The sequence below is a fragment of the Limanda limanda genome, chromosome 12 (genome assembly GCF_963576545.1).
Source record: "Limanda limanda chromosome 12, fLimLim1.1, whole genome shotgun sequence".
NCBI classification, from domain to species: domain Eukaryota; kingdom Metazoa; phylum Chordata; class Actinopteri; order Pleuronectiformes; family Pleuronectidae; genus Limanda; species Limanda limanda.
Genome location: NC_083647.1, coordinates 7,566,342 through 7,851,292, shown reverse-complemented (window position 1 = coordinate 7,851,292; position 284,951 = coordinate 7,566,342). Strand labels below are relative to the sequence as shown.

At 40.4% G+C, this 284,951-nt stretch overlaps 11 protein-coding genes and 1 non-coding gene across 14 annotated transcripts; 7 read left to right on the top strand and 5 right to left on the bottom strand.

Moving 5' to 3' along the window:
- Positions 1-2,708: 2,708 nt before the first annotated feature.
- odc1 (ornithine decarboxylase 1) lies at positions 2,709-7,498 on the top strand. Its single transcript, XM_061082562.1, has 11 exons — positions 2,709-2,823; positions 3,646-3,794; positions 3,976-4,113; positions 4,221-4,394; positions 4,515-4,687; positions 4,797-5,013; positions 5,103-5,186; positions 5,374-5,536; positions 5,643-5,758; positions 5,871-6,085; positions 6,216-7,498. Exons 3-11 carry the CDS (start codon positions 4,012-4,014, stop codon positions 6,352-6,354), a joined length of 1,383 nt encoding a protein of 460 aa, XP_060938545.1. The 5' UTR covers positions 2,709-2,823; positions 3,646-3,794; positions 3,976-4,011; the 3' UTR covers positions 6,355-7,498.
- A 3,637-nt stretch (positions 7,499-11,135) lies between these two features.
- Positions 11,136-25,353, top strand: LOC133015699 (matrilin-3-like). The gene is made up of 9 exons (XM_061082965.1): positions 11,136-11,442; positions 12,265-12,423; positions 13,189-13,869; positions 15,611-15,730; positions 20,030-20,149; positions 22,858-22,977; positions 23,355-23,480; positions 24,935-25,036; positions 25,301-25,353. The coding sequence occupies exons 1-9, from the start codon at positions 11,136-11,138 to the stop codon at positions 25,351-25,353; spliced, it is 1,788 nt and encodes a 595-aa protein (XP_060938948.1).
- A 1,771-nt stretch (positions 25,354-27,124) lies between these two features.
- Positions 27,125-43,543, top strand: wdr35 (WD repeat domain 35). Of its 2 annotated transcripts, XM_061082860.1 has the most exons (28): positions 27,125-27,253; positions 27,381-27,498; positions 28,831-28,902; positions 29,033-29,125; positions 29,206-29,334; positions 29,487-29,620; positions 29,838-30,003; positions 30,100-30,245; positions 30,861-30,986; positions 31,573-31,758; positions 31,979-32,014; positions 32,127-32,187; positions 33,076-33,220; positions 33,769-33,838; positions 34,071-34,124; positions 34,858-34,967; positions 35,087-35,306; positions 35,396-35,476; positions 35,665-35,801; positions 36,000-36,203; positions 36,367-36,513; positions 36,669-36,801; positions 36,949-37,059; positions 38,764-38,928; positions 39,923-40,063; positions 40,239-40,395; positions 41,573-41,813; positions 42,541-43,543. In XM_061082860.1, the coding sequence occupies exons 1-28, from the start codon at positions 27,230-27,232 to the stop codon at positions 42,689-42,691; spliced, it is 3,558 nt and encodes a 1,185-aa protein (XP_060938843.1). In that variant the 5' UTR covers positions 27,125-27,229; the 3' UTR covers positions 42,692-43,543. The 2 variants fall into 2 exon arrangements, with proteins under 2 accessions (XP_060938843.1, XP_060938842.1); XM_061082859.1 differs by lacking the exon at positions 31,979-32,014.
- Positions 43,544-46,548: 3,005 nt separating this feature from the next.
- LOC133016013 (potassium voltage-gated channel subfamily S member 3-like) lies at positions 46,549-47,842 on the top strand. The gene has a single exon (XM_061083309.1). The coding sequence runs from the start codon at positions 46,549-46,551 to the stop codon at positions 47,824-47,826; it is 1,278 nt and encodes a 425-aa protein (XP_060939292.1). The 3' UTR covers positions 47,827-47,842.
- Positions 47,843-57,347: 9,505 nt separating this feature from the next.
- On the bottom strand, positions 57,348-65,458 carry fosl2 (FOS like 2, AP-1 transcription factor subunit). The gene is made up of 4 exons (XM_061082734.1): positions 64,722-65,458; positions 62,060-62,314; positions 61,665-61,772; positions 57,348-60,119 (listed from the first exon to the last, which is right to left on the bottom strand). The coding sequence occupies exons 1-4, from the start codon at positions 64,851-64,853 to the stop codon at positions 59,565-59,567; spliced, it is 1,050 nt and encodes a 349-aa protein (XP_060938717.1). The 5' UTR covers positions 64,854-65,458; the 3' UTR covers positions 57,348-59,564.
- Positions 65,459-66,457: 999 nt separating this feature from the next.
- On the bottom strand, positions 66,458-66,531 carry trnai-aau (transfer RNA isoleucine (anticodon AAU)). The gene has a single exon. It is a non-coding gene; the product is annotated as a tRNA-Ile (tRNA).
- An 18,223-nt stretch (positions 66,532-84,754) lies between these two features.
- Positions 84,755-162,097, bottom strand: babam2 (BRISC and BRCA1 A complex member 2). The gene is made up of 12 exons (XM_061082822.1): positions 162,022-162,097; positions 160,976-161,131; positions 159,562-159,638; positions 155,740-155,834; positions 138,358-138,552; positions 137,172-137,246; positions 109,857-109,966; positions 95,383-95,482; positions 87,778-87,848; positions 87,135-87,217; positions 86,844-86,997; positions 84,755-85,523 (listed from the first exon to the last, which is right to left on the bottom strand). Exons 2-12 carry the CDS (start codon positions 161,110-161,112, stop codon positions 85,460-85,462), a joined length of 1,161 nt encoding a protein of 386 aa, XP_060938805.1. The 5' UTR covers positions 161,113-161,131; positions 162,022-162,097; the 3' UTR covers positions 84,755-85,459.
- Positions 162,098-162,319: 222 nt separating this feature from the next.
- rbks (ribokinase) lies at positions 162,320-199,556 on the top strand. The gene is made up of 9 exons (XM_061082881.1): positions 162,320-162,380; positions 165,153-165,214; positions 172,685-172,817; positions 173,852-173,915; positions 174,335-174,397; positions 175,060-175,224; positions 183,004-183,095; positions 188,798-188,986; positions 198,363-199,556. The coding sequence occupies exons 2-9, from the start codon at positions 165,156-165,158 to the stop codon at positions 198,537-198,539; spliced, it is 942 nt and encodes a 313-aa protein (XP_060938864.1). The 5' UTR covers positions 162,320-162,380; positions 165,153-165,155; the 3' UTR covers positions 198,540-199,556.
- On the bottom strand, positions 198,771-201,392 carry mrpl33 (mitochondrial ribosomal protein L33). Its single transcript, XM_061082882.1, has 4 exons — positions 201,297-201,392; positions 200,915-200,933; positions 200,704-200,810; positions 198,771-199,264 (listed from the first exon to the last, which is right to left on the bottom strand). Exons 1-4 carry the CDS (start codon positions 201,316-201,318, stop codon positions 199,215-199,217), a joined length of 198 nt encoding a protein of 65 aa, XP_060938865.1. The 5' UTR covers positions 201,319-201,392; the 3' UTR covers positions 198,771-199,214.
- Positions 201,393-215,384: 13,992 nt separating this feature from the next.
- si:dkey-16j16.4 (uncharacterized) lies at positions 215,385-243,125 on the top strand. Of its 2 annotated transcripts, none has more exons than XM_061082622.1 (5): positions 215,385-215,574; positions 231,279-231,360; positions 231,548-232,062; positions 236,830-236,883; positions 241,802-243,125. In XM_061082622.1, exons 1-5 carry the CDS (start codon positions 215,458-215,460, stop codon positions 241,925-241,927), a joined length of 894 nt encoding a protein of 297 aa, XP_060938605.1. In that variant the 5' UTR covers positions 215,385-215,457; the 3' UTR covers positions 241,928-243,125. The 2 variants fall into 2 exon arrangements, with proteins under 2 accessions (XP_060938605.1, XP_060938606.1); XM_061082623.1 differs by lacking the exon at positions 215,385-215,574 and adding an exon at positions 222,983-223,538.
- A 279-nt stretch (positions 243,126-243,404) lies between these two features.
- Positions 243,405-253,273, bottom strand: slc4a1ap (solute carrier family 4 member 1 adaptor protein). The gene is made up of 14 exons (XM_061082553.1): positions 252,430-253,273; positions 250,901-251,120; positions 250,594-250,722; positions 250,440-250,500; positions 250,199-250,338; positions 249,912-250,072; positions 249,119-249,188; positions 248,826-249,015; positions 248,393-248,489; positions 248,048-248,297; positions 247,663-247,746; positions 247,230-247,309; positions 247,072-247,141; positions 243,405-245,310 (listed from the first exon to the last, which is right to left on the bottom strand). Exons 1-14 carry the CDS (start codon positions 253,270-253,272, stop codon positions 245,261-245,263), a joined length of 2,445 nt encoding a protein of 814 aa, XP_060938536.1. The 5' UTR covers position 253,273; the 3' UTR covers positions 243,405-245,260.
- A 273-nt stretch (positions 253,274-253,546) lies between these two features.
- Positions 253,547-258,639, top strand: supt7l (SPT7 like, STAGA complex subunit gamma). The gene is made up of 5 exons (XM_061082816.1): positions 253,547-253,667; positions 254,273-254,750; positions 254,901-255,225; positions 256,140-256,377; positions 258,081-258,639. The coding sequence occupies exons 2-5, from the start codon at positions 254,320-254,322 to the stop codon at positions 258,368-258,370; spliced, it is 1,284 nt and encodes a 427-aa protein (XP_060938799.1). The 5' UTR covers positions 253,547-253,667; positions 254,273-254,319; the 3' UTR covers positions 258,371-258,639.
- Positions 258,640-284,951: the final 26,312 nt, after the last annotated feature.

Genomic DNA, 284,951 nt, shown 5'->3' with positions numbered 1-284,951 from the left:
TAAATAAAGTTCAGGTTATCCTCTTGAAAAATGTCAAGGAAAATGTTGGTTCGTTTAATTTGCTTGTTGTTACAAGATATGTTATTCACACTGAGCTTGATAGTGCAGGAACATAAAGTTGATAAAATGGTGAAAAACAGAGGCACATACACTGCACTGTATGTTTTGGTCGGCCACTAGAACACATCATCCTTGTATTTTGTGAATGTGGGGGCCACAGTAATGATAACGGAAAGTCCACACAGAGGGAGAGACAGACATAACAAGAGGAGGTGAAGGAGATGGTGGAAACAGACGTTTAGAGGAAGAGAGACGAAAACAGAAACAAAGGGAAATGACTGGAGGGAGGAGAAACTGTTTATTTGGTTTCCTCTGTAATATATTTTAAGCGTTTCGTGATCTCGTGATTTTGAACTTTGAAGACGAGTTAGTCCCCAAGTGTGTGAGCCCACTTCCTGCCTCAGAGGCACATGAGGCCTGCTAGAACAAGTTCAGATTCCGGGCAGGGCTATAGGGAAAGCTGGAATGTATAAGAGTGATTGCAAATTCTGTCCCCAAATAAGTAAGACACTCGTCCTCATTTTAACTCTTCAATTAATTCAGAAAGACATGAGTCGTTTTTTTTATAATTTTCTTTTATGTATCAGAACTGCTTGGAAAAAAGTGACTTAATTCACTTAACCCTGCAGAAGATCTTACTGGAAACTTTTCTGCAGAAAGTAAAATGCCATGTTGATGGTGGCCTCGAGACCTGGAAAAGATATTAAGCTAAGCCCACAGATATGTGGTCTTCACGGCGCCCAAAAGTTTCCTGTTAGTGTCCTGGAACAGATGCCTGTGCAACATTTCCACATGTACTGCTGGGCTGGATTGACCAGATTCTTCATTTTCCTCCGTTTGGTAATGTCTGCTTGCAGACCAAATGTCTAACAAAGCAACATTTGGACTGATTCGTCTGAGCAGTAAGGGTTGAAGGTATCGGCATCAGGAATATAACGATGCTGGACTAAAAGCATTTTATTTCTCTTAAGTAAGAAACCTTTATTTGATATAGCACCTTTCTCAAAAACAAGTTGCAAAGTGCTTCACAAAAGTGTAATAAAGTAGTCAGACAAAGCATTTGCACACACAAAAAAAAGACAGAAGTAAAACCAGGCTCAGGCCATTTAGAATAAATTTGTTTTTAGCTTCTGATAGCAGCAGATATTATGCTAATAGGAACGGCGGTCCAGTGTCGGAGCCATGGATGCATGGTTGTGTTGCGCAGTACTGATAAAAAATGAGACCAAGATTTCTAAGAAGGAGACCCAATACACTGAGAAACCTTTGAAATGATATTTTCTTGAGCAATGAAAAGAACCAGTTCTGTCTGAATGTAAAAAACGTGCCTCCAGTTCATAATGGCAGTCACACAGTTGAGCAAGACACAAGGTTTGTTAGTTTCATCCGGCTTGAATGAGATATACAATTGGATATCATCAGCATATGAATGATAAGTGATACATTTATATTGACCGATAATATAACCCGAGGAAAATTTGTACAGAGCAAGTAAAACTGGGAAGTAATACAAAACCTTGAGGCACACCACAGGAGAGAGAATTAGTTTCCGATTACAAGTATTCACACCGTGACAGGCTTTTGGATTTTGTATTCATGGAAAACAGTTGTTTTTAGAATCTCAATAAATTAAGCTACTGTGTCACTTCGTGAGTAAATATTTGTGAGTGCATTTATCTTGCTGAGCTGTTGTGACACATGTGCTTGTGTTGATGCTCTCTGTCACATTGCAATCCCCTGTAATCTCATCAGGCAGGTCAAACACTCAGAGAGAGACTGAGGAGGCGGGTGTCAGGTCAGGCCGAGCCGTGGCCAGCACCGTGTTGTCTGCAGTGTGCCAGCGTGACAGAGAGTCTCTCTGGGATTAACACAAAGGCAGAACAGGCTTCTTCCATCGCAGCTGGCCTTGGATACATGTTTTGATCAACACCATGAAGTCAGATTAAAGCACAAAACATTTCCCCCCTCATTATCAAATATTACCACTTCCTTTTTCCTTAATGGCTAATGGTGTGTGAAATTGAATTATCCGTGATGTCTTAAAATGAATCTTAAAAAAAAAAGTTAAAATACAAGAAAAGGGGTTTTAACTTACTTTCCTAAACAGTGTGACAAAGAAAGGCATCAGATCCTCACATTTGCTGCCCCTATGAGTTTATTCAACAGCTCGTAATGTCTATAAATATATATTTTTTTATTATTATTTATGAATGTTTTATTAATTTCCTACACAGTCTGGCAAGGAGTGCCTATCCAGGCAGTCCTGGGGAGCATGTCTGTTGACAGGCTCATTTGAATTCATGAACCTGGTGAGAATCAAACTTGAAGAACTTACATTATGATTCTTAAAGGATTAAACACACCGTGAAGTCAGAGCAGTCGAACAAAAGGAGACATTACAGACCCAGTGTTTGGTCTCCTGTGAAGTTGGGATGGAACCTGAACAGTAATGTGTCTGGAGCTGTGTTACCATTAGTAATCCACGGCGGTGGAAGCCTCCTCTGTCTTTCCCACCATGTGGATGAGGTGACGAGACCAAACCGGTTCCTACGTGGACTGGGGGCCGGTTTCAGCTGGCTGCGTTGCCGTGGTAACGAGCTCTCTATAAATACCGCCGGGATCCCTTGCCGGCTCTTACTCATCTTTCTCTTCGGGTCAGAGAAGCCACTCCTCCTGCAGCGGACTCCATTCAGAGGGACACTGCTTCTTTTTAATCCCGGCGGTTGTGTCTAATGGACAAACTCTTTGTAAATGCTTTTTAAGGTAAGACCAGACGTTTTTTACTCGACGCCATTTCGCGAACGGCGTCACGTTTTAGCCTCAATGCTAGTCACGTAACATTAGCAAAGGTCGGCTAGCAGGCCGGCTCGGTTATGGCGGCTGAGGAAAGAACAATGACGGGTTAGGGTTAAGAGTGGGCCAGTAACGACGGTTTCCTTCAAAGCTGGAGAGGGTGTTTCCGAACGTCGCGACGTGGCCGTTATGTTGGACAGCTGGTTGTCTATAAACCATCTTATTTCTGTTAACTGCGCACGTAAGGCTCCAGGACCTCGGACTTCGAGGTGGAGACATTTGATACCGGTTTGATTTAGGCTCGTGGTCATTTCGGATGAATCACGTTAAAGAGAAATGTGCCCAACGTCAAACTGCCTCATGGCAAGAAGCGCTCCAAGCGGAACCGGCATTTCTACGTCCGTGTCAATTGTAGGTCGCTGATTGGTCCGCCTCCTTGTCGGTCTTCTACGTTGCAAGGCGGGCCTCTCTGTGATTGGAGGATATATAGACGGGGCGGGGCTAAAACGTCCGTCATTTCATTGATTTTCTACATATGGTGTCAAGTTGACCTGACAGTTATAAAATGGAGCGTTGCTGAGGACTAAATTAGTAATGTCTTACCAATTTTTTTTGTCTTTTGACATCCATGAACTTTCGTGGGCTGTGGTGGTTCTGATAGAATAATCTGTAACTTGTTACTAAAAATGAAGACAACTCAAACTCACTAAAGTAGGGTCTATAAATACTTGTGTGCTTGTTTTTGCAACCAGAGGAAGAAGAATTTTAATTAACATTTTGTCTTGCCCACAGAATCATAACTCTAGGAGATTTCACACTGGCTACTCAGCAGGCCCTGGCCTTGAGTCTTATCTGAAGGGGTTTAACTTCACTGGTGAACCACCTTGGCTTCTCTGCACCTGAGGAACAGCAGCACTAAATTCCATCTCTTTTGTATTAAAGTAAGTGAATCATTCTCTTATCTTCTATGTGTACAATCAAATCCATATCCATTCAGTTAAAGTGTTTTGAGTGTTACTCACAAAGTTTGAGACTTTCACGTGAGAGTGTAATCACGGACACAAAAGAAACTGTTGTCAAAGTTGAATGTAATCTCAATACGCCTCTCCCTCCCTCTTCTAGTTTACTTGTGAGTAAACAAAAGGACTTGTTGTTACCATGAACACTGCAACTCCCACTGAGTTTGAATTCCCCTTCCTGGAGGAGGGTTTCACTGCCCGGGATGTCGTTGAGCAGAAGATCAATGAATCATCCACCACGGTAAGGGTCTGGTGCTGGTTTTGTTCAGGGGACACAGTGCCCCATTTGTTAAGTGATGGATAGAAAGGACTGCTTCCATTTAATGCGTATGTTCCTTTCTTCTACAGGATGAGAGGGATGCCTTCTACGTCTGTGACTTGGGGGATGTGCTTAAGAAACACCTGCGCTGGATGAGGGCCCTGCCTCGTATCACTCCTTTCTATGCTGTCAAATGCAATGACAGTCGGACAGTCGTGACAACACTGGCGTCCCTGGGAACTGGATTTGACTGTGCCAGCAAGGTGGGTTTCGGAAAATTGTCCATAGCACAAAATGCAAAGCACTTAACTGAAAAGATCAATTTATAACTTGCTAATTTAGTTTTTGAACAAGTATTTTCTTTGTTGAATGTTGTTCTCTAGACGGAAATTGCGCTGGTTCAGTCTCTGGGAGTGGATCCAAGCAGAATCATCTATGCCAACCCCTGTAAGCAAGTTTCGCAGATCAAGTATGCGTCTGCCCATGGGGTCCAGATGATGACCTTTGATAGCGAAGTGGAACTCATGAAAGTGGCCCGTTGTCATGACAATGCCAAGTAAGACTCCATCATCCATGAAACAAAGGCTTTGGTATTTGTAATGTGTGTCTGCCATCTTTTGGGAATGTTTGTCCTTTTGAATAACTTGATGTTGTTGTCTGCCCAGGCTGGTGCTGCGTATTGCCACAGATGACTCAAAGGCAGTGTGTCGTCTGAGTGTGAAGTTTGGGGCATCGCTCAAATCTTGTCGAGGTCTTCTGGAGCGGGCTAAAGAACTGGGACTGAACGTGGTTGGTGTCAGCTTCCATGTTGGCAGTGGCTGTACCGATGCCAATACCTACACGCAGGCCATCGCTGATGCTCGCACTGTTTTCCATATGGGGGTGAGTTGTGACTTAAATACATATACAGCTGATTTTATGAGTGTTTTCTTCCACCAAAGTCAATAAGGACTGAATCTTTTTCCCTCTAGGATGAGCTCGGTTTCAACATGGATCTCTTGGACATTGGTGGTGGTTTCCCTGGTTCCGACAATGTTGAACTCAAATTTGAGGAGGTAAAATTAAATTAAATCTTTTTCAAATATATAAATTGGCTGCTGTACAACAGGGTCAAACTGATCATTTGAGTTTATTATATTGGAGAAAAAAGTACTGCAGGAATTTACATGGAGCATCAGTAGTACTAACATAAGACAAGTTCTCTTCCAGTCTTATTCACATATGGATATTTGTTCTTTCTAGATCACAGCTGTAATCAACCCTGCCCTGGACAAGTATTTCCCTGCTGACTGCGGTGTTAAGATCATCGCTGAGCCAGGACGCTTTTATGTAGCTTCTGCTTACACACTAGTTGTCAACATCATTGCCAAGAAGGTCATAATGGATGAGGACTCAGTCTCTGACGGTAATGGCCTTAATTTAGAAGAATTACCATGATTTACTTAAACAGTTTATTCTGGGAGCAGGTTTGTTGCGTTACTCAGTACTAAAGATATTTTTTTCTCTTTTAGATGAAGACGAAGGGACCAATGACAGGACTCTGATGTACTATGTCAACGATGGAGTGTACGGATCTTTCAACTGTATACTCTATGACCACGCTCATTGTTTGCCAGTACTGCACAAGGTAACATAAGACACCAAAAAGATACTCATCATTCATAGTCAATGAAAGGTGAAATGCATTGTCATGATACATGTATTCTTTCTTTCTCCTCCCAACCTCTTACGACTAACAGAAGCCAAAGCCAGATGAGATCATGTACCCCTGCAGCATCTGGGGCCCAACTTGTGATGGTCTTGATCGCATTGTTGAGCAGTGTTACCTGCCTGACATGCAGGTGGGCGACTGGCTGGTCTTTGAAAACATGGGTGCCTACACCGTGGCTGCCTCCTCCACCTTCAATGGTTTCCAAAGACCTGACCTTCACTATGTCATTTCCCGTCCTGCTTGGTGAGTGATGTCACTGTAGCCAAATGAGTTTGTTGTTGTTGTATTACTTGAGGAACATTTACATCTTTAAGTGCTTCTTGTGTTATAGAATTATCTATAATCTAACTTTCATCTGCACCTTCTTCTGCAGGCAACACGTGCAGCAAATCTGTCTGCAGGGCATGCCAGCCCCTGCGGAGGAGTCTCGCTTGTTCGAGGTGTCTGCATGCTGTGGCCAAGAGAGCAGCTTGGAGATGCCTACCAAGCCTTGCCAGGCCCGTGTGGTTTAAACACAACTAGCATCCTTTGTTTTCAAAAATTGGAGAAGATTCTTCTGGGGGGGTTTTCCCTGCTTTCTCCCCAAATGTATGTGAACGTTTAAGGCCAGTTACTTGACAGGAGAATGAGAGGGGCATGTTGTTGTACACAATTTCTCTGTTCTGTATAGAAGCTGGAGATCAACCCTCAATGTAATGAGGCTAAATCACACTCTGAGTGTCTCTATGGGTGTTAAAAAGGCAACACTGCACTTGAATGTGTTAGTGTAGCCTTCTTGCCCTAGTCAGGGGAAATGACTGTAGAAATTAGATCTTTTAGAGTCTGCTGAATTGTAAGAGTCGATTGCTAAATATATCACAACCACTTTGATGATGGTTCTTCATCACCATTGGTCTCAACATTTGGACTAAATCTTTTTTCAAAGGTTACTCATGCTTTTAATTTATAATGTTAAAATATAATGGCAAATTGCTTAACAGCTTAAGTCACATCCCCTGCTAGTAACTTGCAAAGAGGTGATTGGAGGGGTGATTTAATTCCTTAAATGGCTGCTATGTTAATATTTATCTTTTCCATGATCTCCACTTTTGAACAGAACTCCACAAGTGTTAATCCTTAAGATCTTAATGCATCAAGAAACACCCATCATTATTTCAATGTTCTATATTTCATTAAGTATTTAATGTGTGTCTGGTAAATTTTTCTCTGCTGCTCATCGCCAGACCTTTAAGTTTAAATTTGTATCTGTTCTGTATGTAAAAACACCATATGGTATCACTGGTTTAAAACGGCTGCAGCAAATGAAAAACTTTGTCAAGCAACAATACAGATACCTACACTTAATTGGCATCTCAGCCACTCATATCCTATTTCTCCTGATTATTGGACCCATCGGGTGCCAAACAAATCTTCAAGATTAACACTTATAACACAGGGACTCAAGCAGACTGCACCCCTTCTCTTCTCCTATTATTTTCTTTTTATGTTTTGTAACTTTTAAAAGGCAAGAAATCTATTTGTGATATTAATAACATGTTTAACCACACATATGGCATAGATACAAAAGAGATGGGATTGCGATTTCATTGAGCTTTCCTGTGGAAACATTTGGAAGTTTTGTATTTTTTTAATAAATAAAACATTAGCTGCGTCAAATTGTGGATGTTGTGTGTTTTTGATGCATATAGGACCACGTACAGTCATTTCAGTACTTACACAGGCTATATTGACCTTTGAAAAATGATGTACATAGTCCATCTAGTAGTTGCACAAGGACATTACAGTTCCTGCTTCGTAGCGTAAATTTCAACAGCTGCGACACAAATAGTCTGCTTCCTGCTCACAACTGTGCCTTTGACAAACAATTGAGTCTTCATATCAGTGTAGAAAAAATTGCGACGTCCTAGATCTGATGGTCTGTGTGAGGAATAAAGAGACCCACTGTTTGTCAGGTCAGTTCTGACCATCACCAATTTTACATAATGCAACAGCTGGATTACATAAAGTAGTCAATCAGCTTTAATCTAAAAAAGGGTTACTTATTTTAATTTAATCTGTCACCTGTTATCTTTAAATGCAGTAACAGCATCATGTTGATACATAGTATTCATATGTAATTGTTATGGACAAAACAATACAATAGACTGAGAAAATACACTGATAACACAATGAAGTTCTGTAATCAAATTAGCACAAATATATAGTATCCAAAAAATTTATAAGTGACAATATAATACATACGGAGATAATATAATATAGGCTAATACCTTTAACTTCACACAGGCATTATAGGGAGAAAGTATGAGAGAAAGTTCAGTGGCACAGAATGATTGCAAGGGAAGGATAATATTGGAAGGTATAATAAAAATGTAATATAATGGATATAAATACAGACAGATATGGTGTACAGAAGACAGTACACTTTATAGTTTACGCATATATATATATATATATATATGAATATATATTGAAGACATTGCATTATACATACCAACCTGAATTAACTCATTAATGGGCACACTAAAATAGCTTGTTTGTGTTGTGGTATACTTTCATCATGTAACGTTGCTGTGTTAGTAATAAAACACTGTCGCATTTGAAGTTATTGTAACTTCTTCGCCACGCTTGTGTTGGTTGTTTGGTCCTTTTCCTTTTAGTGAGGTTAAAGTCACGCAGCTCTGCCCCCTGCTGGGCTGTAGAGGCTCCCTTTAAAAGGTGTGCTGGTTTATACCGTAACCCTGGTTGTTTGAGCCCTGGCAAAGTCAGCCGCACAGCTTAAATGCATTTGCTTAAGCCAGCAATGAGCTAACATGTGAGTGAAGTTCAGTTGGAAGGAGTTTTAGGGTCCCGTTGAAGAAAACAATTAAGAAGAAAGTTATAATATTACAAGAATATAGTCGTAATTCAATTGACACATCTTTTGACCAGAATAATGTAATTTAATTAGAATAATAAGAAAAACCTCGCAATTTAATAAGAAAACATTACATAATATATCTGAGAACTTTTTTTTGGAAATAAGCAGCAAGGAGAACCCATGTTCTTATGATCATGTGGTACTGATTTGCCAAAAGTATTACATTTTTGTGAAACCTGAAGTCTGACATAACATGTTGCTGCTCATTCCTTATATTCCTTTTATTCTCTTAGTATTACAACCTTACTCTCCTTAACTTGCTTTTCTTTTTTAACTTAAATTGGGCCTCATGCTCGTATAATTGTAGTTGAGGGTGCAAGCAACATGAAGGGAAATCGAGTATTGATCATCTTCAAATACTGATGAACATGGACACAGTTTCTCTTTAAGGTGGGACACTGAGGCAGTGAACTGTGAGAGACCACCTCAACCCAAATAACATCACCCTCATTATTTTTAATACCTTTCCTAAACAGCCGCATTCAAACTGTTGACCTTAATGTGAATAAGACATTATCTGGGTGATGTTTCAATGAGTTGCCAATCGAATATTACATTTATAATCCTGTTTAAATGTTACAGACTTTATTATACGGTCTATGCTTTAGATTAAGATATTTTTCAAAGTGAAGTTCAACATTTTCACTGTGGAAGTGATCATTTCAGATTCTTCAAAGTATTTAAAAACACTTTGCTCAATAAGTTCAGAGAGAGACTGATATGCCTGCGTTCAGGACCTCTCTGACTACCCTACTTACTGAATATTAAACATATTTACTGTATAGATTAAGAGATTTTTCAAAGTGAAGTCCAACATTTTCACTGTGGAATAGAACATTTCAGGATACTTCAAAGTTCTATAAAAACAATTTGTTCAATAAGTTCAGAGTGAGACTGATATGCATGTGTTCAGGACCTCTCCGACTTTCAATATACTGAAGATCAAACAATTTCATGTATAGATTTGGAGATTTTTCAAAGTAAAGTCCAACATGTGTTCAATCAAATCAGTTCATTTCTGGATATTTCAAAGTTCTTTAAAAACACTTTGCTCAATAAGTTAAGAGTGAGACTGATATGCCTGTGTTCAGGACCTCATCGACTACCTACATACTGAATATCAAACATTTTTACTGTATAAATTTGGAGATTTTTCAAAGTAAATTAATTGTTCACAGAAGAAGATAATTATTTCCGAAATTCAGCCGATAAACTGTTTGGGACAATGTAGTTTTTTATGTTTAATTTGATTTTGAATCAAGTAATGTCTCTTCTATTCAGACCAGTGACCTCTGGAACACAGTTTGCACTACAGGCCACGAGAGGGCAGCATGCTATAAAGTAACTGCACTCACATTGTATTTAAAAAAATAGAAATTGTTTTCATAAAAGGTACTACATGTCATTTATTCACTCACCATAGAGATACTGCTGATTATACTTAATTATTTCCAAATTAATTTCTACATGAAAGGTTAATAAATTAGGTCAGAAGTCCTAAATTAGATGAGAAGTTTGAGAACTGAGCAAAATAAATGTGAAATGGTCAAAAACGACAGAAAAAATTAAGTGGGCCTTGGTTTCGATATTATTTTCTGCACTGTCATCAATTATTCATCTACCTCAAAGCCATCTCTTGAATATTTGTAGCTTATTATGTCAGTAGAGGTCAGATTTATAAAACTTATTACAAAAATGTTAATCTGTTTATCTTCTTATGAAGGATTCAAATAAATAAAATATTAACAGTAAAAGTGATTTAGTCAGCGCTGGATAAGTATTGAGATGTATAACTTTACTAAATAATAATGAAAAACGTTTTTATTTCACGACGCCTTCAAGACACCAACGGACACTTTTAAAAATAACACATGAATAATTAGGATGAGACAAGTCTTTTGACATCATCAGCAAAATGTATCAAAAGAAAAAGTGTATGTGAAGCAGCAAACTGCATTCAAAAGCTTTATCTTGATGTTTGTCTTAAATGTTTTATTGGTTGAGGAGCTAATTTTCTGCTGACTTATTTATAGCAGTGCATTATGTAAATATAGAGTTTTTAAAAAGTACAAAATTTGCCACAGAAATCTATTGAAGTAGAAAATCTCAAAACTATAATTAAAATGAGAGTACTTAAGTAAAGGTTTTAGTTACATTCCAACACTAAATATAGCCATCACAGAAAAGTAATGCAATTGTTGCTGCAGTGAAACCAGCCTCACTTGAGCAACTCCTTCCTCTTACTGTCTGTGGATTGGGCCTCTTGCTCCCCACGCCTTGTGGGCCGTGGAGCAGAGGGTATAAGTAGGCTGCATTCAACAGTGTAGTGTTGGAGACCCAGCAGGCACCCAGCGTAGGAAACTGTGTACAGGCAACATGACTTCATTAACATGGGGACTGATCTGCTTCATCGGCTATCTGACATCAGGGGCTCTGGGAGTTTTCCCACAGCTTCGGGCCCAGCACCGACAGATCCACTCAGGTAGTCCACTAATCCCACGAGCGTCCCCTAAAGTACACGCAAGGGTTTCTCAGTGGTTTGAAGAATCTGCTGAGCAAATCTCCGACGAAGCCCTGAGCACTGAGAGTGATTACACTGACCGAGGCTTCCAGCAGCAGCAGAGCGTCCGGCCAGGAGTCAGCAGCCTCCAGGCGCAGGAGAGATGGAGGAGTGACAGGGCAGGTAAGTAGACTGCATGTTAAGGACTACAGCCACCTGAATGCATGATGTAGAGATGTTAATCTGTTTTATGAGCTTCTTCTGGCTTTGGTAACTGTACTATGTTTTACCAATTATCATTAGGATGCATATCCAAATAAATTCTACTTAATCTACCATACCAAGGGATGGAAACACATCCACTTGCTTGTTTTTTACCGGAACAGAAAGGTGTTATTTTGTTTAAAAATTGAAAATATAATATATATATATAACTTTGAGTAATTTCAACGTGTTTTTAGAATAATATTGCAGTTGCACATCATTAATATTGTATTATTACTTTTATTATTAATTATATAAAAGATGGAATATTGTAATTTCTGGCAACCTAGAATTGGGCAAAAATATAACAGTATATATGATTATCTGTGTGTGTGTGTGTGTGTGTGTGTGTGTGTGTGTGTGTGTGTGTGTGTGTGAGTGTGTGTGTCTGTGTGTGTATGTGTGTGTGCTCTTGCTCTTATATCTTTGTGAGGATCATTTTAAGCAAAGACCTTACAGAGTGAGGACATTTTTGGAGGTGAGGACATTTCTGCTGGTCCTGGACTGTTTGAGGGTTAAGATTTGGTTTTAGTGTTAAGGTTAGAATTAGGTTTAGGTTAAGGTTGAGGGTTCTCAGTAAGATGGAAGTACAAACGTGTTTGTGTGTTTGTGTGTGAACTCTCACTGCACACTCCTTTCCCTCCATCGACAATGTTATTAAGCTAATTATCATTCATGCATGTCTGCCAGTCGGCTCTTAAGCCTCTGCTCTAATTCTTTTTTTTCTTCCCCCTGGCAAAGCTGGCAGCAGTAATTCCAGGTCTCGCTATCAGCCTGCCGATCACCTGCTGCCAAAGAGGGAGCTGCCCTCACCGCTGCAACTCAATCCTGCACCGTTCACATCCCGGCAGCCTGCTAAAGACTTGAGGGTCTCTGCTGCACCCATCAGAGCTGCTGCAGGTAGCCATACAACTAACACACTGTTATGTTGCCCCCATAATGACAGCTTTTAGGGTTGTTGATTGTGCTTCCTGGTTCAATCATTAAATATAATGTTGTTTTTTCAAAAAAGATTGTCTTTCATTAGGTGGCGTAAGATATAAGAAAAGTCCACTGGTATTCCCATCATCTCTATGTAATCATATCTGGGGAATCGATGGATGAAGGAGGAGCCTAGATGCCGAAAAATAACATGTTCTAATTCAAATATTATTTCTTTTCAAGGTTGATTTTATTGATGTTTTAGAAGGAAACTTAAAGGTGCATTCTCAAATGACAGAATATTTCAGTTGAAGGGGAATTTAAGGTAATCTGCATTTGGACACCTTAGCCTTAATAGTCAATCGTATGATAAGCATTGTTTATCATAACTCATGCTATTTTTGCAGTTAGTAAAATCAATTTGAAACAACTATCAGCATGTATAATCTCCAATATATAGATTTTGGAATTTTCTTTTTCCCGAGCAAAATGCAGAAAAAGTTGCTTCGGGTAATTAAGAAATTATGAAATATAGATATATACATTATTCTCACACAAAGAGAGCCACAGTTTATTTAGTTTAGTTCAATGTTTGCAGCACACTTCAGCTACAGTGCAGCTTCAGAGCACATTGTGGGCACAACTTAGGAACCTATAGGATAATATCAGGAGATTTTATACTCTGCCTTGCAAAATCATTGAAAAACTTTTGCATCCGTGTGAAACGTTGGTTATATTTTACAGCAACAAGATCCAACTGCAGAAATCGGCCCATGGACCTGGTCTTTATCATAGACAGCTCCCGTAGTGTACGTCCGGCTGAGTTTGAGAAGGCCAAGGACTTCTTGGAAGACATGGTGGACACCTTGGAGATCGGGTACGATGCCACCAGAGTTGGCCTCGTCAATTATGCCAGCACAGTGCAGATCGAGTTCCTGCTGAAGACGTATTTTGACAAGTTTGCCCTAAAGAAGGCACTGGCCAGAGTCGAGCCCCTTGCCTCAGGCACCATGACAGGCTTGGCCATAAAGACCGCTATGGAGAAAGCATTCACTGTTGAAGCAGGGGCCCGGGCTAGTTCTTTGAACATTGCCAAAGTGGCCTTCATAGTGACGGACGGGAGGCCCCAGGACAAGGTGGACGAAGTGTCAGCCGCAGCCCGTGCCTCTGGGATTGAGATTTACGCAGTGGGAGTGGACAGAGCTGATATGATGTCTCTCCGCCTCATGGCCAGCCCTCCACATGATGACCATGTCTTCTATGTCGAGACCTATGGTGTCATAGAGAAGCTAACTTCCATATTTAGGCAAACCTTGTGTGGTAAGGATGATGATAATGGGAGTGCGGACACTCCATTAAATGGTGGAATTGATGATTATGACCTTAGTGGGATAAATAATGAAAATGACGATAAAGGAAACAACGGTATGTCAGACGCATCTTTTTTAATTAACCTGTGATTTTATGGGTAGCACCATAGAGGGAATCTCCATTCTAAAGTAAATAGTCCTCTTCTTTGGTGTTCTATAGACATTGTAGATATTATTTACCATCACTGTCTGTGTGTGCATTTCCCCCAAAATGGTTTCTACTAACTGTTGCCACGCAGACATTGATTTAAAAAAAAATTATTATTAATGCAGTCAGCATTAAAAATGGACAATAGTTGAAGTGGATGTACTAACCTACCCAAAGAAGAAGACAACCCTCTGATCACTGGTAGACTCTGACTCAGAGCAAAATCTTCAATATAAAAATACTTTAAAATGGTAGAAACCTAAAATGATGCTACCTGTACTTTTCACAGGAAGCGCGCTGCTCTTTGCAGTCTGCACTGTATTTTATGCCTCATGCCGTGCGCTCCGCTCAGTTACCAGAAAATATGCTTAGCTGCCCAGGTCCACACTTAAGGCTTCTGTCAACATTAACGGCCACTGATCCAAGGCAAGGCAAAAACTAATTCAGCTTGTGCTGGATGGGACCTAAATTTCGGCTAATTGAGTGGAACATTTTAATTCAAGTAATTTTTAAGAAAACATTCCATTTTATATTAGATATACAGTATTACTCTCTGAATGGATGCAGAACCATTATGTTATCCCTAGATACATCTTCATTGTAGACAAACCAGTAAGGATGAGCACAAAGTTGTCTAACTTCACTCTTTTCAATATAATTTTTATAAACAGCTGCACACAACGTCCAGCACACAAACAATAAAAAGTGACAGTATATTGTAGAACTATTGGACAAGGACTGACTAATGACAATGAATAATTCTGATGTAGCTCCAAATCATATCATCTTTAACACAGACCAAGAAAACAAACGAGAAAGAAATAGCTAATTCAAATCAGGCAGGTTTAGAACAAGCCCTGCACTATTTAAAATTAAATGAAAGCAGAGATACATAGCATATTTGGCTGCAGGAAAGTTATTTCTAAATTTGTGGTATCAACACAAAAACATTAAGATTAGGGGTTTGCAAACAGCTACTTAGTGGGAAAAAACAAATTTCCTCCATGACTTTCCTGGGACCTGTACTTTTGTTCAGTAATTTTACTTCAGTTAAGATCGGATTTGAAATTATCATTGTTTACATTTCGCCTACCAACTTTAAAATAACCTTGTTGTTGTTGTCAAACTCATAGCACAGCATTTTGAAATCATGACTAGCCTCCAGTCAGTTGAATTCAAAACTTTGCTTTTGAATAACAGCTTGAGCCTGAAGAATGAGCTCAACTGACCTCTGTGTTTCACTTCTGTCGTCCGCAAAAGTGACATCACTACTAAAGAATGGTTCTGTGTTATTGTGAAAGAATGTTCCCTGCATTCGATTTTGTGTTTGCATGGTCTGTGCTGCATGAACATTAACATGGATACATATTCAGGTGCCTAAACCTCAAAGGCCCGTTTAAAAATTCAAGGTGATAAATCTCTTAATCTCTTCCTTCACAAATAATACAGGAACTGAAACAAACAACATAGAATCACTACAACATTGCAATAGCTGAAGCACAGAGATCAAGCAAACTAATCTGCATGTGGCTACATAAAATAAAAATAATGCACAATTAATGAATATTTACTTACAACTTACTAACCTGTAACAATAATGATTTAGCAAGACAATAAGCCAATCAGAAACTGGAATGTATCTTTTCAGGTTTGGATGCATGTGCTATTGGACACGATTGCCAGCATATTTGTCTCAACAATGGCGACTCGTTCAACTGCAAGTGTCGCTCGGGCTACGTCTTGAACCCGGACAAGAAAACCTGCTCACGTAAGAGACTTTATCTTTGTCTTATCTTTTTGTCCAGTCTCGCAGTGTCTTGAAATCCCTATTTGTTTGTGCATGATCTGAAAAAACATGGTTGAAAAAGCATTGGTTTGGAAATAGGATGGGAAAAGAGGTAGAAATGTCAAGTTTGTTAAACATTGATATCAGAATTTGAAGTGAGTCGTATAAATCCAACTCCATATACTTTTGAACATCAGTTAGTGAAGCATTTCGTGGTCAGACTGCATAACGTCTCTTTAAAGCAATGATTTGTGTTGACCTAAATAAATTAGAGTGCTAGTGAGTACAAATTCAATAAGCAGGACATGATGAAGGCCTGGGTTGGTGATAGGCCCAAGTTCTAAAACTAATGGGCGACCAAAGGCCTCCACATCTGTTACCTCTAGAAAACTGTATCAGTCAGATGTGGGGAGATGTGAGTATCTCTTTTCAGGCTCTGATCCATGTGCCCATGGACATGACTGCCAGCACATTTGTCTAAACAGTGATGACTCGTACATCTGCAAGTGTCAAATGGGATATTTGTTGAATGCAGACCAGAAAACTTGCTCACATAAGAACACAATATTTCTGATGAAATTTGCTTTTTTCGCTTGTGTGTTTTTCATGCCAGTTCCACAGATACTGTAAATGTGTTTTGTGTGATAATTTGAAACAATCTTTTATGGCTTCAAAGCTTTAAATAATTCAGGTTTTTCAAGTACAGCTGCAACGTTTCGTATAACTATAAAGCAAACGCTGGTCAGTCACCGTAACCTGTCGCTTGACTTAGAGCTGGAACATTGACAACTTCTAATCAAAAGCTCTACAATAAGAGCATGATGAGAGCTTTGTATCAGTACATTTTTTCTCGTCGTGTTTGGATCAAGTTCCTAGGGACATGACCACTAGCACAGTTGTGTCAGCACAATGATACGTACAACTGTGTGAATGTGGAATGGCATAGCCTGTACAAACCAAAGAACTTAACCTCATAAGAAGCTGGACCCTTCCAGTAGAATTTTGGTGCCATCATAGAAACTGAAGAAATGGCCCTTCCACATTGGCCTCAGTTTCAGTTGTGGTGGTTGCTGTTTGGATTTGGATTATTCTGAAAAGTGCAGGGAAGTGAAGTTTCAATTCAGCTGGAATTTGTACCGGATCAGGCACAGTTTAGCTTATGTGACTATTTTCCGATCTTGCCCTGAAAAGTGTACCATAGCTTGTTGTTGAGCTCAGTTACAATCAGTTTCATGTAGGTGAAGATGTGTCTAAGGACTTGACTGGCAGAGTGTTTTGTGTCAAAAATGGTAATGCTTACCTCTGTGTGTCATGAGGGATGTATGTTGGACAAGAAAACATGTTCACATAATAAGAACCTTTACCAATAGATAGGTTGAGCAACAGTAGAATCCAGTCTGTGGAGCAGCTTCAAAACTTTTTCCTGAGATGCAGAGAGAATGAGAACCTAGAATTGATGCATCTTGAAAAAAATATTATTTTGAGTGATTTTTGAAATAGTCAATGGCTCATTAATGTCTTAGCTTTAATGTGCTTGACTGATTAGTTTGGCTGTGTGTGTTACATGAGGGAGTGTCTGATTTCAGGTTCAACTGCATGTGCCCAGGGCCACGATTGTCAGCATATGTGCATAAACACTGATGATTCTTACATCTGTAAATGTCATTTGGGATATATTTGTTGAATGCTGATGAGGAAACATGCTCACGTAAGCAGCTTTGCAGACAGCAACACAGGATTTTATGTCTTAGAGCCATGTTGTGTTGTTTATATCAGTCATTGCTAATGTGGTTACTAATGTTTCGTTAAATACAAAATCCACTGGGTTTACTGAATAAGAAAAAACTGTTTTTTGTGAAAAAACAAGAATTGAATTGAATTTGGACAGAAAGACTTTTCCTCATGTGATTTATAATAACTATAAGAATGGTTTTCGGTAGAGTGCATACCAAAAGTCCCCTTAAATTCAATCAAGCTGCAACAAATTTCACACATTAAGGTTTCATTAAGAAGTATGCATCTTCTTCGAGGGAAATGGTAAATATGTTGAAAAACACCATTGCCATAACATTATTCAATGTGAAAGATAGTTTGAAAAAAACATGGGGTCCTCCAACCTTGGGAGGTTTGAGGACAATTGAATGGAACAATTGAATGGATGTCACAGACATCCATTCAATTGTTCAATTGTGGAATCTTGCTTATAAACAAGCCAACAAACAAAACAGACAGGGGTGGAAACAGACCCTCCTTGGCAGAGGTAATAACTCATAGACTTTGGAGGCTGATTCATAAAAAAAGAGAAATGGAGCTGGGAACAGACCAAGCTCACCTTGACTGAGATATTAGTTTCATTCGGATCTGTCTCTTTTTATAGGTTTTGATCAATGTGCCCATGGACATGACTGCCAACACATTTGTGAAAACAATGAGGACTCTTTTATCTGCAAGTGTCGAATGGGATTTGTGTTGAATGCCGACCGAAAAACATGCTCAAGTAAGACCTTGGACATTATGATCCGCACGCCTTAGTGCAGTGTCATTGGTTAACTAAAGAAATGGAGATTCTTAGACAGAAAAATGCTTGAAGAATTTGGCTTTAAATCGGGTAGTACTTAGTATTGATTGAAGGTTTCAGCTGGAAACGTTTCATTTCAGGTTTGGATATATGTGACCACGGACATGACTGCCAGCACATTTGTGACGCAAATGGTGATTCTTACTTTTGCAAGTGTAATGAGGGATATATGCTGAATGCAGACCAGAAAACATGCTCACGTAAGAACCTAAATTGTATACCTGCTCTGCATATACATTTATACGTATGTCAATTTTTTTGAATGAGCAGGATGTTGGGAGTAAAGTCCGGCCGACTAAATGCTTCCTGACAAATTTAATTCTGTTAAGTCATTTATGAATAGGAGTGTCTCTTTTCAGGATCAGATCCATGTGCCCATGGAAATGATTGCCAGCACATTTGTATAAACAATGATGACGAGTACATCTGTGGGTGTCGAGAGGGATATGTGTTGAATCCAGATAAGAAAACATGCTCACGTAAGAACTTAAAAGTTTCTTTCAGATGTGTTTAAGTGTTCAGGGTTTGCTTGAAATGCATTATTATCTTTCGTGACCATGATCCTCCATCATAGGTAATTTACTGCAGGTTCTTTGACTGATTGTTTTAGTTAGATGTGGGAGTGTTTCTTTTCAGCTTCAGATATGTGCACCCAGGGAAACGACTGCCAACATGTGTGTGTTAGTTCTGATCACTCGTACATCTGCAAGTGTGGAATGGGATATGTGTTGAATCCAGATAAGAAAACGTGCTCACGTAAGAACTTGAACCTTTAACTGACTTTCTTGGGATCTCATTATTTTGTTGTAGCCTGAAACAGTAAAGGAAAGTAATGCTTGACTTATTTAATTGAATTAGCTTCACAGGTTGAGCTTGTTGTTATCAACCTGATGTGATCAAATGAGAGAAATTTGACGAATGGCAATAGTCACAGGCTTCACATTGGATAAAGGGATCCTTGAGATGATAGATTAAGTCTGTAAGATGAGGAAGTGTTTCTTTTAAATTTCAGATGCATGTGCCGATAAAGAAGACTGTAAACAAATTTGTGTTAGCCTAAACAAGACAACTAATAACAAAAGGAGGAGTAGCCAGACAGAGGCTCTAACAATCCAATCACGGCATATATGATGTCACAATCCAGCTGGACATTTAAGCTTCATGTCTTACTTTTAGGTTCTGATCCATGTACCCATGGAAATGACTGCCAGCACATTTGTATAAACGATGGCATATACACCTGCAAGTGTCATGAGGGATATCTGTTGAATCCGGATAAGAAATTATGGACCTTTCTTTGAAATTGCTGAAGGCTTTTCTTCAAGATCCATTATCAATGCTTGACTATACCTCATTATAGATTGTATTAGTTTCTCAGGGTTCCATGACTGATTGTCAGAGTTAGATGTTGGAATTTGTCTTTTCAGCATCAGATACGTGTGCCCAGGGAAATGAGTGCCAACATATTTGTGTCAGTGCTGATGACTCGTACATCTGCAAATGTCGGATGGGATATGTGTTGAATCCAGATAAGAAAACATGCTCACGTAAGAACTTGGACATTTCTTTAAGATGTTGGGATTGTTCAGGGTTTGCTTCAAAATTGGTTATTACCAGTGCTTGATCACTGTCCCCATCATAGGTTCTATTGCTTATTACTGGCATCTTTGACTGTTTGTCACAGTAAGAGTGCTTCTTTTCAGGTTCAGATATGTGTGCCCAGGGACATGACTGCCAACATATTTGTGTGACAACTGATGACTCGTACACCTGCAAGTGTCGAATGGGATATGTGTTGAATCCAGATGAGAAAACATGTTCACGTAAGAACTTGAACCTTTTAAAGCGATTTATTTAGGATCTCACTGTTATTTCATAGAATGGAACAGTAATATCTAACTTGTTTGATTAACTTGGCGGAGGTTCAGATGTTTGTCCCTGTGAGCAAGACTGTCAGTAAATTTGTGTTAGCATGAATGTGTCCCACACACTGAAGACAGATAGCATCATCTACTGTAAAAGGAGCAATGGCCAGAGTGAGGCTCCAATAGTCCATTCTCTGTATCTGTAATGTTATAACTCATCTGGACTTTTGTTGTCCATGTCTCTCTTCAGGTTCAGATCAATGTGCCCATGGAAATGAATGCCAGCACATTTGTATAAACAATGATGACTCTTACATCTGCAAGTGTCGAGTGGGATATGTTTTGAATCCAGATAAGAAAACATGCTCACGTGAGAACTTACAGGCTTTCTTTGAAATGTGATGAAGGGTTTGCTGCAAGATTCTTTATCAGTGTTTTACCACAACTGCCCATCATAGGTTTTGTGACTTCGTGAGGATTTGACTGACTGTCCTAGTTAGATGTGGGAGTGTTTCTTTTCAGATTCTGATAGATGTGCCCGGGAACATGACTGCCAACATATTTGTGTCAGTACTGATGACTCGTATACCTGCAAGTGTCGAATGGGATTTGTGTTGAATGCAGACCAGAAAACGTGTTCACGTAAGAATTTGGACTTTCCTAAACATTTTTCCTAAGATCTTACTGTTTATTTGTAGACTGAGACAGTATAACGATAGTACTTTCCAACCTGTTTGATTCAATTTGTCAGTCAGTCAGAGGGTTCACAACCGATAAAATGTTGCTTGAGATGACAGAGTAGGTCAGTCAGATGTGGGAGTTTTTCTTTTCAGGTTTGGATGCACTTAACCATGAGCAAGACTCCCAGCAACTTTGTGTTTGTCTGAATAATTTCGATGTTGGAAGACAGTTTGCATCCACTTTTAAAGGAGCAATGGATGTATGATGTCATAACACCTGTGGACTTTTGATGTCCATGTCTCTTTTCAGGTTCAGATCCATGTGCCCATGGAAATGATTGCCAGCACGTTTGTATAAACAATGATGACTCATACATCTGTGAGTGTCATGTGGGATATGTGTTGAATCCAGATAAGAAAACATGCTCACGTAAGAACTTACAGACCTTTCTTTCAAATGTGCTGAAGCTTTGGGGTTTATTAGCAGTGCTTGACCACAATACCCCATCATAGGTTTTATTACTTACTAAAGGATATTTGACTGATTGTCAGTTAGACATTGGAGTGTTTCTTTTCAGGTACAAATAAGTGTGGCCAGGGACATGACTGCCAACATATATGTGTCAGTACTGATGACTCGTACATCTGCAAGTGTCGAATGGGATATGTGTTGAATGCAGATAAGAAAACATGCTCACGTAAGAACTCAGACATTTCTTTGAGATATTTTTAAGTGCTCAGGGTTTGGTTTAAAATCATTATCAATGCTTGATCACGATCCCCCATCCAAGGGTCTATTTCTTACGAAGGCCTCTTTGACTGATTGTCATAGTTAGATGTGGGAATGTTTCTTTTCAGTTTCAGATACCTGTACCCAGGGACATGACTGCCAACATATATGTGTCGGTACTGATGACTCGTACTTCTGCAAGTGTCGAATGGGATTTGTATTGAATCCAGATAAGAAAACATGCTCACGTAAGAACTTTGACCTTTCTAACTGATTTACTTGGGATCTCACTGTTATTTTGTTGTATGAAATAGAAGAGAAGGGAAAAGGGTGATTGTCAGTCAGATGTGAAAGTGTTTCTTTTCATAGTTGTATGGTTCACAATAGCCCTGATACGATAGATTAAGTCAGTCAGATGTGGAAGGTTTCTTTTCAGGTTCAGATTCATGTACCCTTGGATATGACTGCCAGCAAATTTTGGTTTGCCAGAATAAGTTGGACACGTAGGAGACAGGTGTCATAAGTAGTAAAAGGAGCAATGGCCAGACAGAGGCTCCAACAGTCCATTCTCTGCATGTATGATGTTGTAACTTGTAACGCATTTGGACATTTTGATGTCCATGTCTCTTTTTCTAGTTTCTGACCTATGTGCCAATGGAAATGATTGCCAGCATATTTGTATCAACAATGATGACTCATATACCTGCAAGTGTCGAATGGGATATATGTTGAATCCAGATAAGAAAACATGCTCACGTAACAACTTAGACCTTTCTTTGCAATGTGCTGAAGGTTTTCCCTCAAGGTTTGCTATCAAAGGTTTTATTAATAATTAAAGGTTCTTTGACTGATAGTTAGATAGGGGGTTGCTTCTTTCCAGGTTTAGATACATGTGCCCAGGGACATGAATGCCAACATATTTGTGTCAGCACTGATGGCTCTTACATCTGCAAATGTCAAATGGGATATGTGTTGAATCCTGATAAGAAAACATGCTCACGTAAGGAATTGGAGCTTCCTATCAATTTTCTTGGGACGTCACTGTTATTTCCTAGACTGGAACAATACAAAGTAATGCCTAAATAGTGTTGTTTCTTGTTAGTTTAGCCCAGTGCTTGAGGTCAGCCTGATCAACCTCAGTGTGATACATTTAGAGAAATTGAGCAAATGGCAATAGTCAGAGGGTTCATCAGAGATAAAGGGGTCATTGACTGATAGACTGAAAGTCAGTTAGATGTTGAAGTTTTTCTTTTCAGGTTCAGATGCATGTGCCCATGGAAATGACTGCCAGCACATTTGTGTCAACAATGATGACTCGTATATCTGCAAGTGTCGATTGGGATATGTATTGAATCCAGACCAGAAAACATGCTCACGTAAGAACCTGAATTGTTTCATTATGCCTATTTGATGTCTTGGTATCATCCATCATCTCAGGTATTCCACACTTTTGAAGTTTCAATGTATCTAAGCAGGACTGGTTCAACCAAATATTGGAGCTTCCATCCAGACAATAGGAGTTTTTGTTGTGTGTAAAGGCAGTCTCTCTTATGGACACACCAAACATCCATCAATATAAATTGAATTGAGCTGTTCAGAACTAAGGTCTGTGTAGGTGAGACATGGGAGACTGGGTATGTCTGAATGTATGGATGGCATGGTCGTAGGATCCACCCCTTTTCTCCCCAACAAGCTTAGTGAATGTTTTTAATGTCAGAGATTGAGTCATTGAGGTGTGAGCTTTTCTTTTCAGTTCCAGGATTGGATGCTTGTGCCCAGGGACATGATTGCCAGCACATATGTGTCAACAAGGGGAACTCATTCATCTGCAAGTGTCGAGTGGGATATGTCCTTAACATGGATAGGAAAACATGCTCACGTAAGAAAATTCTTCCTTTCAACCTTTTTACAATAACACAAGATATTTTTGTATTATTCTATAACGTTCCAGGAACTATGGAGTCACATTTATTATGCTATACACATGTCTGGTTAGTTTGCTCAATGAGCTACAAGGTCTCTTAGATGTGGGAATGTCTCTTTTCAGGCGCGGATGCATGTGCACAAGGACATAACTGCCAACAAATTTGTATCAACAATGGGGATTCCTACAACTGCAACTGTCATGTGGGATATGTGTTGAATGCAGACCAGAGAACATGCTCACGTAAGAATTTGCTTTCTTTAATGCACATAATTGTGCCAGTGTGCTGAGTTGTAGGTTGTTTGTGTTAGGTTTCCATAGCCACGCTTTTGTCACCAAACCCTGAGCTACAAAGCATTAATATCTACTGCAACAAGTATTTAACCCAGCCTGATTGAGCAAATGTGCCAGACTGGTACTGACCTACCAAGAGCTTTGACACACATGGACATGGTTTCCGTGAGTCCCCCAAACACCTGTATCAGCCAAAGTTGCAACAGCTGCCCCGGGGACTCCTTGAACTCTATTTCAATAATACTTGAAGAGCAGTTGATCCATGTGCCTCATTGGACAAGAGCAATTCTGAAACCATCCTAAACTACACAAGATGATTTAAGGTGAGCTCCCTGTTTCAATATAGAATTCATATATATTACGTCATACTTTACACAAACAAAATGGTGTATAGGCTATCTAGACCATTTGATACTGAAATTTGCAGGAAATCAGAATATATATGAAAATGTTGTTAAGTTTATAGCCCTTTTAACAATGATAGGTTGATTTTACTTTTTATATAGGTTGAGGATTGTGATGTGAAACTTAATGTGTCACAATTCTGATTCCTTTTTATGTCTTTGTTTTTGCATTCTCCAGTTGTGGAAAAGTCTGTAGTTGACAGCACCCACAGCTACAGTGTCCAGCAATAAGACATACAGCACAACTTCTGGTTCCAGCCTTTCACAGCACAGTTGTAGATGTTGATTTGCTTGTTGTCTGTTATGACTGTATCTTTTCAGTGATTTTGTAACACATATGTGAGTGCTTAAGTGATTTACATGTGTCTTAAGCCTATGACACCTGACCCTAATACATCTTCCTAGATTGAGATTTTGTAGTTGACGTGACTAAAGCATTTTAAACATATTTTCTAACATTAATCACAAAAGTAAAAATTGATTGCAATATCTCAGCTCTACTGTTGAATCAATGTCAATGGTGATGGTAAGTTTTATAAGAAAAGGGTCATATTGAACATCCACTCTGCATGGGTGTTACAAAAAATGTCCGCTGCTACTGACAAATCTGTGAAAAGCTGTGTTACTTTTTTAGTAAAGAAGCTACACTAAACATGGTGAAACCTCACTCACATGCTTTGACCTTCTCCATATCTCTTCTCACTCTTTCAGAGGAAATGAGAGGTGAAATAACCCAAGATGCCTGCATGTGTGAAGCCCAGATTGTGTTCCAGAAAAAAGTGCAGTCAGCTATCCAGGAGCTCAGCGGAAAACATATCCTTTTTGCATCTCAGAAGCTGAGAATCTATAGTTTTATTGTGAGACTCTCATTGTGAATATTATGTGATAGAAGTATTTGATTTCAATTTAAAAATGTAATATTTACAGTTTTACAGTGATTTTTTGTGTGCATTTGTGCTTTTGATTACACTTGAGTCTCAGAGTTACAGTTGTATATTTATATAATTTCCTGCTGTCGTAATTAACTGTTAATTACTGCATTTAAAAAAAATACAATTTCCTTGACTGTCTTTTTACTAGATGAACTTTCAGATAAAGTGAATCTGATTGAAGCTCAACGGCAGTATTAAGAGCAGCGGTTCCTGGCGAAGACATGTTAAAGAATTGCAATATATTCACTTTTCCTGACTGTAACCCTCAAAATCTCTTGTCTGGTATATGTCTAAGATTTGATAGAGATCTGCATGGTAGCTTTCTGATTCAGTATATTGGTAGCCTTATGTTTTAATATCATAAAGTTGCATTTTTGGATTTCTAGCTGTTATTACTTTGACAGTTGGGTACATTTGGTGTAAATATCTACATATACCTCTGTATTTGTAAGCATGTACGCCATTGAGTTCAGAATCACGCACTGTAAGATTATTCGGGAAATTGAAGAAATCAGCATAAATTTCTTGCAAAAAATGTCGTACCACATTCTTGTTGTGTATTCACTTGTCTAAGAGCATTTCTTGGTCAGTGTTTTTTTGAAGTGCTCTTGGTTGAACACAAAGACTCCATCCATAACCATATTGCAAAAACTAATCTCTTATGCAACAATAGCTTTGTTGCTATTCCTCTATTGTAGCATTACAGGAGAAAGGACCAAAATAAAATCTGATCCATTTGGCCCCTGATAATGCTAAATCACAGAATTACTATAATCCTTTTCTGTGAACTGAAATATCTCTACAACTGTATTGCACAACATTGATTGTCAATTGCTTTGGGGGGATTTTGTGACAGAATGGTCTTTTTTGGGCGGAAGGTAGAGTTCAGGAAGCTTGGAGCAGATTATGAAGCCTGGAGCATGTCACGGATGGTCATGGACATTAAACACTAATTTCAATGCAAGTTATGAAACCAGGGCCGGGTCTAGGCAGGGGCAAGAGGGGGCCTGGCCCCCTCAAATAAATGTTGTGCCCCCTCAAACTAAATCCCAATTTATAATAATAATATAATAAAGCACAATGCCCCCTCAAGATTTGTGGCTGCCCCCTCATACATGCCTATCTAGACCCGGCCCTGTATGAAACCAGATTTTAAGTTAAGAATAAAGTTCCTTCATTGCAAAGTTATTTCCTTGTACTGTATTTTCACTGCGTCATAACTGTTGGAACACTTCAGAAAAATGCGGTGCAAGCCTCTATGTGTAAACTGAGAGCTGAGGTGCATTATAATGTGTTGGTGCTTTTGTGGCTGATAAGAACTTGTCTGTGTATTTTCTACAGAGACGTTGCACATGGAAAATAAACACTCTGAAACAATGGATCTGTTATATCTGCTGTATTGTGTTTTTTATACTTGTTACCAAGCCGCATTTTAAATAATTAAAACTATTATGTGAAACTTTATTAGCATGATTATGATTCCTTTTTTTTTGACATTGTTGTGTATTAGCAAACCCAATGAATTGCATTATTACGATTTGTTTAGTGTTGGTTTTAAAGACTTCTCTACACGTTTTACTGTAGGTTAAAAAATAAACACAGCAAAGATAAATAAAGTGTTTACATTTACACATAACTGATCCCATGTATCAGCCAAATGAAAGACTACAACTCCCAGACAGACCCCAACCCCAGGACTTCCGGTTTACGGTTACCACGGGAGACCGAGGGAAGCTCCAGCCTGTGGATCCGTTGGACTCTGCTAACACCGAGAATGAAACGGAGCATTTCAACTTTACTCTTCCAACACTCTTGATAACGGGAAACACTAACTCGTATTCAACCATGGAATTAGTTTGGCTAAATGTCTCTATCACGTGAACGAAGTAACTCGGGTCGCATTTGGCTGTGAGCGATTAGCAAAGCTAGCGGCGCAGGCTAACAGTACAGTTAGCTTTAGCAGTGTTAGCTCACATTGCTGCCTTCTCTGCTAACTGAGGTTAGTCTCTTCATTATGTCAACTCGTGCAACCGCGCAGGAAACAGTTCATCTCTAAGTGATTATCACCACCACCATGTTTATCTACCTCAGCAAGAAGGTGAGTGCCCCTCGCCCCCCCCCCCCCCCCCCCCACTCCCCTCCTGGGCTCAGCCATCAAGCCCAACACGTATCAATGCGTCAGGTAAGGTTGTCAACTCGTGACTACAACTTCCCGTGTCTTGTAGATCGCCATCCCCAACAATATCCACCTCAAATGTGTCTCCTGGAACAAAGACCAGGGCTTCATTGCCTGCGGGGGGGACGACGGTCTCCTCAGGGTGCTCAAGCTCGAAACCCAAACAGGTAAGGTCCCTGCTGCAGGTCGTGTTTACAGGCCACCTCTTGCTTCACCTGGAGCTCACATGGTAAACAACATATTCCTGGACGAAGATGAATGCCTGGGTAGTCATAAACACAAGTTATATCATTTCCAAAAAGTGCCATACACAATGTCACTCGACTTTTGAAATCATTCAAACAAAAATGGACCCTGACTGAAATACTGTCACAAAGTCGAAATGTCACTCATGTGTGTAGAGTAACTCATTGAGTTTTTTTTTTTTTTTTAAGTCTCTATGTTGTTTCTACAACATTCTAATAGTACTTATATGACATCAATGCAACACAAAGTTATAAAGATATGTGTAAAAATGATTAGTCCTATACTAAAACATTCTGACACAACATGCTGATGTTGGCTGGCCCTGGTTTTAGCAAACTTCAGCCACTTACCTGTATGTTCACATTTACACATTCTACTTATTTATTTATGTTTTCTGTTATTTTGTTAGAAGTGAACAACTAGACTTGCACTCAGTGAAGTACATACGGCTAACGGCCCAATAGGACCCAGAGGAAACCACATTTAAAGTCACTTGATCTGGATTTTTGTTTGGATCTGCACCAAATTACACATACTCATAAATATCAGTCCCCTAAACATGTCAGATTTTAATTTCATGAAGATCCATTAATTGCACCCTATCTCACAATTTTAAAGAAAGTGAGAAAAAACCCTCCTGGATCTATTGATCTAGATCTACACCAAAATGTAACAGGTTCCAACCTGACAAACACCACAAACACCACTACTTCTACCTTCCTTTGTTGTAATTTGTCCAGTATTTTTTACATATTGTTGCTTAGTAACATACATACAAACCAAAAAACCAACAGGCCAACATAAAACAGGACAGGGGTGAAAACATAACCTCCTTGATGGAGGTAATTAAATGACACTGGAAAAACATTTTTTTGTTTACGACAAATACTCATGCTCATTCAGCATTATGTGTGGAACTTTATTTGTCCAAGGCCAAGCTGTTAACTAACACCCATGTGAATGAGATTTGAGGGCTATTGACAACAGCTCCAACAGCGTGTAAGTAATCTTTCATAAGCGTTTTGGCTCTGCTTTGGTACCCATACGTCCAGTCACTGGAAGGAGAAAATGCCTCTACTTTGCCCTCTCCGTCTGTTGGACCGACTTTATGTTATTATGTTTAACAAATGTCAAAAATCCCCAACAGTCAAGTAGAAGAAACAATGAAAACTCAAATGTTCATTAGACAGTTCTTGCTTGAGAATAACTTATAATAATATAATAATACCCTTTTCCCTATGGTTTCTAAACAGATGATGCCAAACTTAAAGGTCTGGCTGCACCCAGTAATCTGTCAATGAATCAGACACTAGAGGGACATAGTGGTAAGTTAAATTCTGCTGTTAACGTTATAGTGCATTTAAAACAGCCAGTGTCCACAAAAGGAAAGACACCACAGACCTTAAGTGAACCATGAGAAAATTATTAGACTTTTCTAAATGATTACACTTACAGGTGCAGTGCAAGTGGTAACTTGGAATGAACAGTATGAAAAGCTGACAACCAGTGACCAGAATGGACTCATCATCGTATGGATGCTCTACAAAGGTTAGTGCTTCTGCCAAATAGAAATGTTGACTTGAGATAAATTTGGGAATTCTATTTTATTGCCGTTGTCTCTCCCTCAGGAGCGTGGTACGAGGAGATGATCAACAACAGGAACAAGTCAGTGGTCAGGAGCATGAGCTGGAACGCGGATGGTCAAAAGATCTGCATTGTGTATGAGGATGGAGCTGTCATTGTTGGATCTGTAGATGGTAAATAGCTTCACAACATGATTACTTAAAATCTAACAAATGGCCAGAAATCACAGTAGTCCTCCAGGCAGATTTAGCTTTAAAAAATCACAAGGACTGCTTTGTTTACATACTTGGCAAATGAGTGGCTCACGATGGCCTTGTTTTTCTAGGTAACCGGATTTGGGGAAAGGAGCTGAAAGGAAATCAACTTGCACATGTGGCATGGTCACCTGACAGCAAAATTCTCCTCTTTGGCATGGCCAATGGGGAAGTGCAAATCTATGATAATCAAGGAAACTTCATAGTGAGTCATAATTTTCAAGAAAATAGAAATGTTCGTTTATTTTGTTATTATATATATATCCACATAACATTGCATTATCATACAGTGTCAGAGGGTAGACTGCAGAGCAATACATTGTGAGATATTGTCTTGTTTGTGAATCAGAAATAATTGCATGTGCTTTAACTAATGACATAGTAAAACATGCTGACTAATTTAACTCTGTATAATGTTTCAGGTGAAAATGACCATAAGCTGCCTCATTAATTCACCTGGAGGTATCAGTATCGCAGGTATCCACTGGTATGCAGGAACTGGGGGCTATGTGGAGGCAGACTGCCCTTGTCTCGCCATCTGTTTCGACAACGGAAGATGCCAGATCATGCGATATGAGAATGATGAAAGTAAGGAAAATGCCTTCAGGGATATTTTCTCCAGGTTACACTTAATTCAAAATGTTTACCTGTAATGATGAGCTGTGCTGCTGCCCTGTTCTGCAGACCCAGTGTGCATCGACACTCTGATGAATGTGGTCAGTATCCAGTGGAATCACTGTGGCAGTGTTCTGGCAGTGGCTGGTTCTATCAAAGCCTCAAATACGGATAAAGAATTCAACGTTGTGCAGTTCTACACACCATTTGGAGAGGTGAGCATAGAGATTCTGTTCCCTTAAATACACAATGTTTTATACAAGGGAATCTGGCATATTCAGCACTTAACCATGCAGTGTTCCGGTCATAATTGTATATGGGACCCACCATAGATTAAGTCAATAAAGATGACTGTATATTTATGTATTTTTTAAATTGATTTAGTTCCAGCAGGGTCTTAGTAAAAAGTAAGAAAATAATCTGAATTTAAGGCGTTAAAAAGTCTTAAATATATTAAATAGGTCCCTAATTTGTTTAATTAGGTCTTTATTATGTTAATGTTCATTTAGTGGTATTTTTTCAAGAGATGTTATTCCAGCTTTCATAGTTTGTAATGCCTCTGTGTGTAGTTATACTTATAATATGTGTTTCTAGGGTTATTCTCAATTCAATTATGGGGAGGTGTAAGCAATTCTGCTACTCTGATATTCCTTCATATCTATCGTACTCAACAAAGGTCTTAAATTTAATTCAGTATATATTTTTAAAGATTTTAAAAAGTCTTCAATGTAACTTGGTGAAACCTGCAGGATCCTTGATAGAGGCCACCTAAAACACAATAAACATTTTTCCACTACAAATGCTGTTTGTTGGTGCTGTTGTTTCATCAGCATATAAGAACTCTCAAAGTTCCTGGGAAGCAGATGACAGGAGTTTCCTGGGAAGGAGGAGGGCTACGTATCGGCCTGGCTGTGGACTCCTACATCTACTTTGCGAACATACGACCAGATTACAAGGTAAATGCCATAAACCATTGCTTTTCTTTTAAAATCATTTTAAAGAGAACTATTCTTCACCATCCTCTTACATAAAAAAACCTTCACTTAATCTCAAATGAGTACAGTTCAAATGCTGACCAGTTCCAAATTGAGGTTATTTCCCCCATCTGTCTAGATACGTCAGTACATTGTTTGAAATATATTTGAATAGTGTCATAATGTCTGTAGATTTTTTTAGTCATTATTTTCTTCTTTTACATGGTAGGTGCTCTTCATTTAATATATACCAGTCGTCTTTTTTTAGAAAGTTTAATTAGTCTTAGAAACCTCATCAGGCTAATATTGTTCAGGGTCATCGACTCTGACCCTTTGAGAGGAGAGCTAGACCACCCACCGCTGTACTGGGTCAACACTGGGAGCTTACAGGTTTAATAAACTTTTCCTGGCTCGTCTTGTTGAATCTGTCCAAAAAATGTTGGATCACATGCTCCTGCCTAACAAAATGTAATTTGTCTGAATTTACACTATGGTCACACACTCACCAGGGTTGAGAATCCCCACGCAGAAGGTGAAACTCACCTGCTCTTTTTGTGTTTTCTAACAGTGGGGCTACTGTTGCAGCACAGTAGTGTATGCCTACACAAAGCCAGAGCGACAGGAGTACTGTGTGGTATTCTGGGAAACCAAAAACAATGAGAAGTTTGTTAAATATGTCAAGAGCCTGATGTCCATCACAACTTCAGGGGACTTCTGTATCCTGGCCAGCAAGGCGGATGAGAGCCAGCCTCAGGTACAAACACAAACATAACAGATCAAAAAGAGGATCTGTAATAATCTATAAAGTTTGCAGGTTAACTTGATATTCTAGGTACTACACTGTTTGATTAAGAAAATATCTAATACTTACTCTACTCACTAGACTAAAGAGAAATACAGTAGATGATGTAGAATGAGCTAAGGATGTTTCTCTGTTGTCTTGCCCGCTGTTTTTCTAATTGATTGCCACGCAGGAGGATGCTGAGCTAGAGTCTGGGACTCATGCAAGGGTAACAAACATATAAAACCACACTCCCAAAATGAGAAATAATTGTTTGATAAATTGATATAGATTATTGTATTGAGCTGTAAAATAATGTGGCTCTGCTATGTGTTTTCCAGTATGTCCTGATTCTGTGCAACTCCATTGGGACTCCCTTGGACTCAAAATACATTGACATTGGTGAGCACATGCATGTAAACACATTACACTCCCTTGTACTCAACACATCTTTAAAATATATTATCTCCCTAATAATTTGTTGGCCCTACAACTTTGCACACAGTGAGTATGAACTGTATAACAAACCTCTTCTGGCAAAACCGTGGGTTGATGAAAATCTTTATTTACTGTAAAGCTGGCTAAACTGAAGCTGGCTCTTCAAGACAATGTGAGAGATCACACCCTGTGTATATAGATAGGTGTGAAACGGTGGTTGGCACTTGGCCTGCTGCTGCCCACAGGGACATCTTTCATCTCTCATGGGCCCACAGCATCCTATAGCAAATAGACAGTCAGCACAGGGCGTCTTTATGCCTCACAAGAATTCAGAATTCCTTTTCTGCTACAGAAATGGACAAATGTTTGCTGAGGAGCTCACACCAGGACAGTTCAAAGTCTCAGTGGTCTGAATGGGTTTTTACTAGGTATCCAACCTTGTTAAAAAATCAGAGAATGTGTTCAAGTGTATGACTTTTGCTCGTTTCTCCTTTGGTGCCCTTGTGATTTTTTTTTCCACCAGACTAGTTAAAGTGTATCTGTTTAAGAAAACACTGTTTTGTCTCCTTAGGACTTTTATGTTAGAATTTAGCCACATTTGCCATGTTTTTCTGCATTTGAACCCTGGGGTCAAAGGGAAAACACACACAAACACTCAAGATCCACCAAATGACAAAGAAAACATTTAGTAAAAATACACTTTCCCAGAGCGACAGGAGTACTGTGTGGTATTCTGGGAAACCAAAAACAATGAGAAGTTTGTTAACACAAGCGTATCTTCACTCATAGTTTGAAGTTTATTCATTTGTTGTTCTTTGTACTGCTAAGTCTGTTCCTTGTTTATTTGTTTAGAGCCATTGTTTGTCACCATGACAAAAACCCATGTGATTGCTGCGTCCAAAGAGGCTTTCTACATGTGGCAGTACAGAGTGGCAAAGAAACTAACGGCCCTGGAGATCAACCAAGTGACCAGAACTAAGAAGGAAGGAAGAGAGAGGTTAGAGAATTTGGCACATGGCTGCATTTACACCACAGGATGCTTTGCAGGGACTCCACATGTTTTCATCGCAGGGACCTGGGTCTAAATTAAGTTCTGGGGAAAATCTTTTTACCCTAAAACAAGTCATTTCATTCAATCCGAATTAAAAAACAGTCTAAAAGTTGATTGAATAAAGATAATAAAGCAAGGTACAGGTGGATGGGGACAGAACAGAATGATCACATCAGAACTTACAGTTGGTATCAAGCACATCATGGAAAGTTGCAGGAAAGCCTGATAACCACAAGACTAGATTTTGTGAGGCAGTGGGGGAAACCTCGAGAGTACTGGCTCACTGTAACAGTGTGGAGTTTTGGTACTGACACCTCTGTGAAAAGGATCCATTCATCTGAACAAAATGCCACTGAGGTTCCAGACAGGCTGGGCATGAGCTAATGTTCTGCCAGGACTTTCCTCGCATTGAAACCACAATTTACCTCAGTGGAACGGCTAACTGTTTGTCTGTCTGGCTCTTTCTCATGTGTTTACACCTCCTGCCTCTTTAGGGTCTATCACATTGACAGTAGTCCATCTGGAGCCAATGACAGCAGTCCAGATTTTGCAAAAGCCTTCACAGTAAGTGAGAAAATATTTCCGAGTCATTTGTTGTACACAGTGTGGTCATTTCAGTATTGGGAAATTAAATAAATTTCACTGATACGGTCTTAACCATTACTGTTAAATTGTTTATCCATGTCACTAATAAATAATCTTATAAAGTAGTTTTAATGGAAAATCACATGAATTGTTTTTTCCTATACAGAAGATAAGTTGTCATGGTTCAAAATATGTTTCTTGTATGTTTCAGGCAACTCGAGACCCCATCTGTTGTATTACAGCAACAGATAAGACCATGATTGTGGTATGTACATTTTCTCCTTGATTCTACAATTTTAGTTTTAGTTTAGTTTAGTTTAGTTTAGTTCAGTTTGTTCATTTCAGTGTAAACAAAACAACACACTTATACACAATCCTTAGTGAAAAAAAGAGCTGGAGGACGAAAATCGAATAGTAGCTGCCCCTGTCATGTATAATATAACATAAATACAGATGACAATCTCTTTTTTGATTTCCTTTCATTTCACAAATCACCTAAATAATCAACTATTAGTTAATAGTCATTATTATAACATAAATATTATTCAGTTCATACCGTTTGATTAGTTTTCCTTGATAAGTTCTCTTAGATTGAATAATATTTGAGTCAACATTTATATCACTGCCCAGAGAATAACCAACAATATTCTTCAGTCAACTAAATTTTATAGCACATGTGACTTGATTAACAGTTTATTGGTATATTCTCTTAGATTGACCTTGTTTATAAGTTTTATTGCTATTTCCTGTAAGTGTGAAATATTAGTTTTGTATGTGTTTTCAGTGCAATAACCCAAATATGGAATAATAATAATTACATTACAAAATATGAAGTGCAGCAACATCTAAAGTGTCCTTTGCTCTGTACAGCACTGCAATACCTTTACTCACTTCCCTCTTTATATTTTCTATTTGAGTTTTATAGGTTAGTTTTTGATCTCTTTTCAATAAAATGAAAAGTAAAATGAAAGTAAAGGAATGTGTGTTTGTGCCCACAGGGTCGTGAGTCTGGCCTCATCCACAGATACAGTCTCCCAAATGTTGGTCTTGTCCAGAAATACACTTTGAACAACAGAGCCCACTATCTGTACATTAACTGCAACTCCAGGTAAGCACAAGAAATCAGAGAGTGTGCTCATATCCATTGTTAGCTTAAAATAGCTAATTCAATTAGATGTTGAAATTGGGAAGAGTACTGTCACATGTGATCTTTTATTTTATTTTTAGTCGTCTGGCGATAATCGACATCGCAGGCGTGCTGACTCTGTTGGACCTGGATGTTCGTGCCTCCACTGACAACATCACCGGGAACCAGGTATCTGCGGGAGATCCATCCAAGTTTGAGCGCAAGGATGTCTGGGACATGAAATGGGCGAATGACAACCCTGATCTGTTCGCCATGATGGAGAAGACCAGGATGTATGTCTTCAGGAACCTAGATCCAGAGGTGAGTGCTTTTGGGAGTATCATATAATATCTGATTCAAAGCTGTAACCTGATCTACACTTTTGCATTTGTTTTATCTGAATCAAACAGGAGCCCATCCAGACATCTGGATACATTTGCAACTTTGAAGACCTGGAAATCAAATCTGTCCTGCTTGATGAAATCATGAAGGTAAACCTTTCAAGCATGTGCCTCCAAGGTGTGACAGATGTGTAAAACATAGCCAAACATATATCAACTTAAAGAAACTGCACAATAGGGATATGAACAGAAACTAAGTATTCTTACATTTTTTATCCACGTCTTGATGATATGGGATTATTGAAAGAAATACTCACTTCTGGGAGGTTCTCTCACAGGATCCAGAGAGGCCGAACAAAGACAACCTCATCAATTTTGAAATCCGCTCCCTGAGAGACAGTCGAGCACTTATTGAAAAAGTTGGGATTGAAGATGCCTCACAGTTCATTGAAGACAATCCACATCCAAGACTCTGGTAAGTTCAAAGTGTCATTGTTGTTTAAATTGTATAAATTAAAATTATATTTTCATTTTCGCAAGTACTCAGTGAATGATCACACATTATATACACATTATTACACATATATAGATATATAGATACATAGATATGTAATCTCATGCTGTCATCTTGGTAATAATAACTAACCACCCCTGTTCTCTGACAACCTGTCAGGCGTCTGCTAGCTGAGGCAGCTCTTCAGAAGTTGGATCTGAAGACAGCTGAGCAGGCCTTCGTCCGTTGTAAAGACTACCAGGGCATTGAGTTTGTGAAGCGCCTGGGCAACCTGCAGAGCGAGCCCATGAAACAGGCCGAGGTGGCTGCATACTTCGGCCGGTTTGAGGAAGCCGAGCGGATGTACCTCGATATGGATCGCAGGTACGTTTAGCCACAATTGTCTGGACTTTTTGATTCAGGTCTCGTTCTTGTTTTTTGTTAATTTTTGTCTGGTATTTTTAATGGCCACCTTATAAGAGGAGCTGTCAGCAGTTTTTCAGGTATGAAGGTGCAGGGTGGATAACGGACATGTTGTTCTCTGTAGGGACCTCGCCATTAGCCTCAGGATCAAGCTGGGAGACTGGTTCAGGGTTCTTCAGCTGCTTAAAACTGGCTCCGGGGACTGTGATGATTCTCTGCTGGAACAGGCGTACAATGCCATCGGAGACTACTTTGCTGACAGGCAGAAGTGGTACTGGCTTTTTCTTGTTTTTCTCACTGTCATTAGTGCATTAATACAATTTTTATATATACTAAATAACTTGAACTGCAGATAATCAAATGACTTAGATGTGGTGATGAGATTGTATATCTATTTAAGCTGAAAACATGTTTTTCTGTTTGCAGGGTTAATGCAGTGCAGTACTACCTTCAGGGCCGGAACCAGGAGAGGTTGGCAGAATGCTACTACATGTTAGAGGACTACGACGGCCTTGAGAAACTGACCCCTGTGCTGCCAGATAATCATAAACTTTTACCAGTAAGCACAGTGTTCAAGACAAGATGAACTAATAATAATTCTCATGTTTTGTAAGCTAAAATCTCAGTGACTCTGAATCTGTGACCTGAAATATAAACCGACTCCACAGTGACTCATCTATAACAGTTCTCAATCTCTGTGCTGTAGGAGATTGGGCAGATGTTTGCCACCGTGGGCATGTGTGAACAAGCTGTGAATGCCTACCTGAAGTGCAACCAGCCCAAAGCTGCCGTGGAAGCATGTGTTCATCTGAACCAGGTGAGAGAGAGACGGTAAACTGACGGCGCCAGAGTTTCTGTCTGAAACTCTGCGCAGCATATGGCAGTGCCTCAGTGACCTTCAGATTCATCACACAGTTGGACAGCTTTGCACCACACCAGTCACTGTGGCACCTGCTGTCCTCCCACTCCTGTCCTCGTCCTGGGTGATATTTAGCTCCGGAGTGTGAATGCTGCTCTCAAGCTTCTTTGCACTGCTCCAGTGTAAATCTCCACATTTGGCTCGAGGGGAAACTGATTCTGGATGGAAAATATTAACAAGATTAGTTTGACAATAGTTAGGAATCAAACTCTTCTATGTAAGCTGCAGCTGTTGCTCTTTATAAAAACGGTTGAGTCACAGATGGCTTTACTTTAATGGACTTACAATTTGTCCTGAAATTGACCCTCTTCATCTAGAGGAGAAGTGATTATCCATCCCACCTTCTCTGTTCCTGGCAGTTCCTCCTGCTGCGTTAATACTGTGTTAACACTACTGGTGACAGACCAAATGAATGGTCTGTCACTGTACTTGCCTCCACTAAACCTCCATTTTCCACAGATGGTTTTAAAAATACAGTGTCTTCTAATGTTCGGCTCCTATTGATAGTAAGATATGTACAAGAACTACAGTCATGACAGTGTGGCCTGTTTTCAAGTTGTTAGTTTGTTTATCATCGTGGTAAAGTGTGATCCTGGAGACACCTACCGATGTGGGAAATGCCACTGAGGTTGCTTTAGGTCAGTTTTGTCACCATGATACTACAAACACTACCGTGCTTGATACAGTCAATGAAATAATATAGTGTAACAATGGCCGCCTCCTTTTTTAATTTTATTTGTAGAAAACAAAACAATACAATAGTGACTTGACAGATGCGGCAATGACTGACACAGAGACTGAATACACAAGGGCAGATAAAAAAAAACACAAACAAAATATAACAACTCAACAAAAAGGATAAATAAATAGTAAATGTATGATAAGTAATGATACATTTTTATGAATGAACGGAGTAAGAAAAATGATGGATACATAACAGTAATTAAGAGTTTGTATGTTTTTAAAAATAATTCCATAAAACTTTCGATTCAGTATAAACTAATATTGGTAAAGGAACAAAAATCATAAAGATTCAAACTGTGTACGTAATTATTTTAAGAGTGAAAGAACTAGGCATCCAATCAACCACTAAGAACTCATTAGCCCACACTCACAGACACTATCTGACTTGATGTGGTTTTCACCTTAAGAGCCTTTTCCTTATCTCTATCAAAAGGCAGCATGTTAGAAATTGTGGTTGCTCTTTGGGGATTGTGGGTAGTGTACTTCTCTTTGACAGTATGAATGAAATACATTTTTCTTAAGATGCAGTTGATATCATACAGACTTGTGGCTTCTACAGTAGCATATAACATTATTTCACAATATCATAGCTGGTGGGAAGGTTACATTGGATGGTTAAAATAATATGGTGACTAAATCCAAATCCAAATGTTTACCTCTGGTAATCAAGGGTTGGAACGTCCACATGTTGATGGGGGTCGTAGCTGGTATGTGCCCATAGCAACTTGGTCACTAGTTATGTCATTTAAAGTAATGCAGCAGTAAAAATAAACACTGTTTTAATATCATGATCCAAAATCTACTGCTTAAAATAACAATGTTGTTTTGTTTTTGAATGAATATTGTCATTTCCTTTAGTGGAACAAAGCGGTGGATCTCGCCAGGACCCACAACATGAAGGAGATTAAATCTCTTCTGTCCAAATACGCCTCACATCTTCTTGAGAAGAACAAAACTCTGGAAGCGGTGGAACTGTATCGGAAAGCCCACCATTTTCTTGATGCAGCCAAACTCATGTTTAAGGTAGGCTTGTTTTTTTATCCTGATTCAATTTGAGTTGTTTCAGTAGAACATTAATTGCTTCTTCACTCACGTCCCTTTTAAAATACGTGACCTAAAATACAGTGCAAGGTTCTATCTTCACCTTCATCAGCATCTTGAGAGCAGCCTGTCTGAGTACTGGGTGTATTCTAAGCCATGGAATTGGAGCGCACTCTGCTGGACACATTATGTGATGACACAATTTCTAATTTACCCAAAGCTTTTTTTTCTCTTTTAGGTTTTATAAAAAAATCACATATCACATATTCCGTAAACAATACATCTCTTATAGCACAATATATTGGTCAGCCTCTAGTTTTCAACAGGGTTTATAATATGATGTGATGGAAATTTGACCTGGTGAGACTTAAGAAATAAAGAGATTAGAGAACAATAGTCTTTTAAGAGTATTTTATTCCTTGCAAGGAAGGTCAGCCAATCATACAGTGTGCGATGAGCATTCTGCAGAGGGAAACACAGAGAAGCAGTTGCTGGCGTGTGCTTTTTATGCAGATTTAGTGAAGAGATGTTTGTTTGAAGAGTTGAACTATGTGTGCGTGTGTGTATGTGTGTGTGCGTGAGTGAACTATGTGTTTGTGTGAACTACGTGTGAACTGAGTGAACAGTGAAATCCCAGCAGATAAGACACAGACACGTGCTAAGGGCCTCCTAGCCTCCTCAAGGTCTCGGTGTGGGAGACCAGTTTGTCCCAGACAGATTTGTGGCTCTGATGTCCGCACCTCTCTCAGACTAATACCTCGTATATCCGGTCACCTAAGGTTATCTTGGTAGGTACACATGGTATGCCAAGCAGAGAAAATATATAGCGTGGTTAATACGAAGCATATGGCATAGTGATATAATTTTCCATTACAATGAGGTGAATTACATCTGCGACCTTTAATGGAAGTGTGATAACTGTTGCATCAGCCTGTTTGTTGACACATGCAGTGGAATGAATGGCTGCTGTTTGCAGATAGCAGACGAGGAGGCGAAGAAGAGGACGCGACCGCTGAGGGTGAAGAAGCTCTATGTGCTGGCGGCACGTCTTGTTGAAAATTACCACGAGAAGGTGAAAACGTCACAGCAGAGCAAAACCAAAGGGAAGCAGTCTGAGGTAACAGATATATATATATATATATATATTTATAATATGTTGTATATAATTTTCAAGTGTTAATGAATCATTTTAGAAACTAAACAAAAATGCATCATCCATTATAATCTGATAATTGTATTGCATGTGATGCTGAAATGCTTTTCCATATTTCACCTCCATTTGTTGTAATTAGGCAAAATTTGCACTCGCTGGGCTGCTTGAGGAAGATGCAACATCTTCAGACGATCGTATTGTGGACAACGCGTGGCGTGGAGCCGAGGCCTATCACTTCTTCCTGCTCGCTCAAAGGCAGCTCTATGGAGGCTATATGGAGAACGCTATGCGTACAGGTACCAAATCACACACAACACTTCCCCATGGTAACAAGTAAACAACAGTATTCTCTAGGGCTGAAACAAGAGGTCAGATCATTGATTAGTCATTTGACAGAGATGTATCTATCATCAAATATTAATTAAAAGTCATTATTTCCTCTGTGCTTTAGACGGTTAGTCAGACAACGTTTTACGTTTGATGACATTGGGCTTTGGGCAACAGTGATGAGTAATTTTCAACATTTTAAAAAGGTTAAACAATAGAAATTTGAATTTGAAAAAATTATAGAATCGTTAACCAGTAATGAAAAATACTCAGTTGCAGCTCAAGTATATCCTTAATTACTAAAACGTAGGATTTAAGTAAATGGGTTATTTTCTTCTAATAAATACATGATTTTTTAAATGACTCTTTGTCAGAGCTCATATGTCTCAGTCATGTTTTATGGAAACCAGTTGAATGTTATAATTTCCAAGACCGCTAAGTATTCAGTCACATATGTAGCATTTGTAAACAACAAAACATAATTATCACTTTATGTTAGATACATTTTTACTGTAAATAAATGAGTCAATACTCGGTCATCAGATCAGTCTCCTTACAAAAATTATGAAAAAAACAGAAGGTACTAGTTTAAATCTAACAAAATGAGCAATTAAAAAAGACATTACCACTGATTAGGTCTAAAATATCCTAGACTGCAGAGTTTAACTTTTAACATCATCTCATCCTCCTCAGTGTCTGATGTCATTTGAACAACGTCTCCTAACTGTCCTGTAATCCCAAGTAAAACCCAAAGGGACTTGACTTTTGCAACTTACTACATTGTTTTACAATGGTCAGTTGTGTTCATAGGTTAAAGTTTCATTAAGACTCATTAGCAACTCATCGATTTACATTATCTTAATCTGTCCACTCATGCAAGTTCACACTGTGTTTTCCCTTAGCCCTCAGGAGATTAGATGTAATTGAAAAATAATAACGCAAAGTTTATTACAAACTCAAGTCAGTTTATTTTTATAAAGTTTGTCATACTGTTTGATAACATCGCAAACATTTTGCTCAAAGATGGAGAGGAATCAGACCAGATACCTGAAATGTGATATCAGACAGAAGGTTGGGAGTTGTCATGAACAGTCAGTTTGTCACATGGAGTTTTAACTCTTCACTGTTTACCTTCACTTTTTAAAGCCATGCACCTGCGCGAGTATGATGACATCATCCCAGCAGTCGAAATCTACTCTCTGTTGGCCATTTGCTCCGCATCCAACCGGGCCTTCGGCACATGCTCACAGGCCTTTATCAAATTGGAATCCATGGAGAGTCTAGAGCCTGAGCAGCGGCAGCTGTACGAGGATCTGTCCCTGGAGATCTTCACCAAGCACAACCCCAAGGACAGTCGCACCATGGAGAGGGAACGATCATCAGAAGGGTGAGCCGATGAGTTCAAATAACACACTGACAGGAGGAACAGCTGCCTGATCTGTACATCTGCAAAACCATTTATCATGTTAAATTAATGCCATAGAAGAAGAGAAAGTTTGCAATTTTGTCTTTTTGGATTAATTTGCCCAAATGCAGACTGAAAGTCCACCATAAGTGTAGCTTAACTCTGGAGATCAATGTCCTCCTCTCAAAAAAAAGCTCAGTTTAATTTATTGTTCTACTTAAGGTCAAACTGTACATATTGAGGAAACCGGCATTAGATGACAATGGAAGTAACCCTGAACCTCTGTCCCTCACTAAAATGGACTAATAACTATAATGGATAATAATAATAATGGACAATTAAGTAAAAGAAGACACATTTTTTTAGCACTAAAGTTTTGTAGGAAGCCCTCATGCGTCATATCACAAACTGTAGATAAAGATAGCCGATGTCTCTCCACTTTCTCCCACAAACCAAAATATCCCAGATACGAAAGCTGTGCAAAATATGGCTTATACTGCAGTCAGCCACCAGGGGGCGATCAAGACGAGTTGGCTTAGCTCTTTGAGACCTATCATGCCATCCATCTTTATATACAGTTTATACAGAGTATGAAGCAGCAGAAATAGGGTGGAGCTACATATGACTAACTTTGATGTAAAGTGCACTGTTTTAAAAGTCAAAGTAAACCATGAAACTACTGATATTAATTGAATAGTTCTCTTTTCAGGGCAGAGGGAAAGCTACCCACATGCATCGTGACCGGTCTGCCGATCCAGGAGTACCAGTTCTGGATGTGCAGTGTGTGTAAACACTGCGCTCTGGAGCAGGAGATCGGAAAATACAACTGCTGTCCGCTGTGCCACAGTCCTGTAGCATGAGGCTCAATAAGTTTGTTTTCTACACATAAAAGCTCATTTCAAAACTTTGTGATCTACATTCGCTCACATTGGTTTCTGCTTTTTGTGGTTAGTTCTTGAATAGGCAGCTATGAAGCCATCAGAACTAGGACAGACTGATAACGAACGTAAAATGTTTTTCCTTTATATGAAATGTTGTAAAATACTCGAATAAATATTCTGTCAATGCTTTGTTAACTATTTTCATAAAACGCCACAGGCTTTAAACAGTCACATACAATTCTATAAGTATAAAAATCTATTTTGATCATGATTAGTTTGCTATCATTTTCACCAGCTAGTCCTTTTGGAAACAAAAAAATCAATAGCATTGGCATCCAGCACTTAACAAGTGCCATGAACAGACTATTTATAAGGAGCTCTTACTTATGTTCAACCTCTGAAGTGCCTCTCAAAGTGATGTGTGCTGTCCAGATGTTACTTTAGTCGTCAAACAGGACAGCGATCGATGAGAAACACTGCTTTAATGATGCATTTAACCATATTCTTACTTTTTCATTGACGTGTAGAGACATTAACATTTACCTAGAAGTGTAGATGGAAAAAAAACTTGCTCAATAGCATTTACTACATGGTAAATAATTCAAACAACACCGATGGTTGCAGAAAGTAAGATTAATGATGTTAATGTAAAACCACATCCTTAATGGTCTCAACTCTGTCTTCTTCTGCCACCTGCTGCCAGTTAACGGTATCACTTTGAATAAATGAGTTCAGTTACTCCTCTGCTTTACATATTTTTTATTTTTTTATGAAGTGCAGCACCCCTGCTGCTGATGTATGTTATATTAAAGACTTTATTACAAGTGACAATGATGAATGACTCTTTAATGAGGCTTTAATGCTGAGTGGCGGTGTTTCATCAAGCCTGAATCACACTGGGGTCCTTCACTTTAATTTGAGTCATTCACTTATAAAGGAGCAGCTTGTGACACTGCCTCCTTACGTCTGAGAAGAGGTTTTTAAATGAGAAACTGTTCAAATGTATTTAACACGCATTTCTGTCCTCCCTAAATAGATCATATATTTTTTTATATTACTAAGTTCTTCCACTTTTACCTCTAACTATAGCACAACGAGAAATGGGCTTGATTTTGTGCTGTCTCCAGGTATATCCTCTACTAGCATTTTTATACTGTTTGACACTACATCCTCGCTCTGTGCTGCTGCAAGGTCATCAAACAGGGCTAATGCTGCATCTGCAACACTGTGATGTATTTGCAAAGCTTGATGCTCTACACTAGAGGCCTTCTGCTGTATTTGATTTATTTTGACTTGTATTTTTCACTGTTATTTGCCCTTTATATAATCAGGAAAGTCCCATGGAGCTATAATATCACCTCTGCCAGGGAGTCCTGGTGAAGATGGGCAGCAAATGAAATATGAAGAAATTCATATATAAATTCAAGCAGGGACACACACGTACAGACACATTGGCTAAAACACAGCAAACAATAATCACAGAACATATATAGAAACCTGTAGGGCTGCTATTCCTTTTCCACAAAAGGTTTGACCTTATCTGCTATTGGAGACAAATTGTCAGTTACCACAGTGAATAACAAGCAGCCTTGAAAATATGGGACACCATCTTTAAAGTGGTGCATGCTGAATATAACCATTTCCACATATTTAGTTCCAAAACGTTTAAAAAAGTGATGCCTATTTATAAAGTCTTCTTGTTTTTGTGCACATTTACAGCAATATTCGTAAACTTTGTCATATTTATTTTTTGTTAAAGATTACGTTAATGCGAAATTTAAATATTGAATGTTAACATTTTAATTTTATTTTACTTGTAGATTTTACAGTTAACATTCAGATTTAGATTTAACATTGACATTGTCTTTACCATATATTTTAACATAAACGTAAACAAATACTGTTGTAACCTTTAACATATATACTTTATAGAACACACATCACTTTGAAGAAAAGCTAATTATGAAGTACTGTTGCTACAGTATGTTTCAGGATGTACCATTTCACCCCAGCCTCTAAAGTACGAGGTGAAGAACCATGATAATAAGGACAAGGGGAGTAGACGTGGCTCCCCCTGAACACTGCTGCCCTCTGCACATGATCCCAGTGTGGAGGTGTTTTACGGTACCGCCTGTTGGTGGAGAGTTGTCCCAGCGCTCCTGTGGTCAGCACATCAGTCCTTTGCGCCGGAGGCTGGATTCGGACACCACACCACCACTGCGCACGGAGCACGGAGCAGCAGCCGGAGTCAGGACATGATCCACACATGATCCACACATGGACAGGTGAGCTACTTTCACCATTCCCTCCTCTGTCTGTGTCTGCGACGAGATGTTTGAAGCGTTGTTCTCATGCAGAGAACTGGTTTCCTGCGCATGTTCAGATACTTTGCTCCATGTGTGCTGCGCAAAAAGTCTGTTTTCTCTCTGTAGATCTCCACCGTCTTCTCATCGATTCCTTTTTTCAAAGAATATCACAATTGTATCGGCTGTAGAAACGAGTCAAATCTGACCTTCGCTTGCAGGTCTCTGCAATTTGAACCGCAACATTACAGAGCACATTACCGTGCGTAACCCAATCCAACAGCGCCGCAGTCAGCAGGTGTATGTGACTGTTGTGCCAAGTCACTGTTTGCATGTACACAATATCGGCTGCTAGTTCTCAGAGCCGTGTTTAAAATACACAAATGGGGCGTTCAACGAAAACAAATACAATGAATTATTTATTTGAATGAGTCATTTGTTCATCAAGTGGCGGATCTAGGACTTTTTGAAACCAGGGGCCATTAAGGGGCCACAGTTTACACGGAGGGGGCAATTAGACATCCAGCATCCATGCAGAATTTGTGATTCTCTGAGGGACATGTTTAATTCAGTCCTTCTTTACTAGCTCTATTTTGAGCAAAGCTGCACATCATTACATATGCTGGTGCAGTGCGTCTGTTAGGAATGGGTAATGAACTGTGGTAACTACTTCAGAGTTATTCCTCGCCTTTAGTGAGTCATCGCCACGATCTCATGATTACAACTTTTCAAAGTAAAAGCTCTGCAATTTAGCTGGATCCAGGGAATCACAGCAACCAAACGATTAATTAGTGGCAAAAAAAAAGAGGATGTGATTCTATGAATGTCGTTGCCATAATAAAAACCTGTGAATGTGTGTGTCAGTCTGATAGACAATGCACTTCCCGGGGCCTTTAAACGACACACATGCCAAGTGTGAAGCCGATAGGAGGAACGGCAAATTGTATACTTCAAAAGATTAAAATGTACTGTTAGTATTTTTAGTACTGTTGGTAAATGACTATATTTTAAGACTGCTGACAGTACAGGGGCACTCCAGGGTGCCATCAGACCAAATCTGCCCCTTAATGAACAGTTCATGTTTAAAAAAAAATAGACGTAGGCATTTCCAGATAAAGTCTATCTAGCTATTTTTCAAAAGTTAAATAAAGTTTTTCAATCATCGCAACCAAACCTACCGCATACCTTACACACATCTTGGGCATGCAGGCATTAGATATTACTGTCACATTGTGTAACTGTGCAAACTAATAGAAACTAAAAGTATTTGTAGCATATGATTGATCTCCAGGTCATAAAATAAAGTAAAAACAGTGCAGAAGAAGTGACGTATCATTTCCAACATTCTGATTACAGGGCGTCACAGAGACCTAGATGCTACTTGATCCTGGATGGCTCTGATGTCACGCCCCTCAGCCGGATCAAATGACATACAACAAAGTGGAATGGGCACCAATTCCACTCTTTTTCTGTGCAGGCCACTAAAGATTTCCTCCAGGGACAACTGATGAGTGTCTAAGCTGCTGCTCCACCATGGTGTATGGACAGGTGTTTCCCCAGCACAGCTCTGGAGACTGCTTCATCAATGTTAATGTCGGAGGTTTCAAACAGCAGATGGAGCACACGGTGCTGCAACGCTTCCCACAGACGCGTCTTGGGCGTCTCCTGTGCTGCAGCTCCAAAGAAGCCATCCTGGAACTCTGCGACGAGTTCAGTCCCTCTGAGATGGAGTTCTACTTTGATCGCAGTCCCCATTTCTTCTGTTACGTGCTCAACTTTTACCTCACGGGTAAAATGCACCTGGCAGACGGATTATGTGTGATTTCATTCGTCCAGGAGATTGAATACTGGGGCATCAAGGAGCGTCATCTGGACCTTTGCTGCAGCAACAAATTCTATGAGCTGATGGAGGTGGCTGGGGACAAGCAGTGGGACCAGATGAGCGATGAAGTGCAGCTCAACAGCTCAGCCTCTTCCACTGAGGAGCCGTCAGCCTCGGAGGACAACATAGAAATGTTTGAAGGCTCCTGGTGCGCAGATGTTCGCAGCAATATTTGGATTCGACTTGAGAATCCAGGTCACTCCACTTCAGCCAAAGCAATTGCTGTGGCCTCCCTGAGCATGGTTATCATCTCCATTGTAGCCATGTGCGTTAACAGCATGCCGGACTTCAACCAGTTCGATGTCAACGACCAAGAAGTCGAAAACCCAGTGATGAACTTCTTTGAGAACTTCTGTGTCCTGTTCTTCTCTGTAGAGTTCATCCTCCGTTTGGCTGTTGCACCATCGGCGAAGAGGTTCTTGTGCCGTCCTCTCAATATCATTGACTTCATGACAGTTATGCCCTTTTATGTCACTTTGGCCTGTGACATGATGGCTGAAGGCGATAGCACAGAGCTGGAGAACGTTGGCAAAGTGGTGCAGATCTTGAGGTTGATGCGAGTGTTTCGCATCCTGAAACTTGCCCGCCACTCGGCCGGCCTTCGCTCCCTCGGTTCCACCCTGCGAGACAGCTTCAGCGAGGTCGGCCAGCTGATGCTTTTCTTGTCTGTGGGCATCTCCGTGTTCTCTTCTCTTATTTACTTTGTGGAAAATGAATCTAAAGAGTCAGATCTGGAGACCATACCTATTTGCTGGTGGTGGGCCACCATCAGCATGACGACGGTGGGCTACGGGGACACCATCCCTGTTACGCCAGCTGGGAAGGTGGTAGGCTCCCTGTGCATCATCTGCGGACTGCTGATTGTAGCTCTGCCCATAACTAACATCTTCAACAAGTTCTCCAAGTTCTACGAGAAAAAAGGCACATAGATCTCAGACAGAACAATAACTGAACCCTCTCAAGTAGGAGTTCCACCGAGACATGCGAATTAGTAAAGTGGCATTTAAAGGAGACATATTCTGCTCATACTCAGGCTCATAGTTTTGATTTGGGTTATGACTCAGAAAACACATCACTCTGCTGCAGCTCCTCTTTTCAGTCGCTGTCTGAAATACAGGTTTTTGCTCCTGTCTCTTTAAGGCCCGTTACAGCCCAGTCGGCTCTGATTGGCCAGTGGGCCCGTTCTGTTGTGATTGGGCAATCGATTCCTGGATATGTTGGAGACGTCGGTCTCCGCTCTCGCTTTAAATATCCAAAGGTCCATTTATTATTTCCAGGCAAAATTGAGAAAATGTTCCCTACCTCACAGTGTTAAAGACAGGGAATAAGAAATCCTTGATCCACCCTCTGATCCTGGAACCCTAAATTGAATGGGTTCTCCCTTGACCCACCTCCTTCCAACACATTCATCATGTAAAACTTTTCAGTTTTTTTTTTTTAAATTTTGCTGATAAACAAACAAATAGAAAAAGGGTGATAACATAACCTCCTAACCAATAGAACACAAGAGGTAATAAACACTGACAAAGCATAATATGTCTCCTTGGTTCAACGTATTCTATGAGTGGAGAGAAAAGCTTGATTACAAAATAAACTGCATGAAAGAAAATGAAATAAATGGCTCTTGATGATAAAGCAAGAATTCTTCTTTTCAATGAATCAAATTTTTGTTTTGGTTTAGAAAATGGTCAAAGATGCTTCTGACACCAGGTTAATTATCTTTGTTTAGTTTTGTCCAGCAGTTCAAATCCTGAAGATGTGAAGTTTACGCAACCGTTTCCTAGTAGTCTAAACATACAAGATAACCATATATAAAGAAAGGAGGCCAATGCCGTCTAATTCAAACTTAAAGTGAGAGAGATCATTGCCAATGTTACAACACAAAGTTACACAAGTGAAGAAGAGTAATGTCTTCAGTGAGCTGACTCAGTGAAGCCACTTACACAGAAATTCTTATTGCTTGGATTTTACAAGGTTGCTGGTTATGAAGTCAGATTTTCATTTGAATGTTGTTTCTTCTTCTAAAAATGTTTAAGTCAAGTCACATACACTGTTAGAATGACAAAACCACATTCTGTAATTGATACGTTAATAAATGGATTGGTTGATTAATAAAGCTTCATTCCCAGACACATCTGAAATTTCAAATCAAATCAAATCAAAGTTTATTGTCACATGCACCAATGACAGTGTCATCGGAGCAGTGAAATTCTTGTGACATGACAGGCAACATCTACGCAGTAGACAGGCTTTTTACAAAAAAACATATAACCTATAGCAGAACGAAGCAGCAACATATCAAAATGAAGCAGCAGATTGCAAAAAGAAGCAGCAGTAAGTGTTCACCGGGTGAAGGAGTAGGGAATATTAAATTAAATACTATGAATATGAGTATGTGTAGTAAGTGTATTTGTATGGGTGGTGGAGCAGAATGTGCATGGTAACTGTTCATAGGGTCAGTGTTGATTGTTCAAAAGCCTTACGGCCTGGGGGAAGAAGCTGTTTTTGAGTCTGGTGGTCCGTGCTCGGATGCTCCGATAGTGTTTCCCAGACGGCAGCAGTGTGAGAAGTCCACAGCCTGGGTGGCTGTGGTCCTTGATGATCTTCCGTGCTTTTCTCAGGCATCTTGTGCTGTAGATGCCTTGCACGGAAGGGAGATGGCAGCCAGCTGTCTTAACCACCCTCTGCAGGGCCTTGCGATCAGCAGCAGAGCAGCTACCAAACCAGACAGTGATGCAGCCTGAGAGGATGCTCTCGATGGTGCATCTGTAAAAGTTTGTCAGTATTTTTGCAGCCATGCCAAACTTCTTCAGTCGTCTTAGGAAGTAAAGTCGCTTTTGTGCAGTTTTCACCGCCGAGTCCACTTGTTTAGACCAGGTCATGTCATCCGTGATAAACACACCGAGGAACTTGAACTCGGAGAAATTTGTCTTGCTCTCAGCAGCAGCAGCATTTTAAACATTAAATATTTAAGAAGTAATTAGAGGAAAGTAAGAAGAAAAACAAAGGAAACGCATTTAACATGACATTCAATCTACAGAAGACACTTTAACGCTTTTTGTGATCTTTTTTTGCCTTTAGGTTATTTTTATTTAGCACAGATTGAATTTGAAAAACATAGAAAAACTAGGACTGCAAAGCAGCACTGAACGGGCCCGAGCACATGCATTTTGAAGCGTTGCATGTGTTGTGCACACTGCGGCAAGGATAATTTTGCGTGATTTGTATGATAGTTGTCAAACAAAGCTTATTTCCTGTCGCCAGTAGGTGGCGCCATCAGTATTATTACATACAGACTAATAGATCTATTCAAGTAGGGGGTCTGATGTAGCGTGAGCGATTTTGTGTCAAGTGGACGATGTTACAACAACTTCATTCTCACACCGATCAGTAGGTGGCGCTATGACCCTGAGGAAATATTGACACTAAATGCAAAAATGGCGTGCTTCCTGTTGCCTTTTTCATAATGCCCCTTGAGACTTTTTTGTTTGTCTGGTCATGATACACCTGGTCTACAATTTGTGCTAAGATCGGTCAAAGGGAAACCTAGGGGCTGCGTTCCAGGGGGCGCTGTTGAGCCATTTTGCCTTTTCAAATTACTACAGAATACAAAAATATCCGTAAGCCATGAATTTCCTGCAAAGTTTCATGATTTTTGTAGCATGTCTAGGCCCTGAAAAAGCCCCCCAAAGGGAAATAATATTAATTGTAAAAATCCTTACAATTTCAATAGGGCCTCCGACCGTTCGGCGCTCGGGCAAATGGAAAATGGTCATTGGGCTCATTTTAAATATTTTGATAAAATTGATAAATAATATGAGGGTCAGCAAATCAAAAATAATATGTACAGCTCAAGAAAAACAAAAGTGAGCAGATGCTTTCACAAGCACGCCTGAGTGTGTTGTTAGGGAAGATAGCATTTAATACACATACAATAATCAACAGTAATTACAAATCATGTCTCCAGAAACAATAATGCATAAAGATCCATTGTAGATCAGCAGTTAAATGGTCTGTTTAACTGCTTTCCATCTTTTGCAACCTTTAATAGAAGAACGCTTCTACCACCTGTGTGAAGCCATCCCATAATTTGGCTGCTCTAGATCTTACTGAAAATTGACCTCTGCTTTAATGTGTTTTATATCAGGGAATCAATCCAAACATATTTTTTTTATAGCTCCTATTCCCTGAATCACAATTTGCGTCACAGGGCTTAATAGAGGTGAGTTCTTCTGCCCTTAAACCTCGATAAGACTGAGGACACCTCAGAGAGAGATACATGGGAGAGGTTCCTCTCCCAGGGCAGACATAAAAAAGATTACAATGTTCATTACATTCATAAGAAATGACAGCGTGAGGGATAAATTCTGAGGTGTCTCAATGTTGTAATTATTTATACAAAAGAAAATGTCATAGAGATGAAAGAGCAGGTACATCGCATATCTAAGCAATCTAGTCGTGATCAATCTGTAATCAATAAAAAAATATCTCCATAGACAACGATGAAAAAACATCAATTGTAGAACACAAGTTAAATGATCTGTTAAGCATCTTTTGTGACATTTTACATATTTTCTCAATTTACAGTTGTTTGGCACCTGTGGAAAGCCCTCCCATAATAAGGCTCCTCAACATCTTGTTGAAAATTTACCTATAAAAGGGTTAGGGGGTCAATCAATCAAATTATATTTGTATGGCCCATATTCAAAATCACAATGCGTCTCATAGGACTTAACAGGGTGCGAAATCCTCTGTTCTTAAAGGTCCAGTGTGTAAGATTTAGGTGAACGCGATCTATTGGCAGAAATTGGATTATAGAATAATCCTGGTGATGTTTTCATGAGTGTATTTCATCTTAATTTAACAAATTGTTGTTTTCTTTACTCTAGAATTGGTCCTTTATATTTAAATACTTTATATTTACATCGGGAGTGGGTCCTCTCTTCAGAGGCCGCCATGCTTTTACCGTAGCCCGAAATGGACAAACTTAACGCCTTTTGAGTTTTTATGACAACTGGAAACTTCAGATAGAGCCACATGTGAATGTCAAAGTGAATGTCTTCACTTTGACATTCAGAGCACTGGGCAGACTAAAGTTAAAAACGACTTATTCAGTCATGCACTTATGATAGATTTTAGAAACTTTCTTCAACATGACGCAGCGTTCTGAACGTCCTGTCTCCTGTCGATCCTCCTGTGATGTTTCACTCCTTGATCCTCGACTTTCTGCTGGATTCTGCTTCAATGGGCTTTGCTCTGTCCGGTGAGGGACCGCTTTCTGTTTGCTGGGTCCTCAGTGTAATGAGTTCTTAATCGATGGGCCTCACTCAACAACACTTACAGTCAATACACAATCCTCTCAAGAAGCTGAATTCTCAGTTTATCCCACAGTGAAGATTGATTCGATGGTTAAACAGAGGGTAAACCTGTCAATGATATTATTATGTGTTTATTTTAATGTAATGAGCAGGATTTATGTGCGTTTACATCCAGTTTAGCTGTTGCTGCAGTCTCCTTCATCTACAGTATCTGTTTGTGTTTATCTGTTATCGCTGCCCTCAAGGGGAAAAAAAGTCAATACTGTAGATTATGGAAACGTCTGCATTGATTTTAATATAAGTCTCTGCTATAACAGTGTCTCAGTGATCTTCAGTCTCACTAGTAAGAACATTCATAATATTTCCAGGGAGCTGGAGGCTCCGGTCCTTTAATAAACGTCTACATCAGCACCCAGGGGGCACAGTCACCTTAAATGGCTGGGTGCTGCTGTTTCCTCACTTCATGCTCAAAGGTGCACAGTAGCGCACTCTGTGTGAGTTCATTGCTTTGGTCTTTGAAAAGTGAACGTCGTCGTCAGCGATATCTGTGGCCATCTCTGTGCTGAAGGACGTCCAGGTGGTTTGTGCAGAGGAACAAAGAGATGTTATCTGCTGCTGCTGCTGCTGCTGCTCTGATCGTTCAGAGAACGCAACTTAAAGCCCAGACAGAGCAGTGACTAAGTACCTTTACTCAAGTACTGCGCTCAAGCACATATTGGAGATACTTGTACTTTATATTGCTACTTAGGGAAACATTGTACTCTTGACTGCACTACATTTGCCTCACAGCTTTACTTACTTTTCAGATGTAAACCATGTATCTGCCCAGGAGTTGATGCTGAATGTTTTTGATAAACTGAAGCATGAACTGTTCCTTTACGCGGTGAACCAATTTGTAAATCAACTTTTGTTTAAATCCAAATGCATGAGCTGGAAAATGCATCTTCACAGAACTGAAAATAGGCATTTCTCTGGGCTGGTGAGAAGTTTTGATCTCAACATTGCTGTAGATGACACAACCCAAACGTTTATGAACTAGTTCAAATGAACTCAATCTTAAACATACAGAAACATCTACAGTAGTAAAATGCAACAGAGATATCGGTGCAGCAGCTTGTCAGCAGCAAACTGTTGTACTGCACTATGGGAACTTCTACTCTTCATATATATTTTGGGCGTAATACTTGAGTATGTTTAAAGTGTGAAATCAATATCTTTACTTCAGTAAAGAATCTGAACACTGTTAAAGTCCGGCTGCAGGATGTTAACTTCTATGGAAGTAATAACATGCAGCAATAAAAGCACTGCATGCAAAACACATTTTTTTACTTGAAAGGAAGTGTTTCAGGTTATTGATTTATTCATTAATCCTTCTGTATATTTTAGTAAACATTATAAACACTAAAGTTGAATCAAGTGAACAAATTCATTCACTCTCTGCTTTACATTTGCTTCTGTTCCTTTTAACTGTGCTTATTAAAGTGCGTCTCAGTACTTTTCAATACATATTATGAATCACAGATATTAGTACATATGCAATTAATGTTTTTACAAATGATCATTGTTGAAAAAACAGATTTACCTCAAAGTTCACTGATGTGACAAACAATTCCATGTGTTGGATTTAGTTGTGGATCATGACAATGTGACAAGGTTACATTATAACCTTGGTTCTCTGAGTGAAGAGATTATCTCTCCAACTCTGTATATATGGAACATTTAACGGAGAGATAGTCCAGATACGATACAGAACATTTGTCTTCTTCTCATCTGAAAGTTGGAAATATAGAAATAAAAAATATGGAAATGGTCTGTATTATATAGAGCTTTTTTCACACTTGATGACCACTTAAAGGGATAGTTCACCCAAAAATTAAAATTCAACTATCAACTATCCCTTTAAGCTCTTTACAGCACAGTTTTTGCCTTTCACCCATTCACCCACTTGCTCTATGAGAAGGGTTCAGTATATTGCCCAAGGACACTTCAGCCTGCAGAATATATAGCCTCTCTAACATGTAACTGATAATAACATGTTCCAGCTTCTTCCAGCAGAGTATCACATGACATCTAATAATATTTCTTGCTGTGTCATCTTTTTGCAGGGTTTCTCAAAAACGTTTTCTCAAATACACACACTACACATCTGTGGTGCAGTGTGTGTATTTGGTCTTATAATCGGATTTGAGCCATGTGCCCCAGTATATATCTTCATCTGCAATGTTTGTCAGCATCGATCTTGGGCCTTTACCCCTTTGTTATCTTCACGGTGGCTGAAATCAATTGACTCTTTACTGTAATTATCCTTGTGTGTTTTTCTGCGGCTCTGCTTACTCAGCACAAGCACAGGGAGCATGTTGCATTCAGGTGGAGTCTGTGAACCTGAACGCTCGGTTATGTTGAAACCTTGGTTCTCTGGGTGAAGAGACCATCTCTCCAACTCCGTACATATAGATTATGCTTTCGGTGGAGGATCACCCCAAGAAAGAAAGGGCAAAAGTCAGAGCAACGTTTTTTTCTTCTTAAATTAATTGTGAGCTGTAATCAACTCTCATGGCCGAAATCGATTTAATCCAAGAACAGGAGAGTGAAACATGGAAAGAGAGAGCTGTGTTCTGTTTGACTGAACTTTCTGATCTCTTACTGTGTTTCTACATTAGATTATTAACATAATGAAAAAATACTAAGTAGATTGATTTATAGCAGGCTCTTTGTCATCTGGGCTGACTTTTTAAAATATGCAGATTCATTTTTAACGATTAAATCTCCTCTGCTTCGCTCTCTCTGCCAAAGACTTTGCAGCTGGATGGTGGAGCTGAACACTGCACCGAGGCATTGCAGAGGTTGGGATCAAGTTTTCTGTTTGACATGAAAATTGATTTTTTTTTTTTATGTGCTGAAAGGAGAGAAGAAAAGAAAAGAAATGAAATTGAAATGCAAATGAAAAAAAAACAGCTGATGTAATTATATGAGCTTGTAAAGATGAAGCGGTTTGGATACAACTTTCACACTTAAATGTGAAGCTAGGGAACAGGCCAGTTTTTCTCCTGTGTGCCACCATGTGTCCTGAAATCAATTTATTCTCCTTTCCATTATTTAAGGACTAAACTGACCAGCATGCATTGTGAGAGGCCTGCAGACCAAAGAGGAGCAGTTCAGGATGTGAAGTACAGCAGGAGCTCAGCAAATAATACATATTATATTATATTATATTATATTATATTATATTATATTATATTATATTATATTATATTATATTATATTATATTATATTATATTATATTATATTATATTATATTATATTATATTATATTGTATTATATTGTATTATATTATATTATATCATATTACATGATATTACATGATATTATATTATATTATATTACATGATATTATATTGTGTATTTGTTTCTTATGTTTATCAACAGGCAGTTATGTGGATTATTTGTCTGTACGTGATCTACAGTTTGAAAGAAAGACTATTTTCACCATGTCATGTTTGCTTTTTGAGCCTTTGATGGAACCACACTGCCGCTCTGTGGTAGTATTATGCAACCTCAGCTTAGGAAGGAATACGCCTTTTATTTTGAGAGGTCAAACGGAAGTTTGATGTGATTATGTCTGCCTGGATTCTTGTGATGACACGAGAGCAATAAAGTCATTAAAACAAATACACGTTTTTTTTTTTTTTCAATTACTGAATAATTCAAAGTGTAATGAGACACATAACTTTGTGTACAACATTTATTTTACTGATGTCTAACCTTCTAAAAATAATGATGTTGGTCACTCATCTGATTATCGTTTACTGGCGTTAGAAGCATCAGCCGGGTTAGCTAGAAGCTAACACCACAGTAAAGTCTACATGTTGTAAGTGACCATGTTTTACTCAATGCTTCATCCAGGCGAAGTTACCAGCACATCTAACAGTTACGTCACCTAGTGGTCACAGTGAGCAACTGTAAAAAACAATCAAACAACCTGGAATTGTAGACATAATTTCTAAAGATGTAGTTGTAGTTACTCAATATATCCACGAGAGGGCGATGTATTACAATGAATAAGTACAGGCGCTTATTACCATTACAAATACTTTATCTTTTTTTTATGTTCTAAAAAACACATGAAATAAGATAAACACTTAAAAACTAATAAAATTATGATTAACATAATTAATGTTATTATTAATTTGACCACTTGAACATTATAAATACTCATAGTTTTAAAAACACCTTCATCACAAACTTCTGAAGGCAAAAAATAATAAGAGGCCGTGCACACTTCAGGCTTTCCCTTTCAAAGTAAAACAATTCAAGTGTCTCACATAATTATTCAAATTCTGTGTCCTCTAATCTGTTGGGTAATATTTAACATCCTCAGAGACAGCACTGGGAGATTGTATCAGATTATAATTTTTTTTGTCATTTTTCTCCAGACAAACCACAAAAGCATTTTGTAGCTGCTTTTTTGCAGCAGACACACAGTTTTTAGAAGAAAAGCACTGTCTTCTTAATGATTGATTATAGACATTTGTATAAAAATAATGTAATATTATCATATGAAACTTTATTTGTGGATTAAGTTTGGCAATGTAATTACATTTTCATTTTATAATTCTAATTCAGGTTGGTGCATAAGAATGATATACATACTGTATTTAACTAAACAAAATAGAGACATAATATAACAACCATAATATTTGATTTTAAATACTGCATATACAGAAGACTAAAGGCTATTTCCTCTTTTACTTAAATATATAAATATATAGGCTATATGCCTCCTAGTCCATATTTAAGATTTAGAATAATATTTCTTTATATCATAATTCTGAAGCAGAAAGAATGATAACATTTCACGGGGACTAATTTTAAAAGTTAAGCCTGTAATGATCATAATGAACATTGTTATTGGACCAAAAGGTTTTATTTAAACCTTTAAAGATGGGTAGAATCGTTTTTCTCTCTCTCTCTTTCTATTAGAATGGTTTGAGTATTATTATAATATTAATAGTAATATTAATAGGGTGATAATATTTTCAATATTAGATTTTATCTCAAACATTTGCAGAACCTGCAATGTTAGTTAAGTGAATTAGAGTCAGCACATTACCATGAACGAAAAATGCACAATTCGAAGTTGAAAATCATTTTATTATTATTATTGTTCATTTAAATTAACAAACACTGCTATACATATTGCTGTTTTTTATTAATTTTGAATCATTTTCAACAGTTAAAGCATTTGGAAAAGAAGTAATAGTAGCTGAAAACAGACGACAGACAGTAGATGACATGTACAGTAGAAGATCTACAGTCAATGGCTTTCCTATGTGTGTCAAGGGGCTTCAGAGTGTTTCAACAAAGAGACGCAACTGACTCGCCCACAGTTAAGTGTTTTTGGTTTTCGTTTCACCTTCACAGGATCCCAGGCTTCCTGCTGCATCACACCATATCACAGCCGGTGATGTTAAACCCAATATCATTGAAATATAAATAGCCGACATGGTTTTCTCCAAACAAGTAGCAGCAGCTCGTATTTTGGATTTCCAAAGTCTGTTTTTCTGCATCCAGCGCAACAAACCACAACTCCTCCTCCTCTGATAACAGAAAGGTTTCGAACAAAGATGACACCCCCACTTTCACCCCTGACATGTTATATTCGTTAGGAATGTTTGAAGTAAACATAAAAAAAATCCCAAATATCGCTGTTGTGTCCTTCTCAGTGCACGGTATTTTAAATCCCTCATCCCTTTAAGATACACACATGTAAAAAAAAAAAAAAGAAGTGCTTCGTAGAACTTCAGAAATATTACGTCTTGTCAAGGTGTCTCCTCTTTCATGTCAGGCCAGCTGGGGAGAGAGTTCTTCTTATTTCTTCCTCAACAAAGTGAACTGTGTCCGGCCCTAGCTCGAAGCCAACTCATCGAGTACATCCTTGTTGGCCTATATTCATACACACCCATAAATTAGCACATCTGAGTTGAATTCAAACATCGTTTCTTTACTAAAAGTGACAGATTTACAAACACAGTATAAACAGGGTTGACATCATTGGCAGCTGGCGACAGTCTAGACCACAGTGGCTTTTTCTATTTTTTCAAATTTTAGCAAAAATTCCTTCTTTTAGACAAAGACGGACGAATCACCAACCTTTTTTGGCTTTTTGAAACCTGACCTGCTGCAGAGAGGCAGCGTTGAGAGAGAAAAGACCTTTATTTAGAGCCTAAAGGAGACAAACAACAGAATCTTGAGGAGGAGGAGGGTTCTGTTCGGTTATGTTGTGACACAATGAAGCGATGAAGTTTGTCGCCCCCTGCACATAAAGTACCAACTCTCCAACGGCTCGACCATTCAGCGGCCTCCAGTCCTGCCACGCTCCTCGCCACGGGGTTCTACTACACCAGAGATATGATCCCTGACATTAATGTAAATCACATACACTTTGTCATAAACAGGTTGTAAAGTTCAGGTACACAACCACTGAGGAAAAGCACAACAATACTACTATAAAGTCAAGCCACTAAGGCAAAAATAGAAGGTATAGAGTATTGAGGATCTAGTCATTGATTGAGAGTTGTCTCATACGTTTGCAACACTGAGGAGCGCTCCAGTCACCCTGCGGATGACAACTTTGCTTTTTCTACAGGCGGATTAAGGAGAGGGGCAGAATCTCAACAAACACTTTGCAAAACGGAATCGGCACAGTCCATAAATACAATTAAAGAGACGGAGATCACACCCGGGAATGTGCAAACATTCTCGGCAGCGATTCCCGATGCAAGGTCCAGAGAAGAGAAACAAAAGACAAGAGGAAGTCTTTGCTCTTTGTCTCTTTCACTCATACGAAGTGCCAGTAAGACGCTGACCTCGTAGAAGTGATTTATTGATTCGTCTTGGCAGAGTGCAAGTGTCCACATGGCTTTTTCAACAGGTTCAAAAATATATATATATTAGTTAAGAACACGCTCTCTATTTTAAGTCACGTCAACTCACGGTTGCCCCATGGAGGCCAGTCTCTCTTCAGGATTGTCTGCCCAGTAAACAAGTTGACACTCGAGTTGAAATGGCAAAGGGTTGACTCTCTTTAGGTTTGGTGCACGCACTTTTACAAATAGAAATATTTTTTTACAGTGAAGCAGAACAAGAGGAAACACGCGGCGTAGCCCTTGCGGGTCTCCCTGCGGAGGGGAAACGGCTCACATGGTCAGCTTGGTCTGGACTTTTCAATGTGCTCTTGGGTCTTTATTAAAAGACACTGGAGAGAGGGGAGGGGGCGTGCAGTCGGTGCTCCTGCTCGCCCTCAGCCACAGTGTTTGTTTCTCAGCTGCGCCGAGCTGACGGCCTCGTTCAGAGCGCCAGCAGGGTGGGCGAGTTGAGGGAGTCTGAGGACTGGTCGCCGCTGCTGCTGCTGCGCCGGTGGGCCTTGGAGCAGGACTCGGAGGAGGGCGACGGGCTCTCGGGCTCCAGCATGCTCGGGTAGGTGAATATGAGGCTCGGGGCGTTGGGCGTGGCAGCCGGGGTGGACGCCGCCACCACCGGCGTGTTCAAGCTGTCTCCATCTGTGCAGTACATCCCCCCGCCACCCAGGCAGATAGGCTTGATGACGGAGCGCTGAAGCTTGCCCAGGTCTCCCACATCATCATCGGGCTCCTGCTTCACCACCACCGGGTTCATCTGAGAGCGGGGCGGCATGCTAGGGCGCATGGTCAGGGGGAGTGGGGCGCACTGCTGCTGGTGCTGGTGCTGCTGATGGTGCATCGCCGACTGTTGGCGATCGTCAATGGGCAGCTTACACACTGGATTGTGGGCGACCAGCATGAACTCCAGCTTGTCCTTCTCCTTCTGTAGGCTCTCGATCTCTTTCTGCAGGTCGGATTTCTCATCCTCCAGTTTCTCGGTCTCCTGTTGACACACAAATGAAATATGAGAAATGAGAACTTGAGCACAAGTATGGACATGTTTATTTTTGTTTACTATATCTTGGACAGAATGGCAGAAGGATGAAGAATGGTGAAGAGATGATGACAAAAAAAGATCTTGAATCTAATGTGAATCATGCAAAATGCCCCAAACACATTATTTTGAAGTTGAAATGCTCAGCTGTAGAATTGATCGTCAACCCAGAGCTTTCTGAACCATGTGATGATGCCAGAGTTTCCTCCACAATCAGGTAGTCAGACTGTGTGAGTGTGTTCCTCCAAAGGGCCAAAAGAGGGCACTGTTTGCTTGCTGCGGTTTCTCAAAAGCAGACAGTAGCACAGGCAACATTAAATCTAGAATTAATCACGGCACATTAAAACTTGTAAACGTGTTATCTCAAGGCCCTCCGTTTGAATTTGAGCGCCCAATAATGACTGCATTGTTTGTGTCTGGGAGATACGGGATCTGCGTCAACAATGTGTCATTAATGTTTCACACATAACAGAAAAAGACAGATCCCATGAAAAGCTGTTTGTCAGGCTCAGACACAACTGGCTGATAAGCTGGCATGCTGTCTGAGAACTTTGACTCATGGGCAAAGGTATGAGGAAGCCCTGGAAGGAGGTGGTGGTGCCCAGTGTGAGGCTTGTGTATGTGAGCGTTATCAGTAAATCTAAGGGGAGATTAATGTCGGGATATCGCTCAGTCTTTTCCTTTCAGTGGAAAGCGATCATAACATCCTTATTTGGAATAAAGAAAACAGGCATGTGAAGGAGGAAGGGCTTTTTCTTTCCTTCCAGGAAGCATTTGCTGTAATGTGTGTGTGTTTGAATATGTGTGTGTGTGTGTGTGAGTGTTTGTGTGTGTGAGTGCGTGTGCAAGCACCATGGCTCTATGTGGGATTGTGAAACAAGCAATTTGCCCCTTTTATAAAAATGTCCTGCATTCATGGAGACAGCTGCCTACAGCAAATTCCATTCCTGCATGGGATTTTTTTAAGGCCTGACAAGCTCAACCTCGCTGTAATTCGGCTAATTAGTCCATTTAGATGCCGTTACTGTCTGCCAGGCAGGGCCACGAGACAGCCCTACCTCTGTCTACAGCTGCCCGAGACAAAAAGCTTTTCAGCGCCTGTCATCTCCTCACTCAGACCTTGCACTCAGAGGCACAGTGAGAGTCGAAACCAGTAATGCGAGGTTGTAAATTTAGGTGTGGAGTTCAATCACTCGTCAGAAATCTGGTTTCCTGCCAGACGTCTGAACAAAGTCTGACCCCCACCTCCCTATTGTGTCCTACGTGATCTCTGTGCAAAAAAATCTTTTCCCTTGTTGCTCTTTAGTCATTTTTCACATTTTCCGCATCAACAATAAACACGACGGAGCTGGGTGTTTATCAACTAGAGCTCCTTCCCACATGAGAGGAATGAGAGGCTCTGATTTTGCAGTTGTTTTACACGATAGCAGCGAAACCCACGAGACGATTGGCATGTGCTCTGGTGACTATGGTTGTCGGGTCTCTGCCACTCACCCCTTGCAGCATGTCGGTGAGCTCTCGTCTCCGGTTGCGGCACTTGGCGGCGGCCAACTTATTCCTCTCACGCCTCACCCTCCTCTTTTCCTCTTCCTCCGGGGTGAGCTGAGGGCGAGAAAAGAACGAGCACAACACGTTAAAAAAAACCAGGCCTTTTTGAAAAAATATTAAAGAGAGGAGCAAGAAGTAAACAAGAGCTGGGTGACTATGGCAGACTGTGAGCAGAATAACAATCAGAGAAGGAATTTAACGGTAGAGTAAAATTAAATCAACATGTTTATTCTAGGGTTTTTAATGATTATTAAATTATTTTGCTTCGTTCTCATCTAAAGAAGGAAATTCACATAAAATTATATTCCCCAAAAATATATGTGTCATCCCAGGCCTCTCACCTGTTCGTCCCGCTTACGCCGACCTCTGGCGTCCCCGATGGAGCGGATGACCCCGGGCCGAGCCAGCGTGTTGTGCCCCAGCATCCCCGGCCCGTTGCTCAGGTGATGGCCGTACGGGTGGGAGCGGGAGTAAGGGTTGGACATGGAGGTGATGACAGTGGGCTGCACCATCCACTGCAGGTCCTGGCTGGTTGTGATTGCATTGATGGTGGGTATGAAGGCACTGTTGGAGCCGGGCATGTCAACCCTGTACTTCTGCAACGAGAAGGAACGAGGCAAACAGGATGAAGAATGATGATAGAACATTTTTCCAGAGAAGTGGGTTGGCAGTCACATCCAGGCGAGCAAGCCTATTGTGCTGGCGTGGTGTCAGTGGATCCAAGGACAACAACCTCACTTTAAGCACCGTAGTTTGTATATATGAAATGTGCTCCACTTCACTGGCAGCACATTCGCACACACACACACCACCCACCATTATTAAATTCACACTTTTTCCACATTTCAAGCAAATAGCCGTGATTCGATCCACGCAGGCCAAATGCTGTGTTTGTCTGTGTGTGTGACCAGAGAGTGGAACAGTGACACATGCTGTGAATCATGGGAAAGCCCAAGGTGTCCGTTGCATCTCACTTTACTACAATAACCAGAGACAAAGAAACTGAACGGGTGAAGTGTTACGCACGTCTGGACTGTGAGGGGAGAAAGAGGAGCCATTTGTTTTAAATTATTTTAATAAAATAACATTTAATATAAAAACATTGTTCTGACATCAACAGGAAGCAGAATGGTCTCGTAGCTCATCCAGAGACATGAATGTGAATCCAAGTTTCTCGACTTTTGGCACCAACCCGTAAAATAAAAAGATTTAAGACCTTTTGCAAATATTAACATATATAAATGTATAATAATCTACTGTCTATAAGTGAGTGAATTTTTTTGCTTAATAATCAGCAGTGTGAGCAGCGGTGTCAGGTCAGTATTGCCTCATGTCTCTGGACTCCACAAAAAGTCTGCCAGCCTCTGTGCGTAATTTACGCACGTCCCTATAGCCCAAGATATTCCCGATTTTCCGTCGGACATCCTGGCAGTCTGTTGGAACTTTGTTTATCTGGTGAGTCATTGTGTATGGGATTTGTTAAGCACATGCGGAACGCAGTCAGTTCCAGTAAAGAGGGAAAACAGCCAGCTGGTACAAGCCAGACAGAGTTATGTGAGCGTTTTTTTAGGAGAGAGCTTGTCTTGAGAACTCGCTGTAAATCAGAACAACGCGTGGACACATTTCACGCAGTGAAGTGTGAAGGACATCAACATCCAGAACAATAAATGAGAAGTCTGCTTAAACTTCTGGTCTCATAAAAAGTATTTGGCTGCAATAAAACAAAAGGATAAAAAGGCTTGATGTGTCAATAAAGCGCACAGAGGGGTCGTGTTCCAGGCCGCTGTAATGGGAAACAGCCAGTGAGAGATAATTACAGGGAAATGATAGATATGGGCCAAAAGTCCTTTTACCGTAATGTTGCGTGAGCCTGGTGGGGCTTTTCCACAGAACTGCGCTATCTACGCAAGACTTGGCTGCGAGTAAACAACACACTACTTCCTGGATTTGTATCCTATTATTTGTGAGTCCAAGGACGCGGCGTGCTCATAACCTCACACTGACACAGCGACAGTATATGTGGTGTACATCGCTCAGAGTGTATCAAAGCACATTTTGATGGAATCGAAGAGATGAATTGCAGGGATTTGAACGCGCAAATGTTGGAATTTTCTCGGCTACAGGAGGCGTCAGATGGCTCCGAGCTCCGCATGCGTGCGCGCAGCCACAGACCCGACTGATCAAATCTGATCTATAACCAGAGTTTTCCCTACAGCCCAATAAGAGAAACGTCTGGGACAAATACCAACTTTAACTGAGCTCCGCAGCAACGCATGCCTCCGGTGAATGTCCAGAATGCTTTAACACCTGGCCAAGAAAATGTAGACATCTCCAAATCCGTGCGTTGCATCTTCCACTATATAAGCTTGAGCTCTGCCCAGTTTAGGAGCCGGTCAGAGTGTCGTATGAACAGAATGTGCTGTAGAGATTTATCGTCCTTGTCATGCGTGCGCGTATAATGCGCCTCCGGTGGTGCCACAGACGAGATGACATGGTTTTACGCACGGATTGGAAAGATGTCCAGCATTCGAGGCATTTCAGTGTGTCCACACACCGCCGAACATGTGCCAGTGGAGTTAACGCGATAGGCACTGTTGAAACATTAGAGACAGATTGAAGAATAAATGTTTTCATCAACTGATACACGCACGGGCTCGTCATTTACTTTAAGTGCCAGCCTGTGCGCCCATTTCTGATCCAAGCAAATCCACAGACCGTGTCGAGATAACTCATGACATAATTCAAATGGTATGAGTCCTAAATACTTGTGTACGGATCCAGTCTATTGCGTGTGGTCTGAGTCACCGTTTCTACCCGTGTCAATGGGTTCGTGCGTGTTTTTCTCCCCACACGACCTGCAGGAGTCAGATGAATTAGTCAAAGCGCGGACGCACGATTGAATACATATTTCGTCACGTTTTTCTAAGATGTTCCGCGCCTCAAGCTAATTTCAAAACATTAAAATGTTTCTACGTCCGCCACGTTTGCTTGTGTTTTCTTTACCTGGTAGTTTGAGGTAGAGATCGGACTTCCGATCGTGCTGCTGCCGCTGGTGAAGGACTCTGGCCCGGCCGGAGAGGTGCTGCTGCTGCCGCGGGACGAGGTGTCGTAGTTCCCGGAGTAGTCCTGGTACATGATCCAGGAAATAGGAAGATTTCAGTAGACGATCTGAGCTGGGGAACTTTTTTTTGTCTTTCTTCAAATCCTCGCAGATTTAAAAAAAAAAAGAGGCACCAACAGAAAAAAATTAAAAAATCCTCTGACTGGAGACGTTGTTTTTGGAGGAAATCCAGTGAAGAGATGCCAAAGTGCAATAATGCTCCTATAAACTAAAATCTACAACATCTTATGAAGAGTGCAGCGTAGAATAAATATTGTCTGTTATATGAATGGCTTCTTCCTCGTCTTATTGCGCCCGAGCCGCAGGTAGAGCTACACTCAAGATCCTCTCAGGTGCGCAAACTTCCGCCTGAAGTCAGCCTCAGCAGATCCAAGTGAACCTGGAGTTACAGTGACTCACATGGACCTTCGCTTCAGAGCCTGTAGCCTGCCTGACCTCTGAGGATTCTCCCTCCTCTCACCTGCTTCTCTATCTCTGCGCTATCTGCCGCTCACGGAACACTTCGAAGTTTTTTTTTTCTCTCTCTCTCTCTCTGTCTCTCTCTCTCTCCTTCTTTTCCTTTTCACCACCCTGCTCAGAGATGACTCACTTCAATGGCACTATGAAGAACTGCAACGGCTTTTCAACACCAACGACACAGCCCACGTCACGGCCTGGGCGTTGCGACTCCATCCGAGGGGAGGGGTCGCGTCTGGATAAGGCAGCGACGCGGAGAGCACCGGAGCGCACCGGGGAGGTGGAGAGAGAGTTCGGATTGGGTGAAAGTGTCAGGAGCGCGTCCGGAGATGTGCGTGTGTGTGTGTGTGTGGTGCACGGAGCCGTGCGCGGGGCTCGCTGCTCGTCTCACTTGCTCTCGTCCATTGACGCATGTTTCCTGAAATGGGCAGTTGCGTCAGAGCGCGCGTGTGGGTTTCCTTGGTAAAAAGGAGCGTCACGCACGGGAGGGATTCCCTCCCCTCAGAGGCGCTGGTCCCGGTCCGGTTCTCTCCTCCGCTGCAGGAACAGAGAGGAGGGTAGAGAGAGAGAGAGAGATAGCACACACACGTACACAAACGCACGCGCACACACACACACACACAAACGCAAACGCACGCACACACACACACACACGTCATCTTTGCACGACTTCAGAGAACATTACATCGATTTCCCATAACCATTACCATATACTTTAACCTTAACATAACCCTTAACATAACCCTTAACATAACCCTTAACATAACCTTAAGGATATTACACAGGTATCATCTTTTGTGATGGGCCTTTTAATGAATGAATGAATCTGTTTTTAATACACCCTGCCCCCAGTCTGCCAATCCCCTTATAGCACCCATTAGGCATTTTAACTAACTAACTAACTAACTAACTAACTAACTAACTAACTAACTAACTAACGAACGTACCAAATAACCAACTTTAACCCTCTAAACTAAATGAACTTTAAAAACAAGTTGTCATTGCTAAAATATAATCATTTATATTATGGTGACTTTATTGATTTAACATAAGTTTTGGTCCCCATAAGGAAGACAAGTCCCCGTGTGTGAACAGATGTAGGACCCCCCGAGTACATGAGAACCAGCAGCAGCAGACCCACACACACTCGTCAAAAGGGAAGTGGCCAGTACGGGGATCGAACCCGCGACCTTGGCGTTATTAGCACCACGCTCTAACCAGCTGAGCTAACCGGCCATGAGCGGCGGGTGGAGCATCTTACGGTTTTAAACATACACGGAAAATATCCTCGTACTTCTGTTTTAGTGAGGACACTTATTTGCGTAAGTGGCTGGACCCTGACCCATAACCTTTAAAACCATAACTAAATGCAGAACTACCCCCATCCCCCCTACGCAAACACGCATGCTGTTCTCTAACGGTGAACACAAAGTGCTCAGAATGATAAGACACGCGTTTTTTCTGCACAATCAGTCTTATTGTTAACCCGGGCTAATGGTCGAAGCCGCGTGGCCCGCTGCCGTGCCAGCGCCGCGCGGCTGCTTCAAAGGCTCCTCACTGAGATGTGGGCTAATTGAGATTCGGACGCAGCTCACAAACAAGGGCGCAGCGCCCAGAAAGTGACATGTTACACGATATGAATTGGCGTATTAAGTATAATCCAATCGACCACGGTTCCTATTTTAATCTGTATCACCATAACCGGTTAATGCTGAGCTCTCCTAAAGCTGTTTGCCGCGCGTATCTGTGCCAGAGCCAGAGTCTCCCGTCAAAAAGTTTCCTCCACCGTGTGTGTGTGTGTGTGTGTGTGTGTGTGTGTGTGTGTGTGTGTGTGTGTGTGTGTGTGTGTGTGTGTGTGTGTGTGTGTGTGTGTGTGTGTGTGCGTGTGTGTGTGTGAGCAGTCAGAGGAAGTTGTGCAGAGGGAACATAATCAGTCTGCAGGGATGGAGAGGAGGGGGGGGTGGGTGGGTTGTCTAAGGTGACCAGTCAGTTTCTGTGCTCGCTCATATCTCCAACACATCAGTTGTACAGCAGGTCCATGCAGCCCCTCTGGAGAAAGACAACACAAATATATTGTTATTATTCTGCCTGCATGAATGTGAGGAGCCTCATATTTGGAAAAGTTTGAGCAAATTAAGTTGTGATATTATCAAGTCATAAAAGACTTAAATAAACGATGCCGTATGCCCCTTATCATGACACACTGTCCAAAATCACAAAGGTTGCGACTCGGAGTCTGCATTTGTGAAATATTTGCTTAACATGATATCCCCAATGTCAACTCATAACAATATTTATTCATCAAGAGTTTATTTCTGAGGTTGAATATTGTGGTTCACAGTCAGAGAGATGCCAAACAATACCGCTGATTAAAGTCATTTACAGGGAACTCTAGCCTATCTGCACTTATGTGTAACTTAAGCTGCTTTCAGACATGAATTAAATTCCGGACAACTATAGGACTATCTGTATTTGGGACACATATTTCAGGCTTTCTGTGGAAACACACGTAAAAGACACAGGCTAAGATGTCAAGAGAGCGGAATCCAAGCTGACACTCCAAGTTACATCAGCAGGGGAATTCATACGTTACATTCTGCCTCACCAGCCCTCACCTGAAGGATTCCTGTGTTGTTGTAAACACGTCTGATTAGAGGATCTCCTGCTGTGTCCTGCATGTGTGAAAGGCGACCTTCGCAGAAAGTTCGGACCCAGTTCTGCGGACATTCTCTGGATTTCACGTCTGAAAATGGCTAATGTCAACTCACGCTGATCTGAATTTCATTGAATTCATGAAGAGAGTTTATTTTTTGCAGTTTGAATATCGTGGTTTGCAATCAGAGCGATGACAGTCAAGACATAAAATCACATACGGCTGAAACTAGTTTACAGGAAACTGTGGCCTATCTGCACTAATGTGTCAACTGAAACTAGGGGGTGGGCAATGGGCCCTCAAAATGTCCGTGCACGTCCCTGCTCTGACCTTTGCAGTGATCCGTCTGCAGAAGCTTCTTTAAGCTCCGAGCTGCTGCTTCGCCCCCCGAAAAAGGCGACATGCAGAAAGCACGCAGATGTTCAATAAATCTTTATTTGAATGACATTAATTAATGATTAATGTTTATCATCTGCCAGCGGCACAGCTTTTCAACGGTGACGGTGTTGCTAAGCGACACAGTTTCTCCCCAAATTGCCTGAGGAAATCTAATCTGCCATAGTCCTATAATTAATGCAGTAATATTTTTGAGATGCACCCATCGGCGTCAATTTGGGCAAAGCAAGGTATGGCGCTGTGACAGGTCGTGTTCCTATAGGAGTCCAATTTTGATCTTTAAGTACATAATGAGATATCAAAGCAAAACACTTGGAATGCACAACAAACAGCATTATAGGCCCGCGTGACGCCTGTCACTCACACGCTGCTGCTCCACTCGCTGCCTCCATAGAAGATGTTAAATCACAGACTCATCTCCAGACGAGATGGAGAGACTCTGCAGAGGTCAGCTCAGGACAGGTCGTGGGTCAGTGTGCACACTGCTCCGACATCACACATCATAAGGAATCAGCTGCACATCGAACATCTCATCCAGCCTGTTGTGCACACTTGTGTTATGTCCACTGCCAGACAATAAGCAGGAGGCTTACATGACAGTGATATGGCTGCTCTGACGCAAGAGCACCCACAGGCCTGATGCTGCCTTCAGGGACCTTTATATCAATCAGGGAGGGGAGATAATAAATAAAGTTGGTCAAGAGCAATAGAAAAAAATGCATTAGGATTATTATCTTTCTAACTTAATAAAGTTACTTGGATAAATGTTTATATTGCAGCCTTATAGTTAACATAATACTGTATATAGATCATACTTTGACAACAATTAAAAGAATAAACACATCATACAAAATGAAAAACATACTATATCATCAGAAAATCTTTATTTTCTGTTAGTCCATACCATGTAATGCTGTATCACAAATGTGTTTTTAAGGCATTGAGGAGTATATCCATAAATATGTTATTGTTTAATAATTCACATGCTTTTCATGATCTGTTTGTTTAACATAAAGGCCGACATCACTCATCCTGCTTGGGCTACTACCCAATGATGGAGGGGGCGTAAACTCAATTCATGTGCTACGAGTAAACTTTTGATGAAATTGTACTTTTCATTTTGTGCCCCAATGCAACCACATTTATATGGTAAATATATTACTTTTTTACAGTTAATTAAATATGATGTACTTTAACAGATTAAACTGTAAATAAAATAGTTAGAACCAGAATCCTCTACATCACCAGAGGAGAGAAAGTCTTATAATAACAGGCATAACAAATGGAGATAATAAGATAATGGAGCAAAGTAGTCACCAAAAATACCCCCCAAAAAATCCACATATACCACAACAGTCTTTACAGACACAAGCAGACATCAGCATAAGTAATTGACACTGAGAGAACCAACATACCACATTTACCTACATTTGATTCATTTTGCCAACAATAATTTTGATGAGGTGATATATTAAATGTGTGACTTTTACTTGTAATGTTGAATTTAATATGTGACCACAACAGCTTTTTTCACCCAAGTACAGAATCTGAATATGTCGTCTCACTCTGACTCCTCCATTATCATCACACACATGATTATTCAGATACGAGTTTGTGTACAGTAATGTGTTTTGCTGCCTGTTCATTTAATTCAGATGAGATATTCAGGTGCAGTTTCTGACAATAAGAAAAGTCTTCCCTCCACATGAAGAAATGGATTCAGATGAACTATAAATCAGCTCATAAGCATTCAATGATTTACAGTATCAGTGAGTCACAAATGATAAGTATGTAAACAGTTTGGTGGAACAGAGAGGGGGGCGAGTGTTTCCTCTGAAATGAAAATTTTCCTCATCTCAGAACATTGAGACCTCACGGTGACGGTTTCATTTCTGTTTTTGTTTTCCTTTGCTTCCTCTCTGAGGCGTCACTCACCTGTCTTGTTGTAAGACCTTAACCTGGATAACAGCTCGACATGATCAGCAAGGCTAATCTCATGGCTCAAGTGCTGGCAGCAGGACACGCGTAGGCGGCAAAGTGCTGACTAGCAGGGTAGAGGGAGCTGGTTAAACAGCAATCAGTGTCACCGACAGTAGGATTTATAGTTGTGCTCCTGGCCTGTTAACACACTAATGTTTAGCTGCGTTTCCTGATGCAACAAAGCAAACGAGCAGCAATGCACGGCTGCTGAGTTCACTTCATGATTTAAGGAGCAGGGTGAGCAACACATGCCCCTGTCTGTTGAATCCTGTGACTTGCTTTGCTCTGACAATGCAGTGGGAGACACGTGCGCCCTCCTGACACTCTATCGTGCAAATTGGATAGAAAAATTGAATAAAAGAAATCGAATGGGCAGTTACATGAAGATGCCCGCTGTGCAAGAACATGGCTTTAAAAAGAGGCCGGATTGCCAGACAGGCAGACAGGCTCCTGTGAATTTAAGTAACCATCCTTCAGTGATTTCTTTTGCCGGTTGCCTTGGTGACTCTTGAACACCAGTCAGGCACAACAGCGCACAGGTATAATTTGATCGCTCTTGACCTCTGGAGTGTGCGATTGGGCAGAGAAGAATATGAATTCATTGGCTGCATGTCCTCCAATAAGGCCAATAGCATAGAGGTGTGCAAAAAAAAAAGAGAAAGAAAGTATAGCTGCTTGACAACGTCTTCTTGTTCATGTACAAGCCAGGTAGACTGCATATTATGCATTTATATCATACCAAGCTTCTCCTGTGGCTGTAGACTGAATGTCTGATCCCATTACTGCTACAGGAAATGGATGAATCTAAGAAACAGTGGTGGGCTAATGTGATCCAATACTGTCTGTAGCGAGACACCACCTAATCAAAGAGCCACTCCAACAATGTTACGCAAGAAGATGATTTTACTGTTGGTCAGGAGCACCACTCAGACTGGAGAAACAGTTGTGTAAGGTCTCCTGTGGCTGTGTGGGTCATCCCAGCTTGTGATTACATTTCAGAGGGTAGGGTGGAACTCTGAATCAAATTTGAACTGTTTTCCGAAATGGAGTTATCGAAATATTTTCCTTTGACATATGAAAAACGCAGCATGAGATTGTCAGAGTCAGATGTGTTCACTACAACAAGAAAATGTCCGGAACATTAAGGTGAGGTGAGGGGGCTGCGTATATTCCACTGTGGAAATCACGTGTCGAATCTTTTCACCAAAAGCTCTTGAATCTCGATGATATCTTCCTCTGCGTCTTCGGCGTTTATGACACCTGTTTTTTACCCTCACTCAGACGATTTCTGGTCATTTTACAAGGGGGCTGGCAGGAAAAGTTCTGGAAAATGCCCTTGAACAACTGACTCGAACATTTCCATTCTGACTAACAGCCTCTCTGGTGCACAGATCATGTCTGAGGGCAACTCACGTTGGAGTTTGACCTTTTTTCGTTCATGTTTTTCTCTTCTTTGAAACATATGAAATGATATTTACCAAATTTAATAACTATTAAAATTCATAAACTAGTCTTTATAGTACAGCCTTTTGCACTAACAAGGTGTAACAGTTACACTAATACGTAAATGACAACCAAACCAAATATAATGGCAGAGGGTGACTTAACAATAAAAAATAATTAACACTTAGTAACAATCAATACTGATCAGATATAATCAATAATGAGTAGTAATTGAATACTCAAGGCACAAATATAAGGGAGTGAGGATATGTGCAAGTATTCAGGTGTAGGACAGAGTGAGTGTTTGTGTGAAGTAAAAGCTAGAATGCGAAAGGAGGTGCATGCATATGTGTGTATTTGCAGGTGCACACTGAGGAGAGGAGGAGGAGGAGGAGAACGTCTGTGCGAGGTGAGAAGGAGAGTGGAGGTTGTCAACCAGGAAGTGCACCTGGGGTGAGATAAACAAAGGATCTCCAAGTTGAGGGCGAGTCCCAACTCGACCTTTACCCACTGAGCTGAGACCTCAGACTAACACTGAAGTCCTAATGTCTGATAGGTGTGTGATAAGATTACGACGAAAGGGAGTGAGAGCAAGGGAGACCAACAGAGCATGCAGCCATTCATAGAGGTAGGTACAAAGGAAAGAGAACCAAATGCCCACCCAAATCACAAATTCATTCAAACAGCCGCTTTTTACTCATATTACTGAATGTACTGCTCTCTCTGCTCATATGCCAGTTTTACTTGAGAACAGGTGCAGGTCAGAGGGAGAACAGTGCATCAGCTGAAGAGCATCGCTGGTCCGAAGTTTGTGTGATGATCTCGAAAGGGTCTTATCTTGAAGTTGGTTGAAATGAAAGAAATGAAAACGTGTCCAGTTTCCTTCTGTTTCTGTGACACAGTGTGGGCAACATACTTAACATGAACTTTTACGACCTAGTGAGAGAAATTACATTAAATCTTGGCCAGAGGTTCAAAACAAATAATTCACCTTGTTGATTGACGGGTTTTATTAAAACAGCTCACAATATCAGTGAGCTTCTGATTCTTTATAATGTAAGATTGGTCCAGCTCACAACAAGTCCTTTCAGCCCTCCCACTCACACCATATAAACAAAGGTGATGGCCTTTCTGTTGCTGCTCCGAAGCTTTGGAACAGTTTACCATCTCACATCAAATCCTGTCCCACCACTGACATGATTAAATCAAACTTAAAGATCTCCATTAGCATGATTTTAGCTCTGATGTTGCTGTTTGTTGGTTTTATTTGTTATTAATGCTAGCTAGTCTAAGATGTGTTGGAACAACATCTGTTTCCTTAAAGGTTGGGTTGGTAATCCTGGGAAAGCTAACAAGAGCAGGCTACACTTTTAAAAAGATAAAACCTGCATAAACTTCCCTCCTCCTCCCATGTCTGTCAACAGTCAGAAGCCGACTTTTCTGTGACACGCTCGCTTACGTCTGACAATCAACTCTGCTTCAGCGATGTGTAGCGAAAATAATTTGGTCCGAATGAAATGATTGGTCATATTTATCAAAACAGGGGCCACAGACACTGACTTTTTTTTTTCTTCTTGTTGGTCACCGTGAAGTCAAGAGGATTCAAACAAATAAGATAAAAAGTGCTTCAGAAATAAATGACCAACCCTAACTTTAAATGGAGCCAGACTGGCCATTTCCTCTTGTATTCAGTCTTTATGCTAAGCTAAGACAGCTTGTCACTTACGTCAAGAAAGAGGATTTGCATATTTCCAACAACTGTAGCCTACTTTTGCCAAAAGCATTAAACTAGAGGAGATACATTTATTTTCCTGAAAGGAGAAGAGAAGCTCTAGGTTTTTTTATGGTAATTAATGAGCTGGATGCCAAATATGTCATGTTGCTGAGTATTGATTATGTTAAGAGGTTCTCCTGATTTAAATATCAGTCACAGGGTTAAAATACTAGGTTGCGCTTACTTTCCTGCAGGGCTCAAGTGTTGCAACCTTAAACCTGCCCACACATGAATTCTGCTTAGATGAAGCTGGATCTCTTTTAAAAGAAATGTATCTTAACTATCGGAGTCAAAATCAAATGCTTGACTTGAATTATTTGCTGGACCTCTAATTAAAAGAAGGGCAGCACTGGAATTGTCATGAGACGGGAATTAGAGGGTGGAAGCATCTTATTAAATGCCATCACATAGCAACCACATGTTTTTTTTGCTTGTTTGCCGCTGCAGTAGTAAACCATATAACCTCACCTGATTCAGCTGCAGCTATAAAATTGTTTTTTTTTTACTGTGCACAATCTAAAATATGTTTGTCACAGGAGGTTACTGTGAATCAAGGTGCTTTATTCTCATATTTGCCAAATTATTTCAATCTGAAATTCTCAGTGTAAAGCACTAGAGTATAGCGGCCAAGTGTTGATATAAAAAACCTGTACCTTCCAATCAACACACCCGTTTGACAGTAACTTTTCAAGCATCGAGGCATCAGTTCCTGATACAATGGAAGGAAGTGCGTCACGGACACGCTGTAGCTCGAGACAAAGAAGAATGGAACGCTGCTCGGGCGAAAACAGCGGAGAGAGAAGGGGAAACGTTGGAGCATGTGGTGGAAGAAGTGAACAAATAACAGGGACTGAGAGAAGAGAAAAAAACCCTGCGAGTGGTCGGGGGGACTCTTGAGCAGGCACGGAGCGACCAACCCAGCCACCTGCAGACCGCAAATAAACAGGACCCCAGTGTTCCTTCCACTTTTACTGGACAGCTTGTTTTCAGTGGAAGAAGAAACAAAAGTCCCCGGCGCGATAATAGAAACCGAGGAAAGGAAAATGCTGGCCGCCTGACAAAATCTGCGACGTAAATTTTTTTGTTTTGGTCCTTATGTGTGTTGTTTTGTTCGTCGTTGGCCCAAAACAGTCAAATCAAATAGTGTTTCCGAGAGACGCAGCTCTGTGCAGCCACGGTGAACACACAATGGACAAGTTTATCTCACTCCGTCAACAAGGTTGTCAGTATAATTTATGAGTATGCTGGTCTGAGAGCAGGCTGAGGGCGGCACAGCTTGGAATGTTAATGGGTTTTGGTCGAGGATCCGAGTCGGTGTTTGACCTCGGCTGAAAAACCATCACCCTCCTCTCTGCAGATAATTATCTGAGCTGAGCAAATGAGACATTTAAAGCAAAAAATCACCTTGAAATCTTACAGACTTCTTCTTTTAATTTCTTCACTTCACTTCCCAGAACCTGTCAAAGTGAGAACGTGGGTGGCACAGTGACATCATCTTTCCTTTGTGTTACGGTCGATGATGCTCAAGTTTCGTAGCTTCTGCTCGTACCTAACTGACTACCTCTTTCTTCTGGAAGTGAGGAAACACAAACACATCACTTCCGGTCCACCAAAAGATTTGTTCCCAGGAAGTGGTAAAAGTGTGTTTACAGTAAGTTCAGAAGTGTTTTTGCTCTGGAGGTTGAGTCATGTCGTTACTGTAATTGCTACAGAAATAAAAACAAGGATTCAAGCTACAGTCATATTTGATAATGAGTCTCTCACTTTCAGACAGGCAATGAACTACAGTTTTACTGACATTCTCCGGAGGGGCTGTAAGTGAGAATGCAAATGGCTCTATCCGGAATTTCTCCTTCCAGAGAATGTCGGAATGAGCCCAATACAGCAGAAGGAAATCCTCTCAGGATTCACTGTGCGTAGGTGTGTTAATGTCCTTTCTATCGCAGATGCAAAAATGAAAAAAACAAAAAAACAAACAATATGTAAGGATGACAACGTGGTGCCATACACGTAGAAGACACAGATGAAGAGAGTTTCTGGTGATGAGGGTCAACGTCGGAGTCGATGTTCTGTAAACTAAAACACGTGATCTCTTCAACAGAATCTATACGTTACACCCTCTTCTGCCTGCTGCAATGTAGAAAAAAGTGTGGGCAGCTAAACAAAAACATAATTTATTTATATATTCATATTTTTGTGAATTCACTTTAGATAAAGTCATCAATAAATCAAAATGTGATTATAAACTGAAAGAGTATATATGAATAAATAATATGACAAAAGAGTAAACATCAATAATCTCTACCTCTAGCACAATGACAAACAAAACCTGGTCGTCTGAACTCAAAGTAAAAAGAAGAGGAGGATAATGAAATATTTAGCTTCTCAGTAATTTAGCTCAACCTTTCAGCTTTTTAACCATCGTCAAATTACAGACTGTGGTTCTGTAATAGATCCCATTTAGTCTGTAATCTATAATAGATTCTGCAGAAAGCCAGTATCTAAATGTAACATTACATCAGATGTTTTCATGAGCTTTTAAGGAGTCTCACGCTGTTGATTGTTTTAATCCATTTTATTGTTGCTACATAAGTCTGCATGTCGGTATTAACCCCTCTCTGTAAATCTGTTTTTAAATAGAAGCTTTTTTCACAGAAAAAAAGTTAAAATTTAAAAAAAAGGACGTTATCCTGGACAGAATTGTTGAAGACTACAGGCTATCCTGAAAGTCGCTTCCTTTTCTTCTTCTGTTGTTTAATGTTGTCACAACTTCCTGCAGTTGGTCCGAAAGTCCAAACTAACCCCAACATTTTTTGCCAACAATCCGAACCGTGGTTTGTTTGGTGTGGACTTTAACTTTTGATCTGTTGATCCTGTTGTTTTGGTTCGGACTAAAGTGAAAAGTCCAAAATGTCTGGAAAAAACACAGTAGGTGAGAAAGCGTAATAACATGATAACAGTGGGACTGATGATTTAGCAGGTAACATTTACCTAGTTCACTATCTTAGTTTAGCGTATTAACATGCTAATATTTACCAATTGGCAGTAATCAAAACATACATATAAGAGAAGTCTGGTTAAAAAAAATAAAATATTGGATATAATATGAAATCGGGGGTTATAAACATCTGTATCAAACCTCATTGAAATCCATAATATAGCTATTAAAAGATGTAAGAAAAAAAATTTAATTTTCGAAGTCAGAGGATCACCAAAATCTTGAGCTTCTTCCTCTGGGGGCCATGTCTGTGAAAAAGTTTCTGCAAACTGATCTAATAGTTGATCAAATTAATCAAAGCTGCCATGACAGTGTGGCTACGGAGCAACATGACAATTTATTCAAAATATTGTAAAAGAGGTAGCCAAAATTCTTCTCATGTATACCAACATTTGAAATCATGAAATTAAGTTAGTCCTAACAGTTCACAGACATTAATCTATGTAATAATCTATGACAATGAGGTGAAGGTCTTTAGGAATCAGTATTTTATTTGTCTGAATATTATGTTTTTCATCATCACAGCTGAGATCCTTGATTTGAATGATAATGAAAACAGGTCAAACATATGTGAACAGAAGACAAAACTTGGAAACTTTCAATATATATATATATATTGTGTAACATGACCTTTGAGCAATGGAATCTATAGTGTCATTTTAAACCGAACTGTATTTACCCAGCACGTGTGGATTAAGTCTACGGAGGACTTCTACGTGTTCCTGGACACAACACATTCCCAGGCCTGCTTCATCGGCCGAGTGGATTCGGGTCGACCGCACGTTTTTGTTTGTCCGCGCTGTGGTGGACAAAGACCGCAGAAAAAACCATGGCCATAGAGTCAGTGACATTACCATTAGGTTTGTGACGGGATGTTCTGAAGCTTGCTGGCATTTCATCAAGTTCTTTGGAGCAAAACAAAAAAAAAACAGAGGAGAAATTTCCGCAGCAGGGTGGAGGCCGGGCTGAGCTGAAGTGAGTGAGCAGCGCTCGCCTGTGAGTGACTGATACACGGAGACACCTGTCAATCAAGAGGCACACAGCAAAACATACGGTGCCTCTCTTTACACCTTCAAATCCCAACCAAGCAAACTGCCACAAGTACACAGGCTCTGTTGAAGTGGGTGAAGTCATCAGTGGAGACGTCTTGTGTGAAGTCGGTCAATAATCAAACAGGGATGTGGAATTGTGTGGAAGAATGGGAGGGGAGGAGGCGGGGGGGGGGGGGGGGGGGGGTGCTGGGCCATCTTCTTCCTGGGGTGGACTCCTCCGGTGCGTCCATTCCTTCCGGCTCGATGGAGGCTTAATGTGAGTGTGGAAAAGTGGAAAATTTAATTAGGCTGCCAAGGGGGGTTTGTGTCACTTGGCACGAGCCATCCCCCACCCTCCTACTACCACCTCCGCTGTTTACCCCCCCCGCCCCCAGCCCCCACCCCTCTCCTCCTCCTCCTCCCACCCTCACTCACCCTACCTCATTTGTTGCATGGACGTATTGTACCTCTTTTTATGTATTTTTACCCACAGTCCTCGGGGACATGTCCCGCTGAGGCCGAAAGGAGCAGACAAGAGGTCAACAGTTTACAGATGTGCAGATGTTGTGATGCGGGTGAGAGCTGATGTGGTGGAGCTGTCACTGAGCACTGATGTGAGGATGCACTTAAAGAGCGAGACTGCTGCCAGGAGAGCAGAGCACAGAGACTGAACCACCACCATTCAGGGTGGTAAATCAACTTTAATTTTCTTGAAATAAAGTTGGACATTTTGCTTAGTTTTTCTTTAGTGTGTTTTTCATGCTGGTATGACAGGATTCATTTCTTAGTGGACCCAGGACTTTCCAGACCACTGTCACAGATTGTATTTATAGACTGTATACAGTGTATGGTGTGTGTGAACTGTAACCTCCAAATTCACATTATACATAAGGCACACAGTACATCTATGCTGAAATAACACTACCTGGCTCAAATGTGTTAGTTGGTGTTCGGTTTTCCAATTGATTAAACTTTATTCGGCCATATGCATCATGTACGCACAATATTGTTACTCGATTTACATAGCTCTGTTCTAAATAGCTCTGTGGTAATATAAAATTCAGTTGCAACAATAAAACTTGTCTCAGCTTGTGGGGACTTACGTAATGTGTAAATGCAATATGAAAATATCTGTAAGCAAACAGTCAATGTACTATCATGAGCTGCAAGATTTAAATGTAATCACCAAATCTTTTTGTTTTTAAAGGGGTAACGTGATTTAAAAAAACATCGCTGTACATCAATATTAAATGCTGGGTCATGCTGGTTTTCATCTTTTACGCTTAAATCACACATATGATGATATGTTTTGTTTGGTTTTAGTTATGTATTTGATGATAAAAACACGGGGTGAAAGGTCATGATTAACAGCAGCAGGCTGGCTTGTAATTGGTTGAACTCATGTACAGGGCCTCGTTAGGACGCTTCCCCTAGTCGCTAATGTACAAATAAATGTGTAAATGACATCATCACAGCAAGATGGCAGCGTTCAATATATTTTTTCTACTAACTGGTTTTTAATTATTTATTCGATGCTATAAAAACAGGATGACAGCTGAGACTGAATCATGATTGGTTGAGCGCGTGTATTGGCGGGACCTTGATACCTGGCTCCACCCCCAATCTCCATTGTGCAAATTCTTTATACACAGTCTTTGCACCAGGCTGTAAGCATGTCTTGACTTTTTAGTAACAACTAATCTCTTTATAAGAAACTAGTTTGTGTCCATCCTGTTAAGTGATTCAGAAATCAGCTGCCGCAACTGTCTGAAGGTTAATAATAGAGTCGGAGTTTGATTAGGGCTGCTGGACACTAGAGGATACTCGGGCTGATTTTTGATCACCTCCAGCTCTAAAGCTTATTCCGCCCTCTCAGCCATGCCATGCACCCATAGTTTATATTCTCTTTTTTTTGTTTTTTTTGGCTGCAAATCCAAACAGCCAAATGTGCAGCCAGCTGACAATTGTTTTTCTTCTGAAGTCACGTTTAATCACGTAAGATTTCCACACTCCAGTTCAGAGGGCGACAGTAATGCACCTTAAAGTTGTTTGCCTACTGTGATAAATAAACGAAAACAGAAGAAAAATCATGTTTCTGTGGGATAACTTGTCTCCGGAAGTGTGTGGTGTTACATTCTGGCCAAATCGTCTGATGATAATGATATTAAAAGTCAGTTAAATCTTAAGAGTGGAAAATCCTCTAGTGTGCACCAGGCCTTAGAATCAGTTGGACCTCACATGCTTCTTTAACAATTACAGCTAAAGTTCATGAGCTAATGATCTGAATAGAACAATCTGTGATTCCTCAGTGAGGCACAAATTGGATTTTTCAAACACTGAGAGTGGTAAAGTTTCTATATCGAAATAGATTTTCTTCAGCTACATACAGAGTGTCTATTTGTCGAAATGTAATTTGCAGATACAACTAATATAATCTTGTGCAGAAATAACATTAAGCTGATGCCCTGGCCGAACTTCATCACGTGGCTGCATCACATCCACTCAGCTTCAAAAGAAAAGTTTCCCTCAACTCGTCAGGAAACATGCTCATCCCTCATGCACTCCTCCAACGTCCAACGCATGGATATTTATTTTTTGGATTGGGCGGGTGGGGGGTGGTGGTGGACAAAGTGAAGGGAAGGGGTGGTGGTTGTGGCGGAGGGAGGAAAAGAGTCTTGTCACATTACATGTACCTGTCTGCGCATGTCTTCACTCGGGGCTGTCATCCCACCTGACAGGTCTATCAGTGTCCGCGGCTGATCAGAACGCGTCTCTCATCCTGACAGGCTGAACCGACAGCGCGGCAATCCAGACTGACAGCTCCTCAGGTAGCTGGTGGAGGGAGCGGGGGGGGGGAAAGAGAGGGAGGAATCTGGGGGGATGAGAGGAGACCGCAGAGACCGCGAAGGAGTAAAAGAACACACACACACGACAAAAGGAGTAAATGAAGTGAGTAAACACTGAAAAAATGTATTCAACACGTCTGGTCTCAATGCTACTCGCCTGAAAAACCCTAAAGTGATTGTGAGATAATTCTCTTTAAATGAGTAGTGGCTGCCAAACATTACCTTTAAATCCATTAAACATTTGAATCCTCTTCTCCCTGGCAAACACCCGGTGCCAGTTTGAGTATTTTTAAAAGCAAATCGAGTCTCATCTGTTTTCGAAGACAATCGCGCAAGACTGAACCGAGGCCAAGAGAACAAAACACCTGCGGGATGTGTTTTGGCTTAAACCGCGTGAAAGGTTTAAATCAAGTACCTCTGATCACACCCAGGGGGAAACGAGGGGGGGGAGTGACACCCCCCACCTCCCCACTCCTCGACTACAAATCTGTCTTTATCTTGTCGAAAGCCGACAAACAAGAGACCTTCCAGAACGCCTCGACAACACCAGAGACAAAAACGGGGAGAAACCGACAAGATCCGGAGCAAAGACTCATCCGATCAGCTTAGCTACGCTCTCTCCCGGCTGCGGAGTGTACGAGGAGTAATTAGCAATTAACAATCAAGGTTTAGCGAGATCCAGTTATTATCTGTATAAGCAAGGGGAGAAGGAGAGGGGGGGTGGGGGGGTACCTGCCTCATCGACTTGGAGTGTATTAGAATTCCCGCGTTACTGGAGTTGGTTAAAGAAAAAGAAAAAAAAAAAAAAGGAAGAGTGAGGGACCCAAGAAGTAATTCTCTCATTTCAACGACATCTCTGGGCCATTTTTTTTTTTTTTCTTTTTTTCAAATTCCCAGATCAAACAGCCGGTAACAAAAGGCCCCAAATCCCCCCTCCGCTCTCCTCCTCCTCCTGCTCTCTCTTTCCAAAATTAGTTAAGCCTCTCAGCTCCATCATCCTCAACATGGCTCGCATCAACAACCCTACGCCGTGTCGCAAACGCTGCCTAGCCTCGGAAAATCCACCCTTCAGACGCACGTACACACTCCTCTTCAGCCCCATCCCTCCAGAAAACCCCCCATATGTCACTCTGAATTTGTACTTACAGAAAAAAAAAACAGAAAGTACCCCAAGCTAAGAGTTTGGGATCTCAGCCACTCCTTCCTCTTCCGCTCGGCTAACTTTCTGTCTTTTGTCTTTTTCTGGGAGAGGATGTGAAATCCAAAAGGCGTTGTATGAAATATAAAAAAAAAGATGAATCAGGCGGTGCTGACAGGCGATTCGGACAACAGGAGAATAAACAGTCTAGGATGATGCAGCCGTTACTGCTCTGTGACATATTCAGGCCCTTTTTTCTGGATCCTCCTTGTTTCCCCCGGTGATTACCTCACCTTCTCTGCTGTTTACCATGACAGTTCACAAGGTGATGATTCAGGGTTTTCAATCACTCTCCGTCCCCGTCTTCCTCTCTGCACCGGCGCCTGCAGCTTCGTCCACTTTCGACACACTTTTCCGACTCTTCAAAAACTTTCTGGCGGCTCGCCCCGACTTCAGCTGGGTGAGTGATGCCGAGAGTTAACTCCGGGGTTATTGCCCAAAGCGGGAAGGTGCTCGTTGCTCAGCTTTAAGTGATCCTGTTTCACACACTTGTCAGTACTCGGGGCTGGCAGGTCCTTACTGCCTCCGAGCTGGCTGCTTATAGGGTTGTCACCACAGCAGTTAATGTTAATCTAATGCTGAGGTTCAAGTTTGCCAGCTCCCTTGAGCTAAGGACACCTGCTCGAGGAGCATGTCAGGCTCCTGCCAGCATCAGACCCGCGCCCTCCGTTGTACAATCATTACTTTGTCTAGCTTGTGTTAGGTCAGCTGTTCCTCCACCAGCACGTCGAGGGTGGAGATGGAAGTCTCACCTCAAGCAATGCTGGAGAGAGGGAAAAATTAATCTAAAACAAAACTCAATCGTCCGTTTCATCCTCCGAGGGAAAATGACCATGTTTAATCGTCCCTCAAATCGAGTCCTGGTCCAGGGAAGCGTGAACTCAGCCTGACCACGATAAAACCCCCTCCACCCTCATCAATTTAATCATCCCCCGTCCACAGATTCCGAGCTAATTATTCCAGCCTTTAATTATTCCATCCGACTGCCGTTGAGATCTCCTAAAGACGGCTGGATTAGTGGATTTGGAGTATTAGCTCGGAGGGTTGGCAGACCTCTGCACTGTGATTCAGGGGGCTGAGAAATGCATCTTCAAAAGGTACCTTTAGCAGCACCTTCACAGGATCATTACGCCGGATAAATCCGTGTTAAGTTGCTTAAAAGCGTGTAAAGGTGAGCCACGTCTGGGTGCAGACACCTCGGAGGGAGGAGGCTAACGGAAATGTGACTTGAACATCGCGACTGTGACATAGTTTAAGCCACTTTGGAAGGAATTGTTCTCAAGTTACTTAAAGGGCTTATGTCAAGTTGGGTCAACGTTAAGGACGGGGGAAAGTTCAGGACTGAATACGTTCGCAGCCCAAGTTGGCACACTTCACACACTGCAATGTCATGTTGTGCTTTGAGTGGAATCCTTAAGGCTTCACTTTAAAGAAAATGATTCAATTTCTCTTTTGTGTTACAATGTAAATTTAGACTTAGTGAGTTTAGATTCACAAAGTGGTTTGAACCCTGTTAAGATTCGCTACCGTTGGAAAATCAGCTGGTACCTTTTGGGTGAGGAGTTGCGATGTCTAGACTCGACTGTCGAGTTAAACTATTCTTTGCTCATGCTTGTTAAAGATGCTACCCATCATCCCGCTACCCCTGCTCTGAACTCTTTCCCTCTCCAGCAACCCTGCAGCTCTCCGAAATGAGAGCGGCTCGTCCCGTGGCTGACAACCGAGATGTTTTGAAAGCAGGTCGGGAAAGGTTAGAGCAAGAAACATGGAGTGGGGCAGTGAAAAAGACAAAAAGAATCTTGCTTTTTAATTATTTTATTAAGAGCCTTGATGCTATTAAATGCCCCAGATACATTCACCCTATAGTTCTCAATTAGACTTGACAGTTGCTGCTTTACCAACAATAAATATAGCAAAGGGCTGCGCCTGAGGCGAGGAAGGACCCCTAACTATGACCCTCATATTTAATGATGAAAACAAGCACGCACGCACACACACACACAAACACACACACTGCCTTGCTCAAGCACATGCATGTGCACATCCATGCATGGGAATGTTCACACACACACACACACACACACACACACACACACACACACACACACACACACACACACACACACACACACACACACACACACACACACACACACACACACACACACACACACACACACACACACACACACACACACACACACACACACACACACACACACACTCTCTGTGCTGTGGCTCCACATCACACGTTAGGGTCTTTCAAAAACAGTCCTTTACCAATTGACATCATCTTTATGGTTTATAAATACATTGGTGTATTAAATAAAGTGTTTATTCTAGCCTTATTTGTAATAGTAAGATAGCACTAAAATAAATAGTGTCTCTGAAAAACGTTTTGTGTTTCACTCAGTGGAGTACACCACTCTCTTTTCTCAGCCGCAGTAGCTCCGTGGCTTGTGGATAGCCGCGTCTGTTGGTCTGTCCCTCAATTCAATTCATACCGAAATACCACATTGTCAATTGCATGCATTGCCATTACATTTTGGAACAGACATCTGTGGTCCCCAGAGAATAAAGCCTCATGACTTTGGTGATCTCTTGACTTTACATCATGTGCCACCAGTAGGTCAAATCTTTCACTCATCCACCTGAAATATCTTTATCTTAAAGACAAACATTCATGGTTCCCAGGTGATGAATTCTAATGATATTGGTCATTGTCATAGACTGTATATAAACATGGATGACATGACAGCTCCTCAAAGAGCCGCGTCTCAATCGCTCTCTAGTGGCTGACTGCATTATAGATAATAAACCGTGCCTCCTCCATGTTCAGGGATGGGACATGGACCAAACTAAAAGTTAAAGTACACGTAAAAAACTATGGTATATGTCATTTTAGGTCCCACTGTTGTTTGCTTTCTGGTAAGTTTGGTTTAAGCTAGTTAGATAGTGGGAGACATCTTTATATACAGTCTATGGTAATTGCCTGATTTTTTTTTATCATCTTTATCTTTTATTCCCCAAATATATGAAATGCCATGACCAGCATTTCTATATTATTAAACACATTTTAACATTGCGATTTCCTGATCTAGCAGTGACCAAAACAAAATTAAACAAAAGCGGACAAACTGTCAGAGGAGACATACGTCTTTACTGGATAGACATTTTGACAGAAAACATGAATTTACAGTATTGCTGACATCTCAGACTAGATTAAATTAAACCCACATCATTCTAACACAGATCATTTAAACTTTCAATGGTGGAGTCAAACGTGAACGAAGAGCAAACAGAGATGTAGCAAACTCACTACAAATCTTTGTGTAGTTAACAATTTGTTTAACTTATGTATAAACAAACATCTGTTCACACTGCAGCACCACTGTATGGAGTGTTGCGAGTCCAAACCCCAGTGGTTTGACAGCTTGAAGCCAGGTTATATTGGCAGAAAACAATAAAACAACATGTACAGCTGAAGTCTTCAAAGAAATGGAGAATTTTATTCAAAATCAAGGCCCTTGAAGGTGCCAGTGATAGTGATCCACTATCCTCATGAGAAAGAGTTTGGTGCTGGGACGACTAGACAGCAAAGTGGCTTCTCTCTACAGGTACAATAAAAAGTGAAGGTAGTGACTAAGAGGCAATAACTTCAAGGCCAAACGATGTGGAATTCACAGCGTCTGTGTGCAAAGACGCACACTGTCACTCTCACTGTACTGTTAAGTCTGTGCACGCTCATGTGCAGGTTTACAACTGCATGCACGGACACACACTCACACACACACACTCCCTCAGGCAACTCTCCAGGCAGGTCATTTAGCTGGAGAGAGAGAGCACTACAGCTTTCCGGTGGCGAAGGCTCCCTCTTGGAACTGCGGGATGAAGCTCTTGAAGTACGCTCTGGGTGGGAGACAGGGAGAGAGAGAGAGGGGGGGGACGGAGGTGGGTGAGCAAATGAAAATGTGACAACAACTGAGTTTCAGCTGCTTCAAAACGTCAAACAAAGTCCCCGCGTCAGTCTCGCTTCCAGTGTGTATCAGAGCGCAGATGAAACTCAGAACGTCTTGTACTTGTTAAACTACAAATATACATGAGATGCTGTACGTCTCAGTGTTAAACTCTCAAGGATGAAAACAAGAAAAACATACTGTACGTATTGAGGTTTGTGTGTTAGTGCGCTCCAGTCTCAACACTGAGATATACAATGATTTACCTTACAAGTTTCCACTAAAGTCACCATAGCTTCTATCGAACACACGCTGAATTCAAGACATTTTGCCAGAAATTTTCCAGAGGGGCTGTATGTGTGAACGCCAATGCCCGAGCCAAGTAGGAAAATCTGGAACCATTCAAATATCTCAGGATGAAGAAGAGGTGTCATATACGTAGATGACACAGATAAACAGGTCACACAGACAACGTGATTCCACAGCTTTTGGCAGTTAAGGCCGACACCCGTGTAAATGTGATTTCCGGAGCATCTACTGCCTACAGGTGCCCCCCCCCTTCGCCAGAATGTGTTCGTATGTTTTCCTGCTGTTGTGAACGCGTCTGACCCGAAACACTCTCCTGCTGCATTCTTCGTAAGTGAAAGGAAAAGTCTATTTATTTATGTCTGAAAACAGCTAATATTGTTAAAAAAAACTATTTGTTAGTTCTTAGTTCTTTTTTTGCTTGAAACAACCTTTACAAAGCCAAACTTGAAGACAAATCCATGGACCAACAGACAGACTGAATTTAAAGAGTTTCATTGACATTTAAGCCTAGTATGATGAGAAGGTAAGATGAGAAAGAGGTATGTGAGTAAAACAGATAATGTGTTGACTGAAGTCACTCGTGCCAGGAACAGGCTGTGCTCACTCCTCAGACAACGCCTAGCTTTACTCTAGTAGGGTGAGGGCAGTTAATGTGTACTGAGGGTGGAATCAAAGCTGTGAAAATCAACACAGTTCATGTGCTGCATAGTCCACACAAAAAGGTCCTACTCTGTTATTCTGTGTCTAATGCATATTCATTCTGGTAAACAATGAATGCATGATAAATATGCCTTTATTAGAAATACTATCATGAGCAAGGATATTCCATAACTGCAAAAGGCTTTGTGAGGAACAGAGCCTTTTATGGCCTTCTGTTGGGTTTAAAATGAACACATTAAATCCAAAAATGAAATGGTCTAACTTCCAAAATGCAGGAATTGTTATCGTATCAGACTCTACTTACTTTGCCCTCTTGGCCATCTCGTTGCCGTCCCAGCGTGGGCTGTAGGGATACGCCTTCTGCACCTGAGAATACAGCTGACCGCTGTTGGTGAAGTGGTAAACGGACTGGAAGGTGAGGGTAGGCTGGTCCCTAGGGAAGTACAGCGGGAGATCCACTACAAAGAGCAAAGGAACAGAGAGACAGAAACGTATAGACGGAGAAAGAGAAATCGAGGATTGTTATATTTAACTTCATCGATCAAGATCGATCAGAATCAATGTGATTGTGACTTGTGATTGTGACTTCTCCTACCGTGAACTAGGAAGCAAAAGTCTTTCCACATGAGTAGCAGGGTGAGCTTTGTGAATCCCTCGGCATCGTACTCCACCACCCCCCTGCAACACACACATAGCAATTTCTGTCATTTGGTCTCATTTAACACCTCTTTGGTAAAAAGACATAGGAAATTACAACCGTGTTGTCAATCTCAGAGCCTATTGACGTCGAATCCGCCTCTAGGAGGAACGGACAATATTTTGGGGCTTCCAGCATAGGCAGCAGATATCTGGGCCAGGACTCTACCCCTCTGTTTGCCGTGCAGTCGGACTAGTTTCTGTCTACATCATAGATGTTGAACGTTTCCCCACACAAAACCCAAACAGCCATATTTTTGTATGTGTTCTAGATCCAGACGATATATTGTCTAATCTCTATGGAAAGATATCTCCATATGAACGCAGATAAATCAAAAAAGCCTATTTTCCTCTCCACATGGAGTGTTTACCTGCGGCAAACGGAAGCCTGCTCAAACAAGAAACAGGAACCATTAGGCTTCCAGACCCAAAATCGTGGCCCTTGCCAACAGATTCTGTATATTCACATGCAGAATCAGTTTATAGAGCTTATGTGTTGTGATTATGTTGGTGGAGAGCGTGGCCTTCGATGGTTCACTCACATTCCGAAGTGGCTGAGGAAGGCAGCGATGTACTCTCTTCTCTTGTGATAGCCTTGGATGACATATTGGACCTATAGAGAGAAAAGAGGAAGTGTTAGTGCACTAAATGGAGAAAAATTAAACAACACGTTAACATGAGTAGAGACTTAGGGGAGCTCATATATATCAGGGAAAGAGAGGTAAATAAGGTATAGGGTATATCTAAAACAAACTCGATGTTTAAGTTTGTGAATTTAAAAATGATTCTCAAAGACATTGTATATCTGGTCAGAGCCATTATATATTCAAATCCTATCAGTGGCACACCCAGATCTGAGTATGCATTGTATATACATGTGAACCAAAGGTCTATGCTGCAGTTCACAATGTACCAATGGGTTCACAGAGTGCGTTGAAATACAGGCAAGTGTTTATTATGCTGCCAACACATTATATATTAAAGCGTGTCTGCAAATGTGTAACAGATTTTTCTACCACGAACAGGATCCAACACTAAACATGTCACATGAGAAAGTTTTACATGAAAACCATACCAGAAGAAAGATGTGAAACGCAGCCACAAAAATGTACACGATGTTTTGAGGAGCCACAGTAGATGTCAGACAAGAGCTCAACAGAAATGTGACTAGATCATTCATTGCAAATCCTTTTATTTGAAGTGAGATGATGAATAATCAGGTTGGTTCAAGATAAGCACAATTTTACCCATGTAGAAATAAACTGAAACTAGAATGGCGTTCTGTAGAGCACACAACACAGCCAAGACCCAACAGTCTCCTCATGAATCCACATTTAAGTTTAATAGATCGTGACTATTTTTGAGGTCTTCGCCGACTCTTTTGTATCCTTCCACTTAGTATCATGGTAATCTGTCCTGTAGTGTTACCCTACTAACTAACTAACAAACTAAAACAAACACACATAACAGACATATATTGTATTTTGTCCTGCCCCAGTTTCATAACGAACCAAACAAAAACAACACTTTTCATTTTATCATGAGAGATCTTTAAGTTGGTGTTTAGCTCTGTTGCTGCATTGTATAGCTGTGTGCAGCACTATTTGAACACTGTTTGCAGCACGCTTGCTCATGTTATCGTCCATAAAGTTGTTACAGTCCACGCAGAAAGTCAGACCTCATATTTTCAGCTGCAGTTGTGTGCTTGCCTGCAAGTGGCATGCCGTGCATATCGCTGTCTCATGTAAGAACGTATCTTTCAAGACGGAGACGTTCACTTTTGTGCAGGCACCCCTGCTACCGCCATAGATTTAATGAATTCTTCGGAGATGGGGAATTCCTGGATCCACACCAAAATGTATTGAGCTCTTTCCCGACATATAACACATCATTCCACCAAGTATCGTGGTAATCCTTCCAGTTGTTTTTGTGTAAACCTGCTAGCTAACACAGACAAAACAAAAACATAACTAACAAACAAACACCACACTGTATTCTCAAATATATATATTCCCATCTATTAAATTTGATTATTAATAAAAGTAGTTGTTGGTACATACTATCAAACCACAATAATTTAACATCTTGATGATTATAATGATAAAATAGAACATTTTTGGGCAGCTAGTGAACCTTTTGGAAAGGGTCATCACAGCTGCAACCGATTTTTTTAAGATTTTGACAAGTTACTGGAAACACAGGAATAGAGATTAATGGTTAGAATATGGTTTGATTTATTTTCACCCGTCCTCGTGGTTTCAGGGTCTTTGTTGCCCTGAACTCAGTCTCTGTCTGTCTCACTCTGGCACTGTGTGATGCCAGCAGAGAGGCTTTCTGACTGAACCTACCCAGAATGTAAACAATGCCTTGGCAGGAAGAGAGCATTGACAGAGGTGAACGTTTTAATGGTTGCTTTCACTTTAAAACCAGACGGCTCAGAGTAACAAAAGCAGTATTACATCCAGCCTTTGTGCGGGTCGAATTTAAATGTCACAGAAGTACAAAGTCTTTAGCTTACCACTTGACAGCCAAATAAGCTGGTGTTAAAAGCTCTACCATAGAGTCTGTCAAATGCAATGAGAAAAGACGGTCTGCTCAGGGTACAGTGTTAATTGTACAACATTTTCCCACATTTTGCTCCATATTTTTGATTAAAGCCTCAATGTAGCATTTTTTCATACTTCACAGAAAAATAAAATGCAGTCATTATCTATCCACCACTGTGCCGATGGAGGGATGGGTGAAGTGTTTGAGTCCACAAAACACGTTTGGAGTCTCAGGGGTTAACGGCATTTTACCCGAATCCAATACAATTAAAGTGACCTCTTCTTCAGATAACATTGTCTGTCCACTTTGTGGACCCCACCCCTCCATCGGCACAGTGGTGAGCAGATAATGAGTGGATTACATTTTTTTGGTGAACTATCACTTTAAATCTTGCAAATGTGTTCTGCGCTACATGCACGTTGAGTAGCCTGCTTAGAAAACAAGAAAAACTGTGTTCGTCTGTATCAACATTTTTGTATTGTCTACAATGATAAGACACCAACGCAACTGCTCCTTATCTGTGATGGTATCATAACATTTCCCCATACAGGAATTTCCCAGCTGGAGTTATTACTGTGATGCAATAGAGCATATACAGAGACGACTAATACATTAATGAGTGTGAATTCAAACAGTTAGATACATATTCAAAATGTATCCCCCGTCATGTCTTTAGTGCCTGTTGATGAGTGATTAATGATTATCCAAAGAGGAGAAGCTAAGGGCTCCCTTCACCGCTGAGCATCCCAGGCAGGTGAGAAGGCCTGAGGTCAGTCAGTCAGCCATGAAGGTGACTCTTTAGACTAGTGCTCAAACTGAGGCTATGTCTCTGGAACACATGGCCGATTACTGTAAACAGAAAAAGTAGATATCCAGACTATATGATTAATGAGCCCAATATGCAGTAATGTACAAGAAGGTTCCTGGTTTGAATCGACCGGGGTCTTTATGTGTGGAGTCTCCTCGTGTCCAATGGACTTCCTCCCACACTCCAAAGACTAGCAAACTATCATGAGTGTACAACGCATCTCGCCCAATGTCATCTTGGATTGGCTCCCGCGACCTTCATGGATAATACATGGATAAATAGTTCTAGGGGCCAGTTTTCTCCTCACTCTTCTTATTTGTTTGGAGCATTAAGACCATGGAGGAACAATCTAAGTGCCTGGCACTAAACTTAACAATGACAGATATCCTAAGTGGCAGATCCCACTGTTTCCAAAGTACCTAATTATTATCAATAGAATAATGGCTAAGATGGAACTTGTGGTTGACTTTTGTGCTATCTGCTAGCCAGGATCTGTGGCTTATCTCAGGATTGTAACTGTGAGGACACCATGGGCCCTATTTAAATATCCAAGCACAAGGTGCTTTTACGTCATGTCCAAATCTCTTACTATTTTAACAGCAGAAAAAAAGGTGTTTCTGCACCAGGGGCATGGCTCAAAAAGGATTTGCTTAATCTCTTAATGAACCATAGGTGTGTTTTGGGTGGAACATGAACTAAACGTCATCACCCATTCCCACAGCCAGATGCAGTGGCACCATGCTGGACTTAACACTTGTCTGCAGAGGAAATGGTCATGTGTGTGTGTAACATGTTGTGCACTTGCATATATGAGATCATTATACCATGTCATATATATATATCATGATAATGTGTCCTTAAAATACCAGAGAAATACTTGCCAATGACTTCAAACCAGGATCCGGTTTTAGTTGGTCAATCACACAATCGCTCTCTGCAGCCTCTAGAAAGCAATGCATTAACAATGAGCCTGACCACACCTCATTTTAAGACCAACTTGCACGCATTTGAACACCCATGGGTGTGGGTGTTCAGATGCGTGCAAGGGCATTTGTTGTTTAAACAAAGTGGGGCCGGAAAAGTACAACTGTGTCAACCTGAAACTACCAAAGACAGTTATGTCATGCTTTGCCATCACTTAACGTTGGTTGTAAGATACGCCCCAATAGTGGGAGAAAATGATAAAGGCTTTCACTAAAATAAGCTTATATCAAGTAAATATTGACAACTGAATCTTAATAAATACAATAAAAGATTTGGCAGGAGTCATATTAAAAAGGAGGGTTTGATCTGGTATGTTTCTATCAACCAATAACATAATATGATGATGTTTACCGTGAAAGAGGTTTTTATGATACAATATGATACATAAGCCAGGGTTTCTTATAGTGTATCAGAGGCAGATTACCAAACATTAAGATTGTGATGCAACAGGAACCTGGATGCAAAATTTGCATATCCTTTTACAGTTCTGAATGACTGAGGTGCTTATTAAAACTATTATTTAGTTACAGCGATAATTTGGACAAAGGGTTACATTTTGGAAGGTTAAGGAGTTTAACAGTCTGCAGAAAGAGGTCAACTTCAATTTTATAATGATGACAGCGACTCTATAACGCATAACATAGTACTGTATTGCTGTAACAGATTATTTCTCCCTGCTCTAAACATTCAGTTCACTTGAGGACTGGATATATAGATAGAGCTGCAGGCAGTATTGGGTTCCTACATGGTGCTGATTACTCATTAACCATGTTTGAATGACAGTGTGTTGTGAGAGAGGAAAAGTGTATGACATCTCTGCAGAGCTCTTAAACAGTCGCCTCCTGTTGATTAATGCTTTTCATGGAACAGTGGTCACAAAATTTTGCTTTTCTACAAAGCTACAAGGTTACATATTCAATAAGCTTTTTATTTGGTTAAACTGACAGTGTGTGCTCCTTTTTCAAGGGAACTGTGGATCAGTGAACTTTCACACCCATACTGGGAGAGGATTTCCCGCCCCCGCTGTCACTGTGACTCGAAGCCAAGTCCTCCTATTGGCTGCCTGGAGGCTTGATTGATGCAAGACAGGTGATCTTGCTCTGCAGGTATTCCAACCTGCCCACACCCATGACTCCCTCGCCCCATGCATCCGTTTTTTTGTGTTGGTGCATGTGTCGGTGGGGACTGTGATGCAACAATGCTGAAAGTGCTTCCTGCTGTGTGATTAAGAAATCTCTTCTCACTTCTTGTCACATACGCATTTACACCACCCCCGGCTTTCAGAATATAGAGAGTGGCTGATTTGATATCTCGCTATGAATTCATTTAAAAAATCAATGCCTTTGGGAATCTGATGAGCTTAACACACAGGGTGTTTAAAAGGAAACAGTGGAGAAAAATCGTAATGGATAAAAGAATAATAGCTCAAAATAATTTTATTTGAAAGAAGTAGGGGAGTGATAACATAGTGACTAATTTTCTTGACAATTATGAATCCTGTATCAATAAATCCTGAAATCCCTGTCTGACAGTTACATATGGATTAATGACAAGGTTACAAGTTATAACTATTCTCCACATTATGATAGAAAAAGGTAAAGGGTCTGGAATCTATCTAATAATTCCAGCAATCTTGGTCTGTCTGACTGTGGAATACACCTCTTGAGAACAGTTAATTTAATCGGCTTCACACTTGGCATGTGTATTGTTAATAGCCTGAGAAAGTGCAGTGTCAAATTTGTTGCGATTTAATACAATTTGAATAAACAGGCAGCCAGCACTCTGTAGCAGGCAGTGTCGGTTGATCAGTGTGCATTTTCAGACTGATCTGAATCGTCTACATCCTCAAAAGGTGGGTCCAAGGGTGTTGATTGCTGAACAGACCTCTGAAAGAGCCGGCATGCAATGAAATTCTGTTTCTTTTTATGAAAAACAATGAATATAAAATCTGGTTGCAGTTTGAGAAAGAAATCTGAAACCAGCATTACCACAGGCCATCAATCAGCCCATTCCAAAAAGGTCAGTTTGTTCTAGGCACTGCAGTTTATAAAAAATGTGCAAAGGTGAGTTTAGGACGAGAAAACTGTTGGCATCAGTTTAATTTTCTTGCGACTGATAAAATATCCGTTATCTATTTTTGACTGAGGAAATAAGACTTGCAAGCTAAGAAAGTATGACAATGAAGTCTGATTGATTGATTCTTTGTCGTGAGCAAGTAAATGATATATGTATGTATCACACGCAGAGGAGAGGACTGAAATGCCCAAGGGGCCTATTAGCTTCTGAAGCTGATTTCCATGAGTAATTTTTTGAGTAATGCAGATGCCAGGTGCCGCCGTCACCCACAACACTCACAGCTGAGGTATGTGGCAGGAGTTCTGTCAAAACAATCAGAGCATCTGGAATAAGTGGGAGGAAATAACTGATAAATGGATATAAAAAAAACACTGCACAGCCTGTCCTTGCACAGACTGCATGCATGTTTGCCAGGAATGTTAGAATGTCTCTTATCCTTTACCGTTCTTCAGCCTCATTTGATAAATACCTTACACAACATCAGATGTGCGGAAGCTGAATAACGCTCCGTGTCTTTTATTACTCTTACAGCTCCTGTACCTCTGCGTATTCTGGCAAAGCTCAGGTTACTCTTGTTAAAAAAAAATTATACTTCATGCTATACAAGTGATACTATTTCTTTTAGTGTGTTTCTGCTTGCTAAATATGAGGCAACAACAATTGACAAATAACAGTTTAAGATCCAGGTATGATGTACAACAATGACAGCTTCATGGTGACCTGAAGTGCCAATCCGTTGCCATATCAATGATTCGATGAGCGATACCGTATGGAAAGGGCATTTCTAAAAGGCAAACACTTTTTCTATCAATCTCAAATATAGAGTGCTTCTCACTTTTAGCTGCACTGATACACTCGAGATTCTGATGATTCACAATGCTACAGCATATTGTATAGCACTGATTGCACTTGCTGAAAGGAGCCAGTGGCCCACCTCGAAATCAATGCTGGACTGATGAGTGATGTGGGTTGTAGATGTCACCACCAGAGAGCAAGTGAATTTGCACTTGCTCTCTGGTGGTAACATGATGCGCAAACAACTCCTTCTCCTCTGTGTCATGCTGCCTGTATCTGTTATTGACTCTGGTTTTCAACATGCCTTTCCAAACACAAGCTGGGGCTCTTTCAGGGACGTGGAGGGAGCCGCTCTGACACTGGTGGACTTAAACAATCAGCGACATTGAGGTCAGCCAGGGACACGAGTGTTCCAGACACGCCGAGTATGCTGGTCAGAGTCCAGGTGAATAGGGAGAGATGGCGGGTATCTGCGTGTGTGTATGGGAGACTGTGGGGGATGGGCAATTCTCCCGAGGGAAGTGGCATTACAATGTGTCTACACCGCATATCTACCTGTCAACCTGCGGAGGCCAGGGAGCGCTCAGACAGCCTATGGAGGTCGGCCAGTACGCCCACGATGGCACAGGCCAGATACACACATGCTTGAGTGCACATACTCACATTACCAGACACATCCCTCAATGGGCACATGCCTTCCTGCACCAACGCTTACAAATATGCAATAAATAATTCACATACCTGTCACACACTCACATGGAGGGTAAAGAATATTGCTCTTAATCAAAATATCAAGACATGAGATGTTGCAAATGAATGTGAAGTAATAAAAAAAACCCAAAGCTAATGGTTAAATGACTTATTTGAGGGGAAGACAGGGACACATCATACAGAGCATATTTAACAACAGTGTGTGAGCTACAGCGAACACTTTTACCTTGCTGGTGAGTAACTGGCACACCTGAGGGACATAGTCAATTAGGCATCCTCCACCGGGGAATGCTGGGATATGAAGTGCAGAGGAGCCTCCCAGAGCACTGGTTGAAAGATAGAAAGAGAGTTAGCAGTTAGTCTTCAAGTTCATTGTTATTACTGTTCATCATTGTTCATATTATACTACTAAAACCAAAATTAATACAGTTAACATTTTCTCAATAACCTGTGACGATCAGGTAAGAACATGTTTTCAGAGACTTTCTTAAAAAAACAAAAACTGTAATCTGTTATATACAAACGTATTTGGACTCTTAGTTCAGTACTTTGTAGAATCTCCTTTGGTATCAATTACAACCTCATGTTTTCTTGGGTAACTCTAAAGCTGCAACTGGATATCAGACACCTATACAAAAGCCACTCTGGCGTTGTCTTGGCTATTTGCTTGAGCAGGTTTTCTTCAAGATCCTTTCTCAAGGATTTCCTCAAGGTCTAAGGTCCTCTGTCCGGCCACTTGACCATAAAGGCCTTATTTGGTTTAGTGCTGTGTCCTTACAGTGGCTTCTCTAATCTCAGACATCTGAAGCTCTGTTAGAGCGTCGTTGGGTTCTAGGTCAACTCTCTGAATAAGGCCCTCTGCTCCCAGTTGCACAGTTTGGACAGACGGCCAAAGGAGGAAGCCTGGCTGCTCTAAACTTCTTCCATTACATAATTATTGAGGCCACTGTGCTCCTGGAAACACTCCGAGCTTCAAAATGCCTTTATACACCTGCCCCGATCTTTGCCATGTATCTACTTTTAAAACAGAGCTCTATTTAGAGATCCTTGGACTTTATGTGACCACCTGATTTTATGGAAATGAATTTGAACTAAGAACATGAATTTGCTGCTCTGTAGTTAAAAATAACGTGATTTGTGCCTGTGGCATCATCATCCTCCTTCACTCGTTCTTATATTATTTTGACGTCCTGATTCAATCCTGCAGCGCAGCTCCATTAGTGATTAGTGCATGCTTGTTTAATCATGCTGCTGCAGCTCCCCGGTGACTAACCAAGCGAAGTAGTCACTCCCTCAGTTTTTTCTGATCTGGGGCAAAAAACAAAGTGAATACCCTGAGGATGGGTTAAAGGTCTTAAGGAACCGCTTATTGGCTTTTAATGCTCACTTTAAGACACATAGAAGAGGACTTCTTCCAATGCTTTCCATTTTTATTCCATTCATCATTAGAGCAGGACAGTCTCAGGACATTTAGAGACGCTCTTATGTCATTTTAAAAGAAACATTGTCGTGGATGACAGACGTTTACCAGGTTAAGCGTGCATGATGCATGTAAATAGCACACATCCTGTACGATCTTTCCAAATGTCAAAGATCACATATGTTAAGATGCAGCCCCTGAGGCTGGTTCTTTAGTTGATCAGAAAGTCTATGATGTGCAAATGGTAATTGTGTATTAAAAGGTGAAACATAACAGTGAGTAACAGAACCACAAATCATGATCCCACCAATGGATAACATCATCCATCCACAGATGTGTGATGTACGTGAAAATAGTTTCCACATTTTGTCATTCTGATCAGCAGCAGATCACACAGACATCTAGAGAATTTCACAATGCTCAGACTCCCAAAGAAACGTTGTGGGAGTTGTGAGCAGGAAGGTGGAGCACATCTTACCGTCATGACCAAAACCCACAAAGTTTACAGGAAAAATGATGTGTTAACAGGGGTCAGGGAAAGTCCAAAAGCAGCCGTGCGAGTCTACATGCACATTCTTTCAGAATAAATAACTACCGCTTGCCTTGTGTAGGAAAGAGCTGATCTAATCTAGTTTTGTGATGGTGTAAATTCAAATTTTGCTAAAGATAAGAATCACATCCATCCTCAAAGATGGAAATATGTTAACAGTGTTTACTTCAATCGTTTTGAAACTGCGATGCCACGCAAACTGATGAAGCTGTTCTCATTGTCAAAAGGATTATTTTCTCAAAAACTCCAGAGCCACCATATACACAAGGCTTTTCACACAATTAGCATTATCCTGTACATTTTGCCGTGTGCCGACAAATGGTCGATTGAAAAATAGCTTACAGCGATGAGGAGAGAAGCCTTTGAAAAAGGAAAATCTAAATGATGCCCATCTATCCTCCCACAGATCTAAGAATAGCTCCTAATCATTCAGATGGAAATGCGGACAGAGGCACAAAATAGATGGTGGAGTGTTTGTCAGTCATTTGTGTCAATTGAACAAATGTGGTGCACTTTGTATTTCAGCGGTTTTGCCTCTGGAGTACTAATTTGAAGGAGGACTGATAAGGCACTGTGTTCATGTGCAACAAACAAAAGCTCTTTCAACATGTTAAAATTATACGACAGCAGTTACAAACTGGTCTTGCCTTAAGGTCAAACTTTTACCTTCAGGTCATGATCGACACACCACTGTCATTGGATTCAAACCCATGACTGTAAACCGTCTTATGCAATAAGCTACACTTAATTTTAGACAAGCTGAAAACCAAAGGCAGCTACTTAAATTTAATTAAATTTGATAATAATACAATATTTGGCAGATTGGAACAATGTGGTTTTGCCCCATCAGGTCCCTCTTACCTGGGGCTCCCTTAAAATGCTCTGGGGCACATACACAGTATTTTAAAGTTTAAGTGGGTCAGGCTCCAGAAACACTTCATCATAAATTCTTCATGATGCAACCAATATCATCTTTTGTTAGAGCCTCTCTGGCCAGTTAATGATTTTGTCTTTCAAACTCCATACCCCCAGTTTGTAGCGATGCCTTCTTGTGTTATAAATTTGTAGTCAAGTCCAAACTGTTATTATCCTGATTAAATATTTTCTTGGACGCGGCACAGCTGCTTCTGGGCTAGAGAAGGCATTATAAAGCTGTTTATAAAAGGCTCAGTGGTACTACCCACAACTACAACACTGACCTTTGTAAATGTGTAAAACCAGCAGTGTCCCTCTTTAAAGAAACAGTGGGTGCTCATCTTAAGAAAAGGTCCACCATAGATATGATAGAAGCACGATATCTGAGTGCACTTTTTGAATAGGGTCCACTTTTAAATACAAACACAGTATAAGCTTGCATTTTTGCACAGTTTGTTGAGTAATGGGTAGAATTGCCATTTGGAAATAGTGCCTAAAGCGTTTCTGCGAATTTTCTGTACAGTGGTATGCAACTCCAGTACGAGTATTAAACTGCTTTAAATTGAGCTTTCTGTGGGAGGGCTCAGAATGGAGACATAATGGTGTTTTACTTTCAAAGTGGCACCCTGAAGAGTCCCCCGCTTCTGTCTCCACTGGTGACACCACTCTAAACACTGCCCACACACACACACTTCAGTCATCAACGTGCCGCCGAACACAACCCCTCTGAGCAATGTAACCTACTGTATGACATATTTACACTAGACTGTATACATGCGTACATGTGAACGAACACACACTGTACAGTGACAGGGCTGCCGGTGACTTCATCAAGCACTTAGATTATCCTGCGTGACTCAGGTGCTATGGTGACGAAGCTCAGTTTGTTTGTTTGTGTGTGGTTTGGTGTGTGTGTGTGTGTGTGTGTGTGTGTGTGTGTGTGTGTGTGTGTGTGTGTATATATGACAGTGCAGTGACAGCGTGAGAACAGATAAAGGCAGAATTGTAAAGAGGGCAGACATGATTCATTACCCAAGTGAAAGATAAGGCCTAGTAGAACTGTTTGGAGATTCAAATGTAGTTTCAAAGCAGGAACATTTCCATTTTGATTGCCTCCTTCATTTCCTAAAGCCTGGAGGGTCCTTAGAGGTCCACATATGACTCCGTTTGTTGACTCTGTAGACTAAATAACATCCTATTCCTCCACTGTTACACTGTTAAGGCTCTCTTGGCTTATGTCAATAGGAGTCAGAAACCTTTCTGTTATGAGGTGACCACGTTTCGAGTGTTTCTTTGCTTCTTTATTCATCATCCACTTGGAGAAATCCAGATTAATCAGAACTTTTAGCAGTCATTGAACACTCTCACTAGAATACTGGACGAAAATGATTCTATTTCACCTATCAAACATCATTGGCTACTGCCGGCCACGTGAGCTCCATGTACACCCATGCATGTTGTTGTATAATCACAATTTCATGCCTAAAAATGTCATAAAACAGCTGATTCTGAACTATTAAGCTTGAGTGCTGACCAGGACAGAAAAAGAGGGAACATACAGACGAAAGTCCATACATTGGTTTCTTCTTTTTTCTTACTTACCTTAAGGCAACTTTTAGTTTTTATATTCTAAGTCACTGCAACAGTTTGCCTGACGACCTGAGAGATCTTTGAACGCAAGCTCCAAACCTCTTTGGCCTAGTTTTTGATTGCGAAGGGTTTACAGACAATATTTTATTGCATCTATGTTGTAAATGATATTCCATTTGACCTTTCTTGTAATAAAACTATATTGAATATGTTTTATCCCCTGTTATTGACCCTTTTCTTCTATTTATTTTACCTTTTTATTATTATAGCTTTTAAATTTTACTTATTCAATGTTTTTTGTTTTACCCATGGCTCATTAGTTATGTGTGAAGCACCTTGAACTACATAAAGCCCGTTTAAAAGATGCTATAAAAATTAAGTTTCATTGATTGATGGAATAAGCTATATTTGCGGAACAAAAAACTGAAATAACACTGTCATCACAAAATAACACAGTTTGTACCACACAAGCAACCATTTCGCATACGAATTGCATTTACATACTAATAATTTACAAACAACATTTTGTGAGAAATATAAAATATGAATATATATATATATTTCATCAACAATAAGAGAAACTATTTAAATGATCAGCTAAGTTGCAGAACATGAATGTGTCAGCAAAATTTTCACTTGACTTGACAAGTTCATATGTTTTCCTTCTAAAGTCCATGCCTGTAATCAATGCTAACATCTACCCATAGCCACCAGAATATGGTGACATTTTTTATAGTAATGCCAAGGCACTCCAAGTGCTTGGTTGAGACTGGGATCTTGACCTTTGTTAAATATTAAAAAAAGTCTATGTTAAATTGAAGCACACAACAGAATAAGGCTTCTTTCCAAATCAGAATTCTTCCCTTTGTGAAACCAATATGATTTTCTGAGCCTAACACAGCCTGCATAATGAAGGCACCTTAGCAGAGCAGATCTTAGTCCTCTATCTGTGTCTACACAGGATGCGTTCGGACTCAGTCCTGACTGCAAGTGAAGACCCTCAAAGCTGTATTGCTAGTTACACATGTTAAATGGAACAGAATAGATTAAAAGCATTAAAAATATATACTTCTCTCTGTTTGCATGCAGTCAAACTTTATAAATTAACACATTGCAGGAAGCAATTAAGATTTGTTCAATATATGGTGAAACAAGAAAACAAATCACTTTTCCATTACACCCCAAATGTGTCCTCAACCAGAATGAAGGACTGATAAAATATTTAACTTCTCAGTGGCACAAGATTAACACTGACCACCACATTATAATTCATAATAATATTTTTTACAGTACACACACATTGACAACTAACATGATAATCAATAAAATATGTTTGTATGATTTCTATCTTGCATGGTAACCTGATTTTATGTAATTTTTAAAAATTGTATCAGAATTTCCAAAGACATATTTAAGTCATGTCTCTTTACGACAGCCTTCTTATTGACAGATTCAGTGGAGATATTTCACAAAAAAACTTTTTTGCATGCGAAAGGCCTACATATTGAGAAGGGTGTGTTACCAATTACAAAGCCGCATCACAAAACTCAATTCATGCAGCCACATAATGCAGAAGTGTTCAAGGTGACAAGGAGGAAGAAGTAGCAGAGTGCTTTGAGTGAGAGACGTGTCTACGCTGATGTTTTCCGCTGCCGAGTGGGTTCGCTGGGTTAGGGGTGAATTTATGCTATCAGACTGACAATTTCCGACTGTGACAAGATGTTCACAAAACCTTGAAAAATATCTTATCGCAATGCAAAGATTTTCAAAGACTATACAACACCTCTACAGACCCTGGAGAAGGGACACACACAAACTGTACACCCACACAGGCACATGCACACACAGATACTCACACACATCAGGGGGCAGGCTAGCATGCGCGCTTAAATGTGTGTGCACGTACACGCACACACACACACACACACACACAAACACACAGGCACCTAAAGGCAAATGCAGATACACAAACATTAGTGCACTGCAGCCTAAAACTGTCTCTCTGTGTTGATTTTTCTGGGCTCCTAAATCTGGTTTGGGGGCAGAGACGGTGCCCACTCGATTCTTTTATGCAATGCAGCAGGTTTTCTGGGGGAAGGAGAGATGTATCCAACTCATCTCATGGGCACAGTAAAATCAGGTAAACGAGAAGCAAAAGTGAAAATGAAAGGAGCGATGGGTCTGCTTATAGAACAGTTGGAGAAGGAGAATAAAAACACAATGTAGATAGAAATCAAAAAAACGGCAGAAGTGGTTCCAAACGATGATTGCGAATGAAACAAAGAAATTCTGTGAAAGTGCTTCGAGCTGCACGGACACCATCTCATCACTTACTCAAATCTTTCACTGGTATAAATAAAACCTAAATAAAACATGCTAATGAGTATTTTACTGCTGGAGGTAGGTGCTTGAAGAAACACGTCTGGCTAAATGCTCTAAAAGAGCAATGCAACATGAAGGATGAATTAAATCTTATGTTTGAGTTCCTTCAAATGAAAATTTGAAAAAATATGTGTATAAGCAACTATGTGGAAATGGCTGCTCGTAGTGATGAACCCACACTGGCGCTCCTTAATGCGCTCATGACATTTAGTGTCTTTCAGCTCACAGCTTTAATGTTTTACACTCATCCGTTTTGTTTTTTTACCATAGTAACAAACAGTTTTTAGTAGTAAAGCTCCTACACCCCACTGTCCACTAAATGCTCAGCAATAGAAGACAAAATATTTGTGAACTGGTTAAATGAACATTCAGCAGCTGAAGAGCAAGAGAGTTCCCTTAGGACGTGGAGAGCAAAACAGAGCAACACACATTTAATTGAAACTAATTATATTGACACAAATGAGACTGCAAATGAATCCTAATTTCCTTACATACGTGACAGTGTCTTACAGTGGTTGCCATACTAGCTTGAAGTGTTATATTCAATCGCAGCTTGTTTCTGTTAAAACAAATTTCCATGCCCTCTGGAGCACACAGCTTTTTTGAGAATGTGAAACAATGATTTAAAAACAGGGTTGCCTAAAGGATCCTCTAGACTAAGTTGTCTTGGCAGAAATAGTTTGATGCTTTGTGTAAGATTGATGTTATTCCACTGGGACAGATATGTTTGATCTGCATCTTCTGAAAACCTTTGCCCAATCTGGTAGAACAGTCAATGACTATCAGTCCCCATGGTGCAACTGGTTACGCAGCACTGGGATGCACAAAGGGCACATAAATACAACCCTTAGACCATAATACAAAATACAAAAATAAAGCACAAAATTAAATAGGTAAAAAAAGACTGAAAACCAATTATTGACAACGTATAAACTTAGGAGGGTAAAACATTTGATATAAAGATTGCGTAAATAACTGTTAGTTGTATGTATCCACTTGAGTTTCCATTTCCTGCTGCTGATATGAAATACCTTATTGAGTACATTTCTGCTTTTAACCTTGAGAGATTCAAACTGACAGTGAAAAGAGAAAGTGAGCACAGACTCAGTTAAAGATTAATACAACACTGTCTTCAGGCTTCTGTCAAACTGAAACTTAGAGAGCTTCCTGAGACAAAAGAGACGCTGCCGGCTTTTCTTGTACACTTTGTCTGTAATACTCTCAAATGTCAGTTTATTGTCTACTAGAAGACTCTCTTATTTATATCTCTGGCTATCAAACACGTTACTGTCTAAAGAGCAGGGAGAATGGTGAAAAACAATTGAAATGTTCTTGGGGTTATTTTCAGACGGGGAAGTCAGGATCATGGTCCGGATCAAGGTTCACATTTTTGTTACAATGAAAACATTTTATCCAATTTTGGTTTCAAATTACAATGTAGGAAGTAGATTATCGACTTGTGTGTGACATACGCATGTCCTGTCATCTTCACTTATTCGGACTGCATCTACCTATACTTGACAATGATTGGTTCGTAGGTGGGTGCTGGTACATACTATTGCTCCATAATAGAGCGACTCAGTTTCTGGATAGACTTCTGCTTCTTTTTCTTCTTCTATTGTTAAACACTGCGTCAACTGCTCCTAATGTGTCTGAAAGTCCAAACTCTCCAAAAGAGTTTTTACACTGCAAACAAACCAAATCCTGGTTCTGTTTGATTCGGAACAACACTACTTCTTTTGGTCCATATACATTTTGCTCTATTGGTCTGGACCGTGGTCTGAGTCACCTTTCACATCGGTTATTTTGGTTCAGACTTTAACAAACAAGGAAGGTGTGAGAGAACCCTTACTCTACATTCTACAGTACTAAAAACAAACGACTGAACCAATTTAAAAAGCCTGTTGAAAACAGGAGTGTGAGCTGTTTTCCGCGCTGTTCAACAGGCTAACTTTGACAGTATCATCAAACTCCAGTGTGTGATGGTCATCATACACAGATGTTCATATCTTTAATTGAAATGTATAAAGACCAGAAACAGCACATTCCCCACTGACTCCCAGTTGAGCCAAGTGACCCTGATCTTGCCCTTTCTCAAAACTATGCCATTCTCGTGGGATACTTGATCCCTTCCAAAAAAGCTATATCTCACAACATCAACTGTAAAATTAAGCTACCCAACAAATTCTAACCCCAAATGCCCCCAAAGAAAAGCACATTTTCTTCAATTATCTAATTGTCTAAGCTAGTTTGAAAGATAGAGGGAAAATCTGAACGAGCTACACAACGTGACACCATGTCGTTCACAGTTGTTATCTTCTCTGCAGCCCCATAAAACATTATATAACAAAAGAAAACTGAATCTTAAGCAGGTAACTCTCTAAGCAGAGTAACACCCATTTGACCTCTCATAATCAATAATTTGTACAGAAAAAGAAGCAAATTCCGTGGAACAGTTCTATCAAAGAGAGAAGCGAATGCAACCTTCTACATAAACTGTACATTATTGGTAAAAATGTGGGTGTGTGTCAGGGTATTTCAACATCATTTTTCCCCCTCTGTAAGGCAGAACACATTACAGTGACGGTCTGTTTGAAGACAGAGGAAGAAAAAGTAACAGAAAGAGCAAGAAAGAGAGAGGAAGAGGGAATAGAAATAGAGGTAAAACACTGTAGCTCAGGGGGCTTACGAGTTTGCGTAGAGAGCTTTTAGATCCGAGCCCCTGCTGAAGGAGAGTAAAAGTGAGATATCAAACAGCTCAGGAGTGATGGGAGAGAAGAGAGGTGGAGGAAAGAGAAAGGAGAGAGAGAAAAGCTCTCCTCTCCCTTGTGCTGTGTATGTGTGTGTGTTGTTTTTTTTCCCTCGCTGCATTTCAGTCAAGCGAGGGACGACCTTGCTGGGTAGAGCGCAACGCTTCTCTCTCTTTCAAGTCCCACTCACTCTCTTGGTTCCCTTTGAGGATCAGCCAGAGGGATCAGCAGAGGGGAGAGAGTGATAGAAAAACGGAGGAAGATGGAGAGAAAAGAGACAGGCGGCAGACATGTGAAAAACGGGAGGGAAAGGGAGGAGGGGTTTGGGGGAGATAGGACCGAGAAGACAAGAGTTAAAAAGTGGAGAAAGTGGATAGATAGACAGGATAGCAGTGACGGATAAGGAAGGAAGAAATGGAAGGATGGAGGATAAATGGACAGATGATAAAATGACAAAATGATTGATCATCGACAGGTATTCTGAGACAGAAACAGGAAAAAGCCTGGAACATCTTGACACAGAGTAGATGTAGCTGAAATGACAGACCGTAACAACACTGAGCTCAAGTGGGCCCAGAGCCGAAAAATAGATCATGTCTACAGGTACTCACAGCTGTTTCTTGTAATGAGGAAAATTTTTAAGATATAATATTTAGCAATCTTCCGGAAAAATCTCTAAAAACAAATAGACCAATGATATTTCGGCCGTTGCCTTATGTACTTACATTACATTACATTTCTAACAAAGACAAATCCTGATTTATATTTATTTATATTCAAGATTTGGGGACGTTTATTTTGTCCGACTGTTAATTGCGTCATATCTGCTTTACCCATGGCTTTGTCCATCTTTGCTCCACCTTTCGGGCAAACAATGTATGATAAAGAAAAACCACACTGCTAGCCAGTTAGCGAGTTGGCTTTTATCGCATTAGCAATCTCTAAATTTCGTTTGTGCAGCGCTATTTGCTGCTCTCTCGCACTGCCGCTACAGCACGCTCACGCTGGTCCATAAACTTTTTACTGTCCACGCAGACAATCTGAGTTCATAGTTTCAGCTGCAGTTGTGGCATCAATGCAGTCTTTCACTCTTACTCTTTACTGTGTACCTGTCACTTCAAAAATCGACAGGCTACTTTTTGCGCATGCACTCCCAATACCGCTATACATTGAAATAATTCTGGGGGAAACGCTGTGATGTCTACACAGCCCGCATACTAAGAGCACAGTCCTCCGTCTGACTCTACACAGGAAGCATAAATTCCCAACGCAGAGTGTAGATCCCCTGTATTTTGGCAGAGGTGGACTTGAAATATCAAATATTGGGTCTTGGTTATGTGACTATAGTGTAGTGCAGCCAATGTGGTGGCTTGAATCATACGCTGGATTGATGTACACAGAAGGGCGTTAGTTTGGGCATGTCTCTGCCCACTGCGAAGGAGTAAGGGAAGAATCAGGAGCTGTCACAAAAATAACAGTCAACCTCCAAATTCTTATCAATGTAACTCCACCCCCCTAATGCAGTTTGGAGAGATACGAGCGCTGCATGAGCTTGCAGCATGAAATCAGATCACTAACTACACATGGTCAACTGTATAATTTATAACTTCATTAAAAAAAAATAAAAACATGAGTTTGTGTGTGGTAGCACTGTAAAGCGATACCCGCTCATCTGTTGCATATCTGACAATGTAGCTGCTCTACAGGTGTTTGCTGTGGCATTAAACCGCACTTCCTGTTACTATGGTAACCACTAGTGTCACCGGTAAACCATGACTGAAATCTTTAAGATTGTAATTTGAAGGGACGGAAAGGGAGGGAGGTTGGTTAAAAAATAATGGTTTGTAAAAAAGGTGAATTAAAATACAGACAAGAGAGCAGCGCAGGAAATCAAGAAGCAAGGGAGAGATGAACAGATATGTGGACAGATTGAGACAGAAGAAAATTAAAGCATAGGATGATTGATTAAAAGCAAAAAATTGACAGGATTTTAACGTCATAAAAAATCCATGAATATTTTGACACTGAATAGATGTTGTTAATAAAATCCGCCTGTAACAACACTGGGATCCAGTTGTGCCAAACCAAATCTGAGTGAATAGTAGTCCAAAGCTGCTGTATCCACCATTTCCTCACATTAAATCTGATTTAAACATGTCTGCACTGTTTTGATATGAATTTTATCTTAACATTATATGATACTGTGAACATTTGTGGTTGCTCAGGTTAATGCAGAACCTCATGAATGTCGCACTCTATCAGATGCTTGCTAGAAAAATAACAGAGATGTGCAGGCACACTACAACAAATGAGTTTTCCTCTTCACTGGAGCCGGCGCAGAGATAATGGGCAGCTACACAAGACCAAAGGACAAACAAGGGTCAGCAAGGACATGGAGGAAAAATAACAGGGTAACAGATCTGCATAAACACACGTACAGCGGAAAGGCTGGCTCGCACACATGCGCATGCTAAATTAGGTGGCAACCATAATGAATACAGCACAAATGCGCTGATGCACGAACTCACACACACATGCGATCGTTTGTCTTCAAACAATGGTGAAGAAGACATACATTCTCGCCCTGGGTCATGAATTAACACACTCCCACACAGCTGACAAAAAGGTGCACAAAAGCATGTAGCGGAGTACATTCACACACGGCCTTGATATGCATATGTGCAAATATCTCCAGACAAAGAGGCAACATTAAGCAGGAGAACAAGGGTTGTAAATGAGAGTTTGGCTCACCACAGCGCGGTTAAGCCTCTGCGTTTTCAGATCTATCTTAGAGGGTTTAGATGAGAGGGGTTTGTTTTAAGGCCTGTCCTCCTTTATCTAACCCCCCGTCGCTCCACCGGCAACCACCCCTCTCAATCCCATGCGCCATAGCTTCGCCACTTCTTGCTCTCCACTATAGCGCCTTCAGCCCCCTTCTGTCTGTTCTCCTCACGCAACTGGTAGTGGAGGAGAGCCTCTAACACCACTGCAACAGCTTCATTCGGGCCTGTAGCCTCTGTAAGGTCAGTCTCCCTCACATACACACAGCTTCATCATGGAAGAGGCAGATATGCAATGAACGCACATATCCACACCCTGAAGCATTCCGCAGTTTCTCTGCTGAGCGGTGTCCGTCAAAACATGGTGGTGTCCATCAGAAAAGCTAATAACACACTGACAATTAATATGACCACAAATGTATGGCATTTGCAGAGCATGTGCAAATATAATTACTAACCTAAAGCTGAAATTTTGTATATTTGTGTAAGTTGCTTAATAGTAAAAAAACACAATGAAACATCCTGAAGGTTGTGATACAGCAATGTTAAGCAGAACTGTGTCTCTCATGTTATTGCTTTTATATGTTCCTACACATGCACAGCCCAGAAGAAACAAGGATATTGCAGGACAAGCAGCAAGTAGGTGACCTTTGTTCTGTGGGGCACATGCTTAGGGTATCTTGTCATGGTTACTGCATGGGAATATGATCCTGTTGTCGTTCTTTACAACGCATCGCAGTAGAGTAGAGCATGCATGTATCTACTTTAGCAACTGTGTAGGGAGAGTGACAGACAATTGCATAGATGTATAAGGAGAGATGATGTGCAAACGTGGACTGCAAATGACAGTCCACGTTTTCACGGAAGAATCTGATTATTGTAAAAAAAAAAATTGGGAGAGCTAAAATAAATAAAGGAGACAAGGAGGAGCATGGAAGATGAAGACGAAAAAAGAACACGTGAGACAGGGGGATGAGAGAGAGAGAGAGAAAGAGTGGTGGTGGTGGTTGGGGGGAGCAGAGGTCTCCTAACCTGGTGCGACGGTGCGTGTGCTTGTAAATAAACATCAGCCTGAGATTATTCCGAGCACGAAAGCCCAGACTGTGGGGCCCTGAGGTCAGAGTGGGCCCATACCTGTCTCTCTCTCTCTCTCTCTTGCTCTGTCTCTCTCTCACGCACATACACACACACACACACACACAGGCACACATTTATCTACATCCACACCTACAAAAGACTGTGTCGAGAGCAAAGCCTATTCAAATACAAGTGCGTGCACGCAAACCCCTGAAAACAGACATACATTTGTGTTATAAAAACCCACAAGCATGCATGCAACCAAACACAAGCACAGAAAAACACACACACCCAAATGCAAACTGACAAATGCACACCAACACATACACACCAACACTAAATCTAGACAGACAAAAAATGGATTTGATCAAAGAGAATACACACACTGGTGAAGTACCCACTCAAACTGTGCCCACAGACTCGAGGAAAACATTCCACACAGGCCTGTATACACACACACGCACACGCACACGCACAAGCACACACACGCACACACGCGCACACACACACACACTCTGTACTGTTAAAACCCCAGATGTCTGCAGACATCCAGTCATCCCTGGCACAGACGCTGTGTGTCATCCATCCCCCCTTTTTTCTGTTCTTCCCTTATTGTTTTTGAGGAACTGACTGATAAGTACAGACACTGGGATGTGGGATTATTCACAATGACATAATATGTCGCCAGATTCGCAGCACACTCACGCTAATCCGTCAACTACATCTTGCGCCCTCGAAATCAGAAGGAGTGCCGAGTGGGCCTTCATTACCTTTGGCTGACCTTCCCTGTGAGTCCCTGTGAGTCTCAGGGTATTCAGGCAATATTAGTGAGGGTCTGCAACAAACTTTTTCTTCTGTTTTTATAATTTGCATGTGATGATATATAACCCCCAAATGTCAATACAAGATTTGTACAAAGGAGAGTGGTAAAGCTGACTTTCTCTGGTGACACATCGAGGAGATTCTGTGATGACCATGAAGTCAACTTTTTTTGACACCGGTATGAAATAAAGTTTGTTTAGATCTAATTGGTTACTACAGCATCAGGTTTCTATTCATCACGGAGCAAAATATGTTAGTATTATCCTGTTAATATGTTAATATTAGTTGACTGATGTTGAGGTGTGGGGAGGGGACTACATAAATAACTCCTTTTCCTCAACAAAACATACATTTTAATGAATGAACTGATAAATGGAAAACACACTGAGTGACTGATTGATGTGATGTACTCACTGTTCAATGCTGGGGGAAAGGTAGAGTTTAGGAAAAACTTGAGTGGCCTCAGCATCCTCAAAGCTCACTGAGAGAAGAGCCACGTCCTCTCCAGGGTCCAGAGCTGTGTCCTGAGAAAGACAGAAGACATGCTGAGGATTAAATTCAGCAAAAAACACACAAACATATGAACCAAATGCCATTGAGATTCAAGAATAATTTATGGTTACTTGCGCAAGTAACCACAATCTGCAAATATTCACTAGTTCTCTTCTGGAAAAGAGGAGAGGAGTACTACTGGCTGCAATAACTACCATAACTATGTTGTCCACAAGACCATCCAGGTGCCAGAATCTGTCTTCTGTGATTTGCATTCTCAACAATGACTGGCTTATGTATCATATCCTCACGCTTATCTTTTGCTAAATTCAAATATTTTAATTCGAGAGGGTGAAGGGAATAATCCAAATTTTGCATTTTTGCATTTACTTTGTTCATAATTGCAACGTGCAAATAATTTGCTTCGAGTTAGGTCTGAATGCACCAGTAGGTAAGTCATTTCCTGAATTATAACTGAAGTTATTTAGAAATGGTAAGAGGCTAAACTGTAGGAGAGCCGCAAGGTTGTCGATGTATTGCTGGATTCAGATTTGGTGGAAATTGAACTCTGGGTAAGATGCACTTCTATGTGTTTACAACAAGTGTGCAAGTCCCAAAATATTGAAAGAGATGAAGAGGAGAAGAGGAAAGACACCAGAAGAAACATCTGTTTTGTTTCACGCCACATTAGCTTCAACAGCTGCACCATGAGGCTGAGCTGATGACTGCAAGCACCAATCAAATCATGTGTGAGATGGATGCAGAGGCCACCCGGAGCTGCTCGCTACAAAGCCTGTCTGCCTCTCCAAGGTTCTAATTTCTCATTCTGTGATATTTTTCCTAGAGCATGGCCACTTCCGAGACACTGTCATTAGTGTGATTCCACATCAACAGCCATTCCGGGCTCTCTCTGCCGACAGAAGCTCGGCGGCGTTAATCAAATGTCTTACAGATGGTTTGAACTCATCCATTTGTTATAATCGCTGCCCACCGTGGTGAGAGGAAATCTAACCACCATACATGATGGACAGAGGCAGAGTGAAACCAGTTTGCAGCAGGGCAGCCTCAAACATGTGATCAGGCCTATTAACTGATTACACACGCTTTGGTCTGTTAATCACGGAACCAAAGTGACCATTGGATTAAAAAAAAAACACGGCTGAGTGGGTGTAAAATGAAATTCCTTCACTGACCGCGTCTTCCTCAAGTGAAGCTGAATTAATTTTCTCTGCATGTAATCTAATGATTATGAACACAGTGTTTAATTAAAGATGAACAACTAATAATAAATCAAAAGGAAAAAAAAACAAGGGGCTTGGATGATAAAATTCAGGGGTAAGGGCAACAGCTCTGTCTTTAGTATTTATCAGAAAGCAAATATGAGGATCATTGTTAAGAAGTTCTTCAGTCTTAAATACATTAACAATCTAACATCAGCAGTCTCAACAATGGCTGCTGCTCTGCTGACTGCCACGCAGTTTGCCTTGTCACTACAAATACATTAGGGGGTGAATACATAAGGAGTCGATGGGAGGCGGTGAAAAACAGCAGGCTATGTGGCATTCAAAAGTGTTGCATGATGGAATCAGCTCACATCAATATAGTGTGCATTTGTAAACAAGAACTGCTCTGTGTCTCACAGCAGCGCCTGCAGCTTCTGTTGTGACGATATGGGACAGACAGGAACAGGCAAGGCAATGTGGGGCAGGAGATGGCTTTTCTTTTTTGGTGAAAAGATTGCTTTGCTCCAGTTTGTAGCTGTCAAGTTCCGTTTTCGTCTTTAAAGGTGATTTAATGGATGCTTCCTTTGGACTGGGGCAGAGTCAACAAATGAATGAAAACCAACAGGAAGGTGAGAGGGCCAGGAGAGGAAGATGGGTCGGCTTTGTATGGGCTGCAAAAGGCCATGCCGCAATTCGGTCAGACCAAGGGTGCTGTTGCAGGGACAGCCTTTTTTGCCGAATGATTCAGACTCATCTTGTCCTAAGAGACAGCAAAGAGCTGTCACAAGTCAGGTTGCATCAGTGAAACAAACAAGCTCACAATAACTAAAGGCAGAACCTTTAACTTTTAGCTGTTGCCATTGTAAATTAAAAGTGCTGTGCAAGGAAGCTGAAGATGTGCAGATGAAAATAGTTATTTGGGGTTTTCAAAAACCCAAACTTAAAATTCAGTCTTTGGATAAACAGGGTAAAACGTTTTTTTTATAGTGAGTTTTAATACTGCTGCTTATTAGACAGTCTGAGAGATAAACACACAGTGTGGAATCTTTACACCAGTGGCTGCAATGCTGTTCGCCTGCGTCACCAACCTATTAACTCTGATGGACATGTTAAGGTTTGATCTGAGAAGATCATGAGACAAAGTGACTTATGCTGCCCTTGTTTTACATTAAACAACAATTAACAGTGTCAGAGTGTAACAATGTTGATGTCGATCTGTTTGGACAATACGTTTTTTTGGGCAACAGGATCTCAAACATGTCATCAAGGTGAAAAACCTGGTTTAGGATTAAAATCTACTTAGACTAAATCAATCATTGACTTGTTGCCCGAGAGATTGCATTTGACAAATTTGTAGGTGTCACTTTTGAGGATTTGAATTTCCCACTGATCTTGGGAAGGTGTGCTTTATTTCTTGTGTTCAATGGCTATGCTATATATATATAATTGTAACCTCAGCACTGCCCAGATGCTGTAAGGGTAATGCAACTGTGTGACAGATATTTGTGATTTACAATGAATTAAAGATCGTTTGTTGCTGTCAAATATTCAGGTTTAGGAAACTTCCCAAAATAAATGCATTTTTGAGCAATTTTCACCTTCATGACCACTAAAGTTCAATGGACTGTTGTTTTTATGTATTCATACAAAACTGTACAGAACATAGGAGATACAGAATACAAACAATATAAAAGAATAAAAAAATATGAAATGTGTTTTTTAAATCGTGTAACAAAGATGTTTGTGTGTGTATCTTTTGAATTCCATGATTCAACGTTTTCAAAGCTTCTTAAGTGGAACTTGAAAAGTAAAATGAAAGTGTAGAAGGACAATACACATGATTTGGTTGATGGCTGGTTATGATTATGGAATATACAGAATACGGAAGAGTGTTCAGTTCCAGTGTGGTTGTAATTTCCAGGCATTTAAAATCTTTTCTTCCTCCCAAACTTTGCAAATCTACACAGGAGGCTTGTGAAGATGTATCCTAAAGAGAACAAAAGTTGACCTTTAAACCTGCCTGACTTGAAACCATTACTTATTTGAAACAAAGGAGCTTTTTCCCAAACTAAATGCCCCAAATGGCCATTATTTGATTCTGTGCACACATACACACATCCTTCAGCCCCTTTAACCAAATACACTTGAGGGCAACTGCTGCTTGCTTATGTAAACAGTTAGTAGAGAATTAACATTTAAAAAAAAGCCTCTGCTCCACAGGCTATAGTTAGGAGCTTAATGAAGAGACTTCTTCATTGGTAAGTAATGAGCACGGAAATGGCCTGGGTCAGACCACTCCAAGTAAAGGAGGGCGTCCTGCAGGGGTGATAGTTGGACGTTGAGGCAGTATTTACTACATGCCCAGAGAGAAAGTGACTCAACTGCTTAAGGACTGGATTCAAGAGGAGTGTGCATGCCTGCGTGTGTTCGGCCATCAAGGTTAGTGAGTGCCTCAGAGTCAATCCCTTTCACGTGGCCGCCACCCCACGTCTTCCATCCTCCTTTCTCTTTCAGACGTATGTGTGCGGGATCACACACACACACACAAACGCATAGACCCTATCCCTTGTGTCCGTTCTAGTGTCTCCTGATGCCCCGGCCTCTGGCATCTCCTCTGTGTTGCATGTGACAGGTTGGAGATGTGACAGCTGTCCTTATGCCAGACCAAGTCTGGCCAAAGTCACAACACACACAAACACACTCATCTGCAAACGCTATACAGGGGCTCGACTGCAGGGCTAGTACGGAGGAGGTAAGGGCACTTTGTCCGCCTTCTTCGCCCAACTTTAAATGTCATGCCCAACGTAATGGGGCAACTTGACTGACAGCAGGGTTGTTGCGCAAGGACATGTCCAGCTTTGAGGCGAGCAGCGTTGAGTGCCCCTGTGCACATGCCGGACACAGCCCCTGAAAAACAACTGATTGGCAAGCATTGTGGCATCCAAAAGAAAACGTTAAAAACTAGAAAATATCTCAGAAATCCGGGAAGGATAATTTGAGCAACGCTAGTGCCCAAGTGCAAGAGGATTCAGTCTTGAAAGGGTCTATTACTTGGAGAGATCCTTCAGTAAAAATACCATTAGAAAACGAGGTTAAAGTTTTTTATGCAGCATCAACCAATTTCAGAGCCACTTGGCAGATAGGATCACTTCTGCAGTTCCAAGTGAACATGTGACATCAAACTAGCAGCAGCAGCTTAGAATAGCAGAGGTAGACATGCCAATGTCCGCAATTTGGAGGTAATACATGTAATGTGTCCAAAAATGGTCTCAACCCTGGGTAATGTGTAACAATTGCAGTTTCACTTTAACTTAGTTATAATACACATATACGCTAAAATGTGTGTGTGTTTTTAAGGTCTTAAACCTGCAAACACTAAAGAGTTGAATCCACTCTGAACATTGCTGCATGTCATCTGGGCTGTAAGATGCCTTCCCTGTTACAAGCAGTGCACGTTGCTTATGTACACTCTTTTTTGCTCAGTCAAAACCTGGGTAATACTGAATTCATACACATATTTTTGTCTTTGATTGAGGTTAGATAAGGATACGTTTATTTCTATGCACATTTAAGGACTGGATACCAAGGTGAATATGGGCAGCCTACACAATCCAATAAACTAAACTGACTGGGCAAATGAAGGCTGTTGATTCACAAAGATGGAGACCTTCAACTCCTGAGGCTCACTTCTCTGCTGGCTGAGGGTCCACTATATATTCACTACAACTAGATTGAATGATGATGACTTAATTGTCCCCACACATTTATAAAGAAAAGCTTAATTCACCCATGTAAATAAAGGTGCAGTAATTCAGGTTTCAGAGGAAGAATATTTTACTCACTGGTGAAATACTTTAATCATGTTATGGTTCATATGGTGTTTTAAGGTTAATTAGAGAAATCTGGGTAATTCAGCATGTATACTCTTTGTAACTATTCAGGTGTACATAGGTCAATATTAAAAAAATGGATCTAAATTGAATGATTGAAAACACTGGAAGAGTGTTGGCAGAGGAAGGGCCAGCAAAATAATATACACAATGTACACTTCAGGAGTAGTTTTATTTAATTTACTAAGCAAAACAGATATACTTTGATGTAATCTTAACTTATGTTTGACAGTCAACATATTAGAGCGCAAATATTTGTATGTGATCATTGTCAAGAGCCTTGAACTCAGCGGAAACAAAAGCACTGACTACTACAGTGAATTAAATTATAGTTTGAGTCATTCTCCAGAATATAGAATATGTCTGACATAAAAAGTTATCTGTTTGTGTCAGCCTTTCCATTGAGACTTTGACAGAGACTCACGCCATCTCACCCTAAGGACGAGAAGCATGGGGTCAAGGTGGCAGCTGCCAAAATGTCTCATTGCATGAAGTGAAATGTTCAGATTGAGAAAGAGAGTTGAGGATATTGCTCCTAATGAAGTGGTGGGGGTGCTGCTTGTGGGGAGGGGGTGAGCGGAGTCGGTGTGGGCTCCAGGGGCCATGATGATCCTGCTCCCTCCACCTCAAAATACAGACCACGCAAGCAAGACCAGGTCAGCACAACCCAGTTGGCACGCATGTCCAAGAGGACCTAACGTCCTTATTTGAAATAGCTGCCCTCACTCATGTCCGCCCCACTCTCTGTCGAACTCTCCTCTAAATCAAGCTCTCAGCTCGTGCTGTAACTCGGGCTGACGTAAGACAAGCATGGTGGATGATTAACCAGGCAACTTTGTGTCACCACATACTTGTGCCCTGTGCCAGGAGTTGATTCTGTCGAGAGGACAATTGGAGAGAGATTATGCAGCACTCACGCTCCACCTGGAACCATGTTGGTAGAACGAGATCCAAACACATATAAACACAGACCTGTTGCCACAGTCCAAAGGCTTTGTGCACGGGGCGTGTTTGCAAACTGAATAAGAACACGCTTATCCCTGCGCCTCGCTCTGTTGAGCACACTGAGCTTTAAGAATGATGGGTGTGGACACAAATTATAATCTATCAAATTGCCCTGAGTTGATGGGTTAGTTACAGCAGAGATGCTCTGTGTAGTGAAAAACAAGTTATAAAAAAAAATATGAGCTCAGCAGATTAAGTCTCTGGTCTAAGGGGTGTTGATAGGGATTCCACTGTCTATTGACAATATACGCAGAGCTAGAACAGCTCTCAGAAGAGTGCATACCTCCACCAAAGCCCAACAATTTAATTAAATTAAGCTGAAATAAATTGTACACATTAGTAATAGATATTAGTCCATTAAATATGCCATCAATATCCAAATATATATCAGGACATGGTTCCATACACAAATACCGGGCAAATGTAGTGGGTCAAAGTTCACTGATGTTGAACCAGGCTGTGATTTGCTTTACCACAGGTCAACACCAAAAATTGATGTGTTCTTCCATGAGCCATTATGCAACCTTTCACCAAGTTTCTTGTAAAAAAGGAATGCTCATGACAAATTAAAAAATTAAAAAAACCTGAGAAAAACATAACCATCTTGGTGGAGGTTCAAATTTAAACTTATTCCCTTTTCAGTTCATGCAAATAGGGAGGATTTGAATGGCGAATTGCAGAAAATTCTATAAAAATAAAAGGAACATGTAATTTACCATATTTCAATATATGAGTATTTACTTTTCAATTTTAACATGGTGAAAATAATACACAGATCTGAAAAACAAAGGTCAATAAACATAATTGTAAGAGGGGAAAAATGCTAAATTAAAAAAACAACAACAACAACAAAAACTTTAATTCCACTACTGAGGGCACTTTCATTTATGTGGGCAGGATTTTTTCGCGTGGTGGTGACTTCTCAGAAATTACTTTTTCACCTTATCAATGATAGAGTCTGTAACAGCTTCAAAACAAGTCACAAGTGCACTGGGTTGCCAAAGGATTAACCACCAAGTGTATGAGACACCTATTGCCATAGATGAAATATGACTAGCTGGGCAAGAGCACAGTCAATATAAATCACATCAGTCACAAGTGGGAAGATCCAAAATGTTATGCAGAGGTCATAATACCAATTAATCTCTATGTTTGGAGGGAACCAAACACATCCCTGACGTCTCTCCTCGTATATTCTTCTTTCTTAGGAGCTTGGCCAAGAGCCAGAATCTTTACTTTCTTTGTGACAATAACTGGCAGATGACCAATAGATGGGCCTCCGAGACGCTTGATCCTGTTTTGAGCCAACACGCGAGTCATACGTGTGAATGTGGCCAAGTGTGAGTGATAGTGTGTCATCGATAGCATGTCACTGCAATGATCTGGCTTTCACTGTCCTCTCTGTGTGAATCTTAAGTGAGTGATGCTACGGCTTGAAGCCACAAGGGTGACTCAAGCATGTTTGGGTATGGATATCTACAGCCTGCGTGTTTCAAGAAATGAATGAATGCATGTAGTATGTTCACACTGATGACACAGTGATCTACAAGTCAAATGCCATTGGATGCTTTGACTGGTGACAGTATGTGCAACGTTCCTAAATCTCAAAAGGAGATCTAAAACCAGAATCTTTTTTTTCTCTCATCTCATCACCCGATGCAAACTGAGTGCAAAAGCTGAAAGGCCAGACTTAACGCACTGGTTATTGTAGCATTTGCTGGGGGTGATAATTGTAATTGCATTAATATTGCTTCACTGATGGTGGTGCAGTTTACTCCCAATGTTAAGGACACTATTCTGGTTATTTGGAACACTGTTGCCCCTCACAACTTTTTGGGGACAAATTTATTATTTATTAAACAAATAATCAAATCAGGTTATTTCTGGAGAAGTTAGCAAATGTATTTATTGCAGGGCTTCTATATTTAGACACGATGTATATTTCAACAATTCAACAAGATTGAAAATGTAGATTATTATTGCCTCAAGCTAACAAGAGTATAGTCTCTCTTTATCTTTACTGCTCGTGTTAATATACTGTCATGTTAAACTCCAAAATATCCCACATATCGTCATTCATCGTTCCACCTAGAAGGCATAGTATGTGGCATAGTATTTATAGTTTTGCAGACATACGTTTAGCTACAATAATTAATGGATGCTTGATTTGTAGTACATCAATTTAGGAGGACCAACACATTTTCTTTTCAGATTCTGATGCTTAGTTACAATACCTTCATATGTGCTTTTGTATGATGCTTTGCAGAAATAGAAGAAGAAGGAGAAGGTGGACATGGGCTCATTCCTTTTCACAGTGGGAATTTGAAGTCATTGGTAAGCCAAGGGTAAAGCAAAGGCCAAGACTTACAAATGAGTACAGACAGGCAACATATAGGGACGCAATTTCACCCTGAGGCCACCTATGTGTTAATAAAAGGCCTACAGGAGGCAGAATAAGGCATGCAGAAGGACAAGGAATTGAGAGATAAATGAAAGCTGAAAAACATCGAGGTTGAAGTGAGAAAAAAAACAAAGGATTAGGAAGAAGGACATTTGGATGTGTTACAGAAAAACAACATATAACTTGATATAGAGCGAGGGCGGAAAGTAGGCCAGATGGAAGTAATTCCATGGAGGCGTGGAGAAGTGTGGGGGGACGGAGGAAGGGGGAAGAGGTGGTGGTGGTGGTGGTGGTGGGGTTTCTCTTGAGACTCTAATGCTGGAAACCTCTGATGCTCAGCTGGGGGTACAAGCAGGTGGGTGGGAAATCTGCGTTTGGAGATTCAGTGTGGGTGGTTATGACGGGGTGGGGGTTTGTATGATTGTGGATCGCATGTTCGCCTAAGGAGACAGGAGGCGGGCATGACCTTTGGTAACACGGAGTCATATTAGGGTCACTGGATCTGAACTGCGTGCTCTCTAACCACACCTCCCCTTGCTCCTCTCTTTAACGGCCTTTCCTAACAGAGAATGCTGAGGTGTTGTCCTTCACTTCTGTAGGTCATATTTTGCCATTTACTTCCTCACTTCAAAAGGTGGTGACGGAAACCTATATGTTAGATGTCTTTTGAAAGGCACGGTGCATTGCATCAGTTCCTAATATAGGAGATGAGCGCTTTATCTATTTATGTATATACTCATGGGGATGTAAGGAACATCCATAACATGTGGTGGGCTTTCTCAACAGGCAGATATGAAAGGGAATGTACATAAAAAAACGCCTGAATTAAAGGGTAAGGAATGCTGTACATTTTCCGCTTATATGCATGAGACGCAGAGAAATAAATATGACTATATATATATGAAATATATATATGAATTGAACAGTAGAAGATTAATAAACATAATCAATTAAAAGTGAAAGGCCAGAAGCATCATCATTATCAAGATGAGACATACAAAGTAAATATGCTCCATAATTGCATGTCATGAGTCAAGAGATGACTAAGTTACAGTGTGGAATATGTTGTTTATCATTTGCAAACAATTATCAATTCACTAGCGTCAGAGGCATTCTGTGACATTAGTCACCACCACATATGCTCCCACACCTCGTTATCATATGATTGGACCAGACTTAATAGGCCAAATGTGTGTCATCATCAATAGGATGTGAGGGCGCTGAGGTTTTTCTGATGTATTCTTACCTCTGATGAGGACTACTAGCTTAGTAAGGCAGTGCTATAAAGAAAAATTTAAATTGGACAGAGGAAAAAAATAGAGAACATACGAGCTGAAAGCAATGTCAAAGATATAATACAACTCAATTCACTAAAAAAAAAACATAATTTAAATAAAAGGTCAAGCAGCTCACATTTTCTCTTGTTGCTAACCACCTCATCATGTGGCAAGGCGGTGGTGCCACTAGTCATGTGTCACAACATGGAATGATGGAGAATGCCTGACTCCTCCAGCTCGAGGCACGACCTTTCCAACAGCCTGTCTGTCAAGGCAGCACCAGGGTTGTAGCTGCAAGTGATGGGTCAGTGGGTGGAAGTGCACTGATGGAGGTGAGGGCGTGAACCAAATAAAGCAAGTGTCACCTGTATCCTAACAAAACCAAGCCCTCTGACCTTGTCACATTTACTCTATATTAATTCATCATCTGGATCTCTTGCCTACAGAAGCAGATTGCAAGGTCAAAGGTCATCTGTGATAAAGTTGGACTGTCAAAGGAGCAAGCTTTGACATGAAGGCCATTCTGACCTCAATAAAAATGGAGGCATCTGACAACTAACAATACTTGAATATGGCTCTTTTCCAACCATGTGCCTGTATATTAATCTATCTTAATCTAATTATAAACATATTGCAAAAAAAAAAATATACATCTGACATCTTGCTGTCAATAAGTTCCTTGACGTTACAGCAAGCATAAACAACACAAAATGGAATGCAGCCATTTCTGCATCAATAAGTATTGAAATGCTTTTGGTTCTGTAACTACAATCTGGATAATAAATAAGCAGCAGAGTAAGAGGTATATATGTAGGTTAGGGTTAGGGTAGTGATAAATGGCAGTAATAAAGTTGCATGTAATAATAATCTAATATTCTACTTGTGGATTGCGACTGTTAGCCTGCTAGACAAGCTAGCTACAGCAGCTTATAGTGACCCTGCCACATTATTTCATGTCGTGCCCGACTTTCCTGCTGAAGCTTCCTGCCCAGACCTGACCTGACAAGTGCAACAAAACAGGAGAATGAGGAAGATGTGTATCAAGCACAGCAGCATATGCCCACACAGTCTTCACACTCCTTGGTGATGTTAGTGATGTGCTGCTGTGTATATTTATTAGTCTTCTGTCCTTTTTGTTTTCGTGTTATACGTTTGTATTATTCTGACTTGACTGAATACATCAATGGCAACAATTGCTTAACACGATTCACAGCTTTCAACTAATAATAAAAAAAACTTGTGGTTGGTTTGTCTTACTATATTACCAGTGCCACCGTTCTCAGAGACTGAAGACAAGTTGAGCCAGCAGAGGGGTGCTACTAGAGTTTAACAAAGGAAGGGCTATGTCATAAGTTCAAATATTTGGATTTAGCTCCCTGGGTTTTTCAGGGAGTAGGCATCACTTACCACAAATTGATATTTACAAGATCAGGGATGAAATACTTTTTCGTTTCCACAGGGTTTTTTATTTATAGGCTGCAGTAGATCCACCAGCCTACGTGCCCTGTCATACCTATTCCAGGGAATATAGTGCAGTCATAGTACGCTGTAATATATAATGACCTCATTAGTTTTGTGAGTAATTAGTACAGTGTGGCTTACTGCATGCTATTACAGAATCGCAACAGAATCGCAGGGCTGAAACGTCTCATTATTCAGACCTCTATTTGAAACTAGGCACAATCCATTTTTCAGTATAACCAGGACATTTCCAGCAAAGAGGAATTTCTTCTCTCATAACATTTTCTTGGGCCCACACCCAGGGTCCTCCCTACACACCAAACTCTGAGCAGGGCTCAAACTACAGAGGACTGTGTTAAATTACATTAACTGGGCCCAGTAAAATGCAAGGCTCATATTCTGTAAATGTTTTGAAACAACTAAGGGCTGCTTGCCCTTTCTTTGAATATAATAACCTACTGCTTTGGTTATGTTTGGTCAACATGGATCACAAATTAACAAAATTATATCCTTCTTCATGGAGCACTCTGCTTCCTGCAAGGAACCTTCTAGCTTTTTCATGACCTACTCACACATTTTTACCATAAAGCTACTGTGGAAAGGGGGGGGGGGGGGGTTAATGTCAGTTAGAGAATTGATGAGTTTTTGGGTGATGCAATTAGGTGGGGGCATTCGTAACTCTATAAAGGAGTAATAAATACATGTTTAAAACTTCACAGAATTTGTTTTTTATAAACACCAAGCCAATATTAAAAGATTTAAAATAACAAACAAAGAACATGGCAAGTTTACATTGGGTTTCTAAAATCGTGAACAAATTATCGGTATTCTTTACAAGGCAAGGGCGTGACTGCTGAAAGCTCTGAAATCATGGCAAGGTGGCAGTGCCATCGCAAATTTTACACCAACCTGGGGAGGTGTTCCTCAGGTCCTTTTTGCCACTCAACAAAAAAACATGAAATCATAAGCACAAACGGCAACTTACACTCATTGGTGGCATAACTGCTAATAATTACACCCCATTTTATTTGTCTGTTGTTCACATTGGTAGTGTGTCCGCTACTAGAGGCGGAGCTGCTGGCACTGGAACTGCATTTCCTTGAATACAAGTCAGATTATGTACTTAACTAAATGTCAGGACACTACAGCGTGAAGACTTACATCTTCCGGTCTTCCGATAACAATCAAACCCCTGTTAGAACAAATGAATAGATTCAGGAGGTAAAAAAAAGAGAGTGCTTTAGGAAGTGTTGGAAATACGTTTGTGAAATAGACAGATAAACATTGTGTTTCACAGCAGAATAAACAGAGATAATTCTCTGAAGAATATATTGTTGAAATGAGAAGCAAAGTATTGTGCCCTGAACAGGTGCTGTAAATATGAATTGATATTAATGTGAATATTGTGCATTGAATATATAAAGTTGCATAACTGCCTTTCTTTGTGAATATTGATGCTTGTATATTGAGCCTTTAAAATAAATTGTAAAAAATAATAAATATGTCCCAACTGAGTGTGTTTTCTGGTAGATATCATGGTTGTAGATCTCGGCTTACATTCTGAATTAAAAAGCAATTATTTTTCAAATATTTACAATAATATTTACAGGGGTATGAAAGCCACAAATTTGATAATTGTAAACCTACATTTCAAACTGAAATGAACTATTCATATGATCACTCTAAAGATCTAATTTCACTAACCAATGTATTTACTTCTTTGATCATGTTTTCCTGCTGTTGAGGAAGCAGTATATTTGCAGCTGCAATCTGAATCAAATGTTTTTCCACCACAACAGGTGCTTTTTTTTCTGGGAGGCCTCAGAGATCAGTCACATGCACTAATGATTAAAAACATTAAACTGTCTGCATTACCCCTGAACATTCATTGCTTACACGCCAGTGCACAGGTGCCCTTTGATTTTCAGAGCTATAGCCAAAGTTTGTCTGTCCTCTGTTCGTGACAGTCTGACACACGAGTGAGATGAAAGCATGATACTATTAACAAGAGCAGCTTCATCCAGCTTCATCCAGGCTCTGTCCAACTTTTTCTCAGAAGGCTGAGAGCTGTGGGGACCCAGATGTTAAACCACCTGGCGGTACTCACAGCTGTGTTCTCAAGCCTTTAGAGAATTAGAGCAAAACTAATCAGATACAAAGTTCTGGACCTACAACTAGAAGGCTCAATTACAGACTACAGTCAATGAAACACAGGTACATTAAGTCCCAGCGTCCTCCTTTCTGATCACATTATAACAGTGGGTAATTCAAGGTGAACTTGCTAATGCCACCCTTATTTTTATGAAATTAAATAAATGTCAAAGGTTTCTTTACTTATTAATGATCGTCATAATTGATTATTTAATATCAGCGAAGTTTGTCTTGGTAGTGGTCTCTTTAGTATTAGACCTGATCACAAAGTACTGGTGGTTTATCAGAAATACAAAGATAAGAGAAACTAGTTTATCCGCTCTGTTTAAAGGCTGTGAGACAGTGAACAGTTAACTGTGAGGCTATATCAGTGAGATAAAATTAGAAACGATAACCCTGGATTAAATGCTGCATTGTTTCCTGTGGAGACAATGTGCCTATGAAGGTAGTTGGAATCCCATGGAGAAATGGCATCCTCCACAATTGACAATAACAACTACTCTATGGAGAGATAATTAAAGATAAACATAATGAATGGCTGTATAAGTGAAGACCACAAAGTATCAAAAATAAGGTTTTAATTAAATTAAAGTTAAAAACTTAAATCAAAGAATTCAAGTAGATCAAGTACATACAAAGTATCTATTAACATCAAATGAATATTACAGCCATCCTATTAAAACCATGGTCAGGGACCCCTGGTATCTTTACCCTGAAATAAACCCAAGCACTGATGTAACGCTTATATATAATAGCCAACAACCCACCAACCCACTGTATCCTTCTCTTTTGCAACTACATACAGCATCTTGCAACAGAGGAGTTTCAGTTTGCTGCGTCAGCAAACTTACAAGAGTTTCCTACACTCTCTATCACATTGGAGTAAAAGCCACCAAGGAGCAAATATTACCCATATTTGGTATCATTTACTCAATGACATTTCTATACAAACAATAGTTCTGTAGTGAAAGGTGTATATCATGTACGTATCCCATATTTTGTATGTTTAAATACATTTTTATTCTCTTGTCTACCTCATTGTCTGCTGCTGTAACAAGTGAATTTTCCCGGTGTGTGGATCGATAAAATGTTATCTTATGTTATCCTGTCTTTAACATTACTACTAATTAGAAACAAGCTATTTGGAATAGAGATTAATTAATGAAATAATCCGTAATATCAATTTTGTTGTAATTACATCATGCATGCAGATAAAATAAATGTAATGAGAATGAAAATGTATTTTTCAACACTTTGCTTTTCTGCTTTAGAGCCATTACAGCTGACATTTAAATTTCTCTTTCTGAGCATACCAAGCCATAATACTTCCACCATTTAAAAAGCCACATAATTGTTTATCTGCGTGGAAGCATTGGCTGGCCTTTTCAGATTTCAGTCATTCACTGCATTAGTGAAGCCCAAACTGGCAATTACTTGACAATGTCTTTTGGGCAACTTGGTTTCCTACTAAATGCCATGTCTCAGTGCCATACAGATACACATCACTCAGCAACAGAACTTTCACAAAGCACTATGAAAACAAAACTAATGCATCTTATAATGCATCGGTTTACCCTGTATTCATTCAAAATATAGCTGAAGATTGCCCATGTGTTGTAATCTGTACTGTCATGACAGATCTTATGACAGCGCTGGCAGTATACTGTCCCTGGATAAAAGGCATCTTGGCTGCACACCCCACCAAAATAATTTGCAAGGAAGAGGAAACAAACGGCTGTTTAAAAGTATTTACAATTTCATTTTACCCCTGTTGGTTTGTTGTCAAGGCCATCCATCCCTCCAAAGTGGAAAAGGTAAACGGCACCACACATCCTCCACCTACAATGTGGTCCTTTCATTCTTTCCCAGGAGATTTAACCAACCATTTACCCTTGGCCTCGTGTGACTTCAGCATTAAAACGATTGCTGGAGCAGTTCTAATACAAGTGACACCCCCACTGCTCATTCAGAACTGAAGAAGACCCTCTAGAGGAGAGGTTGAATGTCTTTACCATAGACTGCTCCAAACTGCTAAGATGACGCTGATCAATATGCTTTAAAGCGGCAGTTCATACACCAATGGGTGACGTCACGCTAGGTTGCCACTTGGTCTTTAAGTATCTACAACCATTTAGTTAACAGAATTTAAATACAGAAATGATTTCAACAGGCCAAACAGGTACGTAGAACAACTCACATTTGCTACACCTACATGACATTTCAGGGACGACCACATTTTCATTATAGCCGCTTTCAGACATTTGCCTGACATTTTCCAGAAGGCGGACAAAATTAGTTTCTAATTTCTATCACACGACAGACACAATGCTGGAAGATTGCAAATATCTAAGGATGTAATAAAAGAGCCAGACAAAGATGTCCACTTGGAAAAACAATGAGATTCGAGAGCCTTTCACCACAAGAGACGACAGCAGTTTCAATGTGCTGTGAACAAAAACACTGTGTTCTTTTCTGGAGCAGAATTTATATGTTATGTTCTGCATCTCGCATCCGTAATCCAGACGCTAACCCTCGCCTGAAAGTTTAAAAAAAAGGTCCTGTTGTTATGAAAATGACGTGTACAATGTGTCTTATATGAAAGGCAAACTCTAGCTAAAGTTTGCCCCTAAAGTCCTTTGCGTTTGCCAAACTCAAGAAAATGTCTGGACCCCAATTTTAGGAGTCTTTCCAGAGTTCATGTCTGAAAACAGCATGTACCAGAGCACACACACGTGTGAGAAAAGCATCACTTTTTTGTATAACTCAAGGAGCTACAGCAAACAAGAGACGGGAAAAAAAGGAGAAGAGACAGAAGAAGCAGAACTAAGGCAAGGAGCAGCACACCACTCTGGGCATTATGGGAGTAACCTGCAATTATTTTATAGCTCTTAAGATTCCTGAGCTCTTAGTCAGTGTTTACCGTGCAAGGGCACGGCAAGGCCACAAATTACAACCACTTGCTTTGGCACCGAATGCTCAATAGTCACGCACAGGTCCAAGCTTTCTCTCAAAATAGCAGGCAGGCCAAGAATAGAAAGACAAAAAAGGTAATAAATGGAAGGCACCCAATTAGATGATGATCTTTTTTGTTTTTCATGTTGTCATAGGATCATCAGAATTGGTAACACAGCAGTCGTTCTGGGCTGAATCATCCAGAAACAGCAAATTCTATTCAGTTCCCTCCACTGACAACAGCTCATTTGACCTGATGTGCAGCCATGTGGTAAAAACCACAACCAGCAGGTCAAACCAACAGATAAGTGAGACTGTCAAGGAGCACAGCAGACACAAGTCTTAAGAATCCTCTGTCCTGGTCATGACACAGCAAATGACACAACAGACATTATTGACAGCACAGCCAGCTGTAATGGTCGACTGAGGGCCATTTTAATTATAGCCTCAATGAATCCTAAATGTTGGGTGCTGTAGTCACACTTGATGACGTTAAAGACACAGTCTCCTTTGTCACAACCCCATGTTCACATGGAAAGAATATACGTGCATGGTTGTGTAAGAATGCCTATACGTGTGTTCATGCGTGTGTGTTTGTGCGTGTGTGTGTGTAGTGGCTAAAGAGTTGTATTCCAAGTCTGTGCAGAAAATTGTGAAAGACTCAGCATGTGACGCAGCAGGCTATCTTCAGCCACGACTTCTCCAAATGCTCAACTGCCATGCAGAGGGGGACGTAAACTGGACAGAAAACCGCAACAACGAAGGCCTCAGGAGCGGTTGAGAAAGGAGGGACAATTATGTGGTAACCGGAAAGGTAAGGTAACCACAGCTGCTGCTGGCTGATGAGGTTTGTTGAGTTATCTCTTTAAAAGCTGTGGTGGTCACCATGTCCTCACAAAAAGGGGACAAGAACATTTGGACAAACACATAAATAAGCATGAGTGCTAGGCCCCGGAAAACCCAAAAGGTGCTCTGTTGCCAGTGGTGATTCAGCGTAGGCAGGCACATAAGTGGCTTTGTGTCACTCTCCAGCTCTCTTTATCTAGGTTTTGCATGGAGGACTTAGGTTATAAAGTGTTTTTCTTAAAGAGATAGTCTGGTGCATAGATTGATTAGACTGAGAATCATGGCTCAAAATGCTCCTATAAAGGATTATAACTATATTTACCATTTCCCATGGTTTAATAGGATGCGGACATTTTCTGTCAAGTTCTGGCATTTCTGTAGCAGAATTTTAACTTGACATCTTTAAATGAGTTACAGAAACTCCAAGGTTAATGTAAAAGTTAGAATGAGCAACATTTGATGCGTATTGTTGAAGACAACACAATACATACATGGGTGATTTTCTGGCTATGTAGAGTGATTGACAGCTATGATATTTGTTCTGAATGAATAAACTTGCTCTGTGTATATGCCGGGCAAACATATAGAAAAAACTAATATAATTTGAAAAAAATCTATGATTTCATTCTATGCACTGATGAAGTGAACTGGACCCTGCTCAAAAACATGTGCCTCATACAATGGACTAATTAATCTATTGGTTGATTTACATAAAATGATTCCGCAACGATTGTGTTACACAATTCTTTAACTAAATTTATTCAAAGCAAAATGCTGAATATTGTCTGCTTTTAACACCTCAAATGTGAAGATTTGTTGCTTTTCTCTGTTCTATTTCATTGAAACCTGATTATAAGTTGAGTGAGACAACAAAACCAAAACATCTATCAGAAGATCACACTAGACTGGACATGTACAATTTTCTGGGAATTCTTTCAATTGCACAATTGAGTTTTCCACTACGTGTGGATTGGAGACTAAATGTCACTAGAATAACAACAATTTAAATAAATCTGATATTACTCAACGTGTGCGATGCTTAACAGATCTTTATTTTGTAATCGTTCTTTTTGGAAAAGATTGCATTTTCAAGTCTTAATTCAATTCCATCAAAGCATAAAGCACTGTTGGGGATTTAGTCACACCTGAATAAAAGTCACCTTATGAGATAACTGAATTAATACAATTATTTTATGTGCAGAAATGTATGAATCAACTGATTGTTAAGAAAATACCCGTCTGTTTATTCCACAACAGGCAAGTGAAAACACTTGTTTTATATTGTATTTGTATCATATCAAAAACAATACTTCATCTGATTGAAAACAATGTGCACACCTTCAATAAAATTAATTAGATTAGATTCAAATTTGAGCACAATGTTTTTGAGATTAATAAATCTTATAGTAGTAATATATTTTCCTGCTAATATATTTTCTGACAAAAATGTATCATTAGTCAGATTTGCTCTAAACTCAATGAATCAATATAATTTTTCATTTGTAAACTGTGCACCGCTCCATCATCTTCTGTGTAGATAATGAGTTCATTACTTGGCCATGACTGAGTGTTGCTAATGTTTGTGATCTATTATAAAACCCACACTTGGAGACACATAATATCAATATCAGCCAATGAAGAAATAGAGGTGAAGAGTGGGTTGGTGAAATCAGCTGTGTTTAATAAGCAACACCTACGTAATCAGCCCCCTGAATTAATAAAAGGCGACCTCTCAGTAACGCATGCGGTTTGATCCCTCAATAACCCATTTAACACAAACACAATAAATGGTTATATGGGCTATAGGTTATAGAGATGTTTTTCGTTTTTTGTTGGCGGTGTCAAAACTTGAGTTGTGCAGAGGGAAAACACTGGGGTGAGGAGGCAAAAGCTTTCAGTGGAGGTTAATAATTCAAACGACATTTTAAACTTTGTACTGTAACATGCCCGGGAGCAGTGTAAACAATATGGGTGAAGAGAAGGTATATCTAATGTGTTAAAAGAAGGTTGTCTCCAAGGAATCTATGTAGCAATGGTATACACACCAATTTTATACTGTTTAGTAAAAGATATTATCCTAGATATGGTGCTTGGTACAATACTGAACAGTTAAAGCATTAATTTTAACGATTTTCGATGTTTTTCTTATAGCTGAATACTTCATTGATAACATATCTAGTGCTCAATTTCACTGGAATTTCTGCTTTGACAATAAATAATAATAAAACAGTGTATGTGGCTGGTTAAGGCCAAAGATTTCCAGAATTTATTTAAAAGGTAATTATGATTTGATTTGTGATTTGAACTAATTTAATATGGATATTGGATGTTTCAATAAAAACACCAATTCTGCTTGGTTATAAAAATGATTATTGTACTTTTACTCCCTACATTTAAACAGAAATAGCTATACTTTTGATTATTTACATTTCAAAAACAGTTATTCCAATATATTAACTGGACAGATTATCTGCAGTGTATTATAAAGAACAACTAAATAGTTTAAATCAAGACACCAGACAGTCAATGTAAAGTCTCTGTAAAGATCTCTAAACTTCACTAATACCTCAGGGAAAACTTCCACTTTGCTGTGATTGTCTAAAAAAGCTTGTAAATACATACTGAATAAATACAGTGTTTATTCAGTGAAGAGAAATGAGCACAGTTTGTTATGCTGTGTCAAAACAGCAAACAGGTTTCAGATGCCACCACACCAAACTGTTTGTGTGTCAGTACAATTTTCTGTGCTTCTATTGTATTAATTATGCTTTGGAAAGCAACTATTCGTCTTTGGGGACGGTTTCTCACAGGGCACCACACAGGTTACACAGGATGCACAAAGATTAGCTATTGTCCAGCTCCTCACTGTCTTAACAGATTTTAAATCCAAAATGCAACAAGAAATTTGCCCTCAGGCTTGGCGGTGCCATCAGTGGAGCAGCTCCCGTCATGTTTTATGTCTCTTGCTCGGCCAGATCTCATTGTGCGAGATGACTGGTTCATGTCAGGCTAACAGGCTTAAAGCTTCATGCATCCATGGGAAAAGACCATAGAGTATAAAAGACATGTTAAAAGCTTGGTCGAGAGAATTCAGTGAATCAACATCAGATCAATGAAAGAAAGATTGATTTTTTTACCCGACCATGATCCCCTAATATAACACATTCACCCAGATCTGCTAAAAAATGTATAAATTCTTTCTTCGCTCATATCCCAGCTCACCATATATTTGAATGAAAATCAGTGCTGTAGTTTTTTAAGTAATTCCAGTGGGAGACAGACCAACACAGAGCAGTGAAATCATTATCTCCTTGGTGGAGGCAACTACATCATATCACTGTGTCATGTTCACAACTGAAAAAGGTCCTGAGTCTTATTTAAACTGGTTCAATTGATTTTATGATGAAGCTCATTTTGTGGAGGACATCAATTAAACAAAGAGACAGGAATGCCATTATGCCTAAAGATCACAACTTGAATTGTAATCTCAATATTGGTCAGAAGAATACCAGTAATTATCTTCAAATCAATGAGCTCTAGCCGTGGGTTTAACTCAGAATCCTTCTACTGTTAAAATGATGCATTCTCATCAAATATTTGTACGTAACCACAGCTGATTTTTTTCGGCATGGGTTCTGTGGATAGACAATATGATTAGGATATACTTGCCCCTCACTCTGCTGCCAACCCCTATAATACCTTAAGTCTGGCCTCCAGAGGGAACAACGCTGCTCTCTCACCCTCCTGCAACTGAGGTGGAAGACTGTGGCTTGATAAACACGGCCCGAAGGAACATCACAAGCACGTTTTCAGAGGATCATTACGAGGACATTTTCATGTTTTCTCCTCCTTTGTGAAATGTTTACTGAAGCTGATATGTATCAGTAAATGGCGATTTGATAAGAAAAAGAAATGTCATTTAAACCCACATAATCTCCTGTTTAAGGAATATCTAGTATAAATATCTATTTATAATAAAGATCTTAACCTGGCAGACAACAACAATGAATTTGACCATATGTGGCTGCTATTTTGTTTTACAGTTTAACTCAGGTTTGTTTGAATTTAAAATCATCAGAAAAATACTAGCAGTGTCTGGGAATGCAGCTTTTGCTAAATGCTGATTTAGGAACTGACATTTGCATGAAAGAACAAAAAAACATGACATGAATTCAAAAGGAGGTACAGAAATAATCGAGTCACTGACGCTGGCACCACAAATTAAAAGACAGAATGAAAGCCAGAGGCTCCGCTTCACCCTGACCCTCCCCCTGTCAGTAGCTGCCCGTGGAGCTTTGAAGGTTAAAGTGTGTGTGTGTGTGTGTGTGTGCGTGTGTTCTTGTGTGTGTGTATGCTTGTAATAATTAGAGTAAAAATAATTAGATGTAAGTGCTCTTGTTGAAAGCATGCACAGCTTGAACAGACAAAATTAAGATACAGGGACGCCCGGGGCTCAATACAGCCCACCCTCAGGTCAGTTCTGCAGGATGCAAAGATCACCTGGGGGGATGCAGGATACCAGTTGCCAGGCAGTGGTGAGGCTTTGTATATAAAAAGGTTAAAATATGTAAAAAATACAAATGTGGCTTTAGAGGAGAAGCTCATGATTTTGGGAAATATTCTCATTTGCTTTCTCACAGAGAGTTAGATGAGAAGATCTATAGCACTCTCATATCTGTACATCTAATATACGAGGCTTAGAATGTAGGTGGTTAGCTTAGGTTAGAACAGAGGCTGTAAATAGGGGGCAACGATAAGTATTACTCTTTTTTTATGTTAGCAAAATCTATCGAACAGCATCTCCAGTGATTTATGTCTAATCTGTAAAGAAATCAACTACGATAACTCACTGTTTAATAAGGAGTTGTGTGCCAGATTATTTCTTGGCTCTGTAAATTCCTGGTGTCTCCACCAGATGCATGACAACTGCTCAGAGCACGTCCCTATATAGCTGCTTTTAGACATGCACTGGAGTCTGGACATTCTCAAAAAGCTGTCTCTATGGGAGGATGCAAATGTCCAGTGTGGCAGTTTCCGCAACTTTTCCTGCCAGACCCTTACTGAAATGTCCAAGGGAGCCCATGAGAGAAAAGGGAAGGGAAATGTCCTTGAGTGGGTGGGCCTGTCGCTGATCTTTCTAACATGCATCGGACGCGAAACTGGAAAAACTAATAATATCTCAGGAAAAAAATGTGCCTTCTTCATTTGTGAAAGATAAACCCAATTTTCCAGAGTTCCTGTTTTAAAGAGCTTCTTTTAATCAGTCTATTTGCTAGGCTAAGCTTACGGCTGCTAGCGGAAGGTTCAGATTTAACGCACAGAATCAACAGCGATAATAATCTTCTCATCTAACTTTGTGCAACTGAAGCAAAAAGCACATTTCCTTAAATGTTGGGATCGTTCTTCCACATATTTGATGAGTGCCAACGAAGATGGGAAATACAGCAGGCCGACGTGAAGCATCATGATCCAGCAAAACATGAAGAATGTACAAGCTTAGAGTCTAAAAAATCAGCAATTAGACCTATCCGCTGGGAGGAGCAACAGGGTAATCAGGAAAAACCCTCAGCAGCAAACTGAACGGTAAGTGCTTTTTACAGCTTTAATAGACACATAAGCGGCTGTAAACATTTCACATGGGGTTTATGAGGATTTATAATGTCAAGACTGGATATTTCTCTTCACAATTGTATGATTTACTTAGTTAAATAAATGCTCTGTTCACAGCTCATACAATGCTTCATTTTGAAGAGTTGGAATCTAGAAATCTTAACATTAACAATTGTATTTTTGCAATACGCATTTAATACTGTCTGATTAGGCAAAAAATGATCAAGATAATTACCAAGATATTTTTCTCCCATCCGAACCCCAATCACATCATGTGCAGACAGCGGCAGAGAGTCTTAGCAGCGGCTCTGATGCAATTGCTCAGTGATCTGATACAAGAGCACACAGCGCTATAACTATTCCATGTGCCTCCATCATTTATCAGCCACAGAACACAGCAGATATCAGTTAGATTTCGCAAAAGTTTGGTCACCTGAAAGATCCTGTTGTTGGATCAATGACAGTTGAGGACCCCAAACATGCGCGCGCACACACACACACACACACACACACACACACACACACACACACACACACACACACACACACACACACACACACACACACACACACACACACACACACACACACACACACACACACACACACACACACACACACACACAGCTTTTCGAGCTGGTGACATGGGTCAGTGCTTGTGGGGGAAACAAAGCTCAAGTGAAGCGAGAGCAGAGGGCTCAGTCACGAATGTGGCGTCACTCCGCTCTGATCAGTGTAGACATTTAGAGGCAAGCCGCTGCTACACATACATATAAATATATATAATTATATATATATGTGCTCTACGGGACAAGGATGGACAGACAAATGGCCACAAAAGGTCATGGTTATAATTAAAGGAAAAACATTTTCTGCATCTTCAAGTTAGATAAACAACTTATATATTTCAGGATTAATAGTATACGTTTCATGCCGTTATACATTTAGGCCTGAATATTAAAGGCTGGTTTTATCTCATACTGCCTTTCGGAATAAATCTGTTAACTCAACCATTACAAAGGAACTTCAAACTTCAGTACAAAACCTCACAAATATGCCATGAAGTGGGAGGTCAAAGGCCAAAGCTAAACGAGAGGGTATGAGTGAAACCAACTTCAGAGTGGTGACAACCCAGAGGTCAAGGTACAATCACTGAAACAGTGGCCAAGAGAACTGCATGCCCTTTAAAGAGGAAGAAAACTGCCAACACGCATCTGTGTGCATTTCGCTATCTTCCCTTCATCTCCGCTCTCAGTGTCCTTCCTACTCTTTCATTTTGACTGTGACTGCGCCCCTTTCAAAATAAATAAATAAGTAAGCCAGAGTTCCTCCCCCCTCCCCGAGGCTGGCCAGTCCATGCGGGAAGGTAAACATGTCCACTGTGGTGAGCTCAGACCACGCGGATGCTTCGCTCCAGGTAACAGTCGTCCTCCACAGCCCTGCGCCCACCAGCAACATCTCGGCGTTCACGAGCAGCGCAGAGTAGCCTATGTCTGAACAGATTTCCGCTTCAGTGCCAAACCCTCCCTCCTCAAGCAAGGACATCCATGGAATTGATGAGAGTTTGATTCAAATGAGGGTCAACAGTCTGACCTCTACCTACAGTACCTGGCTGATGGCTTGTACTCTGTCTGCAGTGTATCATCATTTTGAAATTTTTGTAGAAAGAAAACCACAAGGTATTAAATAGGCTGGAATGCATTCAAAAACAGCCCTGTGTTAAATAATGCATGTACCAGTGGTTACTGCCACTATGTTTATTTTAATAGCTATCACTGCAGCTTGCCAGATTACAGTGCATTGTCTCGCAGCAAAGGTTGAGACAAGTTCGACTGTTTATACAGTTTTTACACCAATGTGTCAGCACCATAAACCTTACCTAAAACTAGATGATAGGACAGCTCACTAAAAGTGAAGCCAAAGTGTCTTCATTTGCCTCGGTGTCTGGCTACAGCATAGGTCATAAAAACCTCCTCCTCCATGTTTATGGATGGGACATTGACCAAATTAAATACTCTCCAAGATGGTTTCTGTCATTTAAAGGTAGTTCTTGTCACACGTGTCTATATATGCATGTTTTTACAAGTTAAAGTTGGTATAAATTTATTTGATTTTATTAAAATGGGGTTTAACATTGTGATTGGTCAAGTGCATGTATATGCGTGACCTTGATACTACGACTCCATCTCCTGATCGCCACTGGGCAAACCCTGACTCCAAATGATGTAATTGGCACAAGATGGCAGCATTCAAATCTGGGATATTTGGGATTTCTGGATAGTGGGAGGAAGTAGTGAAGTGTCATCCATCTTCATATTAACTCTATGGTCGTCACTTAGCACAGTGGTCCCATTCAAATGGAAAGCTGAAAAAAACAATCTGCTTATCAAATCTAAACTGAAAACTGCCACATTTACAAAGTGATGAGTGGTTTTCATTTAAAACCATGTTTACATGAAAATGACAAAGAAGGTGTAGAAACATTAGCAGACCGATCTAGGTAGTGACCACCAGATGCACATGAAGGAGAGCTCAGTCAGTGAACTAAGATGGCCAACCTCAGAAAAGTTATTTTATTCTGAGTTGTGATTTCTGTGGTAATAACTATATGATAAAACATATCCTACATCATTCAAATATAGATTTAAAGGTTGCTCCCCATGGCAACAGTTGAAGCTCCAAGGCATTCACATTTTTCTAATAATTGTGTATAATAAACACAAAAGCCTTTTTTAATGGACATTTCTTCTCCCTAATATCTCATAGCTCTTGAAAATCCCATTTGCTCTATATAAAGGCCTACTCTTCAAAGGAAGATAATTTTCCCTGCAATACCAACAGTAACAAATTGAATGATTTAAGTAAATCCATTAGAATCCAGTTGAATTAGACTTTTGGAATGTTCATTTACAGTGAAAAACATGTAGAAGATCTGCCAGTTCAATCAGAGAGTACCGTAGTGAGTTAATTAACGGCACCTCAATTGCTCTACATTACAACATCTACAGAATTACTTGCAGTGAAGAAATGCACGAAAACACTCAACACTGACGGAACTAATTGTACGACAAGTGTCAAACGGAAAATTCAGGTCATCGGCTTGGCATACAGCACATGTGTGTTCTCAGAGTCCAGCCTATACGCTGCATAATCCCATTCCTAATGCGGAGGTGGACAAGGTGTGGGCTCATGTTCATTACTTTACTCTCTGCAAGACGATACTCTTCCTATGTCTAAGTCTCCCATGGTGATACTATGTATACCGTATCTGCCAAAGACAGCACAGTGCTGCAAGAGAGTGAATGTGTGTGTGTGCATGGTATGAATAGGGTGACAGGAATGCACATTCATGTCCAAGATATTGTGATAAAATCACTAAATATTACAGAGTTCTTCTGAAATAACATTGTGTCAGTGGCTATACAGCCACCACCATCCCCTGGTTCAAGGTGTCAGTGTTTCTCCCTTGCTTTTGAAAGCCTTTGCATAGAAACTCTCAGCAAGTGACACAGTGACAGCGTACTTGTTTGAAATAAAATGTCACACTACTGCTTCCCACCAGGAATGAGTCTAGAAACTTTCCTGCAATAACACACACTGGTAAAAAAAATCCATCAGGACCAAAAGTGTGGCTCTGAAATAGGACTTTTGGATGGGTACACTCAAAGACTGCTGAGAGAGAGAGTAACGAGTCTCAGTGCTCCTGGTCAGAGAGACATGGGGACAAAGCCTGATGTGAGGCTGATGATGACTGCTGTTTCCCTTATGTTTACCATCATTTCTCCTCACAAACAGAAACAGAGGCCAGGCTGGAAAAGGCCAGAGAGCCAGAGCCTCCAGCGTGAGCACGGGCTGGGTGGGTGGGTGAGGGTGTGTGTGGGGGGCACAGAGTGAAGAGAGAACTGGAGATAGAGGAGAGATTGAGAGAAGGCAATCACTGATATGAGAGAGAGAGAGTGAGAGAGAGTGAGAGAGAGAGAGAGAGAGAGAGAGTTTGGGCTAAGCTGCCTCCAGACACCACGGGGCTCAGAGCAGATCGAGAGTGACGGCTTGCTGATTAGTCAACTCACAGCCCCCAAGACTGGAGTCTAAACACACACACGCACACGCACACGCACACGCACACGCACACACACACACACACACACAAACACACACACACACACACAAACACACACACACTGTCCATTTAAATAAGCTGTTATCATTGCACACATACAAAACACATGGACACACATACATGTAAACAAATGAACACTCATGATATCTCATATCAGAAGGATCCAAGTCATGGCAAAATCCAACTAGTGACGAACAAGTCTGGTGCCCTGTCTGCAGTGTGCACTTACATGGGTACATAATGTGGAAAATGTGTGGAGCTTGACAATGGGTAAAAATGGGTATTGTTCTGATAAAGTTACCTTCAGGAGATAGACGGGAATGTTGCTGAAGTCCACCGGGAGTTTAAGAAGGAAACGGGCTGAAAACTCTCCTGTCTGGAGAACAAGAAGCAGAGGTAAGGTGTACAATATACAGTTCATGAAAAAACATAATACTTCTATATAATAATATTTATTTGAGACGCATCAAAAAAATGTACTTTTCCCTTAACATTATCATCAACAAGAATCCTGCTGAGTTTTGTGAACAGCACCAAACAATACTTTGCTTTGGGGAATATAAGTAATTTAATTGTCACTCTTTTCCTATTTTAACAAAATATACCACTCAACACATACATACATACATACATTCAACACACGTATTGCAATCCTCAAATAATGACCATAAATTTGAGGCAATCATAAAGACAGATGGTACCTTACACGCCCTTTGCAACACAGACAATTTCCAAAATCTTTGAAGAATATCATAACTTTTCCTAAAGTACTGAGCTTTTTTCAACCACAATTACAACCACAATCATCTTCACAGAGACTGGATGTTGCAACAACCTTACTGCATCAGTTAACACCAACTTTACCAGACAAATCTTCGTGAATCGTACAATTATCTGTTCTACTAAAGCAATGATGGAGTTTTGAAATGGGGAGCTCAAAGGTAAAAATCAGTATGCTTTCTATTTTGAATGAGAAACGTGAATTTGATGTATGACTTTCCAATACATACAATTGTCTCTGAATGTGCATTTTGTAGTTGAAGAAAACTGGGTTATGTCCTGTTTATGAGATACTGTCACTGTGTCCTCAGGTATTTGTCTTCACACACGCAAACAGAGGACAGCACAAAGGCTCTGAAATTCATGTACCATGGGGTAGAACTGTGGTTGGTCAAAATCAAACCAAAAATACATTATTCTGACTCATCTGGCTCCAGTTATTTTGCTCAATCAAACAGGAAGTCTTATCACATACTTTTTCCTATGGAAAATTTCAGCAAACATCCAGAGATTTCCAGACAGAAAACTGTGTGTAATTTATGCACAAGGGTTTAAAAAAAGGCACAGGAGCATGACCAGTAGTAAAACCTTACTCTTATCATTCCATTACATCTTTATCTCTGACAATCAAACTCAAAACTAAAGAAATGACAGACTAGCGTTCCCAAGGTTAAAAAAGGTGACTCTTGGTTTTTGGAAGACCTTACCCAGCTGTTCTTGCGTCCGGCATATATCTCCATGTTGCGGCCATAGCTGGGATCCTCCAGCAGGCTGTCGTACTCAAAGAGGAGCCTGGAGCTCTCGCGCAGACGCTGACATTGGTAGCAGTGGTACTGCTGGATGAGCTCCTTCACCAGCTGGAGCAAACATTCAGGGTCCCCTGCATCCCACTGGACCAAGTGCTGCAAAACCAAAATATCATTATTATAATTACAAAAAGAAAATTTTACTCAGGATAAGCAGTCTTATTTGGCATCCACAACAATGTCTGTTGCCGATTCGGTGAGAAATCTTCAGACAGGGACATAAATAGATAGATATGGTATAAAAACAAATGATTCTGGCCTGCGAGCAAACACTGAAATTAATATTTCAAGATTTTGAATGTCTTCTAACAAAACACACTGATAAGCTGCCATCAGTGTTTTTCCATTTATCATCCAGACCCCGGTGGGCCGACATATTCTGATTTGTCCTGCCACAAACATTTATAATATGGAATAACTGTGTTTTTCCTTGTTGATACATGGCAGAGCTGTGTGCAGCACTATTTGCCCTATTACTATATACACTCATGCTACATCCATAAAGTTTTTACTGTCCATTGAATTCTGTGCTATCTTTTCTGTTACTTCACCTCAAACAACATGATTAATTTGAAAAACTCAGTAAAACACACCGGGAAATGTTGCAAATGCAGAAGAAGTGGAAGTGGGTAGGACACTGAGCTATAAGGAGCAGTCTGGACATTTAGTGAGAACATGGTTGGGGAAAACTGACAGTCTGGAATAAAACAAGTTATTGGCCTAATACTGACAACTGGCACTTCCCATAAGCAGAACACAAGGAAAGGGTTGTGCTGGAGGATGTCCGGTTGCCACAGAGGGATTTAAACTGATATGGAAAATTACTGAACCTGATCTCTCTTCTAGCTGAAAGCTCTCTGACCACTGCTGCCTCATTGACTGATAGTAAAACACTTTTGATAAGGGTGTAGCATGACACAAAAAAAAACAATATGTATCATAGTGCTAAACAATGGAACAGTTTAGACTGATTTCTACACTGGCTTATGTTATAATCATAACCATGTTGACCCAAAGTATTCGCCTGATTTGTTGGTGTCCCTTGGATACCTATGTGCATGCTGACTATGCCTTCCACAAAATTCAATTTGAGCCACCACAATAAGAACCTTAGCAACCAACTGAGGCTAGAGAGCACTTTGTACATTTATAGGCAGAACTACCATTATATGCAACCAGCTGTTTCATATGAAGAGCAGAACCAACTGGACATGACCCTTGTAAATTCTTCCAAACAGACGTTTTTCCTCTTGTCCACTGTTTCGCAAGAAAAAAAATGCTAATAATTATTGTGTAGAACTCTTTGAAAATTTCAACAACAGGAAACATGACAAGTTTAATAATATAACAGATTGCTGAAAGGTACAAGAGCTTTATAATAGAACAGCAGAGTTAACGGCACAGGGATTGCATTTACAGCTCTTTTTTAACCACATCTGTTAACCACCAAAGAGCTTTACAGTACAGGTCAAATTCATGTTCTACATAGACACAGAGCACCTCTGTAACTACACTCATTGGGGGCAGTTAGGGGTTCAGTATATTATCATGTTTGATATAGAGTTAGGGTTAGGGAAATTTTGACATGTTTACTAAAAGAGCCATGACCTTTTGATTAATCTGATGATGCTCGTCCTCCTGAGTTACAGATGCCAACCTACGGTAGGAAAATCTGAGCAAAACATACCCGGTTTAATGAGTCTAGTGCAGTGTTTGGACTTTGAATGACTCTGACTGTACTTGTTAGGTTGAATAAAAAGAGATTAACGTCAACCCTTTTTGTATTGTTTTTTGAGTGATATTTTCTTCAAGTCAATACTTGCTTTCAATTTCGATAGGGCATTTTTCCAAAGTTTTGCTTGCGAAACATCTAACAACCAGAGCCCTTGTTGTTAGCCATTGATCCCAGTTATGTTTGTCTTTAAAAAGATATGATGTAGTGGACTTGAAGTTAGCAGAAAGCAACAGGTGACCCAACAACTGTTGTAGAACATTTATCAACCGAATATACCAAACAAATTAAACCAATTAAATACTAAAGAAAACATTATGATGTTGGTGCCATTTGTTGAAGCAGTTCTACAAACTGCCTGACAGACGTCCTGAGATATGTCCTGAAGTGACTGTGGAACTGTTTAAGCTCCTGGACCAAAAAGTGAAACTCACCAAGCTCTCCGCTCGTCATCATTATTAGGTGCACACGTGTATTTGTTTTTTTCTTTAAATTAAATAAAATTGGAGCATCAGATCACTTAAGGTAGATTCCATATATTTCTTCCTGAAAGGACTTTTTTTTTATTTGAAAAATTGCATCACCCTTAAAGTGAATAGTCAGGCATGTCGAAATTCACCTCAGAATTATTTGCTATTTCGTGCCATTTTCTTCGTGTGGCCGTGGATCGAAAGGCCTTAAATCTGCAGCTTGAGAAAACGTTTCTTTAACATGGAGAGATTCAATAAGAAGGATATTAAGATGCTGAAAAATAGTATTCACAAGATAAAAAGATTTGGAATGACACTGTGCAGCCCTTCCGCCATTCAAAATGAAAGTGATTCCTTTTTCCTCTCATTCTGAAAGTGAAATACTCCTGGCAAACCGTCAAACTATGAGTAGACAAACAGCATGCTGCCTTATGACATAGCTGCAATACCAACGTTAATATCGAACTACAGTTCAGCACTGGTTGCCCTTGCCTTGCTGCAAGCCAATGCGTAGCGGGTCACCTAAAAATCTGAATATAGACCCATTACATTGTGTACTGAGTGGGTGAGAAGATAAATAGGCACTGTGAATACTGTAACTATTAATACCCATTACACAGAGTTGGCAACTGCAGGATGTCTTTGACTTGCCTTAACCTGTCTCCTCGACTATATGTAAGTCTGTGCATCTGTCTGCCTGTCTGTTTCTGTGGCAGTCCACATCAGCCCAGTGGAGAAAGCTTCCATTGTTTTAAACTATGGCAAGGACATGCTAAACTGAGACAGTGACCTCATCATCCTGATCCACCACTGGTTACCACAAAATGCTGGGATTCCCGGAACAAGGGGGCGATGCAGACAAGGATGGGCATTGTCCAAAGAGGCAGTCAGTGCCCCAAGGCAGGAGTAAGCTGTAACTGAGGAGACACTGAGAAAGTGCTGTGTCAGCACTGTGACACAGGATATCAGTGGCACTCCACTGAGAACGAGGAGAGGCAGGGAGGAGAGATCAGAGGTGGGAATAAACTAAATGTAGAGCTCCGGCAAGTAGGCCAATGCCAGTGAAAGCAGTCTGAGGACTCTTCCCTTCTGGTTTCATTGGTGGGTGGTGATGATACTGTGACCAAATCTGAAATCCTTTATTAAAATAAAGAAGCTGCTTTTGTTTCCCCCTAAAGATAAGTGTTGCTCAGAAAGAAAGCACAGGAACACGACAGACTCCTGTGTGTTAGGACAAGAGTGAATGAGAAACACTCCCTCAGTAATTACAGATGTCCTCCAGCTCAGTATTTAACCTCAGCTGCTCCAGCGGTGCTATTCGCTGGCCAATGAAAGAGGAGCTGAGCTTCTTGTGGGTGTCTCCCAGGTGAAGTAACTAGGTAGACTTATACTGCTTTAAGTACATATTGTGTGTATTTTAAACAAGGTTAAGGCACGTCGGCGTGCCGGTGCTACAACTGCTTACATTTGCAATTTGTGTCCAACAATCCTGTTATGGTACAAGTGATTGTGGACTACTTTAAAGTCAACACTGCTCCACCAAATGAAAATCCACTCAAACATGGTAGTCCAAATCACCCGAAGAAACTCTATGACTCATGCAGGCTACCACAGTAACATTTAACAGCTCATCGATCAGTTATTTAAGAGACAGTAAGATAATAACGTAAGGGTCTTGAAGAAAAAATCTGACATTTTTAGGTGACTGATATTTATGAGTTTAGTGCAGATCCAAGTAAAATATGGATCTAGCTAATTGAAATGTTTCAAAATTAGAATGTTGTGCCTTGGTATGCACTTAAATGAGGGCCATTCTAGTTTTCCTAATTTTCTTATAATTATAATTATATGCATATTGTTTTTATTTTGTGTGTACATTTGTATGTATTTTCATGTTTCTTTAAATAGATTCAAAACACTGAAAACCATTTCATGTTCACATTAAATATGGAACTTCATCCCAGATTGAAAGATTGTAAAGGGACTGTTCTTTAGTAGATTTGGTTATTGTTGAACCCAGGGTTTCCCCCAGTGCTGTATAAGCCTGGCGGGCCGCCAGGCTTCCCCCCCCCCCCCGCCAGGCTAAGCGTCGATTGTTTTTTTTATTTAAAAAAAAAAAAAAATCCGTCACTCACGCACATCAACAACACTTCACTTCCTCATTGAGCCCCGATCACAGACATGGCCCCGATCCCCAAGCGACCATCCTATTGGGGACATGTGACTGTCCAAACAGTCACATGTCCCACCCAGACCCATTCACTGACCCTCGGACATCAGAACGCTCCTTCAACACAGTGTTTTACTGAACATACGTCACCTTCACTGACCGTCGGACATCAGAACGCTCCTTCAACACAGTGTTTTACTGAACATAAGTCAAAACCAAACATAAACATAAACCTAGTCCGTTACACTATTAGGCTGCAGCTATTTGGTTTTATTTATTTAAAAATAGGGTACTTCTTATTTCATACATTTTCCACAAATATGAGGAGGACTCAAATAGCCCTACAAAGTTCTGTGTTTAATTTATTTCAAAGTAGGCCGACACTTGCCTGTGTATTTTGTTTGTTTGTTATTTTGTTGCTTGTCTGTTTGAGTAGCTGGCTGAAAGCAAAGAAGTAGTAGGCTTATCTTGTATTGGTAACCAAACTGTTACGGTTCATTGTTTCTGAAATAAGAGGCCTGACTGCTATGTTAATGCAGCACAAAACAAAATGTAAACAAAGGCTCAAATATTAAAGTGCAAAACTGTAGGTTTAAACTAGCAAGTCCAACGTGATAAAAATAAATAAAAAAGAGGGCTTATAAGTAAAGTCAGCAGTGCAACTCAAAAAGATATCAAAGTATCTATTTAACCCCTTTTCAAAATAAAAAAGTTAACATGTGTAGAGTATAAGAAACAATGGTGTCCAGCTCAAAATCCGACTCGACTGAGGCTGATTGTAATTCATTGGTCTTGCATTTATTTTTTTTGAAACAATGTACAGGTCAAAAAGTAGTAGTTTAAAAATAGATTAAAAAAAGTCATAGGGACATGCAATTCACTAGGATTCATCCTCTGGAGACATTGAATGTGTTTATTAAATTGCATTGTAATTGATTGGATAGTTGCTGAGAAATTTTTTGTCTGGACCACAGTAGTGGACTGACACAAAGCCAGTTACAGTGCCTTCCCTGGAGACGCGCTGCTTGCATTGCTACAACTAACAGATATGGCCAATAACAGGAAACCACAGAGGATCATCCTGTGTTGTACTCAATGTTCTGACTTTGCTTTAACAAGTGCTTGAATGCTGTAGAGAAAGCATCGGTCCAACATAGAGGGAGAGAGAGCGGGAGAGCACTGAGCCAAAAAGCAATGTCCATGTGTTGCACTGTGTGTATGTTTGTGTGTAGACATGAGAGTCTGTACAGCCTCTTCACTGAATTGATTTTATACGCTCTGCTCAAGTCTGGGTGTGCCAAAACAAATCTATGTGTTTCTGTCATGAATGGGATAAAGCCCTGCAAAAAATGTACAGATTTGATACTTAAAAAAAGGAAATATAGTTGCAATCTCTGCTATTTGAGAGCTGAGATTTAACATTTGATGAAATGAACTAAAATGTAAAAAATCCATCACCATGCCCTCTGGATTATTCTCTATGGATGGAACATCTTTCTTAGGGCTTTAGCCACAGGGGGTAGATGTCACGGCCCTCCACAATACTCTGTGGCTCAATTTGGACCTTTTAATCCAATTATTGTGTCACAACTCACTGGCTAAACCTGTGTCAAATAATTAAGCCTAAACTTGGCGTATGATAAGACCTGTCACCTATAAATCACTCCAATAAATAAACCACTGATACATTCTGTTTTTGACGAGAACATATTCGTGAGGGAAGCAATTTATAATCTTATTACCATAAGATATTAAGATTCGATTCAATATTAACGTTAAAAACTGCACATTAAAAATATAGTGGATTAGCTTTAGGGTTTAGAAATAGCAGTGTGTCTAATCCGGTGAGAAAAGTCAAAATAGCACACTTGGTGAACATACATATTATAAAACAATAAGCCTTTTAACTGAAATATACTTTCAGCCTATCGATTAATTTACTCAAATTACACGTTTTCTGATCAGACATATATTTTGAGATTGGTTGAATAAGGAACATGAAGAAAATTATGAAATAAGCTCAGTAAGAAACGTTTGGACGTTTTATAAAAGAAAATATTTTAACTGTTTCCAAATTTTGTAAAAGAAGTAACTGTTTACAAGTTTTACCAATTGTGGATACAATGTCAAGCTCGGTGAAAGCAGTAGCCACAGGAGTTGTCTTTATTGTTGAAAAATATCATTGCCAGTCTATTTTAAGAATAGGATTCCTTCATTGAAGGAGGTTTTTATCAGTAGCCGAAATATCAGCGAGTCCCTTCTCTCCAAAACAAAGTAAATAACAAATGAATTAGTTTAGTAACAAAAACTGGTAAATCACAGAATAAAACTTTGACATTGTAATAATGTTCACATGCAGTGAAGTCACGACATTTCCCGGAACATTTCCTGCCAATCCCCTGGTGATATGTCCAGAAAAATGTCCGTGAGTGAACCCATGTGACAATGCAGCAGGAGTGAGTGTTGACACACAACAGATGTAAAACTGGAAGAATACAAATATTTCAGGTTAAAAGCGAAGTGCCATATGCATAAAAGATGAACATCAACATCAACATGAAAAGACAGTGAGATTCAAAGGCGACCGGTCCTGAAATTCTCAAACAGGGTGCAGGGACAGCAAGAGACTTGGTCGCAATATGTATTTACAGGGATAGTTCACTGAAAAATTTAAATTCCCTTATTATCAACTCAACCCTATGCTGATGGAGGGGTTGGTGAAGTGTTTGAGTCCACAAAACACTTTTGGAGTCTCAGGGGTAAACAGCATTGCAGCCAAATCCAATACAATTGAAGCAACTGGTGTATGAGAGCGGATGTAGCAATGCTAAAGGCGCATTCCGCGCGTGAGAACAGTTGAGGACAAGCCATACTTGGGGTCTGAAAAATGCACTTCGACCAAGCTGTGTTTAGGTTTAAAGACTAATTTCAGAATACTCACATCGGCTCTTTTCATACCTGGTATAAAGATCAGACTCGGGGGATCCAATTACAAGTGGACTCCAGGAACGTCCGTTCACACCGTGTCTCCAGTAAACACAAGTGATCGGACCTCACTCCCTTACTGGATATGCAAATACACATGTACATCATTGCCGTTTGCAAATGATGCAGTATTTTTGAGGTATGACTATGATAGACAGGTCTGTTGTTTTTTTCTTTGTATGTGTGTTATAATGTTGCTAATAACCTACCAGGTATTATTGGTTGAGTAAAACTAAAACTCCATCAAGACCTCTCAGCATGTGTAACGGCACAGTTATCTGCTGAAGCGGCAGTTTTAATAAGTCGAACATGTTGTAAATATGTTGACGGGAACTGAACATAAACAGTGTTTTCCTTAAGGAACAAAATGTACACCTAAATTGGGCATCTTCACACTGAATAGACCCAAGTTGACAGAATTATTTCTTCCTGTGCCATCCGTCTGTGCCATCTTCGATCCAAAATGTTATCTTAGGCCACTGAGGGAGAGTCTGGCATCTGAAAATGCAAGATAATTATATAGGCCAAGGGAAAATATTTGTTTTTACGTCTTAAATATGATTTTTATAGATGCTGGCAGCCTTATCCAATAAATCGCTGTATACTTGAAAGTGAGGGGCATTAAAAAACTCCCTAGTATTAAATTAATCTCTGTTAGTCTCTAATTCAAGTGTGGGCTCACACCCTGTTTCGCCCCCGGAGAGTGCCAAGTCTAAGATCATGCTAAATTGCTCTTGTCATGTGTTGAAGGCACTTGGCATTCTCAGCCCAGTGTTTTTTTTCACTGGGATCCGTGTGGTTTGTGTCCAACACAGTACAACTTGTTGACAGAAATAGCATGTTTCTGACAACTTTTCATGTGGTTCAGTAACCGCTATAACACAGTACCAGTCCACTCTGAGAGTCGATATCATTGTCCCATCTTTTGCTTGGCGCTCAAGTCTCTTGTTTTCTTCAATCCATCAGCTGGTGTTTAGGAATTGCCAACCCCCTTTTCACCAGCCATCTCTGGTAGCAAACAATAGCCTCCCTACTAAAAGCATTCCCAGACCTGTCAGTGAGCACTGCCAATAATAAACTCTAATAAAAGCTGGAACACATTATTCCCTTAAGCAGGAAGGAAGCAGGGGCAACAGTTGGTACACTATGCCCAGGTTGACATAATCTTGCTTTACGGGCCACCTGAGGTCCATTGTTACAACAGTAACAGGGAATGAGCTGGAGCAGCAGATAGGAAGTGCTCACCAGTGTATTCAGGATTACCAGGGGGTAATGTGAAGCCAGGAATGTTTCCTTTTCCTAGATGGGAGACTGCTTAGGTTGGCTTTACACCCCATTTTCTTAACAGGAGTCGTTCTAGTATCTAAATAACAAACATTGTCTCTGTATAAGACAATAACATTGCTGACTAGTCCTCATTTCCTTAAAAAAAAAGAGAGGAAAATGTACACAACTTACTGTGAATACAGACAAAAACATGTCATCTAAGAAAACAGGACAAGTTAACCTCTCACCCAAATAATTAAAAGCATTTGAGGACAAGTCAGGTGTTTCTCAATATCAACAAATCCAGTGAAAAGTGAGTGTGTGTGTCAAGATTAGGGTTGCAAAGGGGCGGAAAGTTTCCAGTTAATTTCCGGAAACTTTCCGGAAACTTTCCATCCATTTTAAAGATGTATGGAATGCAGCACACGCTGCACGTTGAGTTTCAACCCTCCACTGTGCATTCTTCCATCACATGCACAGATAACTCCCAGCCTCCTTCACTCTACAGCAGGGCTATTGAGGCCTGCTGTAGTGTGCAGGACTAGTCAGGTAAGTTTCGATGATATTACTGGGGAAAATATATTAGCATGCTGATTGAGGATTGTTCATCTGTTCATCTAGCCTATTTCCATTCATTTATCCATCAATTGTAAAATATGTTTACAGACTATTCCAATTGTTTGGCTAACTATTTATATCTCTGGCATTGCATTAGTGTTTTTTTACAAACTTTTTTCTCATCTTATTCTACAGAACAATGCCGCGTGCACTCTCTCATGTGTGGAGACATTTCACCCCATCCAATGTAGAAGGAAAGGCTGTGTACATTTGCAAATACTGTGCAAAGACCTATGTTAAGAATGACACAACGATGCAGAAGCATATAGTCAAGTGCCCAAAGTTTCCTCAGGGCTCAAATCAGCCTATGACAAAACAAAATGTTTATATTTATGTCTGTATATGACAAGGTAAATCCAGTTAGTATAAATTACCCACAACATTTCCAGTTTATTCCAGTTAATTCCCGTTTATTCCTGTTAATTCCCGTATATTCCCGTTAATTCCCATGGAAAGTTTCCAACTTTGAATATTCCCGGAATTTTGCAACCCTAGTCAAGATCAACTAAAATATGGTCCAAAAAATAAAAGATTTTCAAGATATCTTCTATTTTAGAATTTATCTTTATAAATTTGATTGTGATTGCTTAAATTTTCTTAAAATCTAAATCTATTTTAAAATAACGTTAAATATTTTCTCCACACTAATGCTCAATCCACAACTTTTTCAATGAATTGACCCAAAATGCAGCAAATTTTGTTTATAATTAACAGCTCTCCAGCTGGGCTAAAAACCAACAACACAATGAAATAGTAAGGAATTCATGCGGGAATCCCCAGTATAGCCGAGACCTGCAGGATAGATAAGTGGAAACATATACGTGTTGTATCTAGAGAAGCCATCTGGACTAAACTTACCTCTCAGTCACACAAAGACTGAGAAAGAAGCAAAACACTGGGAAACTCCCAAAATGTTTAATGCCTGCACGCAAACTTGACAAGTCTAGACCAGACAAATGACATGTTACACACAGAGAAGGGGACAGAGGGGCAGAAGAGGTGAGTGAAAAAAGAGACGCAATTGGTAATAACTGGTCTTACGTGTTGCTGCACACATACTAACATCTCGAGGTTGAAGATAAAGAGTGTTCACATTATTTGGCCTAAAAAACATGTCAACTACACAGCAAGTAAATAAGTTAAAGTATCCCAGCGTTGTTGTTCGGTCTCCAGACATCTGTGGTGAAACACACCAAAACATTCTGTCCCACAGGGGATTGTCTGACTCTTTCTGAGGCTGCTTCTTTCTTAGATCACCTCCATTATGTCACCATTGGTGAACTGGAGCTTTTGGGCAATCTTTCCAAATTCAGAACACACAAGATTTCTATTTACTGGGGTAAAATCTATTAAACCACCTGTATAGTTCTTCCATAGCATCTTGCATAATAGTATTTGCACAACTACAATACTTTATATCTGACTGGAGATTTATGGAAACAAAATGTCTACATAAAAAGGGCAGGCAATTCATGATGACAGAAAAGGGCATCAATCACAAAAACAAGCAAAAACACACCACAATACAACAACACCATCAAAACGGACATGCACCATTATATGTACTAAAATCAGCCCTTCAATGAAAGTATTTGTAAAAACCTAAAGTTGAACATATTTGGTAAATTAGGGAAGGGCAGAAGAGAAGAATGTGATGCAACTTTACATCTTCTACGTAAGAGAAAAGTAATGTAGCTCTCCACAGTCCCTCCCTTCCTGCCTGCGTCTTTGTCATTTCCTCATCATCTTTCCCGGCAACTCGCGGCTCTGTTGCTATCATTAAGTCTGTGAACATGTTTTAAACAAACTCCTCTGCACCACATGCTCCTCCATCCAAGCAAAGTTGAACGCACTGTTAATCCTAGTTTATCCATCTGTGTAGGATCAACTCAGTGACTATACGTTAGCCTACACAAGTGGTCTACATCATTGTAACCATTTATAGTTGTATTCTGGTGTGTTTCTTCACAACCCCGGAAATTATAACAATGAAGAAGGGAGAGACGACATCATCCGAGATGATGTGTAGAATCACTGAACTGAACGAGGGATATGGGGGATGAGTTCTGATTTTTTAGTTTTTTGTCTGCTACTGAGCGATATGGACAACACATGATACCAAGAGAACCAATCACAGTTGTTTTGGGCAGCTGCTCACGCCACAACATAGAGTTACATTTCCAGGAAGGTGACACAGTTTGACTGTATCTGCGGAGGCAATTCAACAGGAAAAATGAATAAGCTTTAGATATGTTGTGTAGTAGTAATTTAGTAAGATAAAATTTCATTTTCCCAACCTATATCACAATCAGAATGTATAAACATAGGAGTGTTGGAATAAAATAGAACAACAAATAAAGCTATGAATATTGTAACATACAGAAGAAAAAAAAGGTTCATGAAAACTTTATAACCACAAAGAAGCTAAAGTGGCCAGTGATAGGTAGGTGGTAAATATGCTATCTACATCAGGTATCAACAACAGACAGAAACAGTGACAGCATCATTCATGAATTAACAAAGACCAGTCATTATCAGAGTAAGAAGTCAGGACGTGCGTAAACATACAAACTGAGGAAATGGATCTACAGAAGGTAAATAACTAAATTATGATCAGTTATTCAAATCAGCCGGAATTTAAAGATAAACATTCTTCTGCTAATATCTTCTCCAGCATGTGTCTCAAGCAATGAAAAAAGATCCGAGAGGAGTCCGTAACTTGATGTTTTATCGTAAATTGTATAAGAAAGTGTTGCAAACAATAAAGGTCATTGAAATAAAAACATTTAAATGTGATTTGAAGCAAGATTACCAGTTAAGTGCATCACGCATTGTGGTGAGAACAGTTAAGGATGTAAATTATAAATTGAGAGGCAAGTTTCTCATGAGCAGTTCCGACATTGATTTTAAACATTGACTCCAAAGTTGACCTTACTTACGAAATGATCAACGTGTTTGAATGAAAGTTCTGAAATCACACTAGACGACAAACTACAACATCTCTTATACACAGTTTTTAGTGTTTGTGCTTGCTTTGACCATCCTTAATTTACTATCCACTTTAGGAGCTGTGCCTTTTTCAGCAAGTGAAGGCCAGTTTCACTGCACAGAAGGATAACGAGACCACACTTTAACTATAATGTTATATATACATATACTTTGCAGTAAAGCTAGAGTTTTCCAGCCCGAAATGACTTACCATCACAATTATTTGGGTAAACACTAATTCAGTTCCCATAGTAAAATCCACACTATATGTTCCATAGCATTTTAAATTTACAAGTCCACTTCAACACAATTAAGTAATCTCTGATGCGCTGTCATTAACCCAGTGACTGGAAGATCTATTCAATCTTCATGATAGAGAGCATTTATTGTGGAAGAGAGTGATTAAGTGATGATGACATTTACAAGGACAATCTCTGGCTCAATTTAGGATGTATTTCTGTGTTAAAAGAAACAATGAGTCGCTCTCTGCTCAAATTGAAGCCACTGGCCTGTCAGATGACTTTCCACAGCCCTAAAAGAATTAGAGTAAAACAGCTAACTGGAGTGACCAGTGAAAAACAAGCTCATACAGTGTGTATGTGTGTGTGTTAGTGTGTGTGTTTTAAAAAAGCACTCCGAGGTGGGGAGCTGCCTTGGTGGCCAATTAGCCACGATCTGGATGTCATTAGGCTGATATTAGCACTTGCCAGAGAACCCTTGAACCCGAGCAACAACGCAACAGTGAACCCCAATAAATTTGTGGCAGACGTTTCTCATGTTTCATGGCTCATTGACGTGTTTGGCTACAAAAAAAGCTTTGCCTGTGGGTCATTCTACAGGAGTATTTGAGTTGCTTTCATCATTTTCTCAATAATCACAGTGGTTGAGGATTTATTCACTATTGCAGAAGTGTAATATTAATATAATATAATATAAGAACTTTATTCTATATGTATTGTATATTGTCACCATGTTTGCTGTTATCAAATCACTCCTGACTGCGCTGCACTCTAGGGGTTGTATTACTTAACAATTCCTCCGTAAAAGACGTAAGTAAGTATGTAAACAGTGACAGATTTATTTGAAACATTTCTGATTTAATGCGAATTGTAAATAAGCTTGAAGGCTAACATGCACGTAGTTCCCTTTTCCTCCATAATTCAACATGAAGGTTGGTAGTAGGTATGTTTTTTGTCCCGTCCTTTTTTCTCTCTGTCTAAACAGAAACATGGATAACAAACCTACTCAAGGCCTGGTGACAGCAGGGACAAACACATGCCTAAACAGAGAAGCTAATGATACCCTTGGCTGGCTGTAAACAAGAGCAATATGCTGCTGAGACATCAGGAATTCAACCAGCCACTGACAGAGGACCCAAAATTAGCCTAATGTTAACCTCACTGGATAAAAACGTCCTGAAACATATTGCCTATGAGATATACTTCTTGTTAACTAAGATATATTTATATATCAGTAACAAACAATAATCTTTTCAATCTTTTTTAATTTGTTTATGATGGTTTTTTAACTGAAGGCTGTAAAGATCTGAGAGAAATATGGTGTAAACACCTGGCCCATTAGTTTTAAGAAAGATTCACACTGTCAGTGCTGACGGTAAAAAGTTTTCCATGGAATATGGAGGAAAATCTGAGGCACTGCTGGGAACTCAGAGCTTTAAAAGCAAGAGGGGGTTGTACAGGAAAAAGTAGTGAGTAGGAGAGGGGGATCTCAGACAGCGAGGCAGCTGAAGGAGAATTATGAAAGCTTGAATAGCAAAACACAGCGAGAATATAAGTGAGAAAATAAACAAGCGATGGGCTGCCAGGCACTGGCTCAGCAGAGGTACTTCCCCTTATGTGCACAGCTGGATTTACGACGGGGTGAGCAATACTCCCCTCTCTTCTCCCAGACCCTGACACAAGCAGGGGAATTTACCTTGTCCATGCTAGGCTGATTCAAAAATAGCACAGGATCACTGCATGGTAGGAGCAGAAGCAACAACAAGAAAGCACTCAACAGTGTGAAGATCTCCAGCAAAGACAAGTCATCTCACCAGGTCAGCGTACTGAGCTACTTACTGGGCTACTCACAGCCAGTTCATATTAATGCCAACACTGTACAAGATAAATCATTTTTCATAATGGGGGACACAACTTGGTTACGTTAACAGAAATAATCTTCTATGTATAAGGCATCAACTTTTTATAAAGACTGACCACATGACAGCTCCCAAAAAATGAAGCCGAATGGATTGATTGCCCCCTGGTGGCTGGCTGCACTGTAAATCTCCATGTTGGTGGATCGGACATTACGTTAAATTTTTTGTGAAAGATTGTTTCTGTCATTTACGGTAGTTACACTGATGTGGTTTTTTCCACAGGGTTTGTTTTAATTAATTATTTGTTAATCCATCCCCCAACTGCTAAGCAGACTCGAACTCTAAATCATGTCTTGATCCTAAAATTGCAGCACTAATATCCAGGATATTTTGGCTTCATTTACGGATAGTGGGAGGAAGTGGAGTCGTGTCATCCATCTTTATATGCATTCTATGGTCTGGAAGCACGAAAACAAAACACTGTTTGTTTACAACGAAGCAAACACATGATTTTCATTGGAAAAAGCTGGTTGTTTGGTTTTATAGCGGCACCATATGAAGTTCCGGCTCTAGATCCCTAGGTATTACTGCCACATTAAATGACTCTGTCTTGCTAAAGTTACATCCAATGACATAGTTTACCAATACAGAAAACCATGTGCCTTTTATTTCACCTGACTACAAACCCATGTGAAGGGAAAGCAGCTGCCTCAATGTAGAAGATTCCAAACAGAAAAATGTGCTGGTCTCCAATGTGACATCATCCTGCAAGGGGCTGTGAAGGCCAATCGAATAAGATCAAACCCACATTCCTGGGAGATTACTTTGCAATGCATTCTCTTCTTTTTTAACATTTAGTTTGCCATCAACTTCATGGAAGATGAAATAATTGCAGCCATGGCAAATGTTTTATGATATTATAAATTCCTGTGTCTGAGAGCATGAACCTCTGTGCAGTGTTTGGACATTTGATAATCCTGTAAACTCATTTATCTGTTACACAAGCCAGACTTTCTGGATCATATTGCAAATCTCACCAGCATCAAAGGCAACAAGCTCCCAACAGCACAGCTCCTTTTATTTTTTCAATTTAGGCCTGTTTTCAGTCAGAACGCCCACTAAGCTAAACTAAATTAGTTACTTCCAATTTAATAGCAGGCATTTCATTACAAAAAAAAAGTCTGAAAGCTCACCAAGGCCTTGGCTAGTTAAATGGTTGTGCACGTTGAAGCCTCTCAAGTTGTCAACAAAATATGTTGAATTCAATTATAGAATCATAGAAAACCAGACATTTCATTATGAAAAATCTCAGTCGATTGTGGGGCAAAAGTAGAATCCCACTGCAGACGTCTGCTCCCTCAGCTCACAAGACACCACTTTGATTGATTGAAAATGAAATGTAGGTCAGGCTGAATTGCGCGAATAATTCAACAACAACCATATGGCAGTGGGGAGTGTTTAAGAAAAAACTCAACTGCCGAGAGAGTGACTAGCATTTTGAGTAATCTAAAAAGGTACGTTTGGAAACACTTCAGATTTTGGTCAGTAGGCAGAAAAATTAAGGAAGTTCCACTCGAGATAAAGTAGCTTTATAAACAAGCTTTGTAATCATTATAGCCAAATATTCGAGCACATCTGTAAAATATGCAGCAACGTGACAAGAAGTTGATGTCCAGTTCTCCACCCAAACATCTACTGTACAACTCACTATATTTGACACCATAATGTGTAGGTATGTCCATTGTTTAAAGGGAAGTAAGATTGAAATTGTCTATGAATAGGAAATGTTAAGTTGTATTTGTCTGATCCATGGCTATAACTACATTTCATTTGCCATAACCACAATCTTTCCTTAACATTAATCATATCGTAGTTGCCCTCCTATATTGCAGATCAGGACATTTTTGTTATGTTGATATTGACCAGTAATTGACCCTTGTCCAGTAATGAGTGAAATCCTTGAGCATAGAAACCGAAAGGTCAACCTCCAAGTATGCCTCCCTTTTTTTTTTCTTACAGGTTTTATCATCAGCATTTCAGCTTCAGATTTCCAGACAGATTTCTGTGTCTGGGAGAGAAATTAACATTGTGTTGATGATATCTCTGTCTTACATACTGAAAGTGTAGTAGGGTACAACAAGGGGAGGACAAGACAAACAAGAGAGGCTTCATGTGACGACTAATATTTCCTATCATACTGTCGACAAAGTTATTCCTCTCTGGCATGTTGATGTTGCTTGAACGTTAAGGTTGAAAACTAAAACCACAGTGAAATCAAATAGTTAAATAGATTGGACAATATGGTAAAAAGTAAGACTATGATCCAAAAGCTCCAGGATCAGACGAGTAGAGTGATACACAAAAAGACACATGCCCACATATTATCTGGAACTGGAGATCATGTTGTAACTACTTTTTCTCAAGCAGCAGCTTGTTACGATATATAAACATTATAACCACACCTTGTTTGAAACTCAGCACTGTGCTGATGCAATCAGACCAGTTCTGAAACTAGACAAAACTATTTGCCAAGCCTGGATACGACTGAGTCAGCATTTTATGGGGAAACGTAAAAACATGTTTCATTGTTCTGAAAACTTAAAATGTAAGATGTTAATGTTTCAAAGTTGTAACTATACAACGCGACAAATAATTGCCATCAATTTTCCTTCCACTTTAATTAGCTAGATGCCTACTATTACCGTGAACCTTGTAATCAGCTTTTTTTCTCACTGGGGTCAGATCGGTGAAGCCGTGATCAGTAATTTGAAAAGATCTGTCATTTAGTATCACATCAGAGAACCATTCAATGCATCAAGCAAGCAAACAAGACCCGGCTTTAACAAGTCTTGTAATTATGATGCTAAAATAAAGTACATGTTCTATGTAAAAAAATCACATTTTGTCCTTTTTAATCTGAACAGAAAACAATGTAACCATGAGACAAGATACTCACTGGTAGCTCTGAGGGTTCAGGGAGAAACTCAGCATCTTCTCCAAATATAAAATCTGGAGGCAGTTCTGGATATTGTGCATTGAATATGATATCCCCTGTGAGAGAAGAGGAAAACTGATTATGAGCAGGTTGTTGACATCTCACACCGGCATCAACATGAATTCCTAGAGCTGTGTAAAGTGAAAATAAATTTATTTTCTGAATGTTATTCTCTAGTTTCAGGAGACAGTCATATTAAAAATAAGGGAAAGCGCAGTGGAAATAATTTGACATTTTCTGGGTCAAGTTTATGTTGATTTTCAGAATCATAATAATAATAATATGAAAGGACTTGTTCAGTGTATTTTTGCAGCCACACAATATGCATTTGGGGTCGTCCTTCTTTGAAATTCTGAAAATCAAGTAATTGGCAAAATTAAGTAATTTAAAGCAACTTAAATCCTGTCAAACACGTCTGTCCTGTAATTATGTGTAGGTATGTTTTAATATAGAACATGTAAAAAGGGTCTGCTTTTACTTTATTTATTAGAAATCTGAGTAAAGAGTTAAACATACAAGTGATGACATACTACAGTTTTAAGTGCAGAAATGAATGCATTCCGTTAAAATGGAAAAAAATTAAAAACTACAGGCAGGAAATGGCTCTAACTGGGGGGAAGGACAAGACATCAAAACATGATCACATAACTCATTGCCAGGACTGGATCACAATGTTCTCCTATTATGTTACACAATTCTATTTGTGTGCTGCAAGACTGTTCTGTTCTGCTTTTCTTCTTTTGTATCTTTCCAGCCACAGCAAGCAGAGAAGAACACACACATATGGAAGTATTTTCCCAGTGGAGAAGAGTCAAATGAGGAGAGGATGAGCTGTAAATCTGTTACAAACTACTGTCAGAGACGTACTGGCTCTCATCCAGACAGGAATGGAGCCGTTTGAATTGCAACCTTGACAGGTTATAACATAAGCTTTTATATACCTCTTTGTTCGCACAGCATAAGAAGCTTCACTCGGCGGTGCAGTCTAATCACTGCATGACGTGCCTTCTCAAAGTCTCACTTCCATTCCAGCCAGACTTTTTTATTGAGGTCATGGGGGCGTAAAATGTACAACAACAAAGGCCACAAATTGTTGTTTAGCAGTACCAGCCACGGTGGAGAGGTGGAGGGAGCCTGGGCATGCATTAAGTGCACAGTGGGCCGTGCTCATGCTTTCGCACGCCAACAGTGGGCAGGTCCGCAATCTGGCACAGAGCAAACCTGCGGCCCTTGATTAACAAACCTTCTTCCTCAGGCCAAAGCACAGGAAAGTACAGCGACTAGTGCAGCAGCTGCACACATGGTATATACCAAGCCAGGATACCAGCAAACTGTTTTCCTGTGTTGTTGCTGTTTTTAAGCTTGTGAAATGGGCTGTTTGCTGAGTCTGTGGTGATGCTCCGGAGCAACTTCAGAATTATTGCTTGTCATTAGTGAGTCCTCCTCGAACGGTTCTACAATATACTCTCACTTTGTGTTCATCCTACTAGGTTTATCTGCTGTGAAGAATCAATGTCAATGTTTTTTCATCAAATTAACTGAATTTGCTTTTTAAATTTTCACTTGTGTGGTTTAAATAAGTTGGAATAATTTACTGAACAGCTTATTTTTCATTAATTTCATGATGGCCTTTTCAGAGGTCTGTTAAGCAATCGACAAAATTTTCAGACCCAAATACTATAAAAACACAGACAGACATACATTTGTTTAATTAGTGGTAGATGATTTATATCAAGTGTAATTGTAGGGTAAATTACATGACTAAAAGATGATACACAAACTACAATTTTAAACAAATGTGTTTCCTTGATCGGGCCACCCCATCATTATTCATGTGTTTTGCAAAAACATTTTCAGAAAGAACTGAAACATCATGCAGCTATCACCCAGATGCTGACGAGTAAACTACTGTGTTGCATATTCTTACACCTTATTTCTATACATTCCTCGAATCTAGCCACAACATCCTGATGTCGGTCACAAACATTTTTGCACAGACAAATCATGTAGAAAACTGCGCAAATGGAACAAATCGTACTTCCGCTAACAAACCACAGGTTATCCCCCCCCCCCCCCCCCCCAGCACGGCCACATTTGCACCAAACGTCAGAGACAACCAAACAGAACTTAATGAACTTGAACTTACTATGCCCCAACGTTGTCAAGCAGCTTGAACACCATCAACTGAAGCTTGTGGACAGATTTATATTTATATTTATGATTTAAACCTGCAAATTAACCAGTGAAAACATTCCATTGAAAAGCCGATGAAACAAGAAGGCATCTGTTCAAGAACTTGTGAGTTACTCATCCACCACAAAAACCTGATTCACCTATCAAGCTGACAAATTTGGCATGCACTGCCGACTGAGTTTGTGAAGTGGGTGACAATATGAGTTGCAGACTGGGAGATGATGATGAATGAAAATGCTTGAAGCAACACATGAAATTGACTTTATAATCACGTACTTTTATGAGCTTATACAAAAAAAGTATTCAACACAGACTTGTTGAACCGAAAATGTGTCAAGTCCAACAAAAATGACAAATTACCTTTCTTTGCAAAGCCTTGAACTAATTCCTCGGTAAAGTGGAGAGATGAAAACTGATCTTCTCAGGATGTGTGTGTAGACATGGGCCTGGCATGGGTCTAGTGAGTCACTATAATTACAGTGAAAGCTAGTTAAGATAACTCTAATCTGAATGACGCTCATAAAGGAAGGTGTCTGATGTGGGGACTTGAAACAGTAATTAGATATTGTTCCAGGAAAAGTTCAATGACAAAACAACACAGTGTTACTGGTATCATTTCACTGGTTAAGAAAGAGCCCTCATCAAAAAAATATTCATCGTGTTTTTGAAGTTGAGCAGTTCCTGTGGCGGCTTTTGATCGTACTTCTTTCCAAGTTGCTAAGCAGTTACAAAGCATTCCTATGGTGATGTATAGTTATTTATGATTATATTTAAAGGTTCAGTGTGTAGAATTTAGTGACATCTAGTGGTGAAGTTTCAGCACCCCTCATCTCACCCTCCCCTTCCAAAGAGGAAAGAGAACCTGTGGTAGTCTTCAGTTGTCATAAAAACTCAAAATATGTGTAGTTTATCCAGTTTGGGCTACTGTAAAAACATGGTGGCCTCCTCATTTAAATATAAAGTATTTAAATATAATGGGACAATTCCCGGGTAAAGAAAACAACAATTTGTACAATTTAGATTAAACACTAGTGGAAACATCACTAGGGTTATTTTATATTCAGTCTCTGCCAATATATCCCTTTCACCTAAATCTTACACACTGAACCTTTAAGTGATACATAATGTTTGTGCTGTCTATTTATTGACAATCAGTCTTCTCCTTGTTTCTTTGCATAGCCCTGAATACGTGTTAATAAAAAATATTTACTTCACTCGAAAGCACCTCTCATCTTTCAACTCACCAACTGGGAGAAAGAAGTGGGTCTTTTTTATTTACATAAAACATTGATTATCAAAATAAAATGAATTTAGCACCGACATTTTGAATTCAGAGTACAGGCTCGACATTGAAGTGCTTAACCTGAGCAGAGGGCAACCTTTAAACTGAAATGCAGATCCAGCTTACATTCTATATTAATACAACTTTTTGACAAGAAAATAAATGTTTGTTATTTTTCTCAAAAACCAACAATAACAACAACTTGTCAATTTAAGACTCAGTAAATATGGATGGTTGTTTATTTAACCAACATTAGATTAATCTGAAAATGTCAACTAAAAAGGAGAGTGAGTGATTGGTTTCCTTACATTTGAGTGTTTCTCCAGCATAGGGGATGTGAAGTTTGAAGCGATCACAACAGGGACCAGGAGTCAGAGATGTGCATCTGAACATGAGGATTGACGAAGACAACGAAAACAGGTCAGCAAGCAAAGTCAACCATAAATATTGAATGTATGTAAACATCCAAAAGATTTAGAATGATCTTAACCACATACTATTATTAAAAATTATGCAAACTTAAAAGTGTGTTCTTCACAGCTTCATTACATTGCCTTCCTTTTAGGTCACATCCAGTTTACAACTTGCCAGAGATATGATGAACAATAAGGTATTTTTGGCACAGATGAAATCCAGTGAACTGAAACAAGCTGAATATAACTTTTAAACTGTGTCAATGATTAATATTGTAGCCATTTGTTATCTTAATTAACCTGCTTACACCTTGGAGTATTTTATTGTGCGATAAATGAAAATGAACTCATAAATAAAGAAAGAAACAAACACTACTGTGGCATCTGGTATTTACTTAAAATGAAAGTAATTAATTAGAAATACATTGAAATGGGAAGCTATGCTCAAAACTTCATCAAAATGTAATAGATATATCACATAATTCAATTTGGTTAAAATTATCATATTAATTCCTTGGTACAATATGTGTGTATCCAGGTGAGTAAGACTTAAGTTAATATGTTTTTTGTTGTTGTTTGTTTTAAACATACCCATCCCCTGTCCTTAAAGACAATATCCTCATGAAAAAAATGAAAAACAAACCTCAACTGTAGTTTGACATAATTAATTACAATAACCAATATTCATTTCAATTCTCATCTTATCATCCACTACAGCCACATCTATAACAAAGATGTCATTTCAGATATCTCCTTTATCCCACTGTATGTGTCAGGGGTTGATAGCTGTTAAATTGTAGTAGAAAACATATATGAGATAATACCTAGTTGTAAATGTTACTAGACTGTGCTTATGAACACCTTAAAAAGTGACTGATGAATATGTTGGTCAATTTGTAATGATGCTAAAATTGTGTTATTATATTATCGTTATAACAAATGTATCAGATAAAACGTCCCATTCCCCATTAAAAGGCCAATCTCATCTCATCTAACATTAATTCAGCAACTGTGGATTGGTAACTATTAATCATTCCAAACCCGCCAAAAAACGGAATTCCCAAAAACTATATTGAAATCTATGAACAACGGCCTTGACATACACTTTTCTTGATTATTATCGATTAGATATATCCTGATATGTTAAGGACTACTGAGGTTCCACAAAAAAAAATACCTTCAAAACCACCCCCTCAAATCTAGTCCTATGTTTACAGGATGTGCCTTACATGTCACCCATCCCACTGTTATTATATGTAAAAGGAAGGATCTTGTGTTTCATGTGGGGGACAGCAGAGCTTCATCTCACCCAGTTTTGAGGTCGGTGACACGGAGACAGTTTGTGGAGTCCAGTCCCACTCGGCCGTTCCTCACCACGCTGCACAGCAGGGGCCGCAGCTTCGGTGAGATCCGGTGCAGGGCGACCTCAGGGGAGGTGTTATTCATGGTATCCGCTCTGTGGAGTCTGTGGAGACACAGCAGCACTTTAAGGAAAAGCTTTCATGTGATTCATCACAATAATGTATCACAATCCAGAAGCATGTGTTAGTGCTGAACATTCAGAGGCCGTGTGCTACATCACGTAGGTCACTTGTATCTGTCACTTCCTGGTGTCGTGGAAATGGTAATGGTTTTGTATTTGTATTTATATAGCGCTTTTCTACTCTTGATGACCACTCAAAGCTCTTTGCAGTGCAGTTTTACATTCACCCATTCACACACACATTCATACAGTGCCTCTATTAGCAAAACTTTGTTGTTCTATGAGGGGCAATTCGGGGTTCAGCATCTGGCCCAAGGACACTTCGGCATGCAGATGGGGAAGACTGGGGATCGAACTGCCGACCTCTCTACCGCTCTACCCCTCAGCCACAGCCGCCTGAAATCTTGTGTATGCGCGTCAGAATCCCTTTCCTGTTCTGCAATTCATATATCAGTCGCAAGTTTATTTTTTATGTTTAAAACAATGTCAATTCAACTCAATGTGTCTGGAAGTTTGGGATAATACAATATTTTAGGGACCAAGAGATGTCATGAGGAGAAATGTACCTATGACAGTTTGCTCCTCAATGTAAAATGCCCCCATATACTTAGTGAATACATTGCGTGGAAAGGACATAATGTTTCACTAATATACAGCAATGCTCTGCACCTCGGTTACAGTTGATCCATGGGGGACAAGTCTGTTCGCCACAGTTGAATCAGGATGTCAACGCTCGTAAGCTTCGATTAGCACTATTAGCTTACCTCGGAATGAGGCGTCAAATTGCCCCAGTTTAAGCCTTTAGCTTTCTCCCAATACAATCTGTTCATTGTTGTGAGTTTAAATACATCACCGAGAGTGTGTTAGAATACCTGAAACAGCAGGAAGTCAGATCATTTGAGCGTTAACTCCAATGTTTACTTCATGCTCTCAAAGTTTCCGGTACATGTTGTTTGGGTCCTTAGGATGGCCCCGCGTTTAGCTGTCTAACTTAATGCCTGCTCACAGAGTGGGAATCTGTATTCACAGAGTAAAAACATCTTCAGTTATTAATTACTTGTAAAGCATGTGTAGTGTTAAATAATCAAGCAGTAATGATTTCAATCAATACTCAATGTGTATGCACTGATTTGGTGACGATAACTGGTCTGGCAATGTCTACAACGACACCGTCACTGTCTGTAGTGTGTGTTCAGTTTCACTCTGTGCAGGAACAAAGTTTGATCTGCAGGTAATTACTCGCATTGTCGCATTTCTCAACAACACTCTGATTCCGCTCAGTGGATCTGACCTACACTGAGCTGAAACATTTCCCCATTGAATTGTTGTATTAAGTTCGTCAATGATCATGATATGTGAGGAGCTATTAAGCATAGTGGCTACACGTCCTTGTGTAGATCAATGTCCACACGCAGGCATGATCTGATTCGTCACCTGGACAGCAAAGATTTACATGCATGGTTTTCATTTGTATAGAAGGAGTAAAACTAGTTATTAACTTTAACAAGGTAAACACGGGGAATTAGTATTGATTATGTATTGTGTAAACGCAGTGAGGAGGTCTAACACATAACTGATCCACTTCTGTTTTATTAAATGTGTTTGTGTTTGTGGAGTGTAGCAAAGCTGGTATTGCAGATAATGCCCCTTTTCCTGCTGAGTCAGGGGTAAACTGTCAATATATGTTGTAGTAGAAAAAATACAATCATATGTTTTCAACTTGATGTGTTTCAAAAAACACTGTGTTCCACCGAAGAAACGACTGCCAATGATCATTTTGGCAAGATTATCTGTAATAAGAGGCATTCATCAACATACTTTTTGGACCGTACCATCACAGATCTTAATGAAGTTCACTGCTCAGAAAGAAGAGTTTAAACCCACAACCTTCACTCAGGAGCAAAAATCCCTCTTTAAACCTAAAAGGAAACAATAATGTGACATTTATCTTGATGATTATTGATATATTTGATATTGACTTATATGAACAATCTTATCTTGACGTATTTTTTTCATATCGTTTAGCGTGAAGAATCCTTTATTGTCATTGCACACATTATATAACAAATTAGTTCCACAAGTGCAATAACACATAAAAGACTGTCAAGGATATGCATCAACATTGTGACACAGCAGTATTCATAAGGTTATGTATTTGTTATTATGATACATAAAGTACCGACTTTAAGTGAAAAAAGTACTAGCTTAACTACTGCAGTTATGTAAGTGAGTTTATTATTAGGTTATATGCCCATATACAAATATTTGCTTTCTTTCTTGTAAAGAAATATTTATGGATTTTAGCTAAAAGAAATAGTATAATACCTGGATGTTACAAAACTTTTGGCCAACAGAGTGGACAGGTTTTACAAAGACAAAAACGTTTGAGGTTTAATGTGAATTGTCACCTAATATGTGTTAATTCTGCATTAACAGAATATTCGTCTTTAATAAAGTCAAATCAGAAACGAGGACAAGCTACAACAAATGTCTGGGTACTGGCAGTAAGACCAGTGATGTTTCCAATGAGAGCAGCTGGTCTGATTCATAACTGGGAATTTCCCCCGACCTGGGAGTGATTCACAATAACTCTTAAAGTAGCAGAGGAGAGTCAGCAATGGTAAAATAGGTTCAGTTATCATCCAATCATCACTGATGCAATTCAATCAATGACGTTAGGGACTGATTTATTTGTTTGACATTCAGATAAAGTCTAGTTTACAAAACTTTTTGCATCTAGGTGTGTGTGTGTGTGCGTGTTTGTGTGTGTAAGGGGGTGGGGGTAGAATGACATGGTATTCTGGGATTATAGTCATTATCTGAACTTCTAAAAAGCATTTTTCAATATTTATGGTCATATCATTGTAATAACAATCATTATCCTGTTAAGGCTCGACTGTGTAGTCAGACATAGGGAGAATATGTAATCTTAGAAGTTTCTTTTAAACGAGTCCAACAACATTTTCCTCTGAATTTCTTCTGCCGACAACCCACTGATTCCACAGAGTGCATCTTTGATTTGCATTTAGATTAAACTGTGTAAACGTATGAGAGAGTCGTTTTCGAGCAGGCTCTGTTCAATTAGTCCCGAAAATGTCGCTGACGACTCTTTAATCATCACTTCACTCATTCATTTGGCTCATACAGTCAAGTGTTTTTGCCTGAGATTGAGAGGAACCTCTGGTTAAGCTAAAGCTATGTGTATTGGTTAAACACATTTTACATTAAGCCGTATGTGCTAACACTTCTCCGGGTTGGTCAGCCGCTGTGTGATAATTGAGCTTGAAAATTCAACAAGCCAGGGAGAATCTTAAGAGGGGCTCCCTGCTGTTTCTAGTGATTGGACAATGCAGATCTCTAATGTTCTTCTTCAGTGGAGATGTGGAGGGTTCTAGGCTGTTTTTTCCTTTCCTGCAGAGGGAAGACAATATGCTGCAAGATGTAGGAGAGAGAATTGAGCCATCCTACAGCCAGCGGCCAGGCTTTCCAAGTCTTCCACTGCCTAGGAAGAGATTTGAGGAGATTAACACACTAGCATTAGCTTCGATACAAGCCGAGGATTGAATTAATTAAAGACTTTGCTGGGCTGCAGTGTGTTCACGTGGTGTAGCATTGAAATGCCTCCACCCTTCTTCCACCCCCAATAAGATTGGAACCTGTCCAACTTAGCCAGCGATGAATGCTCTATTTTTACCTTCGTTCCTTGTTTCACTTGAGCTCATGCTAATGTGGGAGATAAATAATATCAAGTGATTTTTGTTTGGCGGCTGTAGGGAAACTAGTTTCCATATTTTGCCTGAAATGGCCCTGAGGGGTCTGTCGTGCTTTAGATTGTGTCCTCGTTTATGAATAGGTTTCCACAGGAAAAGCTGCATGAATGTTGAGAAATTCAAGAGTCTCCTAAATCATCAACAAATAATCCAAATTGAATTCTTGAAGATATGTCATGCCTGGAAATGAGTGCTGTAACCATAGAAATAACATAAATGTGTGTCTTAATCAGATCATGACTGACGAGGCTTACGATGTGATGGTGGTTGGCTCCTGTATGACTGACTTAGTGAGGTGAGTACATTTAGCCCTTTTATAACCTTGTCTCCTGAACAAGATGAACAAGTGTATCAAGATGTGTCAGTGCCCACTGTGCTCAAGTAACCTTAGATCAACCTTATATTTTCTGAGAAGATGGAGCAGAACATTTTGAGCTAAATCTGGTTCAGGAAACTCCTCTGCTTCCTCAGGTAGGCCCAACAGGAAGCTGCACATTTGGGCAAATCTTCAATGCCATATTAGGACATGTGTTTCAAAAATGTTAGGCAGAGTTTCTCCACGTGTGTCTGTGTTTATTTTAAAGGAGCTGGGAGATGTTTCTAAGATAGATTTTTTTTATTTATTGCTGGTAATAAATGCTTTTTTGTTTTTGAAATGTGTATTATTCTGTGTATATAATCTTCTCTTAAAACAAATGTTTGGTCCTTAAATAGTGGTTAATTAGTGGTTTTCACCGCTAAATTGTCTAGGGATGAACATGAAGGATCAAGAGATTATTCAAGGGATACGAAAAGAAAACAAGTAAAATAATTTTCTTAAGTTTATGCTTATATCATGACTTCAATTACAACTGATTGACTGACAAAACTCCAAGTTAAACTTTTAAAAGATATCCAGACATGTTACGAAAGGTCACAGCTGGAAATAGCTTAGTTGTAAAGGGCCACTGACTAAAGGAAACTGGAAATCTTGGTTTAACTGATACAGTTTTACTTTTGGGGCGCTTCCACAAACTGTATATAAAGACGGAAGACATGGCAGCTCCCAAAAAGTACCAACTGGTGGCCGATTGCAAAACTGGTCATAAAGTTCACCACCTCAATGTTAGTGGAGGGACATGGATGCAGTTAAAATGTCAGGTTTCTGTCATTTCAGGTCGTTCTTATTACACTGACATATGTTCAAGTCAATTTGGTTTTAATAAGTTATTTTGTTATGATAACGGGGTAAAACACAATGATTGACAGCTGAGACTGACTCATGATTTGTCGATTGAATGAAGTTGACTTTAATACCGGGGCTCTACCCTACTGCAGAGCTTTTGGCTCCAAGTTCACAAGATGGCCTACATAGTGGGAGGAAGATGTGTAATCCATCTTTATGTACAGTCTATGGTTAGCCTCATCCTAAAAGCCTTTACCTCTTGTATTTTTAAAAATTACAATGAATTTCAAGTGGTAAATCTTCCATTATCATTGTAAACTGTATTATGTCCTGCACAAGGAAAGAGAGTACAACAAGCATAGCAACAGTAAGAGGGGTTGGGTGTAGCTACCAATTGTCTACGGCTACGTCTTTCTCTTTATTTCCCTTAATTATTTTTAACTTCCACAACCACTCTTTTCCTACATGGGTTTTATTTAGGCTTATGGAAAATATGCCATAAGGGCTGATGGGTGTTTTCCATCTTGGTTTAAAAAGGACAACGCAGTCCTGTCTGCACAGGAATAGAGGAAGTGGTCTAAAGATAGATGAAGCTGCTGCATTTCAGTACTTGAGGAATAAAAGCCCAAAATGCTGTGGTGAACATCTAATGTGTAATGGTCCAAAAGATTAGGCCATTAGGCCTAAAAATGCATCTGTTTGGTAAATCCATTGAATTTGATAACTTTTCGTTTTTCCGGATACTAAAGCTGCTGTTAATGAAATTTAATGTTGCAGATTGTAAATCAAATCCGTGGTGTAATCACTGACAGATGATTCGGGTGTGATCATCATACCATGATGAGGATTTAAAAGAAGTGTGGCGATGATGTGGTCTAATTACTGCTTACTGAAATGTCAGAGTTGCATCATCTTTTTAGACAGTAAGATGTGTTAAGCCAAGTACAATCCATTCCCACAAATTGTTAGTCATCAACTCAAGCACAATGGGTGAGCGTAAAACAATATCTCACTGTCATTTACCATAAACCTGAATGACTCAATCTCAATCTCAAAGTAAACATAGCGTCAAAAATCTTCGTGGGCTCCAGCCAACTAAATGTCATCTGTCAGCATAAAGAAATGTGTTTGTTTTAGCTCCTGGGACAGTTTTGTCATACAGAAAACAATTGACACCTGGGCGTCAGCAAACTGAGATCTGAATAAACGCAATCTGTGCTGCAGGATGAAATGTTTAATGGCATTTATGCAGGAGCGCACACTCTTATTCAACTAGTCACATTTTAGTTTGTGCAAACAGTTGCACACGTCTTCACTTATCAAAAACATATGCCTTCTCCACTGGGTTTTTTTCTTTTTAGGGGGGCGCATTTATTTTGTTGCTCATTAGCAATTCAACCAATGACTCTCTGCTTTGAAGGGCAGGAGTTGTCAATTAAAACCTTAACAAGCTAACGGGAAATGGCCTGTTTTTGGCAAAGTGTGCGTGTGTGTGTGTGTTGGGTTGGGGCTTTTGGATGGAGGTCAGAATGCGGATTGGGGAGGGGAGTTGGAATACATTCGCAGCCCTTCAAAGTGACATGCATGGCTTTGAAGTTAGAAATCCAGTTGTCTTGAAAAGCCAGTGTTTGGGTGGTGGTACAGTTCTACTGACAGACAGTGGAGGAACACACACACACACACACACACGTTCTGTCTCTCTCTGCTCCAGTGGTACTGCATAAACTCTCAGATGTAACACAGATCTCTCCACTGTTTTCTTATAATTGTATCGGTCAGGCTGTCCAGCGAACTGTGCTGTTATTTTTACAGCATCTTGTTTGGTGGGTTGAATTAAATTATCTGAGGAAGAGCGATGCTTCCCAAGCTTTCAACTCTTTTCTTCTCAAAGCCATACAGTGCCCCCTACTGCCACAGCTTCCTGAGTAGAGACACTTTTCACCTGCTGGTTGAAACCTGTTTCTAATTTCAGGGGTCATAAATTATGAAAGTTCATAAACTCATATTTCTTCGTTTAATTGTTTCTTAAAGGATCCCTCAGAACATAATGACATTTAACAACATGTTGTCTTTGCTTCTATTCAATCATCCAAAATCCAAAATTTTAAAAGAAAATTAAAGGCTGGTTCCGACGACTCAAATATCAATATTTTTTTCATACTCGTCATCTTTGGGCTTAGGACTGTTAGTTTCATAAAACATAACATTTGAAAAAAACACCTAAGGGCTTTGGGAAGTTATGGTTGGATTTCTTTTTTTAAATCTTTTTCTTTTACAATTTTCTGACATTCAATGGAGTGAATGATGGATCAGTGCATCTAGAAAATAATCAGTAAATTATCCAAGACTGAAAATGTTGGTTAGTTGCGTGCATAGTCATAATTCCTGTAGCTGCAGTGTTTAACTCCTAAATGCTCACTACTAAATGTATGTAAATTACTTTGCAGACCATTTTTAAGTGCAGTAGTTACCAGGCTGAAACCCTTCAAAATAAAAGAGAGATCGTCTGGCAACACCTTCTTCACAACACATTAGTGACCAGGCCACATAAAGTTGTTTTACTGTATTCGTATAAAAAAAACATGCTCAATATTTCTTCTGCGATATTCTTTAATATGAGAGCTCAATTTGGCGACATCTTCTGTAAACTAAAAAACATTAAATAAAGCCATGATGTTTGATACGTTGAAAAGTGGCTGATAGTATCTCCAGAGGTATACTGCATGCTGTTCCTGACCGTTGAGGGAATAATGGCAGACATGCACATGGCTCCAACAACTGCTCTGACCACACGAAACTGAACGCCCACATGCTACTCTGACACTGCACCTCTTGTTAGCACAGGAGCTGACAGTGTCCAAATACGGTGTGCTGTCAACCTGCCCTTTGTTAAGTCCCCTCACCTTGTCCTGTTTCACTGAAGCTTCCCCTTCAGAGACCCTCATGGACGAGGAAAATTATACTAGATGAAAACGAATGGACTTCACGGACTTGGAAAAACTAGTTGCTGGAGTAAAAAAAAAGCTGGTGGCTATCACAATATAACCACTCTTTTTGTGTTTAGTGTTTTTTTGTGTGTTCATAAGCTTGAGCTCAGTCTTTGTGTCTTTTTTTGCAAGTCTTATGTTGACTTTGGAGGGTGTGTTCAGAACCAGAAAGACTAGCACTTGTTCAAACTTCAAGGAAAACAGCGTTTCTCAATTTGTTTTTGTCCTCCTCTACTTCCCCTTGCTGCTCACCAGCAGCTGAGGAATGGCTTTAATAGAGACGGAGGGGACGGAAACGAGAGCGGCAGCCTTAAAGCAAACACTTCACGTCACGGAACACCTGCGTTGGACTTCTGGTTCCGTGGGAGAAAACGCAACTTTGGCGCATAGCTGCCCTGTTTGTTTGGTGCACTCGCCACAGACAACAATAGTCAAGAGTCTCTCTGGGAGTGAAGAAACGTGGGTGGGTTTATTTAAGAATTTGGAAATCTGTTTATCTTACCTGCCAGTTATCCGGCTTCAGGTGGCTGTCGGCCAAGAAGTGGAGTCATTAGGTAAAAACCTTGTGCTGTCAGTTAGACAAAAGGTTGTGCTATGAATATCTTAATAGTTGTCATCATAAACATTCAAATGTCAAGGCCGATCGTGGCAAACAGCACATCAGTTTCCTGGTTATTTTATAAATATAGAAGTGTATTGTACTAATTACTAAACTTTTAGGCTGTTGGTGAGATACTTTTCAATTTGCTTCCAATTTTCATAAAATACTATCTTGGATGTTCAGACTCTCAGCAGGAAAGCAATTATTATTTACCAGAGAAAGAAAAATGCTTGTTTGATGAACCATTCTCTCAATTACTGGAATGGCTCCTGTTTTACTTTGTAATATCACTTACCGATGCACAGCATCCAAAAGCAGATAAAACATTACAAATAATTTAGGTATAACATCTTATTCTACCGGTTAATCTATCTGTCCTTTGTTAAGTAACATCATCCATGAATTAATGTGTATTTCAGGGAGGCAGAGCAACAATGAAGGAAATGATTCAGACCTTTAAATGTCTGATATGATTTACTTGCTTTTCTTATGAGATTTAGACAATTAATAGCCTTCCCATAGAGACTACTGACAGTTAGCTTAACTACGCTTAGCACCAAGACTGTGAATAGGAAACAGCTAGCCTTGATTTGTCCAAAATTGACAAATCAGTAAATCAGCACTTCTAATGCAATTTTTTGGTCGATGGATATGAAAACAGAAGGTACAAACATTTTGTCTGTACATTTAGTGTTTTGTTTTTTGGGGGGTAGTTAAGTGTCTGTGTCTCGTCCAGAGTTGGAGTTTTGTCATCACAACGAGCCAGACAACCTTGTACTCGTGTTAAACAACGGAGCTGGTAAGAAAAGTCAGCAGAATGTCCAAAGGAGCTGATGTGAGAACACACCAGGAGATCCTACACAGAGTTCACTGCGAGTGAGTGGATGTGTTGATGAAGTTTCATGAGACAGATGCAAAAATGAAAAAAACTAAACGAAAACAAATATCTGCAAATTAAATAGCGGTGACCTGCACGGAGAAGACACCGACAAAGATGTCAAGAGAGTTTTGGTGTGGAATGTATATCTTACGTCCTGGACACGTCACCAGTCTTTGTCGGTGGACCTTTTTTTGTCTTTGCTGTATTTTTCTGTTTTGAACGTCATCTTTGTTGTTTATTTTGCATTGTGTTGTTGTTGTTGCTGAGACGTTTTTTTCCTCTGCTTTTCTACAGTTTTTTTTGCCAAACTGTTACTGCATAGTCTATCGTCTTAGTGATATATAATGTATTTGGAAAAAAGTAAAAACAAACATAAAAATACATTTATTAATAGATAAGATAGATTACTTTATTGATCCCCAGAGGGAAATGAAATTGTCTTAGCAGCCGGTTATACAATAAAATTTCACCAAAAGGAAAAGCAAATACTCAAGTCCCATACACACTTAAAAATATGACACTATAAGAGATTAAATAAATAAGATGGAAAGGAAGATATGATTCTGGTGAAATTATGATAATCTAAATTATAATAATAATGACCCAAAATGTTATATTATTAACATTAATATTGTTAATGGTATCATCATTTCATCAGTATGTTATCGCCACCATTCTTTGCACACCAGGGTCACTTCCTCCTGTGCAGCATTGTGCGTGCAAGCACATCTTTCCACCAAAAGTCACAGCAGTGACACAGACAGGAACAATTTAGTTCGACAGCTGCATCAAGGAGCAGAATAGGTAATATGTGTGTGAATGTGTGTGAATGTGTGTGTGTGCGTATTTACATGTGTACAACCTTTGTTCCGTTTCCTTCTCACCACATTTTACCCTCGCTGACCCCACATCCTGTTATAGCTTCGGGCATTTTAGTGTTTTTTTCACACGCCGGTGCAAAAACAGACATTTATAACCACCTCCAGTGTTTGCCACCGGCGTCTCAGTTACTGGAAATCCTGGGATTGAGTGAACTTACTGTAATAGCACACCTGCCACAAACACACTGTGTCTCTCTCACACACACACACATACAAACACAGGCATAAAACGAGCAACAGCAGGGTGAAAAACAAGTTTATGACAACATTTTGCCATCCGCAACCCGTTGGCCTTGGGCAGTGCTGGTCTGCGGCCAAACCACAGCTTCTTGACGTATGGCATGAAACTGCTTCTAGCCCCCCCCACTTCACACAACCCCATGTTACTCACCACCATCCTGGCTCTGTGATTGGAGGATTCAGGGAACAGACAGGACCTCCTCAGGGTACCCACCTGTGGCATGTCAACCTTGAGGGGAGGGGCAGGACTTAACCTAACCCCGATGACTCAGGCATTACCGGTGTGGCCAGTGTCAAGTTAAGACATCTGTTGGCTTTGCTGGTTGCATCATTTGTGAATTTGTAGACACTTTTATGGGTATATCTTCTTGAATGTTTGGATAAAACATCTACCCTACTTTTTATAGTTGTGCGAAAATATTTGACTCCATTTTCAGTTCATTTTTTTTGTGTTATCTGTGTTTTGAAAGCGGATGTTATATTTAAGTGTGAGAAATGGCACAGGGGAAAAGCATTCAAGGAGAAAAGTTCCCTATGCCCAATGCGGAGAGGTTTGCTTTGTTGACCTCTCAGTGAAAGACCTTCACATGACCAAAAGATACAATCCTCTGCAGACTCCACACAAGACTATTGTTTGTGTGTGTGTTTTAGCACATTTTTCCAGGGATAAATAAATAGCTTAACCGGGGAAGGATTCGGCCCTGAAGGGTTGTCTTCACATTTTGACATCTCCCTTTACTCCTTGGTTTCAATGCAGAACACTCGCAGTGCCAAAAAAAGGAAAAACATTTGTCAAAGTTTGATGGAAGATGTTCAAACTTTTATCTGCAGGTTGAAGAACTGTTGAGGTGAATAAAAGCAAATTAAAATACAAAATTCAGGCAAATAATTCCTTGATGAAGAGGAAACACGTTTTTTTTTGTTCACTAAATCCCATGCGGTTCTTTTTGTCAATGTGTAGGCTACAAGATCGTGCTCAAGTTTTTTGTTTTTTTGTTTCTTTTTCCTCAGCCAAGCACCAAGGCTACCCAAACCAGGAGAAACAATCCATGGCCACAAGTTCTTCATCGGCTTTGGAGGAAAGGGCGCCAACCAGTGCATTCAGGCTGCCAGACTGGGGGCCAAAACCGCCATGCTCTGCAAGGTACCACAGCTGCAATCATACGCTGCTGATGTGCTGTATCAGTTTGTGTTGGAGTGGTTGTTCATTTGCATCTTTGCAGCTCAAAATGTGTTTATGTAGAAAAAAAAGTATGTTTTGTTCTTCTAAACCTTTGGCTTATCCGCGTATTACTCAGTAAGAATAACAAGCTATCAGCTACAACAGTCCACCAACTAGTTAGCAACTCCTCAAAACCTTATAGCTTCATTCACACTTTTCATTTCACCACATCAACTCTTTGTGCCTCATTTTCTCTTGATCAATACCATACCGCATGCAAACGCCCACCCACGGTAGCGCGCCTTCAAACACGGCTATTCCCATACCATACAACCCAGTGTCTCCAATCACTAAGCTTAGTGTGGCCTTTCAACCTGAGCACTAACGCACCAAAGCCCCACCTCTGTCAGAACAAAGAGGCCCGATCGATAACAACCCAGTGCGCAAGGAGCTCTCCGGGCATGGGGAGAACCCAAAAATAGACAACCCGGGCTTGTCAAAAACATCCAAGACAGATTGCCGCTCTTCAAAGAGATTAGGGCAAAGCAGCCAATACCAGTCCAACCAGCTATCACAGGCAGCTAGAAGTGCCCGCATTTTGGCACGTTTTTTGAAAAGCGTGGGTTCGAAGTAGGCGCCTCGGGGCAAGGTGGGGACCCCTTCCACAACCCAAAGTAGCTACAGATGTGGACATCCCAGTGCGGATCAGGGGATGTGTGGAAGGAGGGAAAGAAAACGATAGCGAGGTGGGCATGAGGAGGCGTGAAGGCGGGGTTATCTTGTCTTCAAGGCTTGGCGCAGCTGGTCGTGTGTTTGCGCGTGTGTGCGTTTGTTGACTTTGTGTGTTCGTCTTTGCACATTTCGGCGGCGGCACCATGCCAGTATTCTGGCAGGGCACAGGAAATCCAACCCAACTGAGATTTGAGTATAGCACTTTTCAAAAGTTGCCGCTAACCAAGTCTGACCCCGCTTGATACTCTCTTTGTTGTAATCGTTTTGCCTTCAATGTTTTCTAGGTTGGTAAAGACTTCTTTGGAGACAATTACATCCAGAATTTCAAGGACAACGGCGTACACACAAGTAAGATGGATTTCCTCTTTGTTTCACATGCTAAATTGGTTCCCATTTCCATGTTCCACGACACAAGGTTTTTTTAGTCTGCATTTTGTTGATTCTTACTCAGCTTCTCATGGCTATTTGATACACTGGAAAGTCTGTCTATTGTTGTTGTCAATGATTTTAACCATTTGAATTAGTTTAAACCAAAGTTTTCAAAAGTTCAGTTTCACCAGATGTTTGTGGCCCTTCTCATTATAGCCAAAAAACCAGGACCTGATCTTGATTCTGTTTTGACTTTTTGTTTTTGAGAGTCGTGTTTCATTAAAGTTGGACTCACAACGTCATGACAGATGGGCAAAAAACTTTTTTTTTAGCAGGAAAGGCAAATACTGGAAGTTTTCAAACTGTTTATTTCTTTTCATATTTCCTCTCCATCTCAGACTTTGTCGGGCAGACATCTGACGCAGCCACAGGAGCTGCCTCCATCATCGTAAATGATGCAGGTAAATGTTTTAAACAACATCTTACATTTAGGTCATTTAAATGGTTGCATGTGTTGTAAGTTCACTATTTCTGGCTTTCACACACACATGCACACGCGCTGTACACAGTTCCACTATCATCTCACTGTTCAAGTGAGTGTAATCACATTGTGGGATTCTCAACACTTATTTTTTTCAATTAAAATAAATGTGTCTATATCAAACTTAAAGGTAATATTGATGTGATAAATATGATGAATACAGTATACAGCATATATATTTACTAAATATAATATATTAGCTTACTCATTTTAGTAGCCATCCGACACTTATGTAATTATGTTATTACTTATGTAATAATAATTATAATAATAATAATAGCAAAAATAAATATTTTGTTTATTATATTATATATATAATATTTGTTATACACAATATTATCATTATAATAACAGATATATAATATCAATAAATTATATTCATAAACCCTTTGACACCATATACACTAAACAGGTGCAGAATAATGCATACAAAGTACTTATCCCCATATGGCACTATGCCGTCTATTTATTCCATAAATGCTCATTTTAATACCAAAAATGGATTTTATATTTCCCATAGAATCTCACATTGACCACATAGCTGTTTCTTCTCTCGTCTCTTTTCTCCCTGTCCATGATCAGGTGAGAACGTCATTGTGATCGTGGCCGGTGCCAACTTGCTGCTAGGCACTGAGGAGCTACAGGACGTTCTTCCAGCCGTCAGTCGTGCAAAAGTACTGGTGTGCCAGCTGGAGATCAGTCCACAGACTTCCTTATCTGCACTACGCATGGCTCAGGAAAACAAAGGTCAGTGAGTGTCTCGGTTCTGTGTGTGCAGGTCCTTACGAGGCTATAAAGTTGCTCTCATAAAATACAGAACAGGAAGAAACATTTGGATCCCGGTGACTGTGTATAGTTTTTTAAAGGATCAGACACTCGTTTGTTTGACCATTGAACAAATATGTATACAGTATATAGTTCAACTTTGTAATTTTGGGTGGAAACATACATGTGCCTCTTTTACGTCAAAATGATTGGGTACATGCAGGTTTTTTAAACACTGGTGAACCTGCTGATAAAAGGCGAATGACTCCTTGCACAATGACAGTTGAGTAGTTTGCCTTTCAGTTTTTATACCCCTGAAGAAAAATCGCAGCGTCAGCATCTAGAACAAAGAAGTACAAGAAGAAATTTGCACATTCACCCGAGTGCTTTGTTTCCATCTCTGCTGATCAGAGCCAGAGCCGTTAAAAACCTTTGTCACCTGCAGAGTCATTTGACTTGGGAGTTAAGGGCGATTTTAGCGATTCACATTGAGTTTGAGTCCAGAAATCCAGTGCCAATATTTATATTTGCACTTGTAAGTTAAGTATACTTTAAACAGTTAACATCATACATTTCAACTTGCCTCAGGAAGAAAGACACTGCTCGTATTGTCAACCACCGTTTTGTGCTTTTTATTTTGTTGAGGCACTGGACCATTTTAAAAGTATTGATTAACCATTATAAAAAAAACCTCAAAGGATACCCAAACCTGATTGACATCGCACAAAAAAGCCAGATGCTATTAGTGGGTGTTTGTGGGTATTTGTGACCTGTGAAAAAGGGGCTTTACTACTACTTCTTCTTCTTCATCTGTTGCACAAACCCCAAACAGCAGTGAAGAATACAGTTTTCTTTTATTGAGTATTAAAAGACCATTTGACTGTGATGGCAGATACAAATCTAAATGTTTTAGGTGTTGGTGGTGAGGGAACTCCTTAATCTTGATTGTACTTGGGCTTGAAAAGGTTAAACTTTGTTCTACAAGTGAGAACAGCCGTTGTGGTAAGTGTGGATGCACTGTGGCGCAATGGAGCCCAACAGTGACGCACTTAGAAAATGTGTCCAAAAAAATGATCAAATATGCAGTTGAAACTTGTCAAACCACTTCTGCAATATGATCCACTTCTCTCTGTCGGCCATCTGTGTGCTCAGTACGCTCCAAATCCTCATATATTTGCCCAAACTTATGACCGTAAAACACTGCATCTCGCTTAATCCTCATGCACAAAACTGTTGAGCCCGCTCCTCTTTGACCAGTGGCGCTGTCCAAGCTCACTCGTTGCCTCTCTCTCCACTGCACTTTGGTTGAGTTTATTGTGGTGAAATTAGTGCCGTGAAAGAAAAAAACATTCTTGTTGTGACCACTCTCGTGTGACCTGTAGCTTTTGGTGACAAAGGTCAGCCAGTGTTTGAAAAACTTACCAGCAGCAGGAGAAGACACAGATGAAGACGTCAAGACAGACATCTCTCAGAGTTCATGTCTGATAACCGCTCATGTGTGCTGCTGTATTACTGACATAACACTTTATGACTCTTCTTCACGCCTCATACCACAGATAAACCTTTGTGATAAAATATTGCTTCATGCCGAACGAGTAAAGAGAATCTAGAATGTAATCTCCATCTGTGGCCACAGTGGCGGCTGCTCAAGGTAGTTTACAGAACCTCACTTTACATGTGGTTTATTAAACCTGCACATACCTCAGTACAAGGTCTCACTTAATGTTATTCTCACTGATGAGGTGGAGAAGTATAATATTGTCGCGCCCCTACCCTTCGTTTTTAACATCAAGCATCATATTTCGTACACGTTTATAAAAGCCAATTGAATCCTCGTGGTCCTGTGCAAGCAAAGTTGTGTTTTTGATCACCACACTCTCCCTCTTTTATTGATAACTAGGATAGTGACCTAACCATCATCACCACCGTCCTATTATTAGAAGCCCTCTGCGTCTTTGGAGACGTCTGGGGAGGTTCTTGCCCCTGTCATTTGGGCGGTAAACGCTCGCTGCCGGCTGCCAGAGCGAAAAGAGTCGCAGCCGTAGCCGTGTTGCAGATGGGACACCCAGATGGCCTCGCCGAGCACCACACTCTCTCCCTGAGCACTCCCCCCCCCCCTCCCCCAACACCGTGTCGATCATACCACGGAATTAGGCTTGGTATGTAGCGCCAGGAGAGAAGCAGGGAAGGCGATGATGCTTGGCAAAGACACCACCCTTAACGCTGCAGCACCAGAGCATTGCGTAAGTGGAGTTCTCCGGAGAGAATGGGTGTTAATGGGTTTGTCGACGAGGATTTTAATGACGCGGGGGTGAAGCGCCGCTCAAATTACGCAAATGTCACCAACGAGCAACACGTACTGCGGGTGCCAGCTCTCAGCACTTGAAGCACTTGACAAGATAACATATCCAGAAAGAGTTTATTCTTCTCGCTTGTAATTATTTCAGTAGAACACGTTTGTAATTCATCGCCACCTACCATTCAGTAGAAGTTAATGGAATTAAATTAATTCTAATGAAATGGTAGGCATTGTGTAGCTCCACTCTTTATTTTCTTGTTCCGTCTTTCCCCCCCTTCTTCCTCCCCCTCTTCCTTGTCGAAGCAATATTATTTTTCTCACCAGATGCAATTAGAGCCTCTTAAAGCCCTTTCACGTACTCACTGATGACTCATTTCTTTTCTGTGCGTATGTCTGCGTGTGTCTGTATGTGTGTGTCTGCATGTGTGTGTGTGTGGAAGCATGAGTGATCTCTGTCTCACTCCGTTTCTCCTCAGCCATTGTTTTCCATCTACCTTCCCTCCTAAATCCACCAAGGCAACCCATTGCCGTGTTTTTGTTCTTCCTTGACAGTCCTGGCCGTGACGGGGCGACCAGACTTTGAACTTCTGCATGAAAAAGCCCAGAGTCATGACACACATGCTCAGCCAGACGTGACTCAGTATGCACACATCCCAGTATTACCACATCTGTCCCAGCAACTGCGAGTGCGTGTCTGTGTGTGTGTAGTGGGTTATCGTGGTTTCACTAACACCTGGAGAGCAAAACAAAGCCACCCGACACCGACACATTAAACATGCCAGCTAATGTGACGTCTAGAGCAGCAGCTCCTTGCATCAGCAAGGCTGATTCCTTCATGCAGCTGTGTATTAAGGATTTCACACAAGCTGCTCTTGTGTGCATGCTGTTCAGGTTCCGGCCTCTGCCGTGTTATTGAATATATACTTCATGAGCACCGACTCTCTCCGTTTGACACCAGTTACACGCTTGACACAAACACTGGTCACGCTGCAGATGGCAGGGAAGGGATAAAGGACTCAACTATCGGACTGTCCATGTGCGTGGCTACATAAAGTATTGTGATTATTGACAACGATGTGAGTAAGACAACAGCATGAGTAAACCTTTCAACTGATTCAGTGATACTTTCCCTGCGTCATCTCTTTTACATGACACACAGTGCATGGCTGAAGCTTCACTTGATGTTGGGATTAGTGGCTGACTGTCCGCATATGTTATGACAGTTTCTCCAATTAATAGCATAATGAAGCAGGGGGGTGACATGTGTCCACTTGTTGGGCTCATTTGCCTTCATGTTTGTTAAGCCTGTGTGACTCAGAAGAACAGTCGGAAAATGTGAGGAAGAGAAGCTGCTACGTGTTCATCCTCCAAGCTAAAGAGAGGCGTAAAAGTGAATATTGGGAATTTTGGCGGTTTTAGGTTAAACCAGCTCATGTTCATATTTCACAATTTAGAATTTTGTAGTATGTCTCAAAAATTAACTAGTTCATGCGCATTTTTTTTTAACCTATTGAAACCCATCGGGTCCCAGGGGGACGTTAAAGACAACTGTGGTAGACAACTTCTCCTAAACCAAACATAATTCAAACACAAAGCGACTGAATCAGCATGTCCACAATACACACTAACTATACATGTCCACAAAGCCAGAACCGACAATCCTTCTACTTCATGCTGACAACACAAGCCCTAGACTCCACAGATTCCAACAGCATCTTTCTAATCTTTCTACAACCAAAACTCACTCAAGCAGCAGCCAAACAAGAGCAAAATATAAAGTTACGTCTGAACTTTGATGTTTTATCCCGATAAATCTGCTAATCCAATGTCTCGGTGTCACTTTGAAACAGCTACAGTGTGCATACCGCCACCTACTTTTGTTCTTCTCTCGGTTCATTGGCAGTCGTTACTAAAACCTCTGTACATTTGCTCTTGGTTGCTCTCAGTCATCCGTTTGTTCAGACCCAGATATACACTTCATATCGCATTTGAAATTCCAATAAAATGCATTTAATGTACATTTCGTCCTTGGTCCTTCTAAGACTGCCTTACAAATTTTTATTTTCTTTGAATAATTTAAGAGTGCCCTAAAGGACAAGGCCTCTGTATTTTTCTTATTGGTTTAGCTAACAAGTTCCACAGAGAGCCCTTATCACTTTAAAGAGTGAGCCACACTGTTGGGTGATATATTCCTTCATTACACTGAACACACACAGTGCAGTTTAATTTGTGTCAGTCCTTCAAACTCTGTTCTGCTACTGAAAATACTCATTAGAGCGCCAGAAGTGTACTAATGTGCTGCAGAAAATAGTCTGCCACAAAAAACTGCAACAAACCTCCTGTTTTACAGATGTTTGCCAAAAACTACAACACCCAACTATTGGAGGAAAGGCCTGAGCTTTATTTATTATATACATGAGGTTTGCAAATTAGTTGTTGTTGTGTGTATCACATTTTTCTGATTTGCAGATTGATTTCATGATTTCAGATTTTTAGCGTCTTTAGGACTTTCCACGTGATGTTAAAAAATTATACTCATCGAGATATTGAACTTGAATTGTCAACCAAAATTATTATTATGCACTTGAACTGTGCTAAATGCGAAAACAAAATATCAACACAGTTGCCAAGTAGCCAGTGAAGGTTTCTGAATTGGCGATGAGCGTAATGTGATGCTAGTCACTGGCATTGCTGCCAACTGGCGTCCGGTGGATTTTACCAGTATATTGCTTATGCAGACATGAAATATGTCAAACTTAACATTAAAACATTGTTTGCCTAATTACATTTTATTGTACTTAATGCAAAGACAAAATTCCAAAAGTAGATTCAAACAAAACATTGGGACAACAGGCTTCACTCAAGGAGGACAGGTAAGATGTGGTGGAAAACCCCTGCAGAACTGCTCTGTAGAACCTGTTATTTGCAGAAACCCCTGCATAACGGCTGGTAGACCCCATTCTAACCTTGAAACAAAAATGTTTTGTATTGAGGCCAACTTTAAACGGTAAATTCAAAGTTAGTTTTGCCTTTTTTTATGCAATTTAATGTTTTTTGTGCAGTTTATTAAAAACAGTGTAGTATGCTTTTAAATACATGATAGCTTATATAGTGTACACTGTGATCCCCACAGCTCATACAGGTGTGAGAGGAGGTATACTCTCAAAAGCAGTGAAACATTTGACACATAACAAGGGTCATCGTCTGCATAGTGAGCTAAACCTGAAACACTACTGTTCCATCCTTTCAGTGGCAAACAAGCATCCAGAGAAAGATGAGATGATGTTGAGCAGATACAGAAGGCTAAAGAAGGTCCATGTGAAGAATACAAGAGATGCTTCATTTTTTATACAAAACATTTGAGTGATGTCGCACTTGTGCTGGAAACGAAACCAATGGAAACTGAGGACCTATTCAGTTTACACAACAAGAGAGAGAGGGGAGGGTGGGGATAAGAGGAATTGGAAAAAGCCCAGTGTCACTTTTCTTTGACATGGCCCTGGCTCATGTGAGTATGCATATAGTACATTGTGAGTGTGTGTGTTTGAAAAAAAGAGAGACATTATTTCCACTTCGCGAGCAGCCCAGTATCCACCTCAAAGCGCCAGGTGGCCAAAGCCCTGCACAAACCCACGCAGCTGCTCTCTTATGTGCCCACGCAAACACACACACACTCTCACACAACACTTTTGCACAACAGACTTTGATGTCACAGACGCCGAACATATATTTCACTCACAGACGCACACACACACACACACTTTCACAAGGCTTTATTTTGTACACAGAGATATCAGAATTAATCGCTTCGTCGAGCTGGGCTTATCCGCGCACAGACACAGAAATCGTGGTATTAGATGCGTTAATGCTCTGTGCTCATGAATATGCATGAGACGGGGATGTGCAACACGTACAGAGGATTATTTACGACAAACAGTCTTTGCTTTCTCACCCTCTCTCTTGCGCTCCTAAACGCACACAGAGGAGGGGTCACAACTCTGCGCACCCACACACAGACACACATGTACAGTATAGGGTTATGCACCGCGTGTTCTATCTGTTCCACACACACACACATACTCTTGTGGAACTGCAGGGGTTACATTGTAACAACTCCCCAAAGGTGCAGGATGGGAGGCTCTCTTTTTTCCCGGGGAGTGCTAATGTAATCGTTTAAAAGGTGTCTTTTTATAGAAGCTTATGCACTTGAGCTTTGCCTGCGAGAGAAATCCCCAGCAGTAGCCCCACTAGCCTCTTTTCCCATTGCAAGTTTAATTAAGGTATTGCCAGACCTCGACAGTGAAGCTTAGCAAATGGAAAAGAGACATCACATGTGTCTCTCAGGGACACTGTCATAACTTTGTTGTCTTAAAAGCAGCCTGACAACTCGAACTGGGATTAATATTAAGTATATTTTGTATTATAATATTATAATACATTATATTATATTATAACTCTTGCTAATGACATGTTCCACCATTGTGCCCTGTAGATTAGGATATTGAAATTAGAACTTGACAAATGTATCAGTTGGCCAATATGGGCCATTCACAGACATATTATTGTCTGCATTTGTTTGCTTATATGCGATGATAGTTAAACTTTTAATTTACAAAATAAACAATAGAGGAAATATGCTAATTAGTGTTGACATTTAAATTAAATTCTCTGCCTTGCTTTGTACGAAATACCTTGAGATAATGTATGTTGTGACTCTATACAAGTGGTTCTCAAAGTGGGGGGCGCGAACACTCTCTAGGGGGGGCGCGATGTCATAGACATATAAACAGTCTTTATAAAGACTCACTCCTTCCTTAGTAATACCTTCCTGCACGTGCAGTAGGCCTATTCGTAGCCTAATCTAAGGAGTAATTTGCTCCACAGTCTTTTTAGAAAGCTCGTAGCCCCAAGAGCTAGCCTTCTAGCTAGCTAACTTCTTCCAACTGCAGCTAGCCTTTTCTCCTTAACACCTACCTTTAAATCTTCAATCATCCACCGTGTTGCAACAAATAAAACACCAGCACTTGAATACTATTCTGTGCTGTCCCTGTCTACATTGTGTACTGTTTCGTTTTGTTAGGAACCATTGCCTAGCACAGCCTTATTCATTTTTCGTGTGCAAGTCGCTCACAGCCACACATACAAACACACTCACAAGACCACGACATTGCACTTCAAACTTTATTAACTTCACACACACTGTACTATGGACAAGTTTCAGATTCGTCAGGCTACCGATAGTTGCGAAGAAGCCAAAGCTTCGCAAATATGACGAGAGCTATCTGCAGTTTGGTTTCACCGTCACTGGCACGACTGAGCAACGTCCTTAACCAGCTTTGGGGGGGCCCAGCTTGCAAAAGTTTGAGAACCCCTGCTCTATACAAATAAATCAAAATTGAATTGAAAAGATAAGATGACACAGTGCTGTATAAAATGGATAACAACCTGGTTTCTTGTTACAGTGAAGACAATATTCAACCCAGCGCCGGCCATTTCTGACCTGGATCCAGATTTCTACAGAGTCTCTGATGTGTTTTGCTGTAATGAGTCTGAGGTGATGAATCACACACACACTAACATACACACACAACATTTTAAAACAAGAATCTTGAAAAGGGGTCATACATATGATCCTGTTGGCTACATACATGATAAAAAGCCCAATTTATGCTTTTACATCGAAGCGACGGCACATAGCCTACAGACAGGGCCGAGCATGTGTAGGTTCGTGTGAGTGGCGCTGCAATTACACCGCAACCGTCTTACAGTTTCAGGTCCACTTATTTACAACTTCCTTGGCGTCTCTGTTTACTTCAGAACAATGGTGAGTGTTACTAAGTGGATCGGTTTGGAGTAGAAGCTGATAGAAGCGTAGGTTACTGCGTAGCTTTGATGCAGAAGCATGAATTGGGCTTTATGATGATTGAACTAAAAGAGTGAAACCATAAGCGTGGCAAAGATAAAGCCATCACAAGGGCTGAGGTTGCCGGAGTGTAAACTTTACCAAATCCAACAATGACTAGGACAGACCTGATCGATCATTTAAAGCCGGGGTATACATTGAGATTTCAGCCTGATTTTGACACGCAGTAGGAGACTCATTGAAGAGTCTGACTGATTTTCAGCATCGTTGTGTGTATTGCACTGTACAGCTTTCTTGAAGAAATTGCTATTTGTTGATTCTTGTTGTTCTGGGTTTTTACCCTCATGGTTTAATGCACTTATTGTTAGTCGCTTTGGATAGAAGCGTCAGCTAAATGAAATGTAATGTAATGTACAGGGTGATGCGAGGAGCCGAGATTTTGTTTGGCTCTCGTCTAACTCTCTAACGTATTCACGAGTCGATTCCCCCGATATCAGCACCTTTCTCACTGCCACTGCGCAAAATGACAAAACACAGTAGAAGGAAATGTAGTTTGTGGCTGGAAGCAATTGCAGAGCAAAAAGTGGGAGATAAAGGGTTGTGATTGTACAGTAATCATAATGTACCTAGTGATCAATTTACAATCTAGTAGCTTAAAATAAAAACACCTCTTTTTCTGGAGGTTTCGGCACACAGTATAAAAACTGGGGTGTTTCTCCCTTATAAGCATTGTTAACAAACAAACTTCAACTTCTTCTTTGACCAAAAGTGGGTCCGGAGCAGCCGACACAACAGTGTGAGCATTCAGGTCGTCTCAGATAATCGGACCATACAGTGTCTGGGCTTGTCTCAGATCATCTCAGATGATTTACTCATACAGTGTGAGGTCGCATTTAACAACTACATTTTCATGTCACACAGAACAGCTTAACTCTTGATCATTAAATCGACAGCTGCTACAATTAAAATGTCCAATCACCTCTTAGTAACACTGGAGGACTTGTTGTGCAGCCAAGAATTAGGGAAACGCAGAAATAGTTTGTTTTCTCTTTGAAAGGAAAAGATCAGAGGTTTGTGATGATTGTTATGAATGCCCCCACACACACACACACACTTACACACACCTTTTTCCAGTGATTCAACTCTTCTTCTGGGGTGACGACCCTCGACAGCACATCAATAAACCTGCTCAAGCCTTTAGCCATTCATGTAAACTCTCTGACATGAAGGGAACAAGTTTCTCTCCACCCTTCTATGGTAAAAACCAGTGTCGTGGCAACTTGCGTTTTGACTGTCAGGCGAAGACAGATGAGCGACAGGGGGCAGGAGTAGATGGGAACCGTAGTGAAAACAACAGGGCAGATGTGCCGTTCAGCTGAGTCAGCCGCCCCCTCGGGGATAAAGTGGAGGTGAGTTTGCCTGCGAGCCTCTATTTGATGTGGTGATGCAGAGCGGAGAGACGCCATAGCCAGGTGTGGGGACATGAAAGGGAGAGTTGACGAAAGGGTAACATGTCTCTTCAGAGACAGAGGCAGGTCATGGAGGTACAGTCATGTTACACTGTCGGTTATGCAGGCATGGAAAGAGCACCAAAAAAACGTCCCACTAAAAGAAGTTGAGATAAAACTAAATCCATCATAGATACAATATCAAAATTAAATATATTACAACTAAGGGGCTGAGTCAATAAGCATTTTATCACATTAAAAACTCAAGAAAAACTAGTTCAATACTCTTTCAACTGTCGTTGTGTTACTCACTGCAGACAGAATCGTTTTCAGAGAATCGAGTCAGATCATCATTTGACATTTAACTCCTGTGAAGTTTTCTGCATTGTTCATCATGTCAAATGTCTTTATGTGTGTGTGTGTGTGTGTGTGTGTGTGTGTGTGTGTGTGTGTGTGTGTGTGTGTGTGATGGGTCAATATCTGTTGGTCTTGTTTTTATTGTCAGTCAAACACTTGAACTGTAACAAAACAGAATTTTTAAAGCCTGTATTCAGTATTGGACTTCACATTTACTAAATAACCTAAAATTATTTCTAACAATAAAACGTTTTTACTTGTTGTCTACTTCATTCATATTTTAAATTTAAGTTTACTTATTACAGCTATTAACACTATTGTTTAATAAAGGGGCCTTCTGCTTAATTTATTCAAAGATCTGTTGCAGTATAATATTAATATATACTTTCTTATGTTTTTGTTTTCTACTCTAAGGTAACTAACAGTCCACGTCACTGTACTCATGAGTCACATCAGCTAATTTAAGGTCATGGAGTTAAACAGTAACTCATTCATATTGCTTCATGTTTTAGTTAATTGCAACACATGCCCTAAACCAGTTTGAATTGGATGTCAAATTTTTAAAGTAATTTTTGAACAAGTCCTTAAATTTGAATGCTTGTTATCAGTTCTGTTTTTGTTGCAATGTTCACTGAAAGTGTAATTTGAGTTGTATTGTATTGTGTTTCTTTCCACAGCTGTGAACGTTTTGAATCATTTACTAATATTTTAATCAAATTTCATATTTTTTGTTAAGATGATTCTGCAAAAGACTTTTGAAATGGTTTAAGTACCTTTAATGTAGCCAATCTAGGATTAAAGGCCACAGACCTGACAAATCAATGCAAAGACGATATAGCAATGTAAAAGAAAAATAGTTAGATATCCTGATGGGGACACCAGGTAATGTGATAAAATGTAAGTTGAGCTTCAGGTCTAAATAATGAGCAAAGCAAAACATTTTATACTTTAACTAAAAATAAACCGTGTGTGTGTGTGAGCATGTGTGTGTGTGTGCATGTGTGTGTGCGATAAGAACATAATAATAATCTGAAAAATTCGACTTTCTGATACTCTTGTACACAGAGGGAGGTAGATTGATTCTCTGCCCTGGTGTGAAGCTGATGACTAACAAAACGGCTCGTTTTCTCTTTTGGCTTCTGACAGCACTGGCGTGGCTGCGGGCTCTAAAACCACGGATACACTCTGCGGTTTATTTTTGAACTGTCCAAGGTCATTGTTCGGTTTGACAGATCACAGAGGCAGGAGGGGATCGTATCCTCACACCCCTATTTAATGTTAGCATCAGCCGCGTCCTGACCCTCTCCTGTGGGGTCATAGCTGGCACACACTCTGTGCAGGTGTTTGTCTTTGTGTGTGGTCTTTCTGTGCCATACTGAGGCTGAGGCGAATAGGAGGGTGGTACAGGGGCTCAGGGATGACAGAGTGCAGGCGGTCTTTGATCCTCGTACTGCGCAAAGTGTGTTATAGTGAGCTGCATTATCTTTCATGTCCATCTCCCGTGCCAAAGTGGATCCACAGTTTTGTTGTCCACAGATGTGAAAGGATCATTGTAGCTTGATGGCAACATGAAGACATAACTAATGTGTTTCCCTGTGTTGTGCTGTTGTATTTTTGTCATGGTTGATACCTTTCAACAAGTTGGGTTTAGATCTGTCATTGTGACAGAAAAGAGAAAGTTCTCAATGTGTTTCATATATTTTAGGTCATTAGATAAACGCAGAGTTCTCTCATCACAGGATTTATAAAAAGTCATTTTTATCATGTTTTGTATTGGTATAATTCAGTGCTAAAATTATTTTTGCAATGCACAAAAAAATAAGTCTGTATCCAGTTAAAACAAGATGCAGGACACAAAGAACAACGTTCACAGTTATTACATTACCTTAAGTAAAAATATATGTTCTACCATATATTAAGTCTGTGTGCGTTTGTGTCTGTTACTCTATATGTGTAGTATGTGTTATGAATGGGGAGCAGTCGAGAAGACATGATAAATTGTCAAATAGGAAAAAAAATATTTTTGTGCACATTTTTCTTTCTTTCTGTACCAATTTGTACAACAGTTTGAATTATCAGAACTCCTAATTTCAGCCTCCAAAATCTCCCTGAGCTCATACAATAAAAAAAAGACCTGAAACAACTAAATTTCTTCATGCAGCAATTGTATCATCACAACAGTTAAAATTTCCGTCGTTAAATTTAAATAAAGGTTTCATTTTAAAATAAAAATAATTCAAAAATATATATATTTTTTCATGATTATACAACAAATCTAACGTGTCATATAAAACAAAGACAGTATTGTAACTGATGTAGACTATTTTTGCAATGTTTTATTTTATTAATAGATAATTAATATCACAGTAAATCCATAATTCACACAAGAGTAATGTTGTGTGTGATGGAAATATTATACCTTTTTTTCTGTCACTACAACAAAGTTTGTTTCTATTCAAGAAACATTATAATCATCGAAAACATTCACATTATTAATTTGACCTTCATCAACTCCAAAATAATAATTCACATTAATGCTGTGATGCTGAAAAATGTAAAACAATGAGCCACATTTTACACAACTCTGACAGACTCTCAGTACATTGTTATTGTTTTACTGCCAGCAAAGTTTCATGAAATTATGTTGCAATACTGCTCACCAGGGAAATTATAAAATTCAGAGAAATGCTTGCTAACCCCAGCTGCATTCATTCTGTGTTAAATACATTTATTTACATGTATTCTTATGATTGAGCATTGGAAATTGTAATAATACATATGTGCCTGGAGCTGAGCATGTTTAGGTTTGTTCCTTGGATTAACAGATTGGTGCATTGAAACATTCTCTGCCACAAAAACAAAATTATAATTCACCTTTAAATAGTGTAATATTAGTGACAGACAAACTGTTTTTTCTCGGATAACATTCTTAAAAGTCTCATTCATGCTCGAAAATAAACTTTGCCGGCAATTTCCTCTCAACTCCAGAAGAAAATACCACGTGGATCTTTATGGAAGGTGGGGCTAATTTACTGCGGAGAGTTCTGCTGCGGTTCTGAGTTTCCCTGAAGTTCCTGAAACATCAGCTGTTGAGTCCTGCTTTGTCACTGTTGAGTCATTTTGGAAACAGATGAAGAAGCCTGACTCATACCAGAGCTGTTGCTGCAGCAAGTAAGCTAGAGACCCGTAATAGGCTCCTAATTAGAGATCACTGCACAATAAGTGGTCATGATGTACTGAACTTTATAAAGTAATAAAAATAAAGGATTAGTTTTGATTTTATGAAGAACCAAAAAAATGCAGGTCCTGACAGTCCTTGGTACTGTGCCTTTGGGAATTTCCACCATTCAGTTCCTTATTTATCCACCCACACCAGTGCTGGTTTTGCTCTATCTTTAATTTTATTTCCGACCCTCTGATTAACTTGTCTCCCTGACCCAGAAAAGAAGAAAAAAAGCCAAACTGGTTTAGAGAAAAAAGGCCAATAAATACTGTGCTGCTATCATCTTATTCTAAATGAGCTGAATGTTTAAATGAAGATTGTTTTGTGTATATGATGTAATGACTCTTACTGTTGTCTCTCAACAGGCTGAGCTGCTGACTGGTTCCTCCGTTACTAATGTGGAGGAAGCACATCGGGCCGGTAAGGAGCTGATGAAACGAGGCTGCGGGTCGGTCATCATCACTTTGGGATCTCAAGGTTGCGTGGTGCTCAAGGCACAGGAGTCTACACCAAAACATGTTCCAACGACTGCGATCACAGCAGTGGACACTACAGTAAGCATTATCCATATATTGTGTGTGTTTTTATATAACATAAACATTTTCCAATTATTTGGTCTACTTTAAAATAAAATAAAATGGTGAGAAAAGCCAATCACAATATTTTGGAGAACAAGACGAGATCTTTGTCTTTTTACCCTTTTTGGTCCCACAAACAAAGACATTTGAGCACAAATCATCACATTTCAGAAATTAAAACTATAGAATGTCCAGCATGTCTACAAATAACAAGGTCAGTATGTTGTTTCAGACAAATATCCTGGCAGTTATTCAATTAGATTGCTATCAAATCATGTCCAAACATCCATAGGTTTAATCCTAATTCCGTTGTGTTTTTGTTTTCTAATGTCTTGACAACTGTTGCATGGATTGTCTTAAAGTTTAATCTCCTCAGGATGAGTCACTTTAATGAACCCTGAACTTTTTATCTTGAGTCATCATCAGGTCAAAAGTTTTCTATTTCTCTAATACGTTGGTGCAAAGCTGACGACTATGAGTCAATTAGACCATTGACAGGAAACTCATCTGCAAATGTTCTGATAATCTATTCATAATTTCTCTAACCACAAATATCAAAACTGTCCCACCAGCCTCAGTTTGACATTTTGCTTATTTCCATATCGCAAATGTGATCAGCTTGGTAGCATGGTCAACTTTCGTACAGCCTCAGGGAGCTGCTTGCATGTCTGTAAACACTTTAATTATCAACTCATGTTATAATTATTTAGTCATTTTTTAAATTTTTATATCTTTTTTTTATTCCAGAATTATTTTTGTCTTCTATTCAAATTAAAATGATAGAAAATTGAAAATGTCAAATATCAGAGGCTGGAACCAGTTGTATAGTATATAGACATCAAATAATATCTTGTACTATTTTTGTACTGTTTGTACTATCTTATATATTTAATTCAAAATTATATAATATAATCATATATAATATGATTATATTAAAGTCTTCAAGTCATAATTTTAAGTTTTAGTAGAGCAATACATTTTTAGCCATTGGTTTTATTATTTTTATTATATTTTATTTCAACAACAGGTCACAGCTGACATTATTCACTTTATGAGTAAACAACTATACAAGGTAAAAAGGAAAACATTTAAAATGGAATATTATGTAATCAAGCCCACTCCTCAGTGTATTATACAAACAGCAGGGAATTTATTCTCAGAATTAACAGAGGAAAATTCTCACATTCAACTGTTACTATTGTTCCGTAACACGGCTCTGTCACACAGAAGTTGTTGTCGGCCCAGTCATCACGGCCGAGTAAACTCCCGCTGCTTTGCGTCCTGTAGTGGAGCCACAGATCTCACTGATGCTCGAGTGGAATGCTTTAAGAGCATTGGGTATGCGGTGACCCCCGGCTGTTTCCCCTCCCTGACTCTAATCTTTTAGAGAAGCCAGCGTCACTTGACTCATTTCACACCGGCCTCTGTGGTTTGGTTTCGTCACAGCAGCCCAGGTTGCACGTTTGCGTATCCTGTCTCTGTCGGTTGTGCCGGGCCTGCGCTCAACCGACCAAGTGCGTCATCGTGTGAAGGTGTTAATCACCTCTTTGTTGTTACCCGGTTTGATTAAAGTGCCTCGATTGGTTGTGTAATGGATTCTTTCACTGAATAGTTCCCCGGGGGAGTTTTATTGTGCTACAATTTCCAAATGCCTCGCCATGGTGCAGTGTAGTAAAAACTGAAGCGGAGCAGTTACAAACACGTAGTCTGCGCTTTTGTATGACACCCACATCCCAGATTGTGAAAGTGAGGTAAAGAGTGTTGAGTGTGTGTAATAGAGAGAAGAAACACTCATACTGAGACGTTGTGGTGCGTTTTAGGATTCACTCAAAAGGAAGTGCCAAGCAGCAGTATCTCCTTATTATCCTGGGTCACTTCAGCGTTTTAAGAACAAAGGGCATGCTTTCTTTAACGGTGTGTGACCTCCTTCTTTCGTGCACCCCCCCCCCCCCCCCACACTTTGAAGTGGACAGACATAACTTAGCGTTATTCGCTGTCTTCACTCTACCCCTGCTTCCCAAAAGCCCCCGGGAGAGCTTCACCCACCACCCCTGTCGCCCTCCTCCTCCTACCCCCTTCCTCTGCTGTGACTCACCTCTCGGGCCTGCATCAGTCAGCAGAAAGCTGTGGTCGGGCCTGCTGTATGTACCCACACACACACACACACACACACACACACACACACACACACACACACACACACACACACACACACACACACACATTCTCACCCCCACCCCTTCTGTTTCTTTGATGGGCCCGTAAATTGTGAGGCGTTTAACTCTTTTGGACATCATAATCCCTCTTCCAGTAAGGCCCTTTTGGGGTTTTTTTTACTGGAGAAAGAAAAAGAAAAACAGGTTGTTATCAAGATCATTATTCACTTCTCTGTTCTAGTAACTCAGGCCTCTTAGTTATGTTCACTCTACATCCTGTTATTTCTGCTTTGACTGTGTTGTCTTAGGTTATAAATAAATTTAACAAAAAATAATTCCTCTCTGGCTGTCGCAGTAATTACAAATTTCTTTTTCAAAGACTTACTCAGCACCCAGATTTTTTCCTTGCTGTTTAGCTGCGATTTCACTAGTATGTGATAGTGAGTCGAGGCCGAATCTTTCGCCTGTGACTCCTAATTGTCATGAGTCACTAGCGGTTTCTCGCTATTTTAGCTACGCTACTGTTCATCTGAGTGCCGCGGGTGGCACGACAAGCTACTATTCAGAACAATCCCACTTTTTCCACCGTTCTTATTTGGTTCCATCTCATCACTTGTCCCTGACGGAGCTTGGGTAAGGGTGGCCATCATGGCTGCTAATCATAAAGCTTTCCCCCCGACTGTAACAATATCATCATCTGCCCCTCTTGCATCTGTCTGAATAACACATTTTTAAACAGCTGGAGCAATTTTGGTCTGAGACAGGGTTGGGAATCTGGATGAATAACAAAGCAAATCCACTCATCTGCTGTGGGTCTCCCCCCCATCCCTCAAACTTTTGTCTTAAATTGAGTACAGGCTTCCCTCGGTTAAGATCAGAGGCTTGGCTGTTTTTGTGTGGACGGTTAGATGAGGTTAGAGTACACACAAACACAAACACACACACACACACACACACACACACACACACACACACACACACACACACACACACACACACACACAGCAGGACTTGGGTGGCCTTGGTTTCCATTGCTCCGGGAGGTCCACTGTGTAGGGGGAAAGGTAGACAGTGCTCTCCAAACCAGACATTACAGCTGGACGGTCAAAATGATTCCCAGCCCTCTCTTATGGCTGCAGACACGTAAGGACCAATTGCTCGATTCCTTCCTGGAAGCCCAAGGTAAGGGAATACCTCCTGAGCAATGCATTCCTCCACTCCTGCCAGCTCTGGGTCAGCATGACACAATGAGAAAACAGCCACATCACCATGTTTTAATGGGCCACACATGCTACAGCAGCTGCTGCTGAGCAACCCAGATGTTAGGCCAGTCCTCTGCCATTGCAGAGTCATGTTGATCACTTTTATTCACAAATGAATATGAGACTTCACTTGAATAGCACTTATCAGTACAACCGACAAAGTGCTTCACAGTGGCAAATGCAAACAAACCAGCAGATAGAGATAACATACAAAATAAATCACACAAAATAGGAAAACAAATATAAAATTGTGTCTTAAAGGTCTAGTGCGTTGGATTTAGTTAGTTCACCATTTATATCTACATCAGGAGCAGGTTCTCTTCCACTCCGCTTTGTTGCACCGCCCCGTTTATACAGTAGCCCAGAATAGATAAACCAAACACTGGCTCTAGAGAAGGCCTTAGGTATTTTTGCATCACCTGAAGGGTGCTCGTACACCCTTGGAAGGGTAGGGTGAGGCGAGGGGTCTGTTTACCGCTAGAAGCCATTAAATCCTTCACAATGAATACATAAGAAGTGGGGGGAAATAGGGTAACTGGCCTCACAAGACTCATCTCCTCTGGCAGGTTGTTCCAAAGTTTAGAAACCCAAACAGCAAAGACCCCCGTCTCCTATGGTTTTCAACCTACACGTTGAAGTTGCAGTGCACTAGATCTCAAACTGGCTAACAGGGTGATTTAAAACTGATAAATATAGGTAGGGACCATAATGTGCCTAGTCTCAGTCCACAGCTAGAATAGCTCTCATTAGGGGGGATATCTTTGCCAAAGCCCAACAGTCCCCGTAAATTCAATCAGGCGGCACCAAATACACACTATCAGTCCCCTAAGTGTGCCTGATTTAGTTGTTTAGCAAGATCTATTAATTAATGAATCCCTAGAAAATTTGTGAAAATGTGGCATCTTCAACTCAATCTGCTACTTCACATGGGTGAACAAGGGGGTAAAAGAGGACTGGGTCAAAGATAGCAGAGCTCGAACTGGTCATATTGAAGATGGTTTTGATCTCTGAATCGTCCTTCCTCTTTGCTACAGAGGAGTCGTCCCCAGCTGTTGGCCACCCTTACAGGAAGCTTCTGGACGTGGAGAACACTGTGAATCATCACTGCCCCTCACTTGGTCTTTGCTCTCCCCGGGGTGCCTTTCATTGACAAAGGCTGTAGGCTTCAGGAGTTAACTGCACATCGCTCCATCTGTCAAACCAGGATGGGAGTCAAGATTGCAGGGGGCCTCTGGGTGTGATACACTCACAGGTTCTGGAGGCTCGTAAGGTTCTGTGGCTGCAGCAGTCAGTGGCATGACAGATATGAAGTGTGAAGCTCTCTCTGAGATCTGCGTTTTCTATAGGTTTTGTGTTTTTTTTGTCTGTGTTTGCTGTGCTCATCCCTGTGGTGTTTTTGCACGGCACTTTACAAAGATCACTTGTCAATCAAAGTGCATAGGCGCTGCTGCCGTCTTTGTCCTTGGGTTTCCGGATGATGGACTTCTGAGTTTGTGTAAGCGCTCCTTTGTTTGCCTGTACAGTCATAGCAGTTATTGCTGCTTGCGTAAAATCTTCAGCTGTTCTTCTTTTCATTTCAAACACACACAGGACTTGTGCTGCTGTGGGAGACGTTAAAGAAAAATGTCACTTCGCTGGAGTTCCGACAGTGAAAGTGTACCGCTGACAAATGTGTTCCTCACAGCAAGTGGAAAGCTTTCAGTGGCTATAGGTTTGTCAGAGTTGTAATGAACTGACCCAAGTGGCCAAAGAACAACATACTGTAGTCATATTAGCAAAGCAAGAGAGTTTTGCGGCTCTCTGATCACGTGCTTGTGTCGCAGTGTTACACTACAAACACATCAAACCGCACTGAGAACTTCTGAACTCATCCTCAGTTAATTTGGTGAGCCCCTCGCAGACACGTCTGCCATCCTAATTTCTAACTTCAGTCGGAGCACCGGCAGGAAACCGGCAGACTTACGGCATGGAGGTCAAGATGCTGCGGACGGAGCGGACCAGCGAGAGCATCACAGCTCATCTGCGGCGAGCGCTTGTGTCACTTGATTGACGGGCCTCGAGATGTAACCTTCACCAAACTGTGTCGAGGGCAGCAGCAGCGGGACTGAAGGGGGTAGCGCTTGTCAGCCTCGTTGAGCTTCATTCACAAGATCCAGTGGCGTCACATGCCAGTCTCAGAGAAGGAGACATTGCGTGTAAGACGGAGAACGGTTTCTCCAATGACCCATCCACTGAGGAGTGAAATCTTCTGTTGTTAATTTGGAGGTATCCCACTTATTACCTCCTCTTTTCTTTCTTTTTCAGTTTGTTTGATCGATCATTCATGCATGGTATATAATCATAATGTTTACCCTCATGGATGCTGCTAAAAATCCTGATGATGTTTTCTTAAACACCTGACATCTATTGCACTTCTGTCCGTCCTGGGAGAGGGATCCCTCACATGTGGCTCTCTCTGAGGTTTCTACATATTTTTACCTGTGAAAAGGGTTTTTAGTAGTTTTTCCTGACTCTTGTTGAGGGTTAAGGACATAGGATGTCACACAATGTTAAAGCCCTATGAGACGAATTGTTATTTGTGAATATGGGCTATACAAATAAAACTTGATTGATTGATGGTAGTGAACCAATTTGCAACCAATTGGGCATCAGCCCGAGAAGAAGCCATACAATGTTAAATCTAGTTAAAGGAGCACTTGGAAGGAGATTACAGCGAGGAGTATTTTGTAGCTTGCAATATGCCACCTTCCCACTAAATCCTACACACTGTTAAAGATTGTCTGACCAAAGAAGATAGGAGTGGAACGCTGGTGCATTTAGGTTTGTCATAAAAAATGTTAAGCTGTTTAGCTTAAGAAGTTCTTAAGCGCTGCCATAAAAGTAATGATTTTATCACCATTTGTCTGTTAGCAGGATTTACACTAAAAGTTCTGGACCGATTTTATTGAAACTTAGTGTAAGGGTGGGGTATGGGTCAGGGAAGAACCAGATCCAGTCACTATTCCTCACTTTCTTTAAAATTGTGAGATGGCGGGTTTTCTAATATTTTTGTGAATTTCTCAAGAAATAATGCAAACATATGGTGAAATTTGGTGCAGATCTGGATAATGATGTTAATTTAATGAATGAGGGTTGATCTTTATTCTGTAATACCTCTTTCATGTGTAACAGAAAATGTATGTTTTTTACTTAAAAGAGTTATCTACATATATGCCATATGGTGATGAAGTGGCCATCCGCCTTGGCAGATGCACTCATTGTTCTTGTAGTTTATTCTTAAAAGTACTGACAAAAAATCATTAGCATTTGCATTAAAAATACCTAGGACATGAATATTGCAGGATTATTAGCAGATGGGCTGTGTGTGTTTTTGTGTTTAAATACTGTAGACTGATGATTACTGAAACACACCTTGATTTCTAAACCTCATTAATCCGTTCTCATGTATTTAAAGAACCTGTACAGTTGATGTTCTGGTACTTGTGTCCCTCAAATTTTATATAATTCTGAGATGAATTGTTGTTCTACTAAACATAAAACCAAATAATCTGAGAAAAGAAACGCTTGATAGAATAATAACATAATTTTATAAATAAGAGTTATATATATTTCAGACAAAATATTTTTTGTTGAGTATTTATGAATATGTTCTCACACTTTAGAGGATTTAATTGCGATGGCAGTTGAGTTTCACTATTTTCTGAATTTAACACGTGTTTTTCCCACCCAGTTAAGAAAGCCTCCCCAACAACATATATCAGCCACAAAACATTGGTAATTAAGAATCGTAGCCCTGAATACTAGTATTAGCTTGAAGGAACCGGTTTTGGTCCCACCCGATTTTGTTTTGACGAGACAAAGGTGGTTGTGTTTGCAGGGATTTGGTTGTGGATTAGCAGGTGATTCAAAACATAAAAGAAAAACGAAGAGGCAGGTTAATAATAATGATGTGGCCATGATTATACAGACCAAAATCTGGTTTCCACCACTGAATACAGTTGTTAATTCTGGCCTCTCCATGGTTCTGTGGTTGTTGATTCCCAAGCATCCAACCCCCCCACTCGAGTGGTTTCATCGTTTCAGCAGCAACGTGTGAACCGGGGAGATGGGCCGGAGCCAAACCAGTGGGACGGCTTCACCAAAGCCTTATTTCCAAATGCCGGCTGTATTGTAGCCCTGCCCAGATACCAGACAGGAGACATAAACACACAACGGCTTTAAACATTGGAAATCCACCGGGCCTGTGAAATGCCTCAGCCCTGATCTCACTCTTTCCATTATCTCTTCCAGTCTGGGAGTCAAAGCAGGAGTGTACACTGGGGTGGGGGTGGGGTCCAATAATGCCCTTTTTGATAATGATAATAATATCTTAATTTATATAGCACTTCTCAAAATACAGCTACAAAGTGCTTTACAAATAATAAAAAAATACAAATGACTATAAAAACAGTTAAAAGAAGTAATATAACACAAAAACTGAGCGTGTGACAGGTATTCAGGCATGACCTCCCATTACAATCATAAAAAAGAAGGATTAGATAAAAAATTAGGGAATATGGTGCGATAAATATTTGTATTTTTCATTAGAATCTAAGTTTGCTTGATATAATTGTCGTTTTGACTGCTTGTGACATCCATGTGTTGTTTGAGCTGCGCCCTCCAGATGCCCCGTCTAACATGAGCCCCATTCTCTGTTCCCAGTGCCCTCTGCCAGGAAGGGGTCGGGGGTTAGGTTTTTTTTTGTTTTTCGGCATATGCCCCTGAATCATCCTGCACAACTGACAACTTTCAGTCTGATAAAAGGGTTACTTGAGGTTGGAGGGCGATAGGGGGTGTTGGGGAGGGGGGGGGGGGGGGGGGGGCGTTACAAAGGTGCTCAGAGTGCACTGAACTCTTCTGAGAGCCAAAGTGATGAGTAATGGAGCGGGCCTGTGAGAACCAGTGTCGGGGGGCCATTTGTGGTTAAACACGAGCGTGTCGCCACATACCATTGTGCCTTTTCCCATCAGTGGAACCCTTCCCCCTTCCCACTTGGTGTACTGTCCCAGCCAAACCCCCCTCCAGGGCGTAGACAGCACATTCCATCTCTATCAATAGATGAGACGGGAAAAAGGGATGATTAATATATCCATAGAGATAAAGCCAAAACCAGAGCTGTTGGCAGTTATGGTGAAGTCACTGACGGGTGTTTAAAATGTGCACGTGCCACTCAGCTGACTCAAAAAAGCAATCAGCTATAACTGCCATTTTTAGATGATCAGTTGTTTTGTTCATATATATATATTTGATATAAGTAATGATTTTTTTTTCATTAACTTTAATTTGTCAGGTGTTTTTTTGAACTAAGTAATTAAAATAGATAGAAATGAATTTAACACCAACACACTTGGTCCTTTCATAAAGTCCATGTAAGAACATTATGCTTTCTGAAATATCAGAGGATTCAGTGTACCTGTTGTACCATGTTTAAGATGGTTTTTTTTAAAATAAGTTTATTGCATCTCATTAAGGAATCTGTAGCATTATGACCCGATTGTGAATATGAGTAATTTCTGTAATACCGAGACACATTTTCACAGTGTGCAGATGTTCAGTAAACCAATCCTAATGGCTGAAGCTTCAATCGACAGGATAGAACCAGGAGAAACAGCTGGCAAATGCCATAGCACCCCCTACTGTTCATAGCTCATAGATTTCCACACTGAACCCTCTCATCGTGTCACTTCTGATCCCATTATCTTCTCAAAACACAGAATGAAACATTTCAAACAATAAAACAAAAGAATAAATTATGTTTTCCATGAAATTCAATGCCCCTCAAATGAGCTTGTCACTCACCAGATTGAATGACTGCTGTGAGTTACTGTGGTTCTGTTTGCAGCACAGCGCACTAATTAAAACCCTATATAACATTATACTATTGTTTCTTCCCAGGGTGCTGGTGACAGCTTCATTGGAGCGCTGGCGTTTTTCATGGCTAATTATCCCACAATGCCTCTTGAGGAGATGGTCCACAGAGCCAATCAGGTGGCAGGAGTGAGCGTGCAGGCTGTCGGCACGCAGACGTCTTACCCCTTCAAGAAGAACCTGCCAGCTGAACTGTTCGAGTAGACGCCAGTTGGACCAAATCTGGAACAAGTCTTATTGAAAAGTGAACCCTGGTTTATAAAAATGAGCTGCTTTAGAGAAATCGGAATTTTATGACATGAATGAGTATAAGTAATGATGTAAAAAATGTTTAATATAAAAGGTCAAGACAACCTTAATTTGACTGTCAATATCCCTAACAAGAATAGTGTCCAACGATGTCTATTTAAGACAAGTTATGACAACACACAAATGTTGTTTTTTTGCACAACTTTTTTTAATCTCAATAATTTTTAACAGTTGAATAATTCACAAGAATCTTAACACTAAATATTCAATGGAACATATGTGATTTAATTGATGCCAAATAGATCAAATTTGTTGTGGTTCAAGAACATTTCCTTGGTTTGAATATTTACGTTTCACAAAACTTGCCTGAATCATTATCATGGATATAACTGTACAGATCTGATGAAAAGACAAAGTATTCTTGTGTGTAGAGGTGATGGAGACTTTGTTGAAGCTGGGCCTGTGTTTGCATCATGATGAACTGGTGCAGTAGGGAGGGTCGAGACCTTCCGACAGATCCAAGGAGAAATCCTCTGCACTCATGTCAGCCAGCCTTTTATCATCCAAGGCAATAGAAAGAGTCTGTTTAAACCTCGAAGGTTTATGTTGTCCATTTATTTGTCTTCATTGTTAAACTGATCTGATCTTCCTCTTCTCAAAGAATAGGACATGCGTGTTCACTGGAAAGAGAAGAACCGCAGATTTAAAACATGTTGAGAAAAACGAGTGATGAACCACAGAAATTGAAGCTTGTGTTAGAAGGTGAATTGTCCAGGTCTGTTTTGCAAAGGGAGAATTTACTGGTACAACTGTCAACTCTTTTCTTAAACTTGTACAGTGTCTGTTCTAATCAGGCCTGTTTGGAATGGGATGTTTGCTTGACCTGCTGGTTGGAACTTTGTCATGTGTCTTTCTCACTGTAAAAGTTACCTGCTGTTCTTGAGACGCGACAAGTAAAGACCGGCTCCCAGACTCTCTGTTGTCATTGTTTTTTTTGTGAACGCGCTACTGTTGTGATCGACAATGTCACTTATTTTGATGACTCACAGCCACAACTGCTACAGAGCGCTGATTGTCTATTTATTTAAAGTTTATTTGAATAAAACGTATTACGTGACCAAATTTGATACTGCCCTTCCTTGGGCCCTAAACAATACACATGTCTTGTGGAGCCGATACTATAAACGCCACTTGAGATCTGTGTTCCACATACAGACCGACTGACAAGAGTTCAGAAATAGTGGATAGATTATTAATATCATAGCATCACACAATAGGAACCTGATAAGGTCCCAACAAACACACACACATATATATAACTGATGTACAATACCAATAATACCACCAGCAATAACAGATTTATATAGAAATAACACTATGGTAAGTGGTCTATATTCATATTGCACTTTCCGAGTCATATTCATAGAATAAATCTATGTGGAGCTCTTTTCTTTGAGAAGGGCACAGCCACACTCAGCCATACGGAACGGGAGATCGAACCACCGACCTTCTGGTTAGAGGAAGACCTGCTCTAAACCCAGAGCCACCTCTAGTTCAAATGTTTGAACTATGGTCACAGAGTAACTATTATTTGTACAGAATCCCGATGAGTAGTTTTATCTCTAAGAATAAAATATACAACCAGAGACTAAATATGAATCCGTTTCAACAAAATATAGCAAAAGCAGCCGACAACCTGACCGGAGGAAATTTACCAAACGTAGTTCTCTTCTTTTACAAGTTAATGTCATTACTTTATTCCTGTATGTTTCTTTAATATAGTAATTGATGTTTTCCCTGGTAGTCGTTAATAATAAATAAAGCAGTGTTCTTACTGGGCAGACATAGATGCGGGTGCTGACACTGCCATAATAAAAGCATTTCCTTTGAGGCAGATAAAAAGCTACTTCAGGGTTTCAAGTATTATATTCTTTTAGAGTTGAGGGGAGAAACTCCATTTAAAATATGTTTACTTTGTCCAGAGAGACTAAAAATCGAAGGGCATCGCAATCAGGTAGAGACAAGAGACAGAAATGCACATCCTGAAGCTAAAGCAACAAAAACAAGGGCAGTTTAAACAGAGCAGAAACACAGAAAGCTGCACATTCATATATATTACCGATAGGATCGTGTTTGCGCAGCACCATCTTGTCTCGGAGACGGTTCCTCTTGGTGTTGAAGAAGTAGCCTGTGCCCGCAGAGCTCATCATCTGCACCAGGACGGCCCTGACAGCACACAACACAGTGTGTCAATGTGACCAGAGCTGCATCATACATGTGTTTATCACGATGATAACATTGAGTCACTAAAACCAGGTTGATATACTTACTTTGATTTAGCCTTGGCCACTGGAATATAAAGGAAAACAGAGCACACGTGAATAGACACACGTTTACAGACTAATCACACCGTTACATCTCTGCAGGGTAATGCTAAGGTGGCTAGCTGCAAAGCTAACCGCTAAATACATAACAATGGAGGCTTAGCGGAACAACATGACATAGTGTGAACATCTAGCTCACAAGTAAACAAGAGTCAACCCGCAGCATTGTTATGCTAAGTGTCCTGGGTGTATGATGGTGTCAGCAGTTAGCTGACAGCTAGCTTAGTTCTGGCTAACTAATTAGCTCATTTTGGTTAAATTTGAGACGAGCCTGCATGTGCACGTACCCGCCTCTTAAACATCTACACACAGACATGAAAATACTCACAATTTGCTGTGGTAAGAAACATTTTACAGACTCTAACGTGCTACAGACACACAGTGTAACAATCACAGTGTTCACCACTGTAAGTCACATTGAGGATGTACAACATCCGGTTCACAAACACTTCCGGGGTCTCTTAAAGGTGCAGAGCACATTTCCAGTGCAATGTCAAGACCTGGTAATGTCCATGATTCCAAATTGAGGAATAGTGTATAAAACTGTAGATAAATATAACTAATTTAATTTCTCTTAGATCAACAAGCTTTTTACCAAATTGTTCTACTCATCTTATTTATGCTTCTGCTATTTGTCATATTCAGACCTGATCCAGTGTTATTGTTTCTGGTTTCACCATGATCTTTTGTATTTTATTGTTTTGTACCTTTTAGCTTAGTTGTTGATTGCCACGATAACTTTACAGGTTTTATCGTTCCATGTGCTGCTGTATATTTGTATGTATTTTAAGCGCTTACTTAATCATATTTGTTCATTCTATTCTATTTTTTGTGAAGCACTTTGAGTTGCTTTTTATGTATGAAAGGGGCTATATAACTGAAATGTATTCTTATTATTATTATTAGTAGTAATAGTAGTAGTAGTAGTATTAGTATAAGTATTATAAATATTACCATTATTATTATTATTATTAATGTGGCTTTACTGCAAGTTACTTCAACCAAGCTGGTTAAAGTCAAAGGTCTGACCTTCAGGTTCTGATAACTGTTGATTGACCAGAGCGGATTGATAAAACCAACCTGAGCATTCTTCCATCTGTCCATCCATTATCTACACCTTTGAGGGTCGCGGGGGCTGGAGCCAATCCCAGCTGACATTTAGGAAAAGGCAGGGTACACCCTGGATGTCATCAGTCCATCACAGGACTGACACATGAAAGAGGCAACATCATGCTGCTCCTCAGATCAAAGCTTACATGCAATAATTAAACTGATGAAAGTGGTTTAGTGGCTGATAAAAAAGTAGACAAATATTAGACAACCAGAGACTGACATACTAAACACTCCTTGTGAACATAAAGGTGTTCAATGATTAGGCCTTTGAGTCATGTTTATATATAGACATGAAACAATATTTTTCCCATAGCATGAAGACATTATCATTACATGAAGTTCCGCTGTGCCACTGAGAATATTGCAATTTGAATTGTTGCTACACAGGCCAATCTGGGTATTCCTTACAATTTTAATCAGAGTAATAAAGTTGCTGTGTTTCAGAGTTTATTTAATTGGCATGACACTGGAGATCCCTCTGTGTCTAAAGACTGAACAGTGCTGGAAGTTAAAGAAGATCATAGGAGGTGGTTCCCCTGGTACATCATTTATTAATTAGCTTCAGGAATCCACTGGTGTCCTTGAACTACGAGGGGAAACTAAGGATGGACGTCAGACTGTCTTCTCTTGGATATCTGAGAAGAGGTTGTCTATTGTTGTTTAAAAAAAAACATAGGGGACATAGAGGTATTTTACTTTGGCAATGAAATCATCTTTCTTAAGAACATGAACTGCAGCCTTTTTTAGAGAGGGTTGACAGCGGGGCAGTGGAAAACCATTTTAGTTTTTATTCATCACAATCAATTTCTCAGAAAGGTCAGTACGAGGTCCTGTTGCTCATCCCCAGATGAAATTATTCTTTTTCACAGACTAATTTTTCTGAACTGAAAACATCCTTCCATTATAAACAAGTCTACATGTGTATGTCAAAAGAACCAGTACAGGCAAATCTGGACACTAACATGACTGACAAGATAAAACCTCAGCCTCCTGATGAGAAGATAGAAATGTCTTCTAATTAACAGCTTTCAATTTTTTTATTTAAACCAGCCTTAAGGTCTTGACCTGGGTGGCTGTGGAGGACAAGCGGGTCGTCCACAATCTAGAATGTTGGCATTTGGATCCCTGACTCTGAACTGCATGCCCGTCACCTGTGTCTGCAGTTTGTGTGAATGACATAGGTAAAGCACAGCTCATGTGTGAATATGACTTGTAGTGTAAAGTAGTGAAAAAGCTAGAAAAACATGATACATATATCTATACATACAGTCCATTCACTGCAAGCATAATACCTGAGAGTGAGAAAGAGAGTTTCCTTTCTTACTAAAGCTTTTGGGCGTCAGTGAACAACTCTGCATCATCATGCAGACAGCATTGAGTTCCTAAGAGAGAAATTAGACTAGATACTGGAAAAAACTTTTTTTTATTTTCAAGTATTTTTATGTGATTGTTGTGTTTCCTGTTTTTGTTATACCGTGTATATATCCAACCTTACCTGCCTCTGCTGGACATGGAGGCTTTTAGGTCATCCATTATGATTTTTTTTTAATGGGACTGCATTGGTGGTTGCCAGGAGAGCAGAAATGAGCATCCACTAAGACATTCTAACCAAGATGGAATTATCAGATCCACTTGTTGTGGATGAAGCCATGTAATAATTTTCCTTCTGACATCTAGCAGACAGTCTCACATGGGGATTTGTCACTGCCAACCAACATCTGCTGCTGTTTTCCTCTGAAAGAATGATGCACGTATCTCTCACTGCATGTTTAAAAGAGTTTTTTCTTTTTCATTCAACTAATTTCAACCCAACTCTAGTTTAGGTTTAATTTTCACTGAAGTAATTCAATTTTTTGCAAAAAAAGATGTGAGTAGTTGTTGCACATCATCTTGCCTCAAAGAAGCAGCTCAGATTTCATGAATGGGCTGGAAGAGAAAAGATGAAGGTCCCTCTGGAATGTCCTGAAACCTCATTGAAAGCCTGTCTCTCAGGGGCAGATGAATGGGTGGGACGCTAAGAATGGCACAGTGGAAGTCCCCTTCTTTAACTCCTCTGAATGTCACACAGCCTTTTGTGTGTTCACACTGAAACACTGGCATGATGAGATGCTCCAAAAATCACGTTATCATTTTGCATTTCTGCTTAGGAATGACAGGGGTTTCCATACATGGCCATGTTCAGAGATACGTAGACATTATGAAAAAAAATATCCATTAGGGTTTGTTAGTAGGATGAGAACAAGTACAGACATGTCATTTACAACTTTAACTGGCAAGTAAACACCATTCAATTAATTTGACTTTATTTCCAAATTGGTATCATGGTAACAGAGCCAATCAATACTTCTGGAATGGGGTTTGCTGCTTGCTGTGATGTACTCACATTATAATGGTTTAATATCTCAATATCTTTTGGCAAACTGTATTAATCTATTAAACTATTAAAATGAAGTAGTAGACAAAATACACAGAGCTTTATGAGGTGTGCACTAGTACATGTGATATTTAAGAGAGGGATCCTTCACTTCAGTTTCTGAGTTTTTTCTCTGTTTTTTGGTAGATTTGACCCCTGCCGAGGGTCAATGGCAGCGGTTGTAAAAACTTGTTAAGCCCTATGAAGCAGATTGTGATATGTGAATATTCAAAAAACAGGGGGTGGCATGTCTCTGTAATCAGCGAGGGCCCTTCAACCAACTCCGGCAACCGATGTATTTTTGTCTGCGTGGCGTCACACAGGAAGAACAATGCCCGAGGCGAGTGCGCTGAATAAATGCTTATTTTCTTCCACAGCTTATCTTCATTAAATAAAGAGGAAAAACATGAAGATCCAGTGTATACAAGCAACACCGTGGTCCCACTAGTGTATGGATTAGATGGATAACAAAAAAGTAGTCGGGGAACATGCACTCATTAGCCCTAGATGGAGCTGTATTGGTAAAAACCCTGTGGAGGATAAGCCACGCATTAAAGCGGAAATGATCATGAATGTTATTGGACGGGCCGAGGAGCGCTGTAACCAGGCAGGGAGCAGCTGTCAGGATGTGTGTGGAGGAGCTTGCGTCACTGAGGGATAATTCTGAGAAGGAGGCTGAGACCACTAGCTTCAGCTTTCCTCCTCCTCCGCCACCACCAACCCACCCACTCAACCCTCTCCACAGCCACTCCTGACGTTTGCTACTCTTTTCTTCTCCCACTTCACTGCACTCACATTCCCTCCCCCCGTCTCACCTACTCTTTCTTTTCATTTACAACCCACTATTTCCCCCCCTGCTGCATCATGAATGCGCTCATTTCGATTTTAGTCAATCAAGCTCAGGTTCCCAGCTCAAAGTTGCTTACACAGAAAGAAAAGGTATACGGGGTTCAAGGACTTCTGAGCTTTGAGATTTGGCAGTTTATTATCAGGAGACCAACTGAGGGAGAACAAATTAAAATTGGAGCGGCGGTTCATTCATTTGAAAGTTATTACTGAAGAGCTGACGAGACAGACACAGAGGAGTCAAGACCAGGAGCCGTGAGCTTGATGGATGTTTTTGGACCCTGCGGGGGAGATTTTTATGCTCACTATCAACAATGGTACACCTGTAGTTTGCTCACTTTCTTTCTTTATGCTTTCAAACAAAAACTTTGAATGGAGGAAGCCATGTGATTCAGCCAAGCTCAGGGAGTCTCATTCTGTAAAACTTCACCCTGCTTCACTGTGCTGTCCATCTGCTTTTTCAAATGACTACTCTAGCTCTAAAAATGTATTAAATATGTAGCTTTTTATATATGATCTTCAAAGAAAACACTCAATTTGTTCTCATATATAAGTTGTCATCTTCAGTAAAGACAAACATTTTTTAATTTATGTGCATTTTAGGACCTGAGTGTGCTCTTCACAGAATACACTGCAACATGTTAGTTTCCCGCATTGTGGGTGGCTGTGGCTCAGGAGGTAGAGCGGGTCGTCCACTTACCAGAAGGTCAGTCAGCGTATAGAAGCGCTGTGTGAATGGGGAATGTGACATGTAATATGAAGCACTTTGAGTGGTTTTGAAGGCTGGAAACGTTTTTCCATGTACAATAGGAAAGTGGTTATAGTGACAGGTCCCACATTTAGCAAACAGAGAGCAACATAAGCCTCAGAATTTTGAGTTTTGTGGTGAAGTAAAACAGGAAAAGTAGTATTCACAGTGATGCAATAAGAGAAGAGAAACTACAATCTGACAGCTCTGCACCACAGACTGTACATAAAGATGCACAAGTCTCAGCTTCCTGTCACTGTCCAAAAATGAATCCAAAATATCCTGGATTCGAACACTGCCATCTTGCTCGACGTCATTTCAGCCAAAGTCTGAGCATTTGTAATTGTTGTGTGGACTTGCGAAAACAAAGGCAAAATCCTTCCAATACTCGACCAATCGTGAAGGTTCACCTAACTGAAACGTTTCATAATAAACATTTAATCAATATTAAACTGTTGATCATGCAGCTTTAAAATAAACACCACTCTACCTGAATCGCTGAGCCATGTAACTGCTGATGAGAAAATACAGTTTGTGTTCATTTGTATTTTAAATGGAACATTATCAATAATGTAGTTTCTAATTGAATCGGCAGTCACACAACAGGCTGGCAAAGTGCACGTGTAAGGACGTCATTCAGCAGCATGTGCACAGCTCCACAGCACACCTGCACGCACACGTACACCACCTTCAACAAACAAGCCCCAACTCGCACATTATTAGATGTCACAACAACGGTTTGCTGTTCTTTTGACCTACCAACCGGATCGCAGTGGGTGAAGCGATGACTCACACCCAGACACATAGACTCAGAGGCCGCCATACACCGGTTTACAACTCCCCAGCTTGCGTCAGAACGGTGACCTATTCATTATTTTATAAAGGGGGCGGAAGCAGTTACAAAACGTGATCTCATGGAGTCTTTCCAATCATGTCACCTCACCACGTCTGAATCTGTTCCAACAGTAACAAGTGATCGGTGTTTTGTTTCAAATATGTGATAGGGTGCAGGGAGGAAAGGAGGAACAGCCAGCCTGCAGTTCTACATCGGAGACATTTTCATCTGCCATATAGAGGGGCCACCAATTTTCACTATTAATCATTTATGTACAATGGGTGCATATGGAATGGTTGCGATGTAGTGGATAAACGTTTAATGACTATTACTATCTTAAATAAATAAAAGTAATAACAATATATAGAGCACTTTTCAAAACAAAGTACTGAATGAAGTACATACATTATAAATAGATAAGAGAGCAAAAAAGCCTGGTATCCCAAGTCAATTCAGGATTATCCCAACTTTATTTCCTTGGGGCCCTGGTGTTAAACGTTCTGTCGCCCCCTGGTTTCATGATACAGCCCCTGCAAGGTGGTCTGAAGTTCAGGGGCAAGTTTAGGTCACAACAGAGGCAACAGCAGCAGTGATATCAGCAGAAGTTTAACATGAACTGCTGCTCGGACACAACACAAGAAGAGCTTTCTACCACATCGCCTGCTAAAAACTTAACATCCCACGGCCAGAGAAGATTGCATTTGTTCGCAGCAGGAATCTCACCAGTCAGCAGATCTATGACGGTGAGTACCACAGACAGCTCCCTCTTCACTGGTGGTCCCGGGATCAGCCACCTCGGACAGCAGCCGTGACACATCTTAGTGCAGAGTGTTGTGATTGATTAAACTCTTCGGTTCACTAGAGCTTGTTGTGATTCAGGCTGTGAGTGAGATGATGTTATATGAATTTGATCTTTCTCTGCAGGGGGCAAGAAGAAATCACAAGGGGAAAATGCTGATGTGGCTGCAGAAAAACAACTAGTATCAGTGGATGAGGAAGAAGAATGGTAAATGGAATGATTTCCACAGTACATGTCACATTCACCCACTCACACAAATGCTTTTTACAGGGATCAAACCACTCACCCTCTGGTGAATGGCCGACCTGTTGTAACCACTAAACCACAGCCAAGAAGAATACAGAGCCAAAACGTTAGATTCGTCCTCGGGGAGGGAAATAGATTTATTCTACCAATTGAATGGTGAACTGGCCTTTAGTGTTCTTGGTAGGTTCAAATGTGCTAGTCAACCAATTCTGCTTTGAATGAATTTGTATACATTTTTGAGGAGGTGAAATGTTTGTTTGCTTTCTTTTAATTTAATACCATTCTAATATATGTATGCACATTTTTTCCACTTTAGATTTAGCCAGATTAAACAAACATGAAAGAATATGTTGATATGTTTTAGAGTTGTTGGCAGGCAGCAGTGGTGGATCTAAGATTTTTTCTAAATCAGTGACAATTTGCAAAGTGGGGACAATCATATGTTCAACAAAGAGCTAAGAAAACAAAAATTATATTCTTAACAGCACTTCAAGGGCCAATTGGATTTCAGCTCTGGCCAGTGCCCCCCCTGTCACCGTGCTAGATACGCCCCTGTTTGACTGGCAGACATCTTTTCCTGCGTTAGCATAAAAGCACAAGAATTGCAAACAGGGAAGAAACTAATGAATGTATGACTTCTTTGTCAAATCTGTGCAGAAACCAAAGTGCCAAGGTACAAAAAAGAAAAGTTACCAGGAGTCCTTACTCAGAGTGGATACTTCTCTGGAGAGTCCGCCAGTTGCCTGACAACCACCGTTTCGAGGAAAAAGTCACAGTTGAATACAATCACACATTTATCGCTCAAGATTGTTATTAGCACAAACGCTCTGCAAATGCTGACGTTAAAGCTCAACTGTGGATGTACAACTCAAATCTAAAATTTGTGGGTGGATAATTTTGTGGACTTTCATTATGCTTCAAAGCCCACATCTGTACCTACAAGACAGGGCTTAACCAAAAGACAATCTCATATCTCTACAAAAAAACCACCACCCTGGGCGCCATGTCCTCACATTGACACATTCAGTTCAATACCAGTGAGGCTAATCCAGAAAGAGCTGCCTGATGGCATCACACACTGGTCTCTTCTCTCTGCAGAGATTATGAGGCCACTTGTCTGTACATCTTAATCCAGCTGTCTAAGATCTCTGGGAGACAAACATGGGAATTCTCTCCCAGGGTGGATGTTTGCTTTCACTTGCGACCCAGATTTGACTGTTCATGCTCAAGCTTTGCCGTCAGAAGATGTAATCTGCTGTTTACACGCCGCTACAAATCCCATTTTTGCTTTGTTCCAGTGTAAATCCAGTAAACAGTATTTGCATTTGAACATGTTTTATCGCTATCCCAAGTGCAATTTGTGGAATGTAGCATCCTCTATTATTGTAATTGTTCTCTGAGACCAGATTCTTATGCAATGATTGTTATTTAAATCATAGGTAGGAGCTGGCGCAGGCTTGAATAATAAGAGCAGGATGCTCTAAATTGTCTTTCCACTTGCGTAAATGGGGAGTGATTGTGTCAGTTATGATGTCACGCACTGATGTGCATCACGTCGCTATGGTTACACCAATCTTGTTATAGCAAAGCCCTCAGATTGGATTTCCACACTTAGGAAACGTGTGCATGAGGGTGAGTTTATGGTCAGAAAAGCTGGTTCCCATTGATAAAAAAGAATAGTGCCTCCTTCTTTTTGATGCTTGTTTAAATTACCATGTTAAACACTGAAGCAAGTGTCTCTCTTACAAAAGCACCACTTTGAATCCTTTCTGAATCATGAATAAACCTTCTAACCTTTCCCAAACTAAATTCCCTCCTCACACCATTTCTGTGACTTCCTGCTCCTCTAAATTAAGCCCAGGTCTATATATAGGCCCCACTTGATAAGTCCACAATAGCCTGCTACTTTACACAGTCCCACTGATGACCACAGTGCTGTTAGGAGCAATGTTATAAAACAGGCAGCCAGTGTGTCCTCCTCCCATCTGTTCTCTCTCCTCTGTCTCTATTTCTCCGTGTTCCATGACGCAAAGCCTGAGTGGGAGTGGACAAACCTTCTGCTCCCTGAGAGGACTGAGTGGGCCGCTGCCATCCGCTGTACGTACACCAGAGATGGAGGCAGATATGGTGTAGAGGGGAGGGAGGGAGGGAGGGAGGGAGGGAGGGAGGGAGGGAGGCGTTTTAACTGCAGTCGGTGGTAGGCCTGAGAGAAGGTGATGAAGGGGGGAAAAGCAAATAATGGGGATGAATGGGGACAGGAAAGAGGAGTGTGAGTTGTACGGTGTTGTGGGAAGGGCTCATTGGAGGGAAGGGACACGTGGAGAAAAACAGAAAAGGAGGGGATGAGAGCTAAGGACAGAAGAGCGGAAGCAGGAGGAGGAAAGACGAGGAGGAACAGGAGCGGTCGTAAAGGAAAATATCAGGATTCAGACTGACAAGCCTTTAATGACATCATGAGGGGAAGTGATTCTGAGCATGAAGACTTTTCAAATAGACTGTTTCAAAAGAATGACACTGACTGTGGTGTCCAATCAATGACTTAATCTACATGCACATCATAACTGAAGTCAATTTGCAGAAAATTGTGTTTTGAGTAGTTAAGGTCCTTTAGTCTTGACTACTATGCCCTTTACTTAAGTGTTATGCATAATACTTATATTCTGGTAACTCATATTACGTACATATTATTTCATTCTGTTTCGCCATAATGTAATTCCGATAGTGATACTTCTGTCTATAAGTCCATTTTGGAAAAGGAATCATTAAAATGATAATGAAGTTTAGCCAACTATAACAAAAGGAATTCAAAGTTTCCGAAATGTTACCTCCTCTCTGAGTAAGTAAGTAATAAATCTAAAACAAGCACGGTCTTATGATTACATTTTCTGCCTACACACGAACATGCAGTATTATGACCTGCTAACATAAATGTGGTGTTAGAAAGAAGTTGCCTATTTTAAAATCCAGCAGTCACAGAGCCACATGGTTGTCGCCGAATCATGGCAGCAACTTCACTCACAGCTTAGCTCCATTTTGTTCTCCACCAACTCCAAAGAAAACTATGTTGCCCTCCTGTTGCGAGTTTCAGCTGGAAAAGATGATGATGAGAGGTAAAGGTCAAATACAATAAAGCTGTATTAACAGTGAATAGCTGCACTTAGAGTTAATCACAATGAGCAACACATACTTTCACCTTCTGCCATATTGTAAAAATACTGTTAGTGTCTTGTTTCCTAAATCGGTACTAAAAATAATTACTTGTTTGAGTAATGAATAGATATACCTTTATCAGCTTCTGTGGGAGAGTGCTACAAAGTGCATCAACACTGATAGATGATCTCCTCCTACATGTTGGAACTACAGCGCCTCACTCCTACTTTTATGGCCTGTAATTGACCCCAGCCGGCTCGCTGACTAGAACAGAAACAAAATGTGCTGAAGGGACATTATCATGCAAAATGATACTGCTGATGAAATGTCATTTTTTCTTTCAACTTTCAACTAAAAAAGGTCTTGACACTGGTTATTTATTGATGCTTATTGCACCACACACCAGTGTTTAGTTCACAAACAAAGTCCAGGATAGGAAACATTATTTATTACACATATGTAATTTACTTGTAACCAAAAAAACATTGAGCTTTAATATCGGTGGTCATTTTATTACTTTTATTATTGTTAGAAAATCATATTGTTTCACATGACTGCTTATAGGATAGAGTTTGTTTGTGTTTTTTTGAATATAACCGAGAAAAAAACACTGTAGTCATGCATGGCCGTCACAGTGACCTCTGTCTGTTTTCTGATCCCTCCCTCTCCCCCGGCCTTCTGCTGCTCATCTTTAGTAACTCGCCCCCCCTCCTCCCTTCATGATCCAACCAGTGGCTATTTTACAGTCTGGCTAAATCGAGCTCTGAGGTAACAAGTGACACCTTCTGTTTCCAGGCTTCCGGTCGCTAGGCAACCTCAGCAATTATGGCGACTGCCAAGAGAGGGAAAGGGAGGAAGTGGCACCCCGAGGCCCCCCGCCTCTGCTCATCTTGGCCGCGGATGGTCCAGCTCCATCCTTCATCTGACTGTGGCGCACCCATACCAGGCCAGTGACGAGGGCAGCTGCAGCATGCTGTGTTTCCTACTGCTCTCATTAAATCAGCTCTCTCTCTCTCTGTCCTGCCTTATCAAGATACAGTTGTCTGGTGAGGACAAGTCCCTGATTGCACCAAAACACTCTGCTGCCCCCCGTTGGTCTCTACAAGTTAGGCTCATAACTAAGAGCCTGAACTGAATGCAAAATCCTTGTGTAGTACTTTTCACTCCACTGCATTTTTCTTCCAGCTGTAGATTTTACATGAAAACATGTTGATAAAATAGTATGTATAGGTTTAATTTCAAAGGTACACATGCACTTCATTAAATCAGATGTGTATTTCTGTTCATGGAGTGAAACGATGGAATCCCCTTGCTCAAATATTGCTCAATTTAGGAGAGTATATAAAGAAAAACAAATAGTTTTTTTAATATGTTTAATAGGTTTGTGATTTGTGAAAAGAAAGGGAGTCCGAAAAAGGGATGGCCATCTGCATTGGTTTTACAGACATTTATGATATAGCTAAAGTATCAGTTAAAAAGTTTAACTGTAGAACTTTATCTCCCTCCCTTTAATTAACATCTTATTCCATCATTATAAGCCTAGTGTACCACAAACAGTATCAGGTTTAATGCATGATTAATGATTCCACATATGATAGTTTAGGTAAACTTTGCTGTTAATGATTCAGGAGCAAAAGTATAAGCAGTGGGACAAACCTTTGCCTGAGGAACTTATTGCTAATGTCAGTTGGTGCAGACCGGTGTCATAGAACTACAAGGTCAGAAATATAGCAAGCAGCAAATAAAGTGTAAAGTTACACCTAATTCAAATATACAGACACATGTAAAAACATTTTCTTTTTGGTCTTGACCCTTTCTTCCTGCATTTCTGTAGCTTCAGAGTCATAATGGCTCTGTCAACACTGTGGTTGGTAAAGATAAAAAAATAATGAATGAATGACATAAGATGCAACCCTTTAAGAAAATAAGAGCTACTCACAAATGGCTCATGTATAACTTCATTATCTTATGATAAGTCACTACATGTAATATTCAGTCTTCACTCACTGATATATAACTGATAACTGTTGAGTAAACTGAGTAAAAAACTACATAGAGCCGCCCATCACAGATGTGCCCCCCTCTATCCCCAGCTCCTCTGCAGCTGTTATGGCTCAGGTGGACGTCGCCCACTAGTGGCTGTGACATCTTTTTGTGACTAAAAGGTTCATATTTAAATTGACGTTTATTTAAAACACAGTTCATTAGAGGCTATTTAATACTCAGAAGAATATTTTTATACTTTATCTTCCCTTGTTGCCACATCCCTGTTTGGCTGCTCCGATCGCTCCTGATGGGATGTGACAGAGAAGAATGAATAAAGGCTGTGGGTTATCAGGTCAGTGAGTCAGAGAGGTTTCACACAAATCTCACCTTTTCAGACTAACTAACAGTAAATGTATTATAGTATATGTCAGTTCCCTAAACCACCGTTTCAAACATATCAGATCTGAAAAGGTTTAGTCCTCATAATTATATTTCACAAATACAGACGGTCAATGTAACTTTTACCTTCAATCTGTCAGATATTGTCGGTCATGACATCTCCTTAGCCTTGTGCTTACGAGATGTTCCTTTTTTTGCTTTATATGAATTAAAATCTTTCAAAGACCACTTTGATTATTTGTTCCTCTGCTGCAGAAAAAAAACACTGCACTGGTTTTTATTTCTGTGAGGGACTTATATTCCCTTTTCTTTCCGATTATACCGGGCTGCATGCACATGACCAACACAGGCTTATTAAAGCCTGCCTAGATTAGCCTTGATCAGACTCGGCTCAATTGTGTTAATGGAACGGCTTAAGCCTGAAGTGGAAGTTGAATCTAATTCAAGCTGGAACTTTTCACTTAAGCCAGGAGTAGTTCAACCACTTTGATGGAATCAATCAGGTTGGTGTCACAGTGGAAGGAAAACACAAGGGGAAAAAAGACAAATCATAAGAACTCCAAATATAAACGCTAACTGAGAACTTGAATATACAATTTAAGCAGCTAACTCTGCAAGTGAGCAGATCTTCTGGTGACGAATGGACGAAAGGCTGTGGTTAATTACGCAAACTAACACCTTAGTCCACAGACTGATGAGTTTATGAGAAATGTAATGACAGAAGTCCTGGTAATTTCGAGCTCTTCTTTCAATATATATCCCTTGTTTGGTAGGGATAGATGATGTATTCTTCTTTTATTTAGTTTTAAAAATATGACAATGAAAAACACTCCAGTAGAAGTAGAACCCTTGCGTTAAAAGTCAAAGTATAAAAGTATTAACAGCAAAGATTACCTAAAGTATCAGAGCTAGAATGACTCATTATGCACCCTGTCAGTGTTGTATTATTACCTCTGCCAAGAAAGCTTGAACAAATATTTTTACATGTCTGCTGCTCGCAGGATTAAGCAACTACCAAATCGATGCCAACCAGATCTGGTGGGGCCTGGGAAGAACACATCACATCATGGTGGTGGGGATGGAGATTAAAGGGCAGGTCCAGACTTTGAAAAAATAACTTTGTTTCACAAAATATAAATAATTTATGTTAACAGACCACTACTTTCTTACTAATGCATTAGGAGCTACTATGGTAACTTTATACTGTTTGGCAGTTTAACTTACTGTATATTCACATATGGGAAACTAACTACCAACTTAAACTGGTAGGCAAATGTAGTGGATTTGATATTTCCCCACTGATATTTAATGGTATGACATAGCATGAAATTGAAGATTTAAAAGTCAATGCACAAGCAATTAAAAGTATTGTACTTGAGTGAACATATTTACTCCTGTTTTAAGTTATTTCAAAACTGACTGACTGCTTATGAATGAAAGAAAAGAGGCAATTCTTATTTTATGTTTCAAAGAAATCACTATTTGGTTTCTCACCAGGATGAAAGTTTCATCGAATAATTCTGTGTAATGCTTTTGTCTTAATTGTCTATATTTCTGTAATATAGTTAGTAAATCTTTAGGTGATCAGATACAATTTTTGATTATAAAGTTATTTTAGAGAAAAAACTTAGTTTGATTTCTTGACAAAACAAGGCTTCTATCTTCCATTAATGATAGGTCAGCATGACAGGTCACCATGACCCCGTGGTGAACAGACACACAAACACAGAATGTTCCATCACTGTGTGGACATAGTCTGACAGTCATTGCACATAAATTTCACTTGTGAAAGTGACTGCAGGTCATAAATCAAGGCTGTGTTCCCAGAAAGAGATGCCATATTTTCCATTTGGAGTTTCACCAGACTTTACTGCACATGAACAAACACAACTGGAGTAACTGTCAAATACAAACAAGCTGCGGAGGATAAAGTGCTTTTAAAGGCCAGAATCTTATGGAAATGTTTGAACATGTCTATTTAAAGTTTACCCCTGGAGAGGAAGGTGTCATTGTGGGTAAACACTCACGTCTGTGGTTCAAATCAGACCTGACATTCAGGACTGTGGCCAAGGTATGTAATTGCTCAGTTTGGGTGTACTGTGTGAAACAGGGGAAACTGCTTGTTTCTCCCTCAGTGATGTCATGTGTCTCAGATCAACATGGTTTAAAACACAAGACTGACTTGTGGTCAGAGCAGCTATCTTTAGCCACAGTGTCTATCAGCCGTTTAACCTGCAACTCACATCATTTCTCTTTTTTCCTCTGGAGTCATCAAAACTCTCAGTGAGTCACTGTGACTTCATACCTACATATGGCGCAGACATTTTTACCATTCATGCAACTTTTTGTGTTAAAGCATAAAAATATATTTTGCCCTGTGTGTGTCCCCTTTGTTAACAAATTACATGTGCTGGATAATAAGGTGTCATAAATCATCAAGATTTTCTGTTTGTCCAAAAATATATAGGAACATCTCTCTGTAAAACAGTATTTAAACTTACATTCAACACATTGCAAACACCTGGAAAGTTATGTTATTAACTTATTTATTTGAAATGTACACAACCTGCATATAAATGATAATTTGTGTGCCTATAAGTGAGAAAAAGTATTAACTATCTATAAAAGAGCATTTTCAAAGAATTTTAAAATACACCCAATTAAGAATTATGAGTCTATGTTAAGCGGAAAAAAACATGACCTTTTAACCGCTTTACCATACAGTACAGCATGTCTACATACAAATATTGTGTGCTCACAGTGTGTGTAGCTATTAAGCCCACATATTAACCTTTTCACAGCATTTGTTTGGTGAAATGTCACTGCTTTTCTGTTTTCTCCAATATTTTGAGGGTATTTGTTGCAGTTCTCAATTCTGTTTCTTATGTGTCACGTGTTATACAGTACTTTAATGTAGGCTCTGTTGTTAGAGAACCCTGTCCTATGTTGTCCTCTAAGGATTGTCTATGTTAAAATAATTAAAAGTGCTCATTATCTTCTGTACTTTAGCTTACCGATATCATTTAGTTTTTATGCCTAAATATCCGCTACCGGAAGTATTTTAACTTTTTTATTACGTTTGAAGAAGAGGTCACTATTTGCTTTATTTGCATTGCATTTGGCTGCAATGCTGTTTACCCCTGAAACTCCTAAAGTGTTTTTTGGACTCAAACACTTCACCCACCCCTCCATCGGTATAGTGAGTAGATGATGGTTGAATGCAATTTTTCGGTGAACTGTCCCTTTAAAGTAGCTTTTTCAAGCACCAAGGAAGTCACAATGTCACCACCATCCATTGGTTTGTTTGTTTGATTGGCAACAGGAATATGGAAAAACTTCATAACGGATTTCCATGACACTCAGTAGAAGGAAACAACATGGTACAAGAAAGTACCCATTTAAGTTTACCGTGGAATTTGGAAAAGGGGCAGATCCAGGAAACTTTTTAATTGTCTTTAATATTGCAAGATGGAAACACCTCATGGATCCATATTTAGGATTTGGTAGAGACAACTTTTGTAAAAGTCAGCTAAAGAATGCTGGTGACCTTTCATCCAGTGCAATTTACTGAATAAGATATCTCAACATCTACCAGATGGACTGGTGCTGAATGTTCAGACGTTAATGGTTCACAGGCCAGTGAATCCTAATGACTTAAGTGATCCTTTTACTTGTCTTGTGCCTTCATTATGTTGTTATTTGCATTTCTAAATGATAGATCTCATCAGCTCTTGTAGGTTTCCATGGATTTTAGGCCACACCTTAATACCCTCCTTTGTAATCCTCTGTTTATCTAGCATTGCCACGAGCTAGAAATTATTATTAGATCTTTAAATATGATCAATTACCTTCAGAACTCATTACATTGGCTTGATAATAAGTCAGTGTGTTAGCACTGTCATTGTGAGTATGTTAGCTTTCCTGATATCAACACAGCTTCAGGCACTGCTGAGCTTAAAGACAGCCTCACTCAAACTCAAATATCATCAGTGTGTCACCGGTTTTACAGTTGCTTATATTATATCTATTCAGTTTGAATGACGGATGCTGTAATTCCAATCATGTTATTTTATTTTACTCTGTTACATATCTTATCTGAAATCAAATTCTGAACCAGTTGGACAGAGGAAATCAAATTAAACTATTTCAAACTGAACTGTGAACTCAAACTAGAAAAACTGACTTGGTGACCTGATCAGACCTGATCATCAGCATTACGTTTTTACACATAAGGCAAGACAAGGTAGTTTTATTCATAAAGCACATTCCGCAGGGAGATAGATTCAAACAAAATTTGAGAGAGTTAAAAGGAGTAGAATAAAAAAGGTTAAATAACTTAAAATAGGTAAAAGAAATCAAAAGGGTCAAATCTAATAATGATATAAAATAAAATTGAGAGAAATGTGTAAAATATTCTAAACTATTGTAAGGTCATATTGTAAGATATGATATGATTATGCTTCACAGATGTTGCACTGGTTCTGAATATGATTTCCCTTCTCGACATGAGCAGCTATTTCAGATTTTCCGATTCCGAACCATTTATTCCTCCATTTATTCAGAAAAGAAGAAATCCTCTCATGTCTAAATTTGTCAGCCATTCTTCCTGTAAGGCTGTGATGCCACAGGCCAAGTGCACTGTTGTGCAAACCTGTGAAGCAATGAGAGAAGCAGGGAGTGAGACAAGCATTGCGTAAGTCGGCCTGAGTTTTGTGTTTTTAAAGCCGTACAGTGAAGAGAAAATAGCAGCCGGGGAGACTAAAAGTAGCCTCTCCACCACAGATGGTCCCCACGCTTTCCGCCAGTGGGTCAGTGGGTGAGGGAAGAGTGGAGGGGAGTGGGGGCGAGTGGAGAGGCTGTGGCCGTCCGCCGCTATCCAGGGGAGAGCGTGGGCGACGCAGGCAGCAGGGAAGAGAAAGACAAGGACTTCCAAAGCCAAGTGGGCCGAGGTTTCACAGTATGCATGACTAAAAACAGACATGATGACGCTCAGAGGTCAGCCGGCTGATTTGTCATCAGCTATTTCAGCAATGTTTAAACAACTGACGAGGGAGAGGGAAAAATGTTGACATCACGTCCGCACGCTCACATCACTTCTTGCCCCCACATTCTTCCGACTGTGCAGTCATCAAGTCAAACAGTGTTTCCTGGATATGAGATTAAACCATATTTGGACAACACTGGGTCAGAGTGGCTGATGAGAGGTGTCACAGCATCACCTATAGGTGCAGTCTGGTCCTGCTGCTCAGAGGGCATGACCTCTCCTCTCCTCTCCTCTCCAGAAGCTACTGGAGGCCAGCCTGAGAGTAGTGCATGATTATTAAAAGATGATGGACAATGCTCAGACTCTCAGTCCCATATGGAGAAACGCAGTGCAGATCCCCATGTGTAGTTGTCTTAGTTGTGTATGTAGGTGGATGGGATTAATATACATGGTGGTTATATATATATTCTTACGTAAACTTCATTTCTTGTGTTTGTTTATAGGTGAAAATTTTAAATTTGACCAATAAAAGAAGGATTAAAAGTAGAAAGGTCTCCTCTCAGGTTCCACTTGCATTGATGAATAGCTGATGAAATACTAATGAACTTGATAATTAGCTATTTCATCAGCATCTCGTATATCCACTGATACTAATGTTTGGTAAATGTTTGGTAAATGACTAAAGCTCAGATGAGGAAGAGAGCAACGCGACATCTGGCCTTTACCACCACCCTGTGATGTCATGTCAGGATAAATGGATTATGTGCTTGAGGTTTTTAGTGTCACAGAGGTATGAACAAACACCTCTCACACCCTCCTACACTCTACAAACATTTGTTAGCACGTAAAACCGTCTCACGCTCCGCTCTGAGGGATCTGTGCACTGTCACTGAGCTGCCAGCAGAGAGCAAACAAGACCGTTGTTTGCTCACGAGCTGTGTTTGCTATTGCAAACAACTGCAAACATGAACATCGAGGATATAATCCCTAGATTGAAATGTCAGTTACTCAAGTGGACGTTTGAACTCCACTAATGCAACACTGCAATGTGCAGCGAGGGGTGTGTTGTCCGGTGTACCAACTGTACATGATCACATGGTGAGGTTCAACATCAAAACACCAGAGATAGTGTGTGTGTGTGTGTGTGTGTGTGTGTGTGTGTGTGTGTGTGTGTGTGTGTGTGTGTGTGTGTGTTACTTGTTTATGTTGGTTTTTTAAAACTCTTTAGGACCCTTTCTAGCATAGCATCTTGTCAGGACCAGTTAGGGGTAACATGTGAATAGTGGTTGGGGTTATTCATGAATTGGTCATGGTTGAGGGTGAGGATAAGGTTTTGGTTACGCTGTCCACAATGCCACATTTCCTTCCTTATAGTGACAGGAAAGCAAGTTCCAATAACAAGACATTATTTATTAAGGTGAAGAACTGTTTGAAGGTCAGGGTTAGGCTAAGGTTAAGTTAAGGTTAGGTTGAGGCTAATTTGGTATAGGGTTAGGTAAGTAGTAACAATGGTTACGAGTATGCCCCTAGGAAATCATTGCAATGTCCTCTGAAGTCATGGAGACAAGTGTGTGTGTGTGTGTGTGTGTGTGTGTGTGTGTGTGTGTGTGTGTGTGCCTGTGTGTTTTTGTGTGTGTGTGTGTGTGTGTGTGTGTTTGTGTGTGTGTGTGTCTTAATTACAAAAAAAAGAGGCTAATTCTTGTCTAACGGGCCTAAAAATTGTCTATTTAGTCTACATTATCTACATTATTTGGGCATTTGTGTACATGGTTAAACTTGACTCAGTGAAAAGCTATGTGCCAGAGAGGCATTAACTCTATATGTAGTTTAGGAGAAGAACATTTTTACCTCGACCAAGGGGGAAGCGTTGGTTTGTTTGTTTTCAAGAAAGATTATGCAATAAAAAGTAATTCCACAGTACTTGGTGGAGGAGTACAGTATGGATCATGGAATAATTCATTACATTTTTGGGGCGAATTCAAATCAGGGGCGGATCTAGTTTCTTTTTTTAATAACTTTTTTGGACATTTTCACTGTTTTCCCAAGGAATAATTCATGGCTCTTGATGAAGGAAAGAATCAATCACATTAAACAAACTGATATATATGAGTGTTTTAATTCAATTGCAGATTGAATTAAAAGGGACATTCTCATTTGTTAAATTCTTGTAAATTGTAAAAAAGAAGAAACGAGAAACTTTTACAAAACAATATTATAAATACTTTTTTGATCTGAAATTGAATACTTTTAAATAGTGGATTTTTTTAAACAGAATAACACAGGATGATTCACAGTTAACTTGAACTTAATCCCCTATCTCCACTCCTACACTGTGATACAATACTATTCTAAGGACTCGTGACCATCGTTGCAATCCAGGATCCTTTATCTCAAGTAATCCACTTATTCCTTGCCACCAAAAGAATACAAATGCTGCCCTCGTGTGGCCAAAACTGTGAAGGCAAGATCCCAAAAAGGAATTGACAAGTGCTGCATGTAAATTGATTGTGTACCTTTTCTCTTCTTTCTCTTCTGTAAGGCAGTTTACAGAAAAAAACACTTTTGCAGGCTACACAGGACTTGAGTATTGCTGACTTGCTGGCTATATTCAGCAGCAAATTGGATTTGCACTGACCTTGACCTGGAGCCAAGTCACAGGTTCCTTGGAAAGTTTACCAGGTCATTGACCCGGGCTTTTAAGTAAGAAAGTCTCTCACACACAAGTAGGTGAGCAACGAGCCTTTGAAGGCACGGCAGGGCGTGTATAATCATCCTCAGCAATGCCATACACAAATAAATAATAGTTACTTAGTGTAGAGTATTCAGTGTTTATTAATGTAATGTGTTTCAGGGAATAAACAAGATACTGCGTTGTACATCGTTTGCAGCATCTACATGCATCGACAGTTTAGAGAAGACAGAGGCTGCAAGGAATGACATCATTGAAACTGGATGCCTCACTTATGCCAATTACACCTGATGCTCTCTCTCTCCTTCTCTCTCTAAGTCTCTCTCTCTCTCTCTCTCTCTCTGTCTCTCTGTCTCTCTCTCTCTCTCTCTCTCTCGCTCTCTCGCTCTCTCTCTCTCTCTCTCTCTCTCTCTCTCTCTCTCTCTCTCTCTCTCTCTCTCTCTCTCTCTCTCTCTCTGTGTGTGGTTGTTGTTGGATATCAGAATCAGAGAGAATAACAGAAATGGAAACGTTAGCTGCTTTTCAGATATAGAAATGTAGAAATCATTGCAAGCACTTGCTAATATTTCAAGGATTAGATTTCAATGATGTTGACAGACTTTAGAGCCTTTCTTCTGCTGTACGATTTCAATATGCTACAATACACTGGTTATTGAAGTTAAGAAAAAAGAAAACGGTCTCATAAATATATGCTTTGTACACATATACGTACATTTGTGTGTTCTGTCATGAAGCTACTCTCAAGCTTGATCCTATGTACAGTGTTTTTGTATGGGAACTAAAGATGCTTTTTAGTCTGATTCTGATAATTCTGATAATTAAAGTGTTTTAATAATGTCTCAAGCCATGAAAATCATATCAGCTCCACCTTCTCATGCTCAGACTGAAGGTGCATGTACTTTATTTCAGTATTTCCAAGGTGCACTTTACTTCAGTACGAGAATGCAACGTGATGCTTTGCCTGCAGTTTCCACAGGAAAATATTGTCAAGTATTTTTGACCCTGCAACATTTATCTAACAGTTATAGTTTCTAGGTGATACACTTAAAGCATATTATGATTTAATATATGTAATGCATATATTAAACCATCCACTCAATCAATAGAAAACATATTTTAGAGTAAGCACACCTCCGCTTACAACAACAGTTTCACGTTATCTACACAGCAATGGAACGAGAATGGAAAAAGCATTGTGCCATAACTTTATATGCTTTTAGATTATACATTTAGATGGTCACTGTTAGATTTTCACTTGCATTGGGATATTCCTGCGATGGGCTTCTGAACACATTTACATTACTGCATAAACAAAAAAAGGTTACACTTTGATATACGTCTGCCTCTTTATCCTGATAAGTGTTACAAACACTTAATAATACATGCTTATTAAACGTTGTGCATTCATAAACACTTAAAATGAGCTAATAGCGATTAAAGTGTGTTATAAACATGTATTAAATGTTTAAATGGTGCTTCACAGCTTACACATGCAGCCATATGGACGGATAGACAGATAAGAAAATAACTTTTTTTTATTACAGTAAGTAGTGGAAGATGAGCACATATGGACACAGCTGTATATACATTATGATGCAGTGGTAAAAGAGGAAGTAAATAGAGAAGATAATGTAGCTTTAACACTGTCAGTCACCCCCCCAACCAGAGCGAGAGAAGTGAGAGAGAGAGAGAGAGAGAGAGAGAGAGAGAGAGAGAGAGAGAGAGAGAGAGAGAGAGAGAGAGTGACATCACTGCGCGCCGCAGCCAATCAGGGCGCAGGACGCTCCGGCTGCGGGTGTCCGTGTGGCTGGCGTGTGCAGTCGCTTGTGTGTATGCGTGTGAGAGTGTGCGTGTGTGTGTGAGTGTCTGAATGCGAGCGGCTTCACGTTATCACTATTATCACTATTAGTGTTGTTATTGTTGTTGTTGTTGTCATGAAGTGTCCACCTGGGGTGAGTGGATGACGCGGTGCAGCTGAGCGGTGAGTGACGACGAGGAGGAAAGAAAAAAAAACAACACTTGAGACTTTTTTTCCACAACAAATGAAGTGTGGAGAATAAGACATCTTTTTTTTTTTTTACGACAACAACAACATCTGCGCGGCTGTTCCGCCGTATCATGCGTCTCCCCCCCGCTAACTCCGAGCTACAAGTCTCTCTCATTCCGCTGTGTGTGTGTCCGCTCGAAGTGGAGCGACCGTCCCGTGTGCCTTCCTCCGAACGTGAGGACTCGAACTCACGGTGGCTCGCCGACGTGCCACCGAATAAGCCATAAAGCTAGTCGGGACAGAAACATGCTAAAGACGCTGACGAAGAAGCTGAGGAGACACTCGCTCAATGAGATCCATCCTTTCCAGCTGAAGGTACGTGTCCCCGAGTTCATCCTCACAACTCACACACTGTCCCTCTGTCCCTGTCTGTCCCTCTGTCCCTGCCTGTCCCTCTGTCCCTGTCTGTCCCTGTCTGCCCCTGTCTCTGTCCACAGCTCCCAGTTGACTCCAGGTGCTTTGAGACAGAAGGTGGCTTCTCCCAGTGCTTACTTAGTGGCTTTACTTTTGTCTTGTGACTCCAGCTCAAACACTGGGAGCTGCCAGTTTGTAACCTTGCATGCACACAGGGTTACAGTGAGTTCATTGACACCCTCCCTCTTTCTCTTTCTCACGCACTCTTTTTAAAGACAGGACACGCGCACGGTGCACGCTCCCGGGCCTGTGTGCGTGTTCCCGTATTAAAGCATGTGTTTGTTTGGAGGTTTTTCCTCCCCTTCATTACCATGTTAGAAGGAATTTTAATCTGCAGGACCCAGACAGATGTTTAGGAGAAAAAGAGGAGAAAAAAAGAGTCCACATTGCTGTACAAACATGTGGCATGTCAACAAACTCTCCCACTATCACATGGACACACTACCTTGACACATTTTTCACTTTTTTTTGGTACTGTTCTTGCTCCTGAAAGTTGTAAATATATATTCTATCACACATGACATCTACTGCACATCTGTCCATCCTGGGAGAGCAACTCTTCACTTTTGTCTCTCTGAGGTTTCAACGTCTTCCCCCCTTCAGTTTAAAGCTGGGATGGGAATCGCAGTGTAACTCATGATACGATATGATACACAATACATTGTCCATGATAATGGAAAGATAAAACCTGATACATCAAGTCCGCAGTAATCAATATATTGCAAGACAATCATATAACAATACATCTGTCAAGCTGAAGAACACAAAATGACCCTGCACATAAAGTGCAGGATTTATTTATATTCACGAATAATTGTCAGTCTCACAGAGTTTGACACAAACTGCGATTAAATAATGTACTAAAGTGAATAAAGTCTTGTCTCTTTAGTCTTTAACAAACACACTGTAACTAGTCAATGTGCCATCATTCTAATAACTACATATTGATATTTAGTGCATGCATATTTATAATCATATCTCATAAGTCAGGACCTAGATGTATTGCTGTATCAATATTCTGTTCCACCCCTATTTAAAAAGTTTTTCCCGGGGCAATTTCCACATTGTTAAACCCTATTAGGCAAATTGTAATTTGGGACTATGGGCTATACAAATAAAGTTTGATTGATTGATACGCTGCAGCTCAGATGAGAAAGTACTTCTCCAGAAAATAAACATCAGTAAACTAAAAGTGAAGTTTCGCAAAACAAACACTTGAATAACCTCACTGATGAGCTGTAATCGTCTCAACAACCACATCTTTACGGCCCAGTTTTCCACAGCAGTGTCCATGTGAGCGCTCATCAATCCTCACCGCCTGCCCAGTTTGCATAATGCCTCTCTTTTTTTTTGGTGAGCAGAAGGGTGAATTGTATCCTGCACGGGTCACCGACTCGCTCCGTCCAAAACACTGTTGTGCGTCAACGAGCTGCAACTAGTCGCATGGCAGCCATTTTGTGCCAAAGCGCTGCGGTTCAAAGGCCTGGCCGAGGACACAAGGGGAAAGTGTGCCATCCCCATTGTCGGTCTTTGTTTGTGTTTGTTGCTCTGCTCCGTTGAAGGATTCTCTCTTTGCTGAGAGTGGTTCATGTGATTTGGAAAAGTGAATAGTGAGTCGTGGGTCTGGTGCCTGCAGCCGACCCTTAGCACAAGAGCTCTCCAGGCTGCGTGTCACACTGATACAAAGGCCTGATACAAAGGAATTCCCATTGTAAACTAATCTTATTCTTGTTTCTACATATTAAAATGTCTGCTATCACTTAAAGTGCTCAAAAGCTGGACTGATATGAACGTTAAAACCAGCATGAACAGTTGAGGTCAATGAGCAGACTGAAAACTCATTCTTGCTGATTTTTTTTTTTTTACTGCTTATATGATCAAGTGCAATGTCATGATTGACAGCTGGGGCTGACTCGAGAGTGAGTTGGGCAGGTGCATGTGAAACTGTTGCTCACAGACACTGGCACGAATTGGCAGCACCCGTATCAGGGGATATTTCTGCTTCATATTTGTTCTCTAGGAGGAAATGGAGTCAGTGGTTGAAGTAGTGCTGAACTCTTGCATTATGAAAGTTTATTATTGTTTTAAATCAAAACTGGGACGCTTGGTTCGGGGACTCCACAACCCATATTGATACAGCGGATTTAAAACAACTTTTTAAATGCTCATTTAATCTCTTATTCTATTTTCAGAGTTTTGGTGATCATTCATATCAATAACAATAGCACTGGACTCACAATACTGCCCAGCAGAAACGTGACAACATCACTTAAATAGAAGTCAGGAAGTCTAAACTGTGACATCTCTTTTTCAAATAAATTGTCTCATCTGTTGGTTAAAACATGTTTATTTAAAACATTTCTCCCTTGACCTGTCAATGCCCAGCATTATCCAAACTCTTAAATAACAGTGAATACAAGGTAATTATTACTGCGAAAGTGAAGGGCATGCTTACAAATATAAGACACTATTTGTAATAAAGAAAAACTATGCATTAAAAAGGCATGTCACTGATTTAGTGTTGCCTTTTATAGCATTTTCAGGCCAGTGCTGATATTGACACTAATTGATTGAATTATACTGATATATAAGCTAAAAGTAACTTTGAAAAAAATCTGAAACACAGCCAGATTAGAGCAGCCTGGTGTGAGCTTTGATTCAGTCCACATTTCCTTCGTGGCTAATTATTGACATTCTTTCCTTTCATTAAAGTTGAATTGAGACGGTTCAGTTTCTGGTCCTGTTTTGATTTAGTTTCAGAGTTTTGAGTTGACGGGCTGCAGCAGTGGTCACTGGCTGACTGGGGGCTGAATGACAGGACAGTTGAGAAAGGACTAAAGGACTAAAGGCCTCTTTGGCCTTGTTACGGTCGCTGTTACAGTTCCTTTCCCAGGAGCTTACACTAATCAAGATCACCTTGCTCCGCTACAAGGAAGATTCACTGGAGTGTGAGTGAAAGTGAATCAACCACCTCTGACCCTGTGCTGTGTGTTTTTATGAGCCAAGGGGAACGGAGTGTGTCAGTGTCCGTGTCTGTGAGTGGAAGGACAGAGCAAAGCTGATATGTGTATGTGAACTGGGTGGTGTGTGTGTACGCTGTGACATTGCCATTGATCCAGCTTAGCAAGCTGCTCAGCGTTGCAAGGGACTGACAAGGATTTCATTCAACTGTTGTTGACACACAAACACACAACTCTTTGTCCGTCTTTGCATGTTTGCACAAAAGCAGTTTTTATTCCTCAGAGTTTCATGGAGTCTCACTTTCACTTTGCTTATGTGTCTCAGCTGTCTGAATAATATAATATAGTCTGTAATGACTCACCCTGAAAGCAGCTGACATAGTTCTATAATATAAATTGATAAATGATTGTCTAAAAATTGTAAGGCTGGAATTTGTCTCCGTAAAACACATGTTATGAGAATTCACTCTAAAAAGTTGTCAGGCACAGCATGTCCAATCACCAAATATTCTCGAATGCATGTAGACTTGTGCAAATCCAATATGGAAATGCAGCATGTATTGTATTGCACAATTGTAGATTTGGTTAGCATCATGGACGTTTTAAAAAATTATAAACATGATAATAACATTTTTCATTTAGGGGTAAGACTTACTGCAAAAAACCTGAACAATTGAGAAAAAAAGTTGGAAAGAGGTTCCCACTTCCCAGGGAGTTTTTCTCAGATATCCTGCAGGTTATCTGAGAAAAAAGGTTAAAAAAAAGGTTATATCATTACTGATATCATACCAAATCCTTACCTCAGACATAGGTGGAATATATTTAATTTAATAATATTTAAGCAGTAGTTGAGCCAAATGTAGCTGAATAAGTTGATGAAAAGCACAACCAGTGATTTTCTATTTGAAGTGACTGCAGAAACTACTAATTTTTCAAGCTATTCCAGACTCATGGCTAGTGAGCTAATGTGGAAGAATCACCACTTGTCTTATTCTTTACAAATCTCCTTCAACATGGTTTGTTTTCACGATGAATGTGATGCTTATGACTAATAAGAAAATGTGGAAAGGTGTGTCTGTGGCAACATCCACACTTACACATTTAAGTCTTAAAACACATCACGGTTGTATTGTTAACGCCTGCCACCCACAATATAATTTTTCAATATAATATACATTTGTACGTATTTCAATATAATGCTTATGCAAGCACAGTGAGGAGGTGAAACACATACTTGTTGCTGTTCAGCCAGTTTTGTTGTCATCAGTAAGCAACTTCCTTAAGAGAAGACAAACTGCTTCCTGTTAACACCGGCAGGGACTTGCCCAGTGTACATGAATGGTCATGTGATATGCGTTTTTCAGGTGTGTTAGTATAGACAGGGATTGATACTGATATGGACCAAAAGATGCTTGTGTGGATGGAGATGTTTTTAGCTTTAAAATGCAGTGTCATGACAAAAACCTGTTTGCATGGATGCAGTCTGTGGGCGGTTCGGATTGAACTTCTGAATGGGCTGTTTCTGTGATTCATGTAGCCTACACGATTTGTATTTTTTGTCTTTGTATTATAAATATGTTGTTTGTACAACTTGTATCCAAGTACTTGTGGATACATTTCCAGAAGTACTTTTTGTGAGACATCAGATTAGATCACATTAGATCTGCCAGTATTACCCGACATTTTGTTTTCATACATTTCACTTATGCTGTAATGATCAAGCTTTGAGCAGCAGAAAAAAAAACACATTTCTGTTTTGCACTTTGTACATGGTAGGCCAAACTGTGGATTCACCACATCCACAGCTTCGTTTTTTTAAGGCCAACTTTTTTTTTCTTTTTATCAGCACTGTACAACTGGGGCTGTGCTGCTCTTTATGTGAAACTGACACTTCTGGAGAGGGAGTATCGATGCTCTGCTGCAAGGATTATAATATGAGGCGGCCTATCCAGGTTGCAGTGGTGCAATCCTGGCTTAACCACAGCATTATACAAGTGCTGCAAATAGAAGAAACTCAAGAAGACAAGGAACAAAGTTTTATAAGATTTTTATCCAAGTCATCAAACTAAATTAAAGTTTCTCCCAAAGGCTATCTCCCAATCCAGTCTGTAATTTCTAATGATAATACGCAGATGACAAGTGAACTACTAGTGAACACAACGCATTATGTGCAGCAGTCTAGCTTGTGATTTGATTTGATTTACTTTTCACCATTAGTATTTTTTTGTACAAAGTCAAATTTCACTGAAGCATTCATTTAGCACAATGTTTTAGGGAGAGTATGATGGTGAAAATCTAATTTTTCTTTTCTCTTAAGAAGCCCTTCCATCCTCTCCAACTGAATGTCAGTTAGGCTGAGTCCTGTTTTTGTTGTAGCAGGATGAACCAAAAGCAATAACCATAGCAAATATGGTGCCAAAAAACAAATGAGAAAAAAAACGTTCCTTGTTCTCTCTTTCTCGTACAGGCACTATTTGTAACAACCAGTTTAGAACTTGATATAAGTAACTGATAGAACGCTGATGTCACGGCATCCCTCAACTGTGTAAAAATAACACCAATGCCTGACTTCCTGTCTGAAACAGAACTGGGAACGAAATGTATTCAAATACTGGAACATATAACTTGTTTTTGCATTTAACACCTGGATAATATCTGCATGTTTGGATCTTTTTACAACCTGTTGTTGTGCACTTGCTTTGCATTAGTAGTAAATATCTTAGATGTTTTCACAGTTATTCAAATGGTGTTTAGTGTCACGGTGATAACAGTGTCTGTGTGCCAGTGAAGTAAGGAAGTCACTGAAAGTAGAGGGCTCAAGCAACACAACTGTTATGTGCTTTACATGTGTGTGTCTGAGTCATGCAGTTATTACATCCTTTTGTGGCACATGAACAAGTACTGTGTTCTAGGACATCAGTCCACATCCTAGAAGTGAGCTGCATGTGCTACAGAACATATCTGTTGTGTCCAGACCCATCAACAACGATCTCTGAGGAAGTCCCCGAGGGGACGGAAAGGCCGAATCGTTTCTGTCAGCTTAAATCTTCCTCTTGTTTCACAGAGAATGATTGCTCTGTGGAGAGACATCAGACTTCCAGGCCATACGAAGTTAATGCTGCCAATTCTGACTGGGCTCTATCTTACACCCGGTGCCAAGCACGACGCAAGTGTTAGCTAGTTTCAGACAAACCCAGTTGTCGCTTTTCCTGTCTGAGGGATTTGGAGATGGCACTCTGATTGGTTTATTGTGTGTTACCCCCACAACAGTCGTGATTATTTAAGAGACTATGTACAACCTTTTTGAACCTAGCATGAGTAGATCTGGACACACCGTGTTTGCTTCATGTGCCACATCCTCAGATCATTAAAGACCTCCAACTAATTTTCTCGTTTTGCACTGAGTTTGTGTCTCTGCTGAGTACAGTCTAGATACAAAGTTTATGAACCACCAGCGTCACTTCATTCCTCGTATCCTGCAGCAGGAGCTTTTAATAGTTTTTCAGTTGTTTCATGGATGCTGCCCAACAATAATTCACTGGAGTGTACAGTGCAAGGTCTGAGTCAGCCAAAATACATTTCCTTCTTCCCACAGTTATTCCTCCGTGTCATTTTCTTAAGGAGTTCATGAAGTGATGCATCGAAAGAGTCAAGGCTGTTCATTAAGAATCTGTCCCACAACTCGTGTTCAGCTGAAAAGCAAATACCACTTCATATGACTCTTTTAAAATATGAAAAATAAGTTGATAGGAAAAGTGTTTGTGTATCTAACATTGTGACAGTTGGTATTGAACAGGTGAAAGGGGGAGGATACAGCTACAGTATGTGGTGGAGACATCTGGTTTTTATTTCACCAAAATTATATATTGTTGAAGAGTGTGTGAAAGTAGAGGTGGAACTCACAGTCAGTTTGAATTGAACACTGTCTGCCCGTGCTGGGCTTTTCAGGCCTTGGCTCCTCTCTCCCTCTTCTTTTTGGAGAGCGTCAGAAAGAAGAGACTTGTGTATGTGTTTCTCAGTGAGTGTGTGTGTGTGTGTTTGTGTATGTGTGTGCGTGTGTGCCTCTATTAGAAAGGGAGAACACTGTATGTTTGTGTGGCTGTGGGTGTGTGTACAGGCATACACACACACGCACAAGGACAGATGGCAGCTGCTCAGCGAGGCCTCGCAGTAGTAATTACAGAGTGTGAGGCGCATTACTTAACTCTTAGCGTTGGAGTCTGCAGGGTATCTGTATTGTTTCTATTGATGTAGACAGGGAATTGATTTTAGGTCGGTTTAGTTTGTGAGAGAAAAACAAAAAACAAGTGTCTGCACTTAGTCAACACTACAACGTTGTGTCTGAGACTATCACACAGTTCATAGTTTGTTTTTACAAAAAAACTAAGACATTGCACCTGACTCAGAATGAAGAATTCGTTCACCCTATTTTTCACTGCATCACTGCAACTTTTAGGTTTTTGCTTTTTGTTTTGAGTCTTGAAAGTCTTAAGCTCTGTAGACTGGATGTAGTAATACTTCATCGATTCAGTGAAACTGAAAACAGAATTCACAATTGATCCAAATTGAATTTTTACTTTTAAACATTTTGTGAGAGATGTTTACCACAGTAGATTTTGTAAGGGACAGTCATTTCTCCATGGCGTATTTGACCTACATTATACCCTCAATCCTTTTCCAGATTTCTTACCATGGCAGTGGAGAGGGAGTGGAGAGTGATGACTCAGAGGGGGAGAACCAGGAACTGGCACAGATTGACAGAGGTATGTGTCCTCTGCCAAACTATTTACTTTCGTTTATAGATAGATGATATTCTTCTCCATCAGTACTTATTATCACAGATTATAATGATTCAAGTCAACAGATAATGAGCTCGTAGATAGAAACATTTAAACTCGTTTGCACCCACATCTCCATCTTAAACCATTTCCTGTTTATTGACTCCTCTAGAGAGACGGAGAAATTGTGCCCTGACCCCTTTGGCCACCAGCCAGCAGCACAACCAGGGTCCCCTCTCTCCAGCCCGGTTACGGCGCCTCCGCCTCCTTCTAGATGCCAATCTGGATCGTCACTCTTCTGAAGAAGAGCTGGAGCGAATCAGCTGCGTTGACAACAGGAAGTGGATGTCCTCTCTTCCCCAGCGCCACAGTGATCACCACAGCAGTGCCTCCAGCGATGAGGAGGTGCGGGACCTCTTCGGCTGTGGGTCCCCGGCGGCCTCTGCAAGGCCGCTGGTGGAGCCAGGAGCTTGTCTGGCTGCCTCCTCCAGTCCCGTGCTCTTCAGCTCCAGCCCACCACGTAGTCTCAAGCCACCGCCCATGCGCTTCCAGCTGCAGGTGGTTCAGCCTGTGGCACGGCCCATTATTTTGACCCACTTTGACCAGGCAGCACCTTACAGAAAATATCGGCACAGCTATGGCGGCGAACCAGGGAGACCCAGTCTGGACCTGGAGAAAATGCAACAGGTTTGTGGTCCAAGTTATAGTAACATGTCTCATAATGTTTGTTTTTTCTAGCACCACCTTCTTTCAATGACATTAAACTAATAGAGATCATACTAATAACTATACATTAATCATGATAATCCTTAAATCATTTGTTTCCATTGAACAGTTCAGGTTCAGAGCAGTGTGTGGGGGCTGCTACTCTACATCAGTAACATTATTAACTTAACAACATGACAATGTTGGAGAATCTGTTCAGGTGCTTTTTCCAAAATTGCTACACTGTAAAAACCAAAAGCAAAACTTGCATGTATGTGACAATGTTTATTTAAAATTGTCTTATTATTATCAAAAATACTATTAAACTTATTACGTAATGAGCTTATTACTACTCCTTCCACATGTAAGTAGCATTTTTATGTTGTAGCTCTTCAAGAAGGAACAAATAAAAAAATGTACTGTACAGTGTATCAGATACTGTTGGGTAGTGCAATCTATTACAATGCATTGTATTTCATAGTTCAACATAGATTTTAATAGAAAAATCTTAATTTGAGTAACTATAGTAGTCAAATGAAATAATGATATTAAAATTAAGAACAATACCTTTACTAAAACAAATTGTAGTGGAGTAGAAAATCGTATAAACACATCAAATACAATTTGAATCTCAAGTGTGTACTGAAGTTAGTACCTAGTGCTAGGTACTAGGTGCTGTTCATCATCACCATACTTACGATATTAAAATGTCGTGAAGTTCTCAGCGCGTAGTACCTGATTCATCATTATCAGTGTAATTGTGACACTTATTGTCTCTTAGATAACCTGGACAAATGATCTTTGTTATTCTCAATAGGACCTTTAGCCCAGAGAGCACCTTAATGAAGTAACACTGTGCACTTTGCCACTCCTCAGTGTGTTTGTTGAGAACTGCTGATTTTGTTTTTTGTATTTTGATTCACTGCCTGACAAGGTGGTGGGACGTCTTCCTGTCAGCCATAATTATTTTCTCTACCCCAATAAATGAAAGCATTTGTATGATGCCTTTTTAATGTTTAAAAACCATTTCACCAGTACTTGAAGTGAACTTCGTAGTGATAACAATACAGCCTGCCTGCGTAGCAATAAGTACTTTCCACTTAGCACCAAACAGCAGAGGAGTCTCGTACTGCTCTCCTGTACAGCTCACACTGCGAATTGGGCCGAGGAGTAGGTCCAAAAATACAATGATGTCCCTGCAGACTACCCTCCACACACACACACACACACAGACACACACACACAGACACACACACACACACACAAGCAAACAAAGTCTTCCCTTTCCATAGCCGGACGCTCGCCCCCACGGTGGTCTGGCTGGAGTGGGATGAAGGAGATGGAGGCACGGACGGCAGATGTCCGCCCTCGTTTCTCACAAAGGCTAGCGAGCGAGGGGAAATGATGGAGGGGTGGAGGCAGAAGGGGAGGATTAAACAAACAACAGAAAAACGTCAGCCGCTAATGAGTCATGCTGAAGCTGGTCCACTAATTATTAAAATCCAATAGACTTGTTGGCCCACACCGTGGATGGTAGAGTGTGTGTGTGTGTGTGTGTGCAGAGAGAGACTGCAGGTTTTTAGGGGTCCATATGTCCATGGGGTTTTTAGAGGGAAAGAACAGATGATGAGAGACAGCGGGCAGCGACGAGAAGGGTGAAGAGAAAAAAAGATGAAGAGAGAGTGTGTGTGCGTGTGTCAGTGCACATGCAAGATTGGGAGGGGGGGGTCATACGTCTATCATCCTGTCTTTTTGTGTCTGCTTGTGTTCATCCTCTCTGTGAGTTTGTCGCTCCATGTGTGTGTGTGTGTGTGTGTGTGTGTGTAAGTATACACACACTCAGTCAAGTGGAATGGGAGGTGCTGCAGGGAGTACAATAGGGGGCCTACAAAGGTAGCTCGCAAACACAGCCTCAGTCTCCCTTTAACCCCTTAACTGGACAACTTCCAAAGTCTGCCTCAATTTACACACCATGTGATTTCTTCTACAGATGCTTTTTTGGAGTTTAAAATGAAGAAAGGAAAAAAGAAACAGTAAAATAACATTTAAAAGGTCTTAAAACAAGGAGGAGTCTGTGTGATTTATGTAGAAAGTATAGGACCGTTCAGGACTGCAACAACGATGGGTGGTTTTCATACTGTGCTCCTAAAAATGTCAGACTACACACTGCTACTATTATAATTTCTTAATGCTTGAACCCATATGAGAAGTTTGGCATTATTTTATTTAATCATAGGTGTCATAATTGTTGACGTATTCTTGATATTCAACTATTAAATCAAATGTTGTAATAAAAAACTATACTTTGTAAAATGGAGAGTCCAGACCCCCTTAATGGACACCTCTGAGGACGGCCTTCAAGGCCGTCCTGCTTCAGTGCGACCAGCATGAGCTGCCACCTTTAAATGTACATTTATCTATCGCATAACTTTTTTTAAGGTAGGGTCAAAGGGTCAGCGGGTAGATTTCTGTTAATCCATGATAATCCCTCACACATGCTAATCCATGACCAATTGCTCAGACGTGGCTCTGCCATTGTTGGTTATCCTGAAGGAACAACTGTGTGTGGAAGACATTGGTCTTCTGAGAAATGTGTTGGACCTTTGCTCCAACTAGTTCAACTTTTGAGAGGAAAAGAAATACACACTTGTCGATCAACCGACCACAGCAGTGTTCTTACATGTAGCCTTTTTGCTACTTTACCTTACTTTCATTCCTCATTTCCCTAGCACATTTTTTTCCCCCATTATTTCTATTTCACAATATTAATTTCATCATAGTATTGAAATCAGCTGGTGGAGATGTAAAACTCAATCATGATCCCTGTGCTTATTATTATTATTATTATTATTTTTTTATAGTTTTAAAGTTTTTATAGTTATGCCTTTAGAAGTGCAGATTAAAAAACAGTTGATGTTTTGATGTTTCAAGTGTAAGCTCCAACATTTGAGATTCCTGTAAATATCAAGACATAAACACATTGTTTACATTTCAGCTTTAAAGGATGAGCCAAATACACTTTTTTTTATATACCAAGATTCATAAATAAGTAACACAGGTCATTAAAACACTTCATACTACTTCATTCATATAGTCAAACTAAAATAGAAATAAAAATATATATTTTTATTCTACCTACAACACAAACAGGCATCCATATTGTCTGCTAGTTTTCAAGTCACGACCTGATGTGAGGGCTGTGTGTGTGTCTGCATATGTGTGCGTGTGTAGGTAAAGAAGAGAGTGGTGTGGGTTGGTGGTAAATAACAACATAACAGATGAAATCAGAGCAGTACAAAAGCAACATCAAGTTATTAAGATTTTTTTTTATGTCATCACTTGAGTAAAGTCAAACCTTAGTCATTTAATCACACGCAGGGTTAAAAATGTACCTTTGCTGGCTTTTTTAATTTTGAGCAGCTGAATTAAGCACAAAGTGCACATTTCCGTTTTGAATTTACACACAGCAGCTTGCGTCCAAACGGACTGTGGTCCCATTGATTATAAAAAAAGATAGGAGCCGGCAGGAGGTGAGCATGAGGGCAAGTGCACACCAGCTCTCTCCCCACATCACAACAGCAGGAGTCTTGTGTTTCCATTCTTTCCCTGCGCTCCCTTCCCCCTAAGAAGCTACCTCCCCGGCCCGAGACAATTCGATGATTGTGTGGTCCCTCCACCCCCACTGTGTTTTTGAGAACAGTGGAGCTGCGTGGACATGGAGCAGAGTGGGAGACAGGATATTGCATAAGATTCGTTGACCGACTGTTTAGTTTAGTGAGACAGCTGGATTTGCCTCACTTCTTCCATCACCTCGATCCAACGTTAATTGACTACCAGTGTTAACTTCCAGTCTCATCATTCAGTCTGTGTTTTAATGTTCAAATAATGGTTGTAATAATAATAATGATGTAGTTGAGTTATGTGCTAAATCAACATTCTGCTGTTCGTTGAGCTGAAAACTTTCACTCGCACTTTGTTTTACAGTGCGCTGATGAGACATAATAACATGAACTTTATATGAAATTACACAAAACTAGAAACAACATTTCATTTATAAGCTAACAAACACAGTTTACTCTAATAAGACGCAACAACTTGTACTTCACATCTTATTACATAAAAGGAGAAATAACCTCATATGAGATTAAAACCCACTATACAACACTTTCTACTAATTAATGCTGTAATTAGTAGTACTCAAAATAGTCAGACAAAAACACTGAGACCTCAGAGGATGATGTATAATATATATGTATATTATAACATAGTTCCACTTTCTTACAGGTCCATTTGTTGCTTATTAAAAAGAAAACCTGCCAGACATAGCTCCACATCTGGCTGCTTCTTCACATGTCCCTCGTAGCCTTGATGTTCTCTAAAGAACCGCTGAGTTTGTTGGTTTAGTCTACATGACCTAATATTACATGCTTACTCAAGGATCAACTCCCGCACTAGTTGTGACTGTTATTATGAGACCATGTAATGCTATGTTATCCAACCCCTAGTAGCTACAAAGCAGCATTAAGAACATATGATTTCTAGTTTTGTTTAATGCCATTTTAAGTGTAGATTGTTACGTCTTAGTGCACTGTAAATGACCCAAATGTCTAAATTACACAAGCAAGTATCTTTTACATAGTTTTGATTTCATTCATAAGGAGAAGCTGCTGCAGGGGTTTTACTCAGTGTTGAGAAAAAGGAAGTGAATTCCCCTCCATAGCTGTCACTGTACATTCTTGTTCTTCACAGAAAATGCTGCTGAAAAAGAACTGCGGAGGGAAAACGAGGACCATAAAGATTCGGGTGAGTTAGTTTTCCTCTGTCGTGTTCTGTCTTGATGAATGTTAACAGTTTATGATACGTTTATAACCCAGTTGTGATAAATGGTTTTATACATGTGGTATTAATAGAACACACACACACACACACACACGCAGTCATGTCTCCTTATCTTCAGAGGACTTCTTATACTCAAAAAATAATTATATGTAGGTATTGTTTTATCATGCTGCATTATTATACATGATTAATCACTCTAGATTTCCACCATTTTAAAATTAGACACCCTTCAGTTGTTTTGGTTAACTATTATTATCATTTCAATTATTTTTAAAGGTGATGTTAGTATTTGCAGGGTTTGTATTTTATTTTTTGTCGGGATGATTCCATGGGACCTTTACAAAATTGAATATTAGGCTGGAACTCCCATTTTACCACATGTGCTGTTGGTCCTTTTAAACCTTTTTAATTACACAAAAATATTTGTTTGTGATGGGCTTAGTAACTTGTTCAAGTTTTTACAAAGGAATTTGTATGTATTTTTTAATACCCATGGTCCCCAGGTGCACATGCTCCACTTAGCACTCATTAAGAGTGCTGCATTATAACTTAGGGTTAACCTAACCCTAAACCTAAACTTAACCTACTTAAAACGTGTCTTAGGAATAGGGGCGCTGAAATTTGATGATTTACATTATGGGAACTTGTGTAAACAGATTTAGGTCCCCACAACATGTACACTTACAATAATACCTGGACCACACAAACACACAAACACACACACACACGGCCTTTACAGACAGTCCATATCAGGTTGTCCATTACAGCAGTGATAAGGATGCAAGGTTGCCCAATGCCCACCCTGGCCAGTCTTGTTGCCAGAACCTTGATGTCCATCCAAGTGCATGCTGGGACAGCATCTGGCAACGGTGTTTGCTTTCATGCCTCAAGCCAAGCCTGACATGTCTAAAAATCTGACAGATTCCTTCTGCAAAGCTTAACACTGTTTACTGCACTGATACTGAAAATACAGAAACAAGGAGGGAAAACGTGCTCTTTCCTTCCTCAGGTCCGTTTGATCTCTTGATCTCACTCAACAGCCTTTAATAGCTCAGCTTTGCACTCGCACATTAGTGGTCTTAGAAGTGCACATTTACTTGCCTTAATGCTGCAGCTTTGTAAACAGAAAGGTATTTTCCGAAGATTGTGTCACACTCTAATGTTCCTGTAAAGTGGTTTTCCCAGACACCATGTCCAATAATCACCCACCAACTTAGCGCTGCCACTGCATAAGGGTTGATCTTGTTTGTAGCGGGTAAGGGAAGGCGTGCTGGGGGAGCTGACTGGAACAAGCCTGGGCATCTTGGCACAGAGCAGGCAGCTCCAGAAGGACGCACAGTGTGGTGAGAGAAGTGACGTTATTATCACGTTGTGTGGGCTAGTGTCAATGGAGCCTCATCACACACTTGTTTATGTTCACACACACACATACATCAACCGCAGAAGCAGCATTCAGGCTGCTCCAAATCCTCCATGTAGGTACGTGTGATCAGTGCAAACATGTACATAAAGTGATGATAATCGTTAAGTGTGTTTTCATGAGGAACGAGTGAGTGGAGTTGAGAGATGGAGCTGAGGAGGAGGAGGACGAGGCGGTGGAGTGTTGTGCGGTTCCCTTGTGGTATATTTCTAGGGATGAAGTCATTTTCCATTTATAGCTTGGCTGGCTGCTATCGGTTTAGCTCCACTGATGCTGCTATTGCTCATTATCCTCAGTTCTCGCTGGTGTAGTTTGTAGTGTTATTGTCCCTGTCAGTGACGTCTGTGGGCATTGGGCACATTCCAGTTCATAGATTTTTACTTGAAGCGAGTACACAGTGAGTGTTTGGATTGATGAGCCATTTGGAGGCTTGTGTTCCATGTGCCACTCCACACCCATTCCTCCTTCTCTGTTACAACTTTTTTCTGCTGTTACTGCTCTCCTTCTATCTCTGTTCCCCCGTTTATCTGCCAAACCTCCAGTTTCCTGGCCAGAATCCAGAGGCGACACTGGATCTGGATGGGGCCCCGGCTTTCAGACTGGATTCAAGTATTCAAGCATGGGAGTTGTTAAGAAGGGTTGGGGAGGTCAACGATGGTGGCTGTGTTTTAAGGAGGAGGATGGTGGTGGGGAAGCAGTAGGAAGATATAGCTGTGGCTACTGCTGCTGCTGCTGCCACTGCTGCTGATGCTGATGCTGCTGCTGAGGCCTTCCACCCTCTAGGGGTTGGAGGTGAATAGGAGAGTGGTGAGAGCTTCTCAGGCTGTAGGAGGCGAGAGTGACGGCGTCTGGTTTCAGCCACCGCAAAGAATGGTCGGAGAGGAGGGCGAAGATTGATCGAGGTGAGGGAAATGGTGCAGGCAGATATGGAAAAAAAGGTGGAAGGTCAAAAGGGAAAACAGGCTACATTCCGCTTTGATTGAGGTAAACTCCATGGCTCAGAATGTAACTGAAGGACACTTGTGATCCTAGCATGAGAACAAACAGATGTAAAAGTAGTAGTTTAACATCTGTTGAGAGGTAGATGAAAAGAATGCTCGTAGGTGTATTTTTGTTACTTCTGGACTCAGCCAGGCTGTTATACCCAGCTTTCAGTGTTTGCTCAGCTCAGCTGGTGATAGCTCCATATTCACTGCACAGACATTAGAGTGTTAGCAAGTCTCTCATCCAACACTGCAAGATGGATTATGAGACGATGGGCACAGACATGTAAAAGCAACCCTTTTACAAGCAAACATATTTAGTTTGCAGAGGAGATGATGAGAAACTCTATACGACCGGCCTCACCACAAATATTACACCAAACACCAAAGGGCCATAATGAAACAGGGTTAGGCTAGAAGAAGCATTCTATGCATACTCTGCATTCATTTTATCCATATTTGTACACTTCCTCTGGGTGAAACAATGACCCACAGCAGTACCACCAGAAATCCTGGCGGGCAGTGTAGCCAATAGTTCAAGCGTAATGACCATAAGACACAAGGAAGAAGGAGGAGACTTTGGGAGTTGGTTCGGAACTACAGGCGCTCTAGTTTCAATGTTACTGACATTACCTCACTTAGGGCCAGGCACAGCCGCCACTACATTATAACAACCTCCTCCACCGTTGCCATGTTTGTTGTTGTCAGGAACTCTCGACTCTGCGCTGCCCTCCAGTTGGCTGTCTTCTTTACAACCATGTCAACATATAGGATGTAGGTATGTTGTATTTGAGCAGTGACTGACATCATTTGAAATGGATGGATATCTTTTCACGTGTGAAGTCAGCGTAAACAAACACGTTACAACACAACTAAATATCCAGCCACACGTGGTAGGAGCCGATTTTAAAGGATTTTCCGATCAGGGGCATAAAAAACCCTGTTTAGCAGATCCTGTTTACTGTATGAGTCCTTTGACTTAGCAGTAAGAACGATTAGAAACAAGGGCTCAGAAAGAGGCTCTCGCTCAGGGGATCCTGTGAACTCTTGGACCCCTGGACCTGTGCCTGCTAGGCCTGTGTTTTCAGACCGAATGATAAACAGGACAACCTTAAAACTACATGAAATCTCCAGAGACAGATATTTTTAACCTGGTGTTTTAACTCCTGTTTTCCAGCTGCTGCTTCTGACATTTGCACAAACTTAGAGCAGTATACTCATGGGAATCCTACTTTGCGTGACCCTTTTGGGCCCTGTCGTACTGCAGGGACTGCTAATGTGGGGTAGCCATCCTGATGTACGACTCTCTCCCTGCAGTTGGACAGACTCGCAGTTACCATATGGAGAACATCTTAACTGCACTATAACTTGTTCTTGGGCTGCGGTTAGTTTTTTTCCCCCACGTGTCAGTTTTTTGCCTGTTTATATCTACATTGGTCGATAAAACAGTAGTGCTGGGATGAGTTGCTGTGTTGCTGTGGCTCGGCACTGAATCCCTGAAGATGTTGGCTGAAGTCATAGCAACACCTGTAGCCTCATATGCACGGTTAATGAGGCTTTTTTTTATACATGCACTCACTACAGTCACTTGGTACTTTTCCAGAGAGTGAATGGAATCAGTCAGTCACAGGGACGCATCTGTCTCAGTTGTCAAAGAGGCGTTTGGCTCTGAAAACCTACAGCTATCCATATAAACACACGTTTATTCCATGGGATCAGCTCATAATTGCAGCGACTCTGTCTCAGGGTCCTAATCTTTCTCAGTCCTCACAAACTACACTCCCCCTCAGCAGGCTCTGGAGAAAGTGCAGCCTCACTGCCAAATCCAACAAAGTCATTTCCTGTCGTTTCCTGTAGGGAGGAAAATGACCAGGGCTAATTTTAGACGGAGTGCTCGCACAGCTACAAGAAGAGAGTTTCTGCTTAGAGGGCTCTGTCGGGGGGGAGGTGTGAAGCACACCTGCAGTGTGAAGGAAAAAAAGCTCTCTCTTTCAAAAAAACGAAATACTCTGTTATTTTCCAGCCAGTGTCGGTCTGGTTTCCAGTGAACTTCCACTACGGAAATCATGATTTTTTGTTTACAGCACATTGACAGAGCTCTTCATCTGCATCTTCTACGTGTATGGCACCACTTTTACATCATGAGATATTTGTATTCTTTTTGTTTTTTCATTTTTGCTTCTGTTGCATGTCAGAAACATCATCAACACGTTTTTATTAGCAGAAGAAACTCCTGAGAAAGTCTGGAACCTCTCCATTTCACATTTGGGCTCTCACATATACAGAGTTCAGTGCATGTCTTTTAAAACAAACACATTTTAGTACGGATGTAGCCTTTTTCTAACTGAACAATATTTCCATAACTCAAAGACAGCAGGGAATCAAAACCTTTGACATCCAGTGAAGCTCAACAGTTGAATTAACCTAAACACCCACATGTGACAGATGCATGACTTACTCTCTCTCTCTCTGTCCTCAGAACCTGACGGGCACTCGTCCTCCGCCCAGGTACACCTACGACCCATCCATCTTCGCATTTCGCTCCTTGAGCACAGTGCCCCCCTGCAGTCCCCTGACCCCGTGCGAGGATCCCCCCTGCTCATAAGGAAATGCATCCACTGGCAGATAATATCCCCCCCCACTCCCACTTCTCTGCATTCCCAGGCGGCTGCTTTCGTGTTGCTTCTGCAGCGAGACCAAGGAATGACGGATTAATGACTGAACGACTGACCGCTAGAGACATTTGTTTGATGGTCGAACTATTGCACACTCAGGTAACGCCACCCTGTAAACGCTGTCACTTTGATCCTTTGTTCTCCGTGTGAAATCAGCAGAAACATTTATGGGGGAAGAAAAAAACATTTGGCCTCAACACAACATTTCTAAGGATTCTTCAGGTATTGTGAATGTACGGCTGTCCCTGAAAAGATCCTTCGATTGGACGAAGAACAACCGAGAAACAAATAATGGACCAGAGGTGGTACAGGGGCCCAAGGCCAACCATTGTGAGACTTGACTGTAGTTTTTGGGTTGGATGAATTTTAAGGGAAGTAATGCATGTTATGACAATCAAACGGTTCCAGGGTCTCTTCCTTCGATGTGATTACCCGACATCTTGTAAGGCTCTTGGTAACTTCATGTACTAAACATGGTGAGTCATCTGATATCGTGTTATTGTTGCAATGAACATAGACAGTGGTCACATTCGTCTGTCTGAAAAAACAACTTCTTTGGATGTTTGAATATTGAATATGCAGGTCATGACGAGCTATAACAACCATGTATGACTGTAGCTGAATAGTAGACCTATTGACGATGTACGTTTCTTAATGAATTTGTCACTTTTTAGTCAAGCTCAGAGTTCAGTACTTATATCCTCTTTCCCTGCATGAATTCCACTGTTTTGCAGAAAGAGAGGTACACGGAAATAAGGAAGTATATGAGAATAGTTTGCTGCACATTTGGCAAGTGTAACTGGTGCTGTGTTCTGCATAGCCTACTTGTAGTGTGCCATGTTGTTCCTTCCTAATATTTTACCTCAGTACTTTCTAGGTATAAGAGGACCACTGGTGTATCTGAAGACATCCCAGTGTTTTGTAAAAAATCTCTCAATGCCTTGAAACACTTTCCCGTCGTACTGTTTGTACGAGGTATTTCTCAGCTCTTGAATTCAGCTCAATTGTTAAAAAACACACAACGTCACCACTGTAACCAAGTTTTGCCGAAGTGAATGTAACATTGTGACATTGTTTCTGTCCACTGTTGCACAAAATTAATCAATAAATGCCCTGTGGCCTCTTGTTCAGGTGACTTTTATTTGTGATAAAAGCACACGTGTCGCATAAAAAGTGAAAACCTGAATAAATAAGTGAAAGAATATAGTGTAACTGCTTCATAATATAATTGAAAACACTTTGTTTGAGAACAATAAAGCTTTTCTTACAGCTCATGGCTTGCCCTTTCTTAGAATTTATGTGTGATTACCTCCGCCAAGAACATGTGTTTTCACCCCCGTCCATTTGATTATTGGTTTGTTAGCAGAATTACTTGGAAGGATGGGACAAAGTCCAAGAGATAACCTATTCAGTTCAAAACACTTTATTAAACCAAAATAGCAGCTTTAAAATATGTTTGATGGTTCAGTGACATGGAATAGGGGGAATGGTGTTTTTGACCTATGTTACTTTTTTGTGTGGATACCATCTCCTGTGAGAAGTGTAACAAGTTCAAGAGTAATTCTGAACTGTAGTTGAACAAAAAAATAGCAATTCAAAACCAGCGTTTATCTCAAGTGTTCAGCAGGGAAACTGTTAAAGTAAGAAGACTTCTAAACAGAGTTTGGTGTCTTTGTTACAGGGTAATAGGCACCATTCAGCTGTTTCAGTTCATAGAGTGGGAGGACCCAGTCAGAGCTCCAGTCAACACATAGATGCAACTGTTGTTTTCTGGTCATACAAAACGAATATAACTGCTCAGATACAGAGCTCAAGGGAATTAAACACCATCTGAGTCTATAGAGGGCGCTGTATCCAGTAAAAGTTACATACTGTCACTTTAACGTTGCAAAAGGGGTGTTAGCCTTGGCAGAGGAACAGGGTCTCCCATCGCCCTTCTAGTTTCAAAACATCCTTATACAGGAAGCAAATCGCACATCAGTCACTGAAACTGTAAATCCCAAAACCTTTATTTTTAGATTAGGATTATATAAAATTACTGTACAATATAAAATGTTAACTTTGTAAAACTTATTAAGGTCATAACACGAAAACTTCCCCAGTGTCAGACAGATTCCTCTTCGTGTGTTCGAGGACTCCATCTGTGATTAGGTCACAGCGAAGACCACAAGCCTCTTTGTGCCAGATCATATTCTGAGAAAGACTGTGTGAAAGAGAGAGAGCGAGAGAGCACTCAAAGGAGAGAAAGTCTGACGTCAAAACAAGTGTTAGTGTGAAGAAAGCCCAGCGAGGGAAACATTTATGTGGATGCCAAGATCATAAAAACAAGGGGAAGCAGCTCACAGGTTATGTACAGACACTTTTTTTAATTTTACATTTATATAACAAAAAAACACTTGAGAAGAGGAGAAGAACAGGAAAGAGGGTGGAGAGTATGGCAGGAAACCAAGAGCACAGTAACGAGTGGGATTTCACAGGGAGAGGAATCCTGCTCGAGGCGAACACAGCGATGGCTGACTCGCTCCTGAAGACAATCGTGTTAAAAAGAGAACTTTGAGAAGGTTGGGCGATGAGTGTGTGTGTGAGTCGGTGTAGACGCAGACACACACACACTCCACTTAGCTTGAGTCATTATCAGCTTGCGTTTCATCCTGTAAGCCATCCAAGTGTCCAGATGGTCAGAAAAGCTGCTTCAATGCTCTCCCTCTCTCTCTCTCTCTCCCTGCTACACACACTCCTTTAGAAAAAGGAAAGGTTATGCCAGCGATCGACTGAAGCCAAATAGAGGAGGAACCCAGTTTGGATGTCAGGTGGATGTAACTGCAAGAGGGGCAGCCAAAGAGCAAGAGGCTGATCTCAGATCAGTTGCTGCTGCTATGTAACTTTACATTTTCTGCTTGATAATACAGAATTCAAATGTATTTGAATATTCAGGTGCCACCCAAATCTATCGTTGTCATAGTGGAAAGAGCCAAGAGGCCGACTGCCCAGTGCCTACACCAATGAGGGAGGAGCAGGAGGGGGCAGTTCCCCCAAGCTTCCCAGTTCAGTTTGAAGTGGAATGGTGGGATTTCTGTTCATCACAGTCTGCGAATGCAAATATCCTCAAGAGATGAATAAAAGGTTCGGCAGAAGTTTCTCTGCAACTCAGCACTTTCTTTCAGGCTTCGCTCTTAAGGTGAGCCAGGGGCTTCATGTTCTTTGTGCTGCAGGTATTATCTACAGTATGGAAAATGCTGGAGTGGACGCTGAAGAGCTCTCCCTCAGTAGCCGTACTTGTCATTGAGGTGAGTGCGTCCGTCTCCAGTCTGATCTGTGAGGGAAGAAAAGAAAGTTTGAGCATTGAAAGGATCCGCAGGCTAGAGTCTGACCGATATATCAGTGAAATTGGCCAATAGGAGTTTTTTTAAGAAATATCGGAAAACATTTTTTTTAAGTTAACGATGCAGAAAAGATACGCATTTATGTTAGTGTGCATTTATGAAGGAAACAAGTTTCACTTTATTAATCAAAGCTCTACAAATATTAGTTTTTTCTGGTGTTAACTTATTCACTATATGTAATCATTGTAAATGAGGGCAACTCTAAATTAATTTCAAGTACAAACAAAGGTTTATAATAATAATAAAGTTTATAGTTTGATGACGACATCAAACATCGACATCAATAGAAATTACTGCAAATCCAATATATTGGAAAACAGAATTTTTTAACTCCCCCAAATCAGCATCTGAATCTGATTTAATATATCCATACTGGTTAGGATCCACCACACACACATTCTTGTACTTTGTGAAGACACAAATGCATTTCCTCGCCCCTTACCATAAAAATGTACCACCCAATCCTAACAATAATCTAATCTTAACCCCCAAACAGCCTTTTGAAAAAGTGAGGAGCCACAAAAAGAGTAGGGTATAAGGGTATTCTTAAAATAGTCCTCATAAAGATATGTAGATAAGTACACACACACACACACACACACACACACACACACACACACACACACACACACACACACACACACACACACACACACACACACACACACACACACACACACACACACACACACACACACACACACACACACACACACACACACACACACACACACACACACATTATATATATGTTGAAACTAGAATTACAGCAGTGCAGCTGGATGCCTCCACCAACCAGTGCCATTTTCATGCACATATTTCTACATACTGTTTTCTTCTAGATTCATTTCACTGTGACCCAGTGAATGTTTGTGCTAAATGTGAAAGGACTCCTTCACAGCATTGCAGAGACATCACCCTTACAAGGCAAAAATGTGCTTAGCGAGGTCATGGTGACCTTGACCTTTGACCGCCAACTAAACCGTTCATTCTTGAGTCCAAGTGAATATTTGTACAAAATTTTAGGTATTTTCTGAAGGCATTATTGAGATATTGCTTGAGATATTAATGCTGGAGCAGAGGAATAAAATAACCCTTTAAAAGACCAAAATGAAAGAACGTATAATCCCATGAAATGTCCCACACGGATCTGTAACTGTTGACTTGTTTACGTGGCTCATATTCAAACTAATCAGATCATCGACATGATATGAGCACAATTAGTCGTGACCCTGATCCCAGACTTTTAAAAGTGCGTTTTATACAAGCTTATCTTATCATGGGCTCACTTTGATCTAATGCATTCCCCATTGAACAATCAAAATGTGACGGCAATTTCTGCTAGACAAATGAACCGTGACAACCTGTTTACTTCCTCTCGCAATATCCTCAAAAATACTCCCCTGCATTCCTGAACTCAGTGGTCCCAGTTTATCAGTGTCAACAAGTGCTTGTGCAGACGTTTTGGAAAGCTGTATCTTGAGAATGAGAACAATGCTATCTCCTGAGTAGCTGCTTTCATTCTGTATAGATCTGATACAAATTTAGATTCCAGAGAATTTCCAGGCTTTACAGTTCACTCTTAGGATTTGTAGAAATAACTTCTACTGACTTATGGAGGTAACAGTTGCACTGGTTTCCTAAGAACAACATCAGTGGGTCAGCACATCAGTCAGGATCAGACCGGTTACCTGAAGGAGGCATCCACACTGAATAATCAGGGTCATCGTCTGGATACTCTCCGGAGAGCTGCACTGGAGGCTGTGGAGACAAACCATGAGGAGATTCAGTTCAGGTAAAACTTTATTGTCTGTTAAATGTGGATGTTGGTATTTGTGTGAGAACTCACTCGGCCAGGGCCCTTCCCTTTCTTCTTCTTCCTGGCACCAGGGTCAGTGGCTGGGTCTCTGTCACCTTCTGCTCTGGACTCTGGACACATCAGTACAGAGTAGTAAAGACAAACACAACAGACATACAACAGCCATTTTAACTTAACAATAACTGAAGTAATGTTGGAGATATTTGTCATTTATACGAGTGTTTATATTTAATGCTCCTTTATAATTGACCCCTTTAGTTACTAGTTACATCTGAAATCTAGATTTTATACAGAAAAACCTTTTCGATGTTTAAAAATGCTAAATGATAAAAGTGATGTTTTGACTAAAGTCCAAATTTGAGTATAGGATTATTTTATATTTTTGTACACCTACACAAGCTGAGTAACCGATCAATACGTGACAGCTACTCTAACATTGACTCAATAAAAACACGTCACCCACTTGGACTGGATTCCGGTGGGGACTTGCTGCTCTGCTCCACTGCTTCAGCACCGCCTCCTCCTCCCTTCTGTTTGTGGATTTTCTCTGATATGAAATCAAACAAATAAACATATTAAAATAGTAATATGGGGATATGCACTGTTCTTTGAATGTACAAACAAATCATGTTGAGACTTGGATGTTGCAGATGTAGGTCATTAGGATGAGATAAGATATGACCAGAAATGCAAACATTTGGATAAAAAATGTTTATGTAAACCAACCACAGCTTGTTTTTAAAATCCACAATCTGTACGTCTATGATAGAATACAAATATAACACTGTGCTGTTTGTATGTGTAACAGATCTGCTGCCACCCAGTGGCAATATGAGACAGCTGTTTACCTTTCAGCTCATTGGACTGAGCTGGTTTCCCTCTTTGCTTCCTTGAAGAAGAGCTCTCACGAGACATAGATGGACTGGACTCCTCAGATTCGTCATTAGATTCTGAGATACTTGCACACTGTTCATAATCATTGTCCTCATTTTTCACCGCTCCCTCCATTTCTTCCTCTTCCTCCTCTTCTCCAGTGGGTGCAAGTTCCTTCATGTTGAAGAGCTCCACAGGTAAGTTTGGTCGCTTAGGAGGCAACTTCTAGAGACAGGACACAAACAACGATATCAGAGAGGAAGAGGAAAGACTAACACATAAGGAAAAGGATTTAAGTGAGTTAGAAACATAACACCTACCCCGATGGTGCCAGTCTTAAGTTTGTATTTACTTCCTCCTTTCATGGCTCCAAACAGGGGTAAGGTCTTCTTGGGCTTCTCCAACTCTGAGCTGCCACTACCACACCAACACACATCACCGTTCCTCGTCAGTGTTTTCATACTTTTTTCCTTCTACATGAACCCATAGATCAAATCTGCTATATGAGGAGTATACCAATATAGAAGATCGCTAAAATATGTATGCATAACTTATTGTTTCTTACTGTATATATATATTGTCTTATTGTATATATTGTTGTTTTGTTTTTATGTACAGTGCACCAACCACACCATGGCAATTTCCAATATATGCAAATATACGTGGCAATAAAAAGAATTCTGATTCTGAATTCACAGATTTCTGGTGTGAACCTGAAAACCCAGCAGACATGACTGTGGTTCTGTGTCTAACCTCGGCAGCAGTGATGGCATCTGTGCCGGCCGCGTGAGTTCGACCAGTTTGCGGAGTCGCTGGGCATCTTTGCGCAAGTCTGCTACGTGAACGTGAAGCTTCCTGCGCTCCACGGCGTCCATTGCTGTCTCAGTTCTCACGGCGGTCATAAAGGCATCTAGTGTGTCGCCCGTGGAAGAACCAGAAGAGTCTAAGAAGAGGAATGAAATGACAATCAGGCGAGGAGAACATACATCAGTAGGGGCTGTTGCACATGGTGCAGAAGACTGGAAACACACTGGATTGTGACTCACCTCCTCTTCCAGCATTGAGCTTCTTCTGAGTGTCTTCCAGCTCCTTCTCCACCTCTGACAGTTTGACCACCTACATTACAATCAAACATACAGTATAGTGAACATTAATACATTATATAACAGGTGCAGCTTTTAACAGTTGTTGGTTCTAAACTCTGGTTCTATCACTTTCAGTAAACTTCCCCCAACCTAACACAGAGCACCTTCATTACGCATTTTAAGTGACCGCAGTTTTTATGTAGTTGGTAGCAACAATACAAAGTTTTGACAAAAATCTCCTTATCTCCTGTTTGGTGTGTTTGAGTTTTTTGTGTTATACATCCCTTCTTGTCGTATACATATATGACACTATTTCATTTCCTGCTCATCTTGACCAAGACTCGCTGGCAGAAGAGATCTTGTATCGCAATGGGACTTTCCTGATTAAATAAATTATAAAAAAATTAAAATATTCTGACAAAGAGGCGACACACCCACCAGGTGTTTGATATATTCAGTTTGTTGGAGTAAATATATTTTATAAAGAATTCAAAGAGTAGCCTATCTTTGGTGTCTGGTTCATGTCATGGACCTGAATCAGAGTGTCAGGCAGATGGACAACTCTATAGCTGAATAGTCAGGGCACAAACCACATCGTTGCATATGCTCTGAGCAGCAGGTCACCAGTTTCACTCCCAGCTGACCAGACGTTTGACTGCATATAATTCCTCTTTGACGCGTTTCTTGTCTCTCCATCATTGTTTCTATCAAACAAAGGCTCAAAAGCATATTTGAAATGTCGGCAGATGTTTACCAATGATTCAAATGTCTCAGCCCGCTCCTCAATCTTTCCGGCCTTTTTCATTCGGTCTTGCCTCTTCCTCTCCACAGTGCCGGTTCGATCCAGGAAGGTGTCATCATCGCTGTCATAGTAGTCCTCGTCTTCCCAGTTCTTCTTCTTGCGTTTGCGGGACACTGGAAATAAGAAATAAAACAGGAAAAACTTAACCTCCCAACAACAACAACAAAAAAACAGAACCTCTCCAGATGGTGGTTCACGATCCCCCTTTCAACCATTCCCAGTGTGAGCTGAGCTCCCACCTGCTTCCTGCCGCAGCAGCCCTCTGGCCTCCAGCATGCGACACGCCTCCAGGCAGCACTGGATGGCTGCGTCTTTCTTCTTCCCCGTGACGGTCGCCTCAGCAACCAGCTGTCGGCCCTTGGCGTCATCCACAGGCAGCCTGGCAAGAAAGGGAAAGTCTACAAAAACTCTGCACCTCTACACCACATCCACATTCTTTATGTCCTTTTTGATGTCACAGAAATGTCACAAGTCTCTTACTTTATTCTGCACAGCCAGGAGCCATGGCTTTTGTCTTCATACTCAAACTCCAGCTCCTCCCCTGGGACGCACAATGTCGAAAAAGTTAAGTTAAGAAACAAAAGAAACACAAACCCTTTTCTTCTGCTTCTCATAAAGCTAAATTGCTTCTCACCTTCCCGGTCATAGAAGCCCTGCAAAGCTTTCTTGGGATCTTTCAGGTATGCTGCCTCCTGGTCCTCTTGGAATTCAGTTGAGAAGGGGTTTTCCTCATCCTCGTCTTCCTCTGGAACAACCTCCTCATCTGCAGGGAGGATTTACAGAGACAGATGGAGTGAAAGGAAAGAAGGGAAGTGAAGGATTAACTGGCGTCTTCAGTTACTCGCCCTGAGAGAAACTTTAACGCCAGCTCACTAAAGATGACCATGCAGCAGACACAGAACACACTGTGATGTAATCCTGGGACCGGCAGGAAATCTCACCAATTCCCCACGAACACCCTGAATCTTCCTTTGACGTTTTCTTCTTGGACTTGATGCTATCGCCTTCCCCTCCTTTCTCCTTCTCATCATCATCGTCGCCATCATCATCCGAACCGTCTCCCAGCATCCTCTTCTCTAGCTCTTCTTTCTGTTTGCGAGCTTTCTCCCTCAGCTCTGTCACTGTTAGTTCAGACTCCTCTTCCTCATCAAACTCTGGACCCTGAAGAAGCAGAGCAAAGATGAAGTCTTAAAGATAACTGTATAAGACAACATCTCCATCAACTATGGGGAGGTTTCTTTTTCAATTCTAAATAACTGTGTTCCCTAGAATGAATTTTCCAAAAAGCTGGAAACACTGAATAATTGGCACTCTTGCTTAATAAATGGCTTACATGAATAATTATCTGTCAAATGACTTAGTCTTATACTAATTTTCTAAATGTGGAATTATACGATGTAGTCATAGTCAAGTTGATTTAAAAATAGAAAAGGGCCCTTATTTATGATTTATTACTTCTTTGGACAACTGAACATTGCCAGAGGCAAAGCTAGATTTAATAATATATTAGAAATTAAAGCAATTGTATTAAAATGTGTAATTTATAATAAAGGAGGGTACATGAGTCTTTTCTTCACTTGACCATGAGTCTAAACCTAGACAAGGAAACCAGGAACCCTGAGCAGTCCACTCACAGCTTCTCTCAAATGACTGTGTATGTTATAAGACTGTGAGAGACCCTAGGATTTCAAGAACAGCATTTTAGTGTTCGACAAAGTTTTATTTTTCTGTGTCTTTATTTGGGGATGGGAAATGGAAGACGGAGATAATATACCAGGGCTGAAGAGTAGCTCAGCAGCAGATGTTGTCACAAAGGTTTCAGACACAGACTATGTATAAAAACATTGAAGGAAAAACTGATTTGCAGTGAGAAAATGTATGGAGCGGGAATAATCTGGGATTCTGCCACAACATAAAGGACTAGATAAGATATAATCGAAAACAATAGACATGTGATCAGAAAATACTATATCATTATGAAGAGAAACCCAAAGGCTGTGATGAGACAAACTCAGTTTAGGTATTTTAAGTGTCCATGGCAAAGAACAGTCAGATCACGGATCAATCAATAAACAATCATCCTAGTGATGTTTTCACTCATGTGTAAACCTCTAAATTGTACACATTGTTGTTGTCTATAACCTAGAATGGGCCCTTTATATCAAACTGCTTTATATATACATCGGTAGCGGGTCCTCTCTACGGAGGCCGCCATGTTTTGTTTTACAGAAGCCCAAACTGGACAAACTAAACAGCTTTTGAGTTTTTACGAAAACTGAAATTGACCACAGGTTCTCTCTCATGTTTGGAAGGGGAGGATGAGGTGAGGGGTGTTCAGCTGCAACATGTAACTTCACCACTAGATGTCACTAAATCCTACACACTGAACCTTTAAACCTTCACTTCAGTGACAGCCGTGTGTGTACCTCAGTATTTCCACAGCAGGTGTACAATGGTTGACGGGACTCACCTGCAGGATGAACAGTCTCGTACTCCCTCCGAACTTCAGCACATGGCCCACCCGGAGCCGGACGTAGGTGTTCGGAGGGATCTTGCTCTTGTTCACCACGGTGCCGTGCGTGCTGCCCAGGTCGTGCACGTAGAAGCCCCTCTCCTCCCCGACACCGCCCCCCTCCCCGGCCTCAGCCCGGAACTGGATCACGGCGTGGTACCGGGAGATGGACGGGTGCTCCAGGGACACGTCGCAAACCGGGAGGCGGCCCACCACGAAGAAGCTGCCGTGGGTCAGCGGCACCGTGTCCACGATGGTGCCGTTCTTCAGGATCTCCAGGGCGTAGGGCATGTCCGCGGCGCTGCCCCCCCACAGGGGCTCCGTGTACCCCAGGGGCGGGAACTTCCCAGGTAGGGGCCCTCTGACAGGAAGCACCCTGGGTTTAGCTTCAGGTTTGATCCTGACAGTGGACACGCTTTTGTCTTCTCCGCCATTTTCTTCCTCCTCTTCTTTACGCTTCTCCGCAGGTTCCTTTTCAACAGCAGGACTCGGTGAAGCGTTGCTGGTTATTCCTGCGACTTCAACGACATTCTTTTCTTCCACAGCTTTAGTTTCTGCAGCCGTTTTGGTTTCTGCAGCCGTTGGTTTGGACGAAGCCGCGACGTGACCGCGTTTGCTGGCGAGAGACGGAGCCTTGAAAAGAGCGGGTTTCTTGAATTGCTCCTCGGCGTCCGGCTCAGGTTTAGTCGAGTCTCTCTCAGGTTTTCCTCCATTTTCTGATGTGGACCCTGTTTCCACCGCGGAGCTCATTTCTTCATCTGTAGTTTCCACTCTCACGTCTAACGGCGGGGGGGCGGCCATGTTTATTTGGTGCGCCTGTAAAAAAGGTCCGTGTCCTCTGTGCCTCCACCAAAAAACTCAGAAAACCTGTTAATAAAGAAACGAATCCCGGAGAGAATATATTAAGAAAATGATTTAAAATAAAACTAAATTTCACATTGATGTAATTAGTTTAATTACATCTAAGACAAAATGAACGGGTTGTTATGGAACCAAAATTCAGATTCAGGTTTTTACTCGAGCTTTTTCCCGGAAGGACAACAGGGATCTTTATTTCCTGTGCAACATCCGTGAAGGAAACAAGCGCTGCAGCCGGAGGTCTCATCCTCTGTGTGATTTGAGTTACAGCAGTGATCTTTACTTCAGGGTTTTACAGGTTAACAGGCCCAACATGGATTTGGGGTACTTGTTGTTAGGTAACCGGTTTGTTGTTGTTGGTCCATTGCGAGTCAGAGCTAATACGTGTTCTGTTGTGAGGCGCATCCGCTACAAAACTCCATTCCGACATTTGATATTTAGGGTCTTCCCGCTATTGGAAAAACACACATTGATGCTAAGTTTAAACATCAGAGGTGAAAACTTTTTTTTAAGTTTAAAGACTAATGTTTGCTCCCGAGTGAAGGTTGTGGTTTTTAAACTCTAAAGTTACAAACAGTAAAACATTGGAATAATCTGAGGTGGATCAGTCATGTGTTGTATCTCCACACAACGCATAGGCATTCAAATCAATATATATTGAACTTTTGTTTTATTGCTATTGATGAAACCACATTGCGATAATAGTTGTTATTTAATGGCCTAGCCCTATTAAAACTTAACTATGTAAAAATTTGTTTACAAAAAAAAGCCTTAAGTCAATTAAAAGATCAGAATCACTGCTACAATGCAAATACTGAATGTTGTTTGACATCCGATGTTGTTCTTGCTGCCCCAGTCCTCCACACATCATCCATCATTGTACGGACCCTCCTCATCCTCAGTTTCAGTTGTACTTACTTTTCCTCCCTCTCCCTCTTCACAGTTCCAGACTTGATGCTAGTTTGAATCCAGTGTCTTCCATCTCTCATCATGATGCGTTACTGGGGGGAGATCCCCGGACCGGCTGGTGCACCTCCCAGCCGCAGCTCCTTCGACCTGCTCCAGCGCGAGTTCCGCTCCGTGGAGATGCAGGACCCTCCCCTGCACCAGCCCTCGGCCCAGCGGCCGCGGCCCACCACGATGCTGGACATCCCCTCGGAGCCCTGCAGCCTCACCATCCACACAGTGCAGTTGTGTCAGCATGCTCGCAGACTCCGCAGCCTATTGACAGCGGCCCAGGGTCAAGGTCAGAGCTCAGCGTCTAACGAAGGCGGCAGCAGGATGGAGGAGGCGGATGCCAACCTTCCGCCACGTCCTCCCACGCCACCTATCATGCCAGATGATCTGCTGCCTGTTGACAGCAAAGCACCACGGCAACCCTTCCAGCTTCGCCAAAGTGACCCTGAAAGTGACTTTTATATGTAAGTTAATCTAGTTTTGCTGCATAGATAAGATTGGATTAAATACCATATTGAGGCATTTTATCGAAGTTTAGATATTGTAATTTATGTAAGAATTGACATTTGACAAATTTCTCCCTCTCCATCTCCTTTGCGTCTTCCACTCTTAAGGGGTAGAGGCGAACCTGTCACAGAGCTGAGCTGGCCCTCCTGCAGGCAGCTCCTCTACCAATCAGTGGCCACTGTGCTGGCACACGCTGGCTTTGAGTCGGCTCAGGAGAGCGTGCTGGAGACTCTGACCGACCTGGTCCACGAGCATTATCTGCGCCTCACTCGCCTGCTGCGGGTGGCAGTGGACCGGGAAGCGCGGCTTGGGGCTAGTCCCTTCCCAGACGTGGTGGAGCAAGTGTTCCATGAGGTGGGCATCGGCAGCGTGCTGGCCCTGCAGCGCTTCTGGCAAGTGAGGATCAAAGATTATCACAGCTACATGCTTCAGGTGAGGCTGGAGATGGGTCAGTCCTGTTCATAGGATTGTGTTGTTTGATATTGTTGTATATAGATAGAAATTTGTCAACCATACAAGATTTTGCAATACTGTTAAACTGTTTTTCTATCCCTTTAATATCTCTGTTTGTACTGAGTTGTTATAGATGTTGCGTTATCAATGAGTGAGTTGCACTTGGGGATTAGTTTGTCATGTGAATAATTGCCCGGGTTAGTTTAAAAATAATTTAAGTTGTTTCAAATTAGATTTTCAGGAATGTTAGTATTCTATTATTACTACCAGTAGATATAGATATCATGACATAAAATAATATTAATGATAAAGAATTGTATCCATATCACCCATTCCTTGATTGTTTGTTGCCCTTGATATGATTGACATCAGTATTACATGAAGATCATCAGTCAAAAACATTCTACTTCAAACTGCTCCAATAGGAGGATTTGCTTGTTATCCGTCTCTGTATTTTGAAATTGTATAGACTGAACAGTCTTTAAAGCAATCTGCTAAATGTATTAATCAATCAATTAATCAGTATTGAAAATAGTCGTGTTTGGCATACTCTTAAACAATGTCTGTCTCTTGAAAAGTACTATTGCTTCTACATAACGCGTAACTTCTCAAAGAGTACAAAGCACTTTGTCTGACTGAGAGTAATGGTGCGCATGGCAATTTGTGAGATAGCTGACGGACAGTGACTGTCCTCAGTGACTGGAACTGTGAGGAGGAGAAAGTGAAGGAACTGATGATGGCAACAAAATGAGCTTTGCTTTTATTATTTAGACTAAAGAAACATGTTTAGTTATTCTTCAGAAAATATTCATTGTGGAAGTCTAAATCATCCAAGTTCTCACATCGTCTTACACCAGAAAAACAGGACTAATAAATAGTTTTTCCTCTCTCAGGTCAGTAAGGATCTGTCGGAGGAATACGAGCGCCTTGTGAACCCAGAGAAAGCTCTGGAGGATTCCAAGCCCCTGAGGATTAAGGAGGAGCCCATGAGTGACATCTCCTTCCCAGTCAGTGAGGAGCCCGAAGCCGACCTGGCCCCTGGAGACCAGGCTCTGCCCATGGGGGTCCTCGGGGCCCGCGGTGAAAGGCTGGCTTCAGGCCTGGATGCCGACCATTCTCCTCACACGTCGGGTGAGAGCTGCATTTACATTCATATCCTGCATTCATGAATACATTTTCTCCAGAGTCCACAGTCAGTGTTGGCACTCGGCTGTGACCACATGGAACAGTAACAGCCGCTGCTTGTTGTATTTTAGTTAGGACACTTCCTAATAAGATTTCTCCTATGAAGGGGTTTTCAATAAGCTTGTTAACATGACCTAGTTTTCATCAGGTCGGTCTTCTGACAAAGATGAAATTATATCATAAGCCACTTTAATTAAATTTGTCTGTGTTTGTTTACTATTAAGACATGTTGTATATCCTGTTTACAGATAGTCAGTCAGTCTTTTGCTGACCGTTAAACTGAGTTTGACAAAGTTCTTTCTACCACAGTGACTGTATCACTGCCCAATAATACTGTTTCTGAAAACAGCCAGTATGATCAAACTACTTTAAAAACACATTAAATATAACTAGAGTGGGACTCAGTTGAGCGCATTCCTCTGCCAAGGCCCAACAGTCTCCTTAAATTCAATCAAGCTGCACCAAAGTACACAGACTCATAGATATCCGCCCCCTATGTGTATCACATTGTTTTTCATCCAGATCCATTAATTATCCCCTGCTGTGAAAATGTCCCAAAATAGCCCCATCTCACAAAGTATGTGAGAAAGCATTCCTGGATCCGCTCATTTGTCTTGATTTGCAGCAAGAAAATAGTGTTTCTTAGTTACTTCTGTGCATGTTGTGTAATTCAACTGACAAACAAAGTGACCGGGATAATGCTTATAGTATTTCCTCCTTGACAGAGGTATTAAAACAATTTGTGGATTACTGCTGGTTTCTCTACTGCTAGTGAAACTACTAAGTTCAGGTGTTTTATTTTTGCACTGTAAATTTTCGCTGAGCTATGTTTCTGAAGCAGCACTAAGCCACACATAGAGAGTGATGATGTGTCATAAAAAATTATCTTACTCAAAAATAATCGTATCAATACTTCACACACTGGAAAACCATTTATTTAGAACATGTTAAGGCATTTATAGCTCTTTCACAGTCTTGCAATCCTAATGTATGTTTGTTCACCAAAATCTGTCAATCCAGCACACTTTTGAAAGAGGCCTCTCACAACCTGGAAGTTTCGACTTTCTATTAACACATATTACCGACATAAGGATGTTTTTTTCAATGTTTACAATTCAAATTAAATTTTCTAAGTGGATCACTTTGAGTGAGGGTGTTTTCACACCTCCACATCTTAGTGCAGACAAATTGTCTGAACACAGTAACCCCTCTCTGGAGCAAAACAATTTGCACCAAAACCCTTTGAGCTGTCTCAGTCCCAAATTTACTCTTGGAGCTATTTCTTTATGTTTGGATTTTGATCTGATCCTGATCTGAACCGAATACCAGGTGTTCTCTGCCATTTTGGGCTAAATGTCTCCTGTAGCCAGATGAGTTTACAAGCTGGGACATGGCTGAGCATGCAAACTGTAAAAGCCAGTCGGAGAATGAACAGAGGTCTTAGTGAGGCACCTTCTTTCTGTATTTACTTTCTTGCTCCAGCTCTAAAAACATCAGAATTAAGTTGGAATTTCAAAAACCAGACAATACTGTAGGGGGCATCTTTAAACATCACCAAGCATATACATTTAGATCACCTGTTTACTAAAGAGGAATCAATTTTGTAGTAGAAAATCACCTTTGCTAAAACTGCACTCTTATCTTACAAGGTGGGGCCGGGGCCAACAACTCCCCTCTGTGGCCGCAGGTTAAAATGGAGCCGCAGGATGGCGAGGACGGCCACAGTTCAGGCCACCACCATCACCACGCTGTCCTGGGTGGGGATGTGTTTGAGGAGGGAGGCCCCATGTCCAGCATGAGCGAATCGGTAGGAGCCATGGCGCCCTCGCCTGGTGGCGCGCCCTCAGAAGCCAGCTACGCTTCTCATTCACCTGACTCCTTGATGGGCTCTTCACCTGTCTTCAACCAGAGGCCCAAGAAACGGGCGAAGAAGATGTGAAGTGTTGGAAGAGACAGTGGACACGTTACTAAATGTGCTGCTGAGATCATGGCCTCCGGATAAACTGACTGAGATGTTCATGTCATGAAATAATGAACTAATGGGAGGGGGGGGGGGTAGTTTGTACTTATTATGTTGGCACTAAATATATCAATGTGGTTTATTGTCAAATGAAAATGTTCTAAATCTCTTGAATTCTCTTAATTTGACTAAATTGTTTCAAAACAACACTCAAGAAATGATAAAACTCTTTCACTTAACCTAATAAATTATAGAACACGAAAAACAAGAGGTCTAGAAGTAAATCATTTAGTTAAACATCTTAATAATTCAGCAGAATGGTTTGTTTTCCCAAGCTATTAACTCACTTTCTCCTAACATAGCAATTACTGTCTGCGCCATTCATTACGATACAAGACACTCCACCAAAGACAAAACACAAAAGAATGTTTTGTTTTCCTCGTGTATTTTTTTCATCCCCTTGTTTCCACTCTGCAGTTCACTTTACACACAGCTCGACACAGCAGAGTCGACCACACATACACACACCTGCACACACCTGCACACACACACACCTGTCAACCTGAAGCGGCTCCGCAAAATTAGCATCTGTTTCGGTAATGAGGCAGAGCTGTGAATGCAACACCAGAGGCAATTATGGTTTGATTGTCTGCATCATGATGGCGACATCAATCCAGCCTTAATGGCAAATTAATTACGGCATGCATACGTTTGTATTCTGAATGAGCGGCTCTGTCTGAATATGTGACTTTCTTTTTACTCTTTTCTTTTCACAACTGGGCAGGTAATGTTCTTCCTATGGGAAGTGCTGCTGGGGTCATATATTGATATTCAATTTAGCTGCAACGAAAGTTGATGTGCATTTTTATTTATTTTTTGTGGCACGACTTAAAAAATGTGTCTGATCTGCAGTGCCGTGGGACCCAGGTGGGAGCTGGAGCAGCTGGAAAACACTATCAGTATTCCAGACTCGCAGCGAGAGAGGCTCCCCTCGTCCATGCTAATAGCTGTAAGCTGTGTCGCCTGGTTCTAATGGGAGTCCTGAATTATTTTCTGCTCTGATATTCTGTTGGAAAAACTCCAGTGTGCAGCTGAAAAACAGCATCAACATTGACCTTGTCACTTCCAGTCTGTGTTGACTGTGCAAAATGGAATCTTTCCAAGATGTGGCATCTAAAGCTGTGGCCCTCAGGAACAAAGGACTGGCTTGACCCTTTTAAATCCAAAGTTATCTCAGAAATCTAACTGTAGCCAATGGTAGCAAACACTGTACTGAACATTACAGTCTATGGCAGAGGCTCTAAACAAAATTCTCAGCCTAGGACCGTCTAAAGATAAAAAAATATATACAGAGGGCAGCCTCATACATGGATATATTATACAATATATCCCTTGGAATATATTGACAGCCTATTTTTTTCCACTTCTAAGTTACCTAAAAGAGCAACACAAGAGATGTGTCTGAGAAAGATATTAGATTTATGACTGACCCCTGGCAGTGTGCCACGGACCCCCATTTGAGAACCACTGGTCTATGGTTTAAAAAAGACAAAATTATGCTTTATTTAAGGCAATGTCAGTCATCAGTAGGTCAGTACCTCAATTTGGTCCATGCTTCCAGATATTTAAAGATAAATTGAAGCATCTTTGTTCATCCTTTCAATTCCATCATCACCAGTTCAACCTTGTACTTAGTTCACTACTTTGGTTTATGACTTTATTATCGTAGAACCATGGGTCTGCCAACACAAAATAGCTGTTTGCCTTTGCCACTTTTATTTAGAAAACTCAAAGCAAGCCTAACATGAATTGACTTGTGCACCAGCCGGCTTCTCTCATGCACAGCTAACAGGAGAGTGATGAGCTGGACTCTGCTGCGGTTATCACTCACCTGCTGCAGCCGGAGGTGTTCACCTGAACCACTTCCACACCGACCCTCACCCACAAATTGTTTTTTCACATAATATTGTAGTATATAGTAAGACCCTGTCAAACCAGATAGTTATGACAAGACACAAATATTTTTTTCGGTCACCAGGTCCAAACACTGTATTTTACTGTTTGCCCAGAATTGGACTTGGCCTCTATAAGGACAATAGTCATTGCTGACTTGGCTGTAGACGTCTTCAAGAGTAGTTCTCTGGTTAACTTAACATTATTTTAGTTTACATCTTAAGGTGTAATGCTCTGTGATTCAAGGAAATTGTGGTTCACTGCTCTGTCGCGATATTGACTAATAAAACACTGTTAAAGATGTTCCTGTGCCTCCTGGAAGATGTGGCCGAGAACACCTCATCTCGTCCTATTCAAACCATCAGGGTGGAGGACAGTTTTTTGAGGGGCAGCTCAACCTATCTGACCAAAGAACACGGAATGAAAATAAAATGTGTTAACTTAAATCTTCCAATCTTAACATTGAAGTATATTTCCATAACTGAGGTAGTTATGTGTTAAATTAAGTTATGAAGTTAAATGTTATAAGTGAAGTTAACAACGTTAACTTTTTCAAAATAAAAGTAAATATCAACACTATGTTTGTTGTAAATTTCCCCGAGGAAGTTCACTAGCCAGTTTTGTGTAATTTGGACACGTAATCTGTTCAATAAGAATTGAATTGACCAGTGCTCTGTAGCAGTCAGTGGGGGGGCGGAGCAGTTGCCTTCAGTGTGTTCGACGAGTAGAACATGTCCTCTTCCACGTCCTCTGACAAATTACTGCAGCTATCTTCAAATGGGTCAAACCACGGGTCAACATCGCCACCAGATCATTTAGATAATTTGATTTCACCATATTGGATTGAGATGAAGACAGCACACTTACCTGTGATGGATGCGGATCTCTGTCATGGTAACAACATTAACTGAATCACTTCCTCTTTAGTAGTTTGTCTTCAAAGTAAAAGCAGAATTCCAGAGCTGTTATCTTGAGAAGTTGTGGACTTGGGTCTGAAAATTGTGTCGATTGTTTAACAAACCTCTGAAATAGTTGACAAGCAATGTCCCAAATAAAGTAATTGGTTAAGCAAATCATTTAAATGTATATGTAAACCACACACGGGAAATAAAGCAAATTCAGTTTAATTTGATGAAAAACACTGACCATAAAGTCTTCACTGCAGATAAACCAGGTAGGATGTACATTAAGTTTTCCAACTTCACTCTGCACAATAGACTGTTTATAAAAAGCTCTGCACACAACGTCCAGCACGCAAACAACAAATGTGACAGTACACTGTAGAACTGTATGAGGAGGACTCACTAGTGACAAGATCTGATTCTGAAGCTCTGGAGCATTAACACAGAACAAGAGAACAGAACATTCCAAAGAGGAAGGTTTACAACGGACACTATATGTAATGAATCGCATAAAATCCTGATCTCCATCATCCTCATCACAGTGCACCATGGGAACACAAGCTGTGGTCATGGGTCTACGTTCTGCTGCTTGAATCTCTTGGAGAAAGTAAATCTACAGCCTGAAAAACAGAAACGTCCTGGATGGTCACTAACCGCCTTGATTAAATGTGCTAACACGCAGTCTTATTATATTTGTGCTGTGGCAATGTGACCCCTCAGTTTGTCAACAGCTGCTCGGTTGCTTTGCGCCGCAGAGAAAAGGTGTAATTACAAAAACGTCAAGATGTTTTTTGAGCAGGGGTCTGCGAGCGAGGCCAAAACGTGCTGAGAGCCAAAGAAAAGACCCACCAAATGATTAATTACCTTCCTGTGTGCAAACTCATTAATTTGGAATGAAATTTAATCTCTCCGACCGTGTTGTGAGTTTGTGAGCGGAATGAGGAATATGTCTACTTTTTACTCCCGGAGCTGGGATGGTCCTTCAGGCGACTCATTTGTCTGTTCTTGGACAAATCACACTCACCCTAAAGTTAATGTCGTTGCAGGATTTCTCTGACTTCTATTTATTGCAATCACGTAAAGAGATACTGTACCACTGCGGTGGAGCCAAATAATGAATTATGAGATGGGATGATGGTATCAAGAGAAAGATGAATTGCCAGACATACGGGATATGACAGGAACAAAGGGTCCCATGCTACACATTGCCACTGTTGCAGCCATTTCACTGCAGGCAACAGATGAGAGAATTGATTGCAAAGCATCAGAGTCTCAGTCTGAATCAATTGATGGATATTTTCTCTTGGGTGAGCGGACTGAAAATGTAAAATGAAGCGAGGATTGATGCAGGCTCGTCAGGCGGATGAATGCATTTGTCCCCTGGTTGAGGTTCTTTTTTTCATTTGGAGAAAAATGTTTCAAAGGTATAATTCAAAGTAACAGATGAGAAATGAAGATCTGATCAGAAAATGTGATTGGAATGTAAAACGTGCTGAAAAATGAGGAGCCGAGAAAATCAACTTTGTCGCATTGGTGATGCATGAATATTATACATATACAACAGTTACTCAAGTCTTTTGCTTGAGCACAACTTTGAGGTACTTATACTATACTTAAGTATTTATATTGTATGCTAGTTTATTATCCTGCCTCACTATAATTCAAATGGGTTCTTATATTTCATGTATTTCTTATCAATCTGTTGTAGAGTGTTCATCTCCTCAGTACATTTAGTTATTGATACTTTAAACATGGGGTGAAACATCACGATTGACAGCTGAGACTGACTCTTGACAGGTTGAGCTTGTGCGTCGACAGGACCTCAATGGCTTTCAGATGTTTTATTAGTTATCACTATTTCCACAAACGAGTGAGTTTCCTTCAAAACTTCTCAGGTGCTTTTCTTTAAATAACTCTTCAAGGCTCCGATGATCTAAAGCTCTCCATTATTTCTGAGATTAGAGAAAAGTTCATCGTTGAACATAAACGTGTAGCTCCTCAGAAGTCTGACTCTTGGATGGTTGAGCAGCTTCAGAGACTCTATTTTAAATCTGCTACCAACTCTTTTTGTAACTTTTGAAACAAAGTGTCGAAAAGACATTCACGCCCACTTTAATCACGATTGATCAAGTGTGGAGGTGAATGTATGTGGGGTTTAAATTTGTCTCTCTCACTTCATTTTTTTCCACTTATTATGTTACTATTTCAGTTCCTTTCCCTGTGAACAGCCATGTGCAACACACTGAATACCTTCTGGGAGAGACATCCCAACCCTCTCCACGATATCCAGCTTTTCACATGCACCCCGCCCCCCACCCCCCCTCCCCCTTTCAGAAAATCTAGTTTCACCTTGACCTGCTACAACATTAAAATGCTACTTGACTTGTGATTAACAATCTAATGATGCAAAACATTATTAGATACATTTTCAGCATAATAAGTACTTTTACTTTTACATTTAGCTGACAATACCTCTTTACTTAGGCTTATGTTAGAAACTGACCAAAAGTGAGATTGATTGTTTGTCTCTGTATGTTGAAAAACCGCCTGACAATCTATCCAGTTTTCCCCCAACCTTTCGACCAATGACAGCTGCTCCCAACAGGATAAGCAGTACAGGTGATGGATGGATGAATACCTCTGTACTCAATTGACTATGTTATAGTGTTGTACTTGCACCTTTACTTAAATAGTGGGTTTTGCCTCCACTTCCTCTGCGACACATGGAATTCTGTAAATCTGAGGAAAAAGCAGAAGAAAGATATTTCTGCTCAACAAAAATCCAATCTTCATTATCAGAATTTATGCAAGACATATTTTCAGTGGCCCAAAAAATATTCACATTACACAGATATGAGGGAAGAAAAGAGTGACAAGCCTTACGATTTGAGAACTAGTGCTTTTTTGGGTAAAACAAGCAGGGACTCATAAGCACCACCCGTCTGAGATGCAAGTAAACAAAAGAACAAACCTCCACCGGATTTAACCAAGCCTGCTCTTTGTAGCATTCAGAGAGGATTTGTCTCTTTAAAACACACCGGCTGCAAACCACAGTATTTCTTATGCAGACCGCTCAACCCACACGCCTTGTTCGCCCCAGGTTAAGCTGCCCATGCAGACCTGGAACACGAGTCCCACCTCCTTCACATAAACTGGCAGAACATCACCCATAACCTCAGCTATACGTGTGTGAGTGGCAGAGCTCACCGGGGAGGTTGAGCTAAGTGTGGGTTGCCCGGGAGAGGAGGGGAAAAAACCATATCCATGTAGCCCTGTGTAATGTGCTTTCATATGATAGCTTTCATCTTCATGGAATAAAGTCGACTCTGGAAATGGAGTCACTCTACAGCAAATCCATTTTACTGGAAACAATATTGGTCTTTTGAAAATCTGCTGCTATATTGTGTCAACTCACCATCCCACCATTGGAGGGCAGCCTTGCGCCACATTCAAGCCGTGGCTGGACCGAGGCCTCCTCTCTGTCACATTTAGCATTCTCCCGGTTACCACAGAGACCTCGGAGCGAGCTGAGGTTTAATGGCATCAGAATGCTGCAGTGAAAACGTTACCAAATGAATATATTTCCTCACACAATCAGCTCCCTGCTTGCTGCGTTGCATTCTACGTCCCTGAATGTCTGGTTTGGGATGCATCCCAAATATAAACAAATCATAGCTGTTATGTTACTGCAAATGACTGAGCACAATGAGTAGAATTTTTGTTCCTCTACAGTCGAGTCAACTTTCAGGATATTCCAACAATCCGATGCCAGTTTTCTCATCCTGACACATTTTTTTTTGCCTTAAAATCACAAATCCCTAATTGCTTGTCAGTGAAATCAGCCAGTTGTTGAGTAGGTGTTCTCTCACATCTGCCTTCACAGCACCAGGTCCAGGGAAACCAATTAGAGTATTGTGTCTGCTTATAGCTGCCAGCCAGCGGACAAAAATAGCACCGGCGTTTTGCTCAATCCATCGCACCACACTTGATATGACTGTGGGTAATGTATTCACATCAGGCGCTGAAAGCACTTTAGATGATGGTACTGATATCATGAAGAAGACTTCAATCCCCTCCCGCACCATCATCCACTGTACAATACAAGCTTTTAGTGTTCATATTCATTAAGTCGGCTTAAATAGGAACGTGCCTGAAGCTGCCTGTGCATCGGTAACTGGGCTTAAATGATGCTGTGAGCTTTTATGGAAAAGTTTGTCGTATAACAATCACACCAGCCCTTTTTAAAGGCTGCATTTTGGCAAATTGGCACCTTTGATTTCGAGGGAGCATTAGGGGCATGTTTAAGGAATACAAAATTCAGAGATCTCGAAAATAACGTTATATCACCAGAATAAAGTCGTAATATTACAAGATAAACTTAATATTACAAGAAATAAGTCAGAATACTATGGGAATGTAGTCAAATTTGAGATGCAAGTCATAATATTATGAGGAAAACGTTTGCGAAAATATAATTCTACTATTATCAAATTAGTCAGAAAAAGAATCATATCATTAATTTATTCTCATAAAGTAATAAAAATCGTGTAATATTATAACATTCCTCTAGGAATATAAGACAAACGTTTTATTTTTAGAACAAAGGTCATAATAAGATGAGTAAAAAAGCATTGACATGACAATAGAGTGATTTTTTTTTTCTCTTTTATGACAAGCAGCAAGGAGAACCTGTGTTGGTCATTTAGTTTCACTCCTTCTGGATCCAAAATCATCAACCAATCTCATTGTGAAACTGACAACCAACTTCATTCTCGAATTCTCTGAATGAAGTTTTCTTTAACATTGCCCTAATACTAATACTAATTATGTTAAATGTAATGTATACACAGATATCACGGGATTACTTTGATACTGGAAAAAAACATCAACACAAAAACTGACAGGTTCAGGAGTTATAAGGACAGAATTATGTACGTTTATTTACAATGCACATTGGAGAAAATGATATTCCTATGAAAGTATACTTCACACTGAATGTAAAAATGTGTGTGTCATGTCAAAGTGTTCCGATGTGACTGTGAGTTATGACTCACAGAAAATATTTTTGAAGCAAATCGCAGCAAACGGACGTGGATGGTTTAATGGACCTGAAGTGCATGGGCTTAAACAGGGCCTGAACATGCCATTAGTCATTTGCAAAACACATGTGCAGCGTGAGTGCAATAAAAAGGCATTCATCATTTCTAATATGATATCAAAGTGTCGGATTTCCGTACTGTGATGCTGCAGTAAGATGCTTTCAAAGGCCTTGTGATGTTGATCTCAAACTACAGCTGTCCAGGAACAGACCTGGAAAAAAAAAGAGGTCCCTGGTTCTTGTGTCACCTTTTGCCTCGACACCTGTTCTTGGAAAGCACATGTTTAAAGCCTGAGCCCCCATCGGTTTGTCACAGCGCGGTTGTGAAGCTGTGACACTGTGATTAGTCTTCAGTGTCAGCGTGCTGATACCATGGCTGTGACACCATCCCCTCCCCATGTGCCATCCGTCGGCAGTCCCTCAGAAACTGTCAAAACATGTTTTGAGAACGTGCAAAACCTGAGCAGTTGTGTGGTGGCAGCTGGCGGAAAGATTTTTTTTGATGTACATGACACCATTCAATCACGATTGTTTTGTTTATCCGTTGGTATTCCCTCCAAAAGAACTGAATTTAGCTGTGCGGAAGGCACGCCTGGCCGAGAGGAGATTTGTTTACTTACTCGAGGGGATGTTGAAATGAGAATGATGCTGTGACCTAACCTTTCTGTAAAATCCTCTCAGAGCAACATTGGAGGGAAACAATCGGGTTTGTTTCTAATCCAGTTGGCAGAAAGGAAGCAGAGGGCAGACGCTGTAGAGGAAAGTTTCTATTATACCTTCTTCTGAACACATATCATGTTTAACATGCTAAGTTTAACAGAGTAGCTGCAAAGCAACACTCTTCCTCCTCGTACTCCTGCTTCTTATTATGTGTCTCCCACTCAAATTAGTCATCAATTTACTTTCCGCACTCCGAGCTATAAATTGCAGTCCCACCTCACAGATTGTCTGTAACATGGTTTATTTTCTTTATCACGTCTTTCCATGCCGTCTGAGATGATTTCTAACACTGCTAATTATTGTTACACACACACACAGACACACACACACACGGGAGGAATCATGCTGAGAGCTCAGTGCTGTTTGGAGTTCATATTTTCGACTCTCTTGTATTTCGTTGGAAAAGATATTATATGTAACAATTCTTCCTTAAAATGTCTAAAAACAATTAGACCTATATTATACATTTTGTTGACTTGAGTCCTTATATTATCCAAAATGTTTCAACAATGTTCAAACCCAGAGGAATACTTCATTTTCTTTAATGTTACAGGAAATTGTATTTTGGTCGCCTTTTATAAGTGTTATGCTTTGTCTCTGCTATATGATGTATGACACACTAATACTTTTTTCCTTTCCACTGCTTGTGATCACAGTTACTATTATTATTAGATTTTCATTGGAAATGGTCGAGAGGGCAACAGCTTTCATGATACCATGCTGCTTTACGACTTCATCAAGCTCAGTCTTTCATTATTGTTTTGATTAAGAGACCCCTTTAGACCAAAATTACACATTGTACATTGAAGTTGAATCAGAGTTGCCGCCCCACCCCCAATTAACTAAGTAGCCTTTTTGTGAGTTTTTCCTTGGGACTCACTAATCTATTAGACATTAAAAAAAGTGTCTCTGTCTAGTTTATCCTGTCTTTTGTTTCCCTTCATTGCCAAATCACACTAAAAGGAGACATATGATGCTCATATTAAGGTTTATAATTTTAACCTAAAAAGTCTACATGCTCAAATAGACACACATTTCCTTATACTATTCACTGCTGCAGCTCCTCTTTTCAGCCTCTGTCTGTAACACAAGTTTAAGCTCCTGTCTCTTTAAGGCCACCCCGCCTTATATAGCCCAGTCTGCTCCGATTGGCCAGCTAACCCAATCTGTTCTGATTGGTCAACCCCTCCCAGCACAAGTAGGAAATATCAACCTCTGCCCTTGCTTAACCTGACTTGAGGGGCAGGCCAAAGTAGATGCTAGCCGAGCATGATAAAAATGTGAGGAATCACTATCCCCCGGATGTATTGGCTGGAAAACTGAAGAGGTGTTTCAGGAGCTTCTGTGTTTTTTGCAGAGGAAACGAGCATTATCCCCCGCTCAAAACCCCCCCCCAACAAACTAGAGGAAAGGCAAACATTGAAAAATCATAATATGTCTCCTTTCAGCGGTTGTTTCACTGTTGCCTCATGTTGCTGCTGCAGAGATATGTTTGTTCACTGTACGCGGGTGCTCTCAGGAAACAAACTTTTGCAGCTGCTTGATATTCTGAGAAACACAGGTGAAATATCATATTTTGCACTGGCAGGAATAGTCATTGAAATGAAATCTCCCTGAATAAATATTTGCTTCTTTTGTAAGTTTGCTGCATGATTATCGAGCGATGTAACAGTGGCACGGAACCTAACAATGCTAAGTGTTTGGGAAATATGCTTATTTGCTGTGTTGCCTAGTAAGACAAGAAGACAATTAATTTTGTATGAGCCGTGTTGAGAAAAACTGTATCAGTTACCATTACATTTTACATATTGAAAGTTGATGTTATATTCCTCTATATCACTTCCATTACCTCCATACACACACCTTCCATATTCTGTATTTAAGACAGTTAGAAATAGAAAACAAGACAATGCATCAAGCTACATATGTTTCGGAGGTACTTACTGACTAACAGCGAGCACAACATGAGCTAAACACAGCACTTCAGGTGTCCCACCCTCACAGTGCAGGTAGGTTCTTTAAAAACTCCAAACTCATTTATCAAAGCAGGTTTACTGGTGGCTCACATCAGCAACTAAGACACAACATTTAAATAAAGGGGAATTGTTAAATGTCCTCCTTGGTGATGCAATATAATTACTGAATTTTTAAATTTAAATACTTTGTGATGCAAAGCTAAACTGCAAATTGTAAATCTTAAACTTTTCTACATAAAAACTGTATTTAGCTTTAACAGTTGTTAATGTATGGTTGTTATTTTGTTAATCTTGTGTGTGTGTGTCATGGAGAATGTGATCCTGAATACACCTAAGTCTGTAATACTGATAATGTAGTGATGAACACCCAGTTCTCATTGGCCAAAAAATCAATATGGTGTGATCCACCACTGTTTGAAATCATTCAAGTTAAGGTAACTCCTGCTTGTCCCTTTATATTTACCAAGCAGACATAAGAGTGTTGTTGATCTTCTCATCTTACTGTCATGAAATCTCCCAAAACAACATCCTGAAAGTTTGTTTCAAAACTGAATTAACTTTTCTCGTCTTTTATTTTCCAGTGGCACAACACCTTTAAGGTTTCAAATAAGCCCATAAAGTCCGGTGAGATAAGGCAAGCTAGAAAAAACAAGTAGAGGAGAATTATCTCCGTTCAGTTATCAGACACTCTCAGAAAAGATGACCAGCAGCAAGAGCAGAATGAGAAGCTCTCGACTTTACTGCAGAGCCATTTAGGTACCATTTGGTCCTGACTGCAAAAGGCTCAGAGAGACTATTTTTCCATGTCGTCTGAGATGGTCTCAGAGAAGCTGTTTCATTGTATTTATTTAACGGCAGAATAATCTCTGTGTTATCACAGTAACTCACTCTGGACCAGTGGAGATTAGGAGACCTGATATCATGATTCTGTCATCTGTAACTGCTCTTGTAATGTCTGTTGTCGTAGGTTATACTTGCTGAATGCAGACCTGCATCACCTTTGAGAAAAAAAGTAATCATAGGTATTTGAGCTCAATTAACTCCAGTCATCCTCTTAAAATGCAACGTATTGAAGCCATATGTTTCTGTGGAGCTCCTACTGTATGCTCTCTCCGCTTTTAAAATATGTGGCCTTCAAATGCCTTTGCTATACAAATGATTCAATTACTCCTCCTTTTAAATGTGCCAGTAAAGATAACGTTTTGCTGCCAGAGAGGGAAGAGAGAATGAAATTAACCTCGGCCCTCTCCTTTTAGCCTCGACACTCATATTGTGATTTTCTATTAAAACCCTATCTTTCCTTTAATGAATTCACTTCTTCTACAAGAGAGGAGGTACTGTGTTTGCCCAAAGTAATTGTCGTTTGTGTTCAGGTAAACTCGCAAATGAGCGGACAGTGCGGCACCGAATATCATGAAAGATTTGAATATTTAGAGAATAAGACAAAGGTTTCTTCACCAATCGTAGGAGCCAGTAACCTGTACACCTGCAGGCGGCCTGGTGGGACAGTTGTCGCCTATCAGAAAAAAGATTCATGTTCCAAATCCCAGGGTCTTTCTGTGTGGAGTTTGCATGTTCTATCCTGTGTCTGGGAGAGAAACCTGGACAGTCCTAAGATATGCAGATGGGTAGTTGGAGACTAAATTATCTGTATGTCTGAATGTGAGTGTTTATTGTTGTTTGTCTCTATACGTCATTCCTGTGATGTTCTCCAGACCTCTCCAGGGTGTAAACCATCACTCACACGTTGTCTGCTGGGATTGAATTCCCGCAACCCTCAAAGGTCAAGTGGTACAGATACTGGATGGAAAGATGTGAAATCATCCAATAAGCCAATCAATTTGCAGCATGCAGGTCAGAAGGTCCCATTCCCAGAGCTGTGAAGTTATTGTTCCGACTTTACTTTGTTCATGTGATATGGAAATAACATGGACACTGTCAACAAAATGTGTTCTATTTAAGTATTTACAGTGTTTAAACAACACCATGACACCTCTTTCCAATATTTGCATAATAACAAAGAAAAAACATCTGGTGTAAAAGGCACATTAATGATTTAAAAGGTAATGCTCGTATGTCGTGAATATTGCTTTATTTGCTGAATATCTCAAAAGTGTAATAGTTTAAAAAAGTTCACATTAGAATTTGTTATTTAAAGCTGATTTTAAAATTATGTTGGTTTGTTTTAAGCGATGACATCAGCAACTGTTTGCAGACTTTCTGAATGTTGTGCTGATTTGAGATGGTGTTCAGAATTTTCCCAGCCGGGACGTCATTTTTTTAGATTATTCTGACAACACGTGAATCCACAGAGAGATCATATCAAACATGTGACTGGCTGTTGACGTGTTGGTGCCAGATGAGCTGGTCTGATCCCCTCGGATTTTCATTCAAAACAGTCTCTAATGTTTTCTACTGCGAATGATGTGGGAAATAAAACATCCAGTGAGCAGCAGTTCTGCAGGCAGCGGGCGGAAACGTCTTGTTGATGAGAGAGGTCAGAGGAGAAGGACCGGACTGGTTGGAGCTGACAGACAGGCTGCAGTACCTGACTCCGTACAGCAATGCTGAGCAGAGAGTCGTCTCAGAATGCACAACACATTGGACCTCAAGGTGATTGGGCCACAACAGCAGACGAGCGTGTCAGCTTTCACTCCTGTCAGTCAAGAACGGAAATGTGAGGCTGCACAGTAACACACACTCACAAACACTGGACAAATGAAGACTGGAAAAATGTAGCCCGGTCTGAATTTGGAATCGACGGCATGAACCTATGGACCCAAACTGCCTCGAAACAACACTATACTGCTTGTGGTGGTGTGATAGTTTGTTCTTGGCATACTTTGGGCCCTTTAATACCAATCAGTCAGGGTTTGAGTTCCACAGCCTTCCATGTGCATCACTTGAGAGTCTGATGTCTAATGTCCGAGTCAGCTTCTCGCGGAAATGTATCCAGAATTTTTTCTGCCAGCTCCCCAGGAAAATATCCCGAAAATGTCTGAGTGAGCCCATGTAAAAATACATCAGGGAAATTCACAGCAAGCAAGTGGGTATGCTGGAAATCATCTCTGGAAGAAAAACAGGTGTTAAACGTGTAGAAGATGCTTATGAAATTGAAGTTTCGGTGATACTTTTTGTTAGTGTTTTAGATCCAGACAACATTTTGGCTAACTTCTATTAACAGCTATCTGTATATGAATGCATATAGATTAGAAAGCTGATAGCTGATGCAGTTGGGTCAATATGTAAAGCCTCTTTTGCTCTCCACACAAACTGTTTTCCCGCGGGCAACCAAAGCCTGCTCAACTGTGACTGGTCAAACTAACGGAAACTAGAAAGCTTCCAGATCCATAATCTTGTCCCTCTTCTATAGATTATACATATTCATATGTTTTATAGAGATAATCCCTCACCTGCATTTTTCAGACAATTTCCTGTTGTTCCTGTTGCGAACGTTTCCAGACAATTTCCACAGTTTAAATCTGAAAATGGTTAATGTTTGATAAGGAAGCACAATGTATAGGAGTGCTGGATGAATGTCTGTGAGAATTGGTGTCTGTGATGTTAAGCGCATTGAGTGGTGTTTAAAACCAGACAAGCTCTATAAATGCTGCACGTACTTCAGTGTCCTCCCCAGCCACCAGCTGGGAATCCAACAGAGCACCTTGGGGATGTGGTATGTAGTAGAACTGGAGATTGGCAGCGTGAATGAGCAGCGGACAAATCTGCAGAAATTATCTGATGCAATTATGTCGACATGGAGCAGAATCTCAGAGGAATGTTCTCAAGCTCTTGTGGAGTCCACATTACGGAAGAAGCTTTTTTGAGCAAAATGAGGCTCTACCCGGTGTTTTTAATGTACTAAATTCAATTTGTGTCATTATACCCTCTCAGTTGTTAAATCAAATATCAGTTGTGGACAAACAGTAGGTTGAATCATGCATGATGAGATCAAGGGTGTTTGGGGGTGAAACGGTCAAAGCATGGACTGAAGTCCCCTGATATATATGAGCCCCCAGTTGGTCAGTAATTGAATCCCTCAGGCCTCCCCTCCCCTCCTTTAAATCTCCACAAACTGTCTGAGTGGGCGTGTATGATTAAAAACATTCAAGATGCAATATATTGATCCGTACCCCCCCCCCCCCCCCCCCAATAATATGGGGGGAATCTCCAGATGATTAACATTTGGAGCTGATTGGTCAATGTCAACAAAATCATGCGCTGAAAATTAAAATCTCCAAAATAGCTCCACAAATAACAGGACAAGAGATATCATATGATAAGTGACATAATGAAGAAGAAGTGCAAAAGTCAAAAAATTACATTATCCTTAGTTAAATAATTCCTTTTGTTGGTATCTCTGAATACCTATAGTGCTATAGACACAACCTAATGCCTATATAGATTGAAAAATGTGTTTGGAATAATTCCGTAATGGCTTCACTATGGAGTGAAGTGCAGTAATTTTGATATTAAATTGTCTGATTGGGGTATACACGAGATACGTGTGGGGTATGCATCGCCCCCCTGATGCTTTCATTATCTCTGTCATTGGTGTCCACCAATCCCTGAGGGGAATATGTGGCTTTTTAGCTTCTAAATGAACCACACTGTTCCCCACTTCCTTTTTCCTTTTTGGTGCTGAGTGGGTGGTCTACAACTTATTATATTGGCCTATATATGTTGTTCTCACCCAATGTCAGCTGGAATTGCTATTCTTAAAGAAGAAGCAGTAGATGTACGGATGAATATTGTATGAATATTAATATATGTATATATACACACACATTTATATTCAGAGGAGGAGCTGGCTATGACCAGGTGGGTAAATGGTACTTGGCTACATAATTACTCGGCACTTATCTTCTTTAACCGCCATGAATATCTGCATGTGAAAGTCTGTGTGCCCCACAATAGACATGGACCACACAGCCTCTACAAATGGATGGCCAATTACCACTCCGGCCGCAGTTTCTTAGGGATCCTTAAGAAGCCTCAATTTTATTCCTTTTGTTATAAATTTCTTTTCAGATATGGAGCCGTTTCTTTGGCTGTGAGGTACCAGGGGTTGTTCCCGTGCAGCTGCTCTGACGAGAAGAAGAACTCGATAAACAAGATCAGATTGCACAGACAGACAGGGAATGAGCTGTTACTATGGCAACCCCACTACACCACTTCCCCCCAGAATCGAGATCCCTCACTCTAGATGCAGGTGATACAGGGGGAGTCTGATCCAGCAAGAAAGTGACAGACAGACACTTGGGTAATCCAGAGTGGATGTCACGACCTGATGGTATCTATACTGTACCTTCCCACCTTTGGAGAAGTGTGGTGGCTGTCAAAAGAAGCATCAAATGGTGAGAAAAGTGGAAGAAAACATGATCAGAGGAAGACGTACAAGTATATTTGATGCATTGAGAGGCAAATGATGTGCAGACTAGGCAATTCTTCGCATGTTTGAATGCACAGCAACGCGGGACAGACATGTCAGATCTCTGTCGCCACAAGTACATCCATACATTATGTCTCCCTGCATTAGCTGCTGGAACTGAGACACTCAACATGCCTTCCTTGGATGTGAGCCGTCCAATCAATTTTTTTGCCAAAGCAATTTCAGTACTTATGACCCTGTGCCTCTTCATTTCATCATTGCTTGAAAATGTTCCCCCTCTCATTCTATTTCACTCTGAAAACCTCCCCTTGTTGCCTGTCCTGTCACAAAACAGTCTTTCAAACATTATCGGAGACAGCTCAGAATCAATAACTGAGGTGTGCACCATGTTGATGTCACTGGTGCTGGCTCCAGACACAACTAAGTGTCAGTAATGCACTGATAAACACGGAGGCCCATATAGACGATGGGTTTATGTGTCGTCTGTAATGAGAACCTGAATTAATGGTGTGTTCCGGTGCTTGCAAGCTTCGTATGTCTTGATTTATCGATGGTCATGGCAGTCAAATAGTGCTTGAATGTAAAAAAATATAGGCTTTTATTTGTCACAGCCTTGAAAGAATGTGAAAGAACATTTCACAAAGCGGTAGGTATGTAGCTGCATTATTATGGGTAGCACTGGATAATCCAATTCACATTCACGTCAAAGCACAGAATGGGGAATAGAATATACGTTCAATATTGCCCTGTGGAGGCGACGGGAAACATGCATCATGCTTTCTGTCGACATACTTGGGTTCTATTGAAACCAGGCATGTGCAATTGTGTGGCATTAAGAGCTGGAGCGAGCCCCCGCCTGCTCGCCATAGTTTAGAGAGTTTAGATGTGACGCTGAGGCCGTCTTTACACTGACGACCAACTGTGTAGCAGGGATGGATCATCAGTCAACCCCTATCCCTTCTACAGGGCGCCATGGCTTTCCCTTACTCCCTCCTCGCCTCTAGAAGAATGCACAAATGGGAATGAAAAGAACTGGGAACCTTAATAAATGCTGATCCTGGTGCCAGATCAGCTCTAATGCAGGATGTTTGATCGACGTGAAGGAAAAACACACGCACAAGCTGAAAGAGAAGAGCTTAGACTTTATCACATTTAATACCCGGGGGATGGTTACCTGAGGAAACCGCTGCTTACAGAATATCTAGAGGTACAATGTGAGAAAGCTGTTGGGAAGGCAAGTGATACAAGCCATTTTCACTAGAGTCCCTTTGAATCTAAAAATATATATACATTAAAAGGATGTATAAATATATAATATCGCCACAAGCTTTTCGTTTTTACCCATACAAAAGAGTCTTCAGTGCAAGTAGGGGATGACTGGAAATATGTTTTTTTTTTTAAACAACAAGACCTTGATTTCAAACAGCGGTAGACAACATCGGGCCCGGCTGAAATTTGTCCCAGGTAGATTTTAGCAGCTGCAGTCAGCTAGCTATTTATGCTACCTTTAGCATTGTGAGCTCATTAAAATGCAGAGCTTTTAGTTCTTGTGTTTCAATATAGACCGAGTTAGTCCAGTGGTTATATAATTAGAATATCACTGTAACTATTATACATGTTGAATAAATGGGTGAATTCGATGCTTTATTGTAGGTATTTATATATTTTACTTGAACAAGAGAAACATCTATTTTATTTCTTTGAAGATTTCCATTGGTGAATGTAACCATCATTGATAACCAGTCTTATTGGAATGGCAGGAGTGTGAACTTCCCATCATTCATCCTCTTGGTTTTTCTTGGAGGTAACAAGTCTCAATTCAGCGGCTAAATTCTTCAAAGGCTGCATTTGAAGATGTATTCCTTCACAGCGGCGTGACGCGGTCCAATTTTCAAGGCTCCATCAAATGTGTCCTTCCATTGCCAAGAAACGATGGATCCTTCAAGGCCCAACCTATCCCAGGAATCAGTGGGCGTTAGTGATGAAGAGGTAATGGGCCCAGCAAGTGACGAGACGTCCGATGATTGAGTGTTGAAAAAACCAAGGGCATTAATACTTTCTCATCATGTCACACTTCAGCTCTGTTGCGAGGCAGCAATAAGGGGGGCGGGTAGTGCTGGTGCGACAATCACGGAAGGCCTCTGAAGGCAAGACCATCTCATTTTAGTTCCGCCTTTGCATAAACCGGGGAGGCCGAAAAGAAGCAGCCCCTGAATTGAGACACAGATACAATACTGGAGTTAGCTAGTTAGCCAGATATGCTAACAGTGGATCCATACATTAGAACAGGCATGCACACAGTTTAATACAACCCTCAGATTTAGGCTCTTCAATGTTTTGATTTAGGGTAAAAATGAAACCGTCATCCAAACACTTTAAAGGGAGAGTTGAAATCGTAGATGGACTCCATGGATGTATTAGCCCAAAAGATCTGCACTCCGAATTGGAGCCCTTTCACTTGAATGAATATTGCTAACACATCAGCCAAAAAACTTTTCCTAGCTCCAGATTTACTTCTGTGTTGTGGAGCCTGTGCACATCAGTGGGAAATTGCAGTTTAGGGAGAGAACTTTAAACAACAGTCGAAGCAGTTTATACTTTGGTGAGATTCATTTTTCACCAGCCAACTGCTAAAGGGGCTATTCCAGGACTGTATTATTGACTTCCATACAGTTGGGCGAGATTTCAATATGGAAATAAAAAATGTAAGCAACAGATATCTTGATCGATAGTCTCTAGTGTGGGTCAAGCTGCAATACTACTGGATCCTACACTTCATAAATGGGACTAAAACATGTTGTCATTGGATCCTCCCTGCGTGGTATGTCTTTCAAAGAACAAATCTTAGTTGCAAAAAAGGTTTGCATAAATTTGTAATCTCAAATCTAAACTGTGATCAGCTTGATTTAACAAATATCCTTGAGTCTTCACATGCTAAGTGCTATATAGTTGCTAAGTAAAACCGAAATGTCCTTTTAGATGTGTGAGTTGTTGACTCATTTACCATATATATGACCAAACTCTCCTCAAAGGGATTATTTGTTTCTGGCAGATGTATTGAGATGAGTAGCAACACTGAGGAAATGAGCCACGGAGCCATAAAAACAGAACAATAATTTGGCTGATTATTTAAACCCTGGATGAATATTGTGATTGTGTAGAAACAACATGTAGATTCATGATAATGAAAGAAAAAATAAACATGACCTGAACTTTGCTTTGTCTTTGATTATTTAACAATTTTTTTTTGGTTTCAAATCAGGCAGCTATCACATATTTTACTGTAACATAGAGAAAATTACAAATAAGTTCTAAAACAGGCCAGCTAATGTATGTATGCAGCCTGCTATGACTCAAGCTCGAAAGGATCATTCCTTTGCATCCAGATTCATATTTATACTGACGTTAAATATTTATCATCTTCAGGTGGGCAAACTATTTTGAAAACCTAATGCATCAAACTGTACAAAATTGCAGCCCACTTTTTTCCTCCTGACATTTGCAATAAAAATAATCACATCTTGGCATTTGGAAATGTGAATCTTAACTCCCCCTTTAGATCTACTGTGGGAGAACTGCTCTTCGAATGCTTTTCTATCCTCTGTTGGCTCAGACAGTCTGACACTGAATGTCTGAGCCACTAAACGGAAGCAGCCAATACACAGAGTTCAGTGCTGAGGCCTCTGGAAACAACAGTTACTTCCTCTGCTGGAGAAGACCAGATTACCGGCTTGTAAACTTAATTTATATGTAATTTCCCAGTTGTCTCCTGGAAAATATTAGCTCCAGTAGAGGCCGCATTTGTATTATCGCACTTTAAATTAAAATCAATAGGTCCTTCCCGTATGGAATCTATAGATAAATAAATGTAAGGTTAAAGTCAATATAACTCACATCAAATAAGTCACAATATTGAAGGCTTTCTATACTCGATACAATGCTGTGTGCAAACAAAAAGAAAGATCCTCACACACACACACACACACGATACAATGCTGTGTGCAAACAAAAAGAAAGATCCTCACACACACACACACACACACACACAGATATATATATGTAATTTATTCCAAAATTTTTAAAATTATAATTCAAAGTGGGTAAATAATAGAAACGTAATTTCTTTTAATTGAAGTAAATTAAGAAAAATATACCTTATGAGCACTGATCATGTGAAATAACAAGCTGGCTCAACTCAAAATCCTAGTATTCAGCGAAGGAATCCAGGACACAGACTGAGAGTTAAGGCCGGCGCATGCTTCTGCGTTTTCACAGAGACGCAAGAGCCCTTCCGGGCCCCTCACGGCCCTTCCTACGTCCTTACGTGCGTCGGCCAATTTTTCTAACTAGACGGCAAAGCCCCGCAAGCATCACCCGGCCGCGAGGGCTGTGATTGGTCTGCTGACTACATCATTTCCGGAGTCGCATTTCCGGTTCATGCCCGGAAACCACGGAAGATTTAGAAGAACGAATATGGACCAGATAGAAGAGAACTTGGCAGAAGAGATCCGACACTATGTCCACTAGTATAACCCGTCACTAACTGGCGGATTTTTCCGCCAGAAAAAGGCTCTGCGGAGCCGCCGTGGCGATGTAAATAAATCGCTCTTCTTCGTGCAACACACGAAGAAGAGCCGACTTCGACAAAAAACATTACTGCGCCTAGTGTTCTGGCGGGGAATTGCATGGCAACACGTGCAACGGTTGGAGAACCATGAATGAGAACGAGTCCTACGTTACAGCTGCGTGCCTGCGGGCCCCTGACAACGCAGAAGCATGCGCCGGCCTTCAGAGTGAATAACAAAAAGGTTTGGAAGTGTAGGTGAATGGAGGTGAAGAATACAGGCTGAAGGCTGAGAGAAACTAGTGAAGAACCTGGAACGAGCAGGGATGAAGGCAGCGTTGAGACTGATCGGCATGAGCAGGGTGCTGAGCAGGAAAACATGCTGGCGTGAGATGATGCTGTGGCAATGAGAGACGAGGATTCGTTCAATGATCAAAAAAACATGAGTCAAAGCTCAGAGAGTGGCGTGAGAGCGCGATTGAGTACGCTGGCTTAAACACCGGTCCTGTGCCAAATGGATGGAGAAGCAGGTTTGATGTGCTGCGAGTGAGACGCCCCACAACACATACACTCACCTACTGTACATATACATAGGGAGATCAGTGGTGGTATTGAGCAGCTGGTTGAATATTCTCACGCTCAGCCTGTTGTTTGTGATCAGAGACAATATATACCACAAAGGTTGGGCAAACTCCAAATTTAGGAGTGGCCAGTTTGACCACAGAGAAATAACACCTGGGTTAGCTGCCTATACCACCATCCCCCCTTCCCCTTCTCCTGACTGTGAGTCTCTAGCCATCTTGCCTTGCCTTTCACATATGAAGAGCCCAGCAGGAGATTGTTAGGATCTGACATGTTCACAAAAGGAACATTTCTGGAACAATCAGACGAGGGGTGGTGCCTGGGTGAATAATCCAGGAGGCACGACATAAAGTATAAATTCTGCTGCGGAGTCAGTTTTTTTTTGTCTACAGCATATCAACACCACCATCTGGCCTCATCATCAAAAGCTCTTGAATCTTGTCGTTTTTTTCCAAGTCTCTGACACCTATGGTTTCTCTTTTTTCATCCTAAGATATTTTTATTCTCTTAGTTTCTTCAGTTTTGCCTCCATGTAGGAAACGTCATTAACGTGCCCGCTTGTTCGCGATGAATCCTCGGGACAATATCCTGCTGTTTTCTTACACGGGCTCATTCGGACATTTTCCAGAGACATTTCCCATGGGGCTGGCAGGAGAAACTCTGAAGATTTTCCTGAAGCCTGTGACTTGGACTGTAAGTTCTCAAATTCAGGCCCTCCAGAGAATGTAAGGAGATAATCCGGAGTTCAGTGGATTTCTGAAAGCAGGTTTTTTTCAGCAGGTATCTGTCATGCTCACTAACTAGAGCTAGGGCGCCCACTTCCACAAGGTTCATTGAACTCCAGATGCAAAACATGATTTTTGTAAAGGTTTTTTGCCAATGCGCGGTAGATTATCGATTGTGAGAATGTAACTTTTTGTTGTTGCTAGATGCCACTGGGTTGTTGCCCATGTTGCTCATATTTAAATCTACTACTATGAAAAACGGAAGAGGTTAAACGTAAATAGCCGGACTCAAAAGGGGACGGGAAAATGCTATAGGTGCAATATTGAAATATCCCTATTAACTGCTTATGTTGTAAATGTACAATTAGCCGTTTAGCATTCGTGGTTTATTATACTATTTGTACTTCTGACCACCTGATGAATGTGAGTCCAATGATCACACTCCTGTCTGCTTCCATCAGTGTGACGAACAATCTCCTGAGTGAACTCTGGCTCTTTAGCTGCCAACTGTTCCCTTGTGTTCATCAACTTGTCCTGATGTGTTATTGTTGACAGAAGGCGTGTTCTTTTTACTAGAACTTTTTTCTTTGAAAACAGCTACCTCCTGCATCTGGATCCTACTACACATGGAAAGACAGTGAATATTGGAGCTATGATCTCTCTTTTTAAATGATCTTTTTGTTGAAAGAATAAAAAAACTAATGAAAAAAACAAAAGAACAACAAAGTTAAACAGTAAAAAGGACAAACAGGATTATAAATAGAGATATGTTTGTGTTTATGAGAGAAGAAATAATGAACTGGTTGGTAAAAGATAATCCCATGGCTGGGCGATAAAACAATTACATAAGGAAGCATATTATATTCGAGTATAATATAATATAGATACAGATATAATGTATTCAGTTTGCATAAAATAATGGTGTACCCACAAGGAGACAATAAAACCTAGTAATGATGCATTAGACTCTCCAGTGTGTTTGAATTGAATTTAGCATAAACTGTGTGTATTTGAAACACAATGTCAAGAGGCGCCGATCCCCACATTTTACCCTCCAGAAAAAGCTGCTCTTCATTGCGATGAGATCAGTTCATTTTTGTTTAAAACAATGGCCCTTGAAAATGCCTTGAGTATTCTTTTACTTCAGAGTTAAACAGTTTCAATAGCTCCCATGAGCAGATTCCTGACATCCTAACTCCAAGGAAAGGGTCCTTCAGAGAGCGGGGGAGGGGGGGGACCACCCACGAGCCGTCATTGTAGGTTATGTTCTGTTTTACAAATGTAGAAAAGATGCTGAACGAGGGGCCGCGCTATAAAAACCGCACTCAGCAGAGTTGTTTCTCCTCCCTGAAGCTGTGTCCCTGTATCATTTAGCAAGCTGCACTGAGATTTGCTTTTCAAAAGTGGAGAAGTGCGTGCTCTGCAGCTGAAGGTACCGACCTGACCTGAACCCCCTGCATGTCTTCATTTTTTTTTTACATGGATTTAAAGCATCGGTCCAAGTGCTACAGCATTTTCACTTACTGCACACTGTTCTCAGGAGTCTCTCCCAGGAGCTCCAGCTTCGATGCTGCTCCTTTCTGCGACTTCAGTGACAGAGTTGTGATCCATGTGAGTGCAGCAGCAGCCAGACTCTTCATGAAAGACAGAGTGAGATGTGTACAGGAACAGGAAGAGGAGCTGTAAATGCAGCTCCTCTTCACTGGCATCGACCAATAACAAAGGTGCAACACACAGGCAGTCTCCGAATCTGCGTTTGGTGTTTGAAGCTATCGGTTGAAGGAAAGACAACAACCCACAGCCTGTATACCTCACTGGTTTGTATTTGCTGGATTGCACAGTGAAATTGAGTTGCTCAGGTAAAGTTTTTACTCCTTTTTTTTGTCTCTGAGGCAGAGTTAACTTCTCATGACTTTTATTACAGCCTGTTGGTGCAGGAAATACATTTAAGGACCAGCTGAAATATTGAGGGCCCTGGAAAAAGCATACTATCAGGCTATTATACTTTATGTATACATGTAATATTTTTTTCTGAATACAAAAAGACATTCTCCAGAGGAAAGAAAATCTGAGGAAAGGCAGTAAAAGTGCAGACATGGTTTTCCTACTCTTTTTAAAAAGGTCAAGGCTCTTTTCAGTAAGGTTGAAAGGATCAGGTTAGGAAAGTAAAATGAAGCCGGCATATTTCTATTTGAGCCCAATTTCTGACTCAAATGAATTTCTGACTTGTCACAAACCTTGGCTCTCATGCAGCTGAAGCATAGTCACAAGTCGATTTACCCCAAATCAGCATATTTTCCCCCCTTAGTCTGCACAAAATGGCAAAACACAATATACTTGGAAATGTAGTTTATGGCTGGAAGCAGTTGCACATCCAGAAAGAGGGAGATGAAAAGGTTTTTAACCAGAGATGTATTTAATAATCAGGTAACAATATAATAGCCTCATAGGTTGCTTTCTTTCTGCAAAACAGCCAAACAAAATTCCAACGTCTTCTAAGCCACTTGCGTTTCCATATGCCGACGCCTCTTTTTCCCACAGAATGGCTCATATGATAAAGACTGGTTTCTCCCTTGTTTGCATTGCTAGCAAACAAACTTCAACTTCTTCTCCTTTAACAAAATCACTGAGAAACCACAGACACACATCAAAAAAAATAAAAAAAACTTGCAACAAGCATCGAAAATGTTTTCAGAAAAACTGGCAACAAAATTCCTCCCAAAAATTCTGGGGGAACTGGGTAATGAAGCCAGTAAATGCTATCTGAGACACAGCAACGTGGGTAATAGTAATGGTACTAATCGTGTGTGTGGTATCTTTAAACATTTAGTTCAGTTAGTACTCCACAGAGCTTGAAACTAACAGGCACTGACCACGCTAAGGTCACAGCCCTGAAGGAGACGGCCCCTCGCTCTCCTCGGTCACAGCTGGTGTGGCTCCGCCGCCGTTCACACACCGATGATCATCCACGCCGGGTCATTGTGCGGAGCCACATCTCCCCCCCGGTCCAGCAGCCCGTCACGGTCGCAGCTGGTCACACCTGGGTGAGTCAGTGCTCCGCGGTGTTGATAAGCGCGCTGCGACGGCAGAGGTGCTGACGAGGTGAGGTTTCACTGGTGAATTTCACATGGGTTCTAAATAAAGTGGTCGGTGTGATGTGCACAATCATGTCACGCAAGCAGTAAATGCATAATTTACTGTGTTTTGTACGGTGGCCCTGAGAACTCAAAATTCACTGCAACCTGAGAAAGCGCATGAAAAAAAGACACCGAACAAAACAAAAACAAGCGAACTATGAGAACATCGATACCAAACACACATGGAAAGTAAAGTGAGACAACACAACCACATACAGAAACACAACAAAATATAGAAAACACCCCAGAACTACTGAGGCTACAGCAATGCTGCATAGGTAACACAAAATGTTCTAGGGGACGCTAAAAATTGATGAGCGCGGCAGGGGTACATGCTTGCTGTTGCCATGGTGACTCATGGAGAGACTGCAGTTGAATTTCTGTCGGTGGTGATGCTAGAGAAGAACATTACCTTTGATCGTTTCTTTGCTGTATACACGATGTAGAAGCCCAAACACTTGCATTCTCCATTTCCTTAGCAAAACATTGTAGCATCTCTGCCTTACTTAACTGAGGTCAAGATAAACAGGTCAAGTTGATAGTGAGCGCCCTCTCCTGGATCAAGAGACAAACTGCTTCAGAAGGTCTGATACGCCTCTACACTGTATATTTACCCCGTTTGAACGAATGTTTGAATTTCCAAGAAAAACCTACCCCCTCTGCTTTACTGTAAGATATGTATCAATTCATTGATGTAAAGGTAGGTGCTCTCTCAGCTGGGTGTGGTATCAGCCTCCCCACTCCCTCCATCTTAATCTCTAAATTGATTTCATTACTGGTATAATTGGATGGCTCCGATGACTCTCTGAAGGAATTTATGACAGCTGCAGGGCCGGTGATGATGGCTGATAGTCCATCTTTTTTTAGGCTGTTGGAAGATAATTGTTTCCATATAATGTTGGTTCATTAAAGAGAAGAAGCACTACCCTCCATGGAAATGGGAAAAGGTCAAGATAAGGAAGCAGGATCATTTATATAAAGTAAGTAGGTCTTTAAGCTTTTGATCACAGGCCAAGGACACTTCAGTAACAATGAGATAGCAACAATGCAAACTAACTTGAGAATGTGACTCTTTCTAAATAAAACAGTTAGAACCAGCAGATTTTTTTTATTTCATGCTGAACAATTTACATTTCTTTTATTTGACATGATGGAAATCATTTAATGTATATAATGGCATAATAACAATGATGACAGCTTTTATTTAATCAATGTAAAATTCAAATGCTAGTGTTATTTTAAACCTGCACTTCTGAGGGAGACAAAATATTGGAACAAATCTGGTGAAAATGTTTAATAGTAATAGATTCACAAAGATGCCATACAAAGGCTTGAGCAAAATCCAAAAGTGAATGTTATAGAGTAAAGTAAGTGTTTTTTGTATTGTTGTTCCATTAGCACTGTATTGCATTCTACGTGTAACTTTTTGTTTTAAATACTAAGATTAGAAGTCACACTGAACTGTACAGCTGTACAAACTTTGGCTGTGTTAATTCATATGGCATGACTTT

Excerpts from the sequence above, each read along its gene's own strand:
- odc1 (XM_061082562.1), top strand. The coding sequence starts at position 4,012 with ATGAACACTGCAACTCCCACTGAGTTTGAATTCCCCTTCCTGGAGGAG. Across the intron at positions 5,014-5,102 it reads GCACTGTTTTCCATATGGGG|GATGAGCTCGGTTTCAACAT; the intron begins GTGAGTTGTGAC and ends TTTTCCCTCTAG. Across the intron at positions 5,759-5,870 it reads GTTTGCCAGTACTGCACAAG|AAGCCAAAGCCAGATGAGAT; the intron begins GTAACATAAGAC and ends TACGACTAACAG.
- LOC133015699 (XM_061082965.1), top strand. The coding sequence starts at position 11,136 with ATGACTTCATTAACATGGGGACTGATCTGCTTCATCGGCTATCTGACA. Across the intron at positions 22,978-23,354 it reads AGACCAGAAAACATGCTCAC|TTCCAGGATTGGATGCTTGT; the intron begins GTAAGAACCTGA and ends TTTTCTTTTCAG. Across the intron at positions 23,481-24,934 it reads GGATAGGAAAACATGCTCAC|AGGAAATGAGAGGTGAAATA; the intron begins GTAAGAAAATTC and ends TCACTCTTTCAG.
- wdr35 (XM_061082860.1), top strand. The coding sequence starts at position 27,230 with ATGTTTATCTACCTCAGCAAGAAG. Across the intron at positions 27,499-28,830 it reads CAAGCTCGAAACCCAAACAG|ATGATGCCAAACTTAAAGGT; the intron begins GTAAGGTCCCTG and ends GTTTCTAAACAG. Across the intron at positions 29,126-29,205 it reads CGTATGGATGCTCTACAAAG|GAGCGTGGTACGAGGAGATG; the intron begins GTTAGTGCTTCT and ends TCTCTCCCTCAG.
- LOC133016013 (XM_061083309.1), top strand. The coding sequence starts at position 46,549 with ATGGTGTATGGACAGGTGTTTCCCCAGCACAGCTCTGGAGACTGCTTC.
- fosl2 (XM_061082734.1), bottom strand. The coding sequence starts at position 64,853 with ATGTACCAGGACTACTCCGGGAACTACGACACCTCGTCCCGCGGCAGC. Across the intron at positions 62,315-64,721 it reads TCTCTACCTCAAACTACCAG|AAGTACAGGGTTGACATGCC; the intron begins GTAAAGAAAACA and ends TTCTCGTTGCAG. Across the intron at positions 60,120-61,664 it reads TCACCGACATGCTGCAAGGG|GAGACCGAGAAACTGGAGGA; the intron begins GTGAGTGGCAGA and ends GTGTGTCAACAG.
- babam2 (XM_061082822.1), bottom strand. The coding sequence starts at position 161,112 with ATGAATAACACCTCCCCTGAGGTCGCCCTGCACCGGATCTCACCGAAG. Across the intron at positions 109,967-137,171 it reads TTCCCGTCTATCTCCTGAAG|GACACAGCTCTGGACCCTGG; the intron begins GTAACTTTATCA and ends TGTCTTTCTCAG. Across the intron at positions 87,849-95,382 it reads GCCAGTTACTCACCAGCAAG|GTCCAATATGTCATCCAAGG; the intron begins GTAAAAGTGTTC and ends TTCTCTCTATAG.
- rbks (XM_061082881.1), top strand. The coding sequence starts at position 165,156 with ATGACTGACGAGGCTTACGATGTGATGGTGGTTGGCTCCTGTATGACT. Across the intron at positions 172,818-173,851 it reads AAACCGCCATGCTCTGCAAG|GTTGGTAAAGACTTCTTTGG; the intron begins GTACCACAGCTG and ends AATGTTTTCTAG. Across the intron at positions 175,225-183,003 it reads CATGGCTCAGGAAAACAAAG|TGAAGACAATATTCAACCCA; the intron begins GTCAGTGAGTGT and ends TTCTTGTTACAG.
- mrpl33 (XM_061082882.1), bottom strand. The coding sequence starts at position 201,318 with ATGTTTCTTACCACAGCAAATT. Across the intron at positions 199,265-200,703 it reads GCGCAAACACGATCCTATCG|TGAACACGCATGTCCTATTC; the intron begins GTAATATATATG and ends TTCTCTTTCCAG.
- si:dkey-16j16.4 (XM_061082622.1), top strand. The coding sequence starts at position 215,458 with ATGGAAATGTTTGAACATGTCTATTTAAAGTTTACCCCTGGAGAGGAA. Across the intron at positions 215,575-231,278 it reads CATTCAGGACTGTGGCCAAG|ATTTCTTACCATGGCAGTGG; the intron begins GTATGTAATTGC and ends ATCCTTTTCCAG. Across the intron at positions 232,063-236,829 it reads ACCTGGAGAAAATGCAACAG|AAAATGCTGCTGAAAAAGAA; the intron begins GTTTGTGGTCCA and ends TGTTCTTCACAG.
- slc4a1ap (XM_061082553.1), bottom strand. The coding sequence starts at position 253,272 with ATGGCCGCCCCCCCGCCGTTAGACGTGAGAGTGGAAACTACAGATGAA. Across the intron at positions 251,121-252,429 it reads CGAGACTGTTCATCCTGCAG|GGTCCAGAGTTTGATGAGGA; the intron begins GTGAGTCCCGTC and ends CTGCTTCTTCAG. Across the intron at positions 248,490-248,825 it reads ATGCCATCACTGCTGCCGAG|TGGCAGCTCAGAGTTGGAGA; the intron begins GTTAGACACAGA and ends TTGGTGTGGTAG.
- supt7l (XM_061082816.1), top strand. The coding sequence starts at position 254,320 with ATGATGCGTTACTGGGGGGAGATCCCCGGACCGGCTGGTGCACCTCCC. Across the intron at positions 255,226-256,139 it reads ATCACAGCTACATGCTTCAG|GTCAGTAAGGATCTGTCGGA; the intron begins GTGAGGCTGGAG and ends TTCCTCTCTCAG. Across the intron at positions 256,378-258,080 it reads CCATTCTCCTCACACGTCGG|GTGGGGCCGGGGCCAACAAC; the intron begins GTGAGAGCTGCA and ends TTATCTTACAAG.